At 38.5% G+C, this 288,358-nt stretch overlaps 11 protein-coding genes and 2 long non-coding RNA genes across 25 annotated transcripts in view; 5 read left to right on the top strand and 8 right to left on the bottom strand.

Annotated features, from left to right (window-relative positions):
* Positions 1-84,710, bottom strand: part of LOC124211714 (zwei Ig domain protein zig-8) — a 188,826-nt gene extending 104,116 nt beyond the window's left edge. Inside the window, exon 1 of the mRNA XM_046611061.2 lies at positions 84,588-84,710. The gene's annotated coding sequence lies outside the window, so the exon portion shown is untranslated. The remainder of the gene's footprint in view (positions 1-84,587) is intronic.
* Positions 84,711-99,749: 15,039 nt separating this feature from the next.
* LOC124212280 (uncharacterized) lies at positions 99,750-102,142 on the top strand. Its single transcript, XM_046612169.2, has 4 exons — positions 99,750-99,875; positions 101,195-101,376; positions 101,438-101,595; positions 101,966-102,142. The coding sequence occupies exons 2-4, from the start codon at positions 101,211-101,213 to the stop codon at positions 102,140-102,142; spliced, it is 501 nt and encodes a 166-aa protein (XP_046468125.1). The 5' UTR covers positions 99,750-99,875; positions 101,195-101,210.
* Positions 102,143-111,130: 8,988 nt separating this feature from the next.
* Positions 111,131-127,002, top strand: LOC124211523 (zinc finger CCCH domain-containing protein 15 homolog). Of its 3 annotated transcripts, none has more exons than XM_046610660.2 (8): positions 111,131-111,446; positions 114,732-114,939; positions 118,006-118,253; positions 118,445-118,648; positions 119,562-119,736; positions 125,284-125,481; positions 125,681-126,375; positions 126,780-127,002. In XM_046610660.2, exons 1-7 carry the CDS (start codon positions 111,378-111,380, stop codon positions 125,794-125,796), a joined length of 1,218 nt encoding a protein of 405 aa, XP_046466616.1. In that variant the 5' UTR covers positions 111,131-111,377; the 3' UTR covers positions 125,797-126,375; positions 126,780-127,002. The 3 variants fall into 3 exon arrangements, with proteins under 3 accessions (XP_046466616.1, XP_046466614.1, XP_046466615.1); XM_046610658.2 differs by having other exon boundaries at positions 126,737-127,002; XM_046610659.2 differs by having other exon boundaries at positions 125,681-126,544; positions 126,737-127,002.
* Positions 125,927-129,707, bottom strand: LOC124211525 (uncharacterized). 2 transcript variants are annotated; one of them, XR_006881472.2, is made up of 3 exons: positions 129,587-129,707; positions 128,509-129,464; positions 125,927-126,850 (listed from the first exon to the last, which is right to left on the bottom strand). It is a non-coding gene; the product is annotated as an uncharacterized lncRNA (long non-coding RNA). The 2 variants fall into 2 exon arrangements; XR_011176349.1 differs by lacking the exons at positions 128,509-129,464; positions 129,587-129,707 and adding an exon at positions 127,031-128,497.
* A 414-nt stretch (positions 129,708-130,121) lies between these two features.
* Uev1A (Ubiquitin-conjugating enzyme variant 1A) lies at positions 130,122-142,461 on the top strand. The gene is made up of 4 exons (XM_046609975.2): positions 130,122-130,375; positions 133,144-133,286; positions 140,171-140,296; positions 142,046-142,461. Exons 1-4 carry the CDS (start codon positions 130,351-130,353, stop codon positions 142,184-142,186), a joined length of 435 nt encoding a protein of 144 aa, XP_046465931.1. The 5' UTR covers positions 130,122-130,350; the 3' UTR covers positions 142,187-142,461.
* A 152-nt stretch (positions 142,462-142,613) lies between these two features.
* Positions 142,614-146,317, bottom strand: LOC124211170 (uncharacterized). The gene is made up of 3 exons (XR_006881414.2): positions 146,188-146,317; positions 145,467-146,047; positions 142,614-145,333 (listed from the first exon to the last, which is right to left on the bottom strand). It is a non-coding gene; the product is annotated as an uncharacterized lncRNA (long non-coding RNA).
* A 748-nt stretch (positions 146,318-147,065) lies between these two features.
* LOC124211163 (uncharacterized) lies at positions 147,066-148,784 on the bottom strand. Of its 4 annotated transcripts, XM_046609964.2 has the most exons (5): positions 148,741-148,784; positions 148,562-148,643; positions 148,103-148,345; positions 147,860-148,035; positions 147,344-147,656 (listed from the first exon to the last, which is right to left on the bottom strand). In XM_046609964.2, the coding sequence occupies exons 2-5, from the start codon at positions 148,621-148,623 to the stop codon at positions 147,559-147,561; spliced, it is 579 nt and encodes a 192-aa protein (XP_046465920.2). In that variant the 5' UTR covers positions 148,624-148,643; positions 148,741-148,784; the 3' UTR covers positions 147,344-147,558. The 4 variants fall into 4 exon arrangements, 3 of the variants coding, with proteins under 3 accessions (XP_046465923.1, XP_046465920.2, XP_046465922.1); XM_046609967.2 differs by lacking the exons at positions 147,344-147,656; positions 148,741-148,784 and adding an exon at positions 147,066-147,317 and having other exon boundaries at positions 148,562-148,732; XM_046609966.2 differs by lacking the exon at positions 148,741-148,784 and having other exon boundaries at positions 148,562-148,732.
* Positions 148,785-148,960: 176 nt separating this feature from the next.
* On the top strand, positions 148,961-275,476 carry TFAM (mitochondrial transcription factor A). Of its 7 annotated transcripts, none has more exons than XM_069133918.1 (7): positions 148,966-149,256; positions 151,625-152,006; positions 154,182-154,277; positions 157,361-158,141; positions 272,368-272,490; positions 272,572-272,712; positions 275,273-275,476. In XM_069133918.1, the coding sequence occupies exons 1-4, from the start codon at positions 149,186-149,188 to the stop codon at positions 157,571-157,573; spliced, it is 762 nt and encodes a 253-aa protein (XP_068990019.1). In that variant the 5' UTR covers positions 148,966-149,185; the 3' UTR covers positions 157,574-158,141; positions 272,368-272,490; positions 272,572-272,712; positions 275,273-275,476. The 7 variants fall into 7 exon arrangements, with proteins under 7 accessions (XP_068990021.1, XP_068990019.1, XP_068990018.1 ...); XM_069133917.1 differs by lacking the exon at positions 275,273-275,476 and adding an exon at positions 273,479-274,941; XM_069133915.1 differs by lacking the exon at positions 275,273-275,476 and having other exon boundaries at positions 272,572-274,941.
* LOC124211158 (uncharacterized) lies at positions 240,237-261,790 on the bottom strand. Its single transcript, XM_046609954.2, has 9 exons — positions 261,775-261,790; positions 261,473-261,511; positions 243,673-243,924; positions 243,071-243,556; positions 242,813-242,968; positions 242,512-242,729; positions 241,741-241,900; positions 241,361-241,649; positions 240,237-240,912 (listed from the first exon to the last, which is right to left on the bottom strand). Exons 3-9 carry the CDS (start codon positions 243,878-243,880, stop codon positions 240,894-240,896), a joined length of 1,536 nt encoding a protein of 511 aa, XP_046465910.1. The 5' UTR covers positions 243,881-243,924; positions 261,473-261,511; positions 261,775-261,790; the 3' UTR covers positions 240,237-240,893.
* Positions 262,578-263,573, bottom strand: LOC138190395 (mariner Mos1 transposase). The gene has a single exon (XM_069133182.1). It carries the CDS (start codon positions 263,571-263,573, stop codon positions 262,578-262,580), a length of 996 nt encoding a protein of 331 aa, XP_068989283.1.
* On the bottom strand, positions 264,801-269,595 carry LOC124211156 (uncharacterized). Its single transcript, XM_046609949.2, has 2 exons — positions 268,824-269,595; positions 264,801-268,727 (listed from the first exon to the last, which is right to left on the bottom strand). The coding sequence occupies exon 2, from the start codon at positions 266,905-266,907 to the stop codon at positions 265,114-265,116; it is 1,794 nt and encodes a 597-aa protein (XP_046465905.1). The 5' UTR covers positions 266,908-268,727; positions 268,824-269,595; the 3' UTR covers positions 264,801-265,113.
* Positions 273,447-278,856, bottom strand: LOC124211162 (uncharacterized). The gene is made up of 3 exons (XM_046609959.2): positions 278,183-278,856; positions 276,423-276,790; positions 273,447-275,994 (listed from the first exon to the last, which is right to left on the bottom strand). The coding sequence occupies exons 1-3, from the start codon at positions 278,286-278,288 to the stop codon at positions 275,761-275,763; spliced, it is 708 nt and encodes a 235-aa protein (XP_046465915.1). The 5' UTR covers positions 278,289-278,856; the 3' UTR covers positions 273,447-275,760.
* Positions 278,857-282,729: 3,873 nt separating this feature from the next.
* On the top strand, positions 282,730-288,167 carry cpb (F-actin-capping protein subunit beta). Its single transcript, XM_046609955.2, has 4 exons — positions 282,730-282,996; positions 283,724-283,935; positions 284,027-284,399; positions 285,155-288,167. The coding sequence occupies exons 1-4, from the start codon at positions 282,994-282,996 to the stop codon at positions 285,386-285,388; spliced, it is 822 nt and encodes a 273-aa protein (XP_046465911.1). The 5' UTR covers positions 282,730-282,993; the 3' UTR covers positions 285,389-288,167.
* The last annotated feature ends 191 nt before the right edge of the window (positions 288,168-288,358 follow it).

Below are 288,358 nucleotides of genomic sequence, written 5' to 3'. Positions count from 1 at the left end.
ACTCCGTCACAGAATGCCGGCACGCAAGTAGCGTGAATAATTTTTTTCGCTCTTTTCACAGAGTCTATTGATGAAAGTCTGAAGGTTCTTCGACTTTAAAATGTGTATCTTTAAAATAGTCTCGATTTTTGACCCCCAACGCAAATCTATCACGATAGTTTACTATTGTTTTAAAGTACATCTGAGTGAGAGTCAGGATCACGTGGGGTTTGTCCCGAAGATTTTTATGATTCGCGTAAAAGATTCTGCAAATTTCCAGAACAACTGCAAATATATTTGGAAGATAGGAAAACAGAATCTCTCATCGGTGAAAAACGGGTTCCAATTTTACTACCGAATGAACACTGACTAGTAACAATGAATAATATCAATGTATTCGTTCAAATCTACCTATTACGTGAAAAATGTACAAAACCAGTTTCAAATAACCACTTATCATAATTATAAAAATTAAAAGTCATACTGGCAGGAGTGTATCTTAAATCCTGCTAGGTACCCAAAGATATCTCATTAAAGAAAAGATGTCAGCAATTATTTGATATGTAGAGTGTCGCTATTCGAACCTCGAGATTCTTAATGAAAAAATCAATCAACGTATCTATAAATGCCTCTCCTTAATTACTAACGCAGCTAAGAAACAAACATATTGACGGCAAAATGCCGAAATTTAATGTAACTCTTGGGATGATGTTTCGATAGCTCTACACGAAGAGCGAGGTCCGACTTTATGACGTATGTATATGTGCGGGGAGGTCATGCTTGGCATTGTTCCTGATTTCACGACAAAGATTGACGATAAGTTTTTCATTATAATGTAGCTATGGTACTTGGCGGCGTTTTATACATTTCAGATGGTTTCGATTCAGTTATTATAAAACCTGCTGCTGTTGTCAACTTCTTGTTACAATGATATTAGTGTCATCTTTAATAAATGCTAATTTACTTGTTGATATATATACTTGAAATAAAAATCTGTATCTCAGTTTCTTGCATTACTATACCCCTAAGATAGAGAGTTGTATATATATTAGGGTGGTCCTTATTCAGGGTGTTGACGAATTTTTGCCAGACCATCCCCCAAATCAACTTCAAATAATTCAAAAACAATCGCCTAATTTTTTCAGATTTTTACATCGAATCTAAGATGGTCCGCATTGTGATCGAAGTTTCTTATGGAAATTAACATGGGTAAAACTTTTTTTCTCAGTATATATTTTATTGCAAGAGTAATAATGTTCCAAATAATCTGTAACCGCGAGGTTTTGACGACAATTAGTGCTACTATCTGGGAAAAAATACACAACATCGTACCAGGCAATCTAGACGAATTGCACAACCTCGAAACCTGACTTTTTTTTTATTCAGAGGAAGTGCAATTCGTCTAGATTGCCTCGTACGATGATGTGTATTCTTATTCATATAGCATCACTAATGCCGACTAAAACGTCGCAGTTACAGATTGTTTGGAACATTATTACTTTCACGATAAAATATATAATGCGAAAAAACGGTTTTCTCGTGTCATTTCCATAAGAAACTTCGATCACAATGCGGGCTATCTCAGACTTGCTGTAAGAATCTGAAAAAATTTGGTAACTCTTTTTAAATGATTTGAAATTGATTTCAGTAGTGGGGCGATACAAATTCGTCAACACCCTAAACAACGACCACCCTAATACATATGATAATAAATGAGTTGTAGAAAAGTACCTATTTTTATTCTCTGAAGGGCACATGCCACTGATATACCGAAATTTTCGGCCGACTTGAAATTTCATCTGGCAACAAAGTTTTATAAATCAACTATTTATAACCTGTCCGTTTGAATCTATTGTATTATTTTGTTTCTAGATCATGTTTTTCAAATAACGTTAAAGATTGGTGTTCTTCAAAAAGCCATTAGCCTGCGTCGTACTTTTCCTCCGGAAAATTTGAAAAAATTGTACAGCTATTCTGCAAGTCATTGCATTCAAAATAAAAGTTGCTATCCAATTTCACAACAAATGACTTATTGTCGAATTACCTCATTGATGTGCGATTGAGAAAATCTACGTAAATTTTCAATTGCGAAAAAGTTGATGATCTGGGAAATTTTGATTTCAAAAGAAACTTTGATACCAAACTTTAATTAATTAATGGATTGTAGGTATATTTCAGTTAGACTCTGTTAATTGCTAACAGTGTGTAAAGATACTGTTGCAGCAAAATAGGGATGTGTCAGTTTGAACGAAAGTCTTTCGCACTCATCACATTCTCATTTCACTCGTTATTTGAAATCATCCTCACATATGTACTCACACTCGCGTGCAATATTTACCTGTCCGTCTCAAAGCAAATCCGTTATGTATCTTATGCGCTATTATCCGCTTTTGCGAAGCCTTAGATATTGCGAGAAAGTCACGTAGGAATGTAGTGAAGAAGTTCTAATTCTGAAGGTATGATCAAGATTATGACTCAATATTTGCTCGCCAAATGTTCAATCGTCGCTTGAGCCTTTGCATCCGGGGTGCAATGTATCGCACGCTTTTGCGTTTATCCGTGCCTATTGACTATGAAAATAAACTGATAAAGAAATGGATGATTTTACTTTAATTGAAAACGCAGGAGATACCGAGTACCGACGAGTACCGCCGAGTATCGACGAGTATCGACGAGTACCGACGAGTAACGACGAGTAACCGCCGAGTAACGACGAGCACCGCCGAATATCGACGAGTACCGCCGAGTAACGACGAGTATCGACGAGTACCGACGAGTAACGACGAGTAACCGCCGAGTAACGACGAGCACCGCCGAATATCGACGAGTACCGCCGAGTAACGACGAGTATCGACGAGTACCGACGAGTAACGACGAGTAACCGCCGAGTAACGACGAGCACCGCCGAATATCGACGAGTACCGCCGAGTAACGACGAGTATCGACGAGTACCGACGAGTAACGACGAGTAACCGCCGAGTAACGACGAGCACCGCCGAATATCGACGAGTATCGACGAGTACCGCCGAGTAACGACGAGTACCGACGAATATCGACGAGTAACGACGAGTTTTTGGATAAGGAACCAAACTTGCCAGGTTGGCGGTTATGTTCCGAAAATTATACGTTCAGTATCAGAAAAACCCACATTTATCTTGTAATCTTAAAAAATCATTATCGAGCGTCAAAAATTTATTCGGGTAATAATAAAATACACGTGTCGGCGTATTTTGGGCGAGGAATAATATACTTCAGTTACGAGCAATTATGGAATACTACCTGCGCTGGCCTGAATGACTCGAGATGGATTCAGTCAAGACAGTTATTTCATATTATCATATGTATACATAACAAACCATGGTTTGAACATTATGACAGTTATTTTTCTTACTTACATAAGTCCTACGGTTCCAGGGCGTTAGAATGAGCTTCACATTTTTACATAATAAAAAGCTGCAGATCTCCAAAACTAAATGTCTCTCACTCTTTAATGTCCACTGCAGCATATAATCCTAGCTGCAGTTATCTCTAGTTATCCCGAATCATGAGTAGGTATGTGAACAGTGTTGTCGATAAATATGTAAGGTGCGCTGCGTTGGCAACTATTTTTCACAATAAACGCAGATATCCCATATCCTCTGCAAGATACAATATTAACTATAAATCCGTGAAACGAGTATTATATAGCGACTTAAGGGTTGATTCGGTCGACTCAATGGAAACTCCAAAGCAAGGACTTGTACGCGTCAATGTATGGAGCGCAGGATTACGTTGGGTTAGGAAATGACCAATAGTGGCGCCCCTCTTATAATTTTAAATTCAACGCATGTAGCCGCTTATCACTTATTGAGGTCCCAAGCACCAGGGCCGAAGAAGAAGAAGAAGAAGAAGAAGAAGAAGAAGAAGAAGAAGAGAAAGAGGAAGAAGAAGAAGAAGAGGAAGAATTTTCATTTTACATCAACTTTGACCGCCAATATTATTAAAACTGTAGTCCAGATTTCAATCAGATTTCTAAAACAATAAAGATCAGATGGGGAATGTCTCTGGATCGTGGGAGTTTTGTTTGAAAATATTTAATTTTTCCAGAGATGTGAGACCCTGATTTTGGGCAGGAATTGGACTGACTTGATTCTCGGCTAGCGCTAGCCGGCCTACAGGTACTTGGCGGTGATATTTAATCTTGATATTGACCGAAATTTTGAAACAAAAAACACTAGAAGTACTTGAATTTTAATGAAAATTAAAAAAAAGGGACAGGGTGCTTTTATAATTTTTTTAAGCAGATTTTTCCACCAGAGTAAGAGAACACGATTGTAATATTTTATACAGAAACTTAGAAAGCTGGAAACTGATTCAATCAAAATTACTTGAAGAATTAACTTACGGATCCTTAAGGTAATCTGCAGTCACTGTTCAAATACAGCTATTTTTTTTTTTTTTTTTTTACAAAACTAAAAACAATCATCGATGTTCACCAAATCAAGACGATTAGTACAATAATGTGACTTTTGAAACGAGTCAAATTTTGGTGGTTTATCAAATGCAAAAATTTGAAACTGACGTGTTCTCGGGGTCAGAAAATCGTGTCAAAAAACAAACGTAATTAAGAAATTTATCTTCAATGCAAATTTGAATAACACAAAATTTGGGATTTTACGAAAACATTTTGGCTACCAGAAACTGATTTAAAAGAGAAAGATCAAAATTCTATCAATTAGGTTCGTCATTTTCAAAAATCTCGAAACTTGATTTTTGACTTTTATGGAAGAAAAAGGACTAGCTGTTTCATCGAAAAATTTCCTGTGGTTTGATTTGGGTAAATAATTTCATAGATGTAACTGACTAATAGTTTCTCAAATTTTGCTCCGTTTTTATTCATTAATCAATCGTACATTTTTGTTACGACTTTTCCTTCAATTCAGCTCAAGAACCCAAAGGATGGAGATTCCATGAGGTACAAGGAATGCAATTCTCATGGTAGAGAAATTGTGATAAAATTCCAAAAATCACCCTGCTGGAATTTAACGAAACTCCCACAGGATTGCACTTCTTTTTGTGAAATTTTAAGACATTTTTTAATCAAGCTTTAGTCATATTTCTGAAGTATGAAGAATTCCCATGAGGGTTTTTATCTATATCCTATGAGGATTCTGAAATTCCATTTCATTTCGAATCTTTTTCACGATTTCATTGTCACTGTCTTTGCATGCTACATGCATTATACCTTCAATTTTTATTGTTATTGTTGACGTCATTTATCAACGAAAACTAGTACACATCAATCTTTCAAACCATCAACGACTAACTAACTAATTAACAAGTCTCAGTCACATTACCGGCAACTGTCTAATAATTTTATACCACATCAAACTTCTGTTCGAAACTTCAATCAAATTTCGTCAAACAGACTATTCAACAAACAACATCTTACATTTTAAAAAAGCTATATGCAACCAACTAGTATTAACGACAGTTTGTAATTTCGTAATAAAATCTTTTAAATTCAATCTGTAAATATATAGTTATACTTTCGCAAACTCGAATAATCAACCACTTTCAACAAGAATTCAACCTTACTTCATGTAAAGTGTAGTTTGACCTGTGGAGTAAAACACTATCCATCAAATCCTACTTCGCAATGATTTCAGAATTAATTTTCCTGCAGTCTCAAGTTGGAATATCTAAAAGTGATGTGCCTTCCAAAGTGTGAACTCGATCCTGATCGAATTGTTAACAAAATATGCATAAGGCAATATTCCCCTAATGGAGCCAGACATCGCTATAACGTTTCTGCGATGCTTATTTCTTTCTATTCATAATCAATTAACACCGTCCAACCCACTTTAGCTACAGGTTGGCGTTACCTTACCGGCCTTGTCTCTAAAGTCATTTTTTTAAGTCCACCTTGCAGGGGAGAGCCGGTGCGAAGAGACGCGACGCGACGATGCTGCGGAAAATTTTCACAGCACGGACTCCCTTTTTCGCATATTAGACTCTAACTCAATTTTCGCCTTATTTTATGCACGAAGTATATTCGCCAGTTTCTGGGTAATAATAATCACCATAATAATCATAATAATCATCGTAATGGCAATAATAACAATGACAATAATAAAGAAAACGGTAGCGGCAATGACCAAGTACAGTAATTGAGGAGGGGCACCGAGTACTTCATAACATTTATCCAACTCGTCGCGATGAAATTTCAGCTTCTTTCGCGTCGGTTTGTGACTTATTGTTAGCGAATTATGGTACCTATCCTAACTTTACCATAGCTGATTGAAAAATTTGCGATCAGTGAGACATTTTTTAAAAGATGGCTTATGAGTCTGTCTGAATTAGTTTTCTGCAAGGTTTTAGCCAGGGTTAATTCACTAGTGAAAATTATCCCTCGGGAGTTACATCCGGCGTACCGACACATGCCTTTCTCGTCTATCGGTCCTATTTGCTAACTTTCCCGCATTTATTATATTAAAGCTGTAGTCTCTATCCTGTCCTCCTACCTTCAACCAGCATGACACTACTCGCTATCGCCTTTACTCAGGTAATTCTATTCCCCTCTACTTTAGATTCTCACAACTTTCTTGCACTCATACGCTTTGTCTCTAAGCTCACTAGTATTCCAACTTTTAACAACCACACATCTCACTCTAAAACCAAGTCTTTCTCAAGACACATTTCTAGACTTTACATTTAATTCTGTTCATAACATAATCTGCAAATCAACTTTTTAAAATAAATTACATTTCGACGAACATTAATTCTCAAACTCATAATAAACCAACCATTAACCGTCTTTTCAATCACTTCCTGCATTGGGAGTAGTGGCACGTTAGCGCGTAATCGACGTTTAAGAATCCTAAAATAGCCAAATAACACCTTGGCTTGGCGTAGAGTAGGTTCCGTTTACCGCTCATCAACGTCTACGCGTTCTACCCCGTAACACTCTCCCAAAAAACTTTTTGGTCGATATTTTTTTATCGATTTTTTACGACTGATTGTCAGTTCCTAGTGTCCAGCGAACACTGAAGTGTAGTTAACCTTAGGACCCTACACATGGATACCTCTAACCCCACATAATTCTTACGGCCTGCAAAAATCATTTTTCTTACTTCGTTCGATCGGATTTTTCAGTGTGAAAAATTCATATTAGGTTATTGTCGCATATACTATTCTACTATTCAGTCGTTTACTTCTCAAATGAAAAAAAAAAACAAGACCCTTTTGCGACAAACGGTTCGTTAGTAGCGTTGATTTGCAGTTCTGGGGCGCGCGTAACCCTTGTGATGGGTTATTTGTTTCGCACAGAAGTGTAGGGTCCTAGGGTTAACCCGTAGTAACCGCACCTCGATTGAGGATACATACAAACCACACTAGTGCGATTTGGAGTTGTCCATTTTCAAAGTACTATAACTCTCGTATATACAGTTGGGAAGAATTCGATAACCAATGTTTCTTGGGGTTTGAAATTTCCCAGGAATCCAATGATAATAGTCTCGAATGCGAAAAATGACATTTATTTACTGAAAATCCATCAAAGTCAGAACAATTCAGAATCAGAACCACAACGAAAGAAAATTTAGGTGGTGCGAATTTGCACCCGTCTGGTATTTACGAGTTAATTCTAGGGACGGTATCTCTCTGCTGTTCTACAGCTAACCTCAAAAACCATCAATTCTAAAAAATGTCGAGTAATCAAATTGATTGTGAAGATGAATCGGCAGAACGCATGAATAAAAATCGCGATTACAATAATAAAATCTCCAGATATTGCACGCGGTGTAACTATTGGATGCATTGAAAATATAGTTACAAGGGTATAAAGTAAACATTATGCTATATTTATATCATATACCGGTAAAAAAATCGGCATTAACGCAAATCAAACATTCAAGATAAACATAACATTAAATATTTTTAAAGGTTAGATTCGACGGTCATGGGTTATGTTATGTTTATTGAGATTGAGTTTCTTTCGCGCTCGGCCGACCATGGCGCTGTAGGTTTTTCAGTGTTGCCAACATAAATGTCTAGTGTAAAAAAAACTGGACATCTCAGATTAATTGTCCCCAAGTGTACATATATCTATGCCAATGAAACACAGTGAAATCAACGATAAATTCACCGGACGACGACATGGATCGATTTCCGGATTCGATAGACTTCATGTTTTTGATTGTTATTACCCACAAATCGTGAAACATCGCTATCAAAATTCATAATTGTTGCAAAATTTGAGCCAACTTCATAAGATTTAGCAGGACTACTAACAGCAGAATGAACTGTGACGCGCATTTATCGTGTTACATCCTGACGTATGTTTTTCAAAATTCCGTTTTATTCACAATTGTTTCGCACGCTGCATGTTCTTACGCGAATACTTTCAACCTCATATTCATGTAACAGTCATAAGCACCCCTCTCACTAAGAGTCACGTTGATATAGATGGCAATCCCGAATATTATCTGTACTTCTATACTAATATTATAAAGAGGTAAATTTTGTGTGTTTTTATGTAGGGAGTAACGTCTTGAACTACTGAACCGATTATCAAAATTCTGTCACTAATAAAAAGCTAAACTATCACTGAGTAACATAGGCTATAATTCATTCTGATAAAATAAGTTTTTAGTTTGAATTCTCAATATTAGTAAATTAAGTCGGAAGAAAAAGCAATGCTTGACTGTTATATCAATGTGCGCTAACCAAATGGTTGGACATACGTGAAATATAACATTAGCGTGATGTGATGGATAACTTTACATTTCAGGGTTGCAAAGCCATCTTTTGTACAAGCTTCAAGCGGAGAGATAATTACGTGATTAAGTGTACATTTAACTTAGATTTATCTTTCCGTGCGAAGCCGGGACGGGTTAGCTAGTATGTCATAAATGGCCAAGTTAGCCAGTATTAGTTAATAAATGCGAAGAACTAAACTAAAAAACGTTGGGATAGCTACCTGTAGCTCAACTACGAGATCTCTCTTTCACATTCGTAATCAGGACTAACTGTTTACGCCAGACGCACAAAATTAAAAAAGAGTAATTAGTAAACAGTGTGAGTGCATATATGAAAGTTATAATAGAATATCTTTCGTCAATATTCTAATTATAAAATAGGCGAGACTGAAAACCGTTGGATTATCCAGATTAGCGAGCAGAGTAGCGTTGGAAAATCCTAACTGTAACTGGCATAAGTTTCGTGTATATTTGTCAAGCCGAGCCTTCAGTTTATTCTGTTAATTGTGAAGGACTCACGATCACTTTCATTTCGTCTTTTACTGTCCTCCTTCACCAATTATGAGATCGTTTCGATGAAAAAGACACCTTGTGATTTTTACAATTTCCGTAACTAAAACCAAATTCTGCCCCGATTCAACAGAATCGGGTTATATTAAAAGTTGATAATAACAATCAATTATGTTAATATATTTAATTGATAATACTTTCATTATTTTCTACTATATACGTACACCTGACGGCTCTCAGTCTCGACAATCCGTCCATATGAAAAGATAAGGTAATTCATGTAGTTTTCTTCAACATTGTGCGAATCATTGTTTTAACCATTTGATAAACTTGTGCATTTTGAACAGAAAATGACGAGTTTTTCTTTTCACCAACAAAGATAAAACATTTTATTCTCTGAGTACTTTCAGCATTAATCCTTTCTTTTGTAGTTGAGACGAAGCCGCCGAAGTCTATCGTCGAATATGCAGCATTCAAGAAATTGATCTCTGGTGAATGTAATATAATTGTATAATCGAGGTAATTCAGCCATAACTATGAAATGAAATGAAACTCTATGCAACTGTAGACAATGATGATAAATACCTGTGATTGAAGTATTGACAACTTTTTCACAAGTCATCATTAATTCACTGAAAGTTCTTATTCAAATATTTCTGAAGATTGATTTATTGAATATTGTATGTATTAATAAGCTTCTTGGTCCCATCTCTGTCATGACGAGGAAAACTGTACGTACGAAGTTTGACAGCATGTATACTAGGGTGGTCCTTGTTTAGGGTGTTGACGAACTTATACCGCCCCATCACTGAAATCAATTTTAAATCATTTAAAAAGAGTCGCCAAATTTTTTCAGATTCTTACAGCAAGTCTGAGATAGCCCGCATTGTGACCGAAGTTTCTTATGGAAGTGACACGAGAAAAACTTTTTTTCGCACTATATATTTTATCGTGACAGTAATAATGTTCCAAAAAATCTGTAACTGCGACGTTTTAGTCGGCATTAGTAATACTGTATGAAAAAAAATACACATCATCGTACGAGGCAATCTAGACGAATTGCACTTCCACTAAATAAAAAAAAAGTCAGGTTTCAAGGTTGTGCAATTTGTCTAGATTGCCTGGTACGATGATGTGTATTTTTTCCCAGATAGTAGAACTAATTCTCACCAAAACCTCGCGGTCACAGATTATTTGGAACATTATTACTCTTGCAATAAAATATATACTGAGAAAAAAAGTTTTACCCATGTTAATTTCCATAAGAAACTTCGATCACAATGCGGACTATCTTAGATTCGATGTAAAAATCTGAAAAAATTAGGCGATTGTTTTCGAATTATTTGAAGTTGATTTGGGGGATGGTCTGGCAAAAATTCGTAGACACCCTGAATAAGGAGCACACTAATGTATACCGAAATGATAAGAACTCTTTCACTAATATATGTACAACCGCAGACATTTAGTCATCGTCAGAGCAAAGTTTTCTCGAAGTTACTGTACACTAGGTGAATCTCCCATTATACCTAACAACAAAATGATAATACAATCTATAATTGTTTCGCAGTCATTTGGAAACTGCCGTTGGCTTTTTTTTAGCAGCTAAATGAAAATCTTAACGAGGAGAAGCGCTGCTTTAGCCTGTCGTAGATTTAAAGGAAGACAATCTTATGAAAAAATTGTGGAATTACTTCAGGACATACAAAACGAACTCAAACTTGACTCGAAGAAGATTGTGAAAACAAGAACCGACAATGCGTCAAATATGATGAAAGCTTTTGCTGTTTACAGTTAACCGCAAAGCCCGAATAATTCTGATGAAAATGAAAATGTAGATGATGATGATGGACATGAAATCGTGGTTACTGGAATTTGTGTGACGGTAATTTTTATGTTCACGAATTACTACTTGAACATCAACGCTGTGCGAGCCGTATACTAAATCTCATAGCTTCCGTGTATATCAAAGATGTTATAATAGAATCCAATGTTGATGGTGTTTTCGATTATAAGAGAGTTCAACATTCTGCATTTGGAAAACATTCTGCAATATGGAATCGTACCGCAAGATCTCCTGAAGCAGTTGAGAAGTACAAAGAAATAACGGGAAAAGCGTCAAATTTTCCTTACACAACTCGTTGAAATTCATCATATGACTTTGTGAGATTTATTGAAAGTAAAAGATTGCCTCTCTAAAGTATGCGACTCATTGGAACTTCCAAAATTCAAGGACACTGAGTTCGTTCAACCCATCGTTGAAGCTTTAGATAGGCTACAAGAGAAAAAAATTGTTTTTACGGCCAACTGTTTCCGATACTGATCCAAATGCAAAAACAGCTATGGAAGTTACATCTCCGAGATTTGAAGTATTGTTCACATTTGGTGACGATCTTTTTAGAAAACTTAAAGAAATTTCACGATTTTCATTCTTTTTCGTGACAAATCAATGATGCCATACTAGCTTCAGTGAACCATCCTTTCTTTAAATTGCGGTGGGTTCCAAAAGAACAAATTAACCGTGTGAAAGAACTTCTCTTCAACAAAGCGGAATCTTTCTGTTCCTGAAATACTGCGAAAAAATCTAACGATACCACCAGCTTGCGGTACTTACAAAACGACAACGCGTCTTTATAGTCCTTGAGAAAAGCCGAAGGGAAATGGATTCGCCAAGAAAAACGACAGAAGACCCTGAGGATTTGGTAACAGCAGTGAGGGGCAAGATAGAGGCACCTAGACACGCACGCTAGAACCGGATCTAAGGCGATGGCATAAGAGAAAACAAAATGTCATGTATCCTCTGACACAGACGTTGAATGGCCATGGCTGGTTCAAAGCCTACCGCTACTGCTTCGGAAGAGTATGCGGAGAGTATGACGATGCTAAACATTCGTTATTTCACCGTAGTGCAGCGGAGGCGACCAGAGAGACAGCATTCATGGATTACTGGGCTCAAACGACCTGATGGACGCGATAACGCAAAGCCGGGAGTCCTGAAGAGAGGAGAACAATAAACACAGAAATTCAGCAGGACAGAAAGGAGACAGTACAGACAATACGGGATAGGAACTGATAGTGATTGTGAAACAATAAGCCAAGCTGGATAGTGAGGCCCTCATAGTTTAGGCACCTTACGCCCCCTGGAAGGAGGCGCACTAACTAACCAGGGGTCGCCACTGTAGCTGGGCCCAAGTCCGCGTTGGGAAAATGCCGAGGGGCCTGACCTACCAAAACTTTTTCACTCGCAGCCACGCCCTGTAAAGTGTAAGCAATTGAAGCAATGCCGTTAAGTGATACACCTCGCACTGGGTGCACCCCAAGCCCAGTGGATTAGTGTCATGAAAAAAAGGAGGATTGGAAGATGTAGAGCTAAAATATGTTGTAGTAGGGTGTCGAAGAACGTAGTAGATATAAATATTGAGTAGGTAGGTCGGTCTCAAGGTTCTGAATAGGACCAAGGACCAAAAAAGATTCAATGAGATCTTACTTGGTACATATAAGTGCATGTCTACCGTTAAGGCCAAAATCTAGACTGGGGCTGCTAAAGTTGAATGTGATTTGAATTTAAGATTGAAATATTAAAGTACACATCAGTGATGATTGTTATAATTTCTACGGTGATAAATTTCGATTTGGATTCTGAACATTCAGCAGTCAATTCCTAACTTGCTTGGTTTTGAAATCTTCGTCTTTGAATCTAATAAAAATTCTTGTTCTTCTTTTGAACTATTGATTACTCATCACACTTCGGTCTCACTCAGCTTCACCTGATGAGTTTTGAGTGAATATATGAAATGATGTGAGACAAAAACTATACTACACAGACCAAAAGATAAGAATCGTTTACCTACATAAAATTAATGCTTTGGATGAATAAGTCTTTCGTAGAACTCACCAAATTGTTCAACGTTGTCAAAATTTTCCTTCGAATTCCCCTGACGAAGTGCGTGAGAATTATTCCTGGGGGCAGGGTTCACTTTACGCGCATTAATCTCGTCGGTGATCACAAAAGTCGAGTATTGTGTGTACGATGTCAAGCAAATTGAGAGGATAGCGTCGACTGGGCGAATAACTTCATCGCTAACTAAATATACATCGTATTTCATCGTCCTATCTTCGTGGCATCAAATTATGCGTGAGGTGAGGACTTTCCACGCGGGTATAATTTGTCCATCTTTAACATGTATATGGATACAAAACAGTATTTTGTCATTTAAGGGGATATTCCAATCTACAGTGTTCAAAATTCCTGTTGTAAATTTACTAAAAATTTATAGTGAACATTATTCGCCTTTGTTATTGTGAATTTACTATACAATTTACTACACATCGTAACGGATCGTGTGTGTTCCCCTTTTCGGTTCCGCTGTGTCCTCGGATGGAAGCCATGCTGGCGTTGTATAGACGTTAGAGTTTAATGTGCAAAAAAATTGTTTTTCGATAAATAAAACTGATACCTGACAGGTTAAGTAGATTCACAAAAAAAAACCGTGATTTCCAAAAACTGTTCACCAATTTTTCAAATGATTTACGTTTAATATACACTATGAAGTAAAACTAAAATTCTTCGTGGTGATTTTGGAATTCAGTTTTAGGAAAATCGAAACCAGACTACGATGGAATTCAAAGTTCACCACAAGTGATTCCTGAATCTAGTTACGGGGTATTTGAAATCGCAGAGCGAAATTAATAGAGATGAACTGAGTACTATTAGTAGAGATGTATTGATTCTTTTTGCCATGATACATTGTTTATTTAAATAATAAAAAAAAATAAATAATAAAAAATAAAATAAAATGTGATATTGCGTGTCTCTAACCAAGTTGAGCAAAATTAAGAAAACTGGTTGCAAATTTAATGAGAATGCTTAGTAATTCACTTTCAAATACTAAATATTCACTTTTGACAGACTTTTGTGTCGGAAGTAATGGAATCATGTCAACCGCCACAATCCGTCTTTTACTAATGGGAATATTTAGAGGGCCGTAACATTTTCAATTTTTTTTTTTTTTTTTCGACACTGATATTTTTCCATAAGCTCTTGAAACATAAATACAAGGACTAAGAAAATGGATGCTGAAAGTATGTTTTCTTTTTATCAAGCCCGAGACACGGCCGAAATTTAAGCCTCCAGACTAAAATACCCCTTCAAAATCATGTTTCTTGAATGTTCGATGCAGCTTTCGTAATAAGACGCCACTGTAATTGGACAATAATTCTAAAAATATGAAAATTCCACTAGAATCGGTGAAATTCAATATATTTTTATATATTTGTATTCCCATGTCTTTAAAAATAGCACAATAACAAACATATTTTGACTCTTCAAAATTTTCACCAGCCAAACTCATATTAATTCCACAGTCATCATAGAACCATGAATAGAAGCTACTATTCAAAGTGGGAACTTACCACTAATCCCATTCTGAATATCACTATATCACTTGCAATTGTCATTTTTTCCGAACGAATATCATTGACTGTACACAAATACAAATTATTTATGATGAATGTGAAATTTGTACGAGTATATGCAACAAAAATTATGATGTACGATGTTTTTGTGAAAGGTTCCTCGAATTTATTGGGACTGCCGTCTAGAAATATATTGATTATGACGAATTGAAACAGAAACAAAGAGCATACTTGATTTCATAAGCATGGTTATTTATGAAAATTTTTCAAACAAAGTTTGTATAGTTTTTGCGACGTGTCGTTTTATAAAATCACAGGTGCACAAATCGTTTCAAAGCGTAGCTTTTTCATTACCAGGTATGGTTGAAACATATATTTTCACTGCCGTCATAAAATGTTATAGCACTTGCAACACGAGGTTTTATCCTTTTTCTCCTTTTCTATTTGAAAAGAAAGGCAAGTGGAAGAAAGAAACTTCAAGCTGCCATACAACCCGTGAAATCTGAAAATTATTCGATACTCGCAGATATGTGAGAACGGTTGGTCGACGGTCGGGCGATTTGAACTGATACTCATTGATGCATACAAATGGGAAATTCTTGTTCTTCGTTCACCGATCGAGTTTTTATTTATTTGGTGGGGAAAGCCGTGCGGTAGAAAATACTCTTTCTGCATCACCTGAACAAATTTCAATAATTTCAAGCCTCGAAAGTCTGCCGCGGGTAGATGTAGAGTATAAATTTTCACCACAGAATTTCATTCATATTTATTCCCGCAATAGCAAAAATCATCCGAAATTGGAAGAACATTTTTACCATCGATATTGTATGTGAACTATTCCATGCAAAATGAATTGTTCGAGATTTGAATTGTTTTTGAAATTTCGCCTACCTACCGATAATCTTTATAAGGGGGCTAAATTTTTATGCGAAAGGACGAATCGTATTGTAAAAATTTGTCAACATACACGTACCAATCGAAATTTAGGTATCACTAGACCCTTCAGATTATCGTACCCACTTGACAAAAATTCTAAACAACTTGGGACTAAAATTTTCTATACTATTTATGTACCAGTTTTGACCCCAAATTTTTTTGCTTTCACAGATAAGTGGGAAAATGCGATTTTCGGTGGGGGCGCTAAGTGAACTTTAGATAGCATCCCACCACCAACATCTGGGAGGGACGTAACCAAATCTTACCATCCTAAAAATATAATAAACAATTTTACACCAAGTAGAAAATAATTTCAAATAGAAATAAGCCGCGTCGCTAATCAACAGGAATTCAGCGCTATTTATGCTTTTTCGACTTTTCTCCGTCCCGATTTTCATTTCGTAGACTTGCCATATCTTCAAAGTCCTTACCTATACAGTTCATAAATGTAATATACATAGAATACACGAATTTTTCTGCACAGTATAAAAACGACTTGTTGGTGGTTGAATATTTTCAAAGCACATGAATCGTACATGCATTTCACAAAGCATAGCCACACGATTTGCAGTTTTTCACATAGCGGGGACGAATTTTTACGGTGAGGATTGCAGCCCAAAATCTGTAGTTTAAACGTTTTAGGATCACATAAATCGCACGTGCATCTCGAGTGTGAGACTCGATAAGACTGCTCTTTTGTAATAAAATTTCTAATCTTTCTAAATACGAAATACAATTTCAGATAATTCAGTGAAAAAGGGAGGGGTCTTTGTATTGGACAGAATATGACAAGAAGGGATCAAAAACCCTCAAAATTCGACGACGTAATTTATGAACGTTCCCCAGTCCGCGTTTCCTCGCTGCCGAATCTAACCTCTTATCATTTATACTTTCAAATTGTGAACTTGAAATTATCAACAATGTTTTTTTGAAAATGGGTATCACGTATTGTCGAGACGGAGTGTTTTCCATTCACGTCAGTAAAGTTTCAATTGTAGGAACTTAAAACGGTTGCGCCCGCATTCTTGAAATTTCAGTATTATTCGAATTAGTTGTTCAAGTGCGTACAACTTTTTCCATTGTTTTGAATTGTTTGGGACGCTCTGAAAATGAATGAAACGTAGCGTGCCAGTTATGGCCAGGCGCGATCTTTAACATTGGTTTTTTTCGAAAGCTCTTGATTCTCGAACTTTGATGTATCTTAAAGTTTATCGTACCAAATTTTCCCCGATTTTTTGAACGTCCGGCTCAATGTTTAAAATACTTTTGCTCAATGATTGGCTGATTAATGAAAATTTGAAGAATCAACTTTAGTATACCGCTCTTGAATCTATATTTTTAAGTATTTCGATGAATCTTGTGGCATCAGGTTTGTACTTTGACGCAAAATTTGACTCATGGAAAACTACCAGCTTGCAAAATTAAAAAAATATACTTGCGACGTCTCGTAAATTCAGCTCAAAATTGTACCATTGAAACGATATTCTGTGTTCACGAACTTTTATCACATAACAATTATACCAAATATATTACTTTATTTATTATATTGCACTGAATCGAGCACGAGCCAGGCAGTTACCTTTTTTACATCGTTGCTAAAATCACCCATTGTGACGTTTTATGCAAAATTGAGAAATTCAGTGAGCCATGATTACCTACGGTTGTTATTGAATAACGAAATTGATATTAAGCCCCCTTAATTAATACTTTGATCTGTTGTTATATCGCAGCAGAGCTGTAACTTTGAGATCATTTTGCCCAGGGTTACGAGCGCAACGGTAGGTACGTGGATATACGTGTAATATGTACAACGAGTCCGAGTAAATTTCTTGGACACTTTTGTTTTCAGATTTAAAATCAACTGACGAATAGGCAAACGACGATCCTGAATACTCGAATATCGCAGTCTCGATACGCTGGAAATTCCACGTGAAACGGAACAGATTTTGAAAATTTTGGAACTCATATTTTTCAAATCGATCAAGACTTTTTCAGAATTGAAAATACGACCGTGAAGGGAGCAGAAAAGCAGTAGAACATATAAACACGAGGAAGAAATCAAACAGAGTAAAACAAGTAAATTAAATTCTTTGGGATCCTGCCTTAAAAAAGAAGAAAAGCGAAGAGCGGATGTATTAGATGAATTCAAAGAAATAACAAGTAACAAGAGGAAATAGAGGGGTCGCAGGAAACGCATACTAGTCAATAGAGGAAAGCGTTAGAAGAAGCAAAGAAGAGGATATACGATGTAGCGAAAAACAGCAGTATAGAAGAGATTCCAAGATAGTTAAAAAAAAAACAAGAGATGCAAAACGCAAGCGTCGCGAAGAAGGAAAACTGGAGGAAACAGGAGACTCACTGGAACCAACAACGAGACTTTAACAATAAGCAAAAACAAAAGTGGGAAGAAGTAAAAAGGCAATAAAGTAGAAAAAAATGAATAACAAATAATAACTAAATGGAGAAAATTTTAAGCTATGATTGACGTATTAAGATAGAGAGAAAACCAGAAATAAATCATTACGATAATACAAGCAAAATGGAAGATAAACTGAGTGTAGTAAAAAACAAAAACGAAGTATAAAGAATAGTTAAACGGTACAAAACAGTTGTTATTTTTTTTTTTTTTTTTGGCTAACGTAAATAATATAAAGAAAAGTGGTAGCCCGGTAAGGTGGAAACACCGAGAAGGAAGAAAGAATGAACTTCAAGGTAGAAAATATAGAAAAATATTAGGAAAACCTAAGCAGCGAAAATGCAAACGAGAAGGATGCGAGATACTAAAAAGTAGGATGAACAAAGCGCTGATTAATAGAGAATACAAGAGAGAGAGAGAGAAATTTGAGAAGAAAGTGTCCAGTCAAAGAATGTCATGATGCGAAAATAGAACTAGAAAGAAAAAGGGCAGCTTTTATAGGAGATAACGAAAGAAAAAAAGGATAATTTTAAAGTAAAAGAAAATGCAAGGAATTAATAGAAGAGAAAAAGCAGAGGGTGACACAAGAAGAATGGGAAACAGCAAACAAAGACAAAGCTAGAAGAATATTCGGTAACATGAATAATAAACAGAGAAATAGAGGATCAGGAATCTTGAAGAATATAAGTGTGAAGACGTGGAGGAAACGTTTTTGAAAAGAAATGAGAGCGGTGGGAAAACAGGCAGAACAGAAAGGTGGAAGAAGGAATAGGAAAAAGAGGAAAAAGACTTAATCACAATGCAAGAATTAGAAAATAGGAATAAAAAAGTTGAGCAGAATATAAAAAAGGGTTAATGCTTACAGTAATATTAAGAAATACTGTTTTTTAGTACGCTGTCTGAGCTTAGTGCGGCAAGAAATTTCGAATGGTGTACCCAAACTTTTGGCCGACGGTGTAGTTATAAACATTAAGCATAATTCTTTGCTGTAAATTCATTATTAGGTACAGTTCTGAAGAAAAGAGTTCCAAATGCATGTTGGTAAGTTTCGTTCAAATTTCTACCTTGCAATTTGTAGAAATTACATGAAAATATGGGCCATCGGTGTTGAAAAAATCTCATGGTAAAATTTTTTTTCCAACATTTTTTCGACGCGAAACAAATTTGCTCAAGAAATAATTCGATTGCGTGAAGTCTTGATTTTTTTTTTTTTTTTTTGAAAGTCGCCGTATTGCTCCCTCCAGAGTTTCGATAACCAAAGTTGAGATAATGATGGAAAGACGACAAAGAAGATAAATTTCAATTCAATTTGGGGGCGATTAAATTATACCCGTCAGAGTCCCTAGATTATTTCTGTGAAATTTAAAGTCGATTAAAGAATTATCAAATATAAATTATACGCTGTTTAAAATTTCCACAGCAAATTCAATCCGGCTTTCCGACCCGAACGTCAAACATTATCGCAACGCATCTGGTATTTCATCGAAAATGATTCTGAGAAAATTACTTTTTTCCCGATTTCTTGGGTGAAAAAGTTTCAATTTAAAAATGTGTACTCATAAAATTTGGCCTATTCGTTCGGAACAGATTTTCGATCAAAAATAAATTGTGCAAATTCTGAAAAATTGAAGACGAAGATGGAATTCTTATTTCGTATTAAGTCACCCGAATTCTTTATTCATAGAAGCGCTAAACTGCTCTTGTAAGTTTATGAATAAGTTTAGTATAGTTGTGTTTTTTTCTTAATCTTTTTCTTTTCATCTGTGTCTAGTCTACGTAAATCGAATTTACTCTAAAAATCCTCCGAGCTAAGGCTAGCAATGTTTGTTCACGGAGGTTATATTCGAGTAAGCCAGGAAAATAGGAACACGTATTTGATTGTAGTTGGCGCGGCGTCGTGGGTTGAAGTAAATTTGCAACGTTAACCGCATATTGGAAAGAATATATCCAAGCTGCAAAGCTTTTAAATCCCTTAATCCAACTATTTGTATACATTTTATCCTACTTAAAGGGGCGGTGTCACGCCATTTTACCTAATTTCGTTCGCCGTGATCACTTTTATTTGTTAAAAACCGCCGCATATTCACTCGTAATGTTATCATCTTATGCTCCTACCAATAATTCATTTAATTATACATTCACAGAGAATCTTAAAAATATACAAATTTTTCTTCACGTGAAGATTTCGTGACGCGTCAAGAATTGTTGCAGACATTTTTTATAGAAGTTGTGTGAAGTTTTAGAAGATTGGTATACGAATTTCATTGAAAATTGGTAATTTTTACAGTGTTTTTTTAAGGGACCTTTCTGGGATAATGGAAAATTTTATCGGGAATCCTGAGATGTGAAAAATTCCAGAACTACTGACATTGTTGTCGATTTGTTTTTTTTTTTTCCTTTTCTTAATGCAATAAGTTTACACTCCAATTACCAAATTTGTGAACGAACGAAAATGAAACCTATAAAACGTGGATCATACGATGTACAATTTTGATGTTTTTCGTTTCGTGGGTCACAAATTGAATCATCGGCCAGAAATCGATTGTCGGATATAAAGTAGGTAATCATGTGAACGGGAACGTCGAAGTTTGGCTCAATCTAAAATCAATTCAGCTCCTCAAAGGTTTCCTGATACCTACTCTGGTATCGCGTGCACAATATACATATATATGAGGTGCCGTTAAAGTCGTGCCAAATGTGCGACGTATTGTTTTTATCGGGTATCGAAATAGAACAAGGGGATAGATTCTCGCGATATCCACGTTGCTCTTTCTCTCGTTTAAATTTCCGATCATTCAGACGCAAGATTGAACTCCCCCATTTTTTCGGTTGCGTTGAACTTTTGCTAGAGTTGCTGCACCGGCACAAACAACAACTAACCAGAATCTTACACGTCCCCTGATCTCCGCCTACTCGCCAAATCAAATCATGACGATGAGTAAATCATTCGCTTCGCCAGCATTTATATTTAAAAAAATATAATACCCAATTTTAGCACCGATGTTTCTGCATTTTCACCTTGAGATATTTTACTTATAAGTTAAATTGAAAAAGCATTCGAAGTTTCGTTCCTGTTTCATGGTTTCGATAGGGGGAATAGGATTTCCACCGATTATTTTGCATGGCTGCCGGTAAAGGCAGGGGTTAGATAAGCGAAAAAAAGGAAAGCCAAGAGAAGATAGAGTTCGAACGCGCTTTTCATAATTATAATTCATTACAAAAGGCTCGGCTTTTCAACCCCCGGGTTAACTCGCTACGCTAAAAACTTATACTCCAAGTTAGAAGGAACGATTTTTCCTGATTTCTCGCCTTAAGGTTACAACTTTATGCCAACCTGTGTGCGCGGAGATATATCTGTGAATTTAATTGCAAAGTTGTAAGAAATCGCCGAGCATTTGTCAATTTTGTCGTAATCATTGCTCTTGAGATTTATTCCGCAAGAGTTGCGAAAATTTCTTTGGATCTTTTGCTGGTAATTTCTATTCTTTGTGTGATGTAAGGTCAATTCGATATTCTGGTCATCATGTGAGATTTTCATAACTTGAGATATGAATTCAAATCCGACCCGTCATGCAAAACTTTTGACAAACCTTGATCGAAATAATTTCTATTAGAATGTTAGAAAACACGGAAAACTATAAAATCGTTGTTTTTTGTCAATTTTTCGTAAGAAACGATTAAATATCATGCCAAGTTACTATCATTTACAACTACACAAGTTGTAATTATCTATATGAAAATGAAAAATATTCAACTGCCTTTAAGAAACTGGAACTAAATTCGGTGAATTTTAGAAAAAGTGTACAAAATTCTACAAAAGATTACGATAACCGATAGTTTTCTACGACTAAAAATGACAAAATTCGCACAACGTTAATAAGATAATTATAGAAAACTGTGAATTCTTACAAGGGTTGAAAACTTACCACTCAAACATAAGGGAATTATGTTTTATGGAATTTAGCAGCTTCTGAAGATGAGTTTCTACAAGATTTCGAAACTTCCACGAGAAAAGCGCGTATATATATATATATTAGGGTATGTCATTTTAGGGCGATATTTTTTTTTTTTTTACTCATCACCCGAAAAGTCTTTAGTTCGAATCTAAAAACAAATCGGAGCGCAATCCGAGCGCTGTCAAAAAATATTTAGACGTAGCTGAACGGCATTGAAGTTTCCCCATTTGATTAACATGGGAAATTTTTTTTTTTTTCCACTATTATTGGTTCTCCCAAGTCTGATTAAATCGTACGGTATTTTCCCTATAGGGTTTTATAAAAAATCGAATTCTCTACAAAAAACGTCTCTTGACTTTTATCTGTAAAATCAACGGCTTACGAGTAATTGATGTGCAAATCGCATGATGACGCCGAATGAATAATAATCTAATAGCTGAAGTTTGTTATTCATCAAACCTAAGACAACATTTATTCTTATCGACGTTTCTTCATAAAAATTTATCGGAAAATTAGTCATTTTTATAAAATCATTATTTGACAACAACTCTAATATACATATTTTCGTAGAAAATTAGGTTTGCACATCAATTACTCGTAATATATATTATTTTTGATCGTATTTAGGCTTGAAACAAGAAAATATGGACAGAAAAGTTGAAATTCAATATCAGTTTAATCTGTGCATTGGGAAAATAGTTATTCTACTGGATGATTTAAGGAAAATCCCAACTTCGATACGCTTTTCATTCGTTGTTTTAAAATTCGTATCTCAAAAATTTCAGTTTTTCAACCAGTCGACATTTGGTCTTTCGTGATTTTGACCCTCACCCGCCTTTTGAGAAAAAAATATTGCAAAATAATTTGATCGAATTGGAACCCTTAATTTTTCCATACGAACACCTGATTTTTTGAGGTGCGAATAAAGGAGGTTTTAATAGAAACTATAAACGTTTTTCGATCCAAAACTATTTACAACTACGAAATCAAAGTCGTCTTTACTCTCGCCCTAAAAATAATTCACAGCTTCACACGTATGAAGTGTTCGACCCACATCGTCACCAGAGCGTCTCGCAATTTTTCAATCTAAATCAAGACCGCGCAGGGACATGATTTTTTGATGAATTTGAATAATATCCGATGAAATTGTACTATCACTAGTACAAAAAAAAAAAACGAGATATGACAAACTTACCTGAACTATTGTCTGTCACAATGTAACCGTTAACTTTAGGGGGTGGGGGGTGGAATCGATCCGAACCGAGATTCGACCGCTCGCTACGGCTGACTGATAGGGGGTGGAGAGTCGAAACTCTGCCTGAGATTTCTACCCGAGAGTGTAATTTTTTTAAGTGGAAGAAAGCGCCCGTCCCCTTGCTCAATCTGACAGTAGGGGAGGTTTGCGATTCCGGCCTGGATCCAATAAACCCCCCCCTCCCCCTGGAGTAATCGGATTAACGATTTGCATAATTGGCGATCAGAAAATCGAAATTCTCACGGTATAACTTTGTTAGTTTTCAGAGCGAATGGTGGAAAAAAATATTATACCCCCTTTTGTCACTAGAATCGCATTTTTGGTGGTTACGACCTTGTGCCATTAGACACGCGAACTATGAAACAGTGTTTTTTAAATACCTCTGGATAGTGTATCTCTCTCGTAAGAAAAACTTACCGAATGGAAGCACAGTACTTGGCGGACAGAGCGGAACGTCATTGAAAGACTGTTACACTTTATATCTTTTGAGTATGATCTTGGCGTATTTAGACAATATCTATGGCATATATTGTTGAATTCACCTTTATATGAATAGGTGATTCTTAGAAGCAAAGAATAATTGTTTGTTTTTTTGAACACCTAATTCTGCAATATTATACAAATGATTATATCTGTGGTAACGTTTTATGTATAAAAGAAACGATGGCGGAAAAGCAAAGGCGTGGTGATTTTCATTGGAAATCATACGAATTACTCACGTCGGAAAGAAATATATTTCTGTAATCAAATAAAAACCGTTGTGCAATTCCTTTTCTTGCAGGAAAGGTGTGCAATTTTTTTTTCTGCTGTCGGAAGAAACCAAAGTTCTTTGAAATTGATAAGATATGGAAAATGAACGTTATTTTGACTGATACGAAATTCAGGCTATTATTTGCTGTTCTTTTATTATATCCATCTTCTAATAGGTGTAAAAAATTTTCTTATATTCTACAAGATTTCTCTGAATTTTTTTAGATTTTAGAAAGTGTGGTCTTTTTTCGCATTTTTAAATCATACTTCAGACACGCTGGGTCGAAAAATTCTGAAAAAATGACGATTGCATTTTTCGTTACGTACTTTCCTACAGAAAATTATAAAGCCAAACTGAGACATCCACGTAGAATCTTGATCGAGCTGTCATGGAATACCCCATATGTATATCTTCGTGTGTTGCATATTTTGAACGGTACATTTTTAAACGTAATTATTGATAAGTTGAGCAGTCGTATTCAACTAATCGCTCCACTTTACGATTATCTACAATTATCAAATTGGATCGCTAACAAAAAAAAAACCTCTTTTGGATGTAAAATATTTAGTCTATTATATGAATCTATTTTATTCATTGAAATTTGACTGATTATCGATGCGATGAAACATATCGGATTTCTTGCGTCCGGTGCAATATGTGCGGTTCGTGCAACGGACCTCACGAGATCAAAACCAAAGTGCAAATCACGGTGTCGACGTTACATCACCTCGAGCAGTAACATATATGTACCTATAGGGCGTTAAATGTCATATCGACCTGGGTATAAACTTTGACCTTTCTGATTTGACTCACGATTTTTTATATGATTGTTTTGACACTTAAAAGCACATTCTTTCGAAATTTTTCGAGTCCGTGGAATTTAGTTACAATTTTTGATGATGACCATATTGATTGCCACAATTTGAAAATCTGAAATAATTCTCAAATATCAAGTGTCAGAAATATGAAAAAGTTCTTATAAATCCAGTGTTGCGTGTACAAATTTTCAATCAACAGACCACGGTGACTCTTCCTTCTCATTGGAGAAAATTTTGTAATTTTTGTAAATTTTTAAGAATTTTTTAAGGTTTTTAAATTATGCCGAAAAATATGCTTATTTTTAAAAATGGTAAACAATTAATCAGTTTGGAAAAATTTGATGAAAATTTCAAAAATCTGGTGTTACGTATAAAAATATTTGAACAACTACCCATAGTAAACTAACTCGTCCTTCTAATTTTTTTTGTTTTATCCGGGAATAGGTTGAAAAAAATAAGAAGCAAATGCCATTCCACTCTGGCTCGAGATTCAAAAATTTTGGTATCTGACACATGCTTTTTCAAAAGTATTTCCGATTTTAAATTGTGGTGATCAATATAGTCATTTTAAAAATTCTAGCTAATTGCAATGTATTGTTAAAATTCCGAAAAAATATAAGTACTTTCAAGAGTTAAAACAATCGTACAAAAAGTCGTAAGTCAATTCGGAGAAATCGAGTCCCAGACCCAGGTCAATTTGACGTGGAATGCTCCATACATGTATACACACATCCCATCTCACGGACCACATGGAAAAATTGCAAAGCTCCAGAAATTTGTGTAGGCGAATGGAAGGGCGAACCCACGACCCTGGTATTGAGAAACGAGAAATTTGTTTATTTTTTGCCGCTTGAGAGGGTGGAAAGTAGAATGAAAAGAAAAAGCTTACTGCTGGTAGCAAAATGGACGCCGTACCTCCGTCGAGCAGGGATAGAGGAAAACTGAGAGAGAGAGAGAAGAAAATCGTTATCGTTAATTTCTACTGGTAAAGTTTCTCACCCTTGCATACATACACCTGTAATAACCCGAAGGTCGTTTATTCCCAAGCGGTAAGGAATAGATAGCTGGTTCGGTTTCGCTTTTGGAGGTTAGGATAAGGGTTGAATAAATAACTCTAGGTATGTTTAGAATATAAATTATATGTTTATTGCAAGGAAGTCTACGGAACAGTTGAAAGGAGGTGTGCTATTCAAAGGATAGGTCAGTAGAGTCTTGGGACGAGTGAAATGAAGCGTTGGGGAATGCAAAGAGCAGAGTGCAGGATCAGGATTCTAGGAATGTAAGGCGATAGTCAGGTGAAATGGAGTCTATTAGATAGGAGAGACGAAGAATGAGTCGTGACTCCGAAGAGAGACTGAGCACGTTTCACACCCATTCGTACTTTTTTTTTCCTTTAGGTCATTGGTACTGCAAATTATCGCCATTTCGATGAAGACTTAGAATTTTTTTGAGTATCCGAATAACGGTTTTTTTCAAATGACCAAATATACCGAGTCAAAGAAATCATTCGGCTTATGTATGTATGTTTTGGTCGAATATAATTAACACTATTGTAGCTCAATCGACGATAGTAATTATTGGACTGTCGACATAATTTTTTGACTGTACTTCTGCTAGGTTACAATCCTTTCTATTGTATAACCTGCATTCCTAGATCACGACGAACTTGAAACCTCGTATGATTCTTTTCCTATGTACACATGTGGACAGTGATTCTGGCACCGCTAACTTTTCGGCCCAATCGGTAACGTTGGCAATGCAGAATCTGCCCGCAGCGCTACCGCCGGCCGAATTTTGTATTGTTGGGTTATGCTATGTTTACGAAGATTGAGAATATTTCACGATCGAAACCGGCCGGTGGTGGCGCTGCAGGCAGATTCTGCATTACCAACGTTACCGACTGGGCCGAAAAATTAGTCGTGCCAGAATGACTGTCTACATGTGTACAATAAACGAAATTACCAAGAAGATCTGTGATCTGAGGGTTACTTTTGGACTTAAGGAATCAAATATTTTGAATATATTATAAGAAATTTGTAGATTTTTAGAACTTGATTGAAGTACAAAATTATGTGGGTTGAATGTGAACCTTAAATTGGCTATGTTTCATTGTTAGAAGTATTTTTTAAAACTAATAAATGATCTCCGAAATTGAAGGACATTTACGAATGACTGTTAGGAATCAAAATACTATAGTGAAGATAAACAAGTCGAATTGCATTGATAATTTAGATTTCACATATTTCAGTTTCCAATAATGTACAAGTAATTGAAAAGCTTCGAGGATACCTTCAACTTTCATGATTCAATTAGGACTATTCTTTGAACTAACCGTCTACTTGCATATCGAATCTACGTTCCACTTAATTCTTACCGTGATATGAGCTTTCCAAATCACGACAATTACAATGTGTATTATTTATTCATGAAATATGCGCCGAGCAACTTTAAATTTCTTTCAAAGCTATGACTTTTCAACAAACTTAATGTAATCAGATACCTCCTATGTTACTAAAAATACGTATAAGGTTATCCTCGAAACAATACGAAATTTTACGAATATTAAAGAGAAAAATAAAATATCATTATCGAATGCAGAGAAATGATAGGGCACGTAAGAGAAGCTCAAAAATTATCCGAGAATTTTTTACGTTATTAACTTAGCAATATTTCTCCGCAGTTAGGAGTCTCAATACCCAAAATTATGCAAAGATATTTCAGTGGAGTTATTTGCGGAAAAAAATTTCAACAGGCATGAAGATTTCGTATAATTTATACGGTGGTTCTAAAGTAAATTTTGCTGTTTTCCTAAGTAATAATTCACGTTTCATATTGCGGCTAAGAAAAGGGCATATTCACTGTGGATCTAAGGTGTAATTTAACAGAAACCATTGTGCGGCATGAGATGTAAAAAAGAGAAATGCCCAGTGAAAAATTAACTAGTTTTAGTTAAATCTGTTCAAATACACGCATTTTCGGAGATTTCAATATATTAGTAGTTTTCTCAAATGGGCCTCTTCAATCTATCGATTCATTTTCAGGCATGTTTTGTGAATGCTTCGGAAAGTCGACAAATATTAATAATATAAGTATGGGAATACTTTCATCCAACACTCTGTACGCTTAGGGGTGTTCAAAAAAATGTGCCTTACCAAAAACAGTTTTTGCCAGCCAATATACATCAACGATTATACGGTCCCGAGCATGGAATTTTCTTGATTCAGAGTTAAAATATTAAAAATATCACATAAATGACCCTTATCAAAACGGATTCTATTAACGTCAATTAGACATTTTTTATTGAGGCTTAGAATTAAAAGTTACTTTTTTATTTTATTTTCAAACGAAGTGATAATAATCTGTTTGCTTTTTATTTTGAAGGAATTCCTTCTGGGTATGTTCCCAGATGGATCTTACTTGCAAAGAAGTTCGTAGAGAAATGACGTTTTTCCGATTGGTAGGTATAAGCAAAATGCGATTTCCCAAAAACATAAAGCGCGGTAAAGTTTCGAAATGAAGTCACAGAAGAGTACAGAATAGATCTTAACGTTTCATAAAGTGCGTGTTGAAAAAAAAACACACATATTTGTATACAGATACGGATTTACAGCAAAATTTTCACAGACGAAAACAATGCAAATTTTTTTCCTGCTATCGGATATCACTTCAGACTTCTTAACACTCGTATATTTGACCCGTTTCTAGTTTTTTGCAAATTAAGACCATCGGAGGCTCGGATAAATGCGACGAGTCGTCCATAATTAAAGAAGTTCACCGACGTATATAGGTACATATCCAACTTGCTTTCACCGGGATTAGTTTGATTGGCAATAAAACAACGGAGTTCGCCATGTTGTAAGTAACGGCTAAAGCTCTTCCAGCCAGTCGGCGAGTATCGATAAAGTAATCCCCCGATGCCAACGATTCGCCAATTATTCTAGTTACGGGGATCCCCCTTTCGTACTTTTCTCCTCTCGTTCCAGCTTGAGATTTAGCAATTACTTTTTTCCTTTTTCTTCGTCGTTATATTTGAGTGGAGGCAGTACGTGATATCCTGACTTATTCAAGACTAGTTAACTGGATCTGCCAACAACTAGTCGGATCGAAAATCCGTAACCTCAGAACATTGGAGATGTTGGTGGTTTGTGTTGCCGTTAGCCGTCAACTTGCGCAATGACATCCACCAGCTGATTCCTTGGATACGAGAGAGACAAGGTCGATACATTGATAGATTAATGTCCAATTGTTTAATGCAACGGGCCTAGTGATCTCCAATTTTAATTACCCAGAGAAATCATTCGGTGATGCCAGAAAATAATAGGAAAATACCGAGCTTGAAACTAGATTATATCGTAATGAAAAAACAGCGACTACCCTTCCAGTTTTGAATTAAAAAAATATGGTCTCAGAAAATGAGGGGAAATCGGTGGAGTGTTCGCGGAAAAAGTAAGTAAGAGTGTTAGCGAGGAAGGGAAAGTCCAGAACCCATGTGATGCAAGGACGACGTTGGGCATGTTGAGAGGAAGGGTTCGTAGGTATAAGGGAGGATTAAGAAGAGTGATTAGTTTTAAAAGTGGAGGTGCGAATATTCGAAAATATATGAATATAGAAATGCATGAAGAGAATGAAAACAACTTACTGTTAGCAAGGTATTCAATAGATCGTATTGTGGAGGACGTAACACACGCTATATTAGAGAATCGACTACATTAAGTTTTAAACCACAATTTCCAGGCTTCATTATTCGGAAGTGGAAAAAAAATGTCCCTAGCTGGTGAATATTCATTATTTGGAAACATTTGTTTATTCCATTCAGCAGACTTCTCGCAACTGAATACTCAAGAATGCGCATAGAATGCTACAAAATGGAGGACAAATTCATTGCCATAAAAGACGAACCAGATGATGGAGTGTCGTTTGTTAGCCAGCGTCGTGGTAAAACGATTTGCCAGGCGTGAATGCAAAGTAACAAGTTACGAAAGAACTGGATAGTAAGAAAAACTGAGTAAAATTTAAAAAAATCAATCGAAGGGTAAACAGGGGAAAAGCGTCAGGTTGGATGGGCTACTTAGAAAAGCTCAAGTCTATTCTAATCAATGTGAACTACCCCTTATATTAGATAGTCATTTTTGGTGCTTAAGTACGGCGCTCTTCTCCTTTCATAAATTATCAATAAGCTGATTGAACAATCTAGGTACCGGACTGACCTGAAATTTTTTATTCCAAATTTGCAACATCTGCTGTGTTCTATTATAAGATATCCATCACTTTGTACCCGATAGTAACAATTGAATCGACAAAATGGATGAGGGATTCTCATTACGTCGTTTCAGTGACTCTGACAGAATTTAGAAAGAGTGAAAAAACAGTTCTTCTTTGTGTTAAAAACCATGAAAACAGCCACCCACAAAAATACTTTCTTGCTGTAGAAGATATTGACATCGATGTTTGTTGCCAAGTACATCATTTAAGCATAAATTAATATACCGATATGGAAGTCTACTGCATTGATTTACTTCAAATTTTGTAACCTCTTCGTAGATCAAAATTAACAATCAAAAAAACTAGTCGTAAAACGAGAAATATTCTTAATCATGCATCGTTGCATTTTTAATGACTGAAATCGAGTGATTTTGTCGTCAAAAATCGAAAGTTTCAACTAACAACACCCACCATTAAAATTTGGTCCAAAATCGAGATTTCGAAAAACCAATCATACAAAAACAGCATAATTTAATATACAAAATAAGTATCAGTCATTTTATTTTCAGATCAAAATCTGAGCGAAGTTAGTAATTGAAAAACTGGTTTTTTTCAAGGACCTACGAAAGAATGGCCAAATTATGTTTATTTTCGATGCTTCTCATTAAAGATCTTACGTAATGTACCTTTCACGTATTTATTCAACACTTGTAGAAGATCTCGGAGTTTAAAGAAAAAATATCAAACACAAACTTACTTTCCCCTCTAACTCGTAATGACCACTTACCTCTAGCTTATTGGGATCTTGAGATGATCGATTTATCATAGAATCTCTCATACGTGTATCCATCGATTAGAATTACACAGGCGCCCCACGGAGGTGACAAAGTCGTGGAAGCAGTCACCGCATCTTCCCGACAATGGCGTGGATTTGATATAATTACCAAATTTTGGCAGCGCTCCTAACTCGTGAGCGGCATTTTCATTTCATCCCCGCCGCACGTTCGTGTGGGTAATTTCGTTACCGAACGATGACGCGTAGCTAGTCGCTTGACAGATTACCCCACCTCGGCACGTCACCCTCGCTCAACGTCTTATCCGATTTTTGAGATATCAGCATGGAAATTATACTCCCGTAATCCTTATTACTCCTGTAAGTATTCCTGGGCACGTGGCTGTTCGAAAAGCAGCAAGAACATCGGGATAGCGGAACGGAAATTTCGTATTTTTCTTAAGAATCTTGCAGGCTTTTTCAAGAAATTTTTTTTGCTGTCCATATTGTACCCAGTTCGGAGTGAAAAATCAGCGACAAATCAAGTAGTATAGCAAGGAGAGTTCTACACGCAGATTCCTGTTACCGACACTTACTGACATTCTCCCCAGACTCAAACCCTTTTCCGCGATGACGTCACAGTCTGCAGTACCAACTTGAGGTCAAAAACGTGCAACCTTACCGACAGTTGTATCGGTCGACGGTAAAAATCGCGGAAAAAGAGTTTGAGTCCGGGGAGGATGTCGGTAAGTGTCGGTAAGGCTGCACGTTTTTAACCTCAAGTCGGTACGGCAGACTGTGACGTCATCGCGGAAAAGGGTTTGAGTCTGGGGAGAATGTCGGCAAGTGTCGGTAACAGGAATCTGCGTGTAGAACTCTCCTTGCTATACTACTAAATCAATTCGAAAAACTTTCAAGAATACGTTTTACCGATTTTCCCTGGATACTTCAAGACTTTCTTTCATTATTTCACAATTTGTGACAACGTATACTTCGATCTCATCGTTTTTGTAACATTTTTCAAACTTACATTTCCGGACAAATTTCACGTATTCGGATGAAGAAAATGCGAATGAAAAATAAGACTTGGGAAATACGACACGCTTGCTTTTACACGAGAGAAAAGAAAATTGTATAAAACAAATGAGGAAAAGAAACTGTAAATGAGTTTGGAAATGGAAATGAGTTTTGCAATTGATTCGATAGTCTTGTTTTCTTCAAGAATTTGCCCCATGTGGGCATTTGAAAGCAAGTCACCCGACTGGTGTTTTTTTGAAAACTTGTAACGCTTAATGATGTATTGGCTATACATTCTCAACCGAAAGTGAATCTCTCATCGACAATATCGAATATTTTATGACAAGATAAAAATCTTATTGCTGAATATAATTACGTCATTCCTGGTGTCATAATAATTTTCAAAGTTTTTAAAATTTTCGACTTAACATTTTATAAAGTTGACCTACGCCAAATTTTAAATAATAATTGACCAGTATGTATTACTTTGAAAATTATCTCGTTATATTTCCGCTCTTTAATGGTTGGCGGATCATCCTGTTTTGCCTTTTATTCTGCGATGCTCGTCTGTTCTTGGCTCCTTTTTCATCCAACACACATCTTCAGATAAGATATGAGCAATAAACTAATTAATTTTTGTTCTGAAGAGGGGCCCCACTCGGGCCGAAACGTTAACAATTATCCGATTGTTTTGGTTTCAACGACATCGATAACCACGATCAACATTCAATATTATTATCATTCAAATTGAATTTTCTTATTGTTATTGATTTTTTTCAGATTTTTATCTTATCATAAAGTATTCAATATTGTCAAGGAGAGTCACTTTTGGTTGAGAACGTATAGCTATTACTTCTTTAAGCATTTTCGAATGAGTCAGTATCCAAGATCGGCAATTGAAATTTACGAAACTCAGAAGTTTGCAAAATCAAAGATGGCTGATTCAGAGAGTTTTCAAATGAGAAAAATGTTTCCTTGAGTAATAAACCACTGGAATAAGATCCCAGCTTCATTTATTCCAATATCCAGTGTAATTCTGATTCATTTGTATTATTTTAAATTTTTTCTGTTCGCATTTAAAAAACTTGCATATACCTCAACTATTGATATGCGTTTATAACGGAGTGTGAAATTATTTCAATAGAAAAAAATTCACGGTATACATATGCTTGTGCCTTGAGAAGAGTAAATAAATATCCTCATTGCTTTCCTGGATCGGACTAATTGTGAAACTTTTGATGCCGTGAACCACGGTAAGCTTCTACGGAAGTTGAACATCGTGGACGTTGGAGGTATTGCTCTAAAAAGGAGACCTTACAGTCCGTCGCTCACCGATTTCAATGAAACTTATGTCTCGTGTGAGCCATGACTCAAATTTCAATTGCCCAAAGCAGAAACTCCGAATGGACAGCCGTTTCCAAGAAAATCAATTTCAAGTCTACGTACTATTTCTTCTTTTTTTGATTTTTTAGTCCATTCTTAACTCCTAGATTACTTACATTATAGATTTATGAAAATTATACGAATGGTTAAGCATTTAATTAGTATTTTTTTCCCAAAAACACGCTTTTTAACATTTTTTTTTTTTTAATATTTCGTACGAAATTAAACAAGAATTATTTTCGACATCTTTCATTTAATTTGTAATATAGTACAGATTAAAATTGAGAAAATTTTCACGCGGGTCATTAGAAAATGCAGTTACAATTCTTAGCAATGAAAATCACTGTTCCATCGAAAGATAAGATAATATGTAAAAAAAAAGCTTCTCGGAGAAACCAATCGTTATTACAACAAACTAGCTATCACATAGCTAAATGACTTCCGTAATTCCGGGATCTAGACTTTCAGGACGTAGTCGACGTCTATAAACCTGACACGACCACTCGAGCATAATCGATTCAGATTTATACAGGCAATTAGTCCTCTTTCGTTGCTAATTAGTTGCCATACTCCGGAATTTGTCGCTGCTGCCGTTTTCCTGCAATCGTCGGCAATTCTGGGTATTAAAAAAGTTGGAAATACGATGAAAACGTGAAACTCGGAGGTAATTTTCAATATGCTATATTTTATTGCCAATGAATTGCTCGTGGCTTAGAGTACTTAAAAAAAAACCCTTAGCCTGATTTTAGCTCACAACTCTCGATTTCTGTGGGCCAAAAACTGAAAATTGACCAAACAGCTGGGCAAAGTGTATGAAATTACATTCTTTCAGAACTCAGAATAGAGTTGCGCCTCGAGCAACGGCTTTCAGAACTTGTTGCTCCATCCCTTTCCACGAAAAACCACCCCTAAGACCCTTTCACGGATCTTGGGCCGAATAAATCAGCACACTGTGAAGAAAACTATTGATTTATATCGCATAATTAGACTGCTTGAAAAATAGCTGTCGATAGATTTTACCGCTGAATCTCATTCCGTGAAAAACCACCACTTAGCCGCTTATTTTGTTGTGATAGCCGAACGCTTTAGCATACCGTGAGAAAACAGTTCACTGAGAGAAGAATTAACCGGAAATATAACTACCCGTATACAAATAACATTTTGATGATTGAATTCACTAATGGATGATAAAAACTATATAAATTTTAACTATTTTCATTCAGTAGTTTCAACCGTGACCAAGCTTTGTTATAAGTTGAAAATAGGAACTTGGTTTTGAAGAACTTACTGATGGAAGGTTTAAGGGCATGAAAAATTCACGATTAGAACAAATTTCGAATCTGTAAATTGTCATAAATTGTGTAAAATACACTGCCGGCCAAGAGTTTGGGTACACCAGTTAAGATATCTTGCCGCACTAAAAAATTAGAGAGTGTACTCAAAAATGAAGGTAATGGCCGGCAGTGTATTCGTTGTGAATAATAACTGCGTCTATAACTGTAGTGAACATCGTTGTGGCAATAATTTTAATTTAGTGTATGTCAGAAACTTCATACAGAACCGAATGTGCGTAACTGAAAATATTTGCTGACACAACTATGCAACGTTTAGTTACTCCAGCTGCAAAAAAAAGTCACTATTTGGCAATTTTACAGTGAATTTGAAGTGGTAAGTTTTTGAAATATGAATTTCTTTTGTCTTGTTATAATTTACTGCAATTCAGACATTCCTAAAATTGAGGAATAGCGATTTCTTGGAAACGTGCATTATTACGATAATGTCATTAACTTCAACTTCGTCATTTACAGTTAAATCCGGCTATATATCGCTACATATAGCTTCTTTTTTCCTTGGCAATAGATCTTCTGATATGATCGTATACGACTTTATGTTTCAATACATGTTCACGTCCGGAAATGTCGATGAAAAATCAAGTTTTGATACATACAGCCAGATATGTCCGCATGTGGTTTTGTATATGACTGCGAAATATTTTCTAATATAGAAATGTATGAGAAAATCAAGATATATATGTCCATATCAGATCATATAAAATCATCCCTGGTGAAAAAAAATTCTGCTACTTATTAATCAAGAATAGAAAAAATTTGACTAAAAATACTTTTTCCATTGTCCGATCGGGCCAATTTTCATATCGTGCCCATCGGGAAATTTTTTCATGGGATGTATCTTCATATTTCCTCGTGTACGAGCTGATACGACCATAGAGAAGCATCCATTGTTTAACTTTTCGTATATGATCAGATATGATCAATATGATCATATCCGATTATTTTTTCTCGAGTCCGCCGGAGCTGACAATGAAATACATGAAGTAAAACCGGCAAGTAAGTGGCATAAATTGTGGATTCTCTTTCATGAAAAAGTTCAATATTTTGCTTCAAGTTCTCGAAAGTGCTTTATAACTTCACAATGAACGTGAATCGCAGTCTGCTTCATTAATTGTGTTTTCTATATACTTCTATATACCCAGGAGAGTGTACAGAAATTATTTATTTATTAATATCAATTAGCATCCACGTTTTCCACGTACGTACCCGACAGATATGCCTTATATGTATATAATTAGGTTTGCAGGAGAAAGTACGTCGCTGAGCTCAGCATGCACTGTGGAACAAAAATCACTCCAGAGCACAAAGTGCGTCGCAAATCAAAAGTCGGAACATCGATGGCGGACAAAGGTCAAGAATCAATAAAATCTGTCGAATGTCACGAGTGTGCGGTGACCGATGGTACGTACAAAGCTATACGTTTCGGCATAAAATATGTGTGAACTATCATCAATTTAGTATTTTGTTTGGCGGGTGGATGCACGCACGCTATCGCCTCTTTCATGTGGGTTCACCGAAGAAGCGTAGATCCGGCACCTACAGAGGTCAGCTGATACCGGCAAGAAGCGAAGGACAAGGGTTGGAATGTACAGAAGACTATGCTCTCATAGAACAACGCATTTTGTAAACAATCCATTAGCTGCGTGACACATAATGCAAACGATGTTCGCCATTCTGTATAACAAATGAGTTATCGTACAAGTATTTGTTGGCCTTGGTGTCTCCTTTCTCGGCCTTGTAACCTCAAAAAGTTGATTGTATTGTGTTCTGTGCGAGTTAGTCCCAGGTCTGTTCTTGTTCAGTTTCTGTTCATTCATTTATCATTATAGGGGTTGGAAATTTTTGTGCTACACAATGCAAGCTGTAAGGTCGGCAGATGATTACTTGAACACTATTCATGGTTTTAATGCATTCTTCGAGACATAACTCGGAGTGAAAACATGTATAAAATGTACAGTGCTCTGTTTTACGTAGTCTATTTTTCTATCTATCCTGAACATTAAAACATTCCTTTTATATTATAGACGCTAAAAGCTTCGACTTAAACAGAATTTGCGTGACATGCGCATGGACAGCTAGGATCAAACACCAGCATCGAGAGACTATTTGCTTGAGGAATTAGTTAAATATCACTGGAAATCACTGCAATTCGAAACATAGTTTAATATTAAACATCACTTGGAAATAAGTAATATGTCTAACATCTTCGAACGTTTGAGAACCACTTGAAGGCTAGTGAAATTTAAACAATTCTTTAATATTAGAAATCATCGAGAAATCACTTGTCAGTCGTTGATGTTTTCAAAGCGTGTTTCCCCTTCGACCATCACCGTAGAATCAGTCCACAGATTTCTTCGTACAACTTTAAGGTGCATCAAAAGTAGCTTTATAATATCGGTTTAGGAAAATTTGGAACTTTCGCACATTCTGAAATTGAAGTCGAGTTTTTTAGAAAAATTATAGTGTTGATTTCCGTGTAATTAAGTGTTGGTCTCTTTAAAATAAAACTTCACAGGATTGAAGATAATTCCAACGTGTCTACTCTTAATGCTGTGTAGCTTTCAACGATAAAGTCTTGTACTATGTGACTTTTGTTAACTAAATCTTTTATTTCACAGTGTCTGATTCAGAAACGAGATTTACCTTGAGTTTCGATCGATAAACTTTAATCAAAAACTCAATTTGATGTTGATATCCAGATTCCGTGATAAATATTTGAATAATGACGGAAACTTGGGTAGCTTGAAACTCTGCAAATAAACTTGATCGATCGAAACTTGAAGTATACGAAGCGATATACTGAGTGCTCAGTGTATCGAACATAGTCAGGTGGATAAAGTCGAACTAACGAAGTATATCTTGCCAATTGAATTTATTTTCCGGGACACCGCACAAATAAAGTTCCGAACAAGCAAAGTCAGCAATATAAATCTCAGCACAAACTTATAAATTTCATCGAAAGAATTGTTTCGATACAATATAAACAATATAACGAGCTGATAGTTTTGCAAAACCTAAGATTACATTCATGTAATCAGGTAAACTTGGTTTGACTATATATAGCACCTTTGAACCAACTAGATGCTGCAATGAAACCATCTTAAAATAACCATGATTTTTTTCCAAAACAATTCTCTGGATTTCGAAGTTATCAATGTCTGACAAAAGTAGTTTATACATAAGACTAAAGAACGAGTAACAAATAAATTTATACAAAAAGTTGTGATATCCTCCCAAAAAGCACTCCTGGTGCAAAAACCTTTCACCAAGTATATTAAAAATGTGTCATCTCATCCTTTATCAAAAAATATTCAAATCACATACTACTGTCAAGTACATGTCTGTTGATTCTCAATAAAAACATGATTGAAACTTGACCCTTAGCTTCTACATCTATCTGGAATCATACCACTGCCACACTGGGGTCAGACTGACCCCAAACTTTTCCCATTTCAAATGAAAAATAAGTATAAAAAGTAAAGAAAAATACCTTCAGAAATAAATCAAATTCTATCATTATTGCTTCATGTGAGTCTCATACCTTGAAATAGGCCCGCCAAGTTTTCTCTGCTTTGGATTTTCAATATTTTTACGTTCGGAATCCTGGTCATTCTGATTTTCGGTTTTTCTGATTTTTTCACACCCACTCGTTGTGTGAGTATATTTCAATTTTTCCAAATTTTACTCTATCGAAACTTTATTTTTCACAATTTTCCTCTATCGTAACTTGAATTTTCGGTATCTCGCATTTCGGATACCTTGAGCCGTCGGGTTTCTGACCATTCGAACTTGTTGATTTGTACAAGTTTGATTTCTTTACTTCAAGTTTCACCACCAAATAATTAGGAATCAGACGCTTTCGGAACTTTTGAAATTAGGAACTTCAACCCTGCGCCCAAAAATTTTCCACGATATTTGAAGTCGGCTCAATTATACAAAATTTTGTACTCCGCCAAATAATTCCCAGTATTATCGTCGAATCGATCCGAGGTTCATTCGTCGTTAGAAAATTCATCAAACAAAATACCATAATAATGAAATTTCATACAAATATTCCTTCAGGAATTGGCTGTTCAAGTCGCACGCGTGTTCGTCGAATAAAAGAGTTGTTGGAGAAATAACTAAACGGCGGACACGTTTGAATCCGTTTGTTTTTCAATGTTCGTACGTCACACGAATCTATATATCCGCATATCTGCGTCGCAATGCATCAAACAGTGGCGTACATTCGATCGCGCCAACGTTATCAAATCGTTTTCGAAACCATCCTATCGAAATAAATGACACATGCGGGTGGTGCATATCACTGAATGATAACAGTGCGTAACAATGAATTCGGAAGTAGGGCGGAAGAGAGGATGACGGCTGGGGCGACAAGAGGAGCGTAAGTCATTCATAATAATGGCGGCGCCTTGATATCCGGACGTTGGACTGTAAGAGGTTTTTTTTTTTTTTTTTTTTTCACGAAGCTTCCAAACGAAAAATCGCTGTACCTTCGCGTTTATAATGGACAACAGAAAATCTATCCTGCTGCATGATTTTCGAAAATGAATTTCAGAAAATTTAGACATGAAAAACTTTTCGCAGACGACCGTTATCGGTTAGTCTTGTGTAATTGTGATGTTTCATGACCGGTTCAACTTCATTTCATCTGATCAATGCAATACGTGGAGTGCGAGAGAACAACCTTCTAGCTTTTTTCTTCAGCTTGTGGAACTGCAGTGAAAACTTTTCAAGAAAGTAAAAATAACGAGTGTCGTAAAGTTCACAGTTTCGCCCGAGTATAGTGATTTATTTGAAACGTTCTTAATACTGTAGTGGACTCGGTGGAAAAAAGAAAATAACCGTAGGCATATCCGGGGAAGTTGGGGGACATTGAGGCGAATCTATTTGTACTTGCTATCTTGGTTAATAAACTTGTGCGAGAAAATGGAGATAAAACAAAAACTCTTAGCAAGTATCTACGAGACAATCCAAGAAAACTTTGACAAGTTTCCGATTCTCAGTCTTTCCAATTTTCGAATTGGTTTTCCGTATGAAAGTCCCAGAGTACTGAACAATTTTTTCAGATATTTTAGTGATTTAGTTTTAAAGTTATGATAATTCCAAAATCTGTACCTTCGGAAGTCGTTTGTATTTCGAACGATTCTAACTCGTTACCGAAACGTCAGATGGAAAAATGTCTTGTATGAAAAATCTGTAGAGTCCTTATTTTTTTTTTTTTTTTTTATTCAATTTTTTATAACGAAAAAGTTCAATGGCTCCAAAGAAAAAAAATTGGGTTCCAACGATACCTCGTTTCAATTTTGCGAAACTTTTTACAAAAAATTCTGTGAATGAACGTAAAGTTCTCAGAAGCCCAGCAAAGATGGGCCGAAATTAAATTACGGCATTACAATCATTTCTTTATATTTCGCACTAACGCCATAAAATTTACGGATATTCTCAGGGTACATCATTCGATGAATGAACGAAATGAGAGTAGGCGTCAATGGTTAAGATTTATACCTTTAAATCGGAGCGATTCGAGTTTAGTTGGGAATATTACATACCTAGTGTGATTCAACTGGAATGAGCATTCATAACATTTGTACCAAAACACTATTAGGAATTAAAATCGATTCTTCTAATCTCGAAAATTAACCATTAAGTTACTAATAATGCCATATTTTGCATTAATGTAAGACAATTGTCCCTGCACGTAAAAGAAATCATTCCATCTTTTTCAGGGATGTTATACCTATAAACTGATGCAGAATATTACATTGTTCCATCTATTTCTGTATTTTTCAATGAAATTTATCAATTCGCAACGACTGGTTACGTACGCATTATATACACGTGAATCACAGAGGGTGCAGAAAACTCGAGGAATAAATCCATAATTTTAATGTGACCTCCTAATCCTGGGCACTGCCCCAGAATTTTGATATGAACCGTCAATAAATCGATACGAATTTACCTTTTGTAGTTAAAGGTTTATTTCGGTGTGAACACATCGGTGAATTTAAGTTTGACCCCAAAAATCTTCAAAATGCTGATCCATGAAAATGAATACAATAAGTGCAGTGAGAGAATCCGCAATATTCAATTCTGATTATTTCCCACGAAAATGTTTTTGACTGTGAGATCAACGTATCGTATCGTATTGCTTTCAATTTCGCCAGGCTGTTTTTCTGTTTAAAACACACGCTACTGATATCCTATCCCGTTTGTCAGGTTGACAAAACGTTTTTCTATTCCATGCAGCGAGTCTATGTAGTTGACACATCAAACTCGAGAATGAGAATTTTACGGTGATTGCGTTTGACGTTTAACCCATTCACTTTTTTGTACACTGTAGTGTACAGTCTTGATTTTCGTTTTTTACGAATTTCCCGAGATTTACTGCACATGAGATAATTGAAAATTGTATGAAACGAGGGTAAAATTTTCCTACAAATCAATTGTCGCTATTTATTTCTTACAATTATTCTCACATTTGCGAAAAAAACCCAAAATTTGGACAAAAAAAACTCAATTTCTGAAACATGATCAAAACATTTCAATATCGTCCAAAAAGTGTTTACTGAGATAAAGGCATTTTGAGCCGATATTTTCATTTTAAATTGAAAGGGTTAAATCGAAACGATCTCGATAATGTATTTACATAATATCTTCTTTCATAAAATTTTCATATAGATTGCGTCGAAGACAAATTTACTAATAATCGTATCTCACCTTCCTTCTCTGCCAACTAATTTGCCGGATTTGGGTGACAGGATGTTTTGTAACGAAGCGAAGCCGCCCACTCGCTGTATTTCAAACGAGGATAACGAACTCTCGTGATTAACGGCTAATTTTCACACAATTCATCATTTTATTTCGAATGAATTCTACGTTCTTCCCCCGAGAAAGCTTGATTAATGCAAATATGTTTAACGTAATTGAATCGGGTTTCGTGTCTCGCGAATGAGCAGCTAGCTGCGATACAGACGTGACAAACAGACAGTCGGTGTTCCTAACGAGTATAGTCTGACTTTCATCCGATAGTGCATATATAAAAAGCTAAACAATTAAAAACTCATCTCTATTCCGGATGCAGTATAAATTATGCAATCAGTTTTAGAGCAGACAGCAATATCCCAATTTTTTATTTTATAACTGATCTTTCGATGTGGTTTCGATCTTTATCAATATTCCGACAGAGCTGGCTATCAGTTCTGTTATCAAAATATGGGATAAAAAGAAAGGTAATATAGAAATTCCTTTACAAAAGTTTCTGCAATCCTTTAAGCTGTGTTTTTATGCAGCTGTTTCGACATTTGACAAGACAACTTACTTAAACAGATATTCGGTTCGGCGATGTGATTCCCACTGTCGCCAATTTTCTTGAACTTCGTCACAACTGGAATTCAGATCTTTGCAGTCTAAGTGATTTTAATGGCATTTTATTAAACACGTGTTCATGATATTTTGATAACAACCCCAGCTGGCCGTTTGGATTTTTCTTATTGAAGTCCTCAATAGCTTTCATGATAGGCTTTAATGTACGTCAGAAGTTGAGTCGAATGATAAGATCAGTTTCCTAGAAGTATCTATAATGAAACATAATTGGTCAACAATTGCTGATTGGTACCAAAAAGAAACACGGTCACAAAGATATTCGAATTTCGATTTCCATCATCCTCCGAAACAAAAAGTAACTATTATTTGCAGTATAACGGTGGGATTTCATTGGCAAGCAGTATCTTCCATGACAAAAATATCCATTGGATAGGTTATGCTAACCAAAATTTATCCATTATATTTGATTGGCCAATGTACCGAATTACGATTAGACATATGTTTTTTTTTTTTTTTTATTTTTGCGTCACAAATTCCATGCTAAATCTGGTATCATCTGAAATGATGATGATGATATTCCCGCGATCAACTCTGTCATGAAGTTTCCCCTATGTCGAAGGTTTATCTCATCGGCAGTGAATAGAACGAGCTTGAAAGACGTTCGATAACGAATGTGTTTGTATAAAACGTTGTTAACTTGTCTAGGCTGTTTGATCTTCCAAAAGATGAAGTTCGTTAAGAAGATCGTTCCAATTTGGTACATGAAACACCGTGTAATGACTGTGATAAATGCTACAATGATAAACTAGAAAGCTTTTAAAAATTAAAATCAATGATCATAAGCGAAACATTTTTGCAGTTTCGTAAAAACAGACAGCTTTAATTAAGCACTAGGGTGTTCGTTGATTTGGTTGTTTTGGAATTTTTTCAGTTCCCCCCCCAAAAATATTTTCACGTTGTAGATAAAAAAAAAACTGTGAACATAAATTTTTTTGGATGATATTAACACCACCAGCCCCGGTGGGTGGTTGAAATTTAAACTGTAAAATACTTTTTAATTTTCGATATTTTTTTATTATTATGTTTCACAAACAAAAATGGACTGAAAAAATTAACTCGACGCTTCAGAACAATGTTTATACTCCCAACTCAAGAGAGAAGCAAAAAAAAAAAAAAAATTCACTTAGAGAAAACTTTTTGCTTTTGTAAAAATATTTATTCGTAAACTCATTTTTTAGAGAATTTTCTCACGGGAATACAATATTTTGTTCTAAATACTAAATTTAATGAAACACTTGTTTCAAAATTGCAAACAAATTCAACTGAACAAAATATACTTATAAAAACGAAATCTCGATTTTAATACCTATGTATAGTCAGTTTAATGAAATAATACTTTTGTCACGGTATTATCAAAATATTGAATACGCTCTAATGGATTCAACTAAATCGCTTCATACGGTTCACTAAATTGGTTCGGTGGATGAAGATTGGTAAAATTTACGAAATTACGAGATCCACTAATTGATTACCGCTATCAAATAATACATTATGTTACATCCCAAACCTACAAAAATTTTTCGCGAAATGGTGAAATAATCTCTGCAACGCGTTATCATTTTTCAATCTTTTATAAAATGATTTCGCTGTGTAGATCTGATTTTGCAATCGCAACAGAATCTATGGGATAATGCTGGCAAACAGCTTCTTAAAAATGACTAAAATATTACGATTTCTGCGCACTATATAAAATAAACTGAACTTTTTGGTTGGGTGAAAAAAATGTTCGGTCCGACGTAAATTAATCCTGAAATTTCGTTACCAGGAGTGCATTTTTTTCTACCTTCGAATCTGAAAACTTTCTTATGCTTCACAAATCTATAATTTTTTACTTTGGTTTGATTGAGTGTTGTTATTTACGGAATATGTGCGTTCATTCTAAAGTTTTTTTTCTTACGTTTAGTTAGAAGTTTAAACATTGTTTTCAAGTATCGATTTGATTTTTTGAGTTCATTTTCGTTGACGAAAAAAAATAATTGACAAACATCGGAAATTTTTATGTGTTTTGCATTGAACATTCTAAACGATGAACAGCACGTGTTAATATTAACCGAAAATTTTTATATGATTCACAGGGAATTTTGTTTCTATAATATGAACATATTTTTGAGGGGAGTTGGAAAAATTTCAAAATGACTAAAATAACGGTAGGATTTAGGCCACTATATTAGCGTTAGGTTTAGCTAAATCTTAAATCTAACACTGATAATCTTATCGTTAGCAGTTTATAACACAATTTAATCTTTAAGAAACGAAAGAAATAATTTTCTCTCTCTTTTTGATTTTCTTATTTTCTTCATAACCAAAAAATGATTTTCAAAGATCCCGACAAGTGAATTAATGATGTCCTTTTTTCTTGGTAAATTTTTAGGATAAAAAACATTTCCACTAAGGTTATAATAACGAGATAGGCGACCTCGGAAATGATTGATTTTTGTCACTTTTGTCGTTTCGTTCATCCATGTCGAGTACAGATAGATTCGCACGCCATTTTGTGATGTTATATATTCATATTTTCTTTTCTCTTTTTTATAACAAAGGCATGCTTTTTATATTTCTTATTTGAATAAATTGTTTAACTTTGAGGAAGGCTCCCTTCAAAGGGCCGAAAAGTCGGCATATCTTGCCGTGTCATTTTTAACCTTTGACTCAAAAAACGTTCACATTTTAATTGGATATGTAAAGATCAGGAAAAACTGTCTATAATTATAATTGAAACCGTTGCAGATAAATTTAACAAGAATGTCTAGAAATTCTGCATGCAATACCTAGTCAGTTTTATTTCCGAAGACACACTGATTAAAAAATGACTAATAAATCAAGAAGAATTGGATGCGGATCAAAACTTGAAAGGGTCGATATTTCGAATGACCGATATATCGAAAATTCAAACATGCGAAAATAAAACCTCTTCAATGAAGCAGGGGTGAAAATGTTCGTTTTCCTTTAATTTTTTTTTTTTTTTTTAAGAAAAAAAATACCGAAACGAAAAATAGCGTATTTTGTAAATCTTCCATTTTATGTTTGAATTCGAAAGTCTCTAGTCACTGCTTACGTTGGGAGTTCAAATTATTTGTTTTCGATAACTCCAAATAAAAACAAACGTTTTATGTCTTGGAAATTTTTTCCTCACACTGAGTCATCTTTGGAAAAGAAAGTCATGAGTGGTCAATTGTCGGTCATTGATTACCTGAAATGAGTAAGTCCGAAAAAAATGGTTTTACGTTGAAAAAGTAACAAAAAACAAAACTTTTGTCAATGTGTCAAATCCGAGAGTACACTGAGAGAAATTTTTAATTCCGGTTACCACTCAGCCCTTGACTATTTTCATTTTTTACAAGAATCGAAAAATATAGTTCCGGGTAGAAAATGAAAATTAGTTTTCTAGCTGTTACCGGAAAGTCTAACATTCGTTGCTACTCTTTTTCATTACGATCACTGTTGCTGTATTTTCTTGCAACTGTTGCGAAAATTTAATGCCTGTGCAACGATAAATTGACGTTAAAGCCTTGTTTAGCTAAAAAAGTAGAGTAAACCTCAGAAACTGATTTTGCTTTGCACTTACCAAAAAAGGATCGACAATAGCGCAAAATGGTTAGGCGTACCTCGTTTTTCGTAATTCCAACAATTATCAAACAGTTTTTTTAACAATACCTGTTTTACTGAATTTTTCTTGTGACAAAAATTAGTCACGTGTTCCCACCCCCCGTTGGATTTCCGATCCATCCTGAGTTATTTCGCATCAAAGGTAACGCTTGATTAATCTCGAAGCTCCCGAGTCGTTGGAATTGTTGGTGGTGGAACCCTGCCGTGCCTTTCACACGTTTCAATACACTGGTACGTTAGTGACGACATGGAACGTACAGTCAAAGAGTATCTCTCTGCTACAGCGCAACCTCGTTAATGAACTTCTGCATGATCGGTAGGTACGAATTTGCGCTTGCAGGAATCCGCAAGCTCAAGCGCTTGGTGAATCGCGGCAACTCAAACACGGAAGTAATTTATTGATAAAATGATCTGACCTGAGCGAAGTTCGGACGGAATGATAACCAGAGTTTGGGGATTTTTTCGATGGTCACTCGCGCATTTTATTACAACTAGGATCAGATCGTGGTATTCAATACTCCTGGTCGAATCATGTATTTTATCGGTAACTGAATATTTTTTATTTTTATCATAATTGTTGTCGTACAGTAGCTCGATATTCCTATCCATGGAAAATAATAGTCTTGGTTCCTTACGAAATTTTGCTTTCTAGGATCCACTGTATTGATTTATGGTGTTATCTGATAAAAAAAAGATGATGAGCAGAACCATTGATGCCTCTTATTTATACATCTTTGCGTCTATAGGCGTGATTGATAATGTTACAGTGCCCAAAGTCAATTTGTAGTCTAATGACCTAAACACCTAATATAAGATACAAACAATAAATGAATTGAAGATTCAAGGGAATCAGATTAATCAACTTATGGGGCATTTTCCGTCAAAACGTACGGAAATAATAATTCGAAATTTTTCACTCCATAAAAACTTTTATGGGTGATTACGCCTAATGATAGGAGTTTTCACGACTTTTTTCGATTTTTTTCGTTCATGTGTTTTTGAGATATGAATTTTTTAATTTTTTTTTTGACAAGTCACAACTTGTTAAAGAATTGACCAAACGAAGTATTTTTTTTCAAAATTTTTCTTATTCACTATAATTTCAGAAAAAGAGACACGAAAAACGGTGTACGAAATTGCATACAATTGTTGTAAATTATGGAATGGTTTTTTTATTTAAAGGTGTAATTTCACGATATCGAGATGTCCGATAATTGTATTATTTTTTTTTTCAAACTCATATATAACATTGTTTTTTTTTCTTTACAAGTCATGCCGTCGTATTTATCGTGTCACAACTCAGTCTATTTTTTTTTTCAATTTGAAATTTCTTTCTACACAATAAGGTTTCTGTATAAAGTTAGACCGGAAGATTTCGTTAAATTTTGACTCCCTCTGAAACTAATTCGAGTAATTTTACTATTTTGAGAAATAGTAAAATTAAGTTAATGAGTGAAAAATAGTCCCTAGTCTTCAAAATAGTAAAAATAAGTCGAAAGAGTTCCAGAGGGAATCAAAATTTAACGAAATCTTCGTTTTCTGATAAAATCTGATACAGAAGCCTTATTCTGCAGAACGAAATTTCAAATTGAAAAAAAAAAAATAAAAACGGAACGAGATGTGATACCACGATAACTCCGACGGCATATTTTATAAAAAAAAAAAACAAACAATATTTTTTTTATGAGATTTATAAAAAAAAATTTCCAATCTCTCGAAATCGTGAAGTTTGAGCTTTAATTGAAAAGATCATACCACGATTGACGATAATCATGTGAAGAAACTAAACAAATACCTCCTATTTAAGACAACAGAAATTCTTAATCAATATTTTCAAGTAACTTTACTGAGTCTTTCATATACTCGGTAATAATTCCAAAACTTTCTGAAGAATGCGTGTTGATACATTTGTTTTTACTATGAAATGTGATTTGACACTCACAATCAGGGTGATATTAACTCCATGTTACGTCCTCGATTAAATATAATTCTTTCTACACGTGTACAAGGATGCCACGGAAAAATATTTCTTCGAAAAGCAAACTTGAAGTGAAGATTATGGTACAAGAAAAACAAATTTTTAATACAGTAGCAGCGATACGACAAAAGACGTATAAAAGATGCGATTTCTTTGCGAATTCTATTCCTAGGAAATGGAACTCGAAGAACGATAGATCAATTGAGTTGTTTTATTATTTGTATTGGTTAATTTCTTGATATTACTTTCGAAAAAAGTTTCGTTTTGTAATACATGCACGATTCCGCGTTTCTTGTCTTACCTGAATCCCAGTTTTTCTTTGTGAATGGCAAAATGAGTTTATAAAACCGAGAATCGTTTTCTTCTGAATTCCAAGTTTCAGCAAGCACAAATATCATACTTCAACATCATTCGAAGCAAAAGTGTGCGACACCCTGAATGAAAAATCAGATTTCATACGGAAAAATAAAAAGGAAGAGGGGGATAAAGTCAATATTATCACGCGGCTTTTTCTGTACAAATCATAGAAAATTGACCCTCGTAAGCCTTGTCGATAGGTGAAAAATATTACCAAATACTCGAATGGATAAGATTTGAAAATAAATCAATTGAATTTTTCTCAATGATCAGACGCTGCTTGATTATTTTTTCATTTACAGGCATTTACAGTTTTTCACGTGGAATAGAAATTACCATCTCTGTTTACGAATATTCAACATTGTTAAGTGAAAAACCTGCCACATTCGAAAGCTGCACAAAGTGAAATCGTACACTTGAACGCTCAGAGTTGAATACAATTGACCGAGTTGTTCCTTGAAATAGCTGGAATATGATGCAAATATAATTACTAAAGTCAATTATACCCGAAACAGGATCCCTGAGCGACGTTTGCTGTTCGTTTCAGTTGCAATACTACGAGCTCCTCAACTGCGACAGCTGCAGTTAATTAATTACCTCTTGGTCGTTTGTTTCGCACATTCTTTTCTACTACGTTTAACATTGGATTACTTTTCCGATGAATACTTTCCACGAATTTAGACTATTATTGTCCTGCTTTTGCCGACATCTTCAACAAGTTATATTAATTATAAACATGGCATTGTAGCTGCAACTTTTTTGCATGCATTACAAGTTCTTGAAACCTTGATGTCGAATCCTGATAATAAAAATTAGCAATCTCATTGTCTGATATCCCAGGAAAAATTTGCCAACTTAAAATCACGAATCATACCGCAGATCAGTTATTTGCTCGAGTTTCACGATCAGTGACCCAATGCACGTGATACCACGCGCAATTTAGACGTTTGCACATCGACGACTGATGCACCAGCGCACCTTGACAAATTTCGTGCTGGCTGCGGTGTCTCAATGTGTGGATAACAATGTACATGAAGCTCAATCTGCGAATTCATGTGGGCACACGGTACAGTTTACTTTCACAACGTTGGAGATACGTCTTCTAAACAAATACCAATACTTGGCTCAAGCCATTGACCGTTCCACACTGAGAAAAGAGTCATGGAATAAAAGATAAATATATTTCGTCGACTATTTTCAGGAAACATTTTTTAACTGTTAGAAAACTTATTAACATGTAATAAATATGTGTGCTGTCACAACTAAAATCGAAATTTTGTAGTATTTGAAGCAAATTGAATATTAACCTCTCACTAAAATATGTATATTATTCAAAACATACTGTAAAATTGTGGCAAATAAAGTGAGAATTGATTCAAATTTTTGTTTTTTTCTCTTACCAAAAAATTAGCACTAATTGTAAGGAATTTCACACCATGTTATCACAAATGAAGATTTATTAACAGTCAACAAATCTTATTTGAAGATTCAAAGTTCATAAGCCCACCAATCGCACCTTCCAAGCACATTCTTTACATTTTGCCCGCAGTTCGTAGGCCAAGCAGTTGATTTATAATAAAAGCCAGTCCGACAGTGCGACAATAATGTTACGGAACTGATATTGCAATCTTGGGGCTTATCCGAGCTGCTTCCAATATTTAAATGTTAGTGCAGGGTGTTTTTATTTATAAATTCCTGATCCGGAAATGCGAAATTATGTTCGAGGTTAGGTGTGTGCGATGTAAGATTTATTTCCGACTCACACGGGGACATTCGGACGTTCGTCTCACCGATTCGATTCAAACGTACACTTGGGGACAATGAATCCGAGACGGCTAATTTTTTACACTAGACAGTTACGTTGGCAACACTGAGAAACCTGCAGCGCCACAGTCGGCCGAGCGCGAAACAAACTCAATCTCAATAAACGTAACATAACCCATGACCGTCGAATCTAACCTTAGAATACCGCAGGGATCATGACTTGTTGGATTGACACGTATTTAAGGTTAGATTCGACGGTCATGGGTTATGTTACGTTTATTGAGATTGAGTTCGTTTCGCGCTCGGCCGACTGTGGCGCTGCAGGTTTCTCAGTGTTGCCAACGTAACTGTCTAGTGTAAAAAATTAGCCGTCTCAGATTCATTGTCCCCAAGTGTACGTTACGTAACGTTCGTGCTCCAAGAACGATGTGCGCTTTCCGGCCGTTTCAGAGTGAATCGGTTTGAAAAAAGTAACAACGGCTATATCCGTATTACGGTAACGAGGCAACGAGCATGTAGTTTGCCATCACTGAATAGGATTTTCAATAAAATAGATGATTGATTAACTATTAATAAATATTCATTCGGTACCAATATTTAAGTAGTCGAAGATTGTGTTCGATTGTTTCATATAACAGGATACTGTTCCCAAAGAAACTAATGACTTATTAACTATTAATAACTCTTTGTTTCACACAAAGACGTATAAACAAATCCGCGATTTCTTATCTATATCTAAATATTTATTTCGCCATATTCAAATATACGATTTTTTTAACAGTAAATAAATCCTGTTCACTATAACAAGACTCTTTTCTCAGTGCAGTTTTCTACCACCTCTATAGCTTTTTATCACACTGCAGAATTTATCAACAAATATATCAGGGCTTCCAAACCACGGTACGTTGCCCCAGCTGTAATGACACAGCCACTTGAATCATTGCAATTAAAATTGTGCAAATATTGTGAAACCGCAAAGTCGAATCACAAAGTGAGTGTTTGTGGTGAAAATTTGCCGCAGAAGGTTAAAAAATTGTTGAATGTAAGTTGTGCGAAAAATATGTGGAATAACTTCAGAAAATAAGTAATGTCAGAAACTTGTGAGAATTTTGATCTGCGTAGCCTCGATAATGGAACAAAAAGTTTTGTACCGTAATTTATTAAGCTAAATATCAATTGAATACAAGAAACTAATGTGGGAAGAAATGAATCTCGCAACTGGACTTCACGGCAAGACGAAAAACAAAACAGGTTCAAGATGAATATAATACGAATCGAAACAGAAGTTGTCTGCAACGAATTTAGTTTTGTGGACCAAAATCAGTGAGAGTATTTTGAAATCAAATTTAACAAACTGTAAAGACAATGTGTAAATTTTTTTTTCTTGCACACAATGCGCTTTTGACTTGCTACTTCTTTACAGTCAGAGAATAGAAGAAGCTACAATATTTTAACCTATGGGAAAACTTCTTTGCAAGAAATAAGTTTTCATTTGCAAGGGGAAAAAATATTGTAAGCTGTAAAATATTGTACTTTAATGAAGCTGGTATTTCGATTCCTGTAATGGAATAATAAATGTCACGACTACCAAACAACGATTGGTTATTAATAGCGACAAAAAAAAATCGTAAATAATGCCAAAACGCATTTTTCACAAATTGACATACAATCGATAAACTATTTTTCGAGGTGAAAGATATCAAAGGCTAGAACCAAAATAGCGTTTCTAACACATGGTTTTTCAACGATCAATACATTACTATCATAAAGGCGTACTAACAATATTCAAGAAAAGCGGACTTGTCCGGCGAATACAAAGAAAATAAACAACAGTGAGTTACGTCCCTTTAGTTTTCAACTCTTGATGTGATAAAACCGTTTTTATGTAGCTATCGAAATTTCATCTCATACCGGGACAATCTCTTGAAACTTAAAAATCAACTGCACATGCGCGAGTTGTATCGGCTGTTCGTGCAGGCTGGCCATCCCGAGTTTCAGCTGTCAACCTGTTTCTGGAGGCAAAGTAGTTGATACGAATTATCGAGGTTAGAATCTCAAATAATGGAGTATTTGACTGAAATTTTTTTATTTCATATTCTTGTAGATTGGAAAAAAAATATTTTGAAATTTCAAACGTGCATATTTCGTGTACGTTGGCCCGCCTGCATCGCAGACAAGAATATCGCTGCGCGGCTGCGGGAAGATTTCGCCGGCCAATGAGATCGAATTATTTGGCGCACGCGCGGTTGATTTTCAAATTTCGAGAGATCGTCCCGGTACACGATTATAATTTAAATTTGTCATTGGTCGATTTGTCCGAATCCGTTTCAATAAAAATCAGAATTGTAAAAATCCGATTTATTGCCATCGACAAATAATTGAATTACGTGAAAAGCAGCTGGTAAAATTGGAAAAATATTGGTTCAAAACTTGGTTGTAAAATAATTAAGAACGCTCGAGCGAAGCTTCTGAAAGATTGTACATTTCGAACGAAGCTCTTTCGGAAGGATGGAATTCATTAAAACGCGGTTCTGCCTACTTGCCCGAGAAATATAATAGACGCTGGTGCTAGATGAGAATTTCCAGTATTTCAAGTAAACAGAATTCCGCAGGGATGCGAGCGAGCGGCTCGAGTTGCATACAAGTTTAGTTCTGACTGGCATCGCTCACGTTAGATAGCTGTTAGACGGTGCTGTAGTTACATATCCAGTTCGCGGAACTAGCCGTATATATCTTGTAGTCACATATGTACAAGCGAACCTTCCAAGTTGCGTATGTACACGTAGGTACTTATGTAAGTACTTTGGAAACTCGGAGTAGAATTGTTCGCGAAACTTAATCATTTATCGTCAACCGTATTCCTCTGGTTATCCCACACTTTGAGCGTCATACTTCAACAGGACACTCCAGGAAAGGTGTGAGCTTTTTCTATGGATATTAAATTTCGACAACCTACAATGATTACGAAAACAAGCCAGACTCAGCTTTCACGGAACGGACGCGATCGCTTCACACTTCATTGAAACAAGTAACTCGGTTTTTTCCACGTGAAACGCCAAACGCAAAAATCAACGATAATTTTTATAAAAATAAATGTCCTATTTGAATTACTCATGTAGAACACATTCTTAGATGTTAGTCCTAATGAAGTTGAGATGTGAATTTACCAAATACTTTCTTCGAGCTCAATTTTACGGTCACACTTGTACGGGCTGATCAATCGACTGAGCTCGACTTTTAAGGTAAAAATTTTTGATCCGACTGCAATTTGGATACGTCATTTACAAAAAATACGTTCATCATTTTATTACGTTTATGAATTGAAACTTGGTCTTTGAATTTTTAGCACTCTGCGTCGTAAAAAATATGACTGTATGTGTTTTTTGCATAAGCATGTCCGATATTTCCGAATATGAAATTCATTCTCATGTAGATCCTTAGGTAATGGCAAAAAACACTATTTTTTATATTTAGAATCACGTGTACGCCAAGACCCAAAAGACTGAATTATTCAATTTTTGTTTGTTTGAGAAAGCAGTCATTTCGAGGATACCATTAAATTTTTAAAGCATATCGAAAATGTGGTGACTATTAACAATAAAACGGCATATGGAACCTTCCGCGTGAACTGGGCCACCTCCAGACCTCGACACCTTCGATTTTTTTTTCAAGGGTTGTTTTTTTACACGAAGTAAGAATAAATTTTAATAAAACAAAAATGAAAAAAAAAATTATTTTATATTAATTAAATTTATTATTATTATTACTTAATTGCTAAAAAAAATCGTATATATTTAACAATTACTAATTCGCATATTAATCGAGATAAGTATTTTAATCATTAGAAATATGCCGTATAATTAATTTTATGTTATTAAATTAAGATCATTCATGCAATGGCCCGAATATTTTTGGTCTCCGCTTGTGAATTATCAAGAGTCAAAATTTGTTGGTTTACGATATCCGATAATTTTTTATCCATGTTATCTCGGGATTGAAATGTCGTATCTACGCAAAAAGATGGTCAACAGATTCGTCTGTTTTGTTTTAAATAATGCCCCAGGCTGCTTCAAAGCAAGTCTTTGCGCTTTTACGACATTATCCAGTCTTTTTTCTAAGAGTTTGGAATCCAACTTCATGAAAAAAAAAACTTTTCAAATTTTACGAAAATATTTCAATTTCCAAAAACTAAATTAACGGAGAAAAACCAAAATTTCGTATCTGTTTTTTTAATATTCTACACATTTTCTGGCATTTAATGAAGTTTTCGAAGAGATGAGGGATATACTACAAAATGTCTACTTTTTGACAGAAAAAAATTAAAATAGTCTATTTTTCAGGGCTTCCTGAGCATATACCTGAGAATGAATTTAATAAACGGGGAGATCAGATTTTTTGTTTACATAAAAAACACATAAGGTTTTGCATAGGGTGTCCCAACAAAACCAGACCAATTTAAAACGTGAATAAAATCCGAACGCGGGAACCAATTTTCAGAAACTCATCTTCCTCAAAATTAGAAGAATAATATTTTCATTTTTCGTGTGAAAATCCGAAAACTCCTTATTTATTGCTCAGACATAAACTTTAAGGAAACCGATTTTGAAAAGTCGTGTTAAGGAATTAAATTAAGGAATGTTCAACTTAATTTCCATTTTAAATTGTAATTTGAAATTTGATTCTAGGATTTTAGTAACTCTCCTAGATTCTGTTCACGTAATCTGAAACGAAATGTGAAAAAGTAGAGCATAAATGCTGCTCTTAACAAAGTTTCACTGAAGAGTAAAAACAGGCTGCGTGACTTCAAGTTTCCCAGATCATTGAAAAATGCTCTTCCTCGACCGCAAATGTGATGCGCTAGATATTTCACCAATATTAAAAAAAAAATCAGGCAAAACACCGTGACAAAAAATCTTAAAAATGTTCGTTTCGCCTGCCTGTTGTTTACTCGTTCTCAATTTAATTCCGATTGAATTTTGATTAACTGTTGGCTGAAGTATTCAAATCATTAATATGAGGCGTATCGTTTTTGGTAACTTCTCGACATCATTTACAGTCGACGTTTTTGATCATGTCCCAAAAACAAAATCTCAATTTTAAAGCGTGTGTTTTGACTCTGTTATTACAAGAAACTTTTCATGTCATGTCAATAGAATCTAGAAGAATTGCTGACATTTCAGAATTAATTTTCAATTCACAATTTAAGGTGGAAATTGAGTTGAACGTTTTCTAATATTAATTTTTTTCATCCTCACAGGTAATTTTCCAGAACCCGTTTTTTTTTTTTTTTTCTAGATTTTCACTCGTGAAGTGAAAGGCTTATTCTTCTAATTTCGAGCAGAGAAAAAGCTTCTAAAAATCGATCGACGCGTTCGGATTTTATACACGATTTAAATCGGTCAAGTTTTTTTTTTTTTTACTCATCCTGTATAAATAAACACATATTTGTCCGGCCGCAGAAAGTGTTAAGAAGTCGAAAGCGAAAGTCCAATTTGATAAAGCGATAAAATCGATCAACGTGTTTCTCGTAAATAGCAAGGCTTAAAAACCTGAAAATTAAAGGATTTTCGCGATTCCGCGTATGCCTACACCGTACATATCCAAATTTATTATTTTTAAATTATTAATTAAAATTAAATTTATTAAAATTTAAAAATAATATGAGAAAATTTTAAAAAGTCAAAGATTAATCCTGCAAGTATCACACCTTTATCTATTTTGGTTTTTTAATAAATCGAAAAAAACGTAAAATCAAAAAATAATTTTTGTCCCAAAAATGGCTCAGCCAATTTAAACGAAATTTTGACACACTATAGAAGTATATGAAGGATATACTCGACAAAAATAACAGCTCATAATCTTTAAAACAGTCATTAGAAACAGGTGATTTTTTCCGAAATTATTTTTTTTTCTTCATGACAACGTTCTAGTACAATTTTGGAACTAACTTTTTTCAGTTTTTTTTTTTTATTTATTTAGAATAACCCCTCAAATCTTCAAATTGATCAGAAAGCTACGCCATATTGAAAAAGAATAAGAACCAATTTTTTTACATAAAAATCGATTTACTTGAATCCTTGTATCTTTGAAACAACAAAAACAATGCTTATTTGATAAATTTATAAGTGCAAATAACATTAAATATCGAAAACAATTTTTTATTTTTTTATTTCTTTAATTAAAGTATTGAAATATTTAAAAATTTATTTTAAACCATATTGAGATGTTAATCATTTTTTTCGAAATAAGTTTCCTTCTGCGTACGAAAACATTAATATAAATATCATTTATCATCATACTGATCCAATCAGATCAATTTTCATTTCTTATATAATAAAACTACCTTTAATCTTCGTGACTAATCTTCGTCGCTATCTTCGTCAATAACGGTTGAAATATTATCTTTATTACGTAATGCGTTGAGTAGGTATTGCAGCCGGTCCAGAGATTTTAGACAAATATCGTTCCTATGCTAAATGAAAAATTATTGCAGCAACGTGTGAACAACAACCGATAGTCCTAGGTCCATTTGCACATTCACACCAATATCTTGATATTTCACTCCACCCAACCGTATTTAGTTTATATTCAATGAAACACCTATAAACCTTTCCAACAATATGACTAGATTGTACTTGAGCCTTTGGTATATTGGTTTCGTCTCTAACAAACATAATAGTTATATTATCCGACTCGTCTATCACTTCTGCTCAGTGTGATATTGCCAATTGTTTATGTTGATAAGAACCAGTTATTAAAAGTTTCACGTCTTTTTCTGCCACATACTTTCCTTTCCTATCCCATCAAATCACAAAATGAGATTGTCTGAAATGGAAGTTTTTTTTCACTGCCAACCATATTTCGCTGCTTCAACAGCTAGTGTGTTTCATCTCAATACTCCGAGTCAGGAGTGATGTGGAATTTTTCATCAAGTGGATGATATTTTTGTATCAGCATTCTGTGAGTTGCTTCTCCTATCCAACGAATTTTATTCACATATCTTGAAGCGTTTAATTCAGCAGTTTTTTCGCTTTCCTCTTAATGCTGACATTATTATTCGATAACCATTTTTTTCCAAGTGCTCTTGAACGTCACGCGATCCTCGGTCAACAACAAAAGCGTCACCCGGTTCCAATAATTTTTTTCATTATAGCAGCATCATTTAGGTTGGCATAATATGGCTCTAACTTATCAACTATGTATCTACTTGTTGTACAAATAGTAAAAGGTTTACGTAGTGGTACTTTTTTTTTTTTTTGTCCAGAAAAAGACTTGCTTTGATATTCGTTATTAGAGTTCTTCCAATGGCGAGCATATGTTCCATCACAAATCAAAACAAGCTTATCATTAAAATCATCGTACACACGTTTTACTAATAGTGTTGAATTATCCTGAATGAGATCGTTATTTTCTGGACATAGATCAAAAACCGAAGTAACTAGATAATGCATCTTTTTCGAATGATTGCATCACTTGTTCACAATATTTTGAAACCAACTGCTCATCTCCTAATTGTAAAGTAACTGACATCAACTTGTTTGAATTGCCGGCACGAAGTTTAAATAAAAATACAATAAAAGCTTGAGTTACAGTACGAGAATCTGCATTTTTCATTGGTGTTAATAAATCTCGAATTGTTCATCAAGAATACGGAAATCATCCATCTTATCGATCAGCGTATCAATACGTCACATTCAGCAGGAAAGCTTTCCATAATTTTCGTTAACTCCGTTGACCTCAAAATGCTCAAATTACAATGAACTTTTAATTGATAGAGATCTTCATAATCCGTCGTATAATCATGGATTGCATACGAGCAATTTGAGTAACAACTGCTAGATTTCTATTTGGAGCAAAACATACACGATAATATTTATGAGCTATAACAGTTCTTTTGATTTGAACTTCAATACACTCGGTATCATTTCGTACAACATTCAGATTAAACGATGGATCATCAGAGCTTCACTCACCGATGATAAGCTTGATTCAGTTTTTTCTAATAACTCAAATGTATCCGAAGATGATTCATCTCCCAAAGACTCTGCCTGCTCCTCATCATCAATTTTTATTCTCTTACATTTCATTACCCAGCCATTTGGTCACACAACATCATCAACTACAATTGCACGTTTAAAGACTGTCGAAAAATCTTTAGCATCTATATTTTTCGGAGTACTCGATACTTTTTTTTATCAATTTCGAATAAACGGAACGACTCGGATTATGAACTTTTAAACGTGGATATATTTTTATTCAAAATTCAAACAAAACTTGCATTTAATGTCAACAATTAGTAATCATTAAGAATTAGATTGTAATATGTTTATTTATAACCGCGATTTCGGTTCATCAGAAAATAGCGGCCAAAATGGAGGCGATTGACTGGACTCTGTTTTCCTAATGCTGGTAACACTGTTTATACACACTAATGCTGCAATATGTTTATTTATTAAAATCAACGTTTCTACCTACTTATAAGATTAATATCTTTATCATATAACATCCCCGCGTCTATCTACTTATACGTGTTTAATACTTTCTTACGGTTACCGAACAGACTGATAATTAATTATAATCGAGCGGGAATCCTTATAATATTCTCTAAATCTTAGTTTAATTGAATAAAAAATTAAAATTGAATCTGATTGAAATAATATTTATATTCTTGTTTTCAAATGCAAAAGGTTATTTATTTTGAATAAAATTATTAACATTTCAACACAATTTATAATTCATTTTTGAATATTTCAATATATTGATTAAAAAAAAATTGTTTTCACATCATTGTTTGTAATATAATATTTAATGTTATTCGCACTCATAAATTAATCAAATAAGCTTCGTTTCTGTTGTTACGAAGTTATCAACAGTGGAATAAATGGATTATTAAAAAAAAAAATTGGTTCTTATTTCTATTCGATATGGTATACCCTTCTGATCAATTTAAAGATTTAAGGGGTTATTCTACACCAAAGAAGACAAAAAAATTGTTCTGGAACGTTATCATAAAGAGAAAAAAAATAATTTCGGAAAAAATCACCTGTTTCTAATGATCGTTATAAAAATTATGAGCTGTTATTTTTCACGAGTACAACCTTCGTATACCTCTATAATATATCGAAATTTCATTGAAATAGGTTAAGCCGTTTTTGCGAAAAAAAATTATTTTCTGATTTTACGTTTTTTCGATTTATTTGAAAACCAAAATAGACAGAGGTCCGAAATTTTTGTAGGATCAACGCATCTTATTAGTATCAACATGTCCTCAAAAGATGATACAGATATCCTCCTCGGACCGATTCACTATGCTTATCGTAGCCTTCCAACGAAACCGAAATTTTTACTTATGAAGCTGACCCTTATACTAAACATACAACCTTCAATGTTGATAAAAAATGATCCGTGTTCTCAATTTTACGAGTCACCCCCGTTCTATGACAACTTTTTTCATCGATACAATTTTCGAGGGCAGGAAAAGATAGCTTTGTAAAATTAATGATTGATTGTAAATTGGGTCTAAATTCTTATTCCGCAGTAACAACGAATTATTGTTACTCGAAAACACTTTGGAATATAATTTTATCGACAAAATACGTGTAGTCGCAAACTCTGTACAGTTTTTAGATAGTCCATCCCTGCCATTGCTTTAGAATCGAGCCAAACGCGTTCGTTAACCTAGAAACGAATAAAATGAATGATTTTCAGTCAGAAGAGAATTCTATGCATATGGATGATAATAAATTGTTCGAATTCCTGTTTCCCTGTTGTGACCAGAAAAAGTACCGGTATTATACCCAGCGTATACGACATGTAAGTTATCAACGAAGAAAGGCATGTATATCTGTCTCTGAAATATAGATGAGACTGATACCTACATACCTTGAAAACTGTATCGATCGCAAACGGCATGGCAGTGTTTTTTTTTTTTCCCACTTCCCGCAATGTCTTTTTCTATTTTCTCATTTCGCTTAATGTTTCCATTTTTTCCCTTTCTCATCCTTGAATATTTCAGGCCCCTGTGCCACATCATTCGGAACATCCACTTCAATATGCTCTTTTCTGTGCTTCTCTGGTGGAGATTTAAGTTCTGATGCGAAAACAACAGAAATGTGCATAAAGCGTTTGTTCGGCGTTTCGAAATCAGTTTCATGAATAGAAACTGAATATACTCATACAGATACTTTTTGCGGATACGATTACATCTTTTGGTGGATGAATTATACATTTTTGACCATCGAGTTTATCGGGTTTAGTTTCCCATAAGAGGAAATTCTCAACGTTTAATATCCGAACATTTATCTATTAGAAGTGGTACTCGGAAAGGGTCTAAGAAACGATATTCGATGTGGATAGATTAGGGCAAAACACGCAAATAGTTGCATAGAGGAATCCGCCGGTGAGTATTCTTTTCGATTCAATCAAACCGCTAGGAAATATCGAATGGCAATCTTTATTTTATAAAACATGTTGCATCATGCAGCTTGGTACGCTTAAAAATTATTAAAAATGTTTCCCCTTAACTCCGAATTCTGTTGTCTAGATATCCGTGTTCACACCAGTTAAGATTCTCATTTCACAATGACGCCAAGGTAACGTGTCTGCGGTATCAGGTAGCAAGTATCGCTTATCGACGTAAGAATCAAGAGCTAGTTTGACTTGCTTGACGGTTTGTGTTACACGTAAATTAGCAATAGACCGAAAGATAAATTAAATTGGCCTCTATACCGAGTAATCATATTTTTTAAACGATCTGAGTAGTCGTTAAAGTCTGTAGTGTTTTTGACAACAGTTGCCTTCAAGCCCTGAGCTTTTTTCCATACGTTCCTTACTTTTGACACACGTACATTTTGTTGCGCAAGCCTATAAACACTGTCATCATTTTTCCGTCACGTTCAACTTTCACAAGACTTTCCTCTACAAAACCTTCCTGTTTACTCGCGGTGTACCAAATATATTCTATGGATGCTATCCTGAAGTGTCGAATTGACGAACGTAACGTTTCATATTTTTCTCTTCTCTTCTCAACGTACGTAAAACCGTATGTTCGCTTATAACTCCAAAAATACTGAACCGATTTAGATTCTTTTTTTTTTTTTTTATTTTCTTTCTTCCTTTCATCAGATCTACGGTGGCTCAGAGGCTAGACACGCTGTCTCCAAATCTGGAGTTCGCGTGTCCAAACCCCGGCCAGTGCCTAGGATGATGTACGAAAATTATTGATTTGGTTAATGGGAATTTATAATTACCATGTCCCGTTTTCTTTGACCTTACAGTTTGTATCGAAAAAAAAAAAAAAACTGGACTCCAACACAGTTCACACGACGTTTATAGAAAATTTTATAAAAGTTGCTATAATAACGAATGAAGTAATGTAATAGGAAACAATTTTGTGGAAAATGAAGCAACCGCTTGATAAAAAAAAAAAAAAGAAGAATATTAACCGTAAAACATTGTAATCAAACTTGATGGTTCTCCGAGTAATGAAATTGGTTTGTGAAGTGATTAAAACTAACAGAAAAAATACTATTTTTCCGGCTTGTTTTCAACCGGCTCGACGTTTGTTGGTCGTAATCAACAGTTGATTGATTGGGTTTCACTCAACTGTCAGAAAAATACTTCGCTTCTAGACTGCTCCGAGAGCATTCGTATTAAAAGATTCAGGTATAAACAAAATCCCAAGAGGATGCTCTCGTGAAGAGACGAGAGTAAATGAAGAGACATGCTGGTTTGGAACGTCGGAAGAAATAAACTAAACTTTACTTGGAACATTGTTGCAAATGAATTTTTCATTTCATCTATTACAAATAAATGAATAAACACTGTATTTTTGCATTAGAAATTTATTATCGTTAGGGAAATTTACAATCACTTGTAATATTCGGAAGAGTATTTTCCACAAAGTCATTGAATGTGAGACACTGTTTTATCGTAATTGAATCGTAAAATACCTAATTTTACAACATTGCGCTGATATTGGTTACGAACAACACGTCATGATTTTATTCGTAAATTCTTCGTCCTCAAACGCCAAAATTTTTTTGATAGACCTTAGATATTTAAAAAAATCGAATTCTTCATCTAAATATTGCTTTTTTGAGTCATGTATAAAAATGTCGATAAAATGAATAACTAGAGCTAATTTAAGGAAACTATGCTTACTCCGAGGATCGTTGACATCAAAAAACAATAAGGCCACTCAAATATCAAAGGCAACAAAACCACTGTTAAATAGTATAATTGATAAAAAAGAATCGATTTTTGCCTGAGCAATCTTTTTGACACGAAATATTTGATGTTTTGAATAATACAAATACATGAAATGAAATTACTTCCGACATAAATAATATATGCTCAAGGTGCCAGACATTTCTGTCCACACAGCAGTTGATTTTCCGTAATCCAATTATTCAATCAGATATAAATCTATACCTACGTATTAGTTTTGTGGTTATTTTAGGGTCTTCTTGACTACTGTCGACCACGCACTTGACCGCTGTCTCTGGCCCTGTTTTCCAGATATAGAATTACTAAGCGAACGATCGTCAGGATCAGCCATAATTGGTCCGCAAGTAAGTTAACGCCGCTTTTTGGCGGGCATTACATTACTGCGTGTCTGTATTTAGGAAAACATGAAATAAGGAAAATTTAGAGCGAAGGGAATGTGAGAGGTTTCGCTGAACGGGATTAATCCGAAGAAGGGAAATGAAGAAATAAACGATAAACTGCAAAATCTAACACGCATGAACGTACAATATGTACACTTGGGGACAACGAATCTGAGACGGCTAATTTTTTTCACTAGAAAGTTACGTTGGCAACGCAGAGAGACCTACAGCGCCATAGTCGGCCGAGCGTGAAACAAACTCAATCTCAATAAACGTAACATAACCCATGACCGTCGAATCTAACCTTAGAATACCGCGAAAATAATGACTTGTTGGATTCACACGTCAATTCTAAGGTTATATTCGACGGTCATGGGTTATGTTACGTTTATTTAGATTGAGTTTGTTTCACACTCGGCCGACCGTGGCGCTGCAGGTTTCTCCGTGTTGCCAACGTAACTGGCTGGTGTAAAAACTTAGCCATTTCAGATTCATTGTCCCCAAGTGTACCTATTCTATACGTATACACACATCACTTAATACATATGCACGACATTCGATTGGGAGGCATCGATGGTGGCAAATATTAGCAGAAAATATCGCATTTATAATTACATCATATAATTCCATTTCTTTGAATAAAGATGATAGCTGACAATAATTGAAAGGGAAAATGTGGCAAAAGTACATGACGATTATTAAATCTGGGAATACGCTCGTCATTGTCTAAAGAAATGACGATAGTGAAAAATTAGTTGATGAGGAGAAAAATAAATAGAAAAGGAAAATTGGTGAAATGTTGAATCGCAGAAAATTTATAGCTCGAGAATGGTTGAGCGTGCGACACGTACTATTTCTTCCAACACCTGTGAAGAAAAGTTTGATTCAAGAAGCATTGAAGGTGCCACTGACATCACGTAAATTGGGGTTAAGTAACTTACGTTCAATGACATCAAATAACGTAAAATTGAGATATTCGAAAGTACGCGTGTATCAAAGAAAGCCATAGTGTGTAAAATCGAGCTCTTCACTTGTGCGCATGCGTCAACGTTGTTTTACCGCACTCTTTGGAAATAAAGCACTTTGCGCAAGCTGCACAGGCTTTGAACGTCGATGCGCGTTCATAGCGTACTTCAGGCTCGACAACTTTTCAAATGATCGGGTGAAGATGTTAACATACACGCAAATTTTTAACAAGCAATAAGCAAGAATAACATTATGAGAATTACAATTGTTATTCACAATAAAGCCTGGATAAGATCATCGATGTCACAACATTCAAAGATGTGACTCAAAGTTGCTGCTGGCTTTTCAACCACAGCAGCTGGAGAAATTCAGAATCTTATGTTACTATCTGTAATAAAAGCTACAAACAATGTAAAAAATAGTAGCTCATTGGATCCTAATGTTAAACCTCATTCGGTATTTGTGCTTACGGCACCTCCTCAAGGCTGGCATAGGACTATAATGCGAATCAGTGGAAATGAAACCATTAGTAAACCTATAAGCAGATCAGTATATGTGAATACATGTATACGAACTTAATTTTTTTCATTACGAGTGGTGACTATTTCAACAATCAATACATTACAGTTGCATATTATTATACGAAAAAGATGAAATAGAATATCGGGAAAGTCACTAGAAGGAACTAGATTTAGAATCGTATTAAGGCTTGAGAGATTATTTAGAAAAAAAGTGCAGGTAATGTCAACGGTGAGGTTAGAAATATGATACATTAATTTTTACATTACCGTTTATAGATTGACCACGAAATACGAGGCAAATGTATCTACGTAAATATGGAAAACCTGATTTATTCATCGAAATTGCATGTGATCCAAAGTGGATTGAAATTAGGGAAAATATTTGACACCAGAAAATTGACAACCTCTGATGTTCAGTTTAGTATAACTTGAAAGTTTTACATCGGAGAAAAAAGGTTGGAAATCAAAAAGTTTTAGCCTTGAGTGAATTTTGAAGTCATAATAAGTATGCAAAACAATACGGTAGCTCTTCAAAGTCTAGAAATAATCAAAAATGTATAAATTTTCAGAGTGTTCGAAAACCATACATTTTTATCTTTGGAAATTTCGGATGATACTTTTTTGTCAAGCCACAAAAGCGGGTGGAAATTTCCTTGTAGACGGAGAGCTAGTGACCATATGACATACGTCATATCATAAATAAAATTTTCCATCTTATCTTACTCTCTTAATATCGCTGATAATTGATTCGGAAGTTTGCATGGCGTCCAGTGCTGGAGAGCGCAGCGGATGGCCGCTAAGGGTTAAAAAAAAATCAATTGAAAAACGTAATTTCATAAATTCTGGTTTTTCATGTGGCAGCAGAGAATGATATTCCAAGTTGAGTAGTAAGAATGGCAGACCATTTGGTTTCTGGAAAATGGCGGTAGACGGCAATAAAGCCACGCGAAAATGTGTCTAACTTGCTACGTGCCATAAGGGCTGGAACAAAGACAAATATTTACAGAAAGTAATACAAATTCTATATCCAAAAAGGTGGACCAAAATTCTGACTCGAACGCTCTGACATACGCCGACAAAGAGCGGTAAGCCGAGTAGATTTAGTCCAAGATCCAGAGCAGAACAAGTAGGTGTTCATAATGGAATCTTCCACAGAATTGATTCTCTTATTGGAAAATGTTCAGGGGTGTCGCCAGAATGTAAATTCAACTTGTTGAGAAGGGGGCAGAAGGGGAGGGGGGTGAGCTTCAGCCTCCATCTTGAAAAAAAGTGTTTCATCGAATATCTCGTGAACTGTGCATCGTACGACACAAAACGGCAGAAATTGTTTCCGTAAATAATAAAATCTTCTACAACTTTTATTGGAAACCTTTTCTATACAGTGCATAGGGTTTTATTTATAGCACACGAAACTTTATTTAACGTGGTTAATGCTAAGTATACAGTGAACGATCGATGAAACATTAAAAATGGTAATAACTAAACTTGTAGGACATAAAATTTCCAATAAGCGTTGTTTCAAGTTTTTTTCCATAAAATTGATACTTTAAGAGCTATAGCTTGGTAAACGTTGCGCCGCGTTACCCCCTTCGCCACATTTTCTTTCTCATTATTATTATTGTTATTATTATTATTTTTATTATTATCATTATTAATTTTTACGATGTAACGTGATGTAAAAGCATGATGTATCTTGATACATTGACAATGTTTGATGATAAGACCTTCTACCCTTGCAAGTAAGAAGGATCTATGTAAGTTATTAGTAGTTCTACACACTATTTATAATTTTAATAGATCCACTACACAGTGTTATCATTTTTCGCAACACCCTTTGTCGTTTTATGCGCTATGAAATATTTTTCGTGTACCTACTCCGAGCAACATTTCCACTAATAATTCACGCGGTTCAACGTCTACCAGGCTATAGCTCTTGATTAGGTATAAGAATTATGTATCTAAATAAATTTTACGGAAAAAAATTTGAAACAAAGCTTAGTATTGGAAATTTTATGTCCTAAAATTTTAGTTATTACTATTTTTAATGTTTCATCGATCGTTCACTATAGACTTAGCATTAACCACGTTAAATAAAGTTTCGTGTGCTATAAATAAAACCCTATGCACTGTATAGAAAAGGTTTCCAATAAAAGTTGTAGAAGATTTTATGATTTAAGGAAACAATTTCTGCTGTTTTGTGTCGTACGATGCACAGTTCACGGGATATTCGATGAAACACTTTTTTTCAAGATGGCGGCTGAAGCTCACCCCCCTCCCCTTCTTCTCCCCTTCTCGACAAGTTGAATTTACATTCTGGCGACATCCCTGAACATTTTCCAATAAGAGAATCAATTCTGTGGAAGATTCCATTATGAACACCTACTTGTTCTGCTCTGGCTCTTGGACTAAATCTACTCGGCTTACCGTTCTTTTTCGGCGTATGCCAGAGCGTTCGAATCAGAATTTTGGTCCGCCTTTTTGGATATAGAATTTGTATTACTTTCTGTAAATATTTGTCTTTGTTCCAGCCCTTATGGCACGTAGTAAGTTAGACACATTTTCGCGTGGCTTTTTTGCCGCCTGCCACCATTTTCCAGGAACCAAATGGTCTGCCATTCTTACTACTCAACTTGGAATATCATTCTCTGCCGCCACACCAAAGACTAGAATTTATGAAATTACGTTTTCCAATTGATTTTTTTTTCTAACTCTTGCGCCCGTACGTCACGGACTCCAGCACTAGACGACAGGCTAACTTCCGAATCGATTATCAGCGATACAAAGAGAGTACGAGAAGATGGAAAATTTTGTTTATGACATGATGTGTGTCAAATGACCACCAGCTTCTAGACAATTGCGGAACTGAATGCAGGTAGAGGCTTTGATTTTGATTTAATTTAAATACCAAGAAAAAAAGAGAAGAAATATTCAGCATAGGAAGAGCATTCGGATTGTGAGACTTAAACGAAAATACAGTTATCAAAAGTTTTAGTTGGCTCATGACTTCTGAAGATTTTACGGATAGATACAAAGTTTGAATCCGAAATGAGACTATTTGATCAGGATTGCATGTTCTTGAGATACAGCTGACCTTGTCTTGAAACATGACGTTCTCAGGAAGTGGGAAGTAAGCACAACTTTTGATTGTGTATTTTGTTTCCTTTGAGACCTTCACAGTATTCATTCTCTCGGAATATAATTCGTAAAAAAATTCATAATTTCTGAGCTAAATTCGGCCCTATATGACAAAATTTATACATACAAATATTTTTCAAAGTTTAGCCGAAAAATAGTATTGTTTTTTGGATATCTAACAAAGCTGAGGTATTTTTTCATTCTTTTATTCACTTTCAGGAGAAGCGGTTTTTTGGCGTATTATGACTTCCAAATTAATTTGAAAACAAAACTTTTATAGTTTTAACTTTTTCTTGTATGATACATAACCGTCCGCAGCTGACAGAAACATTTTACAAAGTTGGAACTAGTTCTGAGAGGGTGAAGGCTTCGGTCGGAACGATCACACGTGGAATGCCGCATATATCATACTTATATGCTTTCACGGAAACGAGAAATTTAATTGTGAACGAGCGAGACTGAAAGCGACGTAATTAATTTTGTCTATCAGCAGACTGGCAGATTTTAAAACGACTGTATAAAAAACGCAAGAAAAGAAACAAGAAAATCGAATAAAAAAGCGAGGTATTCCAAAGTGCCAATAGCCGTATAACAAACCCGATAACTCAATTCAACCGCGTTACCTCACGTCGCAGCTGATTGATATACCGTATACATTAGTTGCCGAACGTCGTACGCTCGTGGTATATGTACATGTATTATACATACACACTGAAATGTTTTCACTGCCTTTGAAGACACCGGCTGAATCGATAAAAGCTTTTACATAGCGAACCCGGCACTTGCGGGAAGAGAAAGTATAAAAAGAGGAGCCTAGAAAAAGAACAAAGGATACAAAAACCGAGAAGAGAGTTGCTACAATAACTATGAGTCGAGTCGATTACAGGGTGAAAGAACAAAGGCTGCGAGTAGGGTAGGTCAACTAAAGTCGACAGGGTCAGCTTGGGTTAGCGTGCCTGAAATAAAATCTGTTCATGAACCGTTTGTACCGGCAGCGTGGCTTCTGCTCTTTCTTTCGGGACTCGAAATATAACCACGTGCTTGACGGTCTAATTGTCAGTTGAATAGTCCAGTCAAGATAGGTCTGAATTGAAAATATTCGTGATGTGGATGCATTTTTGTGTAAAGGAATGTTTCGACCCTAAGGAACGCAAATCTAAAGTCATCACTGAGCTGCATAGCCGCTGTTTCGAAAAAACAGTTGAATTTGACATTTTTTTGGGTATTCCGTAAAAACTACTATCCATAAATGAAAAATGATTTGATCTTTGTGTAAAGCGGAAAATTCTACATCGAATTATGTCCTCATATGTCGGAAACGGAGTCGGATTAACAAATTAAGAAAAAAGAAATTCTACTTATCGACGGTGTCCTAGGAATTTTGGTGAAATAATTTCATAATTTTCTTAATAAAAACCGATTCACTATCGGTATGAACGCCGCATCTCGCTTCTCAGCTGAGATATAATTTCGATATGCGATAAATACAACTTTCCTCTCGTAGTACTAGCCAAATACTTTTGTACCCCGGAAGTCAAAATTCCTTGCAAAATGAATATTACGTATTATGTAGTTCAAGTTTTTTTTTTTTTTTTCACTTTTTAAGATAAGAACAAATTACAATTGAATTTTTCACTAAAGACCGTACGTATATCTAAAATATCACAAGTTCTTTTACGGGCTATATAATTTTAAACTGAAGTGAAAGCCGCAAATTAAAGGCAAAAAAGTTTTCATTCGGCGTAATAAGCTGGAGTGATCAGGCAGATAAAGAAAAATCCAGGGTCGATTCAAGCTAGAATGTGAACATTCGCTAGAATAAGACCTTCGTCTTTGCGTCGTTTGTATATCAGGTGGTGAGCCTGAACAGATCCAGCCATATGTAAAAAAATGTTAAGCTTGCTTGCAGCATGCATGGCCGAATACTTGATCTTCTTGCCAAATTTTATTCGAACTGATTTGGCCGTTTTCTCAATATTGAGGATATACGCAACCGAGATTCGTAAAAGTTTAAAAATTTTCGCGACAGATCTGTATCGAATACTTGATGACCCGTTCAAATTATTTCAAAATCGGTAGAGCTATTCCTCTGTAATTTAAATTACACCAAAATAGTTATTGAAAAATTCCCAAATTCGCCATACGGTAACCGAAAGCGATGAAAGTTTCGCAAGTTCCACGAATCATCTAATCCACTAACTACTAACCTTTGATTTTTCATCCAGCTTTCATTCTAATTGGTGAATCTGCTTTCCCGGCATTCAGAATTAAACATTTTCTGCGTACACGCATACATACACGCCCATTCGCATGTTGGACAATGGTATTAAACAATTGTGCAAGTGATGAAACATATTTCCAAGTCGAAGAGAATTCTCATTTTTTCCAAGCGACATTTTTCCCTGTGACAAATACGATAGGCACTCCGCTTTACGATCGTGCATAAAAAGTACAAATCAGCATTCGCCTCTCCTCGGTGTTAATTTTCTGCTTATCGTATCTGCAGATAGGCTACCTTCGTTTATAAAATAAGTAAAGACGATTTCTTCAATTTTGGAAATATACACTTGAGGACAATGAATCTGAGACGTGTAATTTTTTGCACTAGATAGTTACGTTGGCAACACTGAGAAACCTGCAGCGCCACAGTCGGCGGAACGCGAAACAAGCTCAATCTCAATAAACGTAACATAACCCATGACCGTCGAATCTAACCTAAGAATACCGCAGGGATAATGACTTGTTGGATCGACACGTATTCTAAGGTTAGATTCGACGGTCATGGGTTATGTTACGTTTATTGAGATTGAGTTCGTTTTCACGCTCGGCCGACTGTGGCGCTGCAGGTTTCTCTGTCTTGCCAACGTAACTGTCTAGTGTAAAAAATTAGCCATATCAGATTCATTGTCCCCAAGTGCATGTACGAGAGCAGGAGGTGAGCGACAGGAGATCAAAGGGCGAAAGCCCGGTTTTGAAATTATCAATTCGAATGGAACCGATGAAGCGTAAAGACGACAGAGACCCGCGTCGATTCTCTGGAAACAATGGATGAGATATACGAAAATTAGGGCCGACAATTTCGCGTACTGATTCGGAGCGTTACAGTCGCTGAACAATGCGCAGGAAATAGAACTCGGAAAAATTTTCGCGGGTTTTCCATCTACGCGTATGTAATGTAAAAGGCTTATTCCGCTGCTCGCGCAAGCCGTCCTGCGATTCATTATCCGCGTAATCTGCACCGTGAAGAATCACCCAGGACTACAGATAAATTAGTAATCCCTCATGCTCGGTATAACTGCAGCTACGCTAGGAAAAACTACACGTTCGGAACATGCACAGAAGGAATGTTGAAAAATTTTCTACCGATACGAGTGGTAAAATTTTTGCGACCGCGATTTCGAACAATGTTGATGTTTAGCTGTCATTATTAAAATTCGTGATATTTTTCTTAAATTAATTATCGACGACGGTAACGAGGTATTTTCATCTCGTCTAGAAAAATTGACAAATTCTACGATTCTTTGCTGATTAAGCTCGATCAAAAAGTGCTGAGTTTTAACTCGACTCTGGAAGTGGGTATTACGCTTTGACATAGTAATTCACAAAGTCACCAACGAGATACACAATCGGTTTTTCAATGTGATTGTTGCGGATATTCAAGCTTGATTAAGTTTTTTTCCAGAGATGGAATTTCCATTGTTAATTGCGCGCTTCTGAATATAGAAATGATTATTCAGGTAGATTATTTAGGCGTGTGAATGGTACTTGCGACGAAGGGATTCTTCCTATGCCTTCTTCTTCTCTCCAGATTTGTATAGATATACAGTCTGTACACCACTCTGCATATTTCTTTGCAAAAAATGACCCTTTCGCGATGCCCCTCGTCAAACTCAGGCAGAAAGGGATGAAGGTGATCATAATGTCCATCTTTCGGACGAACTCACATCACACCTAATTCCTATGCACGTACCACTCGTCGAGATATTACTTTCCCATGACTCGGCTCGATTTGGCTAAAAGCCGTTGATAAGATCTAATCTTCGGATGCAAGTTTTGCACACGTTCTAGAATTTGCTAAATAAAAAATGTACCAATTTTTTACCTTCTCGGGCATGATCGCAAAAAGTAAAGTGTCCATTAACTCTTTGTGTCGTTACGAAAGATGTTGATTTGAAAAATTAATCAATTTTCCGTTTGATGACAACGTTTTAGTTATCACTGGTAAAATTGTTTTATAGTAGGTATTTTCCAATGAGCGTATGCATGTGTGTGTTTGTGTGTGCATAGAGAATGTCTAATCATCAATTCCAGGAAGAATAGGTTCATCGATTTGAATGAAAATTGGGTGAAAAATCAAGGGCTAGAGATGATCTACAAAACTTGCCAAGCTTCTGCCGCTTCCGGTTACTATTTGTTGAATTTTTCAATGTTTCTATAATTATTTTTCTGTAATCTAAATTATAAAGGAATGGCTCCACCGATTTCAGAGTAATTTTAATTGCACATCAAGTATTTGGTGCGACAATACTTTTTAAACTTCTAAGACTCTCGGTTGCGTAATGTCTTAAAACTTGACTATACTGTTATTGAGTCAACGAAAAATACTGTGTAAAACATTGAAATCTCAGACTAAAGTTGTATAACTCGAATATCTTATCTTTTACTAGATTTTGTTATTGTCTTTATTTTAATTGACTAACTATTACATTGCTGATCCGAAAAAGCAAAGCGAGTTACCTTTTGTAACAATATAAACAAACCAACAAATCTGGTCGAAATTTTGCACAGCGTAAAGTAATATCTGCAGAAATCAACGCGAGTTTCGAATATCTTTACAGGAAAAAGGAGCAGCAACCGCAATTACCGCAAAAAAAAAAAAGCAAAAAAAGAAAAAAAAGTGCACGCTAATTTCCGTGAGATTTTCTTCACCACCTTCGTAAAGGAGCTAACTAAACCTGAACGTAGAAAGAAAACCGATGAGCATGCGGTATATTAAGCCTTTGAAAATTACCACGGTACAAATTCTAAAGCGACAAAGTAGAACAAGCAATTATCTGGCCTGGGAATTTTCCCTGCGGGAGGATAAAATTTTCTCGGTAGACCAAAATATCTGAAAGTGAATAAAAGACGCGATAAAAAACGAAAAGAAAAGAGAAAAAAAAAGAAGAGCAACTGTTATGACAAAAAGAGGGAAAACAGCGAGAGCACGTAATTGCAGGGAGACCCGCGAAGACGGAATCCTCCCGTTCCTTTGTCCTAGGGACAATTAGCATTTTGCAAACTGCAGCTAGGCGGTTCCCGCGAGGTTGGCTACCCTTCATCTCCGTCTCCGCAGCCACCACCACCACTTCCACTTCCGGTTTTCTCTTCGTCTTTATCTTGGCTGGGAAGAAAGAGCCGCTGACTGGGACGACGACGAGGCAATAAGGAGTAAAGTGAACCTCCGACTGTTTTTGGCGAGGTTTCACGGGTCGGGTAAATCTATTACCCATCCGGCCCGCCTAATCCCATCGTGAGGTAATCTAATCTCGTGTTGCGGCCGGCCCAACGCGAGTCCGACCGACCGTATGGCCGCAGGAAGCGCTTTGGCTCACGGAAAGTACCAAGGATTCCGATTGCCTTACCGCGTCCGGATTCCACGGCCAGTTTCTTACACGTCCGGAATGAACCGAAGGGCGTGATTCACGGCTTCGGTTCATTCGAGCCGGTTAACTACAACTCTGACCTCTGAAAGAAATTACATGCCTTTGCAGAGATCGTTTTGATTATCGGAGCTTTCGCGATGATCGATCTTCCCCGCAAGACGTGTTACCTGATTGCATTTGTTGTCGTTATTAGAAAATTTTTAATGAACTAGGGATTGTATGTTGGTGTCAAAAATAAATTTGGTACAATCGACTGTTTGGTTTGATTGTGTACGGTGCTTTCCGTGCCAACTTGGTGAGAATTTAAAAGTTGATATTTGCGATATGGCTGAAAGTTGGCTGTCCTTTTGCATTCTGAGAAATAAGACTTCTGGATTTTTTTCAAAATCTTACCCGTCACGCCTTTGGAGTGAGGGATTTTTTTTAAACTCATATCTTTCATGATCACTCATTTTTCAAACATGTATGTACGATGTAATGCAACACGAGGAACTTATTAACTAATAATATATAATGTATTAAAAACTAGGTGAATTGATTTTTTATTTTCTACAATAATATTTATTATTTATTTATTTTTTTCAATTTTTAATAAAGTTTTATTTGCTAATAAATAATATTATTTAATTAAAAATATAGAATCAATGGCAAGAAAATGAGGCGGGCAATTGTTAAAAATCGATCTAAACATTTTAATTGTTTATAACAATATGAATTTATTAATAATTTTCAATAAAACTTTTTTTGATCAAAATTCATTCTCTTAGCTTTAAAATGTAAAAAAAAGAATTTTCTAGCTCAATTAGAACCGGAGTTATGAAATTTTTGAAAATGAGTCTCCAAGCCGAAATCACCAAATTCTCAAATTTTCGATACCCTCTGGTTTCCAAAATATGTGGAAAAAAATCCTCGAATAGGTATCTCTTTTTTTTCGATACAGAATTCGTAAAAAAAAATTCAGCTAAATTAAGAATGTGTCGCTCAATTTTTGTCGAAATCTGTCGGATTTTTAAAAGAAAGTCCCATTTATGTAATTAACAGCAATTCGACAAAACGAAAAGAATCGAAACTTTAACCGAATATATTGATTTCGTCGATTTCTTGACGATTCAAAGTTCTGAAAACCAGTTTTTTCGTACACACGCACCAGCATTACTACTTGAGGCGCTTGCTTATTACGGAACATTGAGCTGTCGAAGCTGTACAATTTCGAAACTTTTTCGTTCGGAACTTCGAGCATTCGGCATTTCCAACGGTCGAAGCTTCGTGATTACGGGACTTTACTTTAAGAAATTTATAATATCAGGGATTTGAACTCTCGGAGCTTTTTTGGTTCGGAACTTCGACTCCACCCCGAAATTTCGGCGAAAAAACGATTTTTAATACTTGACTGATTGAAAATAGTTGTATAAGAAAATACTTGCACCAATTTTTAGACTGGGGACAAGGAACCTTTCCAAAGTGATTCTGCCCACCGCTGATAAAAATTCCTTGCTTGTATACTTTCATTGCAGGAGGCTGAAAATTTAATCCAAAATTTGGTGAAAAGCTTTTGTTATACGACAATTGTCAACAGATAATAGTTAAAATTTCACCATACTCGTCCCTTAAGTACTGGATATGTAATAACCACAATTAGATACTTCTGTCGGTGCATTTGATTCATTTCACTCAATCTAGAAAAAGTGCGCAGAATTGGGTATAACTCTTCAATATTGCGCATACTTTTTGATGAGACCTTTAGGTATTACTTAGAATTATGACCCGAAATCTTATAAAAGCCAAAGCATTCTTTGAATGCGAAAAGAAGTGATTGAAATCGTGTCAAATTGTTGCAAATCATACAAACTTCTGTAAAGTTCGTTGAAAATTTGTCCAATACCATTGAATGTTTGAAAATTTAGAAAATTACGTAAATCAAGTAACACCTTTTCAAAATGCCAAAAAATATTGAATTTTTCTTAAATTTTCTAAAATCATTTCAAATTACTGACACCACCCGAAATCTTCGTAATGGGAAAATTTATCCACCCTTGGCAGGCGTGGATATTTGCGTCTGTACGGCAAAACTGTTCGCGCAATTATTTTACTGCTACAGAGAAATCTATAATATATATTAGAACATCTACCGAAACTGTTATTTTCGTGGCCGCGATCAAGAATTTGATTTTGTCGGAGAAAAAAAAACATGCATTTATATAAAAACGACTATTATGTTTGTACGTAACGTTTTTTTCTACAAAACTATACGGCTATAACTCAAAATTTATCCAATCTTCAACCGGTTATATCGCATATCAGACTCACGTCCTTTTCCAGGCCTCTTACCAGTTTTCACATGAACCAATAATCTGAAAGAAACCGAGTTATCCATAATCTTTCATCTCAGATCGATGCATGCATCTAACTTACGATGTGAGCCATAAGGTATAGAGAACATTTTTGTCGAGTCACTTTTGAGTTATTTCTTTGTATAAATTTGATTTTTCACGAACTAAGAACGTTTTTGAAAAAATAATGTTTATTTTGACTTTGAATATGACTATGAAAAGACTATTATCTAATGAAAGTACTGATGAAAAAGGCCAATACGTGAACTTTAAGATGTGTGTAATCCCTTTGAAAAGTGTATCCACAATATCCCGAAACTAATTTCCAATTATATCACGAAGTGTTTCTTCCAAATTTAAATGACTTTTCTTATCAGAGGTGAGATATCTTTCTAGTGCAGTGTAGTCTTTCATAAGCACCAAGATAGAATGATACAACCTTATGATAATGCAGGGAGTTCCTTTTTTCAAACAATATTTTAGAAAATTTCTTTGAATGGCAGTGAAACACCTCCAGGAAATCGACGATTTAAACCACCGTACGTGGCAATGAATTCTTCAACGAAACATTGTAATTGTGGATTGAACTACTTACAGGGAACACCAGTTTGATGACACCCATCGAATTCGTTATGACACATGTACGTTGTGGAACATTGAAAACTAAAAGACTCGCATATTTTTTTGTCGGCGATAAAACGGTTTAAAGGGGTGAAAACAACCCCCAAAAATAGGCAATCGACCCTCGGGGAAAAAATTTCAGCTTTCGTGATACTTGTTTTTTTACCGAGAAAATACTTGAAGCTGCTAATTAAATTTAGTATTGCGACGTACCTTGAAATTGCACTACTGCATAATGAAATCGATTCGTTTTCGTTTAGAAAAGGGTTCCATTCATCGATCCGTGTACCGTTAATTGGTTTACGCTGGGTAAACCCCCCCACTCAATCACGCTTCAATCAAAATAAACGATCCAGTTTTACGCGGAGTATATTTGCCAAGCTGCACCAATAGCCGCATGTATCGAGGTTCGATGGTTAGACCCTCGCCGTGCCGCGTGTACAATTCTCATTTTCGTGAAAATGTTTTTGGGGAATTGCGTGCGTGTCTGGTTTCAGGGGGAAAAAAGTTAATGAAAAAAACTCACCCCCCCCCCCCCCCCCCCGACAACGGCTATGATGAAAATACTAAAATTGAAACAAACGACTGATCGCTGCGCCTCACCCTCGTTAATTGATTCGTTCGTTTTATTTTTTATTTTCATTTTTTTTTTAATTCATCCTTTACTGCACTCGCCTTAAAGTTAATTGCGAGTTTTACTACATCGGCAGTAAAATTGAATGCGAACTTGCGATGTATGAAAAAGGCGGTCGCGATATTCGTTACAGTTCAGTGCATTCTGCTATTGAACAAAAATAAATACAAACAACGGAGGCTGATTCGCTGAAATTCGATCATTTTTATTCACATTATGAGGCAGCCGTGAACCGGACATTTATCGAATTATTAATTTCCTGATATTTTATCTCGTCATAGATACGAAAATACTGAAATAGTAATAAAAAAACTCGAGATATCGATGCTTCGTTTCTAATCACTTGAAAATGGTTTAAAATCTAGTAGATTTGTTCGATTTCACATTACTGTAGTAAGTCTTATAAGACTCGTTTTATTCAGAAAACTAATTTTTCTAAATTTACTGAGACACGTTTCTTCTATCATGTTGGAATTGCTGAACAATTAATTTGACAATATTGTACCGATATTAGTTCTGATCAACAAACCGCGATATTCGGTTGACTACGGCTAGAATCTGCCTTAGTGAATTTATAGAAAATAGTCTTCTGAATAAACTGAGCCACCGTAGAGCGAAAACGAACGAATCTACTAGATTTTTAACAATTAATGAGTTGAAATAAGGCGTGGATATCAACACTTATTCGTAATCCCAGTACTTAATATTTTTGTATTTTCAAAGAGATCTTTATGATTTAACGAATACTGATAACAGTAAAAAGTATCCATTTCCGACCATGTCAAATGCATATTTGTCGATTTAGGAAGATCAATAATACCCTGACGAATGATAATTCGGAGAAACCCAGAGAACGACGGAGTCGCTTGAGCGTCGTTCCTTATCTGAGGACGTCAATTTCCATCGTCTGTTGAATTTCTAACAGTTAAACTGACAAACGGAATACCTAATCTAATTGTCTGCTCTAGAACGGTAGGTACCCGCGTGGCTTCCAGTCAAGCTCACGAGCCGATTATATTCAACAAACGTCTTTGTCCTATTACCGTTAATGGTGAAAGCTTTGCGCAAAAGCGCTGCGAACCATGCGTCATTCAAACATTTCACGAGTAAATCTTGGCCTCTGCCAAACAACTCATTTCAGATTATGCGAGTAAAAACCTGTGAACGAACAAAAACAAAGAAGAAGAACGCTCGAAGACGGGAGCAATCAAAAATCCCCTTTTTCACAGGTGGAAATTGTTGATTTCCGGAAAGTTCCTTGGACATAGCCAATTTTCAGATTGCAAATGACGAGGATTTCAAAACATTCGCGGCAATTTTGGTTTATCGAACTTCTTAACCGACGTGAATGATTTTATCCACGGGCAATGAATTGATATTCTGCCAATACCTTGGAAAGACACCAAATACTGGAAAATACGTTCTCAAAATTCCGTGACAGTTCGATGTAGAAAACTGTGTCGATAGTGATTTTTTTTTTTATATTTTGCTGGTCGTTACAAGTGGAAAATATTTCCGTATCTCACAGGTTATTTGTCCAATTTTTACAGCCGTAACATCAGAGACGCGCTCCGCTGCGTGATTGTGACGTAAGACGTAAAGAGAAAATAATAGATACGCGAAAAAGTCGGGAAAGAAAAATAAAAAAAACTGAATTAATTGAGGAACATGGCTCAGGAGTAAGAAACGAATCAATCATGTACGCGTGCTTTAAATTCCGGTGTTTTTCAGTTTCTCAAACTCGATTGCTGATCCATTTTCGTGACGTCTTTCGGCAACGAGGCGTTATACATGTAAGTGAACGTATACCTGGGTGGAAAATTTACCGGAAAACTGGCGTCTGTCGATGAGGGGAAAAATGCGAGTGCCCTAGGGCAGGTGCAGGATGAAGGTATACCAGAAATTGAAAATCCACTGCAGCTTGGGGCGAGGTGAAAAAAGAATTTCCATTTATGCCCGACGTTTTTGTGCTCTTTCTCTGAATTTCACACTTTGTTATTCCACCCCTTGAAATACACGAGTGTCAAAGAAGCCTGGGCTGATTTCTCATTCTGTAGAACCATGAATCCCGGCTGTACTATTGCGCCAGAAAATTGTGAAAGAAAGAAATTTCCATTCGATGAATATTGCCAACTCGCAGAATATTTCCCTGCACGTTTTTGTACACGTCATTACTATCCGGGGTGTAATATTGCCGCGTACGGATACTTTGGTGTTTCTATTGTACACTGAGAAAAATTTCATTTTTTACAACGACTAGAAAAATTCGGTAAAACAACTAAGAACTGTATTTTTCGATTGTGGTAAAAAATGAAAATAGTCAAGGACTGAGCGGTAACCGGACTAAAAATTTCTCCCAGTGTTCGATTTTATGCACATCATTTTTCACGGCCATAATTATTTCCGAAGAAATATCATGATGAAATTGCGAACGTTTATTTGAGAAATATAGAATCTTGAACTGACTTGAATTTGGGAAATATCGTCGAAAAAACCGAGTTTTTCAATTCCGAGTATGACTGAGGATTGAAATTCATTGTTAGTGATTTGCCGTTAGGGAAGAAAAATCGTTCACACTCAGCGCTAACGGATATAATTCACGCTCTGCGAATTGAACTCCATGGTATAACCGTTCAATACTGTGCTATCGCCATAAATCAAATAATCCACGGTGAAATACGGCGATAAATTTACGGCGTAATTTTATCATTCTTCTATTCCAATGCTCTAGGATATTTGCAAAAATGTGTAATGAAAGTGCAAAAGCACCGAATTTTTACGGACAACAGAACATGATACGAGTATGTACATCTATTTGCGAATCCGCCCGCATTGAACTAATTCATGAATGCGGATTTCCTGCAGGGACGGAATTTCGCATGCTTCTAAGATTGAATCTTCAAGTGTCAGATTAGTCTTGCACAATTTTGTTAAAAAAAACAATGCAGAAGCGAATTTAAGAAAAATTTACTAAATCGGAGTAGACATTGTTGGTGCAATTTTGAATGTAACTCGTAATTTTTTACAGAACATTATAATAATCCTGCAATACCTGGAAAAAAGAACCGAGCTCTGTAATTCAAGTAAAAAAATAAAATATCTTCTGTTCTTTATATTCAGGCTAACATTGACCAAGATATTAAACTGTTCTCAGTTCCATTTAACCGATTCACGAGCAAAGCTAAATTAATCCGATTTAAAACTGCCTGGTTTAAGCCGGAAGTTGATTCTAAGTTACCTTCGGTGAGAAATTAGTCACCGATTTTATGATCATCGAAACGCGTATTTAATGCAGAAATTAATTTTTAAAAAAATGTATCAGGCTCCTAATGTATCGGAAAACGTCTGTACTTGAACGAAACATTCGTTCCGTCGAGTGGAATATGTTTGATCCTCCATGTTGGTGAACAAATTCAATTCTAATGAAACGACAGATCACGTAGTATCAAATAATTAATTAATATTTTCGAAGTTTTAAGTGTAGGCGAGACGAACAGAAAAAGTTTGCTTATCTTGGAAACAGATACGATCAAACTGGGGTTTCTCAAATTTGTTTTTTTTTTTTTTTATTTACTCGTACTGCAATCTTACGCTGAGTGTAAAAAGACCGTGAAGGAACCTCAATGATCCGAAACCTACTAATTTAGTGTTATTATAATTATCAATGCTATATTTTCTGGTTAATGCGATATTCAATCTCTTTGCCGAGTTAGCTAAATTTTTTTACGTCAAACAATGCCTTGACGTCAATTCATTGATGAACTAGCAATAAATTATATTGCAATAGTCACAAGAAAACATACCACAAGTGATCATAATGCAAACAGTAACGCGCGCCAGATTTCCTGTTGACATCTAAAAAAACTCGTTTTTATTTCGTTATATTTTTCGTTTACGGTAAAAAGTGAAAATAGTCAAGAACCGTGCGGTAAAGACATTGAAAAATTTCTCACGGTGCGTGAATTTTTCAAGACGACATTGTTCATAGCGAAAAATTTGTTACACCTGCGCTATTTTGAAATATCAAAAAAGCTCTTCCCGCAAATCCGTATCTATTATTCAATTGCGAAACAATTGGGATACACATCCTGTCCAACTTGCAGTGAAATTTTGGTCAAACTGGATCGGTCGTAGATTGGCCCGATCGGTCGAAGTGTTAATTGTTTGAAAACCGTCGAATTCAATGTAAAACAAGAGGATCCGGTCTGCTGTATATTGATTACGGCAAACAAATTTCGAATCTGACTGTCCGCCGTGCAGTGAGACAAACGCGTTCCCAGATTCAGGGCTGCTGCACTGCAGTCTGCAACGAGTACGAATGTTTTCCATGTTTATTCAGCCGAACGAGTTTAGTTAGCGGTCATCCAATCCGAGTCAGTCAATAGGTGAGCGAGCTGAGTTAGCCGGCTTGATTAAAACGAATGTGTAGCTAGCTGGGCCATTATACGATAAAACTACCAACGCGAAGCTCTTGGCGTAGAAAACGTTAATATATTAATAATGGGCTTAGGAAAAACGGAACGAGAACTCACGGCAAAGTGAAACTTTTTCTCAAACGGTGTATCGACGTCCATCCGACAGCTCGACGTCATTCGGTAATTTCCGCAAGTTCATCGCGAAAACGCGAATTCGAAATTAGCTTCCGTATCTACACGGACCTGAAGGATTAGATGTGCAAATCCCCGGGACGTAAAACGTGGGACCTAACCAAACTGACCCGTTAGAGCTAACGTTTTCATTCTTAGTCGGATACTCAGCGTCCCAACTCAAAAATTTCCATATCCTAGCTTTATAACAGTTTATGTACAGCTTCAAACAATATGAAAATGTGGCATTTTTTGCTAGAATCATCGAATTTTGATAGTTTGTTGATTTTACATTCTCCATATTCGATCCGCCGTCTTGGATTCAGAAATCATCAAATTCTGACTTCAGATTTCTGACCAACGACCCCAAAAATCACCGTGCGACGGAATTGAGGCCAAGATATTGAGTACAAAAACGTATGAGTGAAAGCGTTAAGCGCTATATTTTGCACCCCTGTTTTCTAGATCCGTATTCCGATCGGTAACGATGAATTAAAACGACAGAGTTATACGGAAATACAGTAAAACCGCTGGACTGAAAATACATTACCACTGATTTAACTGGTTCCATTTTTCATTCGCTCTAAGCTGACCGTTCATTTTATCCCCCAAGTTCTTGCTTATTATTTGTTTCTGGCTAACTATACAGAGTTTTCGTCATGTTTGCATATTTTTAAGTTTTGCACTGTAAAACAGCCTCAAAAGCCTTCACTATCATTGTCAAAATAGAATCAGAAGTCATTTCGACATTTTTACAGAATTATGTTACATCGCGATATGTTGGTACATTATATGTTGATATGATATATAATTGAACACGTTTTTTTTTTTTTTTTTACATGGTGAAAATCAATGGGGCAATATTCAAACGATTCCATAATCATATCTCATTTCACTTTCGAAGCTCAAATATTCTTATCAATAGATACAGAAAAATATAAAGCTAAACGTAATTAGACTTTGACAATTTCTCACGCAAAACTTCCTCAACTTACAGGTTCGAAATTTATCAACCCTATACAGTGGTACAATTAATACAAAGTCGTGAAATTCTGATGAATGAGATCGTTTATTTATTTATTCCTCTGTAAGCCATTACGCAGAATCTTAGTTTACAATAAAATATACTAAAATGAGACGATAAGAAATAGACACAACTTTGGTATATTTGTAAATGCAGATACCGATTTTCTGTTTTACACTAATTGTAAGACTTTGGAATTTTATAGTAGTAAATTCTAAGAAGACGTTGCTTTTCGGCTTCTGAACTAAGAACTACGTAAGAGAATTGAAACTTTGCTGAATAAACAAATAATAAAAATGGTGTCACATCACTCGACTGACTTTCTTTTTTTCTTTTTAACATCTAATTAATGTATAACATTCTTCGACGAAAGATGATTTATAGTTTTTTGCCGCCACGGTGTACACGTAATTTTCAACTGCGATACACGCAATTCAATACTCTGGGCATATTAATTCTACTTGCATCCTTGTTGACATCACGTCTAGCTCTTACAATAAGATAGCGCGCAGTGAAGACAAACTCCGTTCAAATTAGTTAGTCTTTGGGCCAAGCGTCTCCTACGGGTATTGAAGTAATTTGAATTCGAGGCTTCGCGTGTAAAAAAAATCCATTCTGAAGATACGATGTGTATAGAGCAGAAAAAACGTAAAATCATGAGATCATATTTTGTCTTTCATGTTGAAAAAAGTATTTTCAGGTGTTGTACAAGCGTATTGTTGCAGTTTTCAATCTGCCGTCTTTGCTTCAATTATTGTTGACTCATGGAGAAAAGAAGAAATATGTCCTTTTATTTTTTATCTCTCTGCATAATAAGCATCTATAAAATATTCTCATGCAAAGAATCAATTATACAATCATTCCATTTCCACTCATTTCCCGTACCTACTCAAATTTCTGTGCCGAGATCGCGCCAACTTTTTCAGCAACAACACCGTATATGAAAATAATTTTTCAGTGCAATCTCGCTGCAGGCGTTGCAACTATCGGGAAAAAATTAAATGTAGGCGAAATGTTTTTTCCGCCTCTCGGATTGATTTTTTCTTTCTGTTTCACGTTTTTCTTTCCTTTTTTTTTTTGGCCATTTTTCTATTCTGCTACGCAATTTGTATATCCATCTCAGATAAAAACAATGCGCAAAGTTTCTGTTCGGTCCGATTTCACTCGCGTGAAAAACACGTAAAATAATTATTAATCGAGTGAATATTTTATTCTAGATTACACTTAATTTTTACAGGATGATTATTATTTTGCATACTCCGCACTTGATTGAATATGTATAAATGTGGACGGATTTAAATGGATACGGCTCGGTGTTGTCTTTACAACCATAAAGAAATATCGTGCATTCAAATAAATTTTAATAACCGCAAAGAAAAAAAAAAAGATCAGTATATGAACCTGACAAACATGTATTCATCTCATTGCTGTGAAGATCTATTTGAAATCTGTTCTTTACGGTAAATAAATGTTTGGTAGCAGGAAGTCGTGATACGAAATAAATATTTTATTTATAGTGAATGAATATTTTTGTTAATGGAAAAAATATTGCATTTGAATACCCTGAACGTAACATTAAAGGGAATTGGTTTCATTGAATATAAAATTGAAAATTCCGACCTGATTGTTGTAATCGTTACTTAATATTCGTTCTACATGCCTTTTGACTCGGAAACTACTTATCGTTGATCGAAAAATGGGACAAATACCATTTTAGTTCCTTAGGAAACTTTGCCGATTTCACCAAACTGTCACACAAACTCCGCGTCAAATTTTTCTCATTCATTTTGCGAGTCGTACTTATATCGATGATACGAAGCTGTCACGTGAAGATATTCGAGGATTTCATAAAAAAAAATGCTCGGATGTTAACGTGTCGTCAGTTTCTTCAACTATCTAAAAGCTCTTCGACAAATGGTAGATATGCTTTCAGTCAATGAAATATTATTAATTTCAATTATTTTTGAAATTCACGCGAACCTCGTAAAAAATATAATACCTTTCAGACAGGAATATTCGATTCATCCATTCCGTGCATTAATGAATTCAACGTGAAAATAAATATCTAATTCGTGAAAATATATTTCTCACTAATTTATTTGATTGTAGTTAAATGAACTTCGAATAGATTGTCTGACTTGATAAAAAGTGAATACCACTAATTACGGGAAATGAATATTGGTGTCCCACTTGAAAACGATCTATTTGAAGCAAATAAACACGTCTGAAACAAATGTTTTTCTTCAGAGGTAATAAATCATTATTCGAATGTATTATTTGAGAAAAATAGGCATCTCAGTTGCGAGAAATCAATATTTATAATTCCTGCTCGAGAATACTTTATTTTAATCAAACAAACACGTTTTAAAAAACAGTATTTCCTGATGAAATTATTAAACCGTTTTTCTGGGTTAAACTCTTCGTTTTTTATGCTCATCATTTTTCATTCATTCTCTTTCTAAAATGCTATTATATAATTCGCTAATGACTTGTAGGACCACGAGTTCTCGATAAGGCCTATTCAATCAGTCGAGGAATAAATTCATTGCTTTACCGCTGTTTCCACAGTTAAGAATTTACGCTCGTGATTCTGGCTCGGCTGTTCTGAACGCACATCATACACCGAATTTTTTTCCAGTACAGTACTTCGAATATCAATTGATAATAATCTTAATGGAATAATAATCGTCGTTCAAACGTCAATATCGCAAGCATGTCAAACCCTGTCAAAACTCACAAACACCGTTCCATTATTAATCCTGAAATATTTGCTCTTTGCATACTTCACCCATCACCTCTACGATCTCGGGTAAATTATATACTTCGCGTCACGATAATCACAACTCTCGTTATCATCGTGTACTCAAGGCGATGACATTCGTCCGGATCATAATTTTTACCTCAAATTACGACGTACGATTAAACTCACCAGCTTATCCCGTCCGCGGACGATTATCGACGGCGAATATTTGACGGCGCAGGTTGTTTTCTTAACTTACATTTAAAACCAGCGAACTTTGAACGACAAACTTGAGACCCGTGTGACGGTCCGCGGACTACTGTCTCCCTAGGAGCTTGCAAGCTTCGTTCTACCCCACGTGGTCAGACGGCAGGAGCAGCGCTTCTCTCGGCAATTATCAGAACTTGGCAAACGAGTTGATACGATGTGCACCGGTGTGGTTCTGAAGAAAGTCGTTTTTGGACTTAAATCTGCTCACCCTAGATCGGTTGGAAAAAATTAGAAAAAATTAGTAAACGAGTTTCAGCGTTCTGGCTAGAATTAGAAAGGATGTCTGTGAGGATCGAATCATTTTGAGTTCCGAATCCGGGCAGAAACCACTAATTATCACAAACGATTATGAGTTGCGTTAAAAAATGAAATATTACACCAGCCGTTTAAACCGTACTTCCGTAGCAGTAGTGCACAAAAAAAAATTAAAACGGAGCAGAGAATCGATTTTTAAAAACTTTCGTTAGTACTTGATCCAATTAAGATCTTTTAAGCAGATGCGTTTCGAATAGAAATCGGATTAGGAGGTGACTCGTCCATGTTTTCTTAAGAATCATTTTCTCACACCTTTTCCCAACCCGTTCACACATGCATCGTTCGCGATATTTACCTATTCAATTCGTACCGATTTTTGTCTAATCTTCAGAACCTTCTACTTGAAACTTGACTTGTCTACGATACCCATAAACATACTTCATTCTGGACGGCTTTAAAATTATCACTAAATGAACGAAATTGTCGGAAGGTGCAGTGTTATGATAATATTAGAGCGAAAACCCAATAAACGAGCTTACTCTCAATAAATCAGAGTGAAATAGAATGATCTCAGGTAGAGTTTTTTCCTCCAAATGTATATCGTAGAAAAGTTTCCTGACCCCGTAAGCAATTACAAAACCCTTCGACGTATAGAGTGTCCTTATAAAACTGTGTAAACTAACGTGCAAAATCGAGTCGCAGTTTATCACTCTATTCCCCTGGTGCCAGTAAAATAGTTCATCAGCTCCAGGACGTCGAAGTAAGATTGAGAAAAAGAAGTAACAGAAGCACAAAGGGTTGTGAGACGAAAAAGAAACAGCAGGACGGCCGCAATATCAAACCATTGTTAACAATATTATTTCACTCTGTGTCGACTTTTGCACAGGTATAATTATCACCTAGATTCGATTACTTTTGCACCTTATTCCCCGCCAAGGTTGCTTATAAATTTCCTTTCAACCCTTCACGAACAAGTCTCTTTTTCCGAGCATCAAGTCCACTCTGGGTCAAAATTACCCTATCGCATTTTTCATACGTTTTCACTCCAAACATGCGCGTTCGATAGAGCTGAAAAAATTCAGCGACATACTTTCACCATCTTGGAATGTGATAGAGTAGTTCAAAATTACGAAGAGAAAAAGTATTCTAGAAAAAAATTTGTATTGAAAAAATTTTATTATTTTGTAAAAATTTACATAAATCTGCTTAAAAGTTATTTTCGGTTCATACAATTGAGGCATAGGCCCAGATCAGCCAGTGTGTGCTTGAAGAGTTAATCGAGAAGCAAGAAGCTAATCGCGGAGAACAGACGTAGGCGATTAGAGAGGGGCTATTCACTCATAAATCGGGTGACAAGCGGTTGCAATGATTTCCATGCTTTGATACGACGTCAACTGTGATTTCAACTGTAATTTCACGCGATTTTAAAACGACTGTTTTCCAAAGTGGTTTGCAATTTTAATAAGTTCAATTTAATAACCCCCTCGACCAATAGTTTGGATCCGTGACTGGTCCTACCACTGGCATCGGGACAGCGAGCGATTAACATTCGAAAGGATTCCTTGTTGGCAATTATTTCTATTGTTTACTCAACATATGTTCGTATTTTATCTGGTTTATGAATGTTTTTTTGTTCTAGCTCTTTGGTTTCTATATTATAAATATCTTTCGGTTAAGTTTGGAGGATCTTGTCGTTTGATACGCTTTACATGTTTGTGAGTTAGTAATCGTACTGCTAACCGTTTACGACTGTTTTCAATTCGTACCAGGCATTTTCCACTGTAATTTTTGATTTCTTACGTGAGTCTTTTCTCAGTACTTGGTTGAGAACGTATTTCGGAGTATTGACTATGGTACTCAGGACCTTCGCCTGAAAGCATTCCAGGATTTCTGTGTTGGAATTGTTCGGGGTGTCCCACAGTCGTATACCGCAGGTCCAGGCGGGCTTCAACATGGCTTGGACACGAGGGGTTTATTATCGATTGACAGTTGAGGTTTTCAACCGAGGAGACTGTACATCTGTAGAGTTTTTAGTGAAGTTGTTTCCTCTTCTTCCACATGTATATCTTACAGGTTAGTCTTGTATCCAGGTGTAAGCCTAGTCATTAATTAGCGTGGTCTTCTTCTGGGTGTTGATGGCTGCTAAGATAAACTGGTGACATGTTTCCCTTTTCACGGTGAAGGTTACGGACGTTAATTTCGTTTCGCTGATTTGAATGCGCCATGCTTTTAGCCAGGCTTGGACTATCCCATATAAAATGAAAACTTTCTAAGAAACTTTCAATAAAACATTTTGTAGAAAGATTACGAGAACCTTTTCAAGAACAACAACAATCAAGAAATCTTTTGCAAGTTTCTGGCGCGGACATTTTCAACTTACAGCAACCTTTTTTTTGAAATATTTTTGAAATGTTTCTTTCCTTTCGTGAAAGATTTCAGAAAGTTTACTGTAATATTCATTGTTACGTGGGTAAGGTCGAGGTTTTTCGGGTGTAGTTCCGAAGAGCCCATACCTCCGATTGATTTGAAATTTGATAGACCCATGTATTTTGACGCATTAATCACGAATATGATGGTAAAAATACCCGCGAATTTGATTTCCAAGGTCAAAACGTACTAAAACTGATTTTTAAACAGTTTTTCCATGTTACTTTGGTAAGTGTTGATCTTAGAGAAAAATATTTTCACAAAAGATGCAGCTTACAAAACGACTCATCTTTTATATTCCATACAGTTTTTTTCTAAAACCATTCTGTTTCGAGAAAAATGGGATGATGCTCCAATAACTACATTTTGCCAAAACTCCAATAGTTTCGATACTGTATACTTATGCACCTTACCGCGGGAAGGTTAGGCTTTGGTCTTTAGTCGAGAGGTTGGAATAAGTTCGGCATTCGTATGACGGGGGCATAGTATCATGTCAAAACCTTTTCATCTTAAAAGAGTCCCTTAAATGAAATCATCTTAAATCATCTTAAATGAAATTTTTCTCAGTGTATAATGGATCGAATTTCGCGATAGAACCCTCCAGTGGTTACGCAACATGGAACTAATTCCAAGTACGAGACATTGTGGAACACGTAAAAAAACATGACTATACGCGAATCGCGATTGATATGTGGTGAATTTATGTGTAAAAAAAGGCAAGCACAATCACTGTGCAACCGCGGCTGAAAATACTTGACCCGAAAGATGTCCCATTACGTACAGCTTTACTGTCAATTTAACGATTGAACTATTGGCGAAAGTAGTGTTGTAAGCGAAAGGTCAACAAGTATCCATAGAAACGATTACCGATCGCGTTTGTTTTTGTCGAGAAATTTGAAGGTTGCCTTTGGCCAATAGTTTGAAAACGAAGATAAAACATGCGGCAATGGTGAAATCGTGGAAATCGACGAATGTAAGATAGGTCGTCGAAAGTACGAAAGGATCTTGAAAATAATTCACAGAGGACAACAGTTATCGTCTTCAAATTTGCCAAGATACCAAAAGACGCTAATTACGCTCTTTGTCAAAAAAAAATGTAGGCTTAACATTTCCGCATAAAACACAACAAATCACAAACGAGTGAAATTAAATGAATTATAAAAAATTCTGGAAGTAAAATACGATGCAAGAAAAGCCAAAAATAAAATGAATTGCAAAGGAAAAAGCTAAAACAGGACAAAATACAAAACCACAAACAAATAAGAAAAAAAAACCCACTTCAAAGACCAAACTCCAACCTTCCCGCGGTAAAGCACGTCAGTGCAAAAGATCGAAACTGATGGAAAGTAATGACTTTTCTTTGGTGAAACCCATTTTTTTTTTTTTTTTTAACAGAATGGTTTTAGGTAAAAACTGTACGGCACATAAAAGAGAAGTCTTTCTATAAGCTGCAACTTTTCTTGGAAATATTTTTCTCTAAGATCAACACTTATCAAAATAATATGAAATAACTGTTTGAAAATCAATTTATTTCCGACTTAACCATAAAGTAAACTTTTTTTACTTCAAAAATAAAATGAAAACGCGTTTGAAGATCATATTTCACGCAGATACAAATTATTGGGAAATTTGAGGTAATTTTTTTAGGGGGGCTCTCCACAGAATTGTAATTTATCTTTCGTGTCATCTGAAGTTAAAAAAACAAAAGAAGCGAGCCCAAACAATTGCCCACAAGACGCACCGCAACGCCTAAGCCTCAGTCAATTTAAAAGTCCCAATTTTCGAATAAATATTACGGCCAGAGTTGAGTCGGATATAAAGTTCTATACGTAACAGAGGAATAAAATTCGACTTTATTCCCTTGTTACATAATGAAATATTTTGTGAGTTTTTACCTTGAAAATCAAATTTGCGGTTATTTTCACTCTCGTATTCGCGATCAGAGCGTCAAAGTACGTGGACATGCCAAATTTCAAATCAATCAGAGTTATGGACTTTTCGGAACTTTATCCCCTTCCGGTGCTTTAACTGAACGTGACAGTCCTTGAGGAGAGATTTAGGGATCCTGTAACAGTTGTCTGGCAGGATTCTCTCAATCTTGAAGATCACGGTATACTTTCCATCCTTATTAGACCAATCAATCTAGGAAATAATAGGCGGTTTCACGACCTCAACTCCACCCAAATACTGACTATGCCACGATTTGAAGCATGGTTTATAGACGAAAAAAAAAAAATAATTGCAAAAACTGAATCTTTCAATTTCTGTGTTGCGTTGAGATGCATGAAAGTTACCAGCCTATGATCAGGCTGCAACGTCCTACGCCAAATAAAAGGATACTCAGAGGATGATCAATTATTGCCGCAAATAAAAGCTCTGTGACAATGTGTTTTGATGAGCGTCTACTTGTTCTTCAGCGACTATAAATGTTAAAGTTGTACTTGTATAATCGTTGAATATTTCCTTTGGTGCAATTTCGGTAAATTTAATGGGAAATTCACCCGACTTTCTTGCTTCACGTGGAATAATATGCTACACAAAAGAGCAATCTTCTACATGATACTCTCGTACGTCAGAGAAGGCTGCGGAATAGGAATACGGAGCAGATTCTTGACGCGAACTTTCTTCTATCCCTTTCCTTTTTCGTATTTATCTTCTTTTTCCAATTACCTTTGATGGATTGAACCTTCTATCAATTCCTTTGCTAGCCAGACGGCCAGGCCTGCTGCTCATTGCTGTTATATGAAGGTATTCGATCATGTGTTGTTCTTTTTCTTCTACCATTGGTCGCTTTATCATCATCGGAAATTGTCTGAAGTATACTCGTCAGCAAATAAGCACCTTTCTCCTGGGGGTAGTCGTTTAAAAAATTCTAGTGAAAGTTAATTAAAAGCAAAGCATTCGATGAATTATCATGGCTGCACTGGGTTTCCATATGTTTCATTTCGATTTACGAGAAGCGCAAAATTATAATGACTAGGCGTGATACGGTAGGGCTATAGTAATTACTTAAACGCAATTTCGAAGGAGTTCGAGACTGTGATTAATGTACAGAGGCCTTCTGTTTTATACCGTCAACGATGTCCTGAAATGTTACAAATCATCCAGCAGCAGCCTGACTTAGCGATCTTGTAATAATTGAATATATCTCACATTAATAAATAATTTCAGAGAGCCACGTGCAGTCTCTGATAATAAGTATTGTGCGCCCATGCGTGCAAATGATCTACCAACAATTAACCCGGTACGTTTTTTATTTTCTCTTCTTTCGATAATTTTCTTTCTTGAGACTATGGTCGTGTTTCGATCTTTTAGTCCCGTCAAAATTAGACATGAGTTCTGTTCCGCAGCAGAGTCACAGGTAGTGCGATTTTGGTGAGAAAAAATGTGACCTGGACGACCGCACCCTATAGATACTTGTCGATTGAAAAATGTGACGAATTTGTCGTTTGAATTTTAAACAAATGGAAAACCGGGTTTTGACGTCGCATCTTTCATCATTTGACTGTTTTCAGAGAACGATTTTAAGCTCAGGCTGTTCGTCTTACTGTCCACTACAAAGAAGGATCTTGCCAGTTTCTGATATCTTTGTTGGTGTTCGTGCAGCTGCGAAAAAAAAATGAAATACATTTTGGTTTAAATTGTGATTCCTGCCCTGAATTTTTTGCCCACCTTTGAACTCGCTGTGCGTATAATCGGACCCATATATTACATCCTAAGTGTAAATTTTCCACGCGCAATTCAAGAAGTCGTTGATAATGCCATGAAATATGAAATATTATGTGGGAAACTTGAACATTTTGAAAATTCACAGCTCGTTAACAACTTCGACTCCTAGCTGGAAATTTTCAGCGTTGTTTGGGGATAGAATGGAGTATTTTCCCTGAAAATTTCAAGCGCTTTCGAGTTGATAGAAAAAAGTTACAGCTATCTGAAAACAGCGATTTTTCAGAAATGAGTTGGTTTTGCGAGGCCGTATATAAAAAGGAACGCGATAATTAATAATAATTCGTGTAGGTAGTGACAAAGTATACCTAGACGAAAAATTTGAGCCGTCTACTTGGAAAATTCTTGACTTGGCAGGGTTTCAAAGTTCTGCGAAATTTTTCTAAAATAGTAGTTCATGAAAAGGGTTCTGATTAAACTGGATTTTTCTTTGGAGTGAAACTCTATTTTTTTATTAAAAATACAAGGTCAGAGAAGGGGAATGCCGTTTGATTCGAATCTTTAAGTCCCATAGAGCTCCCATGAAAAAATCGTGAAAATTATTCAATTATAATGAACAGTCTAGAGTTTGATAAATTTTGAAATAAATACATGCAGTCACCAAAAATATTTCCAAAAAGTTGAAAATTATTTCAAATTTATAAAAATTAAATAAATTGTCTGTATTAAATAATGTCGATATCTTCAAAAATTTGCTTTGAAACGATCTTCCTTCAAATGTACCAAGTAGCAAGTATTTGAAGCTTAAGGGAAACTTTGCCCTTGGAGTGCCATATTTCAGGTGTTTACATTTTATTTTTTTTTAAAGAAACGAGTAAAGCTTTTTGAGTGCGGTTTTTTTCTCGCTTTTATTCATGATATACAGAACGTAATAAAAATTTAAAAAAAAAAAAAAAATCAAAATGGCGGCCGTTGCAGCTCCGCGAAAACAAGTCAACAAGTAAACGGCTGCCATCACTGCCCCCTCTTTGTTGATCTGAAACCCAAATTCCAAGCATATTATCAATGTGTGACCCTCTGGTCATGGAATGACGGATGGGTTTTTCGTTTAGTACAAATTTCGGAAAGTGGCGGCAATTAAAAGCAAAAACTCGAATTTTCGCGTTATTTTTCGCATAAAAAGATAAATAATAAATGCAAAAATGTATCTATCGAAAAAACGATCCGTCATTCCGTGAAGACATATTTTCTGAGTATGCTCTCCAAATTTCAGGTCGATATGTTAATTACAGCGGTCAGGAGAATGGCAGCCAATTTTAAAAACGTGTTTTCGAGAAAAACGCGTTTAAAGTTTTGTAATGTGTTTACATAAATGTGTTTATAATTACCGCTAATCGGCAATGCCTGGTCCATAGAGGCATCCCTCCTCTTCTTCTAGCTGCTCATGTTGAGCCGCTAACATCTCCCGCTGCTCAATCCGGGCCTTTTTTGCTGCGTTGGTCACCTGCCTCTGCTGAGACGGTCAGAGCGCGCTGACGGTGTCAACTTCAAACGCCTTTAAAATATCGTAAACGTTCGAAATCCGGGAAACGCTTCGACAGATTTATTTCTACTTACATGTAGATTAAGAATCTGTAATAAAAAAAAATTGATTTTTTGAAAATCAAGGGCAAAGTCTACCTTAATAACTTTTTACCCGTTAGGATTACGAAAAAATTACTTTAGGACTGTTTTGTAGAAAATTAAATTTCCTACAAGAATCATTCATGAGTAATAAAAAAAAAAAAAATTTTTCGTAGTTTTACCGGATAAAAACGAAAAAAAATTTTTTACGTGTTATTTAAATGGGAAAATAAAAATTCATTGAGCTTAGCGGAGAATTGAGATATCGAGCTGCACTTTTGAGGGAATTTTTTTTATACCTAAAAGAAGGTTTTGAGGCAATAGCACTTGAGAAAAAAAAAAATTTTTTTTTTTTTTGGACCACTCATATATATATATGCTGCTACCATTGCATAGCTACGAGATTAGTTTTTCTTACTAACGAATAATATGGTGCATCATAAGAATTATAAATGCAAAAATGCTTTACGCTGTGATGGTAACTGCGCAGATCGATACGGATCTAAGAACTTATGGTAACAGCGTGTAAGACGCTGTTATGGTAATCGCACGTCGGTAATTAGTGGCACGAAGAGGATGCTACCGCGATTACCGGCTGAAACGTGGCATAACCACTACTTTGTTTATTTTTTTACAAACGCTTTAAAGACTACTAAGATGCATAAAAAATTAAAACTAACAAAGTTATACAATGAGGATGTCAAACAACAAACATATGTCGATTAATATCACCGCCCGTAAACGCCGCATACACTAGATCGTAACATTTTTTTTTTTTTTTTTTCATTCAACGACTTTTTTCTTTCAATGTAAGTATTCTAGAGGAGTAAGTCTCCGGCTAAGTAACCATAGATACCGGGTACTTCTTCAAGCCACAAAAATTTCCAAATTTACTGGTTAGTATCATTTATTACTGGGCTATATTCATATACATATATACCACATAGACGGCAGTGTACGTTTTTTTGGCATAAGGTAGCGCAGAGTGTTGTACTTCACTGGCTTCAAAAATTCAACAATTGTTCTAAAGTGACGAACTATTAACTGATATAACTAAGTATAGTTTATTTTTATTTCTTTAAATACTGTGAACAAACTTGCAACAGAAGTGCTACAATCATGTGATCTATTCGGAAAAGATATTTTATATAATTACGATCGAACTTCACTCAAGATAAGTTCGTTTGAACGTTCAAATATTTCGCATTTGTTTGAAATTTCTTCAGAGTTACTCAATGAGTTATAAAACGTAAAAGAACCCCAGATCATGTGAAATAAACTTGATGTTCATCCACAGAATATTCAATTTTCAGAAATGCATCTTTTACCTAATATGTGAATCCGTTTTCTAAGCGGCTTTTCGCTAAAAAATTAATATGAAAGCGTATTCTTTAGATTTTTATTGACAAACAGGCGAATTTTGTCTCAGTGCAATGTTTTCTGTGAAAGAGCACTAATTCTGAGAAATTTCATTTAATAACGTCTTTGTAGCTCCATTTGTTCATCTCGCAATCATTTCGCATAGTTATTTTAGTGCACAAACGTGCGTGATAATCCACTGAAATCAATTTTTCTTTCACGCATGTATAGCTTTTAATTCAATGAGTGTTTATAAATACGTCTTATAGCAGGAGAAGCAGTTTCGTAAATTCGTATTTTTATAATATAAAATTTGCAATATTTAAAAAGATTGTGAAGTTAAACTGTCTTCACCTTTTCAATTTTAATTTACTATTCTAAAGTATGTGGTTATTTCTAGTAAATAAGAAAATTTTCACAATATAACTGCAATACAATTTTTGAAAGATGCTTTGCATGTACGTGAAAATTAATACTGACGAAGAATTGATTAAATAAATGTAGCGTCAAATAAACGCAATGTATTTTTTCAATTTCTTGGTGTATGGCATAAAATAAATTTCACACAAACTTTACCAAAAACTTATCACGAAAATATCCTGATGAATGAATGAAATTTAAAGCAAAGAAAGAAAAATCTGAGAAAATGTGTTACGCGTATCCATCCTAAACTACAGCTGACACATACGTTGGTATCCTCGCTGTAAACCCGTCTGACAGAGATATAAATTTCTTCATAGCCTGATGTGCAAGCTTCAATTATGCAAACATAATTTTGGGCTCTTTTCTGGTGTAGATTGGATTAGGTTGATTTTGAAACTACAACGACTATTATTTCCACGATTATTTATCGGTGCCTGAGTAAAATGCATGCCTGCGCCTGCACATAGTGATTCATTCATTGTGATACATACAAGGAAATATACAATACGCCGAAATGAACGCAGCAAATTGAGCCTCTAGTCAGCGCAGGCGTCTCAGGAAAAATGAAGAAGCGGCAATCATCCCGGAAAACCCTGATAATGGACGGCGACGTTGAGGTTGAAAAGTCGACACACGCTTCCCGGGATAATCGCTTCGATGATCACAGCTTACAGGGGTAATGGACCATTACAAAAATGGGCTTGAATCCCAGCCCGCAGAGATGACTTAACCCTCCGAGGCACCTGCAGCCTCGAAAACAATTTTCGGTAAATAGAAACGCCGTTCCAGTCTTTCCTCCGTCGATACTTCTCTTTTTTTTTATACTTTGTATCTTATTATTCGTCATACTTTTTATTTAGTTCTCATCATCATCAGGAAAAGGAAAGCAACAGCTGTTGCACGTCGCTAGATCTCCGACCACTTGTGGGAGGTGGTAAAGGATGTGAATCCTTAACCACAAGGAATCGGGCTTGGATTGAATGTACAATTTTAACAATTTCCTCGCTGCAATTTCATCAATGGATGATACATAGTGTCTTTTAACATAAGGATAAGGATTATAGACTTCTTGGGCAAACAGCAAAACAATTACATTATTATCATATTGCACAAATTATCTTCACTATTATTTGCACTGAATAAATTATGGGCTTTTGTCGATTGAATCACACGAAATTTTGGAGGTTTAGAATAAACTACCAGTGTAAGAAATATTCGTGATTTAATTTGAAAGTTGTTGCTTAGTAGTTGCTGTGAGCAAAAAAATCTATTTCTTTCAAGGACTTATGTATAGACTATAGACTGGTTAGTGGATAAACTACCCCACTCAAGCTGGGAAAAGTACGTTGATCCTTTTCCGGTAGCGTTCCTGAAAAATTTCCATGGCTTGTGGAAGTTGTTATGCAAGAACAGTTGCAAGAAAGACTCAAACTGTTTTCTGGAATCGGTGACTGCGCCTCTTCACATTCTTCGATTTCAGGTCAAAAAGATCCCATCGAACTTTCAAAAATCATGAGAGACATGGTTGCGAATTTATCAGAATATGATTGTTACAGAGAAAAACTGTCCATCTTGGCGTAAACACGTGGGTCGCCAATATTTTCGAAAGGACTGGCAGGGCTGCCTTCCCTTGTGCCTGGCGTTGACGACAGTTAGAGGTGCGATAAAGGATAGATATGATCAACGCACCATTCTGAACGCTGCGGGGATAACCTGAATGATTTCTCGCTTATAATGAAAGTATATCCGGAAGAATCTTCGCTGAAACAGGAAAAAAATAAGGTAACTGTAATGGCTTGGGTAAAATTCCGAATAATATTCCGACGCAATTCTAGTCAAAGAGATCTTCCTGAAAGACTTTCTGTAGTTCCACTTTGGAAGGATGCGGATTCAACAAAAAGCGTGCAAAGACGATGCGGAAACAATCGGTTTATACTATTACCCGTGTGAAAGTTTACAATTAGGAAAAGACCGGTGGGTAGTAAATACTTGACCGGTACTATCTCAAAAGGTCGCCGGTCGGCACAGCATTGGAACAAAACGCTACCGCAGTACTCTCGCGGAACGTTGATAAAGTGCTGGGCTAAAATGTTGACGCGATATTGTAGTGAATCGTAAGCACAGTTATAGGTACCGTAGCTCACTTCCCACTTGTTGAGAAGGGCAATACAAAAGTTTTGTGTTACTATAAAATAGTCGGTAAAGTAGAGTACGAATAGGAACTTGGAACAGTCTAGATATATGTAGAAAGATGTAGAAAGAAGAGATGTAAGAAAGTTCTGGATGGAGGGATGATACATAAAACAGAAGGAAAGAGTAAGCTAGTCAGTCGGTCAGTCAGAGTTCAGTTGTGTCACAGTATGTAAACTAAGAAGATATAAAATAAAGAATAACATACAAAAGAATAAGTGATCTGTTTTTGTTGATATCCTACACTAATATCCTAATACCAATCGTAGTGCAGCATTGGTACTCTATCGCAGACCAGCTGTATGGATGCTAATCCTTAGTCAATAAAATAACTCGGAAAGGCGCGCAATCACATTTTATACGTTATATAGAGGGTAGAGGTAAAGAAAAGTATTTCATATGGGTTAACAACTGAAAACGTGCCCGAAAAAAGTAGCAAATAGTGCTTTAACAAGTCACCAGAATGGCGCTCGTAAGCAATAAGAGTACCAATCTGATTGGCGCTTAGCAATCAGGATTTAATCGGGATTGGCGCTCCGTGGAACTTTTGCTGCAGCAACACCATCTTAATTTTCCTCTACTTTACGGACACATTACATACATGGAGACAGTCCTCGTTACCTCTACTCTCCATAATACGTGATATAGTAGTTCCAAACAACTTACGGCAAAGAGTCAATGGATGAAAACGCAGTCTCAAGTTTATCTAAGGTGCCGCTGACCTGGATCCAAAAGTTGTAATCGATCGAAGCGCCCTCTGCGTAAGTTTCCTCGGTTCCGAACCATTCAAAGGTGGTACTCTCCACCGGGGAGTAGCGCAACACAATATTAGACAAAACGCGGTCGGTAAGAGACCTGAATCTGAGTCGGTAACCATACCAACAGGATTGACCCGAATTTTGCATGCAAATGATGACGTCATGTGTGTAGCGATTGCATCACGACCGAACTGATTAGTTTGATAGTTTTACGGTGAATATAGCAAATTCAATTTATTGTTCCGTGAAACACCCTTGAATATGGGACATTCTTTGACGAATCGGACAGATTTAGTTAAAAATCGACCGACACAATTTTGATGTAGCTTAAAATTTTTTCACGGGTTCTACATCGAAAAAATAGGGATACGTATTCGAGGATTATTCTATTTTACATATTTCGTAACATAGAGGGGATCGAAAATTTGATAATTTGGTATTTTTTAGCATGGAGAACTCATTTTCAAAAATTCATAACGCCGATTCTGTTTGAGCTGAAAAGTTCGTTTTTTCAACCCAAAGCTAATACAATGAATTTTAATGCAACAATTGTTTCATTTACGATTATTCCGAAATTTATATTGTTATAAATAATTAATATGTTTAAATCGATTTTTAGCAATTGCCTTCACCTCGTAGCGAGTTCTCAGCACGATCATCGTATTCTACGTCAAATTATCTATCAATAACGCATTTTTATTTGGTGGAGAAATTATTATTACTGTAGGAAAAAATTAATTTATCCAGCGCGGCACGTTACATCGGCGCGCGGGTTCCATTGCACGCCTCATCATCTTGCCTCGTATCGTTTTCTTCTGTAATATAAATGATTACTGTATATTCTCAATTGAATAATAATATTCAATAGCAAGTAAGACTTTATAAAAAATGTAACAAAAAAATAATCAAATACAAAATATTATTGTGTCAAATAAAAAATCAATTTATTAAGATTTTAATACATTATTTTTAGTTAATAAGTACCTCGTCCTACAGTACGTCGTACAATATTTATATTTATTCTTGAAAAATTGTATGATTCCAACCTCTCCTGAAGAATTGGAAGCAAAGCAATTCTAATTGTGTCAAAAAAAAACGGTTGTACAAATTTTTAAACGAAAAATACTATACATATTAAATTTGAATGTAAACATTGTGAGACGTGATGCAGAACGAGGTGTTCATTAACTAATAATAATGTATTAAAATCTTGGTAAATTAATTTTTTATTTGCCACAATAATATTTTTTATTTTATTATTTTTTTGTTACATTTTTTATAAAGTCTTATATGCTAATAAATAATATTATTCAATTAAAAATATTGAGTAATCATTTATATTACAGAGGAAAACGATACGAGGCAAGATTATGAGGCGTGCAATGGAACCCGCGCGCCGATGTGACGTGCCGCGCTAGATAAATTCTTTTCCTCCAGTAATAATAATTTCTCCATCAATTAAAAATACGTTATGGTTAAAATATTTGACGTAGAATACGATGGTTGTGCGAAGAACTCGCTACGAGGTTGAGGCAATCTTTAAAAATCGATCGAAACATATTAATTGTCTATAACAGTATAAAATTCGGAATAGTCGTTAATGAAAGAATTGTTGTAATAAAATTCATTTTATAAGCTTTGGGATAAAAAAAAAAACGAACTTTCCAGCTCAAATTGAACCGGCGTTATGAATTTTTGAAAGTGAGTCTTCCAAGCCAAAAAATACCAAATTATCAAACTTTCGATCCCCTCTATTTTACGAAATATGTGAAATAAAAAATCCTGGAATACGTATCCCTATTTTTTCGATATAGAACCCGTCAAAAAATAATTTCAGCTAAATCAAAAATGTGTCGGTCACAAAGGTGTTCGTTTGTAAACGAATGTCTCATATACATTAAATCACATCGCGCAATATTAGTTTTACACAGCACGAAGTAATTTCAAAATGATCTCATAAATATCACCATTCACCATTTGTAGATATTTGGAAATATGTTCGAAAAATACGATTGAAACAAAACGGGTACGAATCGTTGTGGTCTCGTTTTACGAAGTTACGCCATCGGTCGCCCCCCCCCCTCCCTCCCCCCCCCCCCCCCCAACACCGCTTCTCCTTGTCGCAAACTTGAATGGACATGTTTATTTTCCGTCCGTGCATTACATTGTATTCGATTATTCGCTCAGTCTACGGATAGCGGCTGTGCGCGAGAAAAAAAAATCTTTGTGTCGTCAGACGACTGTGCTCGAACATTTCGTATTTCGAAAATAAAGAGTATTTCTCATTCTTCTTCAGAGGTTTTTTATGAGGTACATACATGATTATCTCTGGTGAGTATTTATACGTATATATACATTATACAGTTGTGGATGTAGACGGTACGCGAGGAAACGCAGAAGTGACGGCCGCGCGGATAGTGGGGACAGTGGCGTGTGTGAAGCGCAAGCGTCGACAAAAGACTCAGAAGAGAGTCAGTCGTTCACGAACCACCGGCAACGATGAACCGTAAGTAATTTGTCACCAATCATAATATTTGGCGCGTAAATACTTTTTTGCACGCAGAAAATGCATTCTTTCGAATTATTGGTGTTATCGAAAAACATCAATAGCGTACAAAATATTTTAAGGTAGTAGGTCTGGGCCCGCGAGTAACGGGCGGTGGGAAATGGGCCTATGTTTATGCATGGCAGCTCCGGCCCAATACCACTCGCAAAAAGCCAAATTCCGTAATAATCAAAATTATGTTAATCCTCACATAATACGTGAAAAATGTTGATCCTACATCTTTTTAGGTTTTTTATTTATGTAATGTATGTATATCATTTGAGCTATAAATAACAGGGTCGCTACTGGTCAGGGAATTCTGGAAAACCTGTAAAAGCCTGGGAATTCGGAAATTCTGGAATAGTCATGGAACTGTCATGGATTTTTTTTTCGGAAACTCAGGGAATTGTTAACTATGTTTTTTATTATAAAAATACGTCCCACTGTTTTCATTGTGAAATTCAACATTTTTTACATCGAAATCCACGCGAAATTATCGAAATCAAAAATTTTGTACTCGTTAATCATTTTTTTCGCATACCTATTCTACGCTCTCTGTTGTTAAATATTTATTAACATATGACAAATGTTGATTTTCACACATGTCTGAAAATAATTAACGGCGAGACGAATGGTACGTGAGTACGATCAACGATACACATAAACATTGTAAATAATTAAATGACAATAAACTTTGCAATGTACCATCGCCGTGATAGCAAAATTTGCGAATAACGCGTAATATTTCGTTACCGCAGCGCACGAACACTGTACAAGCCGCTCGCGCACCGAGCGTTTTTTTATAAAATCGTTCATAGTTATAATATTTATAACCCGATTACACTGAAACTTTCGCAGTTACCTTCTCTAGTACTCTGGTTCGCTTTACTCACAGCAACAATACGCGTTGCAACTTCCCTTTCTGACGTTTCACTTTTCGTGAGTTAGATCCCCCTTACAAACGTGCGTAAGAGCTTTGATTTGGAAAGCTTCGCTTCAAAAAGATCTTGCGGATAGAGAAACGCGATCTTAGTTTATTCAGTTTTTGAAATGGGTCGTTAATTTTTCTGTTTTTTTTTTTTTTTTGTTTTTTTGAGCCACCCTCTATTCAGCTTCAGCAGCTCGAGAATATTTATAAACCGCACTAAATTAGGGATTCGAATGCACAATTTCAATAAAATATCAAATGATCGATTAATCGATAAATTATTACCGATTCAATCGAGTCTTATTCCATAATTTTTTTCGACTCGATTAACCGATGCATCGATTATTTTTAGCTTAGTGGCCATCGCGATGTCCCGGAGGTGTAAGTGTGCGGCTGAGGCCCCCGGTCCCGCTACAGCAGCCGGGGGTGGCGTGGGGGGTCAACCCGAATCCCCCACGTCCGGGATACCATTGGGGCAACGCGCCGCCCCAGTGGTATGGATGGCGGCAGGAGCCTCAACAGCCCCTAACGCCGGTAAGTAATCTTGTGTTTTCGTACACAATTACGCGTGTGCTTATGCATTTTCTTTGCCTAGATTCCGGAACTCTACGGCGAGCGACAGGGGCTGTCGATGGCGGCCGCTGTTCAGCCGCCACCGCCGCCACTCCAGTCCCCGATGATGCTGTTCCGCCGCCCTCTCCTGCTGCCTCTTCGGCGGCGAGGCCCGCTCGCGCGGCTAGCCCGACGCTAGAGGTACGTCCCCAACTACATATTTGATTGTTCCCAATTTTTTTTTTTTGCAGTTATTGAAAGAGTCTGTCTAAGAATTAAAAAGTCGTTTAATTGTGTAATTTTCAAAAACTAGGCAGTAGCCAGTATAATGTAACGATGACCGTCAGTAGATATCTTCGCGAAGCATACCATATTTTTCTGACACATTTTTATTGCCCAAGGAGTTGGGATGTTATACCCTCGCCGCGTGTGAACCGCTGTATACTGTCATTGCCGTGGCGAAACAGTTTTACTTTTCACTGTTTTCGTATTTTATAATTTCATATAGAATAGCTGCTCATCGGTCAAATATGCTCGTGACATTGGATCACAATTATATGGTTGTTGATAGGAACGGATCACGGAGGCTGTCCGGGTGGCGGTGGCAGCCGCTATGACCACCGGCGGTCCCGTTCCTCGAGGGGAAGGCAGCCGCCGAAACCGGCACCGCCGCTGTCGAGGAGGTGGTAGGGGAAACCGCAGGGCCGGGAGTGGGGGGCGCAACCAGCGAACGTTCAATTTTTATTAAATTTTATTTTTTCAAATAAAATATAATTTTGTAAAATACTCTTCTTGATCTGGTCAGTACTATTCATCCCACAACTTCCCATAATCCTCCTATTTACGAATCACGTTGAAGAAAACCCTACCGTGCAGCCCGAGGGGGAAATAACTCGGTGAATTGTCGTGCCGATAGGTTTGTGAATTCATTATAATGCACCTGAATTAATGAGAATTAATTGAATTAATACGAAATAACTGAATTAATAAGCATTAACTGAACTACTAAAAGTTCTAACTGAAATAATGAGAATTAACTGAAAAATAAATGAATTCTGGAAAATTAAGTCAAGCTGATTTGAATTAGTTTGGATTCATGCCCGAATTATCTGTTTACTGCGAAATAAAATTAGGGTATTACTACAGTAAGCTCTATGGTGTGTAATCGAGCTAGATTTTTTTTAAACTTTTAATTTGGATAACGATTAATATCTTTACAAATTTTTAACACAATTGTTTCATGCATTTACTAGAAAATCAGGGTTGAAGTCAGCACTCGTAACACGTATTCCCTATACCGATACAATAAAACGCGAATGTTTTTTTTATATTAGACTTTACCCGTCCGCGTCAATCTGATGGAAAATAAATATCTGGCAGAGAAGAAATGCAGGTAAAAATGTTTAAAATATTAGGAATTTTTCATTCATAGCACTTATTGATACACACGTAAAAAGTCCTATATTCATGACAAAATCTCTCGTGCGATGGTTGAGGGAATCAATTTTACTTATTGATAAATGTTTTATTTGTGTATTGTTTGGCAATTTCGCCAGACATCATAGATGTTACATAAGTTATTTCGTCATTAGAAAAATTGCTTCATGAAAGTTCCTCATTTGATAGAAATTCATGGAAAACTGTTATTGTTTCACATTCAATAAACTAGAGGGAGGATTATAATATAAACGAGTGGTATTGAATTTCAAAAAAGGAGGGATAGTACTTGGAATCCGAAGAAGTTGATTCCTTTGAGAGTTCCAAATTTCTGTGAAATCTTATAGGATTGCAGTGAATCCGTAGAAAATTGTAACGTCTTCGAATGATTTTTTATGGTCTTTCGTAGCAATTTTCAGTTGGGCGCATGATTGACCGTGCCGGACTTTGATGTACAGCAGTAACACATACCCTGACTTTTCGTAGGTCGTATACGATGCGGAAACCAACCCAAAACTCACTAGCGTATCCGTAGCGTATACCATCGACGAGAAGTCACGGTATGTAGTTTTATAACGATTTCTACCAAATGAGTAACTTTCAGGTAATTCGTCTAATGTAAAAAAAAAAAATTGGTAGCATCATTCAGAACTAGGCGTAATTGACAAATGAAACGAAGCAAATTTTAGTATGAAATCCTTATTTGTTGAGAATTAAAAACAGAAAAAATTGGCAAGCAAATCTTCATCAGAGTTTTAACAAGGATCGGCCCTATAAAATATTTGCCACGAATCTTGAACCATTGTATACGGTAATTGTATGTATGTACAGTGACATAGATTTTTTGCGGGATGTATTTCTACTATTGTTAAACACATCCGGCTCAGAAACAATTTCGCGTATATATTAGGGTAATCTTAAAAACAGGCTCGGACGATTGTCAACCGTCCCCCCCCTCTCCCAAATTTGCTCTAAATAAATAAATAATGGTCTGTTCAAGAGCACAATTTTTTATCTCAACCCTAAACCCTCACGCCTATACATGCGTGTTTCCTGCAATTTCGGTATTTATTTTACTGCCGCATCTAATCTTTCGGTCAATAATCTGTAAGTACGACAATTTTGCGGACATCGATGCTACTATTAGATGAGGATATCCGGAGCGTATATGGGGCATTCTATGTCAATTATTCGCCATCTTGGGTTGAGAGCAAATTTTTTTTTGGGGGTGGGTCCCACCATTTGTATTCCATGGCTCTGGTATTTGAACCAGTTTGTTCCAAGGAGGTTAATTTTGGAATGACCTTCGCCACTAAAGTGAGATGTGAACTTGTTGAATGTTCCAAATGCGTTTTCAGTTCTTCTTCCGAAATAATAATATCAGCAGAGCATCCAATGGATTTAAATGGGCATGGAACATGTTCACCAACTTGTCTTCTAAAGTCACATTTATTCATATGACTGTCTATGTCAATGGGCGATAATTCGATGGCACATCCAAATTTTTGGTAGGGACAATGTGCTCGTTGTTGGGATATTTCTCGTCGTGTGAAGAGATCTGGGAATGAATCACTCTCCGGCTGTAACGGTTGACTATCCACAGGACAGCACGTACCTTTTTTCCGCAGCCACATATTAATGCATTGGGCACAAAACTTATGACCACATGAAGTTAGTACTGGGTCGCGTACTGCCTTTTCGACGAACAGGAATTAAGGGATAGGTATTTTCGTTTTTGTTAATGATTTTCTATCGAATCGATCAAAAAAGGCAGATTTAAGTGGTGCGTACTCGATGTAGAATGCCCCAAAACCGTTCAATAAAATGAAAAAGAATAATTTTTTTGCGGAACTACGACTCAAAACGAGAAAAGAAACAGTATGTTATTTTAATATCGGGTTTTGGAAAAGCCATGAGCATTTAAAAAAAAAATTGTGCGAAATTTTGATAAATTTAAGGTGTTTGGATGGGTTGAGACAAACATCTAAAACATTTCAGAAAGACTGCTTTTGGCAGGTACAAGAAAGTGTAAAATTTTCAATAGAATCGAAATTGGTCGGGGTCACGGGTTGGTCGGTTTCGCATGGAATGCCCCGTTCACATACAGTCGGGCTACGTGCAATTACGAATAGTTACCGCGATTGTAACCTGATGTCACAATTTCCAAACGATGCCTTATGATATGCAAGAATTTCAAAATCTAGCGGTTATTCTGAGTGAGTTGTACATTTTTTCGTATCCACCTAAAAGCCTATGCTCTCGTCGGCACTGCAGATTGTTGCTTTAGCAGAAACAAAGGACGTGTGCGTATTACCATGTCGCTTTACCATCTGGTACCGCTTCGGTCGACTACAGCGCTTCTGGAGGTTCAACGTTGAACTAAATTACAGACTTCTCGTGCATCAGAACGGGCTCTTGTCACCTGAAAATCGCCCGCACAAATCGTGCCATATTTACAGAAAACTGACTAGTGCTATAGGTTTTCCCGGATTACGTGTGTGTTTTTGTACGTCGGTATCTCCCTGGCAAAAGTGAAATAAATTCTGATATCGTACAAGCGGTGAATATTCAACAAGTCGCTAGCCCGATCGGCCATGTTTGACGCGACGTGATTTTATTGAGTTCATCATCATTTTTATTAGACGTTATCAGTGATCTGCGATAGTAGTGACTGAGATACAGACGTACAATTTTATTCAAGCTATCTTTTAAAAATTTTCCCAGTCAGATTCATACCCCCGTTTTATCAGGATTTGTGCGGGCGATTTCCCCGCTTCTGACGTCACGAAATATATATAGGACATGCCTGGTCAGCGGCACCTTAATTCGTGCACACTATTTCAAGGCACCTAGTTCGTGCAACTTTCTTGAGAGCATTTAATTCATGCACTGTACTTGATTGCACCTAGTTCGTGCAATATTGCCAGCAGCGCCTAGTTCGACCTCCGTGAAGTTGGCCCCCCGAAGTTATTATTTTTAAATCTAATTAATGCAATTCGTTTGAGAATCGTTTGAGAGGGTTTGAGAGTAAAGAAAAATCGTTTGAGAGTTAATAGTTTTTCCGGAAAATTGATTTTAATTTTGGGTGTGAAGTTGGCCCCCATATTTTCTCTCTCCTCAAAAAATGGACTTAGACGTTTAATTTTTTTTTTAATCTTTTGAGAATCGTTTGAGAGGATTTGAGACTAGAAAAAAACTGTTAGAGAGTTAATATTTTAATTGATATTCCATAATTATTGAGTGATTGATTTCCCCATGATTTCCCCTAGTTTCCGAGCACTTCCGGCCTGCGCAATGGATATGCGCGGTGTACATGCGTAGTGTATCTAAAATCAGCTGGAGGCTGGTCGTGAGTGTTCTGCGCCGAAGAAACTGGCGTTTCTGTTTCATCGTGTGTTCTCCAGTAACAAAATCAATTAATCCTTCAAAAAATTGAGCAACATTCCAACGAGAGCAATAATGTTCAAAGAGCGAAAGAACTTTTGGAATAAAGTCGTATAATAAATTTATCCGACGTTTTCGCACATTGAATAATTATTTAATATCAATTAAAATATTAACTCTTCAACAGTTTTTTTCTACTCTTAAATCCTCTCAAACGATTCTCAAACGATTAAAAAAAAAATTAAACGTCTAAGTCCATTTTTTGAGGAGATAGAAAATATGGGGGCCAACTTCACACCCCAAATTAAAATCAATTTTCCGGAAAAACTACTAACTCTCAAACGATTTTTCTTTACTCTCAAACCCTCTCAAACGATTCTCAAACGAATTGCATTAATTAGATTTAAAAATAACAACTTCGGGGGGCCAACTTCACGGAGGTCCTAGTTCGCATTATTTTCTCTAAATGACTCGTTCTTTTTCAATCATTAAACACGTTTTATGCATACCTTCTTTTAATTCTGGATACGTGGTCTACTCACCTTTGAAAATACCCAACTTCTGCCTACAAATCTGGACAAACCTCCTCAATAAACAACGGATCAGCCAAAGAGCTTTGGAATTAACAACGTTTCTCTACTTTTCAGATCCTTCCAATACAGAGCTACTCACGTTATAACACCACAATTATTCTTCCAGTTTCAATTCATTTTCTTATCCTACCTTATTTATTATAATTATCTTTCAAATATATCTTTCCTTCACAAAGACTCAGTCTGACCCTTTGGATGGAGCCAAGCCAACCCTCAGATTATACATAATACACGACATGAAATTCGGGAAATTGCTGAAAACACGTCATTTGTTGTGTAAACTCGAGGCCAGGAAATACAGTTTAATTGGTCACCACTGGAATGGTTGTATGGTTCTGCAACGGGGATCTGTAATGTTTCGTAAAGCGCATGTATTGACTACGGTACAGCGTTTTAAGAGTGGTTTTTTAGTTTATGTCATCGTCCCGTCGCATGTAAAGCCGGATCGCCGGAATTCGCAACGACGGAACGGAACGCAGACGAAATTTAGTGGATTTCCGAGACCGTTCTAAGCCTTGAAAGACCCCGTCGTCCCATGTACACTTAGGGACAATGAATCTCAGACAGCTAATTTTTTACACTAGACAGTTAATTATGTTGGCATCACAAAGAAACCTACAGCGCCAAAGCCGGTCGAGCGCGAAACAAACTCAATCTCAGTAAACATAGTATAACCTATGACCACGGTCTTATGGACAGTTCTGGGCACTCCAAGCCCCTTCCTATATAACGCAGCGTGACCGTCTTGAAGCCTGTGTTTCTCAATTTGTGCACCAAAGACCGGAGCGCTGCAATCTCCGAGGCCGGTGTATGCGTACTAAATTGCCTACGACAGAGTCAGAGCTATTCATGAACTTGGAAGCGCAAAAGAGATGAAAGATTGCTGACAGCACTGTCAGTCAATTTTCGAACACGGCCTAAGTAGGCCTCTCCCTCACTAGCGCTAGCGGCGAAAATTCACAACATCGGCTTCATTTTCGAGCATGGTTTTACAACCGGAGTGCCCAGACCTGTCTATAAGACCGTACGCATGACCGTCGAATTTAACCTTAAAATACCGCAGGGATGATGACTTGCTAGATTGACACCACTGAACTTTAGAGTTCAGCGTGATTCACTGATTGACACATATCCTAAGGTTGGATTCGACAGCCATGGGTTATATTATGTTTATTGAGATTGAGTTTGTTTTGCGCTCGGCCGACCATGGCTCTGTAAATTTCTCTGTGTTTCCAACATAACTGTCTAGTGTGAAAAATTAGCCCTCTCAGATTCATCGTCCCCAAGTGTACCAACATTTCATGGAATGATTGAACGGCCTAGATTCATATTTGTGCTATACGGCTTCGGTTGCCTGTTTCGATAAAGCTAGATTTATCTAATTAGCTCTTATGTAAGATTAAATTTTCCAACTATGATTAATTATTTCATAGAATAAAAATTGATACTCTGGCACACCGTTCCGGAATCTGAGTACATGAGAGTTTAGGGAGATGCAAATAGACGGAACGGAACACGAAACTTGTTGTATACACCTACGTATACAACAAGCATAATCGTAAACATACTGAAGACGGCATTCGTTAGGCGTCGGAGGGGGCTGATTCGACCCTTATACATGGGGCGGCACCATTAGGCAATCCAGTTGCGAGTTCGGAAGCTTTACGGTTGTGATTTCTATATTTGAGTATAGTACGTATTATCTTTATAATATAATGCTTATAAATTTGATACTGTTAGTTAGATAACACTCTTGGCGTCGACTGCTTTTGACGGTCACAGTTCCAGTCTTATTCCTAAGGTTATATGGTGCGATATAGGTTGCCTATAACACGGCTCTAATACTCCGTGTTTGCAATCACAATTTCTGGATATTTGTAGTTGGATATTGTTACGTTCTGAGAGGAACGTTTCGAGTCGATTCTGATTCGCTGCGTGATTTAAATTATTCTCCTGACTTACGTAGTTGGTATATGTAAATGTTGGGAATCCGCTGATCAGCTCCTCAGATCTTCGTTCAACTCGCCTACAATTCTGAGAGTTCGTTAGGTAAGGCTCGTGCCAACCATCACTACGCGTGATTGAAATAATTATTTATAACAACACTTGGGTTAACTACACATTTATTAACAATCTTCTTCTAATTCTCAATGGTAGGTTTACAGATGTGGTACAAACTGATGTTAGTCACTATCGCAGTCACAAACTGTTAATAAGTCTCGGAGATTCTGAATTAATTATAATATGATTTGATTCTAGGATTTCGGTAAAGTTCTGATCTGCTCTCTATGATGTCTAAATCTTTTCTTGTGTACTCTATGATGTCTGAAGTTCTTCTCTTCTATTCTGTTCTCTGGAAGGGTTGAATTAGAGGGAAAGTAGGATGAGTTCAAACGGCGTCGCGGTTTCTCGCGGGTCTCGGATGATTGGTTAAGGATGAAGAAAAAGTTGGGGTAAGGTTTCTGGTTAGCGAATGAGATCTCGGTGGTGGATTAGCGCGAGGTGGTTGGTTTAGGGAAGCAAGCGGCGAAGCGCTAATTGGTCTTATCGTCATTAAAATGAAGGCGCTATCCTGAATTCTGAGAATAAGGGTTTCTTTCTCTGTAGCTATCCATGATTTCTCTTCCCACGTTTCCGGTGTTTAGTCTACTCGATTATCTTAACTATTGCAGGTGTTTGTTACTTTGGGTTATTGCGGTTGAGATCGTAAATCAAAAATTTTACGTGCAAGCTAATGTTGAAAGGTATAACGGTTAAATGGGAAAAAATATATATACCATACATGTTATGAATTTGACTGATGAAATAACGATTAATCTGTCGTATGAGAACTATCGATAAAAGAATTTGGACGTTACGATGGTAACTATGTGTGTTGGTATTGATCTACGACTATTGGTAGGAGCACGTAAGGCTCTCTTATGGTAACTGCACGCTGATAAGGTAGGGCACAGAGAGGGTGCCGCCGTGGATACCGGCTGGCACGTAACAATATCATAGGTGTATGGTAATGAAGGTATATTGATATATATATAATATATATTATAGATCTCCGTGATGTTAGGATCTTGCGAATTTTGATATTGAGTTCTTAGTTAATGTATTTTAATGTCATTGCATCTAGGGATATTTAACTAGCTAGACGATTTTGTCTCGATACTAGTCGGAGGATTCTTACATTTAAGTTGTGGCGGTCAGTATAATTATATAGGATAATGATAATCGTAATCATATGAGCGTTCTGGTAGGGTATTACACTGCTGCTTAGAGCATATACTACTAGAGGTAGCTACTCTCAGCTAATCAAATCCAAAGTGAGAGAGACGAAATATCCAGGTTAACCTGGGGATATTTCAGTGGGGATCTATATCTCGCTCTCATCACTACGGCCACAGTTTCCTCATGGTTTACGGCGTGGGTAACTACCTTCCGTAATATAGAGACCGTGCGCAAAATTCATTGCTGCACCAAATCGATTCTATTAGTCCCAACCGACGGGCATTTTTCCCTGTCTACGCCAATGACTCCAGTGTTGCCAGTCTTGTACAATTGTACAAGATCTAGTAGGATTCAGGGGAATCTAGTACGCTGATACGACTTTCTCCTATCTAGTACGTTTTCGTAATTGCGTTAAAAATTTGTTTTTTTAACTGGACTAGCCCACTAGCCATTTAAATGCGTCCTTTCCAACTTGAGTATGGTGTGACACAGTCATGGACGTTGTCCGTTCATGGTTGTACTCCACATGGGTTAACTTGTAGACTTATAATAGGTGGCACGTACCTCTGTATCATGTATTTAATTGATTTATGTTTTAGAGAACATAAAGGATATTATTGACAAGTATGGGTATCAATATGGTCGATAATTATAGTATTCCATTGTCATAATTATAATTACATTTCTTGTACGAAATTTTCCATTCTGGTACGTTTTGTGGCGCCATCTAATACGGCGAAGAATTTCAATCTGGCAACACTGAATGACTCATTCAATCATAAACTTCCGTGGTTATGCCATGGCACAAAATTAACCAATCGTTTTGAACCCTCCTGTCACATAGGGAAAGCTAATAACAGTTTACTCGGTACAACCGATAGTGCAACAGCTAACCTTCACTTTTCTTATACCGGGAGGAGGCATTTTTTCGGTAAAAATATTTGTTTTTTCGGAAAAATGATGAGAAACAACCGCCGGACCATTTGTCAAAGTTAACGCAAGTCCCGTCGATAAGGACAATTTTGGCCACTCGCGGCGCTAAACATATTCACGCTCGGTCGCTATATGCTCAACGCACTTCTGCTACTTTTTGCTGTTCATAAAATCTCAGCTTTAGAGTGGATCAGTTGGCAGAAATGACATTTAATGATAATAATCAATAAAACATACGGTCTTTCCGGTTGGATATTACAGTAAGATGGCACATGTATGTCAGCTGTTTAATACGTGAGCGTGTCACCGCAGCGGTAACGATAGCTATTAATGAAAAGAAGAAGTACGAAAAGTCCTAAGTGCAGACGGTGGATTTCATACTTTCATTAACCCGGAAATTTTGCGTAGGAGTGAAACATGCCACCCAAAAAAGTTCCAGCCCCGAACAAAAAAACGGAGATGAAAAAGAAGGAGAAAGTGATAGAGGTGAGCTGCTCGGGCAAAGGCATGCCAGTAATGAATTAAAAAAGACTAGACAAATTTGCCCCACAATTTTCGCTGTTTGAAATCTTTAGTTATTCTGAATCCCAATTCTTCCTAAGAGCACGATCACATTATCATGGTTACTTGTATAACGATATCTTGAAATAGTAATGCATATCCATTAAATTTTCAAACATATATCTATGTATGCACACATATTTGTAAGTCTACATGAATATCGTTTTACGTAGGCTGTCGTTGGACTTACACCATGTGACTACTTGATCTGATGCTGCTATGTGCGTTCATATGAACTGTCCGAATTCTGTAAGATCGAGCGAACACCCGATAACGTGGGGTTGACCTCTTGAAGCTATATCCACTGAAGTGAAGTACATTTTAACATTGTTACTTCTCAGCAATCTTCGTTTTCTCAATTTTTTTAACTTTCTATTCTCGTATGGTGAATAAGTCTGCCGACAGTGAATTATGTCCGCTCACGTCATCAACCGGCGTTGAATTCACGGACTCAATACTCTTATCTCGCAACATGAAAAGTAAGCTAAATTACAGACCTTTTCTCTGTTATATTATATCAATCACTACAAAACACACATTGAATGGGCTTTTCCATTATGTTCATCCCTTGACATGTTATGTTAAGCAATGCAAGTTTTACAAAATTCTATCCCTTGATAAATAACGACTTGGCTAAGTAAGTAGTTGAGAAATGGGAACTTCTTGAGATTCTTATGTCTCGACACTAAATGTACGATTAACAAACTCTTATTTCTTTTCGTAACCTTAAATTGACACAGAAACACTAAAGATGGTTAGCCATAAAAAGACTGCCTAATTTGACCAGTTTTCCAATTTCAGACCTACTTGGGTAATACTTTATGTGAATTGAGTTAGTATTTTGATTTCAACAAGAAACTTCAATGTTCATCACCACTCGTATTTAAATCACCGATCACAATAAGCTGAGTAAGGTTGGCTAACTGTACTAGTCTTCAGTTAATAGATCTCGGATATTAAGGGAAATGTGTGGTTTTTTCTTTTTCTCAGGCTTTTTAATGTGGTTTAATAATAGAGAAAGGTAGAGATAATGTTCATTAAAAAAAAAATTTGAGGTCAAATAGTCACCAAAATGTGATTACTTCCAGTTGTTAGGAATAGATTTTCGGTATTCTTCACATGTAGGTCATGTAAAATTTATGAGGTATAACCTCCAGATTCTATTGACAAATATTTTAGAAAACCCAGTTCCATTACAGCAAATTAATTATTCTTTTAATTGTAGTTTATCAAACCTTTTGATCGATAAGACGTGTATTCTGTCATACTTGTACTCGTACTGATGGTAGTCACTTCAGAAAACACGTTCCACCTAAACTTCTTTGTTCCCTAAAAATCTTTGACATTTTTTAAAAATATGCTAATATAATATGTCATAGTCACTCTGTGAGAGTTGTATAATTTTAATTTTGATCTTTCAATAAATAAAGATGCTTGTATAATGTCAGGTGAAATATTAGTTGTATGCTTTGTAAACGAAAGATTAAGTCTTCTACTTGTGAATTACTCCATTTGAAATTGTATTATTATACCATATTCTTACCAAATTTTACAATCTTTATATGATTGATTTGGTTTTAAAGTTTTGAAATCGTTAGCTATTGTGAGAGATGTCTCGTGAGCCATGGCAAGGACTAATGCGACCTGGAGCAATCACACAGAAAAGCGACTGTTTTACCTAGTGTTAGGTAGACTATTTTGCCATCAAGCATAACAGAAATTTCGAGCTGAAGCTGAAGTTATGTAAGAGGCCGCAGTTAGTAGCAGTATGCATTAAATTTATTTCTAATTGAATACTGCAGGACAATTCGATTCTCGTGATTGTATGGAGATGTGAAATTTGTATAAGATTCAACAAAATTTTCAATTTTTAGGATTCGTTACTCTTTTTCAAGCAACAATAATGCTTATAGCTACTAACTTCCGAGTCATAACTGAAGTTTGATCGCATGTCACTTCTTTCCATAAGAAAAAGACTAAAGAATACATATATAGTTATTGCATAGAAAATGAACCCTATACTGCGTCGATTCTACAGTAATTAGGCATTCTAAACCATTTTATATACGTTCATCTCGTAGTCTAAACAACATGTTTCATGTATCGCAATCATGTCCTACGTGTTTTCTCGTGCCTGCGTTTCATACTCAAAATAACAGTTTCTGCAACAGTACAAAAAACAAAATGTCCTAGTACTAGAAAATGCTTAAATTTGTAGTCTGCGTGTGCACATTTGCCATTGAATGAGAATCTTTAAAAAAAAGTGTGCGAACCATACTAGAGTTACATGAAATACCATGTGCACCATAGAAGCACAGATTTGTACCCCTTCACGTCTTTGCAATATTCATTTTTGGCTTCTGTTGCAAACTCACGCTCGGTGTAAAAAGACGTACTTGCCTCGTCAAGGGCAGTCATCAGTAAAACTGATTTGATAATCGAAAAATTATAAAGTTTCACGTATGTGTCCTCTTGATGCACAATTGACTAAAAATTAACAACCAGCACAGAGTGGGTTTATCCTTATTTTCATTCGAGATCACAATATGTAAGATAGCACTGTGCGATGTTCATGTAGCAAATAAAATTCAAAAGAGCGGATACTTTATAAAGATTTCTTTCCGAATATTTATGGCTTTCAGGTGCCCCTTGGTTGAAGGCGTCCCGATGCGAACCATCTGACTATACCTAGCCACGGCACTGGATGTCTCTCAAATCATGCCAATTTTGAAATAATTATATTGTAAAACTTGAGAAAATTATTTTAGAAAAGTTGAATAGCAAAAATTTTAATTGTTTTGTAATCATGTACGAACCCTTAGATTGATTCTAACACATTCAAGGCCATGGGTAGCATCTGTTTCATATGTTAAACAAGTGGCAGCAGACTACATCGGTGGCTTTCAATGAGCCAGAATCAGTCTAATGTTCCATAAATACAAGTTCATTCTGATACAGTAAGAGTAAAAATTGAACCATTCCGTTAGGAACGTGGGATACTCTTGCATGTTTCAAATCTCGCAATCAGTTATCATGCCCACTCTTATTATTCAATTGGTCTGTGAAGGCTCTTTGAACCCTGTAATAAATTAATTGGTCAGTTTTGTTGCCTAAAAATTTATAGGGCTCTAATTATGGATATATGTTTGTTTGCATTAGTTTCTTAATGGAATTCAAGTTTAACGTATTTCACTGTTTGCAATGTTGCAGGACAAAACTTTTGGTATAAAAAATAAAAAAGGAGCCAAACAGCAAAAGTTTATTCAGCAAGTAGAGAAGCAGGTTAAAACTGGAGGTCTCAACCCGAGAAAGATCGAAGATCCGGCTGCCAAGAAACTCGAGAAAGAAAAGAAGCTCAAAGAACAGAAGGAACTTGCCCTGATATTCAAACCTGTTCAAGTACAGAAGGTAGACAAAGGTAATTTTCAACGAATACGAATTTAAACATCCTTAAAGATATTCGACATGAATAGATTGCCAAGTGCCTTCCGTCCTCAGCCAATTAAAATCCAAAAGGCTACTAAAACATAACTGTGCTTGTTAGTCGTAACTGTTTTAATTAATCAACTCCTGGTTCGACGAAACAACTGAATGATTGTACTAAACTAAAAGAAAACTTTAAATCGACACTGTAACTCACATTTTAGAACCTTCCGAATAATTTCTGAATATGTTTGAATGAATGTCTGTTAGCGTGTTTCGATTTATTTGTTCTTTCTGACCAACGTCCTTCATAAAAAACTAAGTTTCAATCTCCCGGAATGATCATGTAAAATAACAGTTTTGCAAACTGTGACGATCTTAGATTTGTTAATATGTTTCTACATTAGGGGAATAACCTGGATGTTGAGAAATAGGGTTGAATAAATGTGGGTATCATTAGGATATCAGTTCAATATTTAGTATTAGGCGATTGGTTTGAAATGTGGAGACCAAGTGTACAGTTCAGAAGGTAGATTAGAAGTGACTCGGTACCCGCTGAATGTAACGAAAGTGACGGCAGATAACAGACTGCAAAATCAGGTCTCTGGGAATGAGAAGAGATAGGTGGAGAGAATAAATTTTAAAATGGCGTGCAGTACGATTTCATTTCCATTTAATTATTTTATCAGTAAGTAACTAAAGTTCCGTCATAATTATAATATTTTTAGTAAATAGTTGACTTTATAAAACGTATCATGTATTGGATTCTACAATTAACCTAACGTTATCATACATACAGCTAGAAGCTTCGCACTCTTTGCGCTCTATCTCACGAACATTTAATTGTATAAAATATTGCTTCGGACCAAATTTGTAGAGAATTTTATGCTCTACAACTTTCCTAATAACACCAAATGTCATTTAGAGCAAAAGAAACAAGATATTTACAAAAAAAAACAACAGTTTTTGCAATCTTTGATCTTAAATATCTAGACTCGCGTACAGGAGATTCTATGACTTTTGAGCTAACTTATAAAATGTCAAAAGAAAGATTCATACGAGTTTATAGCTTGTTATCTTTTTTTCTGAGGTTCAGCCCTTTGTTTACCTCATATGACTGTACTAAGGGTACTTTTAGGGTAATAGGGGACCCACTGTGTAGCCTGAGAGTTTCATACAGATAGATCATATCCAAGTACGCTCTAACAATAAGCAAGCATAGGCCTATAGCGGCACCGACCCGAGAATAATTATGACCAATAACAAATAATGGTCTCCCCATCTTGAAGGGAGCTTTCCTAAGAAATTTACGTTGTATTCATTCCAGAATGACAGCATGCAATTCAAAGTAGAAATACCAAATTACACTGGCGTACATCATTAGTTGATGGACTAAAGTAAGATATGGAGTCCCAAGTGTATCCACAGATTTAAAGGATTTAGAGCAAGTCGATACAAATCACAGTTTCTTAAGAGTAGAATTCTTGATGGAATGAATGTGTGAATACAGAGTAAACCGAGAGTCGAGTATCACTCCCACATCCCTGATATCATCGATAGACTCCAGATGCAAGGAGTCATGAATGTAAGCCGAGTCAGACCTAACAGGGCTAGAGAAAGATATCCCTTCAAATTTTTTAGCATTAAATTCGAGACCATTCTTGATTCACCACTGAAAAACATTAATGTTTGCTTAATTTAAAAATTAATATCTATTATTTCCAAAAGGTTTGAAAATTAATTAATTTTCGGCTATATAATCTTTTCTTCCCCATGTCCATAAAGTTGGTGTTTCTGAGTATAAAGTGTAAAATCATCACTTTACAAAAATGCGTGCAACAGTTCATTTTCACTCAGAAATCGGCACTATAGATACAAACTTTATTCACAGGGGTCGAAAAATATTGTATGACACTCATGTGTGAACCATTCAGACGAACTCCATCGCTCTTGCGAAAAACGTTGCGTCACGCTGTTGTTGCGATAACTACCATTGTAAAACAGAACTCTGATTATAGAGAATGATAATTGAATTGTTCAAGAGCAAATCAAAGAGAAGATTGCAAGTATAACAAAGTTGGTCTAGATTTATTATGGCAGTTTGAAATTTTCTTCAGAAAAGCTTACAACTTGTTTTATAAACCTTCCATGCCATTTTTGAAACGATCACAACATCATTAAAGTACAATATAGTTTTCTGAATTTGTTGAAAGTGAGTTGATCGAGTTAATATTACACATTAAAAACAAGTTTGCGAAGCTGCGCTCTCTCTGAACAAAAGGTGTACATTCCTAGTCTCGCTGCCAAATGAGCTGTGGAAGAATGGGAGTATCGTCATACAACAAACTCACGAGACACTTGCCTTCTAACGCATATTCACTGTACCTACCTTTATTCTAAATTAAGGGTGAGGCAAGACAGACTGTTGAGTCTTATTCAAATGAAAGAAGTTTACACGTAATCCAATGTACACATGTGGACATTAATTCAGAGATGGCTAGTTTTTGGTAACACATATTCATATGTGTATATACATCGTTCAATATTCCATCGAAAAAACGGCAGGAATGACTGAGATTTTTGATCACCAGTGCTAATCTCTACTCTATGGCATCAGTTTGGTTTCCTTCAATATAGAAATAATAAGATTTTTAAGAAAATCGACTTAGCTTTCCCCAAGTTATTCATATATGTCAAAGAATAGAAATAGTTGCAAGTTTTAAATCTGGTCCGTTCTGGCTGATCAATTCCTCCTGCTTTTTTTTTAATGCACTTGACCACCGATGCACCTGTTAGGGAATGCATCATTTTGGCAGTTAAAGTAAACCCAATCTACTATTCATTTCTTGTGAACCAATGGCCAGTTGTTTCCCATTCTGGAGTTGCGTCCTTGTGTGAACACAGATCAATCCCCTCTCGACACTCTTTCTTTGTAGAGAAGAGGTATATAAAAACCAGTTAAGGACTAAATAACAAAAAAAATTACTAATAAAAATAAGTTGAATCAAAACAGCGGTGATATTCTATTTTTCATTCGATTCAATCTATCATATTTTTTCAGGAACCGATCCCAAGTCTGTGATCTGCGCATTCTTTAAGCAAGGTCAGTGCACCAAAGGGGATAAATGCAAGTTTTCCCATGACTTGACAATCGAAAGGAAGGCAGAAAAACGATCTCTTTACTGTGATATGCGTGACGATGGCGACGATAAGGAAGGTGATACCATGGACAACTGGGATGAAGATAAGCTCAAAGAAGTTGTAGAAAAAAAGCATGCAGCTGGAGCTAACAAGCCTACAACTGACATTGTAATATTACTTTTATGCTATACCAGAAAAATAATTTTTTTATTGATTGACGAAATTTGACATGATCAGTGTAGCTGTATGTGCTTGCTTGTTCTTAATATCCAACTAATAGAATGTGAAAACAGTTCACACTTTTATTCATAATTTTGGTCCCTGTAGACAGTTTGATACGTCTATTTAATTGTATTTAGATTTGCAAACATTTCTTGGAAGCTGTGGAGAAGTCCAAATATGGTTGGTTCTGGGAATGTCCTTCTGGCCTAAAATGCATATATAGGCATGCTCTGCCCCCAGGATTTGTACTGAAAAAAGACAAAAAGAAGGAAGAAAAAAAAGACGAAATCTCCCTTGAAGATCTTATCGAAAGAGAAAGGGCTAACTTGGGTCCAAATCAGGTAAGATATTGCATAGAAATGTTTTAAGAAGGCTCTCTCCCTCTCTCTCTCTTGCAATTCTGAAATCGCTTATCGTTAATTTAGGATTGAGTTTCGTAGAGTCTGGCATGAACGTTTTAAGATAACTACGTATTAGTATTTCTGTTATGACCTTGTTATCAGCACTGTCACTGTCTTCATCATCCTGGAATCCCCACATTCCGTGCATGGATCTGCAACCGTTTATCGAGATATATTAGCAGTTAATGCTATGTATATACAAATACCCTGTACCATACTAAAGCCGGCAAAGCTGTATGCCATGTGCGCAGTAGATGACGGTATGAGAATCATCAAATAAGTCAGAAATGAACGCAGTCCCCAGTTCACTGACATATAGTATCGTGGTTATCTCAAAAAAGAAAAAAAAATTTGATCAATATCCATACAAATCTATACAATACATTTTTTTTTTTCTATTTACAAAATTACGGCGGATTCCAAAAATTGTTTATTTCCAAGGCCCATTTTTTTATTCAGCCGTCGTCATTTTGTAAATAATAATATTAAAAAAAACTGTCACCGATATTTGACATACCCCCTTACCTTATACTATAGATAACCCTTCACCGAGATATCAATTCCAGGATAGAGGGGAAATTTTTTTATTAGTCGTTGAGTCAAGGCCCATATCTTTGTTGACTTAAAATATTTTTTAATAAAAATTTATATAAAATAAGTTTAATATACACTTAATAAGATATTAACAATTCGTTCTCTTTATCAATTAGTTATTCCTGTGGAAAAAATTCTTAAAAATCTTATTTTTTCGGCCGTCATAGTGGCCTCCCCCTTAATGTGACCCAATGAATAAAAAGTACCAGATCGAGCATTCGCCGAATAATAATTTCTTTAATATTTATTTTCCAACTAGACGAAAATTACTCTAAACAGTTTCTTGGCCTGGAAAAAGAGGAAGTTGAAGCAAAAGGCAGATCAGGCTGTCAAAGACGAGGAAAAACGTCGCAATGACTACAAAGCTGGTCATCAAGTAGGCATTTCTGGTAGAGAAATGTTCAGCTTCGATCCTACGTTGGCAGCTGGTGACGGTGAGCATGATATTCAGTCATTCTATGTTGAACCTAACATTTTACAGTTGAAATATCGATCAGCAAGTTTAATAAGCTTGAATTTTTTTTATGTATATAATAATAAAAAAAAAAAAGTAATAAGTGGTTGACGAAAAAAACGTAGTTTGTGTCAGAATATAATAATTATTCTGTGCTCCTCTATCAACAACTCGACTAATTTGTACACAATATTTTTGTGTTTGACAGGAGGTAGCGCAGAAAATAAGATTTACGGTATGTGCGCATACAGGGACTTCTTGACTCGTGTGAGTTTTCCATTAGCCTTCAGCTCGTGCACCACTGAATGCTTGTCAAGGAATCCCCATTTTATGTGCACTTGCCACTAAAATAACTATTGTATAACAGCGTGCGAGTATCGATACGACTCCACTTTATGCACGGTATGCCAAAAAGTAGCACTATACGCTCACTGTTATAAAAAATACGTGAGATATGCGTGCGTAAGTTTTTACGACCACGTACAATCATGGCACCTGAGTGTCCAGCTGCGTCAGAAGGTAATTCCAGGGCTAGCAGCAAGTCACTTTTTCCACTTTCTTTATCTATTGGTCATTTTCTTGTTCTTGAAATTCGAATCCTAAATCAAGTACACCTTCTTCTTGGGATTTGATTGCTTTGTAGAGATATTGTTAGCTTTAAATTTCGCGCCATAGTGCCTGGCTAGAGTGGCATAGCTTTACTAGACACGCGCAACTCGCACGCATACCCTGCCACCAAAATGTCGTTATACACATAGATATTCATACATAAACATTACGTCATGTGGTTTTTCAATTGTGCTATTGTCGTGTCAACAATTGTCGGATTGCGAAAGGTACGTGTACAGGTTAAAGTATATCTTAAAATCCTAAATTATTCATGTATTTTATGTGCACATGGTATGTCCTGGTTTTTTTTTCACAAACTAACTACATTACAATTTTTGTCAAGTCAACATTAGGTTAAACCAGCTGCCGCCGCTTACCCAATTTTTTATTTATATTTTTGTAAAAGCTTGCATTGGGTAAATTATTGATTATGAATATCGATATTTTTGAACTAGGCTAATGAAAGTAAAATGAGGAAATGTTATGTGAACAATGACTAGTCCAGAATAACTGACCCAAATGATAGAAAAGTTGGCGAGCATACTGCTATAGAAAACAAACATGCTGTTTTCTGCAAAGTCTGTGAAACGTCTCTAACTTGCAACGAGGGATTCCAAGCTATTACACAGTGTACCCAAAAGCGAAAGGACAACAAAAATGTAAAAATAAAGTTGAACCCGACTCAGTTTCATCTTGCAGCAAGAAATGCAGCTACAGTTGAACAAGAACAGTAACATGCAGGCCCAAGGCTTTTAGATATCTACTCTGGAAAAGATGAAGCTATTAAGACTGAACTAATATGGACCATGAATGGAGTTGGCCATAATAATTCAAGTTCGGCATACAATAACATGACCAATGTCCTGAGAGCCATGTTCAAAAATACTACAAATTTCAACTTGTGTTGGACAAAAGTTACCAACTACATGACCGATGCTATAGAACTGTTTTTCGGACAGTGACTACTGAACGATATTCGTCTTTTACTCAATAGCGTTTGATGAGTGTATGTCTGAAGAAGAAATGGAAGAATATCAGGTCTCCATAAGGTGTAATATGATAACAGTTCACAGTACATTTTTTGTTTCCTGTACGTTGTCATGACCATTAAATTTTCAATATTCACTTTTGTAGTTAAACTATTTTTTAATTGAGTTACCTCAGATATCCATTATGACCCAGATAAAAGTAAAAAATAAATATCGAAATTGTATTTTATATTGTAGATATTGGTCTTGTAGAGAATGCTACTGCGTTAAACTTTCTTAAAACTTTGTTCATCGGATATGCCGCAGGAAAAGTGCTCTATGAACTTATATTGGAGGCTATCACAAATGTGAACTTACCATCGGCTCGCATGTTGATGCTGGGATCCGATGGACCTACTATCAACCAAAAAGTGTTCCGAATTGTCGATGTTATCTTGCTCGAGGTCGAAATGATAAAAAAAAAGTCTACTAAGTATTGGAACCTGCAATCTTCATATCATACATAAGGCATTCAAGAAGAGCCTCAATAAATGTGGCAAAAAAGGCGAAGACTTATACATCAATTGGTTCTACTATTCTATTCTAGGAGGAACGAAAATTATCGAAGGAGTGAAGCAGTGATGAGAGTACCGATGCGTGCATTGATGAAGCATGTCGCTGGTTTTCATTAGGGCCAGTGTCAAAATAAAAAATCGAGCAATATCCAGCTGCGAAGCATTTCTGTTTTGAAACAGTGGCCAAAAAGGCGTCGGTAAAGCAACTGGAAGAAGACAATAGGTTAGCCAAGATTTTCGCTGACCTAAAAAATCCTTCCACTATAGCAGAAATATTGTTGGTCATTAAAAGCACCCAGCTATTTAAGCGCACCTGCAAAATTTTTCGAAAACAAGAACTACTTATTTATATTCTTTGCGAAGAAGATAAAAATTTGTTTATCATCATTGTAAATAAAATATGTAAACCAGAGCCAGTAAAGAACTTTTGGCAATTCAACAATCTGTTTGCTGCAGAACATGCGACAAGTGAACAATGTTTTATGTCTTAAAAAGATTGAGACTGCTCTCCAGAAATTGAGTGAAAGAGAAATTCAGCAATTTTGATATAGTGCTCAGCTGCACTGCAAGGCGGCAGCAACTGAACACATTTCAGTCAAATCTATTTTAAGATCTGTTACAGCTGAACATTTCAGATTTTTTCAACCTCAACTGTTAACATATTCGATAAGCACTGTCAATATCGCAGCAATTAATAGAGTGTACACTCTTGGCATCTCCATGGCACAGCTCTTGGATAAATGGCTTATTCAGCTAGAAAAAATTCCTCCTGCTTGTGAGTGAGAACATATAGATCACTACTGGAGGAAGATATTCGATGTAAAAAATGATATGGATGAGACAAAGTATCCATTGATCACAAAAGTTGTCAAGGCGAGTTTGTGCCTTGTACATGGCAGTGCCAATGTAGAAAGACGTTTCAGTGAGAGCTTCCATGTCAATAAAAACACTAACTGCTAGAATGATCATCAAAGATGGTCTAAAGACATATGACGGTAAGCCATATTTTTTTTTACCAAAGAGGTTATCGCCATTTGACGTTCAGCCCGCTGTAATTACAAGGTGTACTTAGAGAAAGAAGGACAAAAAAAGCTGATTGAAACACCAGAGGCAGACCAAAAAGAAGACGACGAAAAAATTAAGCAGCAGCTACTGAAAGACCGGGAAAAACAGAAAAGATATCACTAAAGTTGAAGATAAATTGATGAAAGCTAAACAGGCAATACAATGATAGCAGCAGAGAGGTCAGAGAAAAACTATTGGAAGAAGCAGTCGATCGATTTCAAACTGCTCTGAAACGAAATAACAATCAATGAGTCAAAGTCGCTCATGGATTGTTTAAAGGAGTTCAAGCTATGAAGTCGGACTTGACACTTCTGAAATTAAGTCACTACATAGAATTATTGAAGAAGGTAAGTCAAGCCTTATCACTAGCTTCTTTAAAAAGGCCCGATTAGAACCGGAACAAAGTGGTAATAAGGAGGATATATATGGGTTGGATGCTGAATAAGGCCCTCTAATCTTAATGATTTTTATTTATGTTCTTTTATAATATTACTCGTGTTATAAGAGAAAAAAATATTTCTACGTTTTACTCTGAAATTGAAATTGATACAGTTGTGTTACATTAGAAGTATGAAAACAAAGTTTCTATAACATTGCAGTCTGAAATATTTCCAAGGGTAGTATCAGTGAGTAGCAGAGTTGCAATAACAATGTGATATTTCTATTGTACTGAGTAATTGCGACCAAAACAAACATATTATTTGAATTAAAAAAAATAATATTACTTGTTTTATATGTGTATGTTACGTGTATTGAATATAGATGTACGTATGTATGTATGTACCAATAAATTTATGTTGTGTCACATACCATGCATTTTGATTATTATAAACCACTTTCCATACAATTATTTTAAAGTTATTGAGCTCATTCATGCTTTGTGAGTGCCAGAAAGCATAATTCTCTGGGGATTTTGGTCACTTTTTTTTTTACACGGTCATCTTTTCCACACCTTTTGATCCAGAGTATAGCTGGCATCAATGTAATTTGAGAAAGTGCGATAGCATTCGTTTTGGAAAATCTGATGTACAATTCGGATATTATAATTAATTATTTATTATTATTTATAATATTAGTCTATCGCATGTTAACCAAATCAAGGACTTATTCATTGTCTTTGATAAAAGGATATCTTTCAACACTTATATTGAGTGTGTTAGAACCGTGGTGCTGAGAATGCTTTTTTTGTTTAAATTCGCCCAATTTTTTCGAGATCGGGATGTCTTTATTAATGCACTATGATTACATTTACCTGAAACTGACATATAGCCCTATCAAACAGAGGCCCTATCTCCGCTACCAGATCGGTTCTGTGAAAAAGTTAAACTGTTTATTTTCAAGGTATGTTGGGTATAAGATTGGTAACCCATAAGCTACTTGCATTATAATTGTACATCAATTTCTAAACCCCTGGGGATCCCCAGTATTGATCGGCCTTGGTTAGAATTGATTTAATTTTAATTTTCCAAATTATTACGAATATCATCGACTGTGTGCATCTATTTTCTATATTTAATTTCAATATTTCTAACAGATTACTAAACAACAATAACCATTGCTTTCTGATTTCCTCTTTGAGGAATGATTTTTGTTCACATTCACCGGTAATTAGATTAAGTTTATTGTGCAATGCTCATTCTAACTGGTTGGATTTGTACAACTTCTGTTTATTTTCGCTAAGAAACTTATAGATACATCTATATTTAAATATTTATATTTTTTTGTGTTATCAAAAGTGTTCAAAAGTGTTTTTTTAAACTCTGTTGCATTTGGGCTTGTCCCGTTGAAATATTAACTAAATATGTAAATAAATATTCTAAAGTCAATAATATCGATACTCAATGTTTTTTGTTAGCAGATAATATAACTAAATTGTGTTTACAACCCTTGTACACCCTGGCACAGCTGATACCGTCACCGATCTGTGTCCCTTATCGGCTGTTCTATCATTTTTCTCTTCGTGTACTGTTAGTCACAATCAGCCAAGCTATTATTGTAAAAAACAGTCAGTCTCGAGACTTGAACACAAGAACACTTACTTGACCTATATACCCATTATATCTGATATTTCTCTGCTGTGCACTTTTTTTAGTTTAACGTTTACTTGATAAGCACAGAGGACCCATTTATTTCATTATCAGTGCAATTCCTGATTGCCCTTTGTGACGATTATTTTTAGAAATTCAGGCAAATTAAACATGGTGATGTTTCAAGAATGTTCGGTTTGGCGCGAAATAACTCTATTATAAGGTCCAAGAAATCTCAAAAGGAACAAAATATTTTCATTGCTTCTCTTAAAATTTCTTACAGGTATTGAAGATGGAGATGAAGCATTTGCTTCATATGATTTGAGCGATGATGAAGATAGTAAAGGAATAGAATACAGAGAATTGAATATGGATGAACTAGTTTACGATGCTATAGAAGCCGATACAGAAGGTATCACAGTTGCTACTGACGATCGACTCAAAAGTAATGTGGCTGCGGAAACGAATGGAGAAACGAAAGGTATGAAAACTGAAATCTTGGTAAACTAGTCGTGTTGAGAATGATTAGTTTCTGTGTAACTAAAAACTATTGTTAGATATTTTATCAATCATCAAAATTTTTCTTGACGTTCTTTGTTGTGAATCAGAAAGATATTAAATATATAAATGTACCTATGTGATTATTTGATAATGATACAGTAATAATTTTTGTTGCATAGAAGTAACGATCCTTGGTGAAGGCGCAACGGCCCTGGCAATCAATGAAAATCTATTTACTGACGAAGATCTGGAAGGACTTGAAGAAGAATTAGGAGACCTGGATTTCGAGGAGTAATCCAGTTGTCTCAATTATATTCTCCTCACACAAAATTTTTTCTTCAACGGATTGGATGATTCATATCTTTTCTTGGTCTTTGAAAACTGCTTACGATGTTAACAGTCTGTAAAGATATTTTTTCGAGAAATATTTATTGAAACAATTTCCTGTATTTAATCAGCATAGACTCTCATGTGTTATTAACCGTCAAAATAATCAGATATTAAACAACAATTTAAGAAAGTCTACAATTACAGATGAATATATAGTTCTATGGGTAACAGTAACTCGCAAAATCGTTGATATGCTCAAATCAATTTTCGAATAAACAAATTATACCGATTAAAATAACCTGTAATACTGTAGTCATGTATAAGTTTATTATGTTTATGGTGAGCTTTTTCCAGGCCTAAATGCAAGAGGGGCTCATCACCACGAATGACTCGCTCCCTTGCTGTATCATACTTTTTTCAAGTCCTACCACCAGGCTTAGTATCAACATTTTGATAAAATTTTCATTGAGAAAAGGGCGGGGTATCGATGATGATGAAGATAAGTCCCTCCCTCGTTCAGATCTGCCCAAACTCACCCTGTATGGTAGGTATTTTCTATGATTGGTGAATAATAATGATAACCCCTGTGACTGATCAATAATTGTCAGCTATTCGTGACACTACAAGATCAATATTTATGAGACACAGCCAAACTTACGTAAAACAGTAGCCACAAAGAAGCGTAAAACACAATCGTATCGTCTAGTTTATGCGTGAGTTAATTATTTAATTTAAAAAATTTATTTTACATTTTCTTATTCGTTTATTGTAATTTCCATTTATGATTCATTTGTGACACCATAGAACTAAAAGCACAGAATGCAATTAGTTAATTAAAATTTATATTTAACCAAAGTTATTTTACCTGACAACTTCAACACTTTGCTTTCGTAAAACTCGAATAGGACCAGATAGTTACAGCACAGTGAGACAAATATATGTGTACAGCACTGAGTCATCCGTGTCTGACGGCAACTATTTGAGGACCCCAAGTCTCACGGACAGTCACAGCTTGTACCCTGGACAGTAGATAGAAGAGCTTCGATTATAAAAGATCAAGCACGACAGGTTCAATGATCAATTACCCAGCTCTGTGGGGGGATGCGGCAATTATACATTGTATATATTGTATAATTAATGTATTACATATTTATATATGTTGTAACGCTAATTTCTGTTACCCTCGGATGAGGACTTACCGTTTACACTTTGGCGCGATTCTCCAATTATTCTGTACTAACTAATTATAACAAAATGATAACGGTTGGGCACCAGACGCTTCAGCGTGGTTTTTTAATCAATAATACGATATGATAAATAACTAGAGAACTCATTGTATGGCTGGCTAGGCTCAGGTACTCACACGAACTCATAGAGTGGAGATATTCAAGGCAGCTAACGATAATTAAAGAAATAAAGAATAAAATCAAGTCAGGAAAAATTAACAAGTCAATTATTCGTATATTGTCGATTTGGTTTACACATTCGAGTCAGTCAAGTTAGATTACAAAAGATAGTAAGGATCAATAAGTCGGACATATCTGACAATCACCAGATTTTTGATAGAATAAAGTTAAAGTGGTAGCTTTGACCAAAAGCCGATAGGTATTAACAGAGAACTGAACGTAGGTCAAGCGAAGCAATATAATGCAAAAATTTACTTACAACCACGCGTCACTAGGCAACGTGATTTTACCCAATTCCCAAAGACGATGCTACGGTAATCAATAGTCTGTTACGTTTCAATAACGAGTGAGAACTTCATTAGTAATTGAGAGCAGAATTGACGATAACTCAGACGGTAGTAACAAAAGAGTAAGACAGACTTTATGATAAATTTTAACTAATTAGAAAGATTGATGTTAATTAACAATTTACAAAATTAGCTTAGATGAGAGAATATAAATTACTGTAAAGTATGAGAGACAATTTACAAGAGTGTTATTAATAGACAATAGATTTAATAATTTACAAAGCTTAGAAACTGTGAGAATTCACAAACAAAATTCAAAATATAAAATTGTGAGGGGGTGAGAAATTTAGACAAGGGGTCGTAAGATAAACAAATAAACTAAATACACGTTATTACAATAAAGTCAGCCATAATAAGCAGAACTTAAATTAACAAAGAAATACGGTATTGCAGAGAAATACAAAAAAAAAATTAGCAGTTAAGAGCAATACAAAACTGTTAATAAGCGATAGAAAGGGTATGGTAGTATTCAGCGGCTTAATCTACGCTCTGATGTACTTCAAGGATCACGATTTCCGATAGAAAACATGCTCGATAGTAAATATACTATAATCGGCAGTACGATACAATAAACAGTAAAACACAGTAAGCATTATTAGCATGGAAAATTAAGATAAAAAATAAATAGCGATGGCAAAAGATGGTAGAAATTACGGAAGCGATTCCAGCATGAAATTATAAGAAATTCAGATGATAGAGATATTTATTCGGTAGCTACGAGGTCGCTCAACAATAATATTTAACGGAATTAATTAATCAAAGAAATCACGCAGTCACGCGACGGTCTACAGCAACTCAGAGACGCGGACCATGATTCACAGAGAAACTGGCAAAACACGATGCAACCAAAATAGAGAATTAAGATATAAGAAAACAAGATACGAGCAACTTCGTAACGAAACAATACAACGGGAGAACCCTTACCTTAGCCGGTGACTCGGGCACGCATGCACTGATTTAAATTTAAATAAAATTTATCGATAGTAAGAAAAAAAAGGTAATAGAAAAGGAAAGGAGCTAAACGGTCATATAAAACGATAAAACGATAGAGAAACGGTAGCGATAGCAGTAAAGAAGAAGGAAAGGAAAATGAAGTGAAGGCAATTTCTACACGTAACGAGCGAGATAGAAAGAGTTATCTCAATCTCATGAGCGTAGAATAGATGGAGGTCGGGGTTTGGCTCGCCGTTCTCGCTGATGTCGTCAGGTAATCCTGCTTCCTGTAATTGGTCGTTTATTCCCCACTATAATTGGGTCATTCCTCTTGTGGCGAATATCAGTTGTGATTGTGTTACGCATCTTCAAAAATTACCGATAGATGACACGTAATGTTCCGCTCATGATTTCGTCGTTGATACCAGCTCTCACAAAATTTTCAGTTGCCGGCACCTTACCTTCCAAGTTGCCTATCGTTGGGGACCCTATGGCAAAAGCATGTGTGGAGCAAGGAGGATACCTCCCGGTCAAAGTTGCCGAATGGGGAGCAACAACTTGCAGTAACTCTCAACTTGGAGTGGTGGATTATGGCTCCATACTCCGTGATTACAGTCACTATCGACAGGTACGCGGAATCGGTCCTCGGAGCGATGGCTCAACGCTGGAGCAGCGATCTTATATGTTGGTCCGGCGCCTGGCCGGGAAGTCGGGGAATGGCAGGCTGCGATCTGCCCTTTACGCTATTCTATACTCTTTAGGTATTCGCTTCGACCGGATTCGTCGTATAGGCAGTGGCGTTCTGTCCACGATATATCGGGCAGACCATGCGTAGTCACACGATGTCTGAATGCACTTAGGAGTGGTGCATTATGACTCACAAGGATTATGGTTCCTACATATAGGTTTGTAGCATCGGTTCCGAAGATTCTCGCAATGGCGGTAACCTGGAACAGTAATATTTATACTAAAAAGAGTACAATTTCGAAAATTTTCAGGTGAGTTGAAAAATTAACGATGGAGTCAGGAATCGAACTTGGTATCTAGAGATGCTTTACCGGAGACTTACTCCATTAGACCACCTAGCTGCCCTGACTACAATGTCATTAATTTCTCTCATCACCTATATTCGAGATTATTTTATTTTCGTGTGCTTTAGTCTCGACCGAGTGTAAAAAGTGTACACAAAGGCCGTGTTCGTAAATTGACTGACAGTACTGAAAATTCCCTAGGACAGAGTCAGAGCTATCCACGAACTTGGAAGCGCGAAAGAGATAAAAGATTGCTGACAGTAATGTCAGTCAATCTTCGAACACGACCAAAGTGTAACAAAAGTCTAGTGACATTTGTAAAACAAACAGCGCCATCCGACGTCACGTCCGCTAAAACAAACGCGCAAGTGTACACTCCCCACGAAAGTGTAGAAAGTGTAGCTAGCACGAACAAACCTAGTATCTAGTATCTGGAAATCATCGTGGAATGCTGTCAACGTCACAGGTGAGTGAAGTAATGCCATCTACAGTTCTGTAGCATCACCAATACATATGGACAAAATGTCGGCCCAGATAATGATAGTAAGCTCGCCTATCACCACTTGCCACATAACCAACGTAATTAGACAACCTCCCGGAGGTTGCCCGAAGTTTTGCGACGTGAGTTTACTTTGAAATTGAGAGCTTGATTTTTGTCAGCCTCCGGTATAGGTAATGGAAGGTTTTGTCGTGAGATTATCGTAAGAAAAGCAATACTCAATATTACGTGGTTATATCGCTAAAATATTACTGTACACCGTAGTAAAACCAACATTTATCAAGCCGCACAAATTTTGAGATCATGGCGGTACCCACGGCCGGTGTTGGTCAGTATTAATCGTGGTATTAACCACACGTATTTTCGTGATTCATTATTCATACTTGTACATTTTCAATGATCTCCCTGACCATTCTAGAGTCTCACGAACTATCCAATAATCATATTCCCACCTGAAACCAATTACTAATTCCACAATAATGAGTACTAGTCACCTGACAGATCACGTTTTTTCCCTGTCCCCTAATTGCATATCGTTCCTTAGTTCGTAAGTAACCATAGTCGAATGAAGAATATACATAATTTTGCATTTGCGTCTATTTGACGACCCCCTTTCTCATACTTTACCAGTTCAACCCGTCAAATTGTTTAGATCTGTCTTCTCTATGTGTCGTCGTAGTTGACGTATATCTCCGACGTCAAGAATCCACATCGTTGGTATCCACCAAAATGCATCAAACATCTTCCGCTCCATTACACATGTTTTCATTATTTTGTGGTCTAGTATCGTAAACTGCAAGCATTAGTGTTGTAACGTTACCTTTTAGTTGTTCCATATTTGGAAATAACCAAATGTCTTATTTCCTTGATCTTAATCACCGATTCTCCTTATACTTTTCTGATATGCTTTTTAATTTCAGACAAATGTTAGGTATTATCTGATATTTAAAATATGTTATTAATGACGTGCCTAACATTTTCATGTATTTTTGAGCTATAGAAAACGTAGTGGCACACAGTGGCCTTCCGTCCAGTTTTATTTTTTATGGATATGTTTGTTTTTGTATGAAACTAGATCAGAGTATAGGAAATGGCATGTCCTAGTTCCCAGTATGCTTGACTAATTAAATTTTAATTGCATTACAATTTTGCACAATTATTTATCTAGCAACTAAGCTACAAATGCTACAATCTGTACCCACATCATTTACCATCGACGATATCGTTTTCATTTATACAACATTGTCAATTCAACTGGTGGAGAATAATGTATAAAAATTTCTATATAATAAAAGTTGTCTAACTTTTAAATTATTCTAAATTTCGTTTGTTTTAATTGTAATATAAGGCGGTAATTTGTACAGAGTTGTAAATGAAAAGCTCAATTGATCATGTAGAAACTAAAATAGTACAAACCATTAGAGCCTGTATATAACTGATTATCTTTCAGGATTAATTACTTGCAAATGACGCTATCAAATTCAGTAAAATTTATATATAGAACTAAATGTATCTTACTTAAACTTCTTCCAAAATTTTTAAGTCATTGTCTTATAAACGACTAAACATCCAATGATCTTGCAGACGCATTTCTTGTATCATCTACTCAAAAATCAATACATATAAAAATCTAAAATGTCTTAAATGGTGCAATTGAAGTTAATCAATGTGAGTGTAATAAACACAATCGCCCCTAAGGGGCCTGAAGTTTCGAGGATTTATTAAAACAAATATACAACCAACTTTTCGACACCAACTTGCTTGACCAACTTTTAGAAAAATTATATCACATATTTTTCTATGTGTACTAATTTTCGAAAAAATTGTCTTACTAACTGAAGAAGTTTTGTAAAACAATTACCCTTGTATAAGCCCAGTATTATATACGTTATGAAAATGGTCAGAAATTGAGAAAATTTCATTTCGACACAAAAGAGTTTGAAAACTGGAAATTTAAATTACACCGAAAAAATCGATCAATCACGATAATCAACAGTTTCAGAAAGATAAAGTTTGAAGTTTAAAGTCAGAAGCTTAGAATTTTGTAAGACAACTTTAGAGTTGCTCGGTAACTAGAGCCAGTAATTTATCTTTAATGAACCATAGAGAATTCATTTTTTCATGAACAAAATGAACTATGTATGTATGATTTGAGATAAATAAATTTTATCATATGTTTTCTCCCTTATGTTGCAGCACAGCGAGTTATCTATAGTTAACCTTGTAACATGTCTTGCCGGATTATTAAGTAACTAAAACATCCGACAGCGTTGGTTAATAAGGTAAACAATAGGTATCTCGTTACTCTGCAACGTAAGCAACACAATGCTCAGTACGCTTTTGGTGGTGAAAAAACTATGGAGTTAGCAATTAGGTTATTCTACCTGACATTTGCTACATATTTCTATGTGAAAATTACGATTTCACTGAAATTCACCTCGATTAACTTTACTTGCATGTTTTTTGCATGTTAAAAAAATAGCTATATTGTAACTTGAAAATTTCAAAAATACGATGTACAATGTGCTCTGACAATAGTGCCGCTTCCCCTGTTTTGAGCTCGAGTGCTTCCCTCACTCATGGCCAAGCTCTTCGACTTTTACAAAAGTACCCTATGCTAAGTGCTTTGTGACAGTATTGAAAGAGAGTGATTGAAATGTTTTTGTCACTGCTTCACATCAAGAGTGAGGGTACTGCTTTTTTTTGCAAATTTATTCCCTATCACCGGTATTATTGAAACAGCGAGCTGTACTTGTTTCACAACTGCAGTGACTACATTTTTCTATAACTGAAAGTTAATGATTCACATTTGACCCTAATCTTGTTATGTTGACTTAACACCAATTTCAACCCGATCTCGTTATTCATAATTTTAGCTTCCAACTGTTTTTCTAATAAAACGATATACAACTTTGCGTAGTGTTACTGGAAATTCTTAAATATTCCCATGAAGATTTGTGAATATGTAGTGATGCTAAGATTTATTAATCCTCAGTTACATAAACACCAATAAGAGGATGTAAATATCTTACTGTGTAATGATTTACTGTAAATGCGAATTTGTCAGCCTCAACGAGCTATCGCCTTATGTTTCAGTTGTCCCTAGAAATTTCCGCTTACTCGAGGAGCTAGAACAAGGGCAAAAAGGTGTTGGCGATGGAACTATTAGTTGGGGTTTAGAGAACGACGATGATATGACCTTAACACATTGGACTGGAATGATAATTGGACCACCAAGAGTGAGTGGACATTGATTAGTGATAATTTGTTAGTCAACGGGAGAACATTTTTGAAGCAAAAAACTCTGTGACTGATAATAAGAATTTACCTGCAGGATAATAGATATGTTACAATCCAATAAGTTGCGGTATTAAAAGCCAACCATACCTGCTTCTTTTCGCAATTGTAGATCAAATAGCAAATGGCATTTTACACCAAACGAGATGGCAGCTAAAACAGCTCAAGTATAATTTCACTTCCAACTAAATTCCAATAACTGATAATTTAAACTACGAAAATCTCTTGCATGTGCGCATACAGTAATGTTCCGTAATAGTCAACCCCTCAACAGTCAACTCACACTTCTTCTCACAGGTCTCCGAAATCGGCCACTGATGCTCTCCTTCCATAGTACGCTTATAAAAATATGCGCACAACTGAATTTCGTAGCAGTCAAGTGTATGGCAGTTACAAAACTTAAAAAATAATAACGTAACCTACACGAAGTAATCAAATTAATACAGGTGCTGCATAACCTGAAACAAATCATGAATGTTCACTTCTTTCAAGTTTTGAATCTGCCTGAAAAAAAAAATTCACAGATATCAAATTTAGTTGATAAGTATGTTCCTAAAGTTACTATTAGGCCATACTCTTCCCCTAAGTGGTTCTCTGTCAAACTTATTAATTCGCTTGGAGAGAAACAGAAGTATTACAGGCTGTATAAGATGTTTGATTCCCAATATTATTAAAAGTTATTTAAAGAAAAGCGATCCTTGCGTAAGATGATATGTGCTCATGATGAAAATATTCACATCCGTAACATCGAGGATGAGAATGAACAGAGAATGACTCTGTTGTTGGTGACCTTTAGTATTTTTTTCATTCTTATCAACTCGATTGATAACAGTCAGTCCTTGCCCTCCTTAATGTGTTATGGTACTGAAGTTGCCAAAGAGGGGCATGAAATTGTCGAGCTATTCGAGAATTTCATGCTAAAAAGTTTGGTAATGTTTATTTTATAAGTAATCTCTCATCTACAAATTGTAATTTTTATCATCCTAATTGTTTCAATACTCTCCAGTTTAATGAATGTGAGGTGTTAAAGACTATTTCTGACGTAAATGGAACTTCCTGTGCGGGCCTAGATGGGGTTCACCCATTATTAGTCGAAAGGTGTGCATCTTTATTTATCCCTATCCTAATACGAGTTTTTAACTTGTCTTTGGTGCTTGGGTTTTTTCTAGTCTGTTGGATGCAGTGCTTTGTCACGCCACTGTTCAGAGGGAGAATCGCTAACAATTATCGGCCTATTAGTAAATGTAATATATTCTGTAAGCTATTCGATAATTTAGTTTAGAGTTACAATCATTTACACCGTTTTTCCATAAATTTATTATGCCTGAGTAGCTTGGATTTTCGTCCGGGCGTTCCACAGCAATAAATCTTGGTATCCACACTGACTACATTACCTTCAGTTTATATGATGGTAATACAGTTGACTCTGGTTACACTGACCTCACCACCACTTTTGATGTTTTTAACAAGGAATTACTTGTGAGGAAGCTTGCAGCTTGCAGTATAGCAGGGTCGTTTCTCCACTGGGTCGAATAATTTCTTAGTGATAGGGTTCAGTTTGCTAAAGTTTTAAACTTTACATCCTCAGCTATTCTGGTTACTTCTGGAGTAGGGCAACGTACACACCTGGGTCCTCTGTTATTCCTTATCTACAGTGATATTAACCTGATTTTTAAGTCTGTCAAATTCCCATACTTTGCTGATGAGGGCAAGATTCTTAGGGTCATTGCAAATCCTAACGACAGGATTCTCATGCAGGAACTAAACCGCATGTTCTATTGGTTTGGCCGTAATGGGTTAATTTGCAATGTTGATAAATGTTTTGTCTTACATTTGGCAAACACTTGTCAACTTCTGACATAAGCTATTATAAACTCGGCAATTCGACTTTGAAGCAGGTGAAAGAAGCGAAGGACCTGGGGGCTTACTTTGACAGTAGAATGACATTTAATAAATATCTTGACTACGTTGTCTCCAAATCTGTTAGGAAGATCAACATCGTCAAGCGATTATTTGTATTGGTCAAAAATGATATTACCTTCCTTACCCTATAGTATTTGTTCATCTTTCCCGGTTTGTTTTATTGTCGAGTTATCTGGAGGCCCTTGGCCTGCACTGTTATCAATAAACTTGAGAAACTAAATCATTATTTTTGTGATTTGTGGCCTATAGGATCGGGAAGTACCATGCATTTTTGAGATCATGACTATAGTAACACTGTATTTTTTGTTTTCAAAATTTTGAATAATAATATTGATTGTAGCGAAGTATTACGTAAGTTCTGTTTCTTCGTTCTAAATCGTCTATTGCGACACAACAATTTGTATTTCTACTCTAATTACAATCATGATTCTCGCTTGTCTATTTATACGCTTTCTTTGCTGTGTACAATAATGTTGATTGGCTGGAGGTAATTCTACTTTGTTTCCCTCTCTCATCAATCCCAAAAACTGTTTTTGTATAAGTAATGATTGCAAATGTATTATTTTTTTGTTTATTATTTTCAGTTTTCTCTTCCATATACCACCACATAACTGTTTTTGTTTCCGTTTTGTACTAATGTAAAAGGGTGCTGTTGTCTGAATCGAACAGTATTTATTCCGAGAGTACAATAAAAAGTTATCATAGGACTAAATAATTTTTTAACGTAAAGTCGTACTTATGCGTGCACTTTGTAATTGAAAATCAGCATGTGGTTGTATATATTGGGTCAAACTGAATTACTATTCTTTCGCCCAATCAGCAGCTTTCAAAATTCGTAAATTAAATTTACGCTGGTAATATCGTTTTTAATAATTGCAAGAATGCTTAAATTACAAATGTGATTATGCGTGCAGTCCCAATTTCCATGTATCCAGATGATTTCTTGACTGCAGCTACGCTTTCTTTGGGTGATACATCTTTGTTTTCATCAGTCTCATTCTCCTTATATTCTTCCACGTTTATCTCTTCGGCAGCCATGTCATCAGTAATTTCCCCCAACATGCTGTTTATAATTTTGGTGTCAGTTGAACATGGCCATCCTGGCTCTGCTGCATCTTCATTTAGCCATGTGTGTTCTCGATAGAATAGCCTTCGTAATCACAGACCATGTTTGGCATACTCATATGAGTTCCTCACCGTCAAATAAGGCAGAATTATCTGAAGAATCTCTTTTATCAGTAAGTTAGGAAAACATCTCTATACCTCTCTGGGAAAAGATCTCGGTCCATCCAGGTATTTTTGTGACCGTTTTAAATAAAGAGAAACTTTGTGGGATCCACTTGCATTGGCACACACCATTATAATAACACGATCCTATATCACCTTACACCCTGGAGCAGATATCTCAAATTGTCCTGCCAATGTCTAAGGTGGTACGGTTTTCCACAAGAGACCAGTCTCATCTGCGTTGTAGACGTGATCAAGACAATACTCGTTTTTTAATAGAAATGTAGAAAAAGACTCAATAAGCTCCTGAGTGCTAGCAGAATCAGCTGATAGGTGTTCCCCTTGCATCGTGTAACTACGAATGCCATGATGTTTGTTAAAGCGATCAAGCCAACCGTTATTTATCTTGAACTTATATTCTGCGCCAAAAATTTGTTGGTGGTATATTAAAGCTTTTTCAGTTAGAATCTCCTATAAGACAGGTTGGCCTAAGGTTCTCTGTTGCACGAACCATTCGTAAATTGCTTTTTCGAAACCACTATTTTCGAAGTTTGAGATTTTCTTCTTCGTTATACGTCCATGCTGCTCTTGAAGGAAGCGGTGCTGGTGATTTATGTTTTTTCTATTTTTTTTTTATTTTTGTCACAATCAATCTTTTGATACCGTAATCACGCGCTATCTTATGGCCCGACTCACCAGTATTCAACCAATTAATAATTTTTCTTGCTCATCCATGGTCAGCCTTCTTCTTTTCTTTTGTTTCCAAAAATTATTGGCTATATTGGGATTAAAGGACCTCCGTGTGAGGTTTTTCGAGAGGTTTTTAATAAACTGGAACTGCAATTTTAAACAGACAGTGGAAAAATATGTATTCAAAGTTATTCAGTATTAATACAAGTGTTCATCTGGGTTGAGTGAAAAAGATAGAAACTAGAAGTGTGTTCTCATATAGATGTGTAAAATGTGGCGTGATCTTTGCATGAAAATTTTATTCTTTTTCAAGGACTCATAGTTCGAGAAAAAGTAACAAAGTGAGATTACATTGGATAAGGTTCATTTTTCCTACAGACTGTAATATACTTTTGATATTTCCCAAATACCTCGGACGGAGCCACAGTTTGGTATAATAGCAAAAAATACAAATTAATCAACTTACTTTCAATTATTTATATTCTTCCACGATCATACTTTTTTATTTGCATTTGACCACTCGCTGCAGTGGGTATGTAAATATGGATGTGTATATGTTCGGCGTGACTTGGCGTTTGGTTTCTGTAGTCAGTGGCGCGTCGGGGGCTTACTAGACTGTGTGTATGTGAGAATTTCGACTATTGGGGTGGATATGCAAACTATTGAGGGGCTTGAAGGCCCCAATGAGTTGACTATTGTGAGGCATTACTGTGTATCAAAATGGAATAAATATGGTTGGTTACTTGTGGAAAAAAAACGCAAATCCTCTAAATAACAATTAACGGTTCTTTGTATAAGCACAATATTGAAACTTGTTGGCAAGTGTGCATATAATACATAGGGTAAACTACCTATGCCAGTATGGATGTACACGGCTGTCTGTTTGGCTTGATGTACACATGATATATCTTATTCGCAAAATAAACTTTATTACACAGTGAAGACTAAAATATGCGTAGGTATTGCATCGTGTGTACTCCACTTGCCAACAAGTGCCAATGTTGTGCTTATGCGACAAACTATTAATTGTAAGTTAAGATGCACATGAAAAACAAATTCAGAACCAGGTGATGAAAAATACACGTCAATGTGATAAGAATGGTCAGGTGGTATAGTGGGCTAAGTCTGCAGCGAAGCAAACATAAATGCCAGGTTTGATTCTCGTTTTTTGAATTTTTCTAGTTGGCTAAAATTTTTGAATTTACCACCTACATATATAAATAACGTGATAATTTCATAACTGTTAGTACTTTTCGAAAATTTGTTTCTTGGATAAATTTCAGAATACATTGGAATTAAACAAGTTAAATTTTTGGCAATTGTTGACTATATTCTCATGTTGAGTGGAAATTTTTTTTATGCTAAAGTTATAATCCAGCGGTATTCAATTATACCATATTATTATACTTTATGTATGAAGTTGTAACAATACAGCTTCGACTGACATATTACTGACAATTAATCACTCATTAATCTGTCCATGTGAAGGTGAATCAAAACTTATGCATTGGTCAATTTTTTAAAGGGCAATACTTCTCTCACAGAATGAGCTAAAAAATGTTTAAAACAAAAAAAGAGATAATGGAAATCACAAAGCAAATTCATGTTGAAATCAACATGAATTGCGACAGTGAAAATACCTAGGTAAACGTAAGAGAGATGTATTAATTAATACGAATTTTTTTTCTCGTCATGTTAATGTCTGAATTCATGAGACACCATTGCGTTTAATTGTTTACAGCTCATTGGCATGTAAATCAATATTCACAATCACGTTTTAAAAAGAACTTTTTTTCTTTTTTTTTTCCTGATGCTATATTCTGGTATTAATGAACTTTAATTCTTGGCAAATGCACTCATACTGGATAGGCAAATTTCTATGAACATATATATTGCTTAGAAGAAATGAATAGCCAACTCAAAGCATTGTTTTAAACGTGAATGATAAGGTACTATGATAGGGTTAAAAATTTGGGTTTCTTATTTCAAAGTATATCACTTAAGCTGTTATTTGAATTAAATAAAAATACTTTTGGCTCTACTGTGGATGCTGTGTTCTCTAAATTTGAATAACTACATAAATTTCTCGTGTTTCACCAAAATTCTTTTTATGGCTTATTCTATCAAAAACTGCTGAAGAAATATCAATTTTTAGAAATTAGTAAGCTTGATAGAGCCATCCACTCCTTCGAAGTCATTCTAACATGTCAAATTTAATGTCAATCTTGTAAAGTGAAAAATGTATTCGTATCATGGCGTTGTCAAATATGAAAAAACAAAATATTTCTTAGTTTTAAGATGGATTAAATCTGAGCTGCATTACCAAAAAGTTTAATTGCAAATTTAACCTCAAACTTTAAATTAAAACCAAAAAACAACTTTTGTAATTGAGCAACCGACAATGAGAAAGTAAATACAGAATGTTTGCATAAGCTCATGGCATGGAATCTAGAAAATACCCTTAGCAAATTGTGTATAAGACTTGCTGTACATACAAAAGGTATTTTATAACTCGCTTAGCTTTCAGAACATTATGAGAATCTAGATGTGAAAGTACAAGAGTTACGACCAGTTAAAAGTCGTTGAAGATTTACAAAATTAATATCGAATTCAGAAAGGTATCGCACCCACCCTAAAGGTGTATATTTTTTATAAATTTAACCTTCAGAGAGCTGGTCTGGCTCTTTTTGGAGTCAGCAGTTAACGAGGAAACTGTAGTAAATATGCCTAAATCATACCTCTTAAAAAATATCGAACTTCAAGGGGAAAATTTCAGCTCTCTAAAGGTTAATACACCCAATAGTAAATATCATGAAAGGTGGAGTAAAACTACAACCGTAGTACACAAATTTTAATCCAACTCGCAAGCCTGACCCGCAATATACATTTTAAAAATAATACTCCGCTCTTCTGCACCACACAGTGGTGATCCCCTTTAAATAATGGTCATAGATACAAAAGTGAATTGCAACATTCTTTTTTTCAGACACCTTATGAAAATAGAATGTATAGTTTAAAAATTGACTGTGGTCAAAGATATCCGGACGATGCGCCTACTGTAAGATTCTTAAGTCGAATCAACATGAACTGTATTAACAGTACTACTGGTGCAGTAAGTATTCATTCTCAAACTAACCACATACTTTTAGAATTTAGAAATCGTACTCTGTTTGTTGGATGGGTTTCAAAGTAATGCACTCACAATCAGAGTAGAGACCAATGAAGCTCTCTCGATTCGTTGGTGTTCTGTATTTTTACGGTAATTTCATTTATTTATAAAAAGAGTGTTTTATGTTTTCGCTTGAAATATGTACTTCAACTTTGATATATCGAATAATAAAACAGTGGTTACTTTGTTTCACTACCATCGTCTTTTCTTACAAAGTAGCACAAATAAATAACTAAACTGCTTGTTACTTTATTGTGATTCTGAAATACTAAAAATGAAGATTTGAAATTTTTACACATACAAGTAAAGTTTGTTTGTGTATGCGTACTGATGTATTTTCAGTTTTCCAGCTTAGTACAAACATTGCAATTTGAGAATTTGTAAGATATGTATAATAATTCTAAAATATGTTTCATACTGAAACATTAAACGAGCATTTTTTACTGAATTTAATTACACTATCAAACACTACTTTATTTCACTCAAATTATCTTAACTTTTTATTATGTTAATATCAGTTTTCTAACCACAGAAGGGTGTAATATTCATTAACTATTCAAATTGACAATGACATATTGACTCCCGAGAACACCTTTTACAAAGTTTTTCTCGTCAAATTTTATCTAGTTTTCATTAAATATTAATACAACTTTAGAAAACTACAAAATGCAAGTTTTTCTCAGTTTTTAGTTCAAACATCGATGAAATTGCAAACAAATTCTATTTTTGAGACTGATTGTGAGTTCAATATGTTTCATATTTAAAGTAGGAAACATTGTGACTATATTGTATTTCTAATAATTACTTGAAAAAAATCTTTTTTTTTTTTGTACATACTTTCGCAAAATATACCTTGGCTGGAAATTTTTTAGTATTGGAAACCAAGAAATCAAATTTTGGATCTGGGATCACATTCCTCAGCTTCGAAGAATAAGCATTTGTCACATTTTACAAGTAATTGTTATCGCTAAACCAGTTTCAAATTCGTATTTCTGTCACAATTAAGTTGAAAAATATAATATTTGGTAGATCTTTTTGCATATTATTAAAGGAAGTTGAAAAAATCAGCCTGTTATAGGATATAGGCATGAATTGATGTAACATTTGGTAGGAAATGACCTTGATAATTTGCGGTATTCGTAAACTGACAACTACTTTGCGACGTGAAAGAAAATGGTAGCTGGAGCAAGTCAAATAAAATTATTCATTTAGTTCGTGAAATTGACTCGTGCATATGTATCGATGCATATAGCATAAAAACTCGCCTGAATTTTACCGTGGATCGCCTCTGCTCGATAAATGTCAAAGATTGGAAGTATATTTACATGGTTTTAAGTTCAAACACTTCAAATGCTACATGATTGATAATGTATCTGAAGTTCCAGTCGATCAAGTTTGATGGAAAATTCAAATTGATGCTAACACTGCCATTAGATGATAAATTTATGAATAGTGAATGTCTGAGCGAAAGTAACCTGGGTTGCTATTTGAAAGTGCAAAATGGTGAAATATTGCATTGAAAATTGCATTGATTTGTTGTTGTATTATTCAAATTCATTTGGATCAAGCTTGATCGACCTAAACTTCAGACACATGATTTATATTACCTCTTTAAATAAGATGACACATGTTTTGTAATTACCAAAAATCTTTAACTCGAAATTTTATGAAATTCAAATATTATTGTGACAGGTTGATAATCGCAGTGTACCAGTACTTGCAAAGTGGCAACGAGAATACACAATCAAGACTGTACTACAAGAACTTCGACGTCTTATGACACTTAAGGAAAACATGAAACTTTCTCAACCACCGGAAGGCAGTACCTTTTAGCTTAACCAAGCGCATGCTGTTGTCTCTCCCTTTACCGGTAGTACAAGGCAGGCCTTATTAAGTTATAAAAGAGCCCTGCTCTTGGTAATCCCTGGTGAAGTTTATTCAAATGGTACATATTTGCTTGTAAAGATGATATCAGATTCGGATCTTTTTTTTTTTTTTTTTAAATTTAAATTTAAACTAAGTAATATTAGTAATTATAATACTAATCTTAATAATGATGATGGTAGCAGTTATTGTTTTTAGCCATCGAATAAACCTTATCAATCAGACTTGTATGGTATTTCTTTATATTTGTAGGCGGTAAGTAGCCGGGTTGTATTATTGTTTCCATAACAATTTTATTGTCTTCTCGTCGCCGTTACAATTCTTTATATTTCCTTCCGCAAAGAGGAAAACATAGTTTACTTTTTCGAAACATTAGAGAGCATTGCGGTTTCATGTTCAGACCATAAACAATAAGTAATATATGACAATTTGATAAATGAATATTGACAAACTATGGTTATTTGATAACAATTAGGTACAGCTACAAGATTTAATTTTAACCGAACAAAGAGTGAATATTTGCAACCTAAATTGCACATTTATCTACTTTACAAGATGAATCTATAGTTATTGATTTAACTAGCTAATCTTCGATAGAGTAACAAATGATAGTTTAACTATAATCACAAAAACTGAAAATCAGCACTCTAAAGTAATAATAAAAGAATATAATTGGTAGAGGAAGAAGCCTTTTTAGTAGTTGAGTTTCCTTTTTTTTGTATGTGAATTGCACCATAATGTACCTTTCACATTCTCACGTAAGTTTGCACTTTTTTAAGGCTTATTTTCATCTTTAGTGAATCAGATAATCGAAGTATTTCTCGTTGTACATTCAAATGAACAAATTTCGGTGTAAAGTACTTCTTAGTATTGAATCTTGGTTTTTGGATTTTTTTAAAATGAAACTTGACTATGTTTCGAAAGTTTCTATCTTGCGATAAGTGAATAATTTTGTTTTGTAACAATTTATTTTCAATGCATTATTTGTAATGGACCTCGAACATCAAATTTCATTACAGTGGATTTATTTCATACGTGGTTCGTTTGACTACGAATACAAGTTTTATATATTTATGTTGCTCAATGAAAAGAAACTACGTTTACAATAATAATTCACGTTTTAGTCACATATTACTGGTTTTACTATTTTCGAATATCCGATGATAAAAAGGTTGTTGGTAATCGCTGCTCCTAACTTTAAATATCTCGACATTATCGTTTTACAGCAGTTAGGAAAGTACTTAAGGTGAATGTACTAGTGATCGGCCACTAGTTTTCTTTTGTTTTATCTCCTGCTAGAATTGGGTGTACATTTCTTTAACCAGAAAAGTTGTTGATTAAACCGAAACTTATCCATTTCATCCATACTTATCATCTTGTTTTGAAAAATTTTCGTAACCACATATTTTTATAACTAATTACGTACAATGTTTTATTAGTTTACATCTATACTTCCATGACATAATTACTTTTTCAATGGGTTGACAGGTAATAAATTTCCATAACGAAATAGCTGTGACCAACCATTAATAGTGGTTAACCACTGAGTGATCATTTACTGAGCCTACTTTTTAAAGTAGCCGACCACTATAGCACATTCCCTACATATCGGGGGGACTTCAAAAAATCCTAGTGCAGAGATTCCGTGTCAGTCGGAATTGATGAAAATGTATGCATTGAATCACTTGATACCAAAAATCATTGTAAGAAAACACTATATGTACATAAATGTCTTCATCCTTCATCAAAATACATTTAAATAACATACTACTGATACGCATAATTGAAACTTGATATAACATTCGGAGTGATATATAAGCAGTGAATACTGTCTACTTTTGACACTCAACTATACCTGTGCTACTGAACGCTGCTGCTGCTGCGTAATTGCAAGCGAAGGAGTGGCAACTGCTATCTAATATATTTTACAAATTTATTTATTACTCGTTCTTTTACATAAACTACTTTTTTTAGATATTGGTAACTTCGACATGCAAAGTATTGTTTTGGTTATTCCAAATCATGATTTTGTTGATCATGGTTATTTTAAGATGGTTTATTCGCAGCGTGCAGCCTGGTAAGAGACTTTGTAGACTGTCAAACCAAATTTACTTGATTACATAAGCATAAACTTGGGATTCAGAAGACTACTAGTTCTACGTCTTGCCTCGTCGAGAGCTCTGCAATTCATCAAACTAATTTGAACTAGTCTAATAATTTATTACAGTTTACTAATTTGTATATTTTGACTTAGTTAAGATTTTGGAACACGCGAAGATTATTTTCATCCATTATACTATACACATTGAATCAGTGTGTAAAAAAGCTTACTTGCAAGAGTTTCAAGCTACTCAAATTTCTTAATTATTCAAATATTCATCATGTAGTATTGATAATAACACCAAATTAAGTTTTCGATTAAAGTTTATCCATCAAAACTTCAAGTAAATCTTGTTATTAAATCAGGCACTATGAAATAAAAAATTTTGAATAAGAAACATCACATCGCACAATACTTGATAGTAGAAAGCTAATCAACATCAAACGTAAGAATAATCTTTCATCTTGTGAACTGGTACTTCGAGGTGACTAACATTTAACTGAATGAAATTCAACATACGTGAAGATTTGTTTTTGCATCTGTATTAAGTACTATAATTTTACAGAAAGACTTAATTTTAAATTCTGAAAACTTGAAAATTTAAAACCTTGGTAATGGGAAATCTGCCGGGGGCGTGGCTTCTCCTTGCGGCAGAAGCAGTAACTATTCTAAAACGCATTTTTAAATCAGCTTTCGTGTTCTTATGTGAAAGCGTGTATTTATTTACAGTTATTAAACTCGAATTTTCAAAAAAAATTCAATAAAATATGAAAATTTCAATACAAGAAATTTGTGAGTTTGCAAATACTCAGCCTAGTCATAAAAATTTTATTGGTGGTGAAGATATACTTGATGCGGGACATCTAATGAAATGTGGCCTACAGCAATCAGATACTAGTTGTGATAATGAGTATAAAATAATTGCATTCTGTCTCCAAACTTCTCGTTTAAAAGATCCACCGCATGAAATTGTGGGTGCAATATCGCAACATTGGCTGCAATGAAAAATAAAATTTAATGTTTATTGTTTTTTATTTTTTCTGATAAATATTACACTACAAAAAATTTCATTTCATATTGATGATAAACAAATAATTATGAAATGAAATTCTATAGGTAATTACTTACATGTTGGTATGAAGTCATTTTTGGTGAAATGTAATGAAAACACTTTTTTTGACTGTGTAACCTCATTCCCAATTTTCAATGCTTTTATCCAAGCTAATCGACGATCAATTACTTCATCTTCACCAAATTTATTTTTGATTACTACAAAACTAGAATTTGCCGAAGGAAAAGTGTAAAATCGAACTGTATTGTTCTTACTAGACTTGCTATTACACCCATACACGCAGCAGAAAGTTTTATTTTTATTTTCTCGTGGTGGAAACTTCATGATTAAATTTTTTGATCAAATATTGAAATTTAAGATCTTTTTAAGTAATAACTAAGCTTATAGATAATAATTGATTACTTAATATTTAAAAAAAAGTTTAACACTTTTAAACTACATTTCTCACATATTATATTTGGTATCAGCAGTTTAAGCTTGACCTGCATAGAGTAGTTTATATTTGATCCGTCAGGTAGCGTATCTGAGTGGATGATTTCCCAAAAGCGATATTACAAAACAACCTTTGATGCACCATAAAGTTGTACGAAGAATTCTGTGGACAAATTCTACCATCATGGTCTAAGGGACCACTAGCCTGGAAATTACCAACGATACCAGGGTTAGTAACAATCAAGTTGTCTCGAAAAAGTAACTTTCAATCCAGTCAAAAGTGCCTGATCAGAATTAATTATTGCATAGTAATTAAACGACAAGTACTATCACACTCTTATTCACCTCATCAGATATAGACTTAGAAGAAAGATATAGCTTTCAATTAGATCGCTGCATTTGGAATTTCTTTGTTTCTTGAAAGTGATGAAAAATCTTGTAGTTCGGGATGTATCCGCAAGCGATACCAGCGCCTGGCTACGAATAGCAGAGATGAGTAGGGAAGTGGTGGCGGTAAATTATGAAAGAAATTATGGGCCTATATCTATAGCTGTTCCACTTCCACTGCTCCGTTGTCTCCCACCATGACGCCGATCGATAAGAGAGAGCAGTACTCTCGATATATCTCTGTCCTCTATATGTAATTGTCTGTGCTTCTTATAGGAGCGCACAGTCTATCTTTATGGCCGTGTTCGTAAATTGACTGCCAGTACTAAAAATTCCCTAGGACAGAGAGAGAGCTGTCCATGAACTCGGCAGCGCAAAAGAGATAAAAGATAGCTGACAGTACTGTCAGTCAATTTTCGAACACGGCCTACAAGTCTACGACACTGCCATAGGCATGTAAGAATAGACCGCGCGAGCTCGAAAGTAGCCCGTTAGTGAATGCGATAGCGGGACAGAAAGAGTAAGCTGCATATGGGCCCATACTGCTATCTTTGTCTAATCGCATGCATGCGCGCTTCGCATTCTCTCGTAGTGTAGTATACTGGCATCACTGATATATATATACACTGGATTGGATATTACCGTATACTCTACGTGTAAGCTCGTGTGTCCAATTGAACACTTGAATTTCCGCCATCTTGTACAGAAAGTTGTCACAGAATGCGCGCTAGATTTGAACTGCGTAAAATATGCTATTTAAATCTAACGATATATTCGTCACACAAAAAAGTTTTTGACGAGTAAAATAATGTTTGATACATTAAATGAAGAACAAATCATTTTTTCGAAGGTATATTATTATTTACAATTATATGATGTAAAAGATCATTAAATAATATGACGAAAAACTTGTATTTAAGCGTGATTTTTCTTTATGTTCAAAAGAAGTCCTCAATTCTAAGAAGTTTCCGTCCATTATCCTTTATCCTATGGTGGGCTGAATTTCATACGGATTATTCAAAAATTTGTATAACACTAATTCAACCGTTAGGGAATCCATTTACCATCCATTGATCATCAAAGTGGAGCTTAAGACATGTAAAAAAAGTTTTGAATTAAATTATATCATATTGGGTGAGTAAAAACTTTATTCAAAAATATGGAGAATAAAACATTCCTTGCAAACGTTAAGGAATTTTTATAGAGTTGCGTGCGATAAACCACAACAATATAATTAGTAGTATCAATCCACAATCCATTCACATGAAGAAAAAGTTACAAGCACAATCAAAAGAAAATAAAAAAGATGTACATATCTGAGCATGCAAATCAGGTACAAATGTGTAGGTGCTCATGTAATTTGGTTACATTCACTGTGGTGGGCCGATCGGATTCATCCTGAAATTCGGTCTGCTGCAAGTTTTCACCTACAGATAAGTTACTAATAAATAACGACAATGGAAATACACAGAAATGTGTCACACACGATTTTTCTGTAACAGAGCACTTTATAATCTGTAGGTAATTAACCGCTTCGACGACATTGACGCAATAGTGCATCACATCAACGTGTCTTTATGCACACTGAGTTTTCTCTGACCTAAAAGGGATTAATAGTTTCAGATCTTACCAAATAACGTTGGGATACTGCCTTTTCGTAAAGTTATATAATTTTTACTTTTCTTCTGAAAGCAAGAGAGTTCAAAGTGGTCGGAACACAGAAAGCTATCACTTGATGGAGACCACGGACCAATGTTTATATTTGCGATCCACTGCTTCATAATATCAGGTTCATCCAATGGGAACCTACATAACAAGCAAAGTTTAAATTTATTAATTCACACGTTATGTTGCATTGAGTAACGGTACTTACTTGAAGAATGAATAGCCACGTCCATATTCCCTTAATCGGTGACAAGATGAACACTCTGATTTTGGGTTGTCAAATATAGTTGGTACACTGTTCTTTTTCAATGTAATTAGGAATCCTGTCCTATCAGAGCAGTCATTTGTAAAATGAGCCGAACACAATGTGCTATTTCGGTTTGGCTTCCAGTCCTTCCTCTTCATTTCTTTTAACCACTGCTGAAGGTGCAACACATCTTTCACGGGAAATCTACATATCGAATTATAATTTAATCCCTGAGTCAATAATACCCGAGTTTTCAATTTCAATTATAATAAGATCGGTTCATAATTCAAATATTGTGAATTTTTACTGACACGATTCGTACGTTATAATACTCGTTAAATATAATTAGTAAATACTTCGTATGCTGACATAACCTCTGCAAGTTATCATTTGCAGAACGCTTCAGCGTTGTATACTCACTTGTGAAATGATCGCCCACAATATTTTGATTGCTTTGTTTTGCAAAAAACGCAGGTACTCATTGTTACCTCAATAATTGTTACTGTAATTTTCCAACACAATCGATTATATACACATACATATATCACGTATATATTTATATATATCTGAAGTGACAAGAATCTGTACAAAATGGCTACCGTTCAATTGGCGTGACGGCACCACGCTTAAATCCAATCCAGTGTATATATATATCAGTGACTGGCATACACGACTCGCGTGTCCCGCGCATGCGCGATTAAACAAGGTTAGAGGTGGGCCTATATGCAGCTTTCTCATTCTACCGCGTTATCGCCTTCTCAGCCCGCTCACGCGGTCTATTCTTATGAGTCTATGGACACTGCCGCGCAGTCTATCTCTATAAATCTATGGTTTCGGAACACACCCGCTATGGGTGCATACATACGTGATATATACACACACACGTCCATACATACATGGCGTGCATGGCTGAGGTCGCCTTAGGTATTCGCGGCTTGGTATGGCTTAGTACCCTTAGTACGTATTGTACATATCTACCGGAACAGGGATATAAACAGGAAGAAGAGTAGCAGTTTCTTGTGCGAATGAAGATCCGATTCAACCATGGCCATGAATGGGAATTTTTTCAAACTTTGTAACGTAATGGGACCTTATAGGAATCTTTTGTCATCAAGGTATTCATCATATACTATAAATAATTTTCATAACCTTCAAACCGCTGGTATAGTCAGAAATGGAAATAAGAAGTAAGCTATACGATTGATGTTGCTTTTCTAAGGTGCGTGGCGATTGGCTGATTTTTATTCTTATCTCGTCGTTCGTCTCATTGTGCCAGGGTCTTTACTTTTGCCAAGTTATAAAATGATACAATCATAACCATTATCGTAGTCAACACTTCATGTATCACTCACCTATTCCTTCTGTTATTGGGTAGATTATTATTTTCATAATTAAACCATTTTTTTTTCCATGATACTCCTGTTTAGAAAATTCATTCGCAAAATAATGCTTAGCCAACGTCATCAATTTCAATAAACATTTTCATTAGCTGCAACACTGCATCGCATAGCATCATACGGAGAGTCTACTCTGATTCTTTCAAACACATATTCGCACAGTAACTGGTTGAAGAGCGATTGTACACAAGTCACACATAAATCATGCTACAATGTCGCCTACCCTAATCAAGTCGAGATTAATATGTATTTTGAAATACTCTGAGGGCTACAGATATGGACAGTGAATTTCTTACCTCATCGAGAATGACCAAGAATAATCGATTATTTTTCCCAACTAATTGAGTATAATTGATTATTGCTTAAATTTGATTATTTTTTCTCACAATCGGTTTTTGTTTTTACCCCTGTGAACGACACAATGCAATATTAATTTACGTAGTTAAAGTATGAATTATTGTCATTGTCTTATTTACTAAGTACCTTCGTGGTATAGTACGTGAAAGGTAAAGGAATATTCAAAAGTTTTTTTACACCTGAAATTGAAAAATATTTGGAATGAAAGTGTAAATTATCAAAAAACTTTTTCGCTGTCATGATTGGCGTTCCGCACATGTTTTCCCCATCTTCTGCGACCACCTCTTGCCTGTACCTGCTAACTTTTCAACATTCCTTATAGTAACGTTATAGTCTCTATCCTATTCTATTTCCATCCAGCTTTAAGCCACTAGCTATCTCCCTTACTCCACTAATCCCCACTAATCTAGATTTTCGTACCTTTCGTGCACTCGTACTCTGTGCCTCGAGTCTCTATTAATCCACCATTCATCAAGTACACTTCAATTCCATCCTTCGTCAAATCAACTTCTAGTCCAATGTCCGATAAATACACTTCTATTTTACTTCTATTTGTTTATTATTTTATTCTACTTTCAATGGTTTTGAGAATAGCAAACCAATTAATTAAATTCTCATTAACAGATTTTGTCATTATTATTTGCAGCTAATCTGTCTGTTGTATTTAGCAACAAATAATAACATAAATGTAATTTGAAGTCAAGACTAATTGCACAGGCACAGAACTCAAGTGAAATTACGATACCCAGGAAAATAATATTTTGAGGGTTCTCTAGATGTTAAAATATGCAAATTTATTGAAAACTCAACTTTTTATGTACGCGGTGCATATCATAACTGTCTCGCTTTCCTGAAAACATAGAATCAGGAAGTTGAAAGAGATCTGGTTGTAGAACCCTTGGTTTACTGTTTTAAGATTAATTTTAAATTGGCAGTAGATTAATTAATATAGCATAAATCAATTCAAACCTTGCGATCCTTTAGCAAATTTATGCGAGCACCAGAGTATTTCACTTCAGGGCAAATAGTGAAGTGTATTTCAACCAATTTAAATGCCTGTTCCCACAGCCTGTGCCTGTCAATTAGCGGAAATTATTTTATACGTAATTAATATCTGTAAGTTACATAATTCCTATACAGATAAGGCAGAAATTAATGACGTTTGCATAATGAATTGTCGAACTAAAATTCATTACTTTGCCGTTTTACAATAGCTTTGAAGGTGTTGAGTTTGCAAAATGTGCTTACTTTCAGCTGGGTGTGGTTCACGAAATCTTAGACAATCCTGAGGTTGTGCAATCATTAGTTTTAGCAAATCTCCATATAGTTTTAGTTTCTAATATCATTATAATAATGCACTTTTAGGGAAACTTGGAATTTTGCAAAATTGGATTGCCTGAAATTCAGTAAATTGTGATACAGTATTGGCATACTCATCGTGCAAACACTACTTTTTCAAAGTTATTCTGAAGTAGAAAAATAGCCATTCTGTGTTTATCGTTTCATTACTTTGACGTTATTAACTTCGATTTCATTCGTTCTTCATTCTGTCATTTTATCAAGTACATTTTTGTACCTAAATATCCCCAATACTTGAATCGTAGTGCTGGATCAATCCATTGCGTTTGTTGATTACCCTAGGATTACCAAAGTATAAGCGGGGACTAACTACTCATTAATAAAACTGGCATGACTGCAGTTGTCAATCTACTCTCCGTTATTCTTCCAGATTCATTTTGCCCAGCTATCAGCCAGTAGCAACGTTGAAGCACTCTTTAGAAGAGCGACTAGGATTATCACCGAAACCAAAACGTCCATTATCTGTATATTTCACTTTCATGCAACAACTGCGGCCTATGTTGAGGCAAAAGTATCCCGATCTCAAATCGCCGGAAATAGTAGCAATGATTGCAAAAGAATACAAAAAAATGGATCCTAGTCAAAAATCAAAATTGGAAGAAGAACGTAAAAACCTTTATAAGGAATACAGCAAAGCAATGATAAATTACGAAAATTCGATCACAGATGAACAGAAGGAACTGATTAAAAAAGCTAAACGCGATGAAGCAGAGAAAAAGCTCAAACGAATGGAAAGAAAATCACGATCACAGGTACAATTCATAGTTAAGAAGATGCTGTAGTCTAGGTGGCCAACTTGATTAGACCCAAAATCTACCGTTTACTATCCAGACTCTGTGCAATTTACCAATCTCAAATCTTTACCACAGAATTAAATGAAATATTTTTTGACATAGTTATGTATTTTTCTTTGCCTTGTCGCGATCGACAAGCCTAATAGCCGCGATCAACCGGGTGGCCATCCCTACTATAGTCGGTGTTTACCGACCAAGTGAAATGTCATTGATTTCAATTGTTATTAAATTCTATGCATTACAGATATGCAAATATTACAGCTAGCACAATACCATATGCAGTGCTAAATAAAATATTTGAAAACTTTCTCCTTTCATGCAAAAATACCGCATTATTGCTACATAAAAAAAAGAAAATTTCTGTATTTACGTGTGGCAATATCTACAAAATTCCACTAGCTGCAAATTTTTTGGATCAATGACACTTAAACTCTTATAATTTCCAAGATTAATGCCATTTAATGTCGTCAGTAACGACTAATTATAGCACTGTGTTAAGGTAACTCTACCATCGGCTTTTGTTGAAAAGGATTTATTATGTAAGTCGTAAATAATAATACGATGTAAAATGAATTTAGGGAAGCCACGGAGAAAAATATTTATACGATTTCAAATATCAGAAATAACTGCATAGTGATTTGACTCTGGTCGTCAAAGTTATGGAAGATGTGGCAATACGATACTGTTAACGTCATTGACTATTAATCGATTCGCACCGCTTCAGTTAAGAAAGTTAGGCTGTGTAACTATGATGTTGTCAAAAATACCTAGCCTTCGTGAACGCACATTCTTGGTTATTTTCAACTTTTTATTCGCTAATTTCTTTTCAAAAGAATCGCTAACCTTAAGTTCTTATACGACATATAAAGAGTATATATAATTTAGTTCCAAAATAGAACCGTCTCTGAGATTTTTATCAAATTGTGTAACCTACAATATTGTCTATGGCACACCGAATGACATTTGTGTTCTATTTTAACTTAGGTTGCACTTGCATTTTTAACACGAATGTTCTCTTAAATAATCATTTGCAAAAAAAAAATAGTCTCATCTAATAATACCCCTCACCATTTTATTTGACATTCAAAGATTCAGAATTTTTGTATCAAGTAAAATGGTAACGGACCTGATCAATTTTTTAAAAGGATTGTGAGTTTGTTATCCAAATTTTTCCCAATACAATTTCTCCTCAAAATCGACTGAAACATGTCCTGAAGTCTAGCAGCATAAATGACAAATCTCTTCTATATTTTGTAAAAAAAAATTGTCATTTCAGTCAAAACATATATAGATATAAACACATGTAAAACCTTTTTTGTGAACTTTCTGAAAGTAATTTTTTCTCGTTTGCAAAACAAATCAACCTTAATTTTAATGAAGAAATCGAAAGTCCTGAAGACTTAATGGGCCGTGAAGTTCATGATGTTCAGTTTTGCTAAATCATTGACCAATGCTGTTCGATTTACCCTGTATATACCACAAAACGAAAAAGTCCGCCTCATTTATCAACACTATATTCTTTTCTTCTTCTGATACTTATTAATATCATGGTAATGTTTTATTCGGTGTCGTAGGACAGCCAGAAGAAATAAAGTCTTATTTTACATTTCGGCCCTTTGAGGAGGGCCCCTCTCAGAAGTGTAATATTTTTTTTACTTACAATCAAATTTAATTTTATACATTATAATATAAATCGCGATGAATAACTACAAAATCAATTCAACTGTACTGACATTAGACATACACAAAACCAAGAATAAAAATAAAAAAAATAATAACACGCTCTTCGAAAACAAATCATGTCCGGGAGAGAAAAGCCAGGTCGTCAACTACAATGACAACAAATTATGTTAGATTTATGGGTCTTGTCAACCAACAACCAATGACTAGAAAGACAACAATTTTTTTGTTTGCAACTTCTTTACTGGAAGATTAGAAGACAATCACTTTTGTACACATAATCTCAAAGAAGTCATTGTTGAATATACCATGGATGTTACGTATTGAAACATTTTTGAAAGAAGTCAGATCTTGCAAGCGTTCAATGTGACATGGAATGTGTTAATTGTTAAGACTGCAAATGTTTCTGTTTAGTCGAATATCACTTTATTCTTATTCTATACATTTTTTCAGCAATTAAAAAGTTTGGGAATCCCAACAAGACCACCATCGGCCTATAGTTTATTTGCTCGTGCAGCAGCTGAAAAAAGAGGATCTATGAAGATTAGGGTAAGATCATATAAGTTTTCTAATGCATATTTTCTAATTGCTTCTCTAGTTTGAAAAATTATCAATCATAATTCTTGAAGAAATATTTAAGGTAGTAGTCCGGTGTGACGACCGAAATTTAGACGTTTTTTCATGATTTTTTTTTAAAAAGTAAATAAAATGCTATCGTTTTAAAGTTTTTACATGTTTTTATTGGTGTTTTGAAGTATATAAAAAAAATTTTTTGAAGTTAATCTTACATTAATTTGTTTAAAATTTTTGACGTCAATATGGAGTCCTCAAAGAAAAGATGAGTTGGTTCGGGGAAACACACAGCCTTCCAAAGTCATCTGAAATAAAAAATTCAAAGAGATTATTATTCTGTAGACTTCATTTTAGGTCCCGAACCTTAAATATACATAAAAATAAAAAAACAAAAACAAAATGGCGGACTTGTGAAAAAAGTTCTCAAAATCTAATTTTTTTTCTTCATAAATTGTTTAAATAAAATAGTTTATAATTAAAAAATTAAATGTTTTAAAGGTTCGGCATCTAGATATGTGTGTCTAGAATAACGGGTTAAATTTTTAGCTAAATCGGTTGAATAGTTTTGAGTCAGTGATTCCCCGAACTTTCGAAAACATGGTTTTGAGAAAAACGCTTTTAAAGTTTTGACAACAGATTTTTTTCAATAAAATTATACTTACATTAATCAGGTATGCCTGGTGCATAGAGCAGTCCTTCCGTTTCCTCAAAGTTGTCATTTTCAGCAGCTTTTAGAGCTCTACGTAAAGTTCTGGCTTCTTTGCAGTTGGCTTTTTAAGCACAATATTAGCAACAGATTTGACAGCGACGCTTTCATACACACGCTTTCATACACACTACGGCGCGCTCTCTTATTTTAGCTATAACTTTAAGAATAATTAAAATTTATGTCTGAAATTTTTATAGCATATTTTTAAGATGTTTTTCTTCCGAAAAATGTAAAAAAAAAAAAATCGATTTTTTGAACCCGTCACACCGGGCTACTACCTTAATCTTATTGAATCAATACTGAAATATCAAAGTTTAAAAAAAAAAAAAAAAACCATCCAACCTCAACTTTGTCCTAGAAAAGTCCTGAAATAGTTTGATTCCTGCTGGAAAATTTGACATGATACACTTTCGATTGAAAACTGCAATATTTCATCCGTAATACGCGACCTTCTTGTGGAAAATATAATTCATCAGGCCTCCAAAGTGTGTACATAATACCTACACATGTGTAAATTTCTTTTTTCAACACCTTACCAACTCACCTTATTCTTAAAAACTCAAAGGAAGACGAAATTAAGATCCTAGAAATTTTCAACTAATAGTCCTAGAAACTTCTGGAATACTCCTGGAATTTGAAGTCTCGATTGCAGTAGACACCCTGGTGGGTAGAAAAATATTATACAATCGAGTTAATATCAAAGAACCATTTGTTTGATCGATTTTATGTAATATTATACAGTACGAAAAAAGACAGTTTTTGTTGTTCAAAATTCAAGATGAAAATATTGTTCCAAATGACGTACAAAGAATGCTATCCAATTTTGAGGTCTTAATATTTATATTTATAGGTGCATCATTGCGCTGTTCCATTTCACATTTCAATAACATGGGAAATTTTTTTGTTTAACTCTGACATTTTATAACTCCACAACACATTAATGTACTGACAAGACCAGAACAAATTTTTGTAGGGAATTGAACGCTATACAAAAAAAGTCAGTCATCATTTTATGATAAATCTACTTTTTCAAAAGTTATTTATGGTCAAAGTTCAACAAAGAATCTCAAATAACCTTTACTGCTCTATTTAAAAAAAAAAAAAACCAAATCCACTTACGGATAATCTGACACTCTCATCTTCTTTTCTCCTTAGATCCTTACAACTGTTGTAAGGTTTTGTGACTTTACCTCACACTTTTGGTTTTCGTGATATTTGACTGAATTGATTGAAATGAGACACCCTGTATATAAAACTCAATGTCTCTCTACCTGCCTGTCTGTCCATACGTTACCATATAACTCCAGAACTACTGAACCGATTACGAATCTTTTTTTCTATGGATAGCTACATCTCTCCAGATTTTTAGCTATATTTCGTTACAGCCAGATCAATAGTTTTGGAGATATAAGGATATTTGTAAGCCAAGTCGAAACGGGATCGCACACTTATCCGAACGCTGACTTAACTTTTGTGGATATTAAAAAGTTATGCTCAAGAGTTTTCAACGTCTCGATGAGCTCTATAAAAGCATATGGCTATGTCTAATAGTTTTGCGACAAAAAGTATTTGAAAATATTAGCAGGTGGAGCTGCATCGAGCTGCTAATCTTGAATAAAATTGTTAATAAACAGCAGTATCATAAAATTGGTACACTCGCAATGTATGTGTTTCATAAAAATGCAAAAAAAAATTTTACCTTTTTCCTACTGACGAAATTAATAATATAATTCGAAGAAAATTTTCGACAAATTTTTAAATGTTTCGAAAACTCCGTAGATATTGAAATTTGCAACTTTATTCAATACAATCTCAGTAAACAAAAAAAGATTAAACCGTATCAAACAGATATGTTTTGATGTCCTACAATCCGAAATTCGTCACGCATTGAACAAGATTAAAAAAAGAAGATCTAAGAGTAAACGATATTATAAAAGTGCTATTGCCATTCACAGATTCGTATGAATTCAAAACGTTGTAGTATGCAAACAGAAACGAATGAATTGAATTGTTTGAGATGTGTTAAATTTCATTCGAGGTTCATTTGAATGTGTTCAAAAGAATCATTTAGAAGTGGAATGAAACGAAATTGTGTATTACAGAGTGGATCAAATTGAAATTGCGTTACAATTCGACCATGAATAAATGGAAAGAAACCAAATCAGTAGACATATGTACATTCGAAGCATTTTAATGAATAATTCGAATTGATCTTTACATCATGCAATCCTCTTGTAAAATTCGAATTGGTAGACATCAAAATGCAATTTTTTATAGGACGTAGCATAGGACGGAGATTGAGTTTTGACATTGAATTTTATCTCCATGTGAATTACTATTTTTTTTCCAGGACTGGCAGACAAATATGCTGCAAAAGTGGAAGGCTTTGTCTGATGAAGAAAGGCAGGCATATGAAACTGAAGCAGCTAAATCTATGAAAGAGTTTAAGGAAAGTATGAGATTATGGAAAGAGAGAATGAAAGAGAGGGGTGAAGATGAATCATTGTCACTTGCGAAGAAGCTCGGTTCAGGTAAAACAGGATCGAAGCATTGTTCAGAATAGCATGATGCGTGTCTCACCCGATCACACGACTTTGTCAGTAAGGTCAATGGCATGTATTCTGGGCCAAAATCGGAAATAACACCCCAGGGCTGGGACACGAGCCTGCATAATAGTATAGAGCAGAGTGAGAGCTTGGCGAATGATTCATGTATTGAAAAGAAAAATGTAGTGAAGAATTTTAACAGTGTAAGTAATAGCACGCACGGCGATGAAGCTACGAAAACAACATTTTTATCGTGCACACAAACTGACATGGAACAGAAAACATTGATACAAAGTGACAATTTCTCACAAAGTGCCACAACAAGTCATAAAAAGTGCATTGATGTGGAAATCACGGAAGATGAAACTCAGAAGAAAACCATACCGCAGCAGCAAACTTTATTGGAAGAATTAAAAACTGATGGAAAATCAGTTCATCCTCAGGGAGGAAGTGAAAATGAGCCTAGTACAAATGATATTCAACTCAAACCTATCGATCCAGATCATACTTCACATCAAATAAATGCCCGTCATACGTTAGAAGCCCTTAAGTCTAAGCTCACCAGTTTGACGAACAAACTCACGAGTAAGTTACACAGAGAGTATATTTATTTTGGTGCAATTGCTGTCGCCACATCAATTCTATGTTTCTATAATCTTATGTATCAGCCTTAGTTAACTTTACCTCACGTCAGGTTTGCCTGAATGTACATACATATATATTTTCGTAGTTCCTTCTTATTTTAACATCAATTTTATTATTTTAATTAGTGATACCTTGTAACAGTTGCAACAAAGGTAATCGCTATTATCACGTGGTATTAGGTATGTAGAATGTCACAAACTAAGCAATTTGTTAAGTACTATTTTATATGACATTTTCACACGCACTTGAATTAATAGCTCAGGTAAGAGAAAATAGTGAATTACATATTTTCGAACTGACATTACAGATTCAAATTTATCTCATGATGTAAGTTACGAAAACGGAAACATCGGAATCAGATAGGCTACTCCGTCAGAAACACGAATTCATTTGGTGATAATAAATGGAAATAAAATTATACGTATCGAAAAGTGCCAAAAAATAACAGTATTAAACGTTTTATCAAGACCCAATTAACTTTTTTCTTAGAGAACTCAGAAAATTGAAACAAAGCAACTGTCCAAAATTAGAAACAGACATTTCTTGGTGAAAAGTATTTTCCGAAACTTTCAGAAACTCCTGCGAATATACTTAATTTCTAAATTCCTGATAGTTTTTCAGTTTCTCTTAGAAATTTTGCGACATAATCTATGGAAAACAAAATTTAATACCGGCAGGTTTATGGAAACACCTTAATATTATTTTGCAAATTTCTCATTTCTCTCAGAAAATCATCCCAGATTTCCATAACGCGGTACCCCATAAATTATGCAGGAACATTGGAACTTAGAATTGTGATACAAAATGAAGTTCTGACAATATTAAAATTGGTCCGATTTTAAGTTCTAATTCGACTTGGTAGGATATCGTCATGTTACAGGATAGAGGGGGGTTGGTTCGACAAGCGGTTGTCAAACCACCTCTATAACCACCCAAAATGTTATTTGGGTAAATTCAGGTCCGGTTTCGTCGCTATCCTCGATCCGGGAATATTGGTAGGAGTGATAATAAGGTGGAGAAGGTATATAATTGTTTGTATACATGCTTTATCAGAACTGGGAAGAAGTGTAATTATGTAATTAGGTGAAGCGGATTGGGAATAGATGAAATGAATATTTAGAGAGGTTCTTGGCGTTGGTTATGTGAATTGAAGTGTATATGGCGTATACGCATCGGGAAAAACCAGAAATTTTTCCTACCGGGAAGAAATCGGGAAAATCATGTAAAATTTCCTGGTACTCCAGAATAATAAGATAAATTGTGCACAATTAGTTCACAATTCATATTTTTTAGAGAATATTTTTTCTCATTTCGCCTGGTTGAAATTGTGTACTAATATGGAATCGAATTTGGTGGTAAAAGGGCGTATAATGTTTTTTTCGCGGCAGTCGGGATGAAAGCACTCAAAACGCATATCTATAATCAAAGTAACCGAAAAAATGAATAAAGGTAAAAAGGTCTTATGTTTGCTGGATACGCTCTTTCACGTTCAAAATATATTTTTATTTATCACATTTATAAATAATATAAGGTCGCATCCGCCATTTTTGTGTTTTTTTCTTGAATGACGCCAAAACTTTCAAAAAATTAAGATTTATCAATTTCGAGAAGAATTTTGTTTTGAAATTTGGTTATTTTTATTAGTATAACATTACAAAAGGCACGATGAATACAGATTCAGAGAAACGTGTTTTGATATAGAGAATAACGTGGCTGCCATGGGACAATATATCACAAAGCGGAAAAAAGAAAAAACAGAAATATAATATATCGTGTGGATGTGGCGTCACGGACTACGTGATATGTTTAGAGCCCATGTCGACCCAACCGCGACATTTGAAAAGCAGTACTTACTTCACAAATTTTTTTTATTTTTTAAAAGATATCGGACGTAACGGCTTATGGTCGTATCCGCCAATATTTTTTCTCTCGCAAACGATTTAAAAACCTTTGAAATGTAAAGATTCGTCGATTTTAGAAAGAATGTTCAACATTTTTTATTTCTCAGAAAATAACATCGGACGTAAGGGTATAAAGTCGTGTGTGGGCGCATACGACCTTACACAATCAGAGAACGTGATTATTTTTCATAAGCTTCGTAATGAAAAGATATAACGGACAGTCTGACGACGATTTACCATTAGTTGATCCATTTTTCAATTTCAAAGTTTTTGAATATATCCTCATGTTTTTCGCGTAAATACAAAGGGGTAAAAATACGCCTTTTTACCTCTACATCTGGTATAGGGTTGTATAATGGCATATACGTTCTTATACCATTAGACACACGATGTATGTACCTGATGCCGAATAAAGGTTCTAATATATTTTAGATATAGCCCAGTCATTTTAGGAGTTTAAAATGCATGAATTCGGAACAGCAATTTTCTATCACGAATAGTCGCGGCGGAGGGGGGCGAGGAGGGGGTCATTAGTAGTTTAAATTCATATTTTCCGGACTCCACCCCTCGTCCTTCAGACGCCATATTGAATTTATGGGGTTACACCTAGTTGGCGACCGAAAAAAAGGCGTGTTTTTGTGATTCTTTTTGGAAAATTGGTTGCAGATTTCCAACTTTTCTTTTCACAGTAAAGGGTATATCTTTGAGTATGTTTCATAATTTTTTTATTGGACAAAATTCATAAATGTAAACGATATAGTGTATCGCCCGCACCGCTGATCAAAAGAGGCCTTCCGCGGTGACTACTGTAACTTCCCAACCAATCACCTGAAATCAGAAAACCAAATAAATTTAGTTTTTGTATCGCATTATCTACTCCTGAATCGAAGGATTCGATAAAATATTAATTTTTGAAAAATGAATCAAATTTTGGTGAAAAAATCACTTCATTTTCCTTGATACAAAAAACAGTATGTATCGAAAAAAAATAAATCGATACACTCGTTTTTGAGATATCGTGGTCACCGATTCTGAAAAAGTCGTTTCGAGAAAAATGCGTTAGTTTGAAGTCGGGTGTATACATAGGTAAAGTCTAATTTATTACCTCTAAATTGAATCATCGATGCCCGGCCCATACAACAATCCTGCAGACGTATCAGCCTCTAAAATTCCAATGTGATGTTGTCTTCGCGATAATCTCGCTTCGCGAGTATTAGATTGAGCGCGGCGCTCGGCCGTGTCCACGCGCTTTTCATCTTCCGTCACGTATGCGTGACAATTTCGTCCGCAGCTTATTCCCATTGCTTGCAGCATTGTCAAAAGTGAAGCACATCCTTCATTGAACATACATGCAGCGACATGGGCAGCTATGTTCACCACTATCAATCCACTCGGTAAAATCTTCGGACGTATTTTCCATATGAGTTGATTGTAACTTTCGTTATCGTTTTGTGTAAAACCACCTTTACATCTTTCCAGTAAGTTTTCATTGGAGAGTTCTGTGTAAATTGGTTTTATTGCGTCTAAAAGATTGACTGGTAGTGCTTATATAATCGCGTTGATAAGAGGCAAGTTCACCGTTCGCGAAAGCGCACTGCTAAGAGCACCAAGACTTACCTCCGCCTGGACAGTTTTCTCACGCGGATCATCATCGGTTGAACTATAATGATCAAAGGTTGCCCATATCGCTTTTTTCATATTTGCCACCGAATCTGCGTTACGACGAATGGCTAAACCATAGTATCAGGGTTCGTACGCTTTTTGGAATCTGAAATTCCCTGACTTTTCCAGGTATTCCAGCCTGAAAATACAATTTTTCCAGTAACCTTTCACGAAATATGCCGCTGATTAATGACAATTTTTTTACATATTAATACTCAATATTACCTAATAAATATCTTTCTGTCTGATCATCTATTTACAAACGACAAACTGCGATTTTGTGTAAGCGAAAAGATGAAAGAAGGTTGAATTAATATATTTGTTCAAAATAATATTACAACTTTACAGCTCTATATGTTTCGCAGGAAATAATGAAAAAACTGAAATAGGTAACGACCTTACATTCAAATGTTCGACTAGTAACTGCAGGTACTTCATGAATTAAAAGACTAGCATAAAATATTTCGATATCACAGAATTAAAGGAATACAACTTATGAGAAATTAAAATAGACGCAACACAATAAATTAAATTTTATAAATGGCACGGATTTGGTCATCCAATATCTCGGCTTCTTTGTGTGCTTCTGCCATTACTTTTCGTTTCTTTGATTGTAATTCTTTTACTATCTGGTTCGCTCTCTTTCTCTCGTTTTCTTGACGTTTTTTTTCTGTTGCCTCTTTTTTCTGATTCTCAAGATCTTCATGATATCTAGCACGAGAATTTCTCGCATAGTGGATCATGTGCTTAGTGATAGATACTTTGTCAACTCCTCCTGCACTTCGAATAGCTTCCCATATAAGTCTCTGGGCAACTAACGATTTTTCCGATTGATTCTCAACCAGACACTCACCGTTCACTGAAAATCCTCTTTCGACAGACGCGTTTCCGTGTGACATGACAAAGAGCTTTTTGAGGAATGACGTAAACTCTGAGGAAAGATTGTTGCTTACAGCCATGTTTTTCCAAAAATGGTCCAACCGCTCGTCTCTTGTGAACTCCTTTAGCTGTTCGATTACTGCTGGCTTTGCGCTTAACGCTTTAAATTCTCGTTCGATTCTATCTGCTGAGATGCCACTGATCCACTTATGAGAAACGAACTCAGTCAAGGCGGCCGAAAGTCGTTTTGAGGCGATGTTTCGAGATTCTAGGATAATTCTAGGATCACAGAAAGAAAGAGCTTTCGTCAGACGATATGTGATAGGGGATCTGTCTTGCAGTTTTCGACAAAACATTTGTAGAGACCGTAGGCAATCTTGCCTGAACAGAAGTACCTCTTTTGTATTAAAACCGTCCATTGCCCGAAACGCTGAACGAGTGTCATGTCCGATGTTGATATTTTTTGCTTCTTTTAGATTTTCCGCTTTTGAAACATCCACGTCACACACTGACGTGGACTGTTCCAATACTTCTTCTTTAACAAATCGGCCCATGATTGAAATAATTATTTCATTCAGATCAGTGTAAAGATATGGCACCATCGGTTGTTCAGTTTGATAGGCAGTCAAAAATGGCTCTACTTCAGCAGCAATAGTTTGGAAAAATGCGAGCTTAGCCCTCATAAACTTGTCCTTCATGGCCTTTTTCATCAACTCGTAACAATCGGATTTTGGTTCTTTCTTCTCGTTTTGAACTCCAGAAATGTATTTCTCTAAATTCTGCAATATCAAGCCGGCTCGTTTAGCAACGGCACCATTTTGCAGCCACCTTACTGCGCAAAATTTCATAGGAAATTGCCGGGACCCGGAGAATCGAATGTAATCCGCTCTGCGAGCCGGTACATGTGCAAAAAAATTGTAAATAGCGCGTAGTAATTGGACGATGTTCCAACCCGTTGCTTTCATGGCAGCTTTAAACGCATTATGTAGATTATGAAGCCCACAGCTTCCAATATCTAAAAGAACTGAAGTATCAGGACCATCATTTAGTTCGCTCTTTAGGTCACGTAGAAACTTGAGGTTTACGTTAGGCCCATCCATAGATACCTGAAGGAGATTCTTCATATTCAGTGAGGACAATTCCTTTTTAAAAGCAGTCAAGAGATCGGCCGACGTAGTATGACCTAGGAAAGCAGATCCAAAATATCTACTAACGGTCATGTCTTTGCTTTTGCTCCAGTACCGTAAAACAAAATCCATCTGTTCTAATTGGCATACTTTGTTTAAGCTTTCGTCAAACGATACGACATAGCACTCGTTTTGCGGTATATCATTTAGTAACTCATTTTTAAAGAACGGGGCAAGGCCGTGCAAAATTGTATAACCCATTTTGTTGGGGCCCAGTGTCATTGCTTTAGCTGTCCCATTTTCATCAAACATTAGTTTGAAAATTTCTGTGCATTTCCCTGCAGCAGCAAGGGATAGGTGGCAGAATACAGTCTGAAGACACCAGATTATCTCTGCTCGCGTAACTTTCTCCTTTTCAATGAAACGATCCATTCCCCGCTGCTTTGGTAGTATGTGCGAGAGGGACGTTGATTCTAGTTGTGTTGACGTGCTTGGTTGCGAAATCGTTCCTGTCTTCTCAGTTTCTTGTACTTCGGCTATTTTTTCAACATTTGCAATCAAACTTCCATCTGAAATGAAACACCATTCATGAGATGCAACGTTTGGGTTCCACAATCGAGCACGCCCATCATAACAGGGCATCTCGCGCAAAATTCGATAAAACTATTGTCCACAGGCAAAAAGCGGGATGAAAAAAAAGGTGTCAAATAAAAAAATAACAAAATACCATCAACTAAACCTGGCAAACGGCGACATGTTTTGCCGATATCATTTATAAATTTTCACTGCTCCCAAATTTGACGTTTTCAAAACTCAACTCGCTGATTCTAGCTCAATAACTGGTGAGTTGATTTGAAATTTTTACAGTATGTTCAGAATACATACATTACACCTCCAACGTCGATAAAACACATAAAAATTGCTTTCAGACAGTTGGGAAAATTAATATTTAATGTAAATAGAATGAAAAAACTAATGATAAGAAGAATGGTGAGTGAGTATAATTAACGATATAAATAATCTAAATAATGAAATAGCAATAAATCTTGCAATGTACCATCGCAGTGTTAAAAAAATCTGCGAAAAACGCATAATGTTCCGTTACCGCACGTAGCGCCTAAACGCTGAACGAGCTGCGCGCGACGAGCGTTGTTTAGAAAATCATCCGTAGTTACAATATTTATGACCCGACTACACTGAAATTTTTGGAAAGTTTTTTTTAAACGTCATGGGAAAACGGCTCGCTGGAAGTTTTCTCAAAGTTGAAGTTCTTCGCATACTGTTTTCCGCCAATAAGTGTCCGAAATCCGTTTACCGATACCCCGCCACTTGTTGTTGAATATAAGTAAACAAATGCAGTTTTTATGTGTTTTATCGACTTTGGAGGTGTAATGTATGTATTCTGAACATGCAGTAAAAATTTCAAATCATTTCATTAGTCATTGAGCTAGAATCGGCGAGCTGAGTTTTGATAACATCGAATTTGGTCGCGGTGAAAAATGCGATTTTTATTAATTATTACTTCAACTAATAATCGGATTTATAAATGATATCAGCAATAAATGTTGACTTTTGGCAGGTTTAGTTATTAGTATCTTTTATTTTTTTTTATTTGACACCTATTTTTTCATTCTGCTTTCTGCCTGTGCACAATACTTTTGCCGAATTTCGCGCGGAGACGCCCTTTTGTGATCGGCGTGCTCAATTTTTAACCGTGGCTGGAGACGCTGAGCAATTCGGATTTCGCTGAAGGCTGGAAGAATCTCACAGATAGTCGACTGAAAAAAAATTTCGAACGTTGAGCAGCCTACTCACCAAGTCTAAGTGTAGTAGATTTTGGGACGTCTACTGTTTTCGGTGATAGAAATACTCCGATTCCAAAAGTATTATTTTGACTCCTCGCAGCGTGTTCGTGTTTACGTCCTTTCATGTGACTAGTTAAAGCCTGTCGGCCCATGTTGCTCAGCAGCACGGTTTTCTTACACATGATGCAATAAAATGCAAACTTGTCATTTTTGCATTATTTCAGCCATGGCGAAAACTGATCTTCGTTAAGCCATTGAATATTGAACGTGGATCTCCTTGATTTAGAAAAAGGCATTGATCTGAGAAAAAAGGATATCATACGTAAAATTTTATCATTTCGATCAAGACCGCACTGCATTGACCTCCATTGAAATGTTATTTTAGAATACCTATGACATACAAAGTTTATTCCTCATTAGTCATTCCAATGCAGAACTCATACAATGTAATCTCATAACATATTTTACTGCAGTTATTTGGCCATACAATGATCACAAGTGATATGACAATCAATTTCCAAAAATAACATTATATAATCACATCGACTGCATTTCACATGAATTCGTACTTGAAAATTTTAAGCGTAGACTAGGCTTTGTAAGTTAACAATTTTTTCAATGCATAGTTTTCTTTAAAACCCTTCGACTGACTTTATAGTTTCTTAGCTTATTCCTGCTACCAAGTCCTTTATTTTTTTTTACACACTCGCGCAATCTACATCCCATTCGCTTTTGAACATGGCAATGCATTCCTTTTTCGTCACGGTAATTCCATCGTAAGGAGAGGCGTTTAGAATACCGGTGAATCTTTTGCTATCACTGTCGCTGATATAACTAACGTACTTTACGCCGTACTTTTCTTCTGAATGTTTAAACATTACGACGATATCGTCTACCTCCATTTTTCCGGAAGATCCTGCGTGATTTGCTGAGCACACAGATTCGTGTTTTTCATACCACTGCGTATACTCGGTAGTATCGGTTTTGTTTCGTGAAGCCTCGCACATCTCTTCTCTCTATCTAATAAAAAAGTTTTGAATAAATGAACAGGTAAAAAAGATTATAATAACAATAGTATAAAAAAGATTATAATAACAATAGTATACGCATGATGTTGGCGGTGGGGTGAGATGCCAAAAACAAAACAAAAAGCATCTAGCAAACAAAACTTCCTTTGACAGCTGTCATCGGCTGCTTATAACAGTCTTTGACAAATATTTTTATAGGTATCTGTTTCTGACACGCAAAAAATAAACATGCAAACGAGAATTATCAAGATGATTCCCGACGGGAATTGTCTTTTTCGCGCGCTGGCGTATTGTGTATACGGAACTCAAGATCGACAAGCAGAGGTGAGACTGAGTATCGTTTCAAATAAATCATACTGGCAAACATGTCAGTAGAAGTAATGAAACAGAACTCGAGGAGAGTTATATCCTGTAAATCCTTGATCCGGTTAACCACTAAGTAAGGGCCTTCCCAGTCTCTTTGTAGTTTCGGACATCGTCCTTTCTGTCTTCGAGGTTGAAAGAGCCAGACAGAATCTCCGGGATTAAATTTTATATCCCTGGCTCGAAGATCATAACGAGTTTTTAATTTGTCTGAAGCCATAGAAATTCTACTTATAGCGAAGCTATGAATTTCTTCTACTATGGGGAAAATAATAACTATAGCAAAATAAGTCGCCAAATGCAATTGGGGATACATGGCATCGGGGGTTTTGTACATGTGAGTGGATTCGTTTACGAAAACAATCTGAGTAGACCTGCATATGGAGTCAATAGCAATGTCGGGTTGATTGGAAACAACCGATCAACAGTTGCGGACCTGTCATCAAATCAGCACAAATAAATTCACCTGCCTAACAGACACTGTATAAGGAAATAGTGAGGCGTGAAGCGCGCAGGGGCGTAGCCCCTAGTCTTACAAAATAAACTTTTCACGACGATATTCAGAACTTTTCCAGTATGGTAACCGATGATTGAAGAAACTCCAAATAACGAAGTAAAGCCACGTTTTTTCCACGTTCCATAACCAGAAACCGTCAATTCAATCGATCTTACACCATCGCGTTTTTTACTGACTTCTTTCTTTTCTTCAGCAACAGCTTTTTTAAAAATCATATGGGAAACGGTGATGACAGAATCGTGAATGTTTTTTACAACGATATCGTAGGTAAACTCATGACAAAATTTCGGCATGTCCATTATAGTCCGCAGAATTTGCGAGCACTCATTACAAATATAAACCTTCTGTTTATTTCATACGTATGGCCAGCGTACGAGCAGGATGGAATTACGCGATTGTCGTGTTGGGATATTTCGGATGAGAAGGAAAAGTTTTCCGTATTAATTAGTTGACGATAATGTTTGGATGAAACTCGATAATAAACTTTATTGATACATAAGCAAACGACGTGGATACTCGCTCTTCTTCTCCGGAAGACTAAAACGCTCTACGCACATCCGTGCACACCAGCGCTCCTCTCGTCAACCACACACACTGCACCTCCCTTACAGCGCACGCAGGCGCGGGAGATACGAGTTTGATAAACTCACTTTCGCAACACGTCGCACATGTCACCCACGATAAAAGTCTTTAAACGTAGTCCACGCGTTGCGCTCGTTTGAAATTTGACTGCACCACCGCAGTCTTTATGTTGAGGCTTTTTGTTCACAAACTAGCTTGCTTCAACAGAAAGGAATGGGAGTATGGTGAATAAAGAGGCGTAAACGATGTACAATACAATAGAACTTTTTTATTTTAATATTGGTCACGCGATGCCTCACACAGTAGCATTCGTTGACGACTGACTCGCTTCGTTGCGCGCCAGACTCCTCTGCCCCCACATAGAGAGAATATTACATGAAGGTTGGGCTCGAACATGCGCGCCTCGCATGCGATGGACTGTCTTAACACTTCCGCCGTCCGAGCGTTTGATAATAATCCCGAGATTTGTACTTGACCCGATAAATTTTTTTTTTCGGGAGTGTTTTCGTAAAAATATCGGCTAACTGCGCCTCCGTAGGTACGTACACAGCGTCGATCGCGTTGTTCTCTGACTTTTCGCGAACATAGTGATATTTTATATCAATGTGCTTCGTCCTTTTATGAAATTCGGGATTTCTGACTAGACGGATCACGCTCTAGTTGTCTACGCACAACATTGTCAGTTTTTCACATCTAAACCCTATACCATGTAGCAATGTACGAAGCCATACAGCCTCTCGTGTCGCGGTTGCTGCTGCTACATATTCCGACTCCGCCGTGTTCAGTGAAACAAGCAGAACAGAAACAGGCTTTTGTGTCTGAGACGACCATGTAACGATACCATTCGCAAGACAAAACGCGTACCCCGTTGTCGATCTTCGTGTTTCGACGTCGCTCGCGAAATCTGCGTCGAAGAACCCTACCAGCTCGATTTTTGACTCACTCCCTTGGTACTCGATACCTACATCTATTGTTTCGACTAGATACGATATAATTCGTTTGACTGCTTGCCAATGACTTTGGTTATGGTTATTTATGAACTTAATGACCGCGTTCACTGAATACGCAATATCTGGACGTGTAACCACGGCCAAAAACATTAAGGATCCCACGGCTTCACGATAAGGAACGTTTTCCTTCTCGTTTTCCTTTGATTCGACTGGATACAGAATCGTATTAGGATCCGCCGGTACTGACATTCCTTTCGCTTGACTCATTCCAAACCGTTCGATTACTTTTCTCGCGTATGCCGTTTGATGAACAAACATAGTTTTCAATTTTGATCTCGACATATTTGCATCCCGACGAAACTACTACAGTCACCACACGTTATCTCGAATGCTTCGCTTAACGCTGCAATTATGCTCTCGATTACGTCGATTGACTTTGATGCTACAATTTCGTCATCGATAAAAAGCGCGATATACCTCGTTTCCCTCATATACCCCGTAAAAAACGCATCTGCCCGCGTCTGTTTCTCTCAAATTGACCCGTTTTAAAAACCCTGTGAACTCAAGGTTCCAACAACGCGGCACTTGCTTCAACCCGTATAACGATTTCTTGAGCAGGCAGACTACACTCTTTCGATCGCCGGCTTCCTCGCTGATCTCGAGTCCCGTAGGTAACTCCATCCAGATATCCTCGTCAAGCACGCCGTGCAAGAATGCCGTTCGTACATCGAACTGAACGGCCTCCGGATCGTTCTGTGTTATGATTGCAAGTAGAACTCGGAGAGAGTCGTATCGGACAACTGGCGAAAACGTCTCCGAGTAGTCGATCCCTTCTCTCTGTTTGAAGCCCCTAGCGAATAACCGCGCTTTGAATTTCGACATGTTTCCATCTGTGTGCCGCAGAATTTTAAAGACCCATTTTGAGTCTATGGTCTTCTCGCCGAGAGCGCGCGGAGCTATTTCCCACGTTCCATTCGTTCGATAAGCTTTGAGCTCATCGTCGATCGCTTCCGCCCATTCGGCAGCTTGCGGACCGGAAATGGCCTCTTGATGCGTTGCTGGTACGTTGTACTCCGCGAGACACAACGCGTATATTACTGGAGGGCGAATGGACTCTCGATTTCGTAGTGTTCTCCGCATAGCTGCTGCTTGCTGCTCGTTCTCTTCTTCTTCTGGACCAGCTTGCACTGCCCTCGCGTTTACGGCGGCCGCATCGCCGGCGCCTGCGTTACCGGCGACAGCTCCGTTACCGTTTTCGTTCTCTCGTTCCTCAGCTTCTTCATCACTCCACGACGGCAGAGTGAACTCGCCTTCTGAGCCGGTCGTTTCTGAAACCATTCCGTGCGTTTTGTCGTTAAAAATTACGTGTGTCGAGATAGATACGCACCTTTTTGGTGGGTCGTACAGACGATAGTTTGACGTAACGCTATCATAGCCGACTAGAACGAGCTTCTGCGCTCATACGTCAAACTCCGTGGTTTTCTGTTTCGGCACATGTGCATAGGCATCCGAGCCAAAGACTCGCATGTGACGAAGGTCCGGTTTCTTCTTTGTCCACTGCTCATACGTGGTGCGGCTTCCGCCGACTCGTGATTGTCCCGTTCTGTTGATCGTGTAAACGGCTGCTGCCGTTGCTTCTGCCCACAGATAAGTAGGAAGATCCATTGCCTTCAGCATCGTTCTTGCTGCCTCGACGATCGTTCTATTGTCGCGTTCAGATCTCCCGTTCTGCTCAGGCGTGTAGGGCGCTGTTGTCTCCAGCACGATCCCTCGTTCCCTCATGTACGCTTTCATTCTCGCGTTGCAACGTCTCTTAACCTGGAATAACCACTTCATTAAAATCGAAAGTGATCTATATGCGGATTTAGTGCTCTTTAGTTGCTAATTTGTTCGCCAAATTTTGATTTTGTTGCTCCAGTAATTTCGCCGAAATTAAGGGCGATGTCAAGTTTAAAAAATGGTGGCAACGCCAGGCTAACGGATGACGGAATATTAACGAAAAAATTATGAGAATTTGTTGCTAATTAGTTGCTCGAATAATACACTCATTTCGAACTGAAAGAATCAACCCCTGCTCCGCAAACCACCCCCAAGTCGTCACGTACAAACAATACTCTTGAAATATAACTAAATGGACAGTATATTTTATTTTCAACCGATAAATCACTAAATCAGGTGAATCTGTCGTATCTCCGATTTTGTTGCTCAACCCCTAACACCCGAAACTCACCCTCATGCCAACGACGCTACACAGAAATGACAGAACGCGCGGATATAAAAATTCGCTAAAAATTGATTTCAGATCCGCGAATTAGTTGCTCTCGATGTACCGTATCTCCGATTTTGTTGCTCGACCCTTAACACCCGAAACTCACCCCCATGTCAACTGCGTTACAGAAAAGTGATGGAACGCACGTTTTGCATTGATATGCTGTTATTAGGATTCTACCGTTCCACCCCTTATTCATTAAAATTACCCATTTGTCAACTTATCTTGATAAAAATTAGAGTTTCACGTGTCAAAGTTGCTGGGCTCTAATATCTAATGTCCAAAGTTAACGCTGCTGATGGGATTGCCATGATCGGAGAATGAGCTCGCCCATGAGTCGTATCCACGTTTCAACTCGGCTTTGCGATCCAACTATTCTTGCTGTAATAATGTGTCGAGTTAAATAGTTTTGAGTGCCTGTAGAACGCTCAATATCATTCTATTCTCCGAATGTAATTCTTCGTGGCTTGATCGGCGTTTATGTCTATTGTATGTTAATGACATGTTTCGGTTGTTCCGCGATTATTTCATCAGCATTTCATTTTACCTCTAATCTCATTTGTTCATTTGTAGAGGATTTTGTAGTCTTTCTTCACCTTTAGAGGACGGTAACATCCGTATACCGGGGCGACGCATGATAGACACTTTACACATAACAGTTTTAACATATTAGATACCTTTTTTATGCATTTTCTAAAGGAGACCAAGAATCCGAAATCCCCGTCCTCTAAACTTATTACCTCCGCTCTCGTATCAATTTCCTAAAGAGGTACTGATACAATATGTCGTATACAAATATCTGAAAAAAGTCTCATTTTACGCAACAAGAATGCCAGAAGATGTATTCCTGTATTTTAATTACCACTTATTGCAGGTATACATATCCTTGCATCATTTTCACTCAAAATAAAAGATTTTTTAACAATAAATAGTTAATATAAACTGAAACTTGGATAAAGATGAGATTTATATAACTGTATATTAGGGTGGGCCAAAAAAAATGAGTATTTTTTTTTTTACTTTATACTCTGAAAATCGGTTGCTAGATACCTCTAAAGAATTCTCACCAAATATGAGCTCTTAATTTTGATAACAAGGTCCTCCGCTTTGCAATTTTCCATTTTTTCCTGAGTATTAGAAACAAAAATTCATATCTCTTTGACAACTGTTCGTTAAAAAATATCTCCCCTCATATTCTTGTAGGAAATCGAACGCTCTACAAAAAAGGTCTCTTACAATTTTTTCGTAAACCTTACCGTTTAAAAGATATCAAAGCTTAAAGTTTGATTATTTTGAGAGAAATTTCTGTTTTGCTTATGAATTTTTTAACTCGCTTACAAAAAATTTTGATGAATTGCACAACTCATAGTTTTGTAGGAAATTAACTGCTCTACAAAAATGGTGTCTTATGATTTGTCGATTAAGTTAAGCGTTTAAAAGATATTCATCGTCAAACTTCAATGCATACTAATTTAAACAGTTTTTGATGAATAATTCGAAAAATTTCAATTTAATTTATAAGCTTCATGAAAATTTATTCCAATGTGAGTTCCTAAGAAAAGAGAAATGTTTTAAACTATTTTTCTTTTATTTTTTTAGTTCTATATATTATAATATATATATAGTTACATATATTATATAGAACTAAAAAAATAAAAGAAAAATAGTATAAAAATATATATTAAAAATTGAAAATTAAAAAATATATATTATTTTTAGTTCTATATATTATATAGAACTGAAAAAATAAAATAAAAATAGTATAAAAATATATATTAAAAATTAAAAATTAAAAAATATATATTATATAGAACTAAAAAAATAAAAGAAAAATAGTTTAAAACATTTCTCTTTTCTTAGGAACTCACATTGGAATAAATTTTCATGAAACTTATAAATTAAATTGAAATTTTTCGAATTATTCATCAAAAACTGTTAAAATTAGTATGCATTGAAGTTTGACGATGAATATCTTTTAAACGCTTAACTTAATCGACAAATCATAAGACACCATTTTTGTAGAGCAGTTAATTTCCTACAAAACTATGAGTTGTGCAATTCATCAAAATTTTTTGTAAGCGAGTTAAAAAATTCATAAGCAAAACAGAAATTTCTCTCAAAATAATCAAACTTTAAGCTTTGATATCTTTTAAACGGTAAGGTTTACGAAAAAATTGTAAGAGAACTTTTTTGTAGAGCGTTCGATTTCCTACAAGAATATGAGGGGAGATATTTTTTAACGAACAGTTGTCAAAGAGATATGAATTTTTGTTTCTAATACTCAGGAAAAAATGCAAAATTGTAAAGCGGAGGACCTTGTTATCAAAATTAAGAGCTCATATTTGGTGAGAATTCTTTAGAGGTATCTAGCAACCGATTTTCAGAGTATAAAGTAAAAAAAAAAATACTCATTTTTTTTGGCCCACCCTACTGTATATGTCATGAAAACCGAGAAAATCCAAATATCATTCAAGGCCGATAAAAATGGATCACGTATTGTAATTCAGTCTCAGGTAACCCTGTAATGTTTTTTTTTTTATGCAATAACGGGATAACGCACATATTTCTAAAATTTCAGAAGTTGTAATTTTCAGACCTATCTGAACTGGACTATTTTGATTTTCATTAGAAATGGAATTAAAAATAATATTAAACGCAGCAAATCGAATCTTTACTTTGGCTTTTATTTTAAATGTACGAGGAAGGACCGGCTTTACTTGACTAATATTGCTAGAAGACTCATTTTTCGGCCGCAAAAGCAGCGTGATACTTGAGAAAGAGCAGACAACCATACATCGCGTAAAGAGTTCTCTGTTTACGTTTATATTTCCTCTCCGGCACTTTCCACGTCGATTCGTTTTTGAACCCATGATCCGAAGGGGACATGATTCTAGGTACTAGTAATTCAATAATCTAATAATTTTGATCGATACCACAAGGAATACCGTCGACATGTCGTACCGTGATATTAGATTCGATGTACGCAAAATATAACATCTTGCACTCGCCTTTCGTTTCATGTCTGCTTTGTTTTGACTGTGATATTTAATACAGGAGGTTGGATAGATTCAAGTGTGGCGGTGTTACAATGTATTCCAGCGTCTCCTTACTGATCTTTGCCGCCCAGTCTTAGTCAATGAAACCGGCGTTCTTTCGGCGTTTCTTATCCCCGCCGAACTAAATTAGCATTTCCCCTTAACTGCTGATTTTTTCCATGTTCACCTCCGCATCAGCTCCAGTATCTTTGAATCTCTTGTCGTGAATGCATCAGCTTTGATTTAACAATGAATCCAGCGCGTGGTCGACCTCAAAAGTCAATCAGACGATAATCGTTGATATCATACTGGATCACGGGGACGAAAGATTGTTGCCGAATAAAAAAGTGGTTGGAAAATCTAAACCAATATGGGATGTGATATTACGTGAACTTGATAATAATGTAACCTCAAGGTCGTTGTATGTATTTGTTACGTGCAATAGATATGGAGTGAGAGACAAGCTTTTACAGAGATATTCGAAGGATTCGAATATTGACGTATCGGCGAGCGATAGCGTCCACAGCGGTATTGTTTTTGATTCCTCATCTATTTGCGAGGCATCTTTAGAAGAACAAGATCCTCAGTGTCTAAGTTTCGCAATTCCGGTTTTGCGATTCGATTTCGAAGACTTAGTTACTGATCGATTGTACAAACGTACAGACAAAAAAAATAGAGGTTATCGCCAGCAAAAGCTGCTGAAACCGGGTAAATGGCAAGAAATGATTACCCACAGAATTTGGGATGCAACTCGCATTAAATGTGGTTTTAATTTCCAAAATAACTTTCTGTATGGTGATGCGAAGTCTGGCTCCATAAACGGTACGTATTATTTCTTTATTATCACAACAAATTATGTTCACCTACCAATAGAAATACGGAAGTACCGAGATTGATATGCTAGTATTTCGGACAAAGATGTGTTGAATCATGTTATAATTATTATTCAAGCGATATAATTCCTACAGTAGAAACGTACCTATCTCCATTCCATCAGAATTGTTCCAATAGTCATCACATTTGACCCAACATTTTGAAATAAAAAATATATACACCACATATCGCGTCGGTAATCAAACGTAGACGAAGTTAGCAACCGAACGCCGCAGGACAGAACCGAATGCGGACAATTAGTCTCTGAGGTAGCTATGTGCACCGTGCGTCTTGTACATACATCTACTCGTCCACCAAAGTTTTCCCCACATATTTCGAGCTGCTAAACCGAAGGAGAAATAATTTGAGATTTCAGTGAGACAATAATTTTCCGAGTTGAATTAATTTAAATAAATCCATGTAATTCAACTTCATTTTGTTGATTTAATTTTTTTTTTTTTAATTCAACTTAGTTTATTTCAATTCATGAATATCAATCTTTTCTCGATAATAATCTATTCTAATTCAAGTGAGTTTGAGAAAATTTTAAATTATTCTCTTGTATTTCCTGTTCATTTGCATTGTTTTTTACTTTCTTTCATTCAACTTAATTTCCTTAATTCATCTTAATTCACTTCAATTCAGGAGTTTTAATTTTTTCTCGGTAATTCACTTCAATTCAAGTGAATTTGAAAGAATTTAAACTCATTCTTTTGTATTTCCTGTGATTCAAAATATGTATATTTGTTTTAATTCAACTCGATTTCTTATTTCAACTGAATTTTTTTTCTCTGTAAGGAGATAATTCAGTATGGTTTATTTGCTAATAGATTTTTGTATTTTTTATTATTCTTGAGAATTATAAAAATCGATTGTGCTCCATTATCATATTTCCAACATTAAAATTTGTTTCTACTGCATGAGAAATTTTCCCGTACAACGAAACCGAAAGTTTTTTCTCAAATTTATCAAAAGAAACATGAATTACGTAATCAAGTGTATTATCCATTGTATGTTTTGGAATCGTTTTCTTTGGATGTACAGGTATGTGCAATTGCGGAAGTAAACTTCGCTGTGTCATACGAGATGTCGATAAAAATGACAATAATATTTATTTCAATTGTACCGTGACAAAAGGGTTTGGTACGTGTTGTAAAAGGTACCTTCGAGCACCAATCAGAGAAGTAGTAGCCAAAGATCTGATGCACAAAGCCGTACACGTTTATCGGGCGGAAAAAGCAAACGACTTGATGTCAGAAGGGGATCCAGAACCACCGCAACTTTATTCGGCAACAGTTCTTGGTGTTGCAAAATATGAATATATCGCCAATGAATATTTGGATCGGGACCCATTGAAGGCAATTGCGGTTATGAAGGCTACTCATCTGAAGAATGTGGTCCACAACATCGGATACGACCCATTCCATGTTCATTACTGGACGAATTATCAAACGCAGAGCTTCAGAGCGAATTGTAATTGTTCCGTTGTAATTGATGCCACTGGAAGTATCATAAGAAAAATCGAGAAGCCGGAAAAAGCACACTGTGAACACATATTTTTATACCACTGTGTAATTAATTGTGATGGAGAGCAGTTTTCAGTGTGTCAGATGATATCCGAGAGTCACCATACCAATGCGATTCGGTTCTGGCTTATGGAGTGGATCCGGTCTGGGGCTCCGATTCCTCGTGAGGCAGTAACAGATGCCAGTAGAGCTCTGTTAACTGCAGTAATACGTGCGTTTACAGCATGCAGCACAATTGAAAATTATGCCGATGCATGCAGATTTGATACGCACTGACGTCGCTCATTTTATAAAAACATATGCCTCATCCCTAAAAGATATTCCACAACGCATTAAAATCTTTTATCTCGCTGCAATCGGGAAGTTAGTAGTTGCACGAGATATCTGGCAAGCTCGAAGCATTGTGAAGAATATAATCCTGGTTTCGCGCTCTGAGACAGACAGTGGTTTAACTTGTGGACGGAGGTCGCAATGCGAAGAAGCAAAATCGGCTTTGAAAACATTGAACACTGAAGTGACTATAGATATTGGACGAGAGACTGTGCTTGGAAGATCGAATGAGACCAAAATGAGGTTGAGTAATTTGGTCGAGGGTGTAACAGTCGAAGTGCGTAGATTTTGTTTCTTATCAAAATAATTACCGTCACGCAGAGTAGCTTCTTATTCACATTAAAAATTTAATTAGCTTTAATTTTGCTAATCACCGACATATGTGCTGGTTTAAAACTTATTCGTACAATTCAATTAATTTTCCACCTTTTGTTGGTTCATAGTGCAATTATTTTTATCATGACGCTGCTGCCGTAAATGAAATTGTCATGAGTGATAACTCGGCAGAAATTGAAGTGGAAGTGAATGACGCTCTAAAAGAGGTTGGAGATCGTGAAAATGCTCACTATCTTCCGCGATTAGCAGACCGTCTTTTGAAAGACGTTAAATTGATCCCGCTCTGATCAAACATTTTTCGCGATAAGTTTGGCTACGGCCGTGTACCGGCTTCCAGTGCTGCAGTAGAGGGAGAGTTTAATAAAATCAAGACCCACCTCTTAAAATATTGTGCAACGCCAATGAGGGCAGATGTCTTTTTGCAGAAGCACGTAGACTATATAAATGGCCGTATTAAGATAGCTAGTTCTAAATTAGCTCGTAAAGATGATTCATCAGTACCTAGACATCAAATAGAGGACATAATCAGGGACGAAGAAACACAATCCGAAATATATTCCGATCAATGTCGTGAGATTTCAATTACATTTTTAATTTAACTACACGGTCGAATAGTTTTCTTTTTTTGATATCGCTGGTAAAAATGCCTTATGCACACCCTGGAGCTTTGCGCAAAAAGCTTCAGGGTAGTGTGGGACTCGCACCCACTAAAAAACCAGCGGCCACTCTGGTACAGGTAGGGGGGACTCCCCGGAACCGTGCGAGGCATAATCTCAGGGATACCCTCGGCACCTTCGCGCCTACGCGCGTACCTTACTCTAGCGCCTATTGGGGAGTAGAGCCTCCCGGCCCTCACTGCTACATTCTATGCTCGGCGCCCTTTTGCGAAGGACGAGGCTGCCCGCTGGTGGGACGTCTTCGATTACCGCTACGACGAGAGCTCCGCTTAGCGGAGCTGCCAAGCGTATGGAGACCCCCACTCTGTGCCCCGTGTTCGCGTTATTGAGCACCCTGCCCATGCGGGTCCAGGGGAAGTTGCATCCTGCTCGACCGTCCCATCCGCCGACCCCGGGCCGGGGGCCGAGGAGAGGGAGGCAGAAGAAGAAGAAGAAGAGGAGGGGGCATGGCCGGGACGAACCTATCGTCAACCTATCACCTAGCGTCTTACGTCCCTATCCTGGCACCAGATACCACGTTGCCCTGCACCCCTCCCCTCCCCTCCACCTCTGACCCACGGCCCCGACCGAAAGGACGAGGCTGAGGCCGACCGGTGTCCCATCCCGCCAACCCGTTTGGACCTCTGCCCGTGTAGGTCTGAGCCTACCTCATGCCCGCGCTTACACGCGATCTACCCCCATTTCTCCCGCTCAAGCGGGTTGCGCGCTGCGCCACGTTCGCCGTCGTAACCGCTCCCTTGGCCGTCCTTGGTTCCTTGGACGTCATAACCCGCTCCGCGAAGCTAGCCTCTAGCCTCTCTAGACTCTACCATAGCCCGGATCAAGCCAGGTAGTGTCAGATCCTCCCCTACGACGTGCTGTAGGGCATCCCTCTCATCTTTCCACGCGGGGCACGCCTCCACCGTGTGGCTCGCCGTGTCTTCCTCCAGCCGGCAGTACCAGCAAGTCGGCCTCTCCGTCTTCCCTATTCTGTATAGGAAATCTGCGAAGTACCTGTGGCCTGTCAGGACTTGGGTCACACGGAGAGTCATGCTTCCGTGTGCCCTGTCGAACCATCCCGTCAAGTTCGCTAGGATAGATAACCTCAGCCTCTCGCTGGGGAGCCCCGCATTTCCGAGGTGCACCCTCCATTGCTCGCGGGCTACGCGCAGTTCCTCCTCCCTAATCGTTTTGACCATGCTCGGGGACCACGTCCTGGTCGACCGCAGTTCACGCACTCTATGGAATGTGCGCTCGTACGTATCAGTCACTAGATATAGTGGCGGGGTCCTAGCCAGCATCGAAACGGCCACGAAGGAGGCCGTGCGATATGCCGCAACCACTCTTGCGCATATCCCTCTCTGGCACCTCGTAATCACCTGCTGAATGTACTTTGAGGACCTCGCCACATCCCCCCACACCGGAGCGCCGTACATTATCACCGCGAATAGTGTTTCAGCGTATAGCCTGCGCCTAAATTCGGATGGCCCCCTCAGGTTTGGCATCAGCCTCGCCAGCGTCCTCGTGACACCCCCTAGCCTAGCCTCCATGGAGGCGAAGTGCGCGTTGAACGTCATGCCGGGATCCAGTCGTACCCCCAGGTACTTCATGGACCCCGACAGTAGCACCCTCTCTGCGCCAACTCTGACGTCTCGGGTGTTCGGTGTTTCCCCCCTCTTCACACGCCGGAACAGGACAGCTTCCGTCTTGCTCGCCGCAACCGTGAGGCCTAGGCCCGAAATTCGCCGGACTACCCTGGCTACCATCGTATTCGCTAGTGCTACCGCTGTGGACGGGTCCCCAGCGGAACTCAAAACCAGCGTGTCGTCCGCGTAGCAGACAACAGCACAGTCTGCAATCCCCTCCCCCCGCAGGACCTCGTCGAACGTCAGGTTCCATAGCAGGGGGCCGAGAACTGAGCCCTGTGGGACCCCGGCCGTCACTGCCAGACTCCTAAGTTCTCCATCTCCGTTCGTGTATTCCACGTACCTATCCCACAGGTAGGAATCCAGGACCCGTCGAAGATACTCCGGGGCCCCTTTGTCTCCAAGTGCATCACTTATGGATGGCCATGGCAGGCTATTAAATGCGTTGGCTATGTCCAGAGACACAGCCACCGCGTAGCCCCCATTCTCCGTGGCGTTTTCCATGAATCGTCGCACCCTCAGCAGGGCATCGTGCGTGGATCGTCCTTCCCGAAACCCATACTGGTCCTCGGACAGGCGCACCCGAGGATTCTCCTCCATCCACTTCCGTAGCCGAGCCACCAGGATCCTCTCTAACATTTTCCCCACCTCGTTCAGGAGGCATATCGGCCTTACCTTGGGGAGAGGCCCGGTGGGTGCCCCCCCCTTAGGGATGAGCACCAGTCGAGCCTTCTTCCATGGCAGCGGAACGACTCCTTCTCGCAGGCAGAGGCTGAAGTTCCTCGACAATAGTGCGATCATTCCCTCCGGAACTCTCACCCACGCACTTCCTTTAACACCATCCGGTCCCGGGGCGACCTTACGCGAGCATCCTTTTTTAAGCGCAGCTCGGACCTCGTCCGTCGTGACCGCCCACCGTTCGTTCCATCGCCAGCCGCTCTGGGTCCTCGGAGCGCATCTATCACCCCTCGGGAAGAGGGCATCAAGGAGCTTCCTGAGGGTATCCTCCTCTAGCGTCTCCGTCAACCCTCTTTGGGAGCTTCGCAGTTTGCCTAACACCAATTTGTAAGGGAGACCCCATGGATCCGCTTCCACAAAGCTGATGAGGTCTCTCCACGCCTTGGCCTTGGCCGCTTTAATGCCGTCTCGGAGCACCCTCTTGGCGGCCCGATACTCGGCCTCTTTTTCCTGGCGGTCATCAGCCGTCCGTCTTCCCCTCGCGAGGCGCCTCCTTGCCGCTACGCAGGACCTGCGTATATCGGCCAGCTCCTCGCTCCACCAATATGTCGCCTTCCTGGAGCGATTCCCAGTGCGAGCTCTAGGCGCGGCTGCGTCGCAGGCCTGCGTCATGGCACGCTCAATCCATCCTGCAAGGCCCTCTGGCGTCGTATAATCCCCTCCAGTTGGTCCCCAGGAAAGGATGAGGGACAGAGCATCTGTCAGATGTTCCGGGCTGAACTTCGACCAGTTCCAGCGCATGTGGCCCTTTCTACCCCTGTGCTGTTCGCGTCTAGGGGTACCGACCTCGTACGAGATGTACCGGTGGTCGGATAGTGTTTCCGTCTCCTCCAACACCCGCCACCCCTTGATCACGGGTACAACATTTACTGACGACCACGTCAGGTCGACGACGGATGACCCCTGTGACCTAATACATGTCGCCGTCCTCCCAGTGTTGTGGAGACGTACCCCACATGATGCCGCCCACTCCTCGAGCAGCTCCCCCCTTCCGTTAGACCCAGACGGGTCCCAGGTCGGCGAGCGGGCATTGAAACCCCCCCCACCAGTATCTCCCTCCCACTGTTCCCCGCCAGCTGGATCACCCGAGTCAGGTCGTCCAGATGCGCAGTGAACTCCGCTATCAGAATGTTGGGGGATATGTACACCGATATGGCAATTATATCCCCGAACTTAGCAGCCACGTAACCTCTTCCCCTCTTGACGAGCGAGCCCCCGCGGACGTTGCCCTCCGCCTTCCAGTATATGGCCGCCCAGCCGTCGTCACTGCTAAGCCAGGTGGCCATGCTCGGGGTAGCGTACGGCTCGGATACGAGGCACACATCGATTTCCCCTTCGAGTACTACCTGCTTCAGTAGGTCCTGAGCCCCCTGCTATGGTACAAGTTCCACTGTATGTACCTGGCCATTCTTGCTTGCATTAGTTGCGGGCCTCCGACCCCGTTCGCCGACGGACGTGCAACGTCCCGAACCCATCCTGTGGGCGCTGTCTATCCCTCTCCCCTCGCAGACCGCACATTTGGGGCAGGCCGTGCAATCTCGCGCCTGGTGGCCCTCAGCACTGCACCTGTAGCACGCGGCCCGGCGCTCTGTCGACGCTTTACACATACTCCCTATATGGCTAAAGCCCCAGCACTTATAGCATTGCCTGGGGCGCGCCTCCAGCAGCTCTACCGTGGCCGTGGTCCAGCCGATCTTCACCTTGCCCTTCGTCGCGACAACCACAGCTGCCCTCAGGGGCACTGTGCCCACGCGCTATATAGCCCATTAGGTGTCCTGCTCGGAACACCTACACGGACCTCCTCCATTTTACAGCCACCCTGCTCGGCTAGGGTGCGAGCCAGTTCCTCGGTGGACACTGAGTCATCCAAGCCCAGGACTCTCAGTTCGCCCTTGATAACCGGCCTTGTCACTGAGACTGCGTTGCCATATTATCGAGGATCACTGTGGTCAGCTGCGCCGCTAGAGCGTCTGCCTTCCTCGCATTCTCGGGGCCAGGGATCTCAATGAGAACCCCCCCGTTAGCTGCCCGCCGCACCCTCGTCTCCTCTATACCTAGCTCCGCGAGTTGTATTTTCTCGCGTGCGAACTTAAGTATTTCCGCATACGGGGTGTTCTCCCCTCTGCTTTTAATAGCAACGGCTGCTGTCCTCGGGGCTCTACGGCGAGCCACCGTGGGTCTATCCTCCCCGGTACGCTGCAGGACCCCTGTTGGGGCAGTCTGCGTGGCTTCCACTGCTGCCCCACACGGCACTCCCTCCCCAAGGTGCTTTCCCTTTCTCTTTCTCTTTGTTTCCCAGTCGCCCTGTTGGGATTATGTTTAACGAGGCTAGGTGTTTTAGAATCAGGTTATATTTGTTTTATTCAACACATTTATATGTCTGTAATACAATATATCTTTTGAGAAACCACGTGTATTAATTTTGTTGCGACCGTGCGCGTTACCCATTCGAAAGAAAAAGGAGAGCGAGTCTTACAGAAAGGTTGTTAGGTACCACCTTACAAAAGTCTCTAGGGACTAGATACAGCGAGAAATCCCTAGTAACTTTAGTACAGCTTTATTGTCTATCTATATTTCAACACGCCCCCTCAATTAAGCTTCTTTTCTTTTTCTTTTTAAATATCTTACATACACTGTACATGTAATTTTAACGAACATATAGCATTTCTTCTTATTCTAGAACTTCTTGTGCGCCCCCTGATTTTGGACGATTTAGGAGCACATTTCTATTGTCTAAATACATATATTATTGCATTTCTTTCCCCCCTTTTTTCCTTTAGATAAGGTTCAATTCTTTCACAAATTTATCAAATTTTTCTTTCGGGAGTGGCTTTGTAAATAGGTCAGCTGGTTGGTCCTCTGACTTGATATATTTTAGAGTTATAATACCTTCTTCAATTTTTTGTTTAATGAAGTTGAACTTGATGTCTACATGTTTGACTCGTTTGTTGTTTTCTGGGTTGTTTCCCAGATTTATGGTTGCTTGGTTATCGACATAAATGGTTATCGGATTTCTATTTGCTATCTTAAAATCTTTTAAGGTTTTCAACAGCCAGCAGGCTTCAACGACCGCAGAGCTTAGAGCTATGCACTCCGCTTCCGTAGAGGACAGGCTAACTGTTTGCTGTTTCCGTGACGACCAAGCAACTGTACAATCAAATAATTTGAATACAAATCCCGACGTTGACTTTCGGTCATTTATGTCGCTACCCCAATCAGAGTCCACGTAACCACATAGGGTCTCAACACTTGTCTTCTTCTTAAATACTAGTTTTATATACAAAGTTTTATGGACGTATCTCAGTACTCGCTTTAGTGCTACATATAGTTCTTGATTTGCATAATTTTGGTATCTACTTAGGTACGATATGCTGGTGCATAAGTCTGGTCTGGTTCCTAGGACTGCATACATAAGGCAGCCTATTATTCTTCGGCATTTTGACTCTAGTACCGGATTAGTCATATCAGGTTTAGTAAACTGGAATTTATTTTCCATAGGTGTCGACATCGGCTTCGAGTCCTCCATACCAAATTTATTTAATACTTGCTTTAAGTAGGCAGCTTGACTTAATTCTGTAAATCCCTTTTCTAGGTTTTGCGTGATGCGTATGCCTAGATAATTTGATACCAGACCTAAATCTTTCATTTTAAATATATTTCCCAGATATACTTTCAAGTCGCAGATTTCTGCTTCGTTTGTACCAAAAATCAAGATATCATCTACAAACAATAATAAGAATGCTTTAGTGACAGAATTACACTTAGTGTATAGGCAAAAATCGTTTTGAGAACGGGCAAATCCCTTTTTGGTTATTATGTCATCAAACTTTAAATTCCAATATTTTGGTGATTTCTTTAAACCATAAATCGACTTGTTTAATTTGCACACAGTGTTTTGTCCGTTCTCTACGTTTCTTGGCAATTTCATGTATACTTCCTCATTTATCTCTCCATATAGGAAGGCACTTTTAACATCCATCTGGTACACTGGTAATCCTAACCTATTTGCTATAGCTAATACCATTCGGAATGTTGTTATTTTTGCAACAGGTGCATATACCTCATATATCTCAAAGTTTTCTTTTTGCTGGAAATCCTTTGCTACTAATCGCGCTTTAAATTGAGATGGATTATGTTGCGACTTGAAGATGGGTATCGAGAGTGAAGTAAAAATACAGCCTTTTATTGTATTTGTTGACTTTATTTGTTGAATAAGATTCTTGAAATAATAACAAAAAAAGGCGCCTGCAACATTGAAATTATAGTAGTTTTATATATCATGTTGCATGGCGGTCGTTTACACGAGGGTTCTATAATCCCAACTTATTTGTTTTACTTTTACATACCTTTTGTTCTTGTTTCAGTAAAAACGTTATGTGTTAATATAGAGTGATATTCTGACATTAATTTTGTTGTCTGACTGACGGTGTATTGCACAAGGTAATGACGATCGAGACGGATTCTCTTACAGCTTTCTTATTGTCTTTTGACACGTCCATTACTGACTGACTGACTAGTTTTGTCATTTTGTGTTCTGCGCATGTCGCTACACAACTTAAAGAGATTCTTAAGGCGCATTCACATTGCGCTTAGTGCTATCTTAAATCTAGTTTCCATGTATCATGGTTAAAGTAATTAATCTTAACAGATTACCATCGTTGTCTTCCTTAATTTTATAAACCCACTTACTATCTATTACTCTTTTGTTTACCGGGGTCGGTACTACGGTCCAAGTTTTGTTTTCTCGCAACACACTTAGCTCGCTGTTCATCGCGTCTATCCACTTATCGGAGTGGATGCTTTGAACTGCTTCTTCATAGGTAGTCGGTTCGTTGAGTACACTTATAAAGCCGGTTTCGTAATCAGCATATCTATTAGGCTTAACGATTTTACGTTTCCCCGGTTCACGTATTATTGTGGCATTTAAATCTACTTGCGACCCACTTGATTCACTTGTTTCACTTAACTCCTCGTAACACTCTTCAAAGACACTGCTGCCCGATTGACGGTCTGCCCGATCATCATCGTCTTCACTCTCCTCGTTTTGCTGTTCCTCTTCGTTCGGGTGGTCAAGTAATATGACCTGTTCTTGTTGTTGATTTGGCCAAAAAGCCACATCCCTTCTTATGTCCACCGAGCCTGTTTCTGGAGAATACACCCTGTAGCCCTTTGTATTCTCTCCATATCCAACAAACAACACATCTTTACTTTTTGGGTCCCATTTCAGTCTGCGTTGATCTGGGACGAGGACGTCTGCTTTAGAACCAAAGATCTTGAAATTACTGATGTCACAACTCTAGTTAAACCATACTTCGTACGGTGTTTTTCCTGGTACTTTACTCGGGCCTGTTCTGTTTATTACATATGCTGCAGTGTTAACTGCCTCAGCCCACAAATTTTTGTGGAGACTTTTTGCCATGAGCATGGACCTTGCCGCTTCTACAACTGTACGGTTTTCTCTTTCACTCTTACCATTTTGTTGTGGGTTATATGCTACCGTCTTCTGGTGTCTTATCCCTCGCTCGTCGAACGCTTGCCTCAGTTCGTTGTTGACGAACTCGGTTCCATTGTCCGATCGTACGATCTTGACTTTGTTGCCCGTATCTTGTTCCGCTAAGCTGAGGTACCGTTTGACGTTGCCCGCTACTTCAGATTTCTTTTTCATACAGTAGATAGACCTATAAGAAGAATAATCGTCTTTAATTTGTAGGAAATACCGAGAGCCTCCAATTGATTCAACCTCCATAGGTCAACATACATCCATGTGTACTAATTCGCATGTGCGTGACGTGACAGTTCTACTTTGTTTGAACGGGGCTTTATGCATTTTACCTCTCGCACAACCATTACACCTTTCGTTGTCCACATTATATGGAATATTAGACTTGTCTAGCATTTGTTTGACGTAGTTTGTGTTCTGGTGAGCTAAACGTTCATGCCAAACTGATAAATTATCCTTGGCGTAACCTACTGCAGCTCGTTCACTTTCACTAAAACGCATGATATAGAGTTTTTGGCTTCTGTCCCCGATGGCCGTCACTTGACCGTTTTTCGTGATATTGCACCGATCCATATTGAATATAACCTCATAGCCTTTGTCGGCTACACTTCTTACTGAGAATAGATTTACCGTCATTTTAGGAACATACAGTACATTGCTCAGTGTGGTGTTTATCCACTCGACGCCGTTGTATGCTTTCACTTTGACCATTCCGCTGCCGACCGCATCCAATTCAGTTCCGTCGCCTATCACTACCTTTTTGCAGTTTCTTAGTTCGGAATAGGTAGCGAACATACCTTTTATATGGCACATATGTTCACTGGCGCCTGTGTCGACTAACCAACTCTGATTATTTTTAAACTCGGCTACATAGGCGTTACTTTTCCCGGTGTCTGTTTGGTTCTGCGTATTGTTCTTCTCTTTCAACTTTTGTTTATGTATTCTCGTTCTGCACTTACTTCTGTGGTGTCCTTGCTTCTTACAATAGTGACACTGTCCTTTTACTGTCCGACAATCACGTTTATAGTGTCCTTCTTTACCACACCCGAAACACTTCACAACGCTCTGAGAGCTGTCGCTCGCTAACGCTACCGACGTTTCCTCTTTTACCGGTGAGTCTCTGTCAGTCGATCGTTCTTCTTCAACGAGTAGCCTAGCTATCAACTCGTCCATACTCTGGCTCTGTATTGGTACCGACTCCCATGCCGCAACAAAATGCTTGTACTTCTCTGGCAGTGACGTTAACACTTTTGTTGTTATTTAAGTTCGTGGCAGGTTTCGCAGGGTTAAATAAAGCGATGCGAGCGGATTACAATATAACGGAAAGAATATCTTTATTTAAAGTGGAAAGGAGAAACTTTAGAAAAGAAAAAAAAAGGAGAAGGGGCGAGAGAGGCGTGTTTTTACAGTATAGCGGCCTGGGCGAGAGAGCCTCCAAACAAGAGAGCGTACGCAGACGCGAGTTCGGGAGACTCTCCCCAGCGCCTCTTTGGGCCATGTCGCTCCAACTAGGAGAGGGATCTCATTTTCCAACACTCCCACTTTGGATCGACATGTTTACATTTTTTGGTCTCTCAATTACATTGAGTTTATCTCGTAGATACAAGAATTTTGGTTTCGCGAGCAGTTTGGTAAATAAATCAGCTAATTGCTCGTCTGTATGGATGTACTCCAAGTCAAAAACCTTGTTTGCGTAATTTTCGCGCACAAAATGAAAACGCACGTCGATGTGCTTTGAAAACTTTGTAATTTGCGGATTTTTAATGAATTTTATGGCGCTCTGATTGTCCACGTACATCGTGGGAGCTTCTCTTTTGTGTTTAATGACTAGCTCGTTGAGTAGTCTGTCTAGCCAGACTATTTCTTTGGCCGTTTGACTCGTCGCGTAATATTCCGACTCCATCGTTGACAACGATGTCGACTTTTGTTTTTGCGAGCCCCATATCACAGGTGTTTTTTCAATTTGCACAAAAAACCCGGTTGTGGATTTTCTGTCGCCCTTGTCTCCGCCAAAATCTGCGTCGCTATAGGCGTTTATCTTAAAATTGTTAGGTTCGTTCGGAAACAAAATTCCGTGGGCGACACTACCTTTAATATATTTTAATATTCTTTTTACCGCGTTCCAATGCACTTTTCTTGGCGATTGGGAATACTGACTCACCACGCTCACGGAATAAGCTATGTCGGGCCTTGTCACGGTGGCCAGGAACAGCAGACTGCCAACTGCTTCCTGATATGGCACGTTGATGACCTCGTCTCCGTAGCTCGGGTCTCGTAAGCTTAGGTCGGTGTGTTGATCCGCTGGGATAGACACGCTGTTCGCATTCTCCATGCGAAAACGATCGAGTACCTTTTGCGCGTATTTTTGTTGATTTGCGAAGATCGATCCGTCCGGGAGGCGTTGTATTTCCATCCCCAGAAACATTCCCAATGGGACGACTGTGATCTCCAGAGCCGATGCCAAGTGCTGTAACAGATTCTCAATTTTTGCTTTACACGTTGAAGCGATTAATCCATCATCGATGTAAATTGCAAGAATCAAGGTGTTGTCGTCATGGTACGAGACGAAAACGCACGGATCGGCCGAAGTCGCCTTGAGATTGTGTTTTTTCAAGAATTCTACAAATTTCATGTTCCAGCATCTCGCTGCTTGCTTGAGACCGTAGAGTGCCTTTTTGAGTTTGCAGATTTTTCCAGAGTCGTCTTCGAAACCTTGCGGCTGTTTCATATAGATATCCTGTTCGAGCTCTCCGTGGAGGAATGCCGTTTTGACGTCGAACTGCGCAAGATGCATGTCTGTTGATGCTGCGATGGCCAGTATGGACCGAATCGACGGAAACCTCACCACGGGACTAAAAGTTTCTTCGTAGTCGATTCCCGGACGTTGCGAAAAACCTTTGACGACTAATCTCGCCTTGAATCGTTCGTGGTTTTTGTCTATCCCTGTTTTTCGTTTGTATATCCAACGATTTGGGAGTACCTTTGCTCCTGGCGGCCGCACTACGAGTTCCCAAGTTTTGTTTTGTCGCAACGATTCCATTTCGTCCATCATCGCATCACGCCAGGCTTCGCTTTGCGGGCTCTGCGTGGCTTCCTCGAAGGTCGTTGGCTCTGCGGTTTCGGTGAGGAAGAGGTTTTCGATGTCCAATTCGTAGTCTCCGTATCTCTGGGGCTGACGCAGAGTCTCTCTGCTCCGCAACCGTCGTGCCTCTTCCTCAGGCTGTGGACCTGCGTTATCCAATGCTGCTCCTGCGTCTTGGAAATCTTCGTCACCCGATTCACTCGAGGTCGTTTCTTGTTGTTCCCCCGGCTCGTTCGTTTGCTGCTCCGTTTCTTCGTCTTCGCTGGAGAGGATCGGCACGTTGATTGTCGCGTGTTTGCTCTCCTCCTCTCTTCGCTCGAATGTGCCCTTTGTTTCAGACATGAATTTGACGTCGCGAAGCGTGTTCACCTTGGCCTCAGCCGGATACCACACCCGGAAGCCCTTGGTGCAATCGTCGTAGCCTACGAAGTAGCCCTTTTTGGCCTTTGGGTCCCATTTCTTTCTTTTTTGCTTCGGAATGTGCGTCCACACTTTAGTTCCGAAAATTTTGAAGTTGATGTCTTTGGGTGGTTTCCCAAACCACAATTCATACGGCGTTTTTCCCGGGATGCTGCTCGTTCCAGTACGATTGAGGATGAAAGTTGCCGTGTTGACCGCTTCTGCCCAGAGTCTCGACTCCAAGCCTCTTGCATGGATCATGCTTCGCGCTGCCTCCACGATTGTCCGGTTTTCGCGCTCAATTGCCCCGTTTTGTTCCGGCGTGTAGGCAACACTGGTTTCGTGTTTTATTCCGTTCCTGAGCATGAGGGATCTCATCTCTTTATTTGTGAATTCGAGGCCATTGTCAGTTCTTAAAACCTTTATTTTTCTCCCAAGTTGAGTTTCAACGTTTTTTAGAAGGTTTTCGGAAAATGTTTTGATTTCGTCCTTTTGGCTCAGAAAATACACGAATTTATAATGCGAAAAATCGTCTTTGAACAGCAAAAAATACCTGGATCTTCCGATGGACGGATTTTCCATTGGTCCACACAAATCTGCATGAAGCAGCTCACCCGGTTCGTTCGACTGGGATTGACTCTTCGGGAAGGGTTTCCTGTTCATTTTTCCTTGCGCGCAGCCGTCGCAAGACCAATCGCTGACCGGTTTCGTTTTTATGTTCCATTTTTGTAGGACGCTGCGGACGTGCTGAATGTTTTGATGCGCCAATCTTTCGTGCCACGTTTTTAGCGAAGCGTCTTCACTGATGTTGGCTCGCTGCGGAATCAACTCGCTGTCCTCAGTGTCCGGAGCGCACACCCTGAATTTCATTTTGTACAGGTCTTCGAAGCGTTCTCCCACTGCGACTGTAACCTTATCCTTTTTTAGGTTACAAAATTGCTTATCTGAGGTCATTTCCAATCCTTTATCGAGGGCTGTTACGAAGGCGCTGCCTCTGCTTTCTGATCCACCGCTCTGCTGATTTTTGCTCGTTGTGGCTTTTAGGCTGCGACATTGATTTCTCCAGTGCCCAGCTTTTCCGCAGTGGTTGCAGCGGCCCGGTCTCTTTCCTTTTGCTTGGCGTTTGTCGCTTGCCTTCGCTGAAAACGCTGTGTTTCCTTGGCCCTCCGCTGTGCCGAGTCGAAGTTCCTGCATGGTGAGACGTGCAGTAAGATTTGATAGCGTTTGTTCTTGTTGACTTGTCGAGTCCCACGCTGTTGCAAAATGCTGGTAGGAAGGCGGCAAGGTCATTAATATTTTGGCAATGATCATGCTATCCGATACTGGCTCTCCAAGGATTTTCAACCTGCACGCTAAGTCGTTTATCTTTGCAATGTGCATGGATATGTCATCCGACGGATCTTTCCCCAGCGAGTACCAATTTTGTTGCAGGAGGTGCTTCGATGCCTCGCTTTTGTTTTCAAATATCGCATGCAACTTGTCCCACATATCTTTTGCTGATTCGCAATTTATTATGTGAAGCATGCACTGTCGACTTACCGTCTGCACAATTATTTTTTGAGCCGCACTGTCGAGCTTTGTCCATCTTTCTAACCTTTTCTCGAAGGCAGCGGCGGCCTCAGCTGTCGTCTCGGTTGCCGAATGTACCGGCTTTGTCAGATTTCCATCTATTATTTCGATCGCTCCGCTCGCGAGAATGAGAACTCGAATTTCGAATTTCCATAAATTCCAGTTATCGATTCCTGAGAGTTTTTCAATTTTTGTGAGTTCGTTGTCCGGCATGGCTGTTTTGCACTTTGCACGAGGCTGGCTAACCTATAAGGACTACTCGCGATTTCGAACACGCGATCGCGGAAGTTACTTTTCTTATATCTCACAAAATATTGTTCACTTCACTTCCCTGGGCCCATAACCTGTTGTTATTTAAGTTCGTGGCAGGTTTCGCAGGGTTAAATAAAGCGATGCGAGCGGATTACAATATAACGGAAAGAATATCTTTATTTAAAGTGGAAAGGAGAAACTTTAGAAAAGAAAAAAAAAGGAAAAGGGGCGAGAGAGGCGTGTTTTTACAGTATAGCGGCCTGGGCGAGAGAGCCTCCAAACAAGAGAGCGTACGCAGACGCGAGTTCGGGAGACTCTCCCCAGCGCCTCTTTGGGCCATGTCGCTCCAACTAGGAGAGGGATCTCATTTTCCAACAACTTTCGTTATGATCATTCGCTCTGAGATTATTTCTCCCAGTTGGGCTATTTTGGCCCGCATTTCTTCGAGTTTTGCGAGGAAGACTGATATATCATCCCCTTCGCACTTCAACGCGAAAAATTTCTGTTGTTCAAGATGCAGGCTTGTCGCTGATCTCCGCTCGTACACTGACATGAGTTTGTTCCACATCTCTGGAGCTGAATTCGTTGTTATTACATCTACCATGACTTTTTCTTGCAAGTGCGTCACTAGGATTCCTTGTGCTTTACTGTCCTTTGAAATCCAGTCGGCGTATCCTTCCGCGCCTAGCACCGGCTTTGGCACACTGCCCTCGACCAAACCAAATAACCCCATGGCTTGTAATATCACTCTAATCTGGAACTTCCATATACTCCAGTTGCTGCTCCCCTCGAGTTTCACGCCCGTATTTACGTACACTTTCTCCATATCTACCGGACACTGATTCTACCGAACTCTACCGACCGGCGTTTTGCACGCCGTAGCCTAACCTCGCTTTGTAATCCACGTTTATTTTGCCGATCCGCGGTGTCTGGGCCCATAACCTGTTGGGATTATGTTTAACGAGGCTAGGTGTTTTAGAATCAGGTTATATTTGTTTTATTCAACACATTTATATGTCTGTAATACAATATATCTTTTGAGAAACCACGTGTATTAATTTTGTTGCGACCGTGCGCGTTACCCATTCGAAAGAAAAAGGAGAGCGAGTCTTACAGAAAGGTTGTTAGGTACCACCTTACAAAAGTCTCTAGGGACTAGATACAGCGAGAAATCCCTAGTAACTTTAGTACAGCTTTATTGTCTATCTATATTTCAACACGCCCCTACCGTTCCCTGCATCGGCGCCGTCATCGACCTCCATCGGAGTGTCGATCGCACCCCGGTCACCCGAGGACCTCTGCTCTTTCTCCGTGGTGGCTTGCGTGCCGCGAAGTTGCGCCGTACCCGTACCTTGAGAGTTTTGGTCAGCTGCTCCGCTCCTGTTAGAGGCATCGAGAAGCAGGAGGGATATCCTGCCCACCTTCTCTCGCACCTGTTTCAGGGCCGCGGACTGTTTGGCCATCTCCTCATCCCTGACCCTGTCACTGTCCGGAATGAGTCGAAGTTCGGATCCCGTTAGGCGAAGTTCGAATTCCGAAGCACCGGCTGATGTCGCCGTCGTCGGCCCCTCATTGGCCTCCGCCTCGCTCCTCCTAATGGCCGCCTCAAGGTCAAGCGCCATCGTCGCTTGGACAGCTTCCGATCATCGCTCGCCGGCTCTCGCCGCAGGGCCCCTGCTGGCGACCTGTGCGTATAAGCTCGTCGCCCGGTTTGCTGTTTCCATCTGAGGCCTGTCTTGGCCTTCTCGATTTTTCTGGAGTTCCCGTTGGAGCTCGTCCCTTTCCCTACGGGTATCGCGCAACTGAGCCTCTAGGTCTGTGTTGCGCGCCTGCAGGAGAGCGGGGTCACCTGCTGCCTCCGCTTTAACGGTAAGGGTAAGCAGGGCCTCCTTCGCCAAGCCCACCTTCCTCTTCATTTCGCCACTCAGTCTTTTTTTTTTTTTTTGCCGAAGATCTACCACCGAGTTGGAGTTCCTCAGCTCGGGGGCAAGGAACCGCCTTTCGGCATTACGTCCTACACCCGATCCAGTCGGCGTGGTGGGGCACCGTAGCGTGCCCCCCTGAGGAGGCCTGCCCACCGGGGGTAGCCAGCTGGGGACAAACTAAGGCTCAGTTAGGCCCGTCTACTTTTCTCAACCGGGCTTCGGACCGGCTATGGCAGTCGCCCCTGGTCGGGAGCCCCTCCCCGTGGGGACGCGGTGTAGCCCCCTTCCAAGGGATGTTAAGCACTCTCGGTTAATATCTCACTTCTGTATAAGCTAAGGTCCTACTATTTGAAGCACCCTCTTATCTTTAACTCTCTGCGATTTGAGAAAAGAAACCGTCTTACTTCTATGTACAATCAACTAGGAGTAGGTGATGTACAATAGTTGGAATCAATAAATAGGATAAATGGAACAAATAGAATAAATAGAATAAATAAATAGAGTAAATGGATAGTCAGTGTGTAAAATAAGCAAAATAGGTAAATAGGTGTCTTGTAAATTAGTATATAGTTTAAAATAAAAATAGGAGTAAGTCACGATGGTAAAACTTGTCAATAGACTTGGTGCAAAGTATGAATAAATAAATGAATTGAATATGAATAGTCAGAATAAATAGATAGAATAAATAGATCGATAAATAGTCAGTATGTAAAATAGATAGAGTAGGTAAATTGGTGTATAAATCAGTATATAGTTTGAAATAGGAATGGAAGTAAGTGACGATGATAAAACATGTCAATATCTACAATGCATTATATAAGTGAGTAAGTAAGAATCTTTTAAGACTCACAAGATGGTTCTCTTTTGTCAGAAGCCATTATTTCTATCACCCTTATCTTTTGTTGAGATGATCTGGTAGATTATTGCCGCGATCTCCTTCCACCTTTTCTCGCTGGAGAGCAACTCCTCGACGATGTTGTCCGGGCTTAGTGGTTCCCCTGTCCTCTTCTTCCAGGATTGACCTCTCACTGTATTCCATTTTTGGCACCTAAAGATTGTGTGTTCGACGCTGTCTGAGGCCGCAGTACAGTAGCCACATCCTGCCGCTGTTCGTTTCCGGAATCTGTGCAGGTATTCGTTGAACGTCCCGTGTCCAGTAAGCATCTGCATCAGATGGTAACTTATCTTCCCATGCGTCCTGTCCAACCATTTATTCGGGTCCTTTATGAGTATCTTGGTCCAGTTACTGGTGTTTTGGTGGTCCCTCCACCTGGCGCACCACTCTTTTCTCGCCCAGGACGTTGCCTCCTCCGCCTCTCTTCTCATCTCCTCTTTTCTCTGCCTCGGGGTTTGGTTGATTTCCATCTCCCGTCTCGCTCCTCCCTTGGTCCACTGCCGCCTCCATTTCTGCGCCGTTATCTCCAGAGGTTGTATACCTTTTTTTTTTTTTTTTTTGCCGAAGATCTACCGCCAAGTTGGAGTTCCTCAGCTCGGGGGCAAGGAACCGCCTTTCGGCATTACATCTTACACCCGATCCAGTCGACGTGGTGTGGCACCGTAGCGTGCCCCCCTGAGGAGGCCTGCCCATGCGCCCTCATCTCGCCTACCCGGGGGTAGCCAGCTGGGGACAAAGTTAGGTTCAGTTAGGCCCGTCTACTTTTCTCAACCGGGCTTCGGACTGGCTATGGCAGTCGCCCCTGGTCGCGAGCCCCTCCCCGTGGGGACGCGGGGTAGCCCCCTTCCAAGGGATATTAGGCACTCTTGGTTCTTATCTAACTTCTGTGTAGGCGAAGGTCCCACTATTTGAGCACCCTCTTATCTTAACTCTCTGCGGTGTGAATGTGAGAAGATGAATAAATAAATAGAGTAAACGGATAGTAAGTGTGTCAAAAGTAAAATAGATAAATTAGTATATAGTTTAAAATAGACATGGAAGGACGTTACGATGTTTAAAACTTGTCAATAGACAAGGTGTAAATGTAGATAAATAAATAGATAAATAGAGTAAAAGGATAGTCAGTGTGTAAAAAGTAAAATAGGTAAATTAGTATATAGTTTAAAATAGACATGGAAGGACGTTACGATGTTTAAAACTTGTCAATAGACAAGGTGTAAATGTAGATAAATAAATAGATAAATAGAGTAAAAGGATAGTCAGTGTGTAAAAAGTAAAATAGGTAAATTAGTATATAGTTTGAAGTAGACATGGAAGGACGTTACGATGTTTAAAACTTGTCAATAGACAAGGTATAAATGTAGATAAATAAATAGATAAATAGAGTTAAAGGAAAGTCAGTGTGTAAAATTATCAGAATAGGTAAGTAGATGTCTTGTAAAATTATTATATAGTTTAAAATAGAAATAGGAGTAAGTCACGATGGTAAAACTTGTCAATAGACGTGGTGTAAGTGTGAATGAATAAATAAGTAAATAGAGTAAATGGATGGTCAGTGTGTAAAGTAAGAAGGATAGGTAAATTAGTATATAGTTTAAAATAGACATAGAAGTACGTTACGGTGTTAAAACTTGTCAATAGACATGGTGTAAATATGAATGAAGAAATAAATAAATAAATAAATCATCGGTTATTTGATATTTAGTCATGTGTATGTATACTAGGTTGGGGGATTCAGTACCCCATGTCCCTATCATACCTTTCTTTCGATGTCATGATCTCATGGATCACCGCGCTAATCTCTTCCCATCTTGCTTTGTTCTTCAGCATTTCGGGGATCAGGTTGTCCGGGCTCATCTGTACTCCTAAGTTTCCCCGCCATCTGTGGTCCCTGGAGGGGGCCCACTTTGGGCACCAGAAGATGGTGTGTTCCGCGTCGTCGTTGTGTGCAGTGCAGAAGGAGCATTTTGCCTCCCGGCGGCGATGGAAGCGATGTAGGTAACTGTTGAAGGCCCCATGTCCAGTTAGGGCCTGGGTTAGGTGGTAGCTGCCTTCCCCATGTTTTCTCGTCAGCCAGGGCTCTATGTCCTTTATTAAGCGCCTGGTCCACTGACCAGTGGTCGTGTCGCTTCTCCACGCCTCCTTCCACTGTTCCAGTGCCCACTTCGCCGCTTGCCTTCCTTCTTGTTTGTGTATGGCTTTCCGCTCCGCCCTTGTTAGATTTTTGCTGGTGTCCTGCGCCCAGATCCTCTCCTCTTGTTGCCATTGCCTGTATCTTTGCTGGGCTGTCAGCTCCATAGGTTGAATTCCCGCAACGACCGCCAGTGCTGCATTTGACACTGTCCTGTAGGCCGAGGTCACTCTCTTTGCGCCCGCCCTGTGGATATCTCTAAGTTTCTTCGCTCTGGCCTCTATATTCATGTTTTTGCCCCATATTTGGGCACCGTATAGGGCGATTGATTCCCCTACTCGGGCCAAGAGTCTTCTCCTGGTTTGCCTAGGGCCGCCTGTGTTGGGCATGATTCTCCCTACCTCGTTCGTCACACCGATAGCCTTTTTCGTGGTTTTCTCGAGGTGTGTTGCGAAACTCAGTTTATGGTCAAGGTATATTCCTAGGTATCGGAGTACCTTCCCAATAGGTATATTGAGACCTCTGATTTGTACACTTTTCGGTATTTGTGTTCTTCGTCTTGTGAAAAAGACAATTTCGGTTTTTTGCACCGCAATCTCGAGTCCGAGTGCCTCTATCCGCTCAATCACCTCTTCCGCTGCCCTTGCTGCCTTGTCCGCGGTTTCTTCGGCTGATTTCCCTTCCAAAAGGATGAGCGTGTCATCCGCGTAACACGTCAGCGACATGTCCGGCGTCCTATAAGTGTTCGTCAGCACTTCGTTATACGCTAGGTTCCAAAGTGTTGGTCCTAGGATGGATCCCTGTGCAACCCCCCTGATTAGCTCAGCGGTTCTATTTTCCCCCCCGGCGTTAACGTTAACCAGTCTGTCTCTGAGGTACGAGCGTATAAGCCTCGTTATGTGTTCCGGGAGGTCTGCCTGTCTAGCTGTTCTTATTATTTCTGGCCATGGGACTGTGCCGAAGGCATTCTTAATGTCTATGCATATCCCTGCCACCCATCTCTTACGCCCAAGTCCATGCCTTATCCTGTCTATCACTTGTTGGATGGCGTTTATAGTAGAGAGGCCTTCTCTAAAGCCGTATTGGTGCCTGCTGATGTATTGTGTGGACCTCAGGTGGTCTTTTATTCTAGTGTCTATCATCCTCTCCAACGTTTTCCCCAATACACTAATCAGACTTATCGGGCGGTATTTCTTAGGTTGACCCGTCGTCGGTGCAGTATTTCCCTTGGGTATAAGGACCAAGTCGGCAGTCTTCCAGATGTCCGGGACGCAGCCGAGGTCAAAGCATCTGATCAGTACCTCCCGGAGTGGGAGGGGGTTATGCCTGTATATTTGTTTTACGATTTCGGGATGGATGCCGTCTGGACCGGGTGCCTTTCCCGCCTTGATCCGTCTTACGGCTAGGTCCACCTCTTCTTGCGTCGCTGCACTGTGCCCGACTTCGGATCCGTGTGCCTGCTTTATCTCCCCATCGTCCTCAGTGCTTAGCGTTGGGCCATCTGGGAAGAGTTCCGAGACTACCTTCATGGCCTCCTCAATGTTTGTAGGTGGCCCGTTTAGGTTGTTTATCTTTCTTCTTATAATCTTGTATGGCTTGCCCCATACGTCCTCATCAACTGTGGCCAGTAATTCATCCCAAGCTTAAATTTACCCTTGCTTTGTTTAATTCGCTTGCGGAGGTGCCGCCTCTTCTCCCTCAGTTCATCTTCCTTGATTTCAAGGATGGGGTCCGAAGCCTTCCTCTTCCTTCGCTCACGCTGCAGCTCCCTGCGCATGCGCATACAGCCTCTCCTCTCCTTCGCGATGTCATCGTTCCACCAGAAGGCGGCTCTTCTTCTTCCTTCTTTTGGGACCTTTGGCATCGCCGCGTCGCATATGTCCTGTATTTTCGCCTTCAAGGCCTGAGCTAGTTCGTTCGGGCTTCCGTTGCCCGGTCTGTCCATGATCTTTAAAAGCTTCTCAAGTTTGGAGCGGTTCAGTTTTTTCAAGCTCCAGTTCGTCCTGGTGTTAATTTGTCGCTCTTTCTGTTTTGCTTTCATGGCGCTGCTCGTAGTCGCTTCGATTGTGTAAGCGATGGCCCTGTGGTCGCTCAGGGTCTCATCCTCCAACACTCTCCAGCTGTGCGCCCTGGCTGCTATTTCTGGTGATGCCAGCGTGATGTCCAGAACTGCCATTGAGCCCCTGCGCTCGAAGGTTGGTACACCGTGTTCGTTGAGACATAGCAGGTCGTAGCTGCTTATCATTTCCTCGATCCTGCTTCCCCTCCGTTCCGTCCTGTCCGTCCAGAGTCGCGACTTAGCGTTCAGGTCCCCCGCTAGTATGAGTCCTGTCGTCTTATTCTCCTTTAGTGCCGGTTTCCGCACGGTCTCGAACATCTTCTCTAGGTCGGAGACCTGTTTATTAAAGTCTTGCCACTTGTCAATGGGCGGGAGGTAGCAGCTGATGACTATGATGTTTTCCACTTCCACGGCTACGAACGTCTTGCCCGTGGCTAGCTTCCGCACTTTCAGATCTCTGCGTGTTGTAATAATGCTGGCCTTACCGTCATTGCTGGAGTACCAGTTCCCAAAACCCCGGCCTGTCCTGGAGGGCTCACTAACAATGACCACGTCTACATTCATTGTTCCCACCATTTGTCTGAGTAAATCCGAGGCTGTTCTCGAGTTATTAAGATTAATTTGGATGAAGTTGAGGTTGGTATTACTGTTGTTCCTCTTCATTGTGGGCATTAAGGTCTGTGTCCGCGCCTGGTAGGGTTAATTCGATTCTCGTACTACATCCCACTGGGGCAGCGGCCTGTTCCCCGGTGACGTCCATCTGTGTGTCTATGTTCACGTCCATGTCCGGGTGTCTTTCCGCTGGTATTCCATTAACTCTGTTTCTGGATTGTGGTGGTATTTGTGGGTTTTTGTGTCTTCCCTGTCCCCCGGGACCCCGGCACACTTCTTCCTTATGTCCTTGTCTATTGCATTTTTTGCAACGCGTGCCTTGTATACCCGTTATGATTCTGGCCGTGGTCCAACCTATCTTTATTATTCCCATGCTCCTCAGAGATTGCCAGGTGCGCCGACTGGTTCTGACTATAGCCGCTCTCTCCATCCAGGGGTACGTGAAAATTTTCAATATCTCCGTCTGATCTCTGTCCTCAGACTCTGTGGGTACCGCACTGGCGAGGGCGGCTAGAATTTCCTGCTCTTGTACCAGTACGTCCAGACCCCGGATCTTAAACGTCTCCCTGTCGCCTAGTAAACTGACGTCCACACCCTCCCCCAACTTTTCTGTAGCCAGTTCTGCCATCTCCCTGGCTATTTTCATTTCTTCAAAGATCATTAAGAGAGACCCATCCCTGCTTTTCCTTATGCCCCTCAATCCCCCGCCTACCGGTGGTGGGATACTCGCCTTAATCCGGGCCAGGGTTCTCTCGTATTCTTCCCCCTTTACCTTAATCCTAAGTGCGACCCCTCTCGTGTTGTTGCTGCGCCGCGTTTGTTGTGTCCCAGGTTCTCCCCGTCGATCGGGGGCGGGCCCGGCGTCTTGTCGATTTGTCTTCCCCGCTCCTCTGGTCGCCCCATTAGAGGTGGTTGCCGTTGGGGTACGCGGTGCTCGATATCTTGCCAGGTCGCTCGACTTGGCCGCCTGTGCGTAGCTGATTACCCTTGGGCGAGATAGGCCCTCGGTTCTCGGTGTGTTGGTAGAAGTAGAAGTAGGTCCATCCTCCCAACTTGTCGTTTGCACCCCGATGGACCTGAAGGTGCGTGTGCCTCTCAGCACTCTTTCCGTCGCGCTTATTACCGGCTGCGTCGCCCTGCTCATCGTCTGTCCCTTCGCTGCGGTTTGGTTTGGGTGGGTGGCAGCCTTGGGAGCTCCGTTTCCCTCTCCTCCCTTATTCACGATCTCCATCTGTTGCGTTTCACACTCCTTCTCCACGTGACCCGGCTTCTTACATCTGAAGCAAACCTTCGTTGCTTCCCTGCATTCCCCTGCTACGTGGCCGACCGTCCCGCATTTGTAGCATCTACTGTCCTGGACATATTCCCTAGCCCGGGCTTGCGTCCAGCCGATCTTCAAATGTCTCTGTCGAAGAAGGGCATCGACCACCTTACCGGGGGCCCCGATGCACACCGTGAGAGTGCCCCGTAGTGTGTTCTTGACGAAGATCACCTCCGCCTGTCCACCTGTGGCCCGGTTTACTGCCTCAGTGATTTCTTCGGTCGTTGCTGTGGCTTCCACATTCTGTATAATGGTCCTCTTCCTCCTGTCTCCCATGACCTCAGCCGTGAGCCCTTCGCCCTGGAGTCTGCTTACCAGTTGCGTTGCGTCCGCGTGTCCAAACACCATCGCCAGGGCGTCCTCTTTTCCTCTCGCCCGTCTGATCCCATACACCTTGATGTCGTCGGTCTGAATTTTGTTCTTGAGTTCCGTGGTGAGTTCAGGGTAGGTCCTGCCCTCAGCCCGGATCATCACCGTTCTTCTTTCGCTTAATGTGTTTTTTTTCCCCGTGGCTCCTCCTCGTTCGGTTTGGGTCCTATCGGGGTGGGCGTTGTCGTCCGTTTATCCGATCTCCCGGCGGAAGTTGTTGCTCCCTGGCTGGGTGTACTGTTCATGTGGGGTGCCTCCGCTTCCTGTATCTCCCTTTCCAGCGTGGGGGACGGGAGGTGTGACCCTCTTGCGTTCTCGTCTGTGTCTCGTGTCTTTTTGTATGCTCGGCCCACCGGGTTCTCCCTCGCATCCTCACAGCTGCCGTCGCTTTCTAAGTTCTTTTTTCGCTTTGGTCGCCTGCTCTCTGGAGCCGTCCAGGAAGTTCTCTTCTCCTGTATTTCCTCGTCGGTCAGATTCAGCGGCGCGTTCTCGCTCCATCTGTTGATGGTCCATTGACCGTGGTCCCTGAGTTGCTCCATCTCGTTGATGATCGCTCCACTGAAGCGCCTGGATCCCGAGACCGTGAACATAACTGTCCCAATCCTGCTCGGCCAGCTCATTATCAGCATCTGGACCCTCTCGACCTCTTCCTGCGTTTCTGGGCAATTGATCGCATCCATGAGTTCTCTATTCAGTCTGGCGGACAGGTTGTCGGCCTCTGCCCGCGCCTCCCTCTTGAGGTTCACGCTTCGCCCGTAAGATTTGCGAATTTTTTCCCCTATGTCCAGCAGAATCTCTATGACCGCGTTGGCCCTTCTAATTGCATTTTTCAGGCTCAACGATTCTTCCATAGACGGTTCTTCCTCTTCCTGGTGTCTGATTGGCGTGCTATACTCTGGACTTAGGATGGTGACGTTGTCCAAGGTGTAGTACCTATCCGGGCTTTGCTGTGGGGTGATACCACTGAGCCTCCGGTTGTTAATGTATGTCCGTGTGGTCTTGCAGTCATATGATGACGACGGGGTGTGGCCTGCTCGCTTACCATCGTTCCCCGCCGGCACTAGGGCTCCGATCCCTTGCACCGTAAGTGTTGCTCTTAACTCCTCTTCCGTCATGGGTTTTTATTCAGGGTCCCTCCCTTAGGTCGCCGTTAGTCACCCTCCACTCCCTGTGAACCTTACCGGCAAGGTAGGACCTGCTGGGGCCCGAAGGCCCCGCCGGCATCGCTCCAGCAGTCCATCGCGAAGAGCATCAAGCCCCCCACACCACGACAAGGTGGCGACCCTGTGGGGGGAGAGGTTGTATACCTGCGATTACGGTAGGAGCCTCATTGGGTGCCGTTCGGTACGCCGACGCAACCCTCAGTGCGCATGCCCTTTGAACTACCCTGAGCTTCCTGGATCGCGTCTCCTTTCTGGCCTCGTCGCCCCAGATTTGAGCACCGTACATTACGATGGATTCGCCGACGCGTGCGAGTAGCTTCCATCTCGCCTGTTTCGGTCCCCCGATATTGGGCATAAGCCTCCCGATACTATCCATTACTCTTATGGCCTTGGCCGACGCCATGTCCAGGTGCTCCGAGTAGTTCAGTTTCCTGTCTAGAATAATGCCTAGGTATTTCATACTTCTGGTAGCATGGATCTCCTTTCCTCTGATTTGTACCGTATCTGGTGGTGGAGCTCTTTTCTTCGTAAAGAAGACCACCTCTGTTTTTTCTACCGCGATCTGAAGGCCTAGCGTTTCGATCTGTTCTATGACCTCCGCGGCTGCACGGGACACCCTCTCTGCGGTCTCCTTCCCTGTCCGTCCCTCCACCAGGATCAAGGTATCGTCCGCGTAACAGGTAATCTCCATGTCCGTGTTATATGTTTTTGATAGTACTTTATTATATGCTAGATTCCAGAGGGTTGGCCCCAGTATCGAGCCTTGGGGGATGCCTCTTGTCAGTTGCGCCTTGATGCTCTTCCCCCCTGCCCTAATCTGGATGTGCCTATCGTGTAGGTATGATCTGAGGATCCCTGTTGGGTCTTCCGGAAGCTCGGCCGTTGCCGCTGCCTCCATTATCTCCGGCCAGGGGATGGACCTAAACGCATTTCTTATTTCGATGCATACCCCAGCCACCCAGCCTATCCTCTTGGTTTTCTGTTTAATAGCCGTCGTCACCCGGTCCACTGCGTCGATCGTTGAGAGGCCTTCGCGGAAGCCGTATTGACTTTTGCTGAGGAAGCCACTATTTTTTAGGTGACCTTTTATTCTATCATCCACAACTCTCTCCAGCGTTTTGCCCAGGACACTCAGGAGGCTGATCGGACTGTATCCCTGTTTTTTCTTTTCTTCTTCTTCGCCGCCGGTTTTGCTCGGGCCCTTCGGTATCAGGATCAGCTCTGCTTCTTTCCAGATCTTCGGGAAGTATCTCCGTTCGAGGCACCTGCTTATCGTTTCGCCAAAGGGGGCCGGGTTCACCCTGTAAATTTTTTTCACTACTTCGGGGTAGATGCCATCGGGTCCCGGCGCCTTACCCGTCTTGATTCTCCTCACTGCCCTGTCTATTTCGGCGTAGCCTAAAGGTCCACCGTCGGCTGTGTCTGCCTCTCGCTGGTCTTCGTATCGTCCTTCGTCCTCGCCGCTCGGCGCCAAAGTCGGTCCCGCTGGGAACAGCGTGGCGTACACCTCCATCGCTTCCTCCATATTCGAAGGTCCCGCACTGGCATTACTTAGTTTCCCTGTAACGATTTTATATGGCTTCCCCCATACGTCGTCGTCGATGGTCCGTATGAGGTCATCCCAGACTCTGCCTTTGCTTGCTCTTATGAGCTTGCGAAGTGCTCGTCTCTCCCCCCGGAGCTTGTCCTCCTGGTCTTCGGGGACCTGCTCCCCCATACGTGCCCTTCTCTTTCGTTCCCTTTGCAGAAACCTTCTTGTTTTTACGCATCTTTGCCTGCCTGCCGCGATCTCCTCGTTCCACCAATAGACGGTCTTCCTTCCGCCGCCGTGACGCTGCCTTGGCATGACCCTATCACATAATTCTTGTATGGATCTTGTAAGCTCCCCCGCCATATCCTCGGGGTCCCCCTTGCTTGGTGTTTTCACCTCGCTCGCACACCGCTTCAGCTTAGCCTCATTGAGCTTCTTGAGGATCCATTTACGGGTGCCATCCTTCTGTGTTGGTGGCCTTTGTCCTGTCGCTTCCTCCTTGCCTTGGAGTCGGAAGCATATTGCCCTGTGATCACTAAGGGTTTCTACTTCTAGGACTGTCCAACCTGATATTCGGCTAGCTACGTCCGGTGTTGCTATGGTGACGTCTAACACCGCGGACCGTCCCCGTCGCTCGAAGGTATGCTCTCCGTTCAGGTTCAAACACACCATGTCCAGAGCATCTATCAGTTCTTCGATCCTCGTCCCTCGCCGGTCGGTCCTGTCAGTCCATATCCTTGATTTGGAATTCAGGTCTCCAGCCAGGATGACCCCACGCCTCTTTCTATTAGTCGGACCCTCGTGAAGTATGGCTCGCAGTATATTTTCTATTTCGGCCACCTGTCTCTCGTAATCCCTCCATTTTTCATTCGGTGCGAGGTAGCAGCTTACGATCACTGTTTTGTCTACTTCGACCACCACATAGGCCCTACCCGCCACCAGCTTTTTTACTGACAGGTTTTTGTTTATAATAACGACGCTGGCTTTCCGATTATTGCTACTGTACCACCTGCCCAAGCCTCTGCCTGTTTTAGCAGGTTCGCTGATTATGGCCACGTCTGTCCGCTGGTCTATGGTAGTTTGTGCCAGTAGATCGGTCGCAGCCCTCGAGTTGTTCAAGTTAATTTGTAGACAGTTGAGACTCACCGTCATTTTCTGTTCCGGGTTGTTGTTGTTGTTGCCCGGTGCCGGTTGGGGCACCTCATTCTTAGTACTATTCCACACTGGAGCGGTTCTCTGCTCTGCTAAACTGTCGAACTTCGCGACCTCTTGGCACGTCCCCCGCGGGGAACTTCCCGGTGAGGCCCTATTGCGCTCTGTCCCTTTTACTAATTTTCCGCGCTGTCCCTGCCCCCAGGGCCACGGCACACCTCCTCCTTATGCCCGTGTCTATTGCACTTCCTGCATCGTACTCCTTGCGGGCCAATGATAATTCTGGCCGTGGTCCAACCTATTCTTATGTTGTCTCTCCCCTTCAGGGCCTGTAAGGTGCGCCGACTGATTTTTACGATGGCGGCTCTCTCCATCCAAGGGTAGGTAATAATCCGTAGAACTTCCGTCTGGTCGCTGTCCTCCCTTTCCGTAGGTATCTCGTTGATGAGTGCGGTTCGGATGTCTTCCGCCTGCACTAGTGCGTCCAGCCCACGAATCTTTATTATCTCCCTGTCACCCAGTACTTTGACGTCGGCCCCATCCCCTAGCTTTGTGGCCACCAGGTCCGCCATTTTCTTGGCCGTTAACATCTCTTCGCATACCATTAGGAGGGACCCGTCCCTACTCCTTCTGATGCTCCGCAGGCCCCCGCCTTCCGGTGGTGGAACACCCCTTTTAATCCTCTCCAGGGTTCTTTCGTATACCTCCCCCTCGACCCTGATCATTACCGCGAATCCCCTTTGCTGTCTCTTCTTACTCACTCCTTGCTCGGGGATTTGCCCTGCCGCTTGTATTTTAGTCCTCTCCCGTCCTCCGTTGGCCGTCGCAGCAGCGGTGGCCACAGGTGTGGTATGCGACGATGGGTTCCTCGTCTGTTCCTTAGCCCTGGCCGCCTCTGCGTAGCTGAAGGCACCTTGTCCAGGGTGGTCGACGATATTGGCCCTGTTAGCAGGTGTGGCCCTTTCTTCCCGTATCGACGTTTGGACCCCGCACGATCTGAAAGTGCGTGTTCCCCGCAGGATTCTTTCTTCCGCGCTGATTTGCTTCGCTGTCTTCTCTCTCGTTGTGGTCGCTGTCGGGGGAGTGGCAGCCTTTGACCCCTTGTTCTCCGCGGGTTGCCGTTCACACTCTTTCTCTATGTGCCCCGGTTGCTTGCACCTGAAGCAGACCTTGTCTGCCTCCCTACATGACCCTGCCGTGTGCCCGACCGTCCCGCACCTGAAGCACCTCTTATCCTCTTTGTATTCCCTAGTACTGGCTCGTGTCCAGCCGATTTTTACGTGCCGCAGCCTAATCAGGGCGTCGATTGTCTTCCCCGGGGCTCTGATGCACGCCGTGAGGGTGTCCCGTGGTGTGCTCTTGAGGAAAACTATTTCTGTTCGGCCTTCTGTGGCTGTGTCCACCGCCTGGGTGATCTCTGTCTCCGTTGTGTTCGCCTCAATATTCTGAATTATGGCCCTTTTCGTCCGTTCACCCATAATTTCGGCGGCGATCCCTTCGTTTTGAAGCCTGAGCACTAGTTGTGCCGCATCCGTCTGACCTACGACCGTTACCAGCACGTCTTCGTTCAGCCTCGCCTGTCTGATGCCATTGACCTTGATGTCATCGGTCCGGATAGTCCGCTTCAGGTTTCGGATAAGATCAAGGTAGGTCCTACCCTCAGCCTGTATACGCACAGTCTTCCTTTTCTTTTCTTCACCTTCTCTCCGTAACCCCTCCTCCTCTGCTTCTGTCCCCGTCGGAGCGGACGTTGCCGTGTGGGTGGCGGTTTCCCTGATGGCCGTTATTGTCGGCTGTCTGGGTGTACCAGCTATACGGTGTCCCTCTGCTTCCCGTAGTTTGGGTTCCGGCGGTGGGGGGGGGGGGCTGAGGCTGTAAGCCCCTCCCGTTCTCCGCTGTGTCCCGAGTCTTCTTGGGTCTGCGGCCGCCCGAGCTCTCCTGTGCCTCTTCCCGGCTGCCGTCGCTTTCTATATCTTTTTTGCGCTTAGGTCGCCTGTCCTTTGGAGCCGTCCAGGATGTTCTCTTTTCCTGAATCTCCTCATCCGTCGCCAATGTCGAGCAATTGTTCGATTACTGCATTGGCCCTCTTGATCGCGTTTCTTGGGTGCTCTATGGAAGCCTCATCTTCATCCTCCTGCTGTCTCGCAGGTGTTCTGAGATACGGACTCAGGATGGTCTCATTGTCCAAGGTGTAGTAGATGTCCGGGCTTCCTTGCACTGAAATTCCGCTCCTCCTCCTGTTGTGTGTGTGTAAGTGTAGTTAGTTGCAGTCATATGATGACGACGGGGTGTGGCCTGCTCTGTCACCAACGTTCCCCGCCGGCACTAGGGCTCCGATCCCTTGCGCCGTAATTGTTGATCTCCTATTACTCTCCATCTTGGGTTTTTTGTCAGGGTCCCTCCCTTAGGTCGCCGTTAGTCACTCTCCGCTCCCTGTGGACCTTGCCGGATTTCCCCTACCGGACATCGGGTATGAGGAAATACTGACCAGGTAATCTTCCACGCATGCGCCCGGCGCCCCAGGTTTGACCCCCAGATTGGCTCCAGACAGCCGCGGGGAGCGGTTCTCCCACTTTGGGCATGTTTCCTGGGACCTTCGCCATGGAACCGAGGTTCCGTGGACTTACGTTTACCCGTAGTACGCCACAGAGGTCCGGTAAAGGTACTGACTTCACCCGGAGCCCCGGTCGGTCGGCTACTACTCCTTCCTTGGTTAGTCTCCGAGGAATCGCCCCAGGGGCCCCAACCGCATCCCACGCACTCGTTCCATTCACACACTCAGTCCCGAGGGATTGAGCCGGTTGTCTTTTAGTGACCGCTCATCCTGAGGTCAGCCCAGCCTCGAGATTCAAGGAATCCCGGCGCCGGAATGACTTTCAAGACTCATTTAGACCAGGCCCCTACACCACGACAAGATGACAACCGAGTAGGGGACGGTCGAATAGTTAGTTCTGTGATTAACGTATGTTTCAAAAAATTCAATCAAATGTCAGTCCGTTTGTTGGAATATTGTCAGTTTAATAACATGAGAATGATAAATTCAATTGAATTTCTTCCAAATACATGTATAAATCACAAAGATAATTTAAACAAATTCAATTATTCAATGCAAGAGTCATCCGTAATTTTTTTTAATTTGCCGTCATAAACGTTATTCCTCATTGAAATCATTGACACATTACAAAAGTGAGTTGAAATTGAAGTTTTTTCAAGTATACTGCAGAAATGTCGTTGGTGATTGGGTTATTTTTAATGACAAATCATAAAAGTAATGAGTAATTGTATTTTTTTAATTAAAATTTTTTCAACATCGATTCAGGCGAGCAGGAGAAATCTAAAAAAATTGAGGATATACCATCGACAGCGTCAAAGGCTTTAGAAAAAACAAATAGTCCCGATGACGTTGAATTAGATTCATGTCCTGCATATACCACTCATGGAAAGCCATCAGGTGCACACTTCTGTGTTATATGCGAAACACCAGTACATGTTCTACGCCAATGTTCTATCCCTGTGGAAAACAGCGAAGAAGGATATGGACAACGTCGACTTTACGTTGCCTGCAGCCGTACGCGAAGTGTGCCGCAAATACTTGCAACACGTGAGGTAGAAGATTGGCGGGGCCATGGTAAAGCATCGGAAATGAAGTCACGAAAGGCACGATATTTGGGCATGAGAGCTGATGAAGTCAGGGACAAGTTGTTGTTCGAAAAACATATCACGTTACCAATTATGAAAAACGGCAATTCAGGCACTCTACAGTCAGTTAATATCAGAAACGAAAACATATGCCTCTATAATACGTGTGCTTTCGATAGTCTCCTCCAAATACTGTTGTCTGCGATCTGTGATTGGCCATTGTTGAGAGAAGCAATAAGTAAAACATAGCTTTTTGTTGTGGTGATAATTTCGCTCACAATCAGTTAAAATTCCCTGAATTTTTCATGACTTTTCCCGTCGATAAATTTAGAACTTGAGCGTGATACGAGAGCGTGAACGTAAACGTATGCGTCAATTGTGAACTGACCTTCAGACCAGAGGTAGTGAACTATACAGTGAGACTACGAAGCATCGCACAAAGAGGAGGCCCCGAGTATAGGATACGCTGTATAATGTATCCCATCTCATTCTTTTGCAGGTTCAATCCTACAGATATATATGTTTGTCTCTTTCTACTTAACGCCTCAAGTTTCCGTGTTACACTTGATTTTACTCCTCATAAAATTTCCGTACCGGGCCTTACAACTCAAATCGTTTCTTAAGTAGTAAACTCCAAAACGCAGATAGTTACCAATTATTAAAAATAATAGTTAAAAAACCTGATTGTAGTTGCATTTAGCAATACAAATAGTAATTGTTAGTTTATTACTTTCCGTTCTTAATTTACCTGTCGTATTTTGAACAAGCGCTAACCCATTCTTGTTAAAAATTTTATTTCCTCTTCCGTCTGTCACAAATATGACGCTTGGTCCATTTTCAGACATTTTTTCTAGCCAATTTCGTGTTGATTTCGTGTTTTCACTTTGGAGAGACTTTTTGCTGTTAAAGATTGTTAACAAAGAAAACCGCGTACTTCTCTTTCTTTTCTTTTTCATTGTTTTGCAGAGGAGGCGCATTTTGAAAATAAGCGTATTGCGCGTGTCGAGTACTTTCTACCTACCTCCCGACGTGGGTAGAAATAGTTAACTCTCGAGTAAATTCGAGTAGCTTTCTGAACGTTGTAACATAGGTCAACTTGGCATTTCTGAACGGCTCGAGTTTACTATAGTTAACCCGAGTAAGATTTCGGAACGCAGCTCTGGTGACAGCGGTCATCAGCCTCTCGATCTCGAAGCCCGCTTTGCTTTGCTTCTCCCTCTTTGCGGAGGCATGCTGCCATGGCCTCCATGTCAAGCTTCTTTATCGTCCAACCCGCACCGGGCCGCCTCCCTTGTTGCTTGCCGGTTTTCGCTGGTCTCTAACTCGGTACCCACCTCATGTAGATACAGCGGTGGTCGCTGAGGGTTTCATCCTCCAGGACCCACCACCCCTGCATTTCGGCAGCTACTTCAGGACTCCCCATCGTAATGTCTATTACCGACTTCGAGCCCGTGCTGTCCCGGTGCTAAGTGGGGGCTCCTCCTGTGTGTGATGGGAGCGAGGTCAAGTCTTGCCATCAGTTCGGCTACTGCTCTGCCCCTCTCATCCCATTTACCCGATCCCCACAGTGGTGACTTCGCGTTGAAGTCGCCAACCACGAGGATCCTGCCTCCGGCCGCCCGGGCAGCGCCCTCCAGCCGATCAGTTCGATCTCGAAGTCTGCCGTTGCTACATTCGGCGAGAAGTAACAGCTAAACAGGCTTGTCTTGCCGGTGTTGATATTTGGGGTCATCAAAAGACTCATATCACGAATATTTCATTACTAGTATAAACTTTATCATCTGGTTAGAGACAAGGGAAAAGGATATGGATCATCGACGTAGGATCCTCGAACTAGTGATTCAGGACGAGTGTAAATGAAACGAAATGATGTTGAGATGGAGAGAGATGATGATTAACAGTAACCGAGAATTTTATTGATTCTGATGCGGCGATACAGACCGTATCGCAAGAGAACGTTACAGAGAGTGATGATTTACAGAGCGAGAGAACACATTAATTACACACGTACATGATTTTGAGACAGTAGACAATACATGAAATACAGCTGATAGGTTTTGAGTCGCGACATGGGCAAGCGGCGAGATTTGACGCAGAGACGGCAAGTAAACATTGCACGTGAGTGTGCGTCCATGCGTGAGGACGATTTTGCGTGTCACGAGATACACATTTAACTATTCGATACTTTGCCGAAACATTATCTAATAAACATAACGGGAAATATTTATATGTTTGCCTTTACATTCGCTTCCCAGCGTGAAGGCAGAACGACTGCTTTATTCTCTAGCTCTCTCGTTGTCGACGGCTGTCTCACCGCATACCAATACATACGCGTAGCCGTTCACACACAACCTATATATACGTGTAGGCTTTCGTTCGTGCGCTTACTCGTACTAACGTATATGATGCGAATGTGTATTTATACTTCTCAACACGCCTCCTCACATTTGTATCGTAACAGTTTTCTTTAATTTTTTTTTTTTTTTTTTGACGTTTCTGAAAGCTTTTAATTTTTTAATTCTCACAAATGATCGCTCACTGTGCCTTACAAATTTTTTTCTTGTAGCACGTCATACATTGCATTCCTCTATACTTCATACTTTACATTTCAAAGCTCTCATTTCTCAATAATGTTCCGAAATTTGCATCGTGACGGCTCTGTTTACCTCACATTCATTTTATCCCTAAAATTTTAGAATTTTGCTTTGCATAATGCTTTTGTACATATATCGGCTATGTTTTTATTCGTATCCAATTTGACCACCTCAATAGTTTTGTCACCCACACATTCATTTACATATTGATAATGAATTTCTATGTGCTTCGACTTTATCGTGTAGTCACCATACTTAGCGATGCTTATCGCACCAGAGTTATCTTCATACACTTTTGTAGGTTTGCTCATACTGATTCAAACCGTTTTCATAAGTTCTCGCATAAAGGGTCTAGCCGCATAAGTATGTAAAAAATGCCTCCGAAGATTTTCAGCTGGGAATAGGGGCAAAACATTTGTCATCCAAAGGAACACATTTCGACCAAAATTGAACCATCTAATCTTCCTATTTATTGCGGACTGTCAAATATTGTGTTTTGACGTTTTTCCATTTTTTCTTCGACCTCATTGAAGCTATCGTACTAAAAAAAAATCACAAACGCGAAACTGGTCAGAATACGTAAAAAAAACGAATTTTTTAACCCATCTTAGCGTCAATTTCGAGAAGAAAAAAAATTATGTGAATAGGAAAGTGGTCACTGACTAATAAGTCTTTAGTTACGTGCCAGAAGGTGCCCGTAAAAAGCGATGCTGAAGCAAAAGTAAATCCGGGACACTCCGTTTATCAGGTTCTGTGTAGATTCTAGTTGGCGATCCGTCATTTAAAATGATAAGATCATTGTTTTCGAATGCATTAGGTAGAAATTTATCATCTTGATTTAGAAGTTGACTCCCCTATGTACAGCGATGTGAGTTGAAGTCTCCTAAAACAAGGAGATTTTCAAACTGAGCGAGAGCCTGGAAAAACTATTTCCATTCGGCACGCGTTAGAAATGTATTGGGAGGTCTATAGACTTTTAAAATGTGCAAATATGTGTCTGAAAGTTCAATTTGGACCATGTCCCACTCCGATTTTTGGGTAAGAGGGAGATAGTCTAATCTTTGATAAAATATTTGCTTCGAAATGAGGAAAGCCACGTCGCCACCTTGAATGAGAGACGGCCTGTCCCTCCTCAGGGTGCTGAAGCCTTTATATGTTAGGAGTTGAATGTCGGTTAGCCAAGTTTCCGTAAGGTAAATGATATCAAAGTCGTAAATGATGCCCCTAAACCCATTAATCTTACTAAAAATCCTGCGGCAATTCCATTGTAAAATATTAAGCTTGCTAGTCATGTTGATTGCCGCGTTGTCGCCTAAACAGCTCCTCCGAAGCTTTAATGTTAGCTATTATTTGCCCGGAGTTTGAGAATACGTCCCCCCAGCTTCACCCCAGTTTTTGTTGCTGTCGCATTGTTCATACGTGAGGAGGTAAGCTGTTGTCGGCTTGGACCAGGATGAGGAGTGGATGATGGAGGGGAATATTCTTTGCTGTTGAAGGGAAGAGACTGTGGAGAAGGTAGATTGGGAGGTTTGGATGCTGCTACGAGTTTGGCGAACTTGTCGCGAACAGCATTTTTCTTTCTGTAATATAAACTGAACAGTTTTTATCCGAGGCCCTATGTCTCCTTTCGCAGTTCACACGTCGAACTTTCTGGGGCGACCTCGTAAGTTCGCGCTGCCTTTTGTTATTTTTGAGGCATAGGCTTTCTCTCGGAATAAGGTTGTGAATCAAGGATAAGGATCAGCGTGTGTGGAGACAAAAAAACTTTATTCAGATGTAAGGAAGTAACGAAAGAATATATATTTGTTCTTGATATTTTATGATAGCTTGTACTTAGATCTAGACAAATCTCTCTTGCTTTAAAACGCGTGTACTCTCATCGGCTGTACGCTATTGACTAGAGAACGTATGTACGCTCACGTTGACCATAGCCGCTGCTTAGGCGAAGCCTTGTTCGGCTCGGAGACTCGCGTTGCGCATGCATTAAACGCGAAGACACTCAACACTTCCGCCGGCCGTCTGAGTGTTTTATACGTAGCCCAAGTTCTGAAGACAATTCAATGAAACGATTCTTTGGCAATGCCGTCGTGAACATATCCGCCAACTGGTGTTCAGTCGGAATGAAAACAACGTCGATTTTGCGATTCTCAACTTTCTCGCGTATATAGTGATACTTTATGTCGACGTGTTTCGTTCGCTTATGGAACTCAGGGTTGCGAATGATAATAAACTAGACTGCGGTTATTTGTATATAGGAAGCTTTATTGTATTAGAGAGTGAGTTACAGAATTGAGGAGACATGCGTGTGCTCCGAACGAACCGCGAGCTTGGACGTGCGAGCGTAAGCGCAGCTCGACGCAGACTAATTGGTACAGTGCTGTAGCTAAGGCTAAGCTACAGCGCCCTCGCTGGGCCTATACTCATGTATAGTATATGTAGCATTTAGTGGTTTTCAAATATTCTTAACAGCGAACGAGTCGTAAGCGCTCTGGTTATCGACATATAACACCGTTGGATTCTTGCATCGTTGCCCTTTACCGTTCAGCAGTGTGTGGATCCACACAGCCTCTTTTGCCGCGGTTGCTGCAGCGATATACTCGGATTCGGTTGTACTAAGAGACGCGAGTTTTTGTCGCTGGGACGACCACGTCACAATTCCCCCCGTAATGCAGAACGCGTATCCCGTCATCGACCTACGCGTCGTGACATCGCTTGCAAAGTCGATATCTGAGTACCCCGTCAGCTCTGTTCCCGATTCACTCGCACGATACTCGATTCCGAGCCCGATTGTCCCGATTAAGTACGAAATTACACGCTTCACGGCATTCCAATGACTCTCATTGTGATGATTTAAGAATTTACTGATTGCGTTGACTGAGTACGCTAGATCCGGACGAGTTACCACGGTAAGAAACTTTAACAACCCGACTGCCTCGCGGTGCGGCACGTTTTGTTTTTCGTCGTCGCTTTCTGCCGGGTACAACACCGTGTGAGGATCCGCAGGTATAAAAAGTCCTCTTGCTTATTTCATGCCGAGCCGATGCACGATTTTTGTCACATACGCCGATTGATGTATGAACATCGATTTATTAGCTCGATTGCGGCAGATCTGTACACCGACGAACGTGCTGCAATCGAGCGTGATCTCGAACGCTTCGCGTACCGCACCGATTATACTCCAAACTATTTCTTTTGACTTTGACACGACGATCCCATCGTCGAGAAACAGCGCGAGGTAGACATCATGTCCGTCGTGGACACCAAAAAAAACACATTTGTCTGCGTCTGTCCCCTCGAGGTTAAAGCGTCGCAAAAAAATCTACAAATTTCCGGTTCCAGCAACGTGGTGCTTGCTTGAGCCACTTCTACAGCAGGCATGCCACGTCGCCTCGATATCTCACTTCCTCGACGTTGTGAAGTTCAACTGGAACCTCCATATGAATTTCCTCGTCCAGGGTACGGCGTAGAAAAGCAGTGCGTACATCAAACTGTGTAGTCTCAAGGTCCAACTGCGTGATGACGGCCAGGAGCACCCGAAGTGAGTCGTATCTCACCATCGGGGAGAAGGTTTCGGAATAGTCTATGCCCCATCTCTCTGCATAAACCCTCTGGCACATAGACGTGCCTTGAATCTTGTTACGTTGCCGTCTTCGTCGCGCAGAATCTTGAACACCCATCTCGAGTCGATCGTCTTCTTTCCTGGGACCCTTGGAACGATCTTCCATGTTTCGTTTTTCTCGAGAGACTCGAGTTCCTCGTCAATGGCTTCCGCCTATTGAGCAGCCTCTGGACTCGACATTGCCTCTATATGTCGTCGGGATGTTGTGCTCTACCAAGCACAGCGCGTATTTCGTCGGTGGTTTTATCAGCGCTCGATTGCGCAGCGTTCTCGGTGTTTCCTCGTCCTGTCGTTGACCTTGCTCTGCCTCGTTCTTGTTCACGATGACGTCCTCTTCCGCCGCATTCTCACCGATGTCGTTCTCGGCATCTGCTTCGTCCGCAGCATTTACGTTGTCGTTTGCCTCGTTCTCGTTTGTCAGTGGGAAGATGACCTCGATGTTCGTCTCAGGCGGCTCCTGGTTCATGCTCTATTCGTTGCAAATGACATTGCTGGAAACAAAAACCTTCCGTGCCACAGGATCATATACCCTGTAATTTGTAGACTCACTTTTGTATCCCACCAATACGAACTTCTTGGCTCGGGCATCGAGTTTCGTCGTCTTTTGCTTTGAAACGTGTGCGTAAGCATTTGATCCGAACACCCTCACGTGTCGAAGATTCGGCTTCCTCCCAGTCCACTGTCGTACGGTGTACAACCCTCTTGACTTCTCGACTCCCCAGTCCTGTTGAGTATGTAGATCGCCGTTGCCACTGCTTCAGCCCACAGACATCCAGACATGTGCTTCGCCTGAAGCATTATCGTACGCATAAAAAAATTCTGGTACTTTTCGAAAAACCTGAAAAACGTAAAACTTATTGATTGAAAAGAAACAAAAAGCACTGTAAACACTCAAATTAAACTTTTTATTAAAATAACGTCTTTTTTTCAACGAAAATACTTTTTATTATTCTGGCATTCTAAAATCATCTTCGGATAGTTCCGATTCGTCGACGTTCGTATTGCTTGCCGTTGCAGTGGCTTTTGGAATCGACCGCGGATAAAGGGTGTTATTGTTCATTCGTTTGTATTCGTCGGCCAGAGGTTCAAGTGTGACACAATTTTTTTTCACTCTTTGGCCAGCTAGAAGTAACCCATTAACCGTCGGGGTTATCAACTTGTTACGAGTTTTCGTCTTGATCAAATTTACCGCGCTGAACTTACGCTCACATTCAGCGTTGGAATGTGGCAGCGATATTACGTCCAGAGCGAATTTTGATAAGTTATGGTAAGAATGACCAACATGATCATTCTCACTACAATTTCCAAGTTTATGCCAGAATATATCGGTTGCATCGGTCACATCAATGTCGCTAGGTAACTCGAACCGTGGGAGTTTTCGCCACTCATCGTCAACTGCCTGGTATTGCTCCTCTTTAACGATACGCGGCAAAGACTGCATCAACGACAGCAGACTGGGGACAGTTCTGCGAGTTTTTTCCAGCATCGCATTCGTCGGTTTCAAAGCCGATATTTTTTGCAAGACGACATCGTTGAAGTCGAAGCGATTTTTTATTTGGAGACAACCAATAACCAAAAACTGACTGCAGCCCTTCCGAAAATCAGCTTTGAGACGGATATTTTGGCGGATTTCCGGTTTTTGTAGGAAAATTGCAACCTTTACCCCCAAATACATTTGTTCTGGCAACAAAAATTTCTCAACCTTTGACGGATCTATATCCTGTATCGCCCGCGCCGTAGCTTTTGTTGACTTCAATTGCACATCTTTCAGAATCTTCGAATCAGGGAAGCAATCTTTCAGCAAATCCGTGAAGTGGTTTGCAACGCGGAACGAGATGTTGTGGTCCACCATGAACCCACAAAGTTTTATTTCAGCCCTCATCGTAGATTTACTCATTGGAATCTCTCTGCTACTTTGATCCACGAAGGCATTAATTGATCGTTGATTCGATAGCGACTCAGTTTTTAACAAATGCGAGCGTGTTTTGGAATGATTGCGGATAACTGCGATTTCTGCAGTAAAATTAACGTTGCACAAAGTGCATTTTGCTTTGAATTTATTAACTGGATCTCGGCTCAACCAGCTTTTAAAATTGCTCTCCGACAGTCAAGCATCGCGGAACCTTTGAGGTCGACGAGAGCTCGGAACTGTTGGACGTGCTTTTTTTTTCAGTGGCGTATTTTCACCCGAATCATCAGAGCTCATTCTAAAAAACAATATAGTAATAGTATACATTATGCATATGATCTTCAACATGTCTGATAAAAAACCTATCCGATACGATGAGCTGCGAGCCGCGACAGAGGCAGTGGCAGAGGCAGACACAGCTATACATTAAAGAAAAAATCGAGGTTGACGCAGATACTTACACGAAAAATAGAAATAAACCACGTTTATTATTAGCTGCAATTTGTCCTGTAATAATCGGTTAAATAACTGGCCACTCGATCTCGGGTATCTCCAATAAACATAAATGGGGGATTTTGCAATTATACTGAGTTATTTTACGGCTCTCGAGAATGCAAGTGTTTTGAATTCCAACAAAACACGTATTATGGACCGAAACCGATACACGGCATCTTACGAGAGAAGCTGTGTTATATCCACCTATACATACGAATACCAACCCCCTGCCACCAAACGCTGGCTTCCCGGAGGTCCCCCTTCTCGTTGCGCATGCGTAGTCACCTAGCTCGCGGCGTGAGCCGTGTCTTTATCTCATAGCGTCCCTACTCATCCAGCAAGTTGCTTACTGGATGCCGTGTATCGGCTTCGGTCCATAATACGTGTTTTGTTGGAATTCAAAACACTTGCATTATGAACCTTCGGCCGATACACGGCATCTTACGAGAGACGTGTTTGTTCTCTGCTGGTGACTACGCTTTTCTTTTTCATTTTTTTTTTTTTTTTTAAATTCATTATTATTTATTCAACGCCATGTGAACGAAGATACATGGAAAATATTAGAGATAAACGAACGATAAAGTCTCAGAATAAAATATATGCCAACCATAAATTTCTCTTGTGATTATAACTCATTACACCGCCCGGAACGTTGACGGCAAAGTCGACCCTTCCTGGCATCGGACTTCCTTGTAATAATGCTTCCGGAAGGTCTCCACCGACCTCCAATTTCCTCTGTTGAGAATTTCTTGAATCGGGGCGTTGTCCAGCCAACCTCTTGAGGCGACCGCGGAGCGGATACTTCCCGGGGATTGTTCGATTCCCGCCTCCTTCTACGCCGACCTTACCCATCCGGCGATAGCTGTGCGAGAGGCTGCTTTTACTGGGCCTGTGAGCGTAATAAATAGCTCGTCGACCTCTGAACCCCCTCGACGTTCCTCAGACATCTCAAGTAGGGCTCGGATCATTGTTATCTGACAAAGCCACATGTTTTCGTGCTTCGACAGTTGCCAGCCTGACTGCCTGAAGCTTCGTCTATCCGTCTTCGAGCCGAAGGTCGGCCAGAAAACCAACTCCTTCCCTAGGTTTTGGAGAAAATGTGGTGAGATCTTGAGCAGGGTCAAATCGTGAACGCGCCTGCCGGAGATCAGCAGCAGCAGCGCCGCAGTCCTTCTCGAAAGCTCGAACAAGGTTAGCCTCTCAGCCCTCGTGCCTAGCCACCGCATCAGGATCGAAGCGTCCCAGATTTCTGTCCTTATCTCTCGGGGTCTTGCCACCGCGATCGCTTTTAAGATCTGCTGAACGAGAAAATCGGAGGCCAGGTTTACCGCTGGCGTGCAGAAGGTTGCGACTGCCGACTTATGTACCAGGATCGTACTATATGCCAGGCCTTCTCTCAAGTGCAGGTGAGCTAAAAACCTTGTGAGATCCTGTGCTCGCGGCCGTGTTGGGCTACCCCGGTGTTGACTGCACCAAGCTATCCACCTCCGAAGAGGGGCTTTGTAAGTTTCCACGGTAGACCGGCGCCAGCTAGCTGTCAGCAAGGCCCTCTCCTCCTGTGACCAGTCCCTGACTACGTCCGACCACCCCCAACTTTCCACACCTGGAGACACAGTCGGTCCCCCTCCGGTGGTGGTTGGCCCGTCGAAACGTCTATCAACGTCTGCTGCAGGTCTCGGATTCGAATCGGCGGTTCCTTGCTCCTCTGCTGCAAGTCCGACAGCCAGAACGTCCTCTCCCACTTGGGTGCCACGACGAGATATTGTCCCCTGCTGCTGTTTAGGTGCGCTAGTACTCTGGGAATGAGGCTGGGAGGTGGGAAGACCCAGGCTAGCTCGATCTCCCACGGTCGACTGAATGCGTCGATAAAGTAGGCGGATCGATCGGTTGAGTCTCTCGAGACGTACCGCCTGCTTATTGCGGTCTTTTCGGAAGCGAACAGATCTATCTCTGGTTCGCCCCATTTCTCGAAGATCTCTGCCGTTGCTTGTGGCAACAAGTGCCATTCCGGTGTGTCTTTCCTCGGGACAGCCGGTCGGCAATGCCGTTGTATCTTCCGGGCAGATAGGCCGCCGATAGTGTTATCTGGAGGTCATCCACCAGCTCCAGCAGCTGGGACGTCAGGTCGAGTAGACCCAGGGACTTTGTGCCTCCCTCCTTTCGGATATACGCTACCAGAGTGCGGTTGTCCGTCTGGAGCAAAATGTGCGCCTTCCGCAATCTGTGTGCTTGGTCCCTGATTGCGGCGTAGGCCGCGTACATCTCCTTTATATTGGAGTGCCATGCCTGCTGATGCCTTTTCCAAGCTCCCGAGATGCCGACCCCGTCTAACTGGGCTCCCCAACCCGAGTCCGCGGCGTCCGTGACGAGAAAGTGCGTTATCTGACTCTCGTGAAGGGCGGACCTCGAAGTCAGAGCCTCCTGCCACCATTCCAGCTCTCCCCGCAGGCTCTCGGGGATTCGCCGTCGTTCGCGAGGTCTGCTTTGCTTGAACGTGACCAAAAATCGTTGGAGGTGGCGACAGTGCAAACGGCCCCGGTGAATCACGAAGTTGGCGAAGTTGAAGTGCCCCAGGATACGCTGAAATTGTTCGAGCGTTCCGCTTTTCTTCGTGAGGAGTGCGTGGATCAGCCAGCGCATCCCCTGAATCTTTTTTTCTGGCAGGCCTCTCTGCTTTTCCCGAGTGTTCCACGTTACGCCCAGGAATTCCAGCTCCTGGACTGGCTCCCGGATGGTCTTCTCGTGGTTTATGTGCCAGCCGAGAGATTGCAGCAGCTCTACTGCTTCTGTGGTTTGTTGCCTCAAACTGGCTCGCTGCTGCGAGGCCAGGAGGAAATCGTCTAGGTAAACGATCACCCTGATCCCGCGCGACCGAAGGATCTCTGCGATCCAGTTCGTGACCGTCGCGAAGGTCTGAGGGGCAGATGAGAGGCCAAAGGGCAAGCTCGTCATCTGTAACAGCTCGCCGTCGTATACGACGCGCAGGAAGCGACGATGAGACGCCGCAATCGGTATGTGAAAGTACGCTTGCGTCAGATCCAACCGCGTCATCCAGTCTCCAGGCTGTAGGAATTCCGGGACCCTGAAATGCGATATTAGCTGGAAGCTTCTTACCCTCACATGTGCGTTGAGGCCTCGGAGATCGAAAATCGGCCTCTTCTCTCCGTTGCTTTTTCGAATTACGAAAATCCTCGAGATGAAACTTGGGTTGTCTTCTGTCGGCCGTTCCAGGATGCCCTGAGCTTTGAGGTGGTCTATCTGTGCGGACAACTCCGGGGAGGTTGCCGTACTAAACCTGGATTGCCTCCAATTGCCTAAAAGGATCGGTTTTGATACTAGGGGAATTTTTGATGCTGTTATTAACCTTAAAACTACTGGAGGGGCCTTTAAGTCCCTCCATCTTCTCTGGAAAAGGGCGAGTTGTCCTCCAGAGAAGTCGCGTTCCCGTCGGTAGTCATTGGGACCGTTTCCGAAAAGTTTCCTCGCCCTTGCCTCGAGGTCCCTTCTTTTCTCCTCCTTTTGGGTTCCGATAGTAGCTCCGGTCCTGTCGACGATTCTCCTTTGCTCTTGGCGCCGAATAGTTTGTTCTGGCGCGAAATGGCTCCTGCAGTTCTTTCTTCCTCACCTCCTTTCTAGCTGTCAAATACGTAGGATTGTTCAGCCACGTCTGAGCGCCCCCGAGCGACTGCACGAGAGGGAGGAGTTTTTCCTTGCCAAACAGATATTCTGCACTGGGTGGGACCCTCTGCAGGGCCGCCTGCACGTTTTTGTTGGGCACCTTCCTGAGGAGCTGCTCTCTTCGCTGCTCAATGTGCTCCGCTCTTTTTCCGCAGATCACCTGTAAAATCGAATCGAAATCCTTTGCTACCTGAGATTCCGGGCCGAAGGTCGCTGTCAATTTCTCCAGCAGGATCCCTGGCTCGAGGTCTGCAGGGTTGGCGAACGCCCAATCAATAATGCCCTGGAGGTTGGCTCGCAGCAGTCCATTCAGCCCCAACACTGCCTTGCAGAGACCCGCTAGCACCCGCTCCGACGAGCTGGCTGCGTCCTTTGACTTGGCGTCCTCGAGGTGGCATAGCTCTTCGTTGATCTTGAGGTCCCGGAACCCTGGAAACGCTAGGAATCTCTTTAGCGTACTCGAATACCGTACCTCTCTCCACTCGTCTGAGCCGAAGCGCTGAAGCTCTATCAACTTCTCAAGTAGCTCCGGCGCTGGCGCCTGAACCTGCTTGTTCTCGTCCACATCGGTGGATAATTTGGCCCAAGCAATCTCAACTCGCTGTGGTTCTGACAAAAAACACTCGCTCGATGTGGAGGCCCGCTGGGGATTCTGTGCCCCTGCCTGTGCTTGTATCTGCTGTGCCAGAAGGGCAGCCAGACAGTCTACCTTATGCTCTAATACCTCAATCTGTGGGTTTACTGCCGGACAGTGCCTCTTTGGGGGGGGCTGTTCCTCGTCCTCGTCTCCCGAGTCCTCGATCTCGCGCAGAGACTCTGCCGTTGATCCCTGGGAACCTAACCCCACTTCCTGCTCGTGATTTTCCTCACCGAGCTCCTCTTCGCGATCGTCTCCGAGATTCTCTCCGAGATTCTCTCCTGGAGGTCCGTCCGACATCTTTCTATGCACTGAACTCTTGACAATCTTCACTCCTCTGAGATCACTTCGAAATGTCACTTTGAAAAATTTACGTCTTGCCAAGGCGGAAATATTCAACGCTATGAGATAAAGACACGGCTCACTCCGCGAGCTAGGTGACTACGCATGCGCAACGAGAAGGGGGACCTCCGGGAAGCCAGCGTTTGGTGGCAGGGGATTGGTATTCGTATGTATAGGTGGATATATCCAACAGCTTCTCTCGTAAGATGCCGTGTATCGGCCGAAGGTTCATAATATGTCGACTGTCTTGTCTGCTTGTCTCGTGTCACGTCTCGTGGGGGCGTGAGGGATACATAGGTTAGGTTGGACCTGAAAACAGCGCAGCCAATCGCAACGCTCAGGTGCTCGGAAACACACTTTCTGCTTTTTGTTAGCGAATGAAAACGGTGCTCGTGAGCCGCCTGAGCGGCCTGAGTGTAGCTGGGCAGCCGCCTAGTGGTCCTTTAGTGAAACGCACCGATGATCGAACCGCCGGTCGAACGGAAAATATGGGGAATCGAGGCGAAAAAAAAAGTATTAAAGCTAAACATCGACGAGGAAGAAAATCCGAAAGAAACGAGGAAAAATTCACATGTGATGCAGTGAAAGTGAAATTATAGTACATTTACGGGTTATAGGACGGGCCCAATGTTAGATAGTGCCAGCAGTGAAATCATGTAACATGTACTATAATTATGTTACGGTTGGTAACACTGCCGTCTCGTGACAACTCGACAAATTTACCCTTGAATTTTACTCGAAAACCATTGTTCGTGCACGCACCAACTGAGAATAAATTCCTCTTCACCTTTGGAACGAGCAGAACGTTGTTAATCCCACTGTTTTCCCATTTTCCGTTTACGAATTTCTCAATCCGTATGCTGCCGACACCCTCTACCTCGCACTCTCCGTCATCGCCGAGCACAACGATCTCTCCCGTTACCGGCCGTAGGTTCTCGAACCAGTCGCGTCGTGGTGTTAAAGGAGTTAGTGTAAGGGACGGGTACTCAACTTTACACACACACTCCGTTTTATTAAGAAAGTAATAATGAACTTTTATTTAAACGAAAGAACAACTTGGACTCGTATAACTCTTATTTTACAATGATCACTGCTCGAGTGTGTTAGCGTGGTCGCTAGAGCTGTGGCGTGAAGCGTGTGTCTCTCCGTTCGTGGCCATCAGCGTTCTCTCTCGAACATGGCGGCGCTCACTCGAGCATGGCGGCGCTCACTCATCCGAGCGCGGCATCAGAGACTGCTTCCCTGGTTTCCGTCGGGACGCACTCGACGGGGGGGCCGGAGGCGTGTTATTTGGCGGGACCGACTGGGGCGCCACAGTGTCACATGTCCCGAGGCCCCGCTGTCGGTAATCCAGACGTCTGCCTTATCCGCGTTCTACAACTCACGGATCTGCTTACCCAACAGCGTCTGCCGCTCCGCGCCTGTTACCGTCACCTCGGCGCTTCTCGTGCCTGACGTGACCACGAACGCGCACCCGGCACCCGAGTGATCTCCGTCTCCTTTGTCGTCGTTGTCTCTTGATTTTTTCGGTCTTTCGCATTTGTTCGCGTAATGTCCTTTTTCGTTGCAGTTCCGAAACACTATGTTTTTTCTCCCTTTTGTATTCTTTGTATTCGCAATTTTTGTTGTTACCGCCAATGCAGTCGCTGACTCACAGTCTCCCCCGAGGTTTGTTTCTTCCTCGATCAGGCGCTCCATTAGATACGACACGTTTTGCCGTGCGGGATCCACGTTCGCCCATGCGGTCTTGAACATCGCATATTTTGACGTCAAGTTTGACATAATTTTTGCGATTATTGCCCGCTCTGTTTTCTCCTCTCCAAGGTCTTTGAGCTGACTGGCCATATTTCGTATCTCACTCACATGATGCACAATAGTGTCCATCGACGCCATCTTGTACGCGAAGAATCCTTCCTCGAGCGTCCCGACGTCCGACGCAAACTTAACGTGTCCCACACTTCATTCGACCTGTCACACACTAACACGCATTCAACATGTTCGTCCTCTAGCGCTGCCGTAATTATCGCCGCTGCCTTCGCATCGTCCTGAAGCCCCGTTTTCATTCGACCCTCGTTCACGCCTTCCGCGTTTTCCGGTTTCGTCCTCGAACCGTCGACGACGTCGAAAACTCCCTTAGCTTTCAGCACTTTGGTGATGCGATATTTCCAGGCCTGGTAATTTGTTCCGTTGAACCGTTTCACTGAGGCTAATAGCCCGTCGTCCGGCATCTTCAGGCTTCAAATGTCAGGCTTCACTATCCAGTCGGTATAGAAATCAGTGCAAAAACTGGACCAACATTTGTGCAGAGCGCTAGCTGAATGTTATCTCCTTCCCACTACTCCGTAACTTATACACAGGAGTCAAGAATCAACCATAGTCGACACCATCTTTGATAGTCGACGACAGAGTTGACTAGTGGTGAATGTAGGAACTTCCTTGGTCAGAAGCGTACATGTATGCAAAATCATTTATGGTGCCAATGGGGACCCAAAATTCTGAAATTTTTTTTTTCGAGAACATGTGCAGAACAGTAGCCTTACAATAGTCTGTAACAAGAATAGGATTAGCTAATGAATCAATCAATATTTTGAAATAGGACAGAAGTACGCGTTTATGTTTGTATCGAAGTGTACACTATAATTACTTGTCAATTTTTTTATTGCACATTTCTTGCAGAGATCAAAGTCTTTTTCATAACTTATGATTATAAATAAATTTTACAATCGTTGCCATATCATAGCTACAAAAATTTGCGAAAAATGTTTTCAAAAATAGTTCAACAAAAATATCATTTATCATTAGTGTGGCCCTTAAAAAGCTTATCTTAAAAAAGTCTCTCTCCAGATCGATTAGAAAAAAGTTTGAAAAATTCTTCGCATATTGGAGGCAAACAAAAACACTCAGCGATAAATGACTACGAATCGGGAATAATGACAGTTTGATTTGTAATTAAATTATAAACTAGCTTTAAAAACAGATACCTAGTATAGCTGGTCTGTGTGCTCGTGCGCTCGCTTATTCATTGTCAGTATTTTACCAGATGATGCGAGATTTACCAGATACCTCACGCCCTCGCTGCTTGAGGATTGTTCAATGGGTAATAAATGTTAGTCCGCTAGTTCGAGAAGTCAAGTTTCACCAGGTTGAGGACCTGGAGCGCAAAAACCATGGAGCACTTGTCCTGGAAGTCGAGTTTCTGCAGGTAGCGGACCTGGAGCGCGGAAACTACGGAGCGCTTGTCCTGAAAGACGAGTTTCACCAGGTAGCGTACCTGGAGCGCGGAAACCACGGAGCGCTTGTCCTGCAAGTCGAGTTTCACCAGGTAGCGGACCTGGAGCGCAGGAACTACGGAGCGCATGTTCTGAAAGTCGAGTTTCACCAGGTACTAGACCTGGAGCGTAGGAACCACAAAAAATTACTCATAAAGGTCAAAAGTTACCAGCTCAAGGACATGGACAGCCAAAACTACGGATCGCGAGTCCTGGACGTCGAGTTTCACCAGGTAGCCAACCTGAAGCGCAGAAAATACGGAGCGTATGTCCTAGAAGTCGAGTTTCACCAGGTAGCGAACCTGGAGCGTAGGAACCACAGAAAATTACTCATAATGGTCAAAAGTCACCAGCTCAAGGACATGGACAGCCAAAACTATGGATCACGAGTCCTGGAGGTCGAGTTTCACCAGGTAGCGGACCTGAAGCGTAGGAACCACAGAAAATTACTCATCAAGTTCAAAAGTCACCAGCTCAAGGACATGGACAGCCAAAACTACGGATTGCGAGTCCTTGAGGTCGAGTTTCACCAGGTAGCCGACCTGAAGCGCAGAAAATACGGAGCGCTTGTCCTGGAAGTCGAGTTTCACCAGGCAGCGAACCTGGAGCGTAGGAACCACAGAAAATTACTCATAATGGTCAAAAGTCACCAGCTCAAGGACATGGACAGCCAAAACTACGGATCGCGAGTCCTGGAGGTCGAGTTTCACCAGGTAGTGGACCCTGAGCGCAGAAACTACGGAGCGCATGTCCTGAAAGTCGAGTTTCACCAGGTACCAGACCTGGAGCGTAGGAACCACAAAAAATTACTCATAAAGGTCAAAAGTTACCAGCTCAAGGACATGGACAGCCAAAACTACGGATCGCGAGTCCTGAAGGTCGAGTTTCACCAGGTAGCAGACCTGGTGCGCGGAAACTATGGAGCGCTTGTCCTGGAAGTCGAGTTTCTCCAGGTAGCGGACCTACAGCATAGGAACCACGGAGCGCTTGTCCTGAAGATCGAGTTTCACCAGGTAGTGGACCCTGAGTGCAGGAACCACGGAAAATTATTCATAAAGGTCAAAAGTCACCAGCTCAAGGACATGGAGAGCCAAAACTACGGATTGCGAGTCCTGGAGGTCGAGTTTCACCAGGTAGCTGACCCGAGGCGCAGAAAATATGGAGCGCTTGTTCTGAAAAACTAGTTTCACCAGGTAGCGTACCTGGAGCGTGGAAACCACGGAGCGCTTGTCCTGCAAGTCGAGTTTCACCAGGTAGCGGACTTGAAGCGTAGGATCCACAGAAAATTACTCATCAAGTTCAAAAGTCACCAGCTCAAGGACATGGACAGCCAAAACTATGGATCACGAGTCCTGGAGGTCGAGTTTCACCAGGTAGCCAACCTGAAGCGCAGAAAATACGGAGCGCTTCTCCTGGAAGTCGAGTTTCACCAAACAGCAAACCTAGAGCGCAGAAACCACGGAGTGCTTGTCCTGAAAGTTGAGTTTCACCAGGTAGCGTACCTGGAACGCAGGGATCCAAGAGCTGGAGAATCTGGTACTCGAAATCCGCGGAGTGCGATTGTCATACGTCCTCTCTACTGCGCGGTTGTTTCCGGACTGAGGAATTCAGCTAGCTGATTGTCGTCGTCGAAGATTACTATAGATCGGTGACGTCAAGTGAGAAAAAATGTTAGGTGACATCACTTTCTGAACATCCAAACGTCCGAACATCCGAACAAACAAAATTTGGTTTCGAATTTTAATACTAGGTATGATGATTGGTCTCTTTCCTATCTTTAATATTCAAAGATTTTTGTAGTAGGTATGTATTGAATTTTTTTTGGATAGAAAAGAAAAACTCAATAAGTTCAAAGAGAAGGGATAATTGGATGACTGGTAGAAGGGGTTGCAATAAAATTGTTACACTCGAGAATTACAATAATAATTACGATAGTAAACTTTATTAGAATGATAGCGAAAATTAGTCAACAGGTTAAGCTCGGAATGACTTTGTCTGTAACTGCTCCTTCACAGAGCTGGAGACGAACTGAAAAAAAATACGAATGCTTTCTCTCTCTGTACTTTGGTACGACGCCTCTCGCGTCGTTTACCGGTAGCTCGAGAGTCGAGGTACCGGTATAGTCGGACTCTGCTCGAACCAAGTCAACACTTAGTAGACAGCACACAGTAGAGTCAGAGTTCCTTAACCCCGTTGCCGTCCCTCAGTTTACAAAAGCGATTTTTCGTTAAAGCCTTTGTAAGGATGTCGGCCTTCTGTTCTTCGGTCCGAAGGTATTCGACTCGCAGTTCATCAGCTTGAACTTTCTCTCGCACGAAATGAAACCACACGTCGGTGTGTTTCGTCCTTTTATGAAACTCCGGGATTCTTGCGAGTCGAATTGCACTTTGGTTGTCTACGTAGATGACCGTTGCTTCTTCACAAGGCTGCTCAATGTCGAATAACAGTCTTCTCAGCCACACCGCTTCCCGCGATGTTGTCGATGCTGCCACGTACTCTGCTTCAGTTGTACTGAGCGTGACGAGTTTTTGACGTTGACTTGCCCGAGTCACCGGGCCACCAGCCAGCTCAAAAACGTACCCGGTTGTGGATCTTCTCGTTGTTGGGATATTTCGGATGAGAAGGAAAAGGTTTCCGTATTAATTAGTTGACGATAAGGTTTGGATGAAACTCGATAATAAACTTTATTGATACATAAGCAAACGACGTGGTTACTCGCTCTCCTTCGCCGGAAGACTAAAAACGCTCTACGCACATCCGTGCACACCAGCGCTCCTCTCGTCAACCACACACACTGCACCTCCCTTACAGCGCACGCAGGCGCGGGAGATACGAGTTTGATAAACTCACTTTCTCAACACAGACAAACAGCGTGGCTTAAAAAATACATAGATTCAAATACAGATTTGAGAAGAAAATCAAACATTGAATTCGAGAAAAATTTTTATGAATCAATGAACAACGCTGTTTTTTGGTAAGACAATGGAGAACGTTCGGAAATACAGAGATGTTAGATTGATCACGAAATGGGGTGGAAGGTACGGTGCTAGAGCTACTATAGCCAAAACAAATTTCCACAGCTGTACAATCTTCAATAAAAATCTAATAGTTGAAATGCGTAAAAACAAGAGTCAAAGTCAACAAATCAATGTATGTAGGCTTCTTTTGAGACGAGGACCTTAATTCTTGTCTCGCGGGTTATTGAAGGATCTTGAATAACGGGATTATTTCGGATTTGACAAGATTATTCTTTATTGAAATAAGTTGAATGGTTACAAAACGGAATGCCAGACAACGACTAACTCGAACTTCCGGCAAAAGCCACTATCGAACGTTTGTGACACGCTCATTGGCTGCCTTACTGGCCACGCCATTGGTAGCGCTCTCAGGCGCTCGACGAGTCAGACGAAAGAGGCAGGAGAGTATGAAAAACTTTATTTCTCAACAGCTTCTCCATTTTAGATCTTTCAAAATTCTTTATTCACAATTTCCATTATACAGTGAAACCTGGTTAATTGAGATTTCAAGGGACCATAGATTTTACACCATTTGAAGAGGTTTTCATTTATCAAGTTTTCCAATTAGACAGGTTTAAAATACTAGTTATCTCATTTACAGAGGCCCCCCGCTTATAGAGGTCGAAATTTACCGTTATTCCAAATATAAAGGTGGAAATATTAATTGTAAATAAGTATGAGTATTTTTAATGTTTTGAGTTATATAATTAAATAGATTTTTTATATGAATAATAAATGAAACTAAGTGTAAGAATTTATTTATTCATTATAAAAAATAAATATATGTAGTACAGTACAGTAAAGTTTATGACTTAAAGTAATCGGTTATATTGGTTTGTATTTGATGGCTAGTTGCTAAAACCTGTTTCTCGATGGCATAAATTTGATCAAAAATTCTTTGATCGTCAATATTTGACATCTCAAAATACTTATGCAAAGTCTCTAAAGCTTCCATTGCCTCACGCTTTGAAATGTTTACTGAAGTTTCTTCATAAACTTCTTCTATTTCTGCTTCAGTCTCCAAAGAAGAATACGTAGAAACGATTTCGTCATCAGTAAGATCTTCTGAAATTATTACATCATCGTCCATAGAATCGAAATCCTGAAAACTCGGCTGCTGGTCATTTTCGTTGTTCCTACAGGTGAAAATTAGTTTGTTCCATTCTAGAAATCTTGCAATGGTCTCTACCTCTTCTTGTAGGTTCTCAGGTTCAGATACATTCGTCACTTTGAATCCAGCTTTTTTGTAACCATTACTTATTGTGGTTTTGCTAACTGAAAACCAAGCTTTTCTTGCAAATATCATGGCCTGAAGTATGTTGATTTCAGGGTTTTTATCATCTTCTATAGACTTTAGAACATATTGCACAACTTCCTTTCTGTAGTACACTTTGAAGTTGTTGATAATACCCTGATCCATGGGCTGCAATTTACTTGTTGTATTAGCGGGTAAATACAATAATTTAACGTACTCCAATTTTGGCATATTGTTGTGAGCTGTGCAATTGTCGACAAACATCACTATCTTTCGTTTTTGGGCCCTCATATCGGCGTTCACTTTTTTTAACCAATCTACAAATAAATCTGAAGTCATCCAGGCCTTTTTATTATTTTGATAATTAACAGGCAACGTCTTGATACCCTTGAAGCATCTTGGGCTCTTAGATTTTCCAATTAAGAGAAGTGGCAGTTTTTCATTTCCGGACATATTTGCACACACAAGTACAGTAACCCGATCTTTACTCAATTTGCCACCATGGCAAGGCTGACCTTTGAACGTAAACGTTTTATCCGGTAGACACTTGTAGAATAAGCCTGCTTCATCGGCGTTGAATACGTCATCGGGAGTATAATCGTGTAATAAAACTGGAAGGTTTTTAATCCACTCACTACATTCATTGTTGTCCACAGAATTGCTCCCACCACAAATATTTTTAAATGCTATATCGTTTCTTTTCTTAAACCCCTCTAACCATCCATTACTGCCAGAAAAATTGATATGGAGCTTACTTGCAAATTCTTGAGCTTTTTCTTTAATCATTGGTCCGCTTATTGGAATGTTATTATTCCGTACCTGCTTCATCCACGTCGAAAGACATTTTTCGAGTTCAGGATGCTCTGCTGATCTTATTCGTTTAAGCTTCCCTTTTCCATCAATATACTGAGACCGAATATTCTCGTTGTTTTTAATAATTCTACACAAGGTCGATTTTGGTACATTATACTCCGCACACAGTTTATCACGCGACTTTCCACAATCATAGTCTGATAGAAGATTTAATTTTTCAGATACTGTTAATGTGTTATGCTTACGTTTGGACATTTTGTACACTTTTATTCTTATGTTTGCACGTCAAAACTTGAGATAGTACTGACAAAAGAGCATGTACGTGCGAACGATGCGAAAGAAATTCAAATGTTTGTAAACAAACGTGTCTAAGCTTGTCTCAACCTGATAAAATGTCTCGCTTATACAGGGAATTAAGCTGCAGAGTCCCATTTATAGAGGTAAATATCGAAAAAATTCTAGAAATCGAATCTCATTTAACCAGGTTCGTAAAGTTCCATTAACAGAGGGAATTCGATAAAAAAGTGCCGAGACCTCTTAGGAAATCTCAATAATAGAGGTTTCTCACTTATCCAGGTCCCACTTAACAAGGTTTCACTGTAATTATATTAATCGGAAATTTGGCAACCGAGCAAAATTAATGTATACCGACACGGATAGTTTAATATACCACTTCACCGCCCCCGATATTTACAAATTTTGATCTAGAGACATAGGAAACTTTACACCATCATACCGTAGCTCTGGGCTGAAATGCGGGTACGAGCTGGTCGCGTTAGGATGGTTGTTGTCGGCTGGGAACCGAGCTGCGGTGACCGATCAACGGAAGCAATATGAGTCGCTGTTACGAATGTTGACGACAGCCTTCTTATCTTGAATATCTTTGGGTAGTGGTGTGTATGTAAAGACATCGCCTCGTAGTGGCACGTACTTGTTAATGTTGACGGTAAGATTTATAATTTCAAATAACGACCAGCCTGAATCCTTTTCCTGGAAATCTTCCGCCTTTTTCAACAAACGCTCCGTCGCGTTTTCGATGAACCATTCGTTGATATCCGTTGTCTGGAGGATGATTTCATTTCTCGTATTAAAAAATTTGATCTCTTCCACCGTGCAATTATCTTCTCTAACTTCAAATTTACAAGCCAGGACAACGTTGGCTTTCAAGCTTCTGTCTTTCTTTAAAGCGTTTTTTAGTTCTGTCACAGCTAGTACCTTTGCGTCTTCTAGAAATCTCTCCACATCTTTATGCTTCAAATTGACGATGGATCCAGTTCGAATTCTCCCCTCGAAAGCTGATTCCAAATCTTCCCAGTGAACTCGATCGCTTCTTCTTACTTTCCGCGTACCTCCACCCGTTTTCTGAAGACGTTTGAATTTTTCCGCGAGCGCTTTCAAGAGTCCGAGCGTTGTGATAATTCTCATCTTTTCTCCGATCGATGAAGCCTTTCGCAAAATTTTGTTCAGAAGCCGAATATTTTGACTTCCGAATTTTATCCATTTCTGAATCTCTGCCGTTGATGATGATTTGTCCAAGATTTTGTACGCCGATTCCATAATATCGATCAATCTCAAACACTTCGCGGATTCCATCTTGAACTTTTTACTCACGTATAATTGACAAGTTGAGACTTGATGATCATTTGTAGTGATGAGCGTCCTTTTTATAGGGCAGCTGTACGTATAGTTGTGTATGCCCGCGCACCTTTTAGCATTCTTAGAGCGATAGTAACCCGACACCGCAGATCCTTGTCTCTGAATGTACCGCAGCTATCGGTCGGCCTTGCACGCTGGTCTTGACTGAACCCGTTCAAGATTCATCGTAAAGTTCACATGACAGTTACAAGCCAAAAAGAATGTCACGTGGTTGATATCAAACCGGCATCCGAGTGAGTGAAAAACAATTCTTAGAACCATTAATTTTCGAATGTCGCGTGGTTGATAACGTGGAAAAGGAATGTGGGGTGGTTGACGTTACACATCAACAATCCTTTCGTGGGAAAAGAATGCGGGACGGGTAACCGATATCCAGGTCGGTAAGAAAGTTCACTGTGGGTTGGAAGGTAGTGGAGTTGTCCACTTAGTTGATAGCAGGCCCACTCCCGCTGTGTTCAATGAGAAGGTGCACTCAAATAATTAACACTTTGATTAATAGTAACAAAGGAATTTATTAAAGATATAAAGAGTACAAGAGATGTGTAAAGCTTAAGCGTCGACACGCAATTGCCGCGCGAGAGTCACCATGTTCCCCTCTCGCCTTCTTGGCTTTCTCCTACTTCGCCGCTACTCCCACTCTAGCGCTTAGAGAGAGACAGAGTATCTATACCCCACATACTCCCCCCCGAGTGTTAACGACAATAAACAATCTTTGTTATTTATTACAAGTGGAGAAAATATGTTAATCTTTTAATATATAACGCTTTACGTTTTATACAAGATTTCTTAAATCTAAGTATAGAAAAATATAATAGAAAACTTAAAATTACGTTATTCTATTTTACATTTGGTGCGAAGCTAACCTTTGGTTTGCGCGCGTAGGTTCGAATAGCAGGTACCTGCTCCGGCGCTAAGAGATTTTCGATATCCTCTCTTACAAAATACGCAGGTTTTACATTTTCGATGCTTACGCTACGAGTTGTTCCGTTCACATCAATGTCGAAAATTCGATCGGACACGCGTTTAACAACTTTGTGCGGACCTGTGTACGGGTGCTCGAGCGACTTTTTTTATCGTACTATTAACTCTAAGCCATACATGTGAGCAAGTGCTCAAATCTTTGTGAACGAAAATGCGCTTCTTATGGCGATGCTCGACCGGAACAGGCTTAACCGCGCGCATGTGCTCGCGGAATTCTTCGAGAAAGATTTGCGGGTTCGGCGTGAAATCGTCAGAGAGAACGAATTCTCCAGGAATACGCAGTGTTGTTCCATAAACATTTTCTGCCGGTGACGCGCCAGTGTCAAGAACATTTGATCGAAGACCAAGCATTACAATGGACAAAACGCGTGTCCAATTGCTTGTCTTGTGACACATTATGGCTGCTTTTAGGCATCTGTGCCAGCGCTCGATAAGGCCATTTGCGGCAGGATGATACGGAGTCGTACGAATTTTCCTACAACCGGATAATTGCATAAGTGCAGTAAAAAGTTGACCTTCGAATTGGCCGCCCTGGTCACTTGTTACCGTTTCTGGCGCTCCAAAACGAGTGATCCAATGATCTATAAAAGCACGACAAACTGTTTCAGCTTCTATATCTTTTAGCGGAACGGCTTCCGTCCACCGCGAAAAACGATCGATCATGGTAAGAAGATACCTGTAGCCATCGCTAATTGGCAAGGGTCCTACAATATCTATATGCACGTGTTTAAATCTACCGTCTGGCGCTATAAATTCAGCGGGTGCGACATGCGTATGTCGTGAAACCTTCGACTGCTGACATTCTAAACATTCTTTACACCACGTTGCGATATCTTTATGCATTTTAGGCCAAACGTAGCGTTTGCGAATAACACGATCAGTTACCTTTGCACCCGGGTGCGCCTGAGTGTGGAAAAGATCGAAAACTTGTTTTCGTAAAGCTTTCGGTATTACCGGTCTTAACGTTTCGCCTGCTAAATCGCAGAGAAGTGACGTGTCTGTTGGGCCCCACTGAATTCGCTTGAGATTAAGGGAAGATTCAGTGGATTCCAGAAGTTCTTTTAACTCTTCGTCGTTTTCTTGCAATTTTGCAAGTTCTTGCAAACTAAATTCAGTAGCAAGAGCGAGAGAGTCGACGCGCGATAAAGAATCGGCAACGACGTTTTCTGGGCCTGGCAACTGCAAAATTTTTGTCGAGAATTGCGAAAGAAACGAAAGTTGTCGAATTTGACGAGGCGATTTCTTATCAGTACGTTGCTGAAAAGCAAACGTAAGTGGTTTGTGATCTGTCACAAAAGTGAAGTCCCGAGCATCAAGAAAATACTTGAAGTACTTGGTGGCTTCAAAAAGAGCTGTTAGTTCTCGATCGTACGCGCTGTAATTACGTTGCGCTGGCGTGAACTTGCGTGAAAAGAAAGCAAGGGGTTTCCACGCGCCGTCGATCTTTTGCTCCAACGCGGCACCTATACCGACGTCGGATGCATCAGAGACTAATCTTGTTTCAGCTCCGTCTGAAGGATGAAACAAGAGAGGAGCGTTTGCAATACTGTTTTTAACATCGTTAAGGGGAGATATACACCTAGAAAATTGAAAAAATCGATTTTTTTTTTTTTACATTTTCTGAAAGTTTAAGGTCCTTAGAATATTTGGTGAAAATCGCAAATTAATTCTTCGAAAAATAAGGCAGTTATAACCGAGAACTGGAAACGTTAGATTTCTTTTGTGATAGAATTGTACAGTGCTCCCCCCTAAGAAGGTCGAATTCGTCGTCGGCAACAAGCTTTAGATGCAATGGGAATTCCGTCGACTGTAGAAGACCTACACTATGGGCCTGGTATTAATGATTCCATGTAAGTTTAAAATTTCATGATTTTTTAATTCCTAAAATTTCAAACGTGTTTTTCTCAAAACTACGTTTTTCAAAGCGGTACCCAAAATTTCTCAAAAACCAATGTACCGATTGCTTTGAAATTTTTTGTGGTCATTCTATATAATATTACCTAGTATTTGTCATAGGATTTTTTTTTTCGTTACTTACTCTTCATTTTATAGCCAAAGTAATTACACGTTTAAGGCCCGAAAATCGTTACCTATATTCAAATGGCCGCCATTTTGTTAAAAACCAATAATTTTGAAATCGGCTATGACAAGTACTAGATTATAGTATCTTATTTAATAATCTTTTTTTTTTTTTTTCAGATGATTTTTGAAGATACGCCAGTGGGTACCGTGTGCGCCGATTTTTTCAAGGACCTCCAAGAATCCTACGATATCCTTGTATCTTTTTGATATTTGTACATAAAAAAAATTTGACATATATTTGAATGTATGTACTTTTAGATAATGAAAACTCTGATCTAAAATAAATGATTACTTTTCTTTGAAACATTTTTAAAATAGAACCTTTTTTTACGGCTTCTAGGTGTATATCTCCCCTTAAATGCTTTTTCTGACTCAGGCGTCCAAGCAATTGGTCGCTTGTCGTTCTTTTTAGAGTCTTTGAGAAAGTCATTTAACGGTGCTTGAATCTGTGCAGCGTGTGGGATGTTGCGTCTATAAAAATTCGCGATCCCGAGGAAGCGTCTTAATTCTAATCTATTTTCCGGCTTGGGAAAATCGAGAATAGCACGAACTTTCTCTTCGGTTGGCTTGCAACCATTGCTGTTAATTAGATGTCCCAAAAATTCGATTTCTTCTTTTCCGAATTCGCATTTTGAGACGTTAATGAGCGCGCCTATGTCTTTAAGTCGACTACAAACTATGCGCAAGTGCTCTTCATGCTGTTCAGCATTGTCAGAGGCGATGAGAATATCATCAATGTAAGCAAATACGAAATCTAAATCGCCAAGAGCACGAAAAATGTGACGTTGAAACGTTTGACTTGCATTTTTCAAACCAAACGTCATACGCGTAAACTCGAATAATCCAAACGGTGTAATTACTGCCGTTTTTGGGATATCTTTTTCGGCTATACGTATTTGATTGTACGCTTTATACAAATCAATTTTTGAAAATATGCGTTTACCGTGTAAATTTGCTGAAAAGTCATGCAAATGCGGTACCGAAAAGTTATCGGGCTCCGTAATTGCATTTAATCTACGATAGTCGCCGCAGATACGCCATGTCTTGTCTTTTTTTACAGTCATGTGAACTGGACTTGCATACTTGCTTTCAGAAATACGACAATGACCAAGTTTTAAAAGACGTTTAAAATCAGCTTTTGCGATTTTTAATTTTTCCGGCGATAAACGACGCAGGCGTTCGGCTACAGGCCTACCATTGGTTACGATGTGGTGGACAATGTCCTCCTCATCGTTGCCTGTTTGTGGGAGAGGTTTTGGTTCTGCTTTGCCTGTGATTTCAGGGAAATCAGACAAAACTTTAGCGTACACGTCCGCGATTTCAACAACGTTAAATGAAAATGCTGCAACTTTTTTAACAACACCGCGGGTAAACGCATTTGTTTTTGGATCTATGAGCCTACTGTTTTTTAAATCGGGAAGTAAGCCATAGTGTTTTAGAAGATCGGCTCCTATAATTGGATGCGATACATCTGCAACGCAAAAGTTCCACGTAATCGGTCGTATTCCGAGATGAAGAGTACGAAATTCGTTACCGTAAGTATCTATACTCGTGTTGTTTGCAGCAAAAAGTTTAAAAGAATTCGGATTTTTATCAGCTGGGTTTCCAGCGGGTAAAAGCGATATTTCCGCGCCCGTGTCGATCAAGAAAGTCTCTGCAGTCGTTTGATCGAAAACGTGAAGTCGCGAGGAAAGTTGTTGTTGTTGAGTAATGACTTCTGAGGCAGATAGTCATTGCCCATTTTCTGGGTTGTCTACCCATTTGCATGGCTTTTCGTTGGTGCCACGACAGAATTTCGCCTTCTTTCCGAATTTCTGGTGTGTCCAACACAAATCTTTGTTGCTATTGCGATTTTTGGAAGGAGCACGATCGCGACTTCTTGAGCGAAACGTTTTTTCGAGAGAATTAACTTTCGTCGCGAGATTCGCTAAATCTTTGCGAATTTGTTCAAGCGTACTTGTAAGATCATTCGTTTGCGGAACTGATTGCGCTGTTGATGCCGCGGAAACAAACTGAGGCGAGTTATACATAATTTCGTTAGCCAAATCAGCGGCTTTGGCTAAATCATCGTTGCTTTCGTAAGTGTTTGTAACTAATATGCCTCGAATTGTTGGCTGTAGATGATCTAAAAATATCGATTTGATTGCAGTTTCATCAAGCCGGTTATCTACGTTGAGACTACGTATTCTGTTAAGTATCAACGATGGCTTTCCATCAGTTAGGACTTGTCCTTTTAACAGTTGACGCGCTTCAGAAGAAGCTGAATACGCTGAAATCAGCCTTTCTTTTATTCTCACATACGGATCTGCTATATTAGCATCGGTGACGATATCGCGACACGTTTGACCGGTCTCATAATCGAGAGCACCTAAAACGTAATCTGCTTTTGTCCTATCAACCGTTATATGCGCGTTACGGAACGAGGCTTCAATTTGTAGGAACCAGTAAGCTGGATCGTTTCGAAAGAACGGCGGAAGTTTCGGAACTCGCGTTGCTTCGATTTGCGGTTGTGGTGCAGGAATTTCTCGTTGTACCTGCCCCGCTTGAAGCTGACCTAACTGCTCTTGTAGCTGAGCAATTTGCGCTTGTGCCGCAGCAAGTGCAGCCGCGTCTCCCATTTTTGTGACGGAAAAATAAAACCTAACTTACGCTTACGAGCGTATTACAATGAAACTAGCTAAGCCTAGGTACGCCGCAGGCGTCTCACAATTTTCCTAGTGTACGCACGCAGGCGTCTCACAAAAATGATAAAAAACTAGGTTTCTAATTTTTATTTTAACGCGCTAAATTTTAACAATATACTTATTTGTTCAAATATCGATTCACTTTGTTTCGATTCAATATGAAAAACTAAAAGATTCAGTTGTACGTTTTTTATTTTCAAAGAAAAAAGTTTTTAATTTAAAATTAAATTGTATCAGTGACAAAGATATCGAAATAGTCGATTTCTAAGTAAAAGATATCTTATCTCTTTGAATTTCGAAAGAAAGCTTCTCGATTCTCGCTAAACGTAAATACGTTTTCGGTTACGCGAAGAAATTCGAGCTAACTTTGCGTGTACGTGACGTGTTCAAGCGCGCGGCTCGCGAATGTAAACAATTGATGCCTCTTATCCCGAGAATTCGACGAGTTATAACCTGACACTTGTTTGTTCGAGTTTTGCTCTCGATTATTTTTTTTTATTCGCACGCACGCAGTAAATACCTTAAAACAAAGATGATCAGCGATGTTGATTCACGATGTCCAGGATGCGAGCTGTCCTTGGCTCGCTGAAGACGATGTTGGTGGCGTTGAATCGATGAAATCCTCCAAGAAAAATCGCGTTGACACCACGGCAATGCTGCGATGAAAACTGCGCTGTTGGCTGCGTCGAAACGGGCTGCAAAAGCACGTTGATCGGCTGGTGCCTCGATGATGACGGCTGCGGGACTTGGCGCGCTTACGCCTTGAAGATGAAGTCGATTTGCAGACCGGGCGAGCTCTCTCGCACACCGATGTTGAATGGAGAAATCCAGGAGACTGGCAGGCAAGCACTGTGCCAATGCCGATGTTGAGAAGTTTTTCTCAAAAGCTGCTCTCTTTTTGTTGAGAAGAGCGAGCAACGAGTGATAACTCGATGAGAATCGTCTTTCTTTGTGTGACGATGTTGGCTGGATTTTTGTCAATTTTTTTGAATCGATGAACCAGCCTGACGCTGCTAAACACACACTTTTTTGACAGTCGGGGTCACCAATGTGGGTTGGAAGGTAGTGGAGTTGTCCACTTAGTTGATAGCAGGCCCACTCCCGCTGTGTTCAATGAGAAGGTGCACTCAAATAATTAACACTTTGATTAATAGTAACAAAGGAATTTATTAAAGATATAAAGAGTACAAGAGATGTGTAAAGCTTAAGCATCGACACGCAATTGCCGCGCGAGAGTCACCATGTTCCCCTCTCGCCTTCTTGGCTTTCTCCTACTTCGCCGCTACTCCCACTCTAGCGCTTAGAGAGAGACAGAGTATCTATACCTCACATCACGCCCCCCGCTGCGCCCTCTACCGTTGGCAGGCGAGCACTACAGACTTTGACCTTCGGTCGGTATGATTGTCGGCAATGGAGCAGAAGTTTGACCTTCGACCGATAAAAATTGTCGGTAAAGCAGTGCGATTCTTACCGTCAACGATACACGGTAAACGATTTTGACCTCCGACCAATAAGAATTGTCGATAAAGCAGTGCGATTTTTACCGTCAACCGGTACACGGTGAGGTTGCACGTTTTTTGACCTCAAGTCGGTACGGCAGAGCACGTTTTATCTGACGAGAGTGGGGGTAACCTTCAAGGGTTTGCGTCTGAGATGCGTGGAGCGGCTCGGCCGGTAAAGAAGGTGTTTGTACTCAGAACCTCCCTTGCTATGCTACTTTAGTGATTCGAATGTAATCACCTCGTCGAGAAGGAACATTTTTGAAAAGGTTGTACATGGCTCTCAAAAAGTCAATAAGCTCTCAACCTGTACCACGCATGCCAGCCTTAAACGCACAATGTGTTGTGTGATTCCACAGGAATCGATATCAAGTAGCTCTGGATCATCTTTCTCATTTTTGATATCTTCTTTGAAAAGTCGCAGGTATTTGAAGTTGACGTTTGGGCCATCCATCGACAACTGTAAAATCTTCTTGAAGTCATATCTTTGTATTGCTTCCTTAAATGCTTTCAACAACTCCTCAGATGTCGTGTGTTCCAGGAATACAGACGTCAGATATCTTGTACTTACTTCGTTTTTCGCTTAGTCCCAAAATTTGAAAATGACATCCATTTGTTGCTTTTGCGCAATCTTATTAAGACTCTCATCAAATCCAAATACGTAATAATCAAAAGATTTAGCAATATCATCCAGTTGAACCTTGAAGAAAGGACCGAGACCGTACACAATTAAATACGAAATTTTCGTTTCACTCAGTTCTAGTTGCTGTACTTCATCCACCTCATTGAACATATATTTGGACAATGCCACTTTTTTGTGAATTACGTCGAGAGTCGTGATTCATTACTGTCCCCATACACCAGATAGCTTCTCTCTTTGTTGTTGCTTAGCAATAATGGAGACATCGTGGTGTGGTGTAGGTATTTCTCCCACAGCCACTGTAAGGCCTGTATGATGCGAAGAGCTTGCCCGAGTAGTACTGGAGGTGAAAAAAGCTTGCAGATCTATGGATTTTTTCATAGCGGCAGCTTTCTGTATATGCTTGTTGGATTTCGTCATGTGACACTCGACATAGAAATTTTTGGCGGAACTCGGTATCAGTACATTCAATTAGTTGTGAATTTAATTAGAAATCTTGTGGATTATAGCCTTCTACGATTTTTTTTCGCTGGTCTACTTAAATAAAGGCCTTCAAGCTCGTTTTTACCATTTGGCTCCAATATTAAACTTTGACCCTTTTGGGCCACGGGTAAACGTTGTCCGATTGTGCTTAAACTTTGCACACATTTTTTTTTTGGCAAATGAGAGATATGCAAGGGGTGAGAGGTTTGAAATTCCGACTTACCCAAAATAAGGACCACCCTACCCGCACAGCACTCAATATTGTAGCAACCTGGCAGCAATGTAACATGCAACATTAGTAATATTGCGGGCAACGTTGCGGACATATTGCAGCATTGTTGCAATGTCCTCCTATTTCATTGCAATGCAATATTTCTACAATCTTTCAATATAACATTTCAGTAATATTTCGATGTTATATTGCTGAATTTTTTTCAATAGAATAATGCACACAGTTCAACTTGCACGTTATTTTATATTTATCACTTCACATGATAATACTGTACATATATGTATACTTTTAGAAAACACAACAGTTTTTCACTTGGATATGCTTGAAATATAGATATGAGATTACGGTCTACTTAAGATCGACCTTTACTTAAAAACCAAAAACATAACATTTTACTTAAAAACCAAAAACATAACATTTTACTTAAAAACCAAAAATATAACATTTTACTTAAAAACCAAAAACATAATATTTTTCTTTCACTCTTCATCTTTACATATTATGCTCAAAATTATAGGTACACATTGACAGTGGAAAGATCAAAGGCCTTAAGCCACACTATTTGCGAAATGTGATTTAATGCATTAACAAATGCTCTGTATCGTGCATGGCACACACGACAACGTTCGAAACTATTATTATTATTATTATTATTATTATTATTATTATTATTATCTACGGCAATAAAATTTGAGTTAAGTATTACTTTGATTTTAGTCTGGAATTCTTTTTCTGGTCAACAGCTTCAATTCACTATAAAAGAATGGCTAGTTTCACAAGTGACTTGTTTATTACTACTCGTAGAAAAAAAACGCAATCTTCAAAAATTTTCTATTTCCTGAACACTAAATAAGAATAGATAAAAAAAATCACTTGTAAAATGTGACTTTGGTTGTTTCAGGAATAAGTGATTCATATTTGCAAGAATAATTTCAAACAATCTCTTCTGCTAGTGTGACCTTTCCACTGTGACATTCTGATGAGATCACGGTCCACTTAGTGACCTTTAAAACAAACAAAAAACATTGTTATACTTCTTCATCACTGTAATATGTATACGCTTAAACTATTCTCGTTGTATAGTAGACTAAAATAAGAAAGGTACTTAGAAAAATAGAGCTTGAATAATGGCAAGTGAATACATTCTTCATATGAGAGTCAAATAATAATTCAAGCATATATTTCTCAAATCAAGTATAATTCTTTAGATAAATTCTTGATTCAAAAAAATATTTGATGAATTATATTTGAAATAAATGGAGAAAAGAAAGAGAAAGAAGAAAAAAAGAAAAGAAAAGAAAAATAAATGAATTAATTTTATATCTCACATTAAGAATGTATTAATTTGGCACTATTCAAGCTCCATTTTTGCTGGAATCAAGTAATTCTGCTTGAATTTTTTTTCTCTCGGTATAATGGGATTATGGAAGATTAAAAATTAAACGGTATTACTCAGAATTTGTGGCTGTATCTTCTTCAGAACTTACAGCCTCCTCAGTACGGTTTTCTGCAGTAGCAGCTACCTTAGTACGGTTCTCAGCGCTTGCAGTTTCCTTAAGACGGTTTTCACCGTTTGCAGCTTCCTTAGTACGGTTTACAGCTTTTGTTGCAGCAGATTTATTCTGTTTTGTAGTTTTGGCTACATCCCTCATATTTCTCAGTTTCGCTTGAGCAAGCCACTTACTTATTATCTCCGCGAATATTACATCTGATGCTCCTGGCACTCTTACACGTACTGTTTCTAAAAAATAGTGCGTATAGTCATTTACCACAAAGCAGTATTTTCAGAGTTTGGAAATTTATTAATTATTTTAAATCAATTTAGTGCATACTCATCACAAGCCGGACCAATCGTAACTCTTTGAAAATTTTTTTCCCTTTAAATCCAGCCCAACTGTATTGCTGAGCTAGTGGGTTTGACATCAATTTTCCAAGCATTTTGGACGTACTTGCATTGGCATCCGTCCCACCGAATCTTTTCAACCATTGAATCTGAAATAAATGACATGACATGTATTTCAATCAAAATATCACACTCCGCATCGATCGCTGAAATTGCGTAACACAACGAGCTTTTATTTTACAGCATACACTCAGTTTCTACATTTTATTTCCATCTTGGACAAAAGGTCGTATTAATTTCAAAAATCAGCTGTAAATCATGAAATACAGAGAGAATTGACTAAACTTTTATGGAATCGCACGTTTAAGGGAAGACCCTAGTGAAAAAAGTCGATTTTTGTACAGTAAGGTTTTGTATAGTATATAAGGTTCGATCCTTGAAAGCATGTTCCATTTCTTAGACTTTGGTAGTACAGGGCTAGATATAAACTTTCAACACCCTGCGATGAAAACTAAAATGCAAGGAGCCTTTCGCAGACCCTGTACGCAGGAATTTTAAGAGGTGCTCCGAAAGGCTCCTTTTGCGTCTCAATTTTCATCGCTGGGTGTTGAAAGTTTATATCTAGCCTTGTACTACCAAAATCTAAGAAATGGAACACGTTTTCATGAATCCAACCTCTTGTACTATAACTTCGCCCCTTTTATACTTCACTCTACAAAATAATGCTCATTAAAATGCAGCATATTGTAAAACATAATACCATCTTAGCACAGAACGTCGCATTTTTCAGTTTTTCATCGAATCTGGTAAGTTCGGCAACGTCTCGTAACGGCAGACCAAGGTCCTCCTCATCTTCTGAATCGAATTCCGCAAGGTGTAAATTATGGCTACGCTCATCCAACACAACCAGTTTTTCATCTAACTCTTTCACATAGTGTAGCAGTTTGTTGAGTTTCGACAACATTAGTTTCATGAAGCCTACATGTGAACATGAGACATGGTATTGAGATTTTGCACAATAGTATTACAATGCAATCTATATGATAACTATATATAAATACCTTCAGTTGTAAAAACGTCATTTGGATCATCTCGCGTCTTGTGTAGTCCTTTATGCGTCGTTAGTTCAGTAACATCATCTTCTGGAATTTTTGTCTTTGAAGTATGTGACGGGGGCAAAGGTTGTGACGACTTACGTTGGTTTGTACCATGATTTGCTGTATTGAAACGTATGGATAATGGTAATTTTTGTAATGCTATCTCATTGTTTGTTGAATTGTGCTGCGGATTTGGGTCGAAAAATCAATTACAAAATGTACCTGATTTTGTCAAAGAGTCATTAAGCTCTGTGAAACTCCGTTCGAGCTCGTTGAAGGCACGATTCTCTTTCTGTAAAGATAAAGTTCCACGATTGGAGTCATGTCTTCCTTCAGAGCTGCTGATTTCGTAACCCCTCCTTAGCGGAGGTTCGCCTAAACCTGTAATACTTCGTTCAAGTTCGGTTGAAGCGCAATTATCTTTCTGTGAAGATGAAGACCCATGATTGGCGTGGTGTTTTCTTTCAGTGCTGCCAGTTTTGCTCCGACTTTCGTAAAACTGTGGGACTGGGGGAAATGGTTGTAGTTTGCTCTGTCTTTGTTCTTCGCAGATCTCTGAATCTGACGAACTGAAATGCTTTTTAGCCTTTTCTCGCCTTCTTTTCTTTGCTTGAATAGCTTCGGCTTCATCGTTCGACGAAGCGGTTTCCTCCATATTTGAGGTCTCTTCAGCTAAGCACAACTTCTCCATCCCTTTCTCGTAGCTATCTACAGTAGGATATCAATTTCGTAAAATATTAGAGAATATCAATTGTAATTCTACAACGAAAAAACTCAGGTAATGTTAATGCACTACTGACTTTATATTCAATATGAAATTATACCTGCAGTGCTAAATATTCTTTTGACGTTGAAATACTCCCAGTCTTTGCCACCATCGTTGGGTATAATTGAACGAATAACAGCCTTATTCACATCATATTGATTTCGGAAATGACTTGGCCAGCAGCATGAGGTTTTGTCTTTGTTCAACCACAGTGTTGGCACTAAGTGTAGGCCATCCTCAAACTCTACTACGGAGTAATTTGCCATCTTTCTTTTTTTTCTAAAGTATAATATTACAATCTTCCAGCCCTCTGCAAAAGTATTTTAACCATACGCATACAGTATCATACGCCACTACCATACGCAATGCATCAACATATCACAAGGAGAAAAAAAATTGCATGACGTATTGTTTTGATTATTTAGTGAAAATTACTATGATATACTGTGGATTACTGGCACTACAACGTAATTACGTTTATAAGGCATTTTCCATAGTTTGCACTTAAGTTGGTTAACGGGCCAAAAATGTAACGCTGAGTTACTCGCTGATACAATTTTGATGTCAAATCTGCTAGACTCGCAAGGTACTGAATAAAGATTATCTACATACTTTAATTCTTTTCCAACTACGTACATTTCGGTATCACTTCTTTGAATAATATTTTTAACCACTATGCACTTGCCATTTTTTAACATACAACAGTTGTTACGATGACTGTCACAGTTTATATTGAATAGGTGACTCGAAATTACTTTGTATTGCAACTTTACGTTAGAACAGCCAGCTAATGGTCCGTCAGAGTGCAGATTCGTGAAGCACAGCTTTGAAGTAGACAAATGATCCCTTGCTTGATAACCTGACCTAGTTACTTGAATCTCGTGATATCTTTTCGCCAACTGTTCCAAAGGTTTTTCGCTTTTCCTTAGAAGTTTTTTAATTGAGGATAAGAAGTTTTCGAAACGAAATGCACTGAATGCATCTAATGGTCCGTATTTTCTTGCGTCAGAGGTCAGGTGAAGCAAATTATGTATATTGTGAGAAACGTGTTCTTCACCATATAGAGTTGCAAATGAAGCAACAAAATGTTTCAGCAAATTCTCGGCATAATCAAGGTGCTCATTGTTTTGACACAAAATTGGATTCACCAAAATTGTAATAGGAATGTGTAAAGTAATGCTAGTGTTTTGAATTCCAACAAAACACGTATTATATGCGAAAGCCGATACACGGCATCCTCATGAGAGAAGCTGTTGAATATTCGCCCTAAACTTTCTCCTAGTGCCTTCTCGTTACCTTTTTCCGCTGTGTGGCGCCTGCGTGGTCACCTGCTGCGCAGTGGGGACTGCGTCTATCGCCATAGCGGCTCTCATCCAGCAAGATCCTTGCTAGGATGCCGTGTATCGGCTTTCGCATATAATACGTGTTTTGTTGGAATTCAAAACACTAGCATTATATGCTTTCGGCCGATACACGGCATCCTCATGAGAGACGTGTTTGTTATCTGCTGGTGACCCCTCAACGCTATGTGATGTTGAGAATTGTAAAGCTGATGGTTTAGTGGGTAATTAGCTTTTCTATTTCTTTATTGCACATAATAGAGATTTATATACTTTATCTTGATTATATCTTTTTTTTTTTTTTTTTAAACTATCTTTGGTAACATTTAAGTAGGAATAATTCTTATGTTGGAGTAAAATTAGTGAATAATAAACTGGAATTGCCCTGATCCGAGCCCGTCACCTATCTACAGTAATGCTTTCTGAATGTTTCGACACATTTCCAATTTCCTCTGTCCAGAATGTCCTGAATTGGTATATTGTCCAGCCATCCACGAGAAGCGACAGCCGATCTGATACTCCCTGGGGAAGCATCTATCCCCGCTGCTTTAAGGACGGATCGAATCCATCCGCCAATGACTGATGTAGAAGCTGGTTTTACAGGTCCAGTTACCGTAATGAAAACTTGGTCCAACCCTTCCGTTGCCCGTCTGTCCTCCGATTTTTTCAGCAACGCTCTGAGCCATGTTACAGGACAGAGCCATATGTTTGGGTGTCTTGACAGCTTCCATCCTGACTGTCTGAAGCTGCCTCGGTCTGTCTTGGAGCCAAAATCTGGCCACAAAATAATTTCGTTGCCCAAGTTTGTAATAAAGTTCTTTGATATTTTTAGTAGAGTAAGGTCGTGGATACGCCGTCCAGAAGCTATCAGCAGCACGGCTGCAGCCCTTCGCGAGATCTCGAAGAACGATAGCTTGTCCGCCGGTGTGCTCAGCCAATCTAGCAGAACTTGAGCATCCCAAATCTCTGTTCTTCTCTCTCTTGGCTTAGCGATCGAGATGGCCTTGAGGACTCGATGCACTAAAAAATCTGATGACAAAGTTCCCGAAGAGTTCCCTGAGCAGAATGTGGCAACAGCTGACTTATGCACTAAGATAGTGCTGTATGCAAGGTCCTGTGTGATAAATAGGTTTGCTAAAAATCTTGCTAAATCCTGGCCCCGTGGTGCCCCTGGATTGATGTTATTCTGCTCACACCAGTTAATCCACCTACGAATAGGAGTCTTGTAGGTCTCTAGTGTCGACCGGCGCCAGCTTCCTTTAACCAGCTCCTTCTCTTGCGTGGACCAGTCGTTGACTAGTTCTCCCCACACCCAACCTTCCACACCTGGAGAGAAAGGCGCTCGATCTCTGGGGGTGGTTGACCGGTCGTGATGTCTTTTAGCACCCTCTCCAACCTTGGAATCGGCATTGGTGGCTCCGTAGATCTCCGGATTAGGTCTGACATCCAGAACGTCCTCTCCCAGCTGGGGGCTACGATCAGTACCTGTCCTCTGCTCTTGTTCAAGTGTGCCAAGACTCTGGGGATGAGGCTGGGTGGAGGGAACACCCATCCCAGTCTGCAATCCCATGGACGACTGAATGCGTCTATGAAGTAGGCGTATTGATCTGTGGAGTCTCTGGAGACGTAGCGTTTGACCACGGCTGAATTCGCTGATGCGAAGAGATCGATGTCGGGGATGCCCCATCTTTTGAAAATCTGGCTTGTTGCCTCTGGTAGAAGGTGCCACTCCGGAAGCGCCCTTCTTCGTGACAGCCGGTCTGCTATACCATTGTATCTTCCTAGGAGATAGGCCGCAGATAGAGTTATTTGCAGGCCGTCGACTAGTTTCAACAACTGGAAGGTGAGATTGAGTAGATCTAAGGATCTTGTACCCCCTTCCTTCTGGATATAAGCTACCAGAGTTCGGTTGTCTGTTTGTAAAAGGATGTGAGTCCTTTGCAGGCTCTGTGCCTGATCTCTTATCGAGGCGTACACCGCATACATCTCCTTTAGGTTGGAGTGCCACATGCTCTGCTGTCTTGTCCAGGTTCCGGAGATGAGGATTCCATACAACTGTGCTCCCCACCCTGCGTCCGCTGCGTCTGTAGTCAAAAAGTGGGTAATTTCGCTCTTGTGAAGACAAGCAGCGGTAACTGTGGCTTCGCTCCACCATTCCAGCTCTCTTATTGCTGTGCGTGGAACTGACAGCTTCTCCCGCGGCCTCCCCTGTCGAAAGGTCATAGAAAACCGTTGAAGGTGGCGGCAGTGAAGACGCCCTCTGTCGATGACGAAATTGGCAAAATTCAACTGGCCTAGAAGGCACTGGATCTGTTTCAGGGTACAGCTCCCCCTGGTCCTGAGATCCTTGATTGAGTCCGCAATCTTGCGGGCTTTTTTCCTTGGTAGGCTGATCTGATTGTTCTGGGTGTTCCAGACAATTCCCAGAAACTCCAGCTTCTGGCATGGGATTAATGCACATTTGTGATGGTTGACTTGCCAACCCAAGTGCTCCAAAAGTTCTACTGCCTCCACTATCTGATGGGCTAAGCTGGTTCTGTTTTGAGAGACCAGTAGAAAGTCGTCCAAATATACGGCTACCCTCATACCTTGCGCACGAAGGATTTCCGCAATCCAATTCGTGATAGTCGCGAAGATTTGAGGGGCAGATGAGAGGCCAAAGGGCAAGCTCGTCATCTGAAACAGCTTCTTGTCGTATACGATACGAAGGAGATGTCTGTGGGATGCAGCAATTGGTACATGGAAATACGCTTGGGATAGGTCTATCCGAGTCATCCAGTCTCCGTCCTGTAAAAAGTCTGGAATTCTGAAGTGAGAGATTAGTTGGAATTTCCTTACTCTCACGTGGTTGTTGAGACCACGCAAGTCGAAAATGGGCCTCACTCCTCCGCTGCTCTTGGGGAGCAGGAACATCTTTGAAACAAAGCTTGCTCCGACTTTCTTTGGTTGTTCTAAAATTCTTTGGCATTGTAAGAGATTGATCTGTTCTGACATCTCTGGGGATACTTTTGTTGCAAATCTGGAGTGTCTCCAATTGTTTATGAGAGGTGGTTTGGATATTAATGGAATTCTTGTACCTGTTATTAGTTTTAAGATGACCGAAGGAGCTTCCGGTTTCCTCCATCTCTCCTGGAAGCCAGCTAGCTGACCTCCCACGAACTTTGGCAGCGACGGCTGGTCATTTCCCTTGTTTCTTGTGAAAGGAATTTTCGGTCTTACCCTTAAAATCCTTCTTTCCCCCGCTTCTGGTCTTGAAGTTGTTCTGCTGTGGGTTGAAATTCTCCTTAGAATTTTGGTATGTTCTGTTTGGGAATCGAAAGGAGTGCCTATTTGACTTTGCTGAAGTGAAATCCTTCTTGATGGTAGGTTTCTTGGTCATCATGTACGATGGAGTGTTTAGCCATGTCTGAGAGCCCCCTAACGACTGGATTAAAAGCTGCAGTTTCTCTTTACCAAACAGGTACTCAGCACTGGGCGGAACCTGCCGCAACGCAGCCCGAACCGTCTTGTTGGGCACCTCATCGAGTAAGCGCTCTCTCCTGTTTTCGATACATTCGGCCCTCTTCCCACATATAACTTGGAGGATCTGATCAAAGTTCTTGGACATTTGTGAGCCCGCGCCAAATGTTGATGTCAATCTTTCGAAAAGCGATTCAGATGATAGCTCAGAGGGCTCTGTGAAGGCCCAGTTCACGATACTCTGCAGGCTGTTCTTTAGCAATTCCTTCTGCTCAAGTACTGCGTTGCAAAGACCACCCAGAGCCCGATCTGTTGGGAGTAGCGGATCCCTCTTACTAAAATGATACAGTTCTTCGTTTACCTTGAGTTCCATAAAGCCTGGTGAAGCCGAGAAATTTTTGAGGGCACTTGCGTATCTAACCTCCTTCCATTCTCCCATTCCGAAGCGCTGTAAATTGTCTAGGATTTTCAATCGTTCATCACTGGCCGGGCGCACTCTTTTGCCTTCGTCAACATCTGTTCTAAAATCACCTAGACTCAGGACCCTGGCGTTTACTGTAGGTTTTGACAAAAAAGATGGGTCGACTGTCGATGTAGCTGTCAGATCCTTTGCCTGCCCAAGGGGGGCTCGTTGTGATATTAAAGACGTTAACGTGTCGATCTGACTCTGTAGCACCTCTAAACGGGAATCTGTTGATCGGCGTCTCTTAGGTGAGGGAGGCCTGGAATTCTCGTCCGAATCACCGTAGTCTACGAGGTTGAAGTAGTCTGTCTCTCTCTTACGCCTACTGACGTCGCCGCTACTACCAAGACTCATATTGCAGGGCTTCCACTACCTGGTGGACCTCAAATTAGTTGCAATAGTGGCATGAAATCAGGAGAAAAGTGGCACAGGATTAGGAAAAAAGTGGCCTTAAATGCCTAACAGAATCACATCTTTTCACTGGTTATAGATCATAATCTCAATAACGTGTGAAAAATATGCAAGAATTTTCGATAATTTTATGAAATTTATTTATTTTTCATCACAGTGTGTATCAAATATATCTACATTGCACATTTAGTTTCCAACGTAACATAACACGAAATCATATTACTTTTACTTAATATACTTAAAAATAACATTACTCATCACATTTATTAATTGGACGTGAACATTGATAAAGGAATATAAAATAGTACGTTAGAATATTTTATAATGACGAAAGTATTAGGTACTATTCGTACTTGACCAGAAAAACATTTTTTTAATATATTTAATCCTAGTCTTCTAATTCTATTATTACCATATAGTTAGTCTTCGTTTAACCGAACTTGAGCATATGCTGTGATCAGTCGATTTAAATATCTTTGGTTATTTTTTGTTTCTTGGCAAATAAATCTGATAGCAGTCCACTCTTTCTTTTTTCTACTTGCTTAGCCAATCGGGATGCAACATTTTCTTGAGTTCTCTCTTGTTCTCGTAATTTTTCGGCACCCTCAATCAAACCTTGTGCCAATTGGGCTGCTTGTAAATCCTGGTTTTTAAGCGCTACTTGTAATCGTTTATTTGCTTCTGATAACAGAGCGTCAGCGCTTTGTTTCTTCATGTCTTGCTCTTTCTGTGCTACTTTGAGCTTCACTTCAAGGTCTTCAATACTCTGTTTCTTCGATTCTATCTCTTTCAAATTTTCTTTTTCTTGCTCAAGTCTCATTTTTTCGGCTTTTGCCGCTTCGGCAGTTTTGTATTTTTTCTTCCGTTCCTCCTCTAAGAAGCATGTGTAGTTTTGATGTGCTAAGCGTCCGCTGGTAATTAAGTCTCTTGTTATAGGAACTAGATGGGGTTTATTTTTGAACTTTTTAGTTCCATCACAAATCGCCAATCGAGCATTCAATGTCCTTTCAGACATTGCAGCTTTATCTATTGATAAAATCCTTTTAGATCTAGAGAAACCTCGTTCTACGTCCGCACTACCATGAGCTAAAGCCAAGCATGCTTTAACAACTCTGGTGATTATTGGATACTTTTGGATGTTACTTGAATCTTTCACACTGAAGACATTTTTCTGCCAGTAATGATCGATACGATCTTGTTCAAGTTCTGGTAGATCTTCTAATTGTAGGAGTTTCCATTCATCTAAGAGTGTACTTGATGAAATAGCCTCCAGCAATGGCATTGCTTCCGCTATTTTTACAATGTGTGAGCAGCTTATGGTTCGCTTTATTCTCTGTGGTTGTAGACATCGGCACGAGTAGATGAGATTTGAATGTGGATATGCTTGAAGTGAGGATTTCTTCAAGATGTGCAATGCTGCTTCTTTGTAGTGGTTTCGAGCTTGCAGCAAGAAGTGTTGTCTCTCCTTATCACTCAATGCATTGTCATTGAGACATTCTTGCACTGTTTTATCAATCACGATAGAATTTATTGGACATAAATTGGTGTCCGCGAATAATATATGTCCTTTCATATCATTTTTCTTATAATTCTTTAGGCTCTCAACTTTACAAACTCGACCAGCGAGTGTAAGTATTACATTTTGAAGTTCGTCAAACAAAATATGTATTAAAGGTTCCTCTTTTTGGAATTGTAACGAAAATTTAGTGAAAATAGCAGCACTATCAATGACAAAATAGAATTGAGCTTTCATATCTTTCTGCCGTATGTATTTACATATCGTAAGGTACTTTTGTGATGCCATGAGTTGCTTGCAATCTTTCTTATTCGGGATAAACCGTAGAAAATACCTGGTAAGTCCTTTCCACTGTTCCAAAGCGCGTTGTGCACTAGGTTCTAGTGTCAGCCATCGAGTCGCTACGTGTTTGATGAAGTGGTTAGTTGGAAGATTTTCTTCAATCTGACACTTCTCAAAGTCTTCACAGCGAGATGGCCACCCATGGAAAAAATAGTAAATTTGCAATATGAGGTCACTGACTTCGTTGCCAAGTTCACTGAGGCCTTTTAGAAATGCATTGTGAATAATATGAATATTACACGATCCGATATCAAGTAGTCCCTTGCCACGCAGTTGATTTACTTCTGTATTTAAGATTGACCATACTTTTTTATTAACATTCGGACCATCAGCGCCCAGCATGATTAACTTATCCTGTAGAAAGTCAGCTTCCACAATAGCTTTATTGATGCATTTAGCTAATTCTTCGGCAGTTGCATGACCCATGAAAAATGTTTGTACATGATGGGCAACAACTTCTTTGTTAGTTTCAGAAAAATATCGGACTCTAACCTGCAACTCTTTTTTATGTTCTACATTAGTTGTTTCGTCATATGAGAGACAGTAACTTGTAGACTGCTGAACATCGTCGGTAAGAATTTTCTTGAAATATGGTCCTAAGGCCTCAGTGATTAAGTATCCTAGCTTTGTACGGCCGAGACTGAACTTCTCAGAAATAGCTCCTGGAAACATGGCTTGGAAAACTTCTTTCAAATCATCACATGATGCTGCTGACATATTACTATGGACATTTTTGATTGCCCAAATGATTTCAGCTTTCATATCAGCGTCAAGTTGGTTGCACAACACCATTCGTTGCGGTTCCTTGGCACGGCCGTCCTCAGCAGGAACAGATCCATCCAATTTTAGTTGCTTTTGATCCAGTTTAGTACGAGCTTCCAGCTTGTGTTTTGTGGAGGAAGAATGTTGAATGATAGAATGAAAACCCTTCGTTACGTACGAAAATGAGGTATTGCAGATTTGACAATACAATTCATTGCCTGTATCAATTTGTTTGCACCACGTGGATACCTTATATCCTAAAGGATCATTCCTCAGCAGCCAGCTGCTTTGAAATTTATATTGACGGACCATCGCTCAACTATAAAAGAAAAAGAAAATAATGTCACTCTACACTGAATTCGACTGAATAATACGCGAGAACATTGGCGCCTTCAAATAATAAAGACAGAGTCTGGTCAAGCTCTGGAAATACCTATACAGGGTGGCCACTCAATTCCGCTCACGGAATTCCCTGACATTTCCCGGTTTTCCCTGACTAAAATCATTATTTTTCCCTGACATTTTGATGCACAATTTCTGCAGAAATCACTAAAAACTATAGTAACCTAGGTAAAGTATGGCCAAAAACGACGATACATTCATCTTTACGGGTTGTGGTACAGTTTTATTCGTTGATAAGGAATAAAATTGACGCCTTAAAAACATGACACACATTTATTGAATGATCAGACATCACTGAATCGCTTACTAATAAACTTATAGAACCAAACACATCAAATAAAAATTATCAACAAACACGAGAATTGCATAAAGTTAGTATACCACAGTAAGGATTTTGGTTAGTACATCGTTTTTTTATATTTAGTAAGTCTTGATGCTTATTCGCGAAGGGTTTGTATCTCCCTCTACACCTATACATATTACTATCAACATAGAATAAACATTGTTAGCAGAAATAGGAATTGCACAAAGTTAGCAGTATATCACAAACAGTACATCACAGTACGGATTTTTATTACTAAATTTGTCTCATATAGTAAGTAAGACTTCGTAGTATCACCAAGCGCTTATTTACGAAGCGTTTGTATCTCCTCTTCTATCAATGTTGCTTCTTTCGCAGCGTTTTCCAACACCTTTTGTTTCTTCGCAGATAACTCTTTTACCCTAATCGCAGCTCTTTTTCTCTCCTGTAATGCAATCTTTTCGGCATCTGCCTCAGTGCGGCGTTTCTCCAATTCATCAATGTATCTGCGGTGAGCGTTTCTAGCACTAAGAATGAGTGGCTTTGTAATCGGAACCGATTCCAATCCTCCATTGGCGATAATAGCATCGTATATTTGCCTTTGTGCGACCAGTGATTCTTCGGCAAGATTTTCCACGAGACATTCCTTGTTTACTGAAAATCCTCTCTCTAGTGATGCATTCCCATGCGAAAGAATGAAAATCATTTTCAAAAAGGATGATAGTTCTTCCGGAACCTCAGATTCGCTGAACACTGTACGGAACCAAAAATGGTCCAATCTTTCATTACCAGAAAATGTCTTCAAAGCTTCGACAAAGTGACTTGTAGCGCATAAGTCTTTGAACTGTCCCTGTATTCTGTCTGCGACAATACCAGACAGCCATTTATATTCTACAAATATCTCTAATGTGGTTGCCAGATATTTATCACGAATAGTAGACTGCCCAGCAATTTGAGGATCGAGAAAAGAAATAACTTTCGTAAGTTTAAATTTGAGGGGTGAACGTTGCATTAATTTCTGACATAGTGTGACCATTGCGTTGCGGCAATCCCGGCGAAAATCGCTAATGTCACGATCCTTTAAGCTATGAGTACGGCGGAGAGTGTCTCGTGTTGCGAAACCCAAATCAATTTCTTTATATCCAATAAGGTTTTCTTTGTCAGAAAGGTCCACTTTCGATAAGTCTTTCACAGTGTCAATAATTTCTGCTTTCACAAATCTCGTCATTACAGTCCGCATCGTTGCGATTAAAGACCCATAGAGTAACGGTACCAGCGGTGCATCACATTGAAATTTTCGCAGAAATGGTTCTACGTCTGATGCCAATGACTGAAAAAAGCTTAGTTTTGGACCCAGCATCTTATTTTCTATAGCTGTCGCGACGATTTTGAAACTGTTGCAGGTGGGCGTCCGTTTGTTCTTTGTAACGGCATCAACGTATTTTATAATATTTGGAAGAATTGATATGGCTCTCTCAGCTACCTTGGCGTTTTCGAGCCATCTAATCGCGCAGAATTTTAAAGGGAAGGTTTTGGACCCCGAGTGATGAGTGTAATCCGCGCGTCGCGCTGGCACACGATTAAATAAATTATATAGCGCTCTAAGAAAATCAACCACCTTCCAATCAGTCGCATTCATCCCTTGCTTGAATGCGTTGTGTAATGCATGGAGCCCACAACTTCCAATCTGCAATAACGTAGGGTCATCAGGGTCACCTTGCAGATAAGTCTGCAGATCCTTGTGGAACTTCAGGTTCACGTTGGGGCCATCCATGGACACCTGCAACAGTTTCTTTAGGTTGATTCCACTCAAAGTCTCAGTGAATCCTTGCAGCAAATCTGCAGCCGTTGCATATCCGAGAAACGATGAGCCAAAATATCGCACGCATACTTCACTAGACTTGGAGTTCCAAAATCGTACAGAGATGTCCATTTGTCCTTGTTGTGCAATTTTGTTGTAAGATTCATCAAACCCGACGACTATATGAGAGCAAGTAGTGATCATGTCGAATAGTTGTTTTTGGAAGAATGGCGCGATTCCATACAAGAGCGTATACCCGATTTTGGTTCGTCCAAGTTGTACTTTATTCGCAATTTCTGAGTCAGGAAACATAGATTTGAACACAGATACCGTAGATGCGCTGCTGCGAACAGAGTGATGGTGCATGATCACGTGTAAACACCAAATAATTTCAGCTGTCGTGACTTTTTCATTCATAACAAATGGCTGAAGTCCTTGCGGTTTTTGTTGTCTACAATTTGTTTGTGACGCCGATCGATGTCCACTGTCTTCGATTGGTGTAATGACTGGAGCTGGTTCTAAAGAATTTCGTGATGACGGTCCAGCCGCATCAAGTGGATATTTCGAACTGTTCGATCCACTATTATGTCCTGTTGCGTCATTACTTCGAAAAAACAACTTTAAACTCGCAGATTTTGTTGTGATCGAAACAGCAGACGTATGTTTCCGCCCACGCATGTGACTCGTTACTGACTGTTTTCCCATATTGCTGAGAGAAAATGATGTACGGCATGTTGAACAATAGGCGGAATAAGGGTCTTTTTCGACTCGTCGCAACCAGGAAGAAAGTGCAGGATCCAAAAGCCACATTTCATTGAAAGAAGTTTTTCTCGCTTTGGAAGACATTGTATCTGAAAAGAAGTCTATGCATTGCATGGTATACACGCTGTGAAACGTACTACAGCATTGTACTCAGTAGAGAATTTTGTTCCAGAAAATCAATTCGTATTCTCGCGTTGGATATGCACTTATTCTACATTTCTTTCATAATACAATATACAAATTAATTATTCTGAGATAAAAACATGTTAAAATCAAAAAAAATTGTAAGTGGATATTCTGGAACAAAAAATGTGCTAATATGTAACAATACGGTATACGTAGAATGGTTGTGAGCTGCTCTCTTTACACTTTGATTAGTTCGAAGAAATTATGGTGAAAAGCATTTCAGAATAAATAATGAAAAAATGAAAAATCAGAAAAACTCGCTTCGTGTCCCAGGACCAAATTTACACAGCACTGAGAGAATACAAATACCTATATGTCTGTGAATTATTTCAGATTAAAGAAAAACATTTGCTAAAACCTCGAATTGTTTTAGAAAGTTGAGAATATTTTATATTTAGGCCAAAAACATTGAGTAGACTATTTTTTCTTGCGATTTCCTTCTTTGCGAAGAAAATGAACCCGAGCCAGTTCCCGTACGAAAATAGTAGCCGGAGTTATGAATTTTTGAAAAAACGAATGCGCCACAACCAAGAATGTGAATAATTTCGGAAATATTGAAAATTTTATTAACTCTGTTATCCGAACCTCAACTTTTTTATATTGTTATGTACGCGTTTTTCGTATTTCATTCGGGCATAGTATGTTTGAAGTACGGTGCGACGGATGACCACGCGCAATTACAATGTCGCAAGCAAGGGTTTCGTCAAACGTTCAGATATTACATGACATATACATTCACATGTTTCATTATTTGTTATTTAGACATTTGATATATGAAAAAAATTTCAAACCACATGTTAAATGAATGTTATTAAATAATATGTATGTATATTATTTAATAACATTTATAAATATTAGATATACTTGAATAATCGGTAAAATAGCGTGGGATTACCCAACTTACTTCGATAGTGACACCGTAGCGCTCACTTTTTGAATTCACGAGTTTACGGAAACTAATCAAATGCATAGCGAGAATTAATAATGAGGGTAATTCTCGTAGTCATTATTATTGGTAATGGGTATTGATTTTTAAGCAGTAAACGTTATTTAACGTTCGTTTATATTATTAAACGAACGCATGCATTTGTGAATGGGTTTTCGGTTTCCGTAATCCCGCCATTTAAATTAGAGCTGTACAGTAACTTCGATAACAAATGCAATAAACTGTAGATAAAAGTAGTAATTACATATTTACAAACCATGTTTTGAGTGATTCTCCGTTGAATCGAGCGTCGAGAATGCCGGTGTTTTGATCACTGAACTATAAAAACAACTGAAAGTATCACCACGGTGGTGGCGTTTCAATCACCCGAGAGAGAGATAGCTCGAAGGAGAATGCTGTCTCTTTCTACCAGCCACTGCGTATGCGTAGGACATTTTAAGTCAAATAAAACGCGTACAAAGGGAAAGACTGTACCGATCCGAGAGACAGTATACTTCACCTCCGAGCCAGCCGTATACCGAGTAATGCAGTTCTGTAGAACATATTCTATATAACATTTATCGAGACATTTATAGTCTAGTCAAAAAGTGTGATTCCTCCGAAAAATCGTTCCAAGTCTCCTAAAAATGTGAGCGACAGCTCATTCGATTCGAAATGCGATTCTGAGGAGGACGTTTTTTGCATTTTTCCCACCAATGAAAATTGCAATTGTTATTAATAAAAAACAAACAAAAATAAAAACGACGCCTCAGTTTTTTTGCAATAATTTAAATAGTATAAGCGCTATCGAAAATTTGAAAAACGATTCTCAAAGAGGAAATTTCCAATAAAAAAGTGCGGATTGCCGGTACTCTATCTTCAGTAGTGATAATTTTAATTTAACGTTCAAAATAGGCCACCGCGCGACCGTTACGGCATAGGCGCGCCGCGTCTAAAGACAGTACACCGCTCAAAATAATTTCTTTAGTGTAGTAAATATCAATTCAAAAATTCGGATAAATTATGGTGTATTCTTAACACTTGAAAAAAAAAATGTCCCGTTGGAAAAAAATTTTTAGGTTTATTTTTCAAAAAGTTACATATTCGTTAATTAGTCATAATTTTTCAAACCTTGATTTTCATTGCAAACGGCATAAATGTTTAAATAATAGCTCTTAAAATATTTCGCTTCTTGGAGTCCCTTCTTAAATATAAACTCAACAAGACCACGTTATAAAAGTTTTTAAAAGTTGTTTATTTCTTTCATTATGATTTTTGAAAGTTGACAAGAAATGAAAATTTCCATTTCCGTGGTCTTGTTAAGTATATATTTAAGAAGGGGCTCCAAGAAGCGAAATATTTTTAGAGCTATTATTTGAACATTTATGCTGTTTGCAATAAAAATCGAGGTTCGAAGAATTATGGCTAATTAACGAATGTGTAACTTTTTGAAAAATATACTTAAAAATATTTTTTCAACGGGACATTTTTCTTTCAAGTGTTAAGAATACACCACAATTTATTAAAATTTTTAAATTGACATTCAATACAGTAAAACAATTATTTTGAGCGGTGTACTGTCTAGACGCGGCGCGTCCATGCCGTAACAGTTGCGCAGAACCCTATGTTCAGCGTTAAATTAAAATTACTAATACTGAAGATAGAATTCCGGGTGCTTGAACTTTTTTATTTGAAATTTCCTCGTCTTTAAGAATCTTTTTGAAATTTTCGATAGCGCTTTTACTCTTTGAGTTATTGCTAAAAAACTGAGGCTTCGTTTTTTCTAGACTATTAGGCGTCGGTGAACGTGCGTCTCCACACGCAGTGACGGTCATAGATAAATCAGACCGATGTCTGCTCGTACTACTGAATTCATATGACAATCAGCAACTAAGCTTATAATCGTCAATAAGAAGAGAATAAAAATTGTGACGATGCGGTGATATCATCTCAATTTTATGGACAAGGCTTTTGAAATCCGTGAGTTCTATAAAAAAAAATCCCTGACCAACCGAAAATTTCCCTGACATTTCCCTGATTTTTCCCTGACATACAAAATTCCCTGACATTTCCCGGTTTTCCCGGTTTTCCAGACGGGTGGCCACCCTGCTATACTACGACAGATGCGACATAACCTCTAACTATCAAATCTTTCATTAGAAATGGGTATTAACTTGTTAACTCAAATTAACTGAACTAGTAACTCATTATCAGCAGTATATACTAAATCCACGGCATTGTTATTTGAAATAACTTGCGTACAAATAAGAATAAATACTTACGTCACTTGTATTGTCACTGCTACATAAAACGCGGAACGCGGAGACCACGTGGTGCCTCGGGGGGCTGCTGCGACTAGCGGCGAAAATCCATTATGGTGGCTGTGACAGACGACACAAACCACCATGGAAAATGGCGACGCTACGGCGCAAATTAGCACTAAGCGTACGCGCGGTATTTGAAACCGAATTAACAGCATATGGACACGATTTTTTTTTTCACGCAAATGTTATGAAAATTTTCAATTTTGCAATGAAATACATGTAAATAGTGGCATTAGAGGCAATTTCTGCAAAAAAGAGGCAAAAAAGTGGCATCATAAAAAAAAGTGGCAACATAGTGGCATTAGAGGCAGAGTGGCAGCCCTGATATTGCTGTCGTCTTGAGGGCCTGATGTAGAAGAAGTGTCTGAATCTGACATCCCTCTTCCTGATGTACGTTAAGCTATCCTGACTAGGTCCTTGGATGTGTTATCACCTCTTTTTCTTCGTTCTATTGCGGAACTAAGTTTCCTTGCACCTTAAAATGGCGAAAATACTCAACGCTATGGCGATAGACGCAGTCCCCACTGCGCAGCAGGTGACCACGCAGGCGCCACACAGCGGAAAAAGGTAACGAGAAGGCACTAGGAGAAAGTTTAGGGCGAATATTCAACAGCTTCTCTCATGAGGATGCCGTGTATCGGCCGAAAGCATATAATGAAATGTTTGTACACATCCTCCTTGACAATGTCTTTTAATACTACAGGACCAGTATATAAGAGAAAATTCCGAAATTCAGTGGCTTTTCAGCGATGAACATCACGCAAAGCCCGTGGTCTTCTAGCAAAGTCATTCGGTGTTGTATCACGCAGCGACAGCAGCAAGGCCGAAATTCTATTGACCGATTCCGCCGGTATTCTTACCGATACAGGACCGTTTTCCACCCCAAGCAAAATTACTTTTTTAGTGGCACCATGACATACCAGATGCAAATAATCCCGGGGTACTCCGGATACTGGTCCAAAATACGGCACAGTGTTTAATACCGTATAACCAGTTTGATAGTCTTCATAAATTCTCATTGCAAAATCTTGATCTGTCCTCAATCGCGTATTTGCCGTTAGATTTGAAAAACACATTCGGTTTCGTTTCCAGGATCCTGCAATTGTACATGTAGTACAACTGTAATATCCTGTATGTGGTTTTACATTTAAAACAAAAGATTTTGCTGGGGTGTCACAAATGAGCGCATGCAATCTAATCTCTAGCCGTTTCTCATTGACACGAAATCCATTATTTATCATGGTAATCAGTTCATTTACAAATGGCCGTAGATATTCGTTAGAATCATTTGGTTTATTATACCCATAATAAGCCCCTACAATATAAACTTTTTTACTTATATCGTTCGAGCACAGTATCGGCCACAACTCAGCCTTCGATGATTTAAATAATGGCAATCCATCTATATTCACTAATAAATTAATATTCTGCACATCTTCGTGGCTATCAAGTACCATTTGTTGAATGACAATGCATAAACCAAAGTGACAATAACTTCCATTAGCCAAGGGTTGCACATTCGTTGTTCTAGGAGTTCTTAGTAACGTTCTTATATCTTTCGGAAAACTGTAATTTGTGTATTTTCGTAAAAGACTCAACATTAAATTACATGTATTTTGAGGGACATTTTGTTCAATGGCCCAAAACGCCACATCCTTTTTAAATTTCTTGCATAAGTCATTGTCACTTTCAGAATCATCGAAGGAATCAATTTCAGACTGGCTGTGTACTTCTTCATTAAATGATGCATCGTCATTTGATGAAGTGTGGCTATCACTGTTTGATAATGTGTCAGTACTATCATCATTATCAAAATCGTGAATAACATATCTCCCCTCACCCTCGTTAAAAGTACTGTCTAACTCGTTTTCAGTATTCAATGTTACCGAAGACTCTTCAACTGGGCTTTCTACTACCTGCGCAATTATATCCACATTCTCTAAATCTGCCTCTGTTACCTTTCGAATAATTCGTCTAACATGTCTTACTGTGTAGCTTCTTTTCATTCTGAGAATTTTTGACACGTATTCAACACGAAACTCTTATGAAAGTTTCGAAAGTACCTGTAGCATTGAGCTGAAAGTAGATACTTTTGAAAGAAGGTTGAGGGGCAAGTCTGGAAAGAGTGAAAATAAATATTGTTAAAATACAGATGTGGAGGGAACAAAACAAAATGATTAAGCACAGCAGACTTCTTTAAAATTGTAAATATTCAGCATCATTGTTGCTGTTCTTTTTTCTTTGAATTTCCTATCTAATTATGCATATAGCAATTATAGGCAGTACTAAATGAATTTGTTTCAAGTTTGTTTAGGACATGTAATTGCAGTAGAGTTCAAAGATTTTCTTCGATACCTCCGCAACGAGAGACAGTTACCATTAATTATTCAACTATAAGTTTAAAAACTGGGGAGTCGCGGTGGCTCGTGGGCAAGAGCCCAGACTGGCATACGGCAGAGCCTGGGTTCGCGCCCCTCCCGGTACCACTGAGATTTTTCAAAGTAAAAATACTCATGTACCTCATCCGCGCCTCCCGATGGTTCGGAACCCACCTAAAATTGTAGGGCCACAGTTGAGATGACGAAAAGGAAAAAAAAGGGGAAGGAAAAAAATGGGGCAGACGCCGGGAGGCTTGCTGACATAATAACCTAACCTAACCTAAGTTTAAAAACTGTATGTAAATACAACTCATCGACGAGCAATTAATTTTCGGTAATGAATTATTTATTTCTTTACTTATTCTCGTTTTTCATTTTGTTTTTATTGGATTCTGTCGCTTCCCTTTTTTATAGCTCCTTTAATTTACGAGCGGTTTGAAAACGTTCTAATCTAGTGTTATTTAAGGAACATGTTCTGGTACTGACCTTTGATTACTACGAACAGCTTTTGTAGAGTAATAATACCTGCAAACATAAAAATTACGCTATATCTTACGTTGAATTTCACTACAGAGGAGGGAAATATATACACATTATTCGACATAACCTCGCCATCGGTATGTACATACCGCGCAAGACGACGCATTCATAAAATTGAAACAATTAACACTGATTTAATGTATATCAAAGACCACAAATTGGGAACAAAGTGAATGCGTATGAATTCAGACGTTTCAGAGGGATAAAAGCGTATTTATACATAAATATAGAAATATTCAAATACTTACCAAACTCTCGACCACGCGGTCTTCATCCCAACGCTCGGCCATGCAACTTTATGGCTGCAAATTATTTAGGTCAAGATGGATGCGCGCGGGCGTAACGTCGGGGCGGGCACGAATTGGCGCGAAAACACAACTACGCCACGCGTGAGGTTTTAAGAGCAGACACAAAGTGCGAATGGCGGTAATTTCGAAACCAATTAATTGCCGGCAAGAAAATGAGCTGTTATTTTTAGGTAAATAAAGTACTCGTATTATCAGGATGGCTCTGTTATAAGTAGATATTATATTGTATTATATATTACAGGTAGAATTACAAAAAGGAAGAGAGTGTGTTCGCTTCTAGTATGTTACGCGTAAGAGCTACATTCATCATAGCCAATCGTGGTCACGCGCTGAGGCGCCAATTTGAATATATTTCTCTGTTAGCGTCGTCTTATTTCTGACATGAGCATTTGTAATATCTCTTTAATCAATAGTTTGTTATGATACGTACCAAAATAATAGTGAATAAGAAAATAGAGTATATTTTTTTTTGGGGCGTCAATTTTGTGGATAGGTATAAATAAATTACTTGAATGACTTTCTTACGACTATATTTTGAATGGATTTTTGTTAGACATACTGAACATTTTGAGATCCGCCACAAAATTGATTTGCCCCGTCTCACACCACCCTATGCAGCCCCCCTACTTTCGAATACTGCGGTCACCTAGGCTATGCATAATTGAACATTAACTTTCGGAAAGCACATACGAGGTGTGTTCAAAAAGTAAGGTGACTTTATATTTTTATGAAAAACTATTTATTTATTCATCAATATTTATGTTGTCCCCTTCAAAGTAATCCCCCTCAGATATAATACACTTGTGCCAACACTTTTTCCAATCCTCAAAGCACTTCTGATAAGCACTTTCTGGTATAGCTTTGAGCTCTTCCAGCGATGCAGTCTTTATCTCCTCAATCGTTGCAAATCTCCGTCCTTTCATAGGTCTCTTCAGTTTTGGGAACAGGAAAAAGTCGCATGGGGCCAAATCCGGTGAATATGGTGGCTGAGGCATGATTGTGGTGTTGTTTTTGGTCAAAAAACCTCTCACAAGCAACGATGAGTGAGCAGGTGCATTATCGTGATACAAAAGCCACGAATTGTTTTTCCACAATTCCGGACGTTTCCTTCGTATTGCTTCTCGCAAACGGCGCATAACTTCAAGGTAATACTCTTTATTGACCGTACGACCTTTTGGTAAGAACTCCTGATACACTACGCCACGGTAATCGAAGAAAACAGTGAGCAAAACCTTGACATTTGATCGAACTTGGCGTGCTTTTTTCGGTCTTGGCTCTCCTGGGCTCTTCCACTGGGACGATTGGACTTTGGTTTCGATGTCATAACCATATACCCATGATTCGTCACCAGTTATGACCCTTTTGAGTAAATCAGGATCATCATTGACGTCATTCAACAGCTCCTGAGCGATGCTCATGCGACGATTCTTCTGGTCAAAATTAAGCAGTTTCGGAACAAACTTCGCTGACACACGTCTCATACCCAAAACATCCGAAAAAATTTCATGGCACGAGCCAACCGATATGCCAACATCCTCAGCAACTTCTCTGATAGTGATTCGACGATTTTCCAAAACAATTTTCTTCACTGCTTCAACGTTTTCATCTGTTGTTGACGTGCTGGGGCGTCCAGAGCGAGGTTCGTCATTGGCATCTTCTCGGCCATCTTGGAAGAGCTTGTACCACTTATAAACGTTTTTTTTACTAAGAGTAGACTCACCGTATGCCACTGTCAACATTTCAAGTGTTTTGGAGCACTTAATTCCATTTTTTACACAAAATTTGATGCAAATTCTTTGATCCATTTTTCTTGATAGCAAAAAATCGCCGAGCACACCAAAATACGTCTCACCTTTGTATCTGTCAAAAACAAACTAAACATGCTATACACTTGAAACTGTGTACAGATGTTCGGGACAAGTGTACCAACATAACATAAAAAAAAATCGAAGATCGAACGGACATAGCCCGCGAAATTAGAAAAGTCACCTTACTTTTTGAACACACCTCGTATGTATATATCAGTTTGATGTTGCTGCAATCTTACTGCAATCTTGCTGCAATTATGACGGGCAAGTTGTGTGAATTGCAATATTGCAGCAATCCATCTGCAATGTTTCATATGGAAGCTGTCACTTGTAATATTGCTACAATGTGTCTGCAACGTGGCAACCGCAACTGCAATATTGCAATATTGCTGCAATGTTGGTGCAATATTGTGTGCCGTGCGGGTAATTATTAAGGTAGTTCTGTAGTTTTGTCCAAATCTTAGGAAAGGCCTGAAATTTTAGTATGGTGTAAAAACAACCTCCATGGACCGACTCACAAAATTTGAAACCGATTTACCGTCCCGTTTGGAAGATATTTGCAATTAAAAATCGATCTTTTTGCACGCGCGGCCTATACCTAACACGCAAATCGACGGACTTTGTCTACATTTTTTATGATAGCTCCCGAACGGATCTTACGACTTCATTGAAAAATCACTCGCGTGTTGAGCACTACTGTAGGATTAATTTTAAAAAAATATACATATTTTTCACCGTTTAGTTTCGAAGATATCGATTAATGAAAATGAATAATCTTACGCGACGGGGAACGGAGATACGATCAGCTGTGACGAAACGGCAACAGTGTACGGCGGCAGGGAACAGATGCGCGCGTCGTAAAAGCCGCGATAGTAAAATTTTTCGTAGGTTTCAATAATTACGACAAGGATGGAAAATAAATTTGTTCTTTTAATCAATTAAATTTCGTTTATTTATTCGTATATATTGTGTACTATTCATGTATATTGTGTCATATATACTATGGTCGTGTGTGTGAATATACAAATGAATAGAATATATATAGATATATATATATATATATATATATATATATATATATATAAACAAAAATTGCGGACAAAGTAAAAATAAATTCAATGAATAACTTTTTTTTTTAAGTACTGATAACGATAATAAAATTTTTGTCAAATAAAAACTTTCAAATAGAAATATCAATTATTGATGAACAAAAATTAACGCTTGTTTCTCAGGTGTTCAACAACGGTCTTGATTATTTTTTTTCACTTTTGTAAAGCGTTAGTTTCACGTATATTGTGTCATATATATTATGATCGTGCGCGTCGAATATACGTATATAAAAACAAATATTGCGGACAAAGTAAAAAATAAATTCAATGCATACATTTTTTTTTAACATTGATAACAATAATAACATTTTTTTTCAGATGAAAACTTTTAAATATAAATGTCAATTACTGATAAACAAAAATTAACCCTTGTTTCTCAGGTGTTCAACTACCGTCTCGATTATTTTTTTCGCTTTTGTAACCCGTGGTTTATTTGAGATCGTTTTCTCCGATAATAAAGATTTTATTCCGATGTCGCCATCTTTCGCGTACACCTCTTTTAAAATTTCATAATGAATTCCGGCTCCTGCTATTTTCAGAATCATTTGATTTGATATCACGCCTTTCAAATATTTTAGACTTGGTGACAGGAGTTTCACCATTATCACTTCTTTATAAAGCTTACAAACTTCAAGAAACATTTCCTTTTTGGCAAAAGTATCACATAGTTTCACGAGAGTTTCAACATCGAATAGGGCTTCATGAAATTTATCGGATGTTCCAAAATTCAATAAGTCGCGGGCTAAAATTGGTAAATTGAAACTTTTTTTTTCGGCTTTTCGTTCAGGCAAAACTTTTTTCATCACAGTCAAACTATCTGAAAACCCTGCGATATTTTTAAAACTCTCGATCATACCGTAATCTATTATATATCGCAGTAAATGAGAGGAGTCGAACGATGCATTATGAGCAACCAAAACGCATGGCTTCGATGAAAATTCGAGAAACTGTTGAAATGAAATTAGAGCTTCACGAGGCGCAATTGTGGCTACTTCTTTGCTGTAGAAATACAGTTTTTCTCCAACGTATTTCAACCCCGTAACCCGGGAAGCATCAGCATCAATCGACTTGGACGGATGGAGATAGACGCTGAATGTTGAATTCTCAAATTTTGCTGCGATTTGTAAAATTTCTGAGTCCTTCGAGAACCCAGACGTCTCCAAATCGAAATATATTATATTGCAGCTGTCTACCGATACTGCGATGGTTGGCAAAATATCTAAGAGAAGTCGAAAATCAACAGTTCCCCTGCTCTCTGAACAAGAGTTGATGCCGCAGTTAGTTTCATAATGAATCCCTTCAGATTGCTCCATCGACTTCCTGGAGGCTTCTTTTTTTCGTGCCAATAAATTTCTTCGAGCTTTAGTTGTTGGTAATTTTGCCTTCATCGCTCGTTTTTTTCTTTTTGTGTCCAACACCTTCGCGAAAGATGCAGTGTGCTTCCCCGGTGATACATTCAATTTCGAGTTGACGTCCATGATGTGCTTTTCGCCTTCGTTTTTTGTGCATACAGTGCTAGCTAATCGGTAGTCCCCTGATTCGCTCAGGCTGTAGCAGCAATTTTTAGGTGCTTTGTGAGCCATTATATTGTTAATACTTTCATTAGCTTGACTGGAGGCAGCAACAGAAAATTTTGCAGCATTGTCAGCATATTTGCCAAATAGCTCTGAAAGCTTGGTGTATAATTGCTGATTTTTCAGTTCAATTTTATGTGTACCTTTACACCAAACTCCACAATTTTCATGCTGGCCAAAAACATGCTCAGGGATATTGCGAATAGTTTTCCCTAACTCGGCACTATGTCCTTTATTTTGCACTAGTGCGTAAGAAAAACATTTTTTCAAATGAGGAATAACTTCCTTGTTTCTCATTTCACTGTAACCTTTTCGTAGTTCATACAAAGCATTGGCAAAATTTTTCTTCAAATGATTGCTGTCTGCGAGTTTGAAGACTGTTTGAAGATTTCCCTGTCGTACTGCTGCGATCGTTGAACTATCCTCGTCCCCTATCAGAACTCTCACGTTCAGCCCGATATCTTTGAGAATCGAACTCTCGTTGACCAGAGCGGCGCCTACGTCAGACTCCATCGCCTTCGCACTGCCGCAAAAATTTTGCCTACACTCGTGATCGGATTTGCTGTGGCCGTTGGTACACATTCTATATTTCCGATTTCGCACTGCAAAGTCCAGCACTTTTCAACTCAGAAAACCGACAATCGTACCATAGCCATTTAAATTATTGTAGCTTCGGCCATTGCCCCGCTTGCTCCAGCCCATATCATAGGAAACGATGATATTCACGATGTTCCCTATTGCTGTGTCAAATTCCTCTCTTCTCCTTACATCATCGTCGATTGTTTGAGGATGAAGGTTAGGGTTAGTGAGAGAGCCGAGGGTCCGCGCGAATGGATAAACTTCGTCGACTATATCTAGTGGCCTGATAACGAAAAGAACGATAAGCATTTTATTCCAATTTATTGTTTTTTATCATCACCATATATATGTCTATTACATATGCCATTATGTCACTGTTGCAATAGTTTCAACAGCGAAAAGTTATATAAAATTTTCCACCTTGTAGCCGAACTCTAAGTTACAAATTCTTTAAAATATCAAGTATAACCATATTTGCTATTTAAAAAAATATCAATTTACAGATGGATTTGATTCTCACCGCTATATACAAATTTAATATAATTACAATAAGGGATTCATAAAAAGGGAGATGGAGTGCCACGCTGATAAAATGTTATGCTCAACGCAGTGAGAATTTATCATTTCACTGCAATGAATATTGACTGCGATGACACTAAATCTATATCATTTCACCTGACGCAGCAGTAAAATTGATTTTACAAAATTTCTTACAGTGTTGTATACCATAACTATTTCCTCTACAATATCTGTCACCGCAGTGAGAATTTATCATTTCGCTGCATTGAATGTTGACTGCGATGACACAAAATCTAGATTCCTGACGCAGCAGTAAAATTTATTTTACAAAATTTCTTACAGTGTTGTATACCATAACTATTTCCTCTACAATATCTGTCACCGCAGTGAGAATTTGTCATTTCGCTGCATTGAATGTTGACTGCGATGACACAAAATCTAGATTCCTGACACAGCAGTAAAATTTATTTTACAAAATTTCTTACAGTGTTGTATACCATAACTATTTCCTCTACAATATCTGTCACCGCAGTGAGAATTTATCATTTCGCTGCATTGAATGTTGACTGCGATGACACAAAATCTAGATTCCTGACGCAGCAGTAAAATTTATTTTACAAAATTTCTTACAGTGTTGTATACCATAACTATTTCCTCTACAATATCTGTCACCGCAGTGAGAATTTATCATTTCGCTGCATTGAATGTTGACTGCGATGACACAAAATCTAGATTCCTGACGCAGCAGTAAAATTTATTTCAAAAAATTTCTTACGGTGTTGTATGCCATGATAACTATTTTCATTACGATAACAGACACCGTGGAGTTAATTATTGAGATAAGTCACATTTGCAAAAATTACACGTACGTTTTTTTTTCTCAACAATAAACACTGAAGTCACAATAGCAGCTTGACCGCAAGTTAATACTTGGTGTCGAGGCGCCGGAAAAAATCTATAGCAATCCTGCATTCCAGTATGCAAAGGTGACACTGCGAATGAACTCAGATGCTAGTGAGAGCTCTTGCACCGTCTCAGTCTTATCCACTGGGATGTAGGATTCTTATAGAAATATTAGATTGTTGTGAAAACTTACAATTCCTGGCACAATCTTTCCATATTCTCTATAACTAATTTCTTTTCCTCTTCAGCAGCTCTACGGCAGGAATCTTTCGCAGCAGCTTCCAATGCTGGTCCAATTTCTCTTTCATATTTTTTAAAAACATGGGACCCGATGGTTGGGATGTTTAAACAAGTCAATAATTTGTTCAACGCCGTTTCTCCAATGCCAGAATGAACTGCACCTGTAAAATGCATTTTGATATTAGGCATATCCTTGGCAGGTTAATCCGTTCTTCGAATTAATTTCTATATTTTGCACAATTGAAAAAATAACTCACCCAATACAGCTTTCGTATTCAGATCAGCGTGCGTCTTATTTTCCAACGTTACGTGTGTTTTGCCTGTGCGTACTTGGGTTATAGAACAACACTCGTCGCAGGCAATGTGCAGAATTGAGTTCAATCCCATTCGCGTTTCTTTCACCGCTTTCCTCAATAAAATATCTTTTTTGCAGCGAATACACTTCAATTGTTGGGCCAGATATTCTAAATCGACGATTCGGCGCCCTTCGACAGCAAATTCTTGTTGCCGATCATGGAGGTTATGTCCACTGTCCTCTCGTTTAGCGGCATTCGCTCGACACATGGCGGAAACTGCTTTTAGTTTTTTATCAAGCACTTTTTTCTTCACAAACTGACCCTTGATTCGCGTTTGGTTGCCATTATCAAGATTTTTTTTTCACAAAACAAATATAACTTTACAGAACTCTGACACTTTCACGTTGGACGCTACTATATACTGAAAAATTGCGATGTTGCCAAGTTTACAGAGGCGCTCTCTATATGTGTAAGGGCCCTATCCATGCATAAGGTGTGATTGTGTAGGACATGAACAGTGTACAGCATCGCCAAAAGTTCGAGACAGGTAGCGCCACGTACGTATGAGATCTTACTGTACACTACGGTCGAAACTTTTGGCTGATACGTGTACATACAGAACTACCTTAATTCAAAGTTAACAAGGCAGAATGGGAAAAAATGTTTTCTAAAAAATATGAATTAGGTACTAATTGTGCAAAATTTGTCTCACTATCCTGGAGTATGTGAATTCAAAATTATATATATATTAATATTCAAAAATGAAGACGAAGGTTCCGCTGCTTCAGGGTGCAATGCGACCCCATCTGAGAGAAAACTTTCTGTGGCTTCAGAGCAATCTTGTTTTTTATCAACGCTGCATGTGTCTTGCAAGACAGCATTCTTCTGGATGCAAACCTACATAAATATATGATTTATATTCACATGCTGAAATATATTTGTATTAAAAAACTATGAATTGAACTCACATTTGGAATAGCATCATCTTTCAGCCTAACTTTGAAGGCAGATATTCGATCGAATGATTCCGGTGAAAAGTGACATGAACATAAATGGGCGTTTCTCTGCTATTTGGAAATTCGTCCATACAAGACTGTCCTGAAGTAATTTTATTAAATGTTGAGAATGTTTGTCAATAAAATTAAGGGCAATAGTAAATTAAATATATATCTTAAAAAAGCCCACACATTTTCCACTTGGTTTTTGAGTTATGGACGATTTTTCGCAAAACCGTGACAGGGGACTGTTGTAACTATCCAGGGGAATGTTTTATGGACAAAAACAATTAGTATTTTTGTTTAAGTAATAAAACTCTTTATTTTTCTTTACCATTCTTAAAATATGTAATTTTTTTAATAAAATCAACAGTATTATAACAAATCTTACTTATTATAGTGACTTTTCTTAAGCCCAATAACAGTTGCGTTAAACTTCACAAAACAATTAAGTTTTAAAAATACTGTTAAACTAAGACAACTTCTTAACTAAAACTTCTAAACTTTTAAACTATGACACTAAAGTCAATCTTCATAATAATGAAAAAAATGGTATCCTGCTTTTTAACACAGAACCAAAAAATATAAAAAATAATAAACAAAGAAACATTACTACTGCTAATTAATTATCACAGCCGATATTTTAAGTCGACATAATACTTTTGAAGTAACTAAAATAATTAACATTAATTGTAAACACCTTACAAAAAAATCAGTCTTAACATTGTACTTTAGGGAAAAATATGTAAATTAATTAATTCTTCTGAAAGACCGGTACAGATACAGGAAAATAATAAAATAATGTTCTCTCTTTTAGACTTAGATCTGGATCTGGTAACTTCTGCAATATTTGGTCAAAACTGACATCAGAAATATCATTTTCGTCCATTCTAAACTTATGGCCCTTCTTATCACAAATTTTCATAAAAGTTACAGTTAGTTTCATGACTTTTTTTTTTACACGATACTTAGAACAATGCTTTCTCCAAACCTTTTTTACAGCCTTATGCTCACGAAGACTCATATCTTTAACTAATTTTCTTTTACCTTTTTCTTTTTTCTGTTGATACTTCTGCCTTTCTTTATCTTTCAATTCTTCTTTTTTTTGAGGGTCATTTTTAAGTCGTCGATATCTCAAACGCTCAGCTATACGTTTTTGTTCAAGTATTTCTTCTCTTGTTCTGGGTGACTTCTTTTTCAGTGGCATTTTGAGATAATACCTACGATAGAAACGTTACTCTTTGTGATCAAAACCTAAGAAAACAGTAGTATGAACAGTCCCCTGTGGTAGGAACAGTCCCCTGTGCTATGAAATGACAGGGGACTGTTGGCCAGGGGACTGTAATTTTTACATGAATACTTAATAAAACAATATCATTTAAAAACATTCAGATAAACGCAACAGATGTGGCTACATACTAAATGATCAATTATTTTAAACAAATTATCGTTATCAAAACTCTTAAAATAGTAAAAAAAAAAAGGCTTACCAGGGGAATGTTTTTACTAACGGCCGAGACGCGTGGTTCACCAGAAGACGCAGTAGTAGCACCTAACAAAATGGTGGCTGCCCGCTAGCGACACAACCGAGCAAACTTCACACTGATTGCGTTCCGTTTCGCAATCTAAATACTTCGCGCCAAAACTAAATATGACTTCAGCGCGGTTTTAAAGTTTTAACAGGGGACTATTTTAATAATTTGAGGACAGCATTCACACATGGATATTTTAATTAAAATTCTATTATAAAAATATAATTGTGATGTATAAAGATGCTAACTATTTTTGTTAATGTATTTGGATATTTTTTATTCAATTATCAACGGCACAAAAATAAATATTTGTAACAAGATTTGTAATTCTGGAAAAGGGACGTACCAGGGGACTGTGTTTTGAGACGTCTGAGGTTCATTTATTCGAATATTCCATTATTAAATTACTAAATAAGCTATGGCGTGCCAAGAATACCTAATTCTATGTCGGTATTGATACAAAAAACTGAGAAATTTTAAGATTTATTTCATAAATTTAGCTAGGGACAGCGATTTTCCATTTAGTGGAGAAATGCCCAAATAAGCATACTTTAGCATACTTATGTTCGTCAACCCCATCTTATCAATCCATATCCTACGCCTCTCAATATTCTTCGGAAAACTTGAATGAATATAGAATTAAGTACATTACTCGGTATCACAGCATTGACATTATTTACAGTTCCAGAAGCGTTACTTATACTTAAAGATGAAATGTAGTCTTATTCTCTACTTCAATCTCACATTGATTTTTGGGTTTTGAAAAAGATCTGTTTTTGCACTTAGGAGCTACACAATAAGGCATGTTGTATATTATTCTCACTCACTATTCAATTAAAAATATCGTTGTGGAAAATTATTGGTTACCTTCTGACCTAACCTGTACAATAACAACAACGATCCGTCAAAGGCAGGTCCCTGACACTCGCCACTGCTCGCATACTAAAAAATTGTACGTGTTTTGTCCCCGTTTTTTAGTTCCTCTACGTGGCACTAGTAGACTTGTGACATGCTCGCTCACTACTGGTGGGAATTGGCGGCAGAATCGAGGGACATTTTGCGAACCACTTTTAACAGTGTGTGTCAGGGGGCTGGTCAAAGGCAAGCCGTAAACGCTTATATAATCCGTGGTATTCATATGTATATCTATTTAGCTGTATATGTATATCTATATCTATTTAGCTCATCAATATGGCTGACGGCGCTGATGCCCCTTCCGTCTTTCGCTTCAGCCCCGCTGGGAGAGGCTCCGTCCATAAGTCCATGGCAGAAGATAATTTCATATGGGTCAAGCGAAGGCTCAGACACAAAATATCAGTATAGGTATAGAGCTTAACTAACAATGGAGTTGCAATTATCCTATTCACGCTGCTGTTTTGTTGTGGGTGGAATAAATTCTAGTGGTATCTAAGTGCCGTGAATCGTTAAACAACCGAAATGCTATTCAGTCATTTCCGTGGCAGCCATGTGACGTGGTGTATGAACAAGCCTGTCCAGCTGTCACGGAATATGTTATAACAATTTCTTTCGTTACTTTCAATTTAACTGTGATCTGCCACTGCTATTTCACCCACAAAAATTTTGAATAAGGAATCATTTCGTTACAAAACATTCGAAAAGTAGTCTCTCCTCTTCGACAATTCTTCCCGCGAAATTCACTTGTACGTGTGCACATGGGGTAGTGTCAGAATAATAAAAGATTTTACTATGTTTGACTCAAAGAGTATGTCAGTAATATGTCTGTTTAATGTATATTAACTTGGTCGGTAGCAATTTTTTTTCTAATTCATACAGTTTTTCTACCATTCTCCGGATGTAATTAAGTTACATATTATATACAGCTTCATTCTAAGGCATTCCCAACCTTGACAATGAGCATAGCTTTTTTTTCAAGTACTCTTCTGTAAATAATATAGTTGATGCCCTGTTAATCTTAACTAATAAGTAACTAGTCATTTGAGTAAATGTTGTATCTGGAAAATATACACTTTCTGTTAAGGCAGTATTCTACTTTACAACTGTGAAAAAAAATTTTTTTTTACTTTTTTCGAAAGTAAATATATTCAAGAATGTTAGCTCAAAATTTTAGAAAGATTCAGCCCAGTTTTGAAAATACTGGAAATTATGGGCATGAAAATCGGCCAAACCACCATGCAGTTCAACAATATGCGCGACCAACAGCGCATCGTTCGAGAGAACCGCCGCTCGATTGAGGCTTCTAAGGAGAGCAGAACTCAAAAATAGCAGGCTAGATTAGATGACCATACTCACCTGGAACAAGTTGAAGGCATATTATATGGCCCAGGTATCGCTGATGGAGCGTAAGATCATTTTTTCTACGATTTGTCACTTACAAAAACTTTAAACGCGTTTTTCTCGGAAACAACGTTTTCAAGTATCGTGGTCGTGAAAACTCAAAAACTATTGGACCGATCCTTATGAAATTTTGAACACATATTCTATATGTTTGTATCAACGGACCTAACTACAATCAACTTGAAATTTTAATTGTAACTATATTTTTATTGCAAAAAAAACGCAATTTTTTTTTTCTTTCGTATTTTAGCCGTCATTTTGTTGATTTTGCACATACATAAAATATTCTACTTAGATCGGTTCCTGGAGTCATACTTAACATAAAACTATCTGATTTTTTTGGTTCAGACCATCCGTCGGCAAGATTTTACGACGACGGCAACGTTACCTACTGTTTGAGGTGTTGGTTTTGACCATACTTTACATGCATAAAAAATGTATAAAATAAATGAAGAAAGTTTTTTTTATGTACTTCAAGAGTGTATTTATTAAGCATTTCACACCCTACATCCATATCTTCAATAGTATTCTCAGAAACAATTCACAAAAATAGCGTTTTTTTCAAAGATGTAAAGTAGAATACTGCCTTAAACAAGTTCCATCGACCGACTATTTATATAATTTCTAAGTAACTAGACCCTTGTAACTTGTTTCAAAGGTTAAAAGTTTTGCTAATCCTTAAAATGATTTAAAATTAAAAGGTATATAAACCAAGTAACTTACTTACATATTAGTATCAATTATCCTAAGGAAGGTCCATAAAAATGTGGAGAAAAACTGCATTTTTAAAAATATTTTCTCCACGACTAGAAGTATATGTACTTGAACTGTTGGTCTCCGCTGTTCACCCATAATGAAACAAGAAAATTAAATTCTTATGTACGAGCTTTTACAGAAGACACAAAAAATCGCGTTTTTAAATAAAAATAATTATTTAAAAAGAAGAAAGTTGAATTAAGAAATATAAAACTACAGAAAACCTATCCAAAAATTCGCATATAAAATCTGAATCCCTTAGCTGTATCACTTGTGAGTAATTAATACTAACGTAACCAAATGCGTTAGCTTGTAGGTTCTGCCGGGCATACTATGGCCAGTGAGGAAGACTAACTGCACTTGAAACCATTCCTCTCTATTCCCTGCAGCGACTAAACTAGTGAACCTCCTCCACATCTTAAGAACAATTTGTATAGGGGAGAGGCGAGCAAAATGGGCTGCCTGTACAATCAAATGAAATTTCAAAAAATATCGATAATGCTTGAAATGTATTTTTAGGCCAAAGACAAAACGAATTGTGTTGCCAAAATCGTTCCAACGTTAAACGTTGTTGAGGGGCCCATTTTGCCTCTCTCTCCCTTATATATGTGTGTGTGTGTGTGTGTGTGTGTGTATTATTCAATTACAGAAATAAATAATAATATAACTCATATACTCTGTTTTGTTTGTGCATCGACATAATTTTTAGTACTTCTCTTAATTAGCAAACTAGTTTTCATATGCTGCACGCAAAACTTATTATGTATACTGCAATATTTATTTACCAATTTCGTTTTTTGACTGTTTGTAGGGATACATTATACTGGGTGAAACTAATATTTCACTGCAATCATCTAAAGTGATTCGTTTGGAAGGATCATTATTAATCATGATTATCGTCATATTTCGTAAAGATTGAAATGTAGATGTTCCTTAAGCAAATATTTGTAATCCAGACATTAAGATTAAATGAAATGTAGCTGTGACCAAGAGGTCGAAATACGTTTTTGAGCATCACTTCCCATTAAAAAGGAAAAAAAAACACTCCTTGTCCCTTTTCTATTTTCTGGAAATCAATTCGCCTTGATAGAATCTTCGAATACAGAGGTAGGTTTTCAAAAAAAAGAAAATTTATTATGAGTATATATATTATAATTAATTTATAGAAGGACAGTGTTTCATTATTTGACATCCAATTTCCAGGCGACGTTTCGTTGCCAAGTAAAAAAGATTTATTGTATATTGCAGTAGCTCATTATTTGACGAATCAATTGTTAGAACTGTTATATCAATGTCGTGCTAATACAATGAAGCCACATTGTGCAGGACGATAAAGCTGAAGATATAGATTGAAAATTCTTCTACAACTTTTCTACATATTCTCATGACCCATCTGAGATTACGAACGAGTTTAGGATCCACGCTACACAATATTAGAACCGCAGATAACATGTTTCCACCCTGCATTTCTGCTTTATTTTCAAATAGATGCAGTCTTACCAACACCAGTGTAAAGAATGGTACAAGAATATCCTGCAAAATGAAGAGTAATATAGACAATAATATATCGTAAATTTTTCTAACCTTAGTTTAAAATTTTATTCCTTCGTTGGTCATTTTCTGATTTTTCACTGACGATACACACCAAATAGAAACATTCCAGTTGAAAAAACATTCTCTTTTAGGATATATACGAATGAAAACTTCAAAACCCAATTTTGATACAGTCTTCAAATGGAAGTCATAATTATGCAAACATATAGTAGTAAAATCTTTGGTTTTCAATTTTTGTGCTGTAAGGGTTGATCAAATTCCCAGTGAGGAAATAGGTGTCGTCTTTGGCAAAGTTGTGAATAGTGAGCAATTACTAGGTGATTACGAGTACATTCACTTTATGCATTAATATAATTCATATGGTGGATAGGGAAATAAGGGAGTACTTACAATTTTATAATTCTTACCTTGCCACAGAAACGTTGCAGTTGCAAAAGATATAAAATATTTACGAGCGCTGCAAGGAGTACGAGCGTCCATTTGTTTCCAAATACACTGAATAACACACCTGCATCGGCAGATTGAAATACTTTTTTGATAGAAGCATTCTTATTATCATTGTTTGGTACATTCGTAATTTTGTTTGTAACAGTATTGTTCTGTGTCTCATTCTGTACAATATGGTTCATCAAAGCAGGACTATCATCCATAGATGAACCCTCACGCCTATGTAAATTATTTGGCAATGACTCTGTTAGGGTTACGTAATCTTGATGTTCTAAGTAAGTTTTGACCAAATCGTCATTCTTTGGTTGGGTTAGGTCAGGATGAACATCTGAAAAACATATTGTAATGGTGATGGTGAGTTCGAATTTCTCAAGATTCTTTATTACGTAGACTAAAGTCTAAACAGTTGAAATTTATATAAAGTTTTATAAATCAACATAGCAATATTTCAATTTAAATCATATTGATTCGATTCATGCTTCATATTTCATGTTGTAAAAAAATGCTCACTTAAAAATAAGAAATTTCATTACTGGTCTCACGGAACTGTTATTGGTAATGAAAATCTTCATTCTATGGGCCTCTAGCAAACCTTTCAAACACGTTACTACACAGTGGTTACAATTATGTTCAAATAAAATTCCCTGACCTTTGTCCATGAAACTTAAAGCCACTTTTGTGACCAAAAGCTCCAGAAATTGTGTACCTTTAATATATAAATATGGATTTAAAACCACATAGTATTGCTTCATTTCACACAAATAATTAGAAACTGAACGATACCATTTCAGAGAATTAGATTGGCTGAATTTAAGAAGCATAGTCCAAGTTTGAAAACAATTTATCAAAATAGTACGTTTATCCCTATGGTCCATCATAATTCCCTAACTTTTCCCAATAGATAAAATTTTCGGACTATTCTCAGTTTTCCTGGCCTGTTACCACCTTATACTAGTATATGTGATATTTGTGTATGTATACACTCCTCAGCACCACCTATGTGGATGCTGAAAAAACTTGGATGATAATTCTGTTCATGTGCACACCACAAGCATGTTTCTTTGCTTATAAAAGTACGCTGGAGGCTTATTAACCGGTACGCCAAAGTATATATCTCTATTTAAATTTATTTACATGCCACACCATTTGTGGCACGAGACTTGTTAGTTCTATCAAATAAATTGTACTATTATTGTTAATATAAGAATAATTGGTCTTAGACCACAAATAACTAAACTCTTAGGTAAAAACCAAAATAATTACAATTCATTACACAATTCCAAAGCTACTACGCAACATAGTTTTACCGACGATATTAAAAACTTTCAATTACTTTTTATAAAATTTGAACAATGTGAACTCTTATTACCCTTTAGTTAGCATTAAAAATATACAAGACTTGGATCTTTTGATAATTTTTAAATGTACTGTCACAAACATAAATCAAACACAAGGAAAAGATACAAGACTTGGATCTTTTGATAATTTTTAAATGTACTATCACAAACATAAATCAAACACAAGGAAACTTTTAGAATCGATCGTTCCTCTATTTGACATCATGTAAAAACGATTCAATTTCTTTCTGGCCTCGAATAATGCAGCCTGACCAATAAATTTGCAGTTAGGTTACAGAAATATTAGTAAACATTTTATGTAATATTCATCGTACATACGTCCACTGATAATCATTAAAAGATTACGAAATAATTATTTTCACCTTCGTGTTCGATACGCTGTCCACTAGTAATTCTTTGCAATCGAGTCTCTGAATTTTCCAAAATTCGTTTACGCCGAGCCTCTCGTCTAGCAATCGCGTCTGCCATGTTTATTCAATCCACGAAGTAAAAGCTCTATTAGAAGTCGTGAAGTTTATAAAATGGAGCAAGAGCTCCATATGCTTTGCCGCTCATTCACACCCAAAGAAGTTGATCTGTTCTTAACCGGTTGTTGATTGTTTGATGGTGTTTTATAATGAGTTCTCGATGTTTGATAGTCAATTGTTTATTCGTTATTAATAAATCAAATTCGGTTAGGGAATTCGAGTAACGTCAGATCCTCATGATATTTTGGATTCGAATTGAGTTCCGCTTGTGCGGAATCGTTCGTTGGTCGTTTAGTGTTGACTAGCGATTGTCCATCCTTTAATAACCCCCGATTATCTGTGAAAATTCGCCCACACACACCAAAAAAAAACTATGGTTGCCAGCACATAACCGTAAAAGACGGTTTACATTGTCCGTGACCGTAACCATAACCGCTTCGATAGGAAGTTGGAGGGTAAGGAATCTGTGATATGGTTTATAACGCCAACTGACAACGCTTTCGTAGATTCATTTCAGTATCTAAACTGTAACTTCGTACTGAAGCCAGCGTTCCCAACCCCGTCGATCAGAATTATGTGGCCAGGGCCGTAGCATTATCGTACGCATAAGAAAATTCTAGTATTTTTCAGAAAACCTGAATAACGTAAAATTGATTCGTGAAAAGAAACAAAAAACACCTATGAACACTCAAATTCAATTATTTTATTTAAATAATGTCTTTTTTCCTTTGGTGAAACGGACTCATGGTCGAAGAGCGTTTATGGGGAATCGGGGGGGAAAGAAAAGATTCTAGCAAAACATCGACGAGGAAGAAAAACCGAACGGAACGAGGAACAATTTACACGTGATGGCAGTGAATGTGAAACTATAGTACATTTACGAGTATAGTACGGGTCCAATGTTACATAGTACAAGTAGTCAAATTATGTGACATGTACTATAATTATTTTACGGTTGGGAACACTGACTGAAGCATTTCTAAGCATGCCCGCCCATTGTCAGCCTAAGGGTGGGTTCACAATGACGTACTGTTGCAGACACGAAGTAGTAGGAAGGAGCGGAAAGCGACAACACTCTGCGATAAATCTTTTTCCCAATTTTAAGGTAACGTAAGAAGAACTGTCTGAATACGACTTAAGCGCCTCTTACGCAAAAAAGTGAAATTTTCGCTATGTAATGTAAACAAAGAAGAGCAATGATCGTAGATCGTAACCTATAAATCTTCGTGCTATAAAAATACTCCGTAAATTTGTAAAATACGCATTTGAAGTGAGCCAAAAGCAGTGAAAACCGAGCACTGCTTGAGTGTTGTTTTCTTCCTCTAGATTTCATGCATTTTCATTGGTTACAATTCGACCGCGCTCCGCGACACCACGCCTATGTGAACCCACCGTAAGAATAAAACATTTATACTATCCACGGAGTAGTAGGAAGGAGACAACACTCTGCGATAAAACTTGTCCCCAGTCTTGAGGTAACGTAAGAGAAACTGTCTCAATGCGATTTGAGCGCCTCTTGGAAAAAAGTGAAATTTTCGCTACAAAATGTAAAAAAAAGGGCGGCAATCGTAACCTATAAGCCTCCGTTTTATAAACATACTCCGTAAATTCGTAAAATACGCATCTAAAGTGATTAAAAAACAGTAAAAACCGAGTGATTGCTTTTTTAATCTCAGCCGACATTAAATCCGAGAAAAAGGTTTGCAAACGGCGAATCGTAAGATCATATGGGGAAGGGGGTGAGTGCCCTATGCGGGCTTACACCGCAAGAGGCGATTAAATCGCACCTTGACAATTCTTCTTACGTTGCCCCAAAAACTGGGCCAGCTTTTGAGCCAAGTGCTGCTCGAGTGTTGTCTCCTTCCTACTACTCCGTGATGCTATCTTATATCATAACTTCATACGTAAGGTTGATACAAAATAGAGCATTTATATGTGAAAATATATTAATTATTCAATGAAATAAGCAGAATAGCGCTAATTTACATTCATTCCGGTCGAAATTTGCCACATGATACACAAGACAAAATAGTGTGTGGAACGGAATTCTCGAAGTAACTACAGATTTCGTTCTGTTGTTCCGTGATCCGTCCATTCGTTATTGACAATCGGGCAGCACCCTAAGGCTGGATTTTCACGTGTAGCAAATAGCTAGATGCAGCATGGTCTATTTGGGCCATGTTCGTAAATTGACTGCCAGTACTGAAAATTCCCTAGGCCAGAGACAGAGCTGTACATGAACTTGGCAGCGCAAAAGAGATGAAAGATTGCTGACAGTACTGTCAGTCAATTTTCGAACACGGCCTTGATCAATTCACCAAAATCACCATTTTTTGTTGACTCCCGTGTAACATCCGACCGGAACGTCCGTATGTTTTATCGACTATTATTACTGCATGTTACTTTTATCAACTAACCAAACTCGAAGTACGAGAATCTTGTAACCATAAGAAATTAAAACAACTGTATAACTATTTGGAATATCCCTAGATGGAAATAACTATGAAATTCACTAGCCAAGGCTTAAAAACCATGTTACGAGATCTTCGTACTACAGAGAACTATAATACTATTATGCGTTATTATATATCACTATCATATTAACACTATAATTAACTAACACAATTATACCCAATTATTATATAGCACTCAACAATGCCATTTGTGCATTCGGAGGTGAGAGCTATACTATAAGCAACATACGCTTTACTATATAGCCTGGAGTATAGAAGACTGTAAAACCATAGATAAATGCATAACCAATATAATGTAAAGATAGCACTGCTGCAATAACCCATAAAACCAGAGACTGCAAAACCATCAAACCGTGAATGCTAATTACCCAGCATGAACTATACCTTCTTCCGCAACGCCGTATTGTAGGCAACACGCGCAACGTTTTGAAGGCAATGCAGATCTCCAATGTGGAGCCATACAGAGCCTTACCTAGAGAATACATTAGGAAACTTACCGACGAAACGAAAACGTTCTAGAAGCTTCCAAGCCGACTTATACCAATATAAGAATTAACAACTACAGAAGGGAATCATATACAAAAGCACACATGTAAACCTGCTCTAAAGCTATGAATCATCAAATTACTAAGTACTCTAAATCTGTTAAGATAGTTATAACACAAACAACTAAAGATATTCGCAGCAGCGTGATTCTAATAATGTTAAACAAATAACAAACTATGTTCATGAACAATTGCTATTGTACTCCAGGTTAACAACGACAGTAGTCGACTTTAATACATATGCAATTCTATATAGATACAACTATAAAACTAACAACGACAGTAGTCGACTATAATACATATACAATTCTATATAGATATAACTATAAAACTAACAAACGACAGGTAACCAAAATGAAATATGGGCTTTGTAACGAGCAAGATAGCAAAAACATTAAAAGGTAGACAGGTAGTTAAGTGGCTGAGGGGCGCCACAAAGGGGGCTGGCGCCACAAAGGGGGCTGGCGCCACAAAGGGGGCTGGCGACACAACGAAAAGCTCACGCAGTTCGGAGAACTACGGAACCAAGTCCACGCACCTACACCACCGCACCAAGCAGCGATATACCATACGTAAAAATCTACAATATAGTAATAGCTAAAGAACTAAGATCACAGGCGTGCATGCGGCGAAGATGTCGTGCCCTAATTAGAATTCCTAGAAAAGAGGGGAGGTGCGCAAAGGCGACCAAAAAACTAGAGAGGGGGATCGTTCTGCGCAACGATCGACCCCTATAAAAAGGGCGACCGATCACTCGATCGCTCTCTTGTGTTTCTACCTCCAGATTCGTCATCTAGTTCCGGTACAGTCTCGCGGTAAAATCCTTTAGCCTTTTGCATTAAAACTTTCATACAACGTTACTCTGCCCAAAAGTTCAGCGAGCTTAAAATCCATTTTGTCATACTAAGTTTAAGATCTTACACTGTGTAACTCTGCGTTTGTGACTTTTAAATATCAAAACTTATAAAATAAACCAAACTTAGTCAAAATATCCAAATATTAAAGTCAGTTATTCCGCTAAAACCTCTCACCAATCTACAAGTCATCGCATCCAGAATATTCTCAAAAAGGTAAGCCAAATTAAATCTTTTATCCAACAATTTCTCCCTCTTCGGTTCGTTCGACTAGAGCGACAGAATGACCGTTGTCCGGTGTATTTCAATACTTAATCGGTAATTGGTGACCCAAACTACTGATGTGAGTCAAGCTGTAGCTGCGTGTGAATGTTTCCGGTGTCTAACATCTGGAGATTTCCACTAGGTACCGTTCCGACGTCACACCCGCTTGGTGATTTTGGTGAATTGAAATCACCAAGCGGGAGTCAACAAAAAATGGTGATTTTGGTGAATTGACCAATCAGAGCATGCTGCAATCGGTTGTGTGCTGCGCGTGAAAATCAGGCCTTAGTCTCCTGTAACAGTGAGATGCAGCAAACCGTGGTACTCAGGCGGAACCGTTAACCATATAAAGGGAAGAAGAAGACTTTGGTACAGGCTACTGACACACCCTTCAAATGTCACTCTTTTTGTTGCTTCAACAGAGTCGACAAATTTAACAATCAACGATATTAGTCATTGCTAATTATCATTTCGTGACATTCCAATAAGTGTTACTCTATTTCACGTAAACGAATTGTGAATTCAGGATTTATATTGCATCGGTTTTGGGTGTACCGCTGGCATTCACCATGGTGAGTCATTTTAGTCTGTCGTATTTATTTGTGTATATGTTAGATACGATCGTAGCTCTGTTATATTATTGTCCGGTTATGGATCACAAACAAATTATTACGTTGATCATCTGAGACTGCTAGACACGAAATTCAACATTCTCGCAACATGGAACACAATACATTAGTTCGAATTACAAACATAACCTATACTTTTAAATCCTGCAATTCAAAATGGCCCATCGAATAATCGGAATTCTTGTACAAGATTGTAAATACATATGCTAAGAGTACTACCATGTCAGGACACGAAATGTGTTTCAATTCAAGGTCTCATATCTATATATTCCGAACAAGAAAAAAAAAAATTTCCTTATGCGAACATTAAAGTTGGTTCTTACATGTGTGTACGCAGGGTGAACTACGACCATCGCCCCATAGACTACCAATGTATTCCTTGTGAAAACTGAGACTGAAGGGCTTTTAATTCCTCATGCGAAATTTGTCGTTTGTGAATTACAGAACTTTCAAATTGATTAATCCATTGGTCAACTTTACATAGCTGTAAGCTGCAAGTGAAATATTTCAAATCAAAAGTAAGAAAGTTTCAATTGCAGATTTGTACGAGGAACACATTGGTAGCCTGTGGGGGATAGTCCTGGGTCCCCTTGCATAAAAATTTTGAGATAAATGCTCTTTTCTTATTATTAATGTCTTACCAAATTTTATATTTTTCATGACTTGAAAGTCGGAACAACAAATGGATTGTGCGTTGGATCTCATGAGACGCTTACCTCCCCAGCAAATTGAAAAAAATCTCAGTGATTTGATCGACCTTGTACCAACTTTGTGTGAAGACTTATTGTCCTCCGTTGACCAGCCTTTAAAAATAGCCAAGGATAAAGAATCTGGTAAAGATTACCTTTTATGTGACTATAATCGAGATGGAGATTCATACAGGTGAGAAACATATATCTGTATTTGTGTAATATTGTTAATGAATAATTATTCAAGTTCTAGGAATCAAAGTATTGAGCAATCTTTATTACAGGTCACCATGGAGCAACACATATGATCCACCTTTGGAAGATGGATCGATGCCTTCTGAAAGGCTAAGGAAATTGGAGATAGATGCCAATCATGCATTTGACCAATATCGAGAATTATACTTCGAAGGTGGTGTATCGTCGGTTTATTTATGGGACCTGGATCATGGTTTTGCAGGAGTAATATTAATAAAAAAGGCAGGTGATGGTTCAAAGAAGATAAAAGGCTGCTGGGATTCGATACACGTTGTTGAAGTACAAGAGAAATCTACGGGCAGAACTGCCCACTACAAATTAACATCTACAGCCATGCTCTGGTTACAGACAAACAAACATGGTTCTGGAACTATGAATCTTGGTGGAAGTTTAACTAGACAGGTGACCAAACATATTTCTATGCAAGTCTGGCGATTATCCGACCTAGTCTATTTCACTAATGCTGAACATCCTTCATAGTAAACTACTGTTCAGGAAAATGAGATTCTTTCCGTGCTGTGTCGCGTTATTGGTGTCAGGCAACGAACTTCGTAAAAAAAAGACTGCACACAAAAACAGTATAACGTTAAAAAACTATGCATTATTTCACGTAGTTTGTTGTTACTTTAATGAACAGTGCATAGGTTCGTTCCTAAAAATCAAATATCAGTACACAATAATTTTTACTTGTTATCGGCCTAAAATTTATTAATTTGTAGTGATCTATTGTATATTATACCACCATTCTTGTGCCACTTCACACGGCAATTATAAGATGTAGCTTCTCGTGTGCAAGAGTTTCCCTTTGTAGTTGCTAAAATGATGTTCAAAATTTTATTGGGATACTCGTAAGATTACAAAAGTCTACCACGAAGTATTCCATACATAATTAAATGACGTAAAACAGTAAAATTATGTTACGATGGGTACTATCTACTATGACGCTAACTTTATAAAATTTAGTACTTTTTAAAAACATTCACATTCGAAATATACTGTTCCCAAAAACTTTTCTGACATCAAAAAGATCCGAATATTTCTGTTGTTAATGTCTAAATTAATTCTAACTTCGCAATATTCTGCAATTTGTTCGATTAAGGTCATGTAATCGGATGACCAAATAAATCAATCTAATTTTTATGTTTTTGTTTATTCAGGTCGAACAGGATGCGGCACTAAGCGAGACATCACCTCATATTGCCAACATTGGTCGAATGGTAGAGGATATGGAAAATAAAATTCGAAATACGCTGAACGAGATATATTTTAGCAAAACAAAAGATATAGTGAACGGTTTAAGATCGGTCCAATTACTGGCGGATCAAAGACAACAGGCTGCACTTAAGCAAGATTTAGCTGCAGCTTTGCAAAAAAGGAATGCGAATAATTGATCTATCGAGCTGTACGAGGGCTATTACGATTGTGATTAGGAAAGAAAAACATAATAACAAGCTGCAATGGCCAATGTCGCGTCAAGTTGTTATCTTTTTTTGCAATCGAAAATTTTCATCTCAACGGTTTTAGCAGTTGATTTGTTTGTTCTCAAACATACATAGATCCTTTGTGTTTGTCACATGGTTCACTAACTTCAAAATAATTTTTATTATCCCCTTTCGATTTTTTGAATTCGCCAGCAACCTCATTTCAGTTTGACACATCAATGCGAATTAATTTGATATTCAATTTGCAATTATAATTTATTCCAAAGAATTGAAGTGATGTCACGAATTTGTAAAATAAGCAAACATGTGAGTCTGCTACTTTACTACGGTCTGCAAAGTGAACCATCCTTAAAGTGTTTTGCACGTGGTGTTGTAACGTCGATTCGATTTACAATTCTTTGTGATGTGATCGTCTTGAGAAAGTACACTCTGGTCAGCTAGGACCAATAAATTATTATATGAATTGATTATCGAATAATTTGTAAAATATAATCTCAAAACCTGCCTCGCGGTGTAATTAAATGAAAAATCTGCAAGATACTTATTTAGCACTAGCTTACCAGAGCGCACTTTCCGAAAATCACACGATCATTCTACATAAATTCCAATTCGATTCAAAGTTTCACAAAAGAATGAGCTTCTCATAGAAACTCTTAAATTGGTCACGTGGTAACATCCTTAAAATACTTTAACCACCTATTTGCAAATGATGAAATATGTTATATACTGCAATAAAAGTTTCCTGGCTGATGTTAATGCGTGAACACGTATTTGCGTGGCTAATAGATATCGTTAAAGTGAATGGTAAATGAAAAAAAATATATCGCCCAATAATAATTATTATTTCCCTTCACTTCGAATTATTACTAAAATCACACTTGAAATTTATCATAGGAAACAAATCAAGATTTTTTTTTCAGCGATTCTGATAATGTAATAATAGTACCAAATCGCTTGAATTTAATATTTTAGAACGTTGCGATTGAAGGACTATTATACTCAATTTCGTATGGTCTAGTAGATCAAGGACTGCGAATGTTGTGATGAATCAATTATTGCTGTACAAAATTTATAACTAGCCTCAGTAGAATAGTGCTCCAAGTAAATTGAAAAAAAATTCATGCGCGAGCCACAGACTTATAGCGGCCGAGCCCGAGTACGAGTACCGCTGAGAGTGGTCAAATTTGTAGCTATCGACGAGATTTTCAGTAACGATTCTGGCTTATTTGCGGTGTTTGTTGTCGTTTTTTCTAAAAAACAAGCGCACCAAAAAATACCTCCATCCGGTGTAAGAAAATTCAAGATTAATTGTTGCGCTATCTGTTATAATAGTTTTTGCAACACCTGCATGGAAAGTCCATTTTTATGCACCATTTACAAGCACCGAAAGTAGTCTTTTATACACGTGTGCGGGAAAAACTTTCGCGCATTGCTAGGGATGTGAGAAAGAAAACCTTCGCACATTGCCGGCGGTATAAGATCAACCTTCGCACATTGCTAGCGGTGTGCGAAAAAGACGGTCGCGCTTTTATCCACAGTTGCGCATTTCGCAAACAGCTGCACTAGCGCCACCGATGGAATAGTTTGTCACTCTTTGCCGTGCTCGACATCGCTGCATCGTCACTGAAAAGACATCGTGCCGTGGTTTCGTGTAAAAATAATCGTGTATGTCGGACTTTCCATTACAGGTGTAGCAAAAGATAGGGTTCGATACTAGTGCGAAAGTTGGCAATGCCTATCTCGCATGAATGCGCCACACTCGCCCTTCAACTCGTCTACGGGCTCGTGCTGCGCCTTCACGCTTGTGCGGGCATTGCCACCTTCAAGCACTAGTATCGAAAAACACTATTGTTTCATTGGACTGAAATTTTTAATTCCGGTTACCGCTCAGTCCTTGACTATTTTCATTTTTTAACACAATCGGAAAATATAGTTCTAGGTAGAAAATGAAAATTAGTTTTCTAGTATCCGTTACTATTCTTTTTCATTACGATCACTGTTGCTATACTTTCTTTTAACTGTTAGGAAAATTTAATGCTTGTGCAACAATAAATTGATGCTAAAGCCTTATTTAACTAAAAAAGTAGAGTAAACCGACAACAGCGTACAATGGTTACATGTACCTCGTTTTTCGTAATTCCAACAATATTGAAACAGTTTTTTTAATGATACCTGATTTACTCAATTTTTCTAGTTACTGTAAGAAATGAATTTTTCTCAGTGTGGCACTGTTTTAGTGCCAGTAATTTGAATGTAATAATTGAAAATTCATATAAAATCGTAAATTCAGATTTCCAATCCGGATGAATGTAACAGTTTCTTTTGAAAGTGTTTCCTAACGAACGAAAAAAATTCGAACTCTTTTTAAACGAGTTTTGATCTTCGTTAGGTTTCAGAAAATCAAAAATTCTTCGTCGCGAAACTGTTTAACGAACGCAATTATTAGGAAGGGATTAAAAAACAACTTCAGTTCTCTTTCATCGAAACGAAAGACCAGACGCTGAACGTTGATTTATAGTTTCCTATGTATAATCGTAAATGAAAGAATTGTTGCATTAAAATTCATTTTATTAGGTTTGGGTTGAAAAAACGAACTTTTCAGCTCAAACAGAACCGGCGTTATGAATTTTTGAAAGTGAGTCTTCCAAGCCAAAAAATACCAAATTATCAAACTTTCGATCCCCTCTATTTTACGAAATATGTGAAATAAAAAATCCTGGAATACGTATCCCTATTTTTTCGATATAGAACCCGTGAAAAAATGTTAAGCTACATCAAAATTGTGTCGGTCTATTTTTATCTAAATCTGTCCGATTCGTCAAAGAATGTCCCATATTCAAGGGTGTTTCACGGAACAATAAATTGGATTTGCGATATTCACCGTAAAACTATCAAAATAACCAGTTCGGTCGTGATGCA

Source organism: Neodiprion pinetum, chromosome 2 (genome assembly GCF_021155775.2).
Source record: "Neodiprion pinetum isolate iyNeoPine1 chromosome 2, iyNeoPine1.2, whole genome shotgun sequence".
Lineage (NCBI taxonomy): Eukaryota > Metazoa > Arthropoda > Insecta > Hymenoptera > Diprionidae > Neodiprion > Neodiprion pinetum.
Note: the sequence above shows the minus strand (reverse complement) of the source record. Positions and strands in the feature narration are given on the sequence as shown.

What these genes read in the sequence shown, in the direction of transcription:
- LOC124211158 (XM_046609954.2), bottom strand. Translation starts at nt 243,880, where the DNA reads ATGGCAAATTACTCCGTAGTAGAGTTTGAGGATGGCCTACACTTAGTG. An exon ending in AAGAATATTTAGCACTGCAG is followed by an intron (nt 243,557 to 243,672) that starts GTATAATTTCAT and finishes ATCCTACTGTAG; the next exon opens with ATAGCTACGAGAAAGGGATG. An exon ending in TGACGTTTTTACAACTGAAG is followed by an intron (nt 242,730 to 242,812) that starts GTATTTATATAT and finishes GTTCACATGTAG; the next exon opens with GCTTCATGAAACTAATGTTG.
- cpb (XM_046609955.2), top strand. An exon ending in CGAGATGGAGATTCATACAG is followed by an intron (nt 283,936 to 284,026) that starts GTGAGAAACATA and finishes TCTTTATTACAG; the next exon opens with GTCACCATGGAGCAACACAT. An exon ending in GTGGAAGTTTAACTAGACAG is followed by an intron (nt 284,400 to 285,154) that starts GTGACCAAACAT and finishes TTGTTTATTCAG; the next exon opens with GTCGAACAGGATGCGGCACT.
- LOC138190395 (XM_069133182.1), bottom strand. Translation starts at nt 263,573, where the DNA reads ATGTTGACAGTGGCATACGGTGAGTCTACTCTTAGTAAAAAAAACGTT.
- LOC124211523 (XM_046610660.2), top strand. Translation starts at nt 111,378, where the DNA reads ATGCCACCCAAAAAAGTTCCAGCCCCGAACAAAAAAACGGAGATGAAA. An exon ending in AGTACAGAAGGTAGACAAAG is followed by an intron (nt 114,940 to 118,005) that starts GTAATTTTCAAC and finishes ATATTTTTTCAG; the next exon opens with GAACCGATCCCAAGTCTGTG. An exon ending in ACAAGCCTACAACTGACATT is followed by an intron (nt 118,254 to 118,444) that starts GTAATATTACTT and finishes AATTGTATTTAG; the next exon opens with ATTTGCAAACATTTCTTGGA.
- TFAM (XM_069133918.1), top strand. Translation starts at nt 149,186, where the DNA reads ATGGCCATGAATGGGAATTTTTTCAAACTTTGTAACGTAATGGGACCT. An exon ending in AAAGAAAATCACGATCACAG is followed by an intron (nt 152,007 to 154,181) that starts GTACAATTCATA and finishes ACATTTTTTCAG; the next exon opens with CAATTAAAAAGTTTGGGAAT. An exon ending in GAGGATCTATGAAGATTAGG is followed by an intron (nt 154,278 to 157,360) that starts GTAAGATCATAT and finishes TTTTTTTTCCAG; the next exon opens with GACTGGCAGACAAATATGCT.
- LOC124211163 (XM_046609964.2), bottom strand. Translation starts at nt 148,623, where the DNA reads ATGAGTACCTGCGTTTTTTGCAAAACAAAGCAATCAAAATATTGTGGG. An exon ending in TGTGGGCGATCATTTCACAA is followed by an intron (nt 148,346 to 148,561) that starts GTGAGTATACAA and finishes TTCGATATGTAG; the next exon opens with ATTTCCCGTGAAAGATGTGT. An exon ending in CGTGGCTATTCATTCTTCAA is followed by an intron (nt 148,036 to 148,102) that starts GTAAGTACCGTT and finishes CTTGTTATGTAG; the next exon opens with GTTCCCATTGGATGAACCTG.
- Uev1A (XM_046609975.2), top strand. Translation starts at nt 130,351, where the DNA reads ATGGCGGTACCCACGGCCGGTGTTG. An exon ending in TGATAATTGGACCACCAAGA is followed by an intron (nt 133,287 to 140,170) that starts GTGAGTGGACAT and finishes TCTTTTTTTCAG; the next exon opens with ACACCTTATGAAAATAGAAT. An exon ending in TTAACAGTACTACTGGTGCA is followed by an intron (nt 140,297 to 142,045) that starts GTAAGTATTCAT and finishes TTATTGTGACAG; the next exon opens with GTTGATAATCGCAGTGTACC.
- LOC124212280 (XM_046612169.2), top strand. Translation starts at nt 101,211, where the DNA reads ATGTCCCGGAGGTGTAAGTGTGCGGCTGAGGCCCCCGGTCCCGCTACA. An exon ending in CTCAACAGCCCCTAACGCCG is followed by an intron (nt 101,377 to 101,437) that starts GTAAGTAATCTT and finishes TTCTTTGCCTAG; the next exon opens with ATTCCGGAACTCTACGGCGA. An exon ending in CGGCTAGCCCGACGCTAGAG is followed by an intron (nt 101,596 to 101,965) that starts GTACGTCCCCAA and finishes GGTTGTTGATAG; the next exon opens with GAACGGATCACGGAGGCTGT.
- LOC124211162 (XM_046609959.2), bottom strand. Translation starts at nt 278,288, where the DNA reads ATGGCAGACGCGATTGCTAGACGAGAGGCTCGGCGTAAACGAATTTTG. An exon ending in ACAGCGTATCGAACACGAAG is followed by an intron (nt 276,791 to 278,182) that starts GTGAAAATAATT and finishes TATGTTTTTCAG; the next exon opens with ATGTTCATCCTGACCTAACC. An exon ending in TGCAACGTTTCTGTGGCAAG is followed by an intron (nt 275,995 to 276,422) that starts GTAAGAATTATA and finishes TTCATTTTGCAG; the next exon opens with GATATTCTTGTACCATTCTT.
- LOC124211156 (XM_046609949.2), bottom strand. Translation starts at nt 266,907, where the DNA reads ATGTGTACCAACGGCCACAGCAAATCCGATCACGAGTGTAGGCAAAAT.